The 254,079-nt window shown below is 38.8% G+C and overlaps 2 protein-coding genes across 2 annotated transcripts; one reads left to right on the forward strand and one right to left on the reverse strand.

Moving 5' to 3' along the window:
• Window positions 1–27,429: 27,429 nt before the first annotated feature.
• On the reverse strand, window positions 27,430–228,864 carry LOC128886342 (furin-like protease 1, isoforms 1/1-X/2). Its single transcript, XM_054141143.1, has 13 exons — window positions 228,499–228,864; window positions 221,724–223,162; window positions 62,646–62,867; window positions 62,141–62,269; window positions 59,786–59,951; window positions 58,375–58,547; window positions 53,730–54,147; window positions 53,038–53,155; window positions 52,667–52,748; window positions 51,733–51,943; window positions 48,370–49,107; window positions 45,011–45,295; window positions 27,430–29,776 (listed from the first exon to the last, which is right to left on the reverse strand). The coding sequence occupies exons 2-13, from the start codon at window positions 221,880–221,882 to the stop codon at window positions 29,334–29,336; spliced, it is 3,144 nt and encodes a 1,047-aa protein (XP_053997118.1). The 5' UTR covers window positions 221,883–223,162; window positions 228,499–228,864; the 3' UTR covers window positions 27,430–29,333.
• Window positions 228,865–246,404: 17,540 nt separating this feature from the next.
• Window positions 246,405–252,424, forward strand: LOC128886346 (acetylcholine receptor subunit beta-like 1). The gene is made up of 5 exons (XM_054141150.1): window positions 246,405–246,800; window positions 246,871–247,007; window positions 247,419–247,573; window positions 247,782–248,826; window positions 249,100–252,424. Exons 1-5 carry the CDS (start codon window positions 246,734–246,736, stop codon window positions 249,262–249,264), a joined length of 1,569 nt encoding a protein of 522 aa, XP_053997125.1. The 5' UTR covers window positions 246,405–246,733; the 3' UTR covers window positions 249,265–252,424.
• Window positions 252,425–254,079: the final 1,655 nt, after the last annotated feature.

Raw genomic sequence — 254,079 nt, forward strand, 5'->3', positions numbered from 1 at the left:
TATGTATAAACAGGTTACCAAAAGTTTCTCCCTTTCGATTAGACTGGAAACTGTAACGCGATTCTGCCGAGGTGTAGGATTGGAAAACTGCAGGGACACCAACAAAAGCGGGTTAGCATACGCATTGAAACAAGGCTGACATAAATTCCATTACACCAGTACATCCTGTTCCAGACTAGTCGATCCTTCTGTTTCAACCTGTTGAGATATGTTTGCGCGATTAATGTTCACAGTCGGCAGAGTGCACGAAACACCATTCAATACTGAAAAGATCGAATTGAATATTGTTGAAGATATTTGGTGAAAGGGCTACTTATTTAATTCGAAGATTGAAAGATCTATTTAAATATCAAAGAGGATGAAAAGTATCTATGGTCTCGCAAGTATAATATAAATAAAACTTTATCAAGAAAGAGGAAGATCGCAGGTGTAAATCTAGAATATACACGAAATTAGTATCATCACTCGTCTGTCTCCTAAGAATTCTAATCTTACTGCATCGAGTAGCTCTGAATTTCCTTTGAATATTCCAAAGTACCTATTCAAGAGACTAATCTACGGTCCACATGGGTTCTTAATATCTTTCGAAAAGGGTAGCGGAAGGTAAATCCCTCCGTGTTTCTCCATTGTCGTTTTATTCCGAGTTAAATTAATTCGAGTAAGAGCTGGAAGCTTCCCTCGCAGATTGCCGCGCAAAATTCGCAACAGTTTTCAATTCTCTAAGCTCGAGGCGCAATCTTCGCGCTAATCCAGCGTCGTACGAAAAAGTGTGGCTCAACACCAGCCGCAACCGGGGGATTTCCCGCGGACGAACAGGCTGAACGCCTCACGGACAAGAATAACTAAATCCGCGCTGGTCCGACGAAGAAACGTGGCCAACCGACCGGATGCAATTCTCGAATGCGATACAACGCGCTCCCATGCCCGGATGGTTGTTTAAACTGCGCATTTCCATCGGTAACGCAACACGGATTTCCCCGGGAAAATTTTCAGGGTAAACCATCGGGTGGCAGATTGTCGCGATCATTATTCACGTGCACGCCTCCACGTTCTCGTTAGTAGGTCCTGATTTATCGCCCATGAGGCTGCAATTCAATGCTGAAGTCAAATTAATGGCAGGCGTTTTCGTTGTGAGCGAAATAAGAAATTTGATTATCCATCGATGGTCTTATTTTGAAAAACTGTTCCAACGTCCAATACGCGGTCGACACCATCTCGGGTTGACCACCTGATGTACAATTTAATACTAATTTAAAGTATATCGATGTATGGCACATGTGTGACTATTTTTACTGTGATAGAACACATGACTAGTCATAAAGACACTTTGTTCAATTAAATGCAATATATCTTAGATGGAATTAAATTGAATAATGTACGAAACAATTGCATAAACAAAAAATATCTTGAAAAAACGATAAGGTTCATACCTTATCATTTTCTTTCCAATAAGCATTAGTGGTGCATAAAACGCATGCATATATGCATATATGCATAAAACGAAAGCTTCAGAGAGAAACGAAACGAATGGGAAGATTTTATTTCTCGGGCGAACAATTTTCTAATTTCCAAGTTTCCCGCTGAAACGTTTCACTCTTCAGCGCACGAATTCAATCCGTGGGTTCTTCAATGGTTTCTTTAACTTTCTCTCTTCCTGCATCTCGTCTCCAAGAAACAAATAAATAAGTCGGGACTATCTGACCTCATCGCAGGTCTACTGGGAGGTTAATATGCACTCCATCCAATCTCGCTCGCTCAGTTTCCAACGGAGTGGGTCTCTCGTCGAGTTCTTTTTATCTTCAGACATGTCTGGCTCACCTACGTGGTCTCTCATTTTACTTTTCTATTTACATTTGCCGTTACGTTTTCTTACTTTTCCAGGGAAACATGCCGCGGACCGTCGTTGTCGACCGTTTTCTAACAAAACAACCAGCTGCATCGATGGCTTGACTTCGTTCAAAGTTGAAAAAGTATTCCAACGTTCGTCTTTCGTCGAGGAAGCATCCGATGGAAACTGATTGCGTAACCCAGCCAATATAAACGAAAGTGTAATGTATTACGCGATAGATAATATTGCAATCGATATTTTGTTACGCAAGTGTCATTGAGAAATGAGTGAATTTCCAATTTAAAAGGTATCTCATTGTAATTAGAACCAGCGTTCGCTGGCTTCCTTTTAATAAATTTTTACAAAAGCGCGAGATACGAGGTCATAGCTGCGAACGTTTTTCCAAACGCGCTGAATTTATGGTCACTTTTCGAGCAAACTTGTGGAAAGTTCGAGTTTCCTAGATCGCGGAACGAATTTTAAGACATTAAATGGTAAAGTTTTGACGAACCTAGAGTGGCCGACTCAATATTTACATTATATTGTAATAGTTTACTTTGGTAAATTATTAGGTTTGTTACTCATTATTTCGGTAGCCATAGGAAACAATGAATGTGAAATTTCATTCGTTGCTACATCGTTGAATATAGATATAGATTGTATTTTTGACTTTTTGTTGAATTTCCTGGGATTTAATAATAATTTTATTTTTCATCCATTGTTCCTGTTATCCGTTGTATATTAAAAAAAAAAAAAAATACTCATCAAATATAACGAATATCAGTTCGATATTTTTTATATTCCATTTGTCGGAGAACTTCCGTTACGAACATTTTATCAGATTTGGCTATAACTCTGATTTCAATGCGATGAATAATATAACATCTATGTGTACAGTTGAAATTCAGTTTAAAATTACTTCTTCGTAAAGTTGTCCTTTTATCGATACCTTTTTTTTATTTTTAGCAAGCAATCAATAACCGTGAATATTTATTCTACTTAGAATATTTGTTCTATTTTGAACATAAATGTGTAGATTGAAACTTCAATTTTGAACTAATTTTATTCCTTTTTCGAGCAATAATTTATTCCATAGTTCTTGAATCTAAGTGTGTCATAAAATTCATTGCTACTTACAAGCACCATCTACGGAGATTTCAATACCCTGGGGAAGGTTAATTGTTTTTAATGACTACCGAGCGCACAAGTGCTTTCAGCCGTTTGGTATCACGCTCTATGTCCATTCAATAATTGAGAATGTTCTTCTATCTGGCGCTATCAAGATGGAAGTGAAATGCACTCGCGTAATGGAGCTTCGTACAAACTTAATTCTCTCTTTACGACGTTAGCAGCCGTTATCGACGCCCATGGCGCGAAACAGAGAGGAACAAGTGAAACGAAAATGCTTTTCGTTAACCTCCAACCGAAGTATTGGGTCTCGTAACTATTTTGATTATTGTTTAGTTCGAATTAACTCAGTCAATTAAACGCCCTGTCTGCTCGCGACAGGTCGCGACCATCCGTCCCTGTGAACAATATAGCTTACGTATGGTAATTCGAAATACCATCCCAGTGAGCACCATATGCCAGCGACATGGAATTAATTATCGCCCATGGATTCCCATCTGTACTTCCCCCTCGATTCATTCATCCCTTCTATCCTCGTGACATGGAAACTCGGTCCTTTTTCCTTTCGTTCACGATCTGGTATTGCAATTCTGTTCTGATGCCGCATTTGTGGTTCTTTGTCATATAAGCAAACGTAAATGTTCAAATTCAAATTACCTATAATTATTTCAATTTTTTGTATGTATTCCAGACTCATTTCTTTTTTTACGAAGTCCAATGGAATTTTGATATTTACATGGTGTAACACTTGGTTTAGGTAACACAAAAAGAATGTTTCTTTAATCAGTATAATGTATTAATCGATCTGAAACGTTTAACAAATGCGATATAGAGAAACACGTTCCCATTTTCTTCTCGCACCTCGCAACGACTATGAACAAATTACAAACTGCGATGTAATTCATTCGAACGGACAAGAGGCACATTATCCAGCAATTCACGACTCGAAACGAGCGCGCAATTGCTGGTCGTAAACAGGTTTTGAATTTCAAGCTGGGTGCCATCGATTTAAATTCAATGCAAGGCTTCGTGCATGTTGCCGATAATATCCCGGAACAGAGAATTCGGTGATTTTGGATGCTCAGTTCAAATTGGATCTTGCAGCGATCAAATGCGGAACTTACACGGTATCGCAACGTAATTACAATATAACAGGCAAATGTTTTCGAATAAATCAGATTAGAAACGTGTAATTGCTTAGATCAAAATGTATAAAATAATAGGTCGATACGAGTGCTGGAAACATGTGACTACGTTTATTTGAACAATTGTGTTTGTCACGAGATCCCACGTTGGGAAACACTTGTCTATGGTGTCCAGTTAGATTAAGAATGACTTTCTAATTCAGACTGTGCTTTTCCAGGTACATCACAAGAATGATCTAAAACGGTCAAATTGCTAATAAAAAAAATTCAATTTTCCAAGTAATTAAACGTACTATTTCGCCATTTCTGCCGCGAAGTATAATGCCTGGCTTCGTCCCTCGTTTTCTTCCTTGTTTCATCTTCTTGCTTTTCTCGTTTCGATTGCAGCGCACAACGATTTGGTTTCGTTTACACGTTGAACAGTGATTGCACTCGGGATTTTGCGGTTGCTTGCTCCCTACCTCTTCAGCGTCCTCTCATATGCTCGCATTAACATTTACTGTATGCGTATAATCCTGTTGTCTAAGGGGTGAGCGCGACTCCAGGCAATGACATTTGACTGCACGCCGTGGGTATGTTCTGTTTTCATTAACGACATTTCTACCACGGCGGAATTAATTCAGATCGTCGCAGAGGACCCTGGTTATTCCCCCGAGGACAACCAGGGCTAACGAACGTTAATTCACGACGAGTAAACAAGAGGTGAAGTTTCGTAGAACGTTGTCGTTTTGGTATCGCCAACGGCTATTTCGATTTCAATGTGTGTAGTGCTATCAGTTTGGCATCATCGTTTTCCTACGTTTTGAAATGTAACAGACGATTCTCTGAATCTAATTAGGAAAGGGTTTCACAGCGAAGGAATGCGCTGATAGTCGTTTCATGGAATCACTAATTTCCTCGTGCATACCTGGATGTAACGTATGGAATTGTTTCCGAAGGTAAAAACGTGGAATTAGGCGAAGCTCCCTGCTGAATATTAAACGATACGCTCCACCAAGTCGCGTAAACTCGACCCTCTTACCTCACCACCCTCAACCCTTTCTAGATTTTATGGCACAAGCAAGAACCATTTTACTAATTTTTTCGTATAATATGTTTGCTCCAGACTACGTGGATGTTCTCGATACGTTTAACCACATTCAGTAAAATTTCATCAAATGCTTTTCGAGTGGGAGTCGCTGTTCACAGAAAGGTCAGACAATACGTCCACCCCAGAAGTTACAAATAACATTCAAAGGTAAAAACTTCATAAAATTCTCGTTAAACGCGTAGGATGATTTTTTTTGGTGAAAATTTGTTGGGAAAACGTTTCAGAAAGGGGAAGAGTCGAAAGGAAACTTCGTATAGATTTAAATAAAGATTCATATGGATCAATATGCAAATCCTATTACTTTTATCTTGTCCTATATTCTATCGATCATTTTAAATTGTGTGCCAACATTTCTTTGCCCCTTTGGAAAACTTATGAATCTCTTTGATAGAGGTGGATGGTTCCAGACTTTGAATGATAGTGATACACAATATTCATTTCTGGGAAATGAAATTTCCCTTAAAGTTCACCTTATAACTGTACCTCTTAATAATATTAGTATAGATTGACGTTGATATCAGACTTTTTTAACGAGAAGAAAACAATGGTCGTGTCCACTTCCGTGCCGTTCCATTGTTTAATACGCACGAAACAGCGATACCTACATGGAAACAAATTTTTACGTAGAGATAGAACATTGCTATGCCGTTGGTGGCACAACTCGAATTACCGTAATAATTCATTGTTATTGCAACCCTTACAATGGTCTGCAGAGTGTAGCCATGCAATCATGTGTTATACACGCAAAGATCAATTGTACTTGCCTTTGCACCCTCCACCGCCCCTCCGCCTCATTCATTGTCCGAACGTCCCCTGAATTCGTACGCGAGGGTCGACTTATTGGCGTAGAGTACAATACAGGGGGTTCGCAACAATATTAATGGAAAAACTTTCTAGAACAATATGGTAACAAAAACGACAATCCTCGTTCCGTTTCCATAGAGCCCTTTAATGGACCTAAAACGGAGTTCCATATATCAAAAACAGGGTTTCGAACAATCCCACATAATTATAATAAATATCTACGGGGAGATCCGTTAATGGAGTTTCCCGCTGGTCGTTCGTTACCTAATGTTTATTACTCAATTATTCTGATACGAGTTTATTATTACGGCTAATGATTTCGTGAGATTATTTTATGCTGCCTGGTTTTGCAATATTGAGTATCGTTGTCCATTTTAGGAAGGGAAATTTAACTTGCATGGAACTAGTTTATTACGTGAATGTTATTTTGGTTATTCATTACGACACAAAATAAGCTTGTAGTAATATTAATACACAGTGGATTTAAATGAGAATTTTTTTAAAGTTGTTATAAACAAGTTTTGATGCTAAATATACTGTTAACATTTAATATAAATACTTAGATATTTTTGGGGTATAGCGGAGTAGTCCTTAATTGCAACCGTAACCAAATACTTCGTTAGTTTAATTAATGTACGTATACACGTTACATACTATCCATGCAAAGTTTATATTAAACTGATGATTAAAAATTAACCGTGAAAATTATTTTACTGAAACGTTTCACGTATTCTTTTCTAGGTGGATCGAATCGTCGCTATGCGGTAACTGGTGGAGATTTGAGTTGTCGACGAGGTATATAAATTATAACCAGATAATCGTAATTAATTGGAATCAAAGAATAATGGATTGGGAAAGCTTAATTGGGTGAATATGTTAGGTCGACATGGGCAAGAATTGGGACCTGATTTGACGAAATGGAGATAATTATCTTGGTTGATAATGAGGAACGGAGGCCTACCCAATATCCTCACTAACAATGTACGTCAAAAGGCTTTATGGTCCAACTTGAATAATGGCACCGGCTACCATTCCACGCTTTATTCTACTGTCACGTGGCTAATGTAGGAGTTAATGGAATGGGTTTTGTATTAAACCACTAATAGCATAGTGGCAGAGATTTTTATCGCTTTCACGCCTTGGGGGAATTGTTGTCCGTTTATTTACATTATTGTACGTGTGGAGCTTCTCTGAAATTGTAGCGCTGCGAGATCTTAAATATTACTTGTTTGTTTTATGCTAGAATTTTATATATAGAACATTTCAAACTGGAAGAGTGGTTCATCGAATTTAGGGTAAGAGCGAGATACGGGAAAGGTTTATGCTACGTGAATTTTGCGTTTGCAGCGGTTTCTGCTTTGCAAGAAATTAAATAATTTTTCTTATTTAGTAATTCACGAGAAAACGCCGAAGTAGTGCCTACCTGGCGGTGGTGAAGTGAGTCGCTGAGTTAAGAGAAGCGGTTGGTTGGTTGGCGCTTGTAATGAACTCTCGAGGGCCAACTTGACTACATTTATATGTATGAACACGAAAGTACATCTGTGGATGCATGTATTTATGCTTTCGTGCGAATGTATGTATGCGTATATACAATATGTATGTATTATTTCTGCAACACATTCTCGTACCTGCTCTACACGCGTAGGCAGCTTTACACGGAATTTCGGACGGTTACTTTACGAATAATCATATTTCATGTTAAAGAAAAAGACGCTAGTGAATTTACTGAGCTGATATATGCAAGTTAATAACATGTGGCATCTCGGTAAATAAGTTTTAATTGATTGGAACAATTAAAACTTGATACCTCACAGTGTAAAATCGTAAAGTGTAAAGTGCAAAAGTGTAAAGTGTACTAATAGTTTCATGAATTTTTTGTTGGAAAACGATTAATAATTCCCAAATAATCTTTCTTGAGATATAAAGGGGCATTTATGAAATAGAGGAAAAAAAATTTTCTTGCCATTTTCTGTATTATTTATTGAGTATACATAATCGTGCCAAGCACTTCCGGATTGTTGGTGTATGGTATAACACCTGTTAGAAGCATCCGATAACTAAAAACTTCACTTCCTATTTCTGTGGACTTATCTCCAGACTTTTATCAGTCTCTTCATATCTTTTTTATACGCGTGTACTATTATACTTACGTGCACACCTTGTTAACAGCCGATAGAGTAATTTCTGCAAGTTCTAGGGTAAGAGTTTCGTTCATTCATCCGGAATATCTCGTCTTCTTGCACCACCGCTTTGAACCAACCAACCGTTTAAATAACCGTTTATACGACACTGATTGCCCGTGGAGATATTCCTGGAAGCCACCAACCTTTTTTGATTCATTGCTCGACGAAACTTACTTTCGAATTTAAACGTCACCCCGCACGAGATAACGAGCTTTCAACTAGCAATCGTCATCCAAAATAAGTGAATTCGATTCTAAAGTGCCTGTTTATTACATTTTATATCATAAGATTATATCATACGTACATAAAATCTGTAGTCTACTCGTAAGAAATCAAATCTATCACAAATGAATTATCCTCAAACAAAGAGACTCCTAGTCACGATATTTAATCTTCCAACAATTTTATCACGAATTTTCGAAACAGCAACATAGTATCGCATAATAGAAAATACATTCCTGAAGCCTGAAGCTTCCCGTACCCCCCGAACAATGGGAGACATACCTTTCATGTTTGCAATTTTGCACTCTGGAAAGAGCTCTGGCTGTCGCGAATACGGTATCGCGCAATCGTATCGTCGCGCAAAACGTTTATATCGCAGTTGTATTACACGATCGATCAAACGCGACTCCGTGTACCTCGCAATCGCATCTTGAAAGCGGCACTATCACCCCGTTTCGCAGACGTTTCCACTTCTGCACAGTAGCTACCGCGACTATTTCATCTCCTCTTGGTGTCCCTCGCTAACCCCCGCGCCCGTATCGCCCATGTTCAACACTTTATTCCTACGTTTTCATCGGCGTGTCTCGCCGGGGACTGCGCGCGTTTCCGGCTTCTTTTATCGGTGGCTCTAACCGTGCATCCTCTCCCCTTCCGGTTGCTCGTAGATCAACGAGCCCAGGGTTCCAGCTACCCGCGTCGCCGCTCATCGCCGTGGCTCTAACTCACTCCGGAGGCTATCCCTCGTGCTTTGCACGACCTAACCGAGACCTAACCGAGACCTAACCTACGCATACCTAGCCGAGAAACTCATGGTCGCAGGCAGGTTGATTTATGTCGATCCCTTGCAAGAACAACTGCTGCGTCAGGGATAAGTGACGGTGCACACTAATATTTTCGAGTTACAATTTTGTTCAGGGAATAACGAAATCATCTACGCTGTTTATGTTTACTTGGGTTGAAAGCCCATCAATTCACAGGCGGATGTCTTCGTTGTGGTGACATGTCTGCTATCCAAGACACCATTGTAAACGGCATTCGTGTCATTGTTGACATTGCTAAGCTTTCGAAACATAAAATGTAAGTAAAATCTCTTTCGAATCACTGCCAACTATTAAGTGGCAGAAATATTTGCCTCATTTTAATTAATAATGTGCTATCAATATTTAATTTACAACCACTTTACAAATTTAATAATTTAACGATGATTTTCCTATGTTCTATATATTGTTTATAGTTTGCCGCAATGTTCCGAAGCGTTAAGTTGGCTCGAAAAGTGAAATTGCATTACGGCTACTTGACACTGGCCGCTTTGAAACAAATACAGTATCGGAGCATGAAAGTACGACGCGTTGATGCGTTAATGAAGTTGTTACTTCTGCCTCGTGTAACTAGTTTACCACGCATTGTGATTCCGCTGACACAGCCAATTATCGAGCGTTGCAATTATACAGAATCGATAATTTCAAGCAGCAAACGGGTTCAACGTTGCGCCCCGAAACCTCCAACTTTCCAGTTTCCGACCGAAAAGTTCCGACAGTTACGGGATCTAAGTTGACCTTTCACTTTCCAACAGCCACGTCCACGCCCCAAAACTTTCGGTCGAGGTATAATTAAAGCAAATTGATCGAATGCCACGTCGATTCCATCTTTCGTCCGCAAAATCACGTATTCCGCTACATTTACCTCGATTACTATCCAACGGTCCATTCGGCTCGCAGACGTGCATTATTCTCCACAGACAATTTAGATGCAACAATTAACGCGAAACGATTTAACAATAATGCTCGCAATAACGTCCAGGAAGCATCGTTATAATTAACTGCTACCCAAATGCTGGAGGCTGAATAATAGGTGGATGCTTCCTCTAGTTCAAGTCTAACAGGAAGAAGAAGAGAGCTTCTAAAATTCATCAGACCGTAAGAAACGGTAACTTATACCAGCCTTTTATCCAAGAAGAACTGAAAAGTGATCATTAAAATATATTTGTCACAGTTGATTATAGTATTGATGAAGTCCGTAAAATAAGAAGTACGATGAAACCAACATTGTAAACATGATTTCAACAGTTTCTGATAATTGTAATTTTCCGATTAGGTTACATCACGCAGTCTGCAATGGTTGAGAATGCCACTCAGTTCTCACCGTTTTGTAATTGATCAGCTGACCAAAAACATCACCTGACTGACTGTCCCAATCCGCAGGAACGAACACAAGGGAATATAAAGATTTCCTGAATCAAGGTAGCTTCAGTATCGGAGCTAGCCCTGTAACTAACTGAACATATACGCGGCAGTTATCCAGAAGCCATGAAAATTACAACAATCACCCGCGATAGTAGTAATTTAAAATTTCTGATAATTTTGTTAAAATGAAGCCATTCGCTTCAATAGTTTCGATCAGTCTGAAGTAATCGTCACCTCGTCTGTTTTAAAGTGTCCAGCTCTGTACAACTACTGCGTTGACTATAGTATAGCCAGCACATGAATCGTGTAGCCACTATCGTTTCTTTCCGCCTGCCGAAATACCGTGTAAAATACAGCGGCGAGATAAATAAAGGAGCAAAACGGAAGCGTAGCCGTTAGATCGTCGAGGAAATATTTAACAAATGGCAGGTTTCTGTGAATGGTGTCTGATTGTGAGTCGGGAAAGCAACGCGAGTATCGGCGACCGCAAAGCTTTGTGGAAGAGAAATAGAAAATGACCAACGAAATTGCTTTAATCTCGTCCCTTTTTCCTCTTTAGCGCATGCTGCGACGCGACAGGCAAGTTTTAGTCTCTCCTATGAGCTACCCAGCGCGTTCATTCACTTGGAACAGAAGTATTTTGAGGCATATCATTGAAAGATAAAGCGGCGCCCCACTACGAAAAGCGAACCACGCACGACGCGAGAGAATGCCACTTTACTGAGCAAAATAGGACATCGCGAACGACTATGAATTTTTACAGAATGCCATTCCAAGAGTCGAGATGCTCTCGGAATGCCTCGGTACGTGGAACATTGTTTAGGGACTGTGTATATTAAATAACAGAAACTCGACACTTCGACATTCCATTTCAGCAAGCCTCCACGCAAATTTTACTTTGTACGTTGCTTTATATGTACGCAAATTAGTGGAATTGACATAATACTGCTTTTAATAGTTTTTTTCAGGAATTATATAACTATCATTTTATAGGAGGTAATCTTTATTAATAAAAATACCATCCATTACTAATTCTACTATATTTCTAAATTAATATTTCTGTATCAAAAAATATGTCCGTCTGAAGTATGTATAAATAAATCTGCAGACTTTGAGACAGCTATTATCAACAATGGCCGAGGACAAAATTCCAACGATCGAAATGTGCAGAATATGTGGTTCGAGATTTCGTATAAAATAAGCAATTTTTACTAATGAATAATCTGACAAATTTCCAGGTACAAGCAAATGTCGCGTAGTAATGAGTAGCCTACGTAATCGGTTCCAAGTTCATGGTTTAGAGGTAAAGTCTTAACCAAGTAAATTGGGTCAGTGGAATTCATCCCCGAACTTGCGAAGTTACCATTACAAACTTCGTCGGAACTCGGAATCATCCGAAATTTACCGTGGCTCCGATAACAATAAGACGTAATCGGATCACATGAATCGTACGCATTGTAAGACAGAATAATTAATAGCGTTTTCGACTAATGAACGATGTGTCTAATATCTCAGAAAACCAAGAGACTTGTTAAGTTCTCTTACAACTTAGCGGTATCGTTAAAAAAAGAAAAGTATTTGTGAACAATTTGTGTCCCTATTCAATCAGTTATGCATTTATTTTTATTTATTAAGTAATAAGTAGCGCCTAGCATTTTGCTTATTATATTTATTTTCTTATAAAAGTAGGAATCGTTAACTTTTCTAGTCATAAAGGGTTTTCCAAATAAAGCTTCAGAATTTTTTTATAACAAAACGTGAAAGACCTAGAACACCCTTTGAAAAATCTTTTGTTTTACCTGTGACCTTCGTTCCGTATCAATTTCGTTTGTATGAAACACGCCCTGTTAATGCCAACGTGCGTTCATGGAAATAATGGTTTTCGTTAGCGTACCCCCAGTCGACTGACGACTTGCTAGGAAGATTAGCGTTCAATGGGCCGGTGACAAAATCGACAAGGGGTGGAGTCTCAATCTGGCCATCGTAATTAAGACTACCATATGTAGGTCGTCGAGTTGTTTGACGCCACCCAAGCGCTCATGCATAGTTTTAGTACGTATAGTTACCTTCTACGTGTACATGTCGCTATAAACTCGCATCAAATACCCTTGTATGCGTATCCCACATTACCATCCTTTTAAATATAAAAACTCGTTAACCGAGAATCCATCGTAATCTAAAATAATTGAATCTAAAAAAGCTATCGCAATCATAAATAGTGTTTGTTATTTCCATAAAATGTTCTCACATTGACGAGTAACTCGGTACCCTGAGAATTTAAACAACAATGTTCTATTAGTATCTCGAAAATTATATTTTGTCGATGGATAAAGTAACCCAATATCCAACGATGCGAGGAACTGGTAAATTCATGATTCATTGCTTAATTGAACTTCATTGATGTCGAGTTTATACATCATTCCGTAATTACTTTTGTAATTAACACGCCAGGTTTCGTGTTTATAAAATCGAAACGCGACGAAATCTGCGCGAAATTATGGAGAGGTTTAAAATATTAATTTGACGGTTTCTAGTTTGTTTAGAAAGTACAGAAAGTTAAGAAATCTTTGTTTTTACGAACGTTGGTGAATTTTTGTTTCTTAGGATTAAATAGAATTTATTTAGATTAAAAAATTTACAGACTTTACGCGGACATTCACACACAAAATCTCCAGTTTTTTTTTGAATCCAAGATAGTTTAAGTGGTCTCGGTAAGAGGCTTCATAGGACGACCTTTCTCTTAACGCTGACGCACAGAGCGCATGTTCTTTCTTACCACGCCGGCGAAGGGGGGGGATTAATGAAAGAGGGGTTGGATGCTATCGAACGCAAGCATTGGCTGATGCAGTAAATCATAATGCGATTCTAAAGGGGTGGTTCAGCTCTCAATGTAGGATATTCACAGACAAAAGAGAAGTAAAAGCAAGAGAAAAATCACCTTTCCCCTTTATCTCTTTCAGTTCACCTTCTTGCTCAGAGAATTCCCGTTGGTATCACTCTCCAGTTTGTTTTTTTTTTCTAAGTCGTGCCACTATTTCAAGCTGCAATTCTTTTTGACAATCTGCAAGACTCGCTATATTTTTAAAAATTACCATCGTTCCTGCGGAAAATGCAATTTTTTGACGTGAATACCTTCGATCACATATCAAGGAATTTAAATATGCAATTCAGTAGAAAAATTCAACGTTTGAGGAAAAAAGAAAATTAATTTCTGTCGAGGTGGAAGTAAAATGTTATTCGAACCAAAAAATATGAAATGAAATATAAAATTTATATTACTCTCAATATGAATACATCTGTCGTTACAATTTATAAATATTAAAAATCTTTGCATTTTCGACGAAGGTTTTTGATTTTTACAGTACATTAGTTCAATGAATTCCATTTATATGTAAATTTCGTAAATTCACCGAAGTATAAAACAAGTAATAAGTTTCTGAGTTAATATCACAAATATGTAATAAACATCAAAATTATATGCAATGTACAGCCCAAAATTAAATTTAATATTATTATAAAATGCAAAGAATAATGTTAATTTTTAATACATTCATCCATATGCATAGGTTTGTTATATCATTATGAACATTTCCATGATCCTTCAGAGGATTAATTATTAAATTCGCCGAGGGGCAGGGCATGTAATTAGATTCGGGGGAGCATTACATGAATCGTAACCAAAACCATGATTTACTACAACATTCGGAGAAAACAGAAACGTATAATTAGTAGGTAAACAAACGGAATTAATTAAGTTCGATATTATTATCTAAGCTTGTTTATTTGCGTTGGATAGGTCGAGCAAAAGTCGTTCCTTCTTCTTTTGTACATTCGTCCGACGCGTTCGAAGCGTCGTTCACTTTGCAGTAGTTGGCAAGTTATGGTGTAAACGGTCATAAATATGTAATGCATACGTCGATGTTGATACCGAGTAACGTTGATGAATGGTCGTAAAAGATTATTTCCTCTCTATCGGGAACAGGATGCGAGATTGTAAACGACGTTGCCGAAACTATAGAATGATAAAGAATGATGGGAAAGAGGGAAACCTGTAACGAAAGAAATGTGAATGCAAGCACCTGGCATTTTCTATTCTTATACAAAAGAATCCAGCAATACTATAATCTACTTTATGAAGTGCTAAAATAGTTTTTCAAATATATCTTCTGCTATATAAAATTGCCTTACAATACTTAAGGTCACGATTTCTAACGTTGTCAACATATTTCACAACAAATGTCTCTGTTATTTCTCGTTATATTTTAGTATCCTCGTCGATGTTTGTTTACGCGCAGACTTGTTTATGTTGATTGTGCAAATTCTTGGGCCACCCTTTTTACAGCCGTTGGCTACGCCATTGAGGGAGGGCGACAGGGCTGTTAAACTGTTGTAACCCGCGGCCTTCAAGAACCGCCACCTCCATAAACCTAAATGGTAAACTACATTTCGACGAGGTAGTGTTTGCGAGAGAAAGTGACGCGATTAAACAGACGCCGACTGGTGTAAATTCCCACTGCAGCTGTTTGTAAATTATTCCGTCCATGGGCAGAACGGGGTCGAGAAATCTCCTTAATTGTTGGAATAAATATTCCAAGAATTGTTGCAAACTTCGATTTAACAACTCCCGACACATTGCTACCTGACGAAGGTAACGTTTCGTTGGCAACATTTTGAGTTAGGATCAGATTAACTCGACACAGTTTCTTTTTAGCTTCCATACACGGGTACAAAAATTTCACCCGCTACTCGTGTGTCCTTCAACGTAAAACAAGAAAATCGTAAACGTTCCATGTCATTCGAGTTCGACTAAAAAATCTCAAGGCTTCTTTCGGAAAATCCTTTGTATAACGACGTGTCATCGCCGCTTCAGAGATATTTTCTCGCGGAAGAACGGTGAGACGGTGGAGGTTAATGGAGTACGAATGGACGACCGACTGCATGTAGATGAAAGTAATAAAGTAACGGACATCGAGATTAGGCATGAATAAGAAGTTCTGGGCTAGGGTGGCGGTGAAGTTTCCCCGACTTTATCCGCGAAGTAATCGTTTAAATTCAAACTACATTTCCACGGCGGTAGATTTTATAGCGCGCAGCTGCTTGATTGTCTTCCGCCGCCGCTCGGCTTTCAGCTCCATCCTGGCTTCGAGAGGCCCAGAAGAATACGGTCACGGCCTACACTTCATAATGCAAAGTGACGTACATATATAATCGATGCCGCGACGTGCATCTCCCGGATGCTAGTGGCTTTCGAGGTCAATTACGAGTCGTTCCTTAAGTTCCTGACTCCGATACGATCTTACTCCTCATTTGCATGTTGCTCCGCGATTAACATATTTGATATCAGGGACTCGCTACACCTCCGTGTACGTGGGGCATCTTTGATTCCATTACAGATTGTCCTTCGTTCAGTTACCGTACGCGCTCGAACATTGATTAAATGAATCACAAGTGCAGGAAATTCAACTAAGAGGGTACTCTTTTTTTTGGACCAGTTTCTAGGCTATTTTTTTGGGTGAAAGTTTCTCTACCTATTAGTGGAGTTTTTAGTAAAGTAAATTCTTTACATTGAGTGGTTTGAAAAAAAATCGACTTCTTTCTAATAACAAACTGCACTTATAAGTACCAATATTGAAAACATAAATACTCCATGTCAATGTCATGGGAAGAAGGCAAGGATTTATCTTACTAATTCTTTCAAATAAATAAGCGTTCAAGTTTTTTTTTTCAATATACTTCCCAATGAACTTATAAGTACGTGGTTTTCATCACGCGATTCCACGTAAAATGATGATGCTCAGAAAAGCGACCACCTCTATAAAAATTTGCCTTCTCGAAATATGAAGTATAAAACGATATTACGATACGTCAATATCTTTCTTTACGGACCGTTACGTTTACGAGTGTTTTACATAGTTATTTGATAGGTAGCTGTCGACGATGCAATCGTTCAACCGGTACTAACTTCTCAGAAGGATGCTTCAGGTTTTATCGATAATAACTTAACTCATTTATGCTTGCCTGCCTCACAGATTATCTTCATTTTCACATATTCTACAACGAAATTACATTGTTTGTTTTTTTTTTAACGTCAGGTGAAAAACTTTATTATGATTCCAGGATCCAAAGTTGGGAGCACTGCAGTTCGAATTTATTGCTTCACGCGGAAACATGCGACCAATACTAGGGAAACTAATTGAAAAATATTAACCTCGTGAATAATTCATAGTTGACCTGAAACTTCGTAAAAAAATTTATGTTCCTCGCCAGACCAAAAGTAGGTTCACGTGTTTTGGTATTTTCGATAAATACACTTTTTAAGAAGGTAAACAGCATTACCTCTGCTTTTTCTCTGTTTCCCATATATTTCCACTGGAATATATTAAAGAGAAAAAACTGTGCCGGCTAAATTAATTTTACACATTACTCCATTGAACGTCGCTGTGGTAAAACACCTCATACATGGTAAACATTCAGACCAAATTTGCATATCAGCATGAAGAGTTAGAGAAAAATAATTAAAAATATGTGTTGCATATTGAATTGAAAGGAATTCACGCTAATTTTATTTATTAAATATAAGGGTGAATTAAAATTTCATCGACCGTGGGCTACAGGTCGAACCAAAATTGTGATTCAAAATTTGTTCACATAACAAGAGAACTTCGGATTCGAACCTTTTATTAGAAAATTGTAGAGTGTTTTGGTAGAAGCAAAAAGTAGAAAACGTTTGTTGAAAAGGGGAAATCGTGCAAGGAACACCAAGGGGCTAGATCTTCCTTGGGAATGAAACACAATCGTACGAGGACCGTTGGCTAGCAGCCAAGAAATTCAATTTTTTGTTCAGCGTGCTATATACTGGTCTGCAATGCTATTACCGAAATTGCTCGGTATCCACGGTTACACACTCATGCGTCACAAAACTTTCGAATTTATTAAAATTCCAACCATCCAAAACGAATTTTTCGTTCACATTCCTCTGGTAATTATTACCTTTCCTTTCGAATTTTTCAATCTCTGACAGGAGTTAGGCTAACTAGGACATGATCGAGTAATGAAGAGGAAAAACGAGCTGTCACAGCGTGCTATAATTTCTGAAAGGGTGGTGAACCATTAATGAAATTTTTTTAATTAAATTCTGGGAGGTACTACATTTTATTTGTTTATTCGTCTAGTACTTCAAGAGCAGTATACTTGGGAAGAGAGGGAGATTATAACATATAAGAGATAATCAAGGTTCTACTATATCTCTCCCTCACCTGAAAATTAATTAGGCGTAATCAAATATAAGGAAAAACGTGTTCAATCATTTTCAACATCTTCCATACCAATGATCGCTTTTCTCTTAAGTAGCGTGCTCGATTCCAAATAATCTCCTCATTAATCTCGTTTATTTAATCACTAGGGGATAGAACTCGTTACTTTGATCGTCGTTTCTCGCGCGGGCTTTGACCATTTCTTGTCTCTCGCTTAAGAGTCGCGTGGCACAAAAATGGAAATGGGAATCCCCGAGACAGCGAGGTAAGGTATTACAGCGTTAAGATTTATTTTTCTTGTAATCGCGTTTCTCGCAATTTTCCGGGGTTTCGTCTTGGAGGTAAGTCGGATCGTTTAATGCAGCTTCGAGAGCCGGGAAATCTAAAAACAAGTAGAACGCGGGGTTGATCGTCGTTTCGTTGTTTTTCTTTTGCGCACTTAACTCCCGTATTCCATCTTTACTTATTTATTCTCCCTCTTGTCTTTTCGCTTCCCTCTTGATGCATTGTCCGAAGTTACTCTATTTGGCGGAGTGATCGATCGAAGTACCGGGTAAGAAGGTTTCTCTAGTTTCCGAGTGTCGTCAATATTTAAACGAGCTATCAAAAGCGACGAAATTATTATTTTACGACCGAATTGGTCCCGTGACAGTCTGGCAAACGTATGGGACTCAAAGATTAACGCGACGAGTTTAATGACTTTGGATCGTAATCAATTATTCAAGAGAACCATATCGATTCTCCCTGTGGAGGTTTACGAATGGGAGGAGGTGGAAAAGAGGGAGAAGGACAAAGTATAGGAGGTGGTTCATACTTTGCTGGTAGACCCATTGATAATTTTTTGAACAGTGTTTACTTATTCGTGACAGATACGGTATGAGTTCATGCGTTGTCCGAATAAGTATGAAGAAAAATTTCACTTAACTTTGGTCCTTTGGGCAATATAGGACCTGTTCGATGGATGCTTGATACACCATACTAACAATATATAAAATCACATAATAGAATGAATCAACACCAATCGAATAACATACATGGTTACGTAATTGTGCGTTATAGAGTGTTATCGCGACGAAAATGATTTATCAGTGACTGAAAATCGCTTCGACGACGATCGATTTCATCGATGAATAATTTTTCCTCGACGAATTTTGGTTGAACAAATTCGCAATCCCAGAGCTCAGCAATTATCTCCTTTTGCAACGGAACATTTGTCATTAAAGTATATCCATTAATTGGATTAGCTACGACATGATCGCGCTCATTCAACGCACATAAAATGTGTAAATTTGAAATCCAATAATTGAAAAACAGTCAATCATGAATTGATCATCTTAATTGCATGAAGCATTGTATTGGTTTTCGGCAGGTGCGACGAAAATTTCCCGTGAAAATCGGGAAAATTGATTAGATTGGTTCATTGGCTGCGCACATGCGAGCGTACGATATGAAATTAACGATAAAATTATTTGCAGCGTTCGTATTTTATTCGCGAGAATGTACATTTTTATGCAAATAGTCTTACTAAATCCATAGTTGTATTCACTTTATCCATCGTAGTTTGGACGAGAGATCGCCAATAAAATACTCTAATACAACAAAGTAGCTTGAATATACATTCTTACTCTGTCCCACTTTTAGTTTACAAAATCTGTTCGTTAGTGCCAAGAAAAACTGATATTATAAAGAAAACAAAAAACACATGATATTTGATGTAGTGCACTAATTTTGAACATAAATTGGGTTGTAAATTCTGAGTTTTATTTTGCTTTTAAATCGTGGGTCCCTTTAATTATTCTCATATCATTTTTGAGCACAGTTTATTTTATTTATTCATTCGTCTGGTTCTCTCGTATCAACGTACACTCTATGCAAGTCTAGTGCCTGTCAAGGTTGATTTAGGTGTCCCCGGTGTCAGGCAAAAATTTGCTGCGTAAAAGCACGGATGCGTGCATGTCTCGGAGACTTTGAGCCACGTCGTCTGTGTGTCAGTCTTCCCGATCCTAACGCGGGTGCCGCGTCGGTTCGAGTGTGGAATCTCTTACTTATTTATATGTGCTCAGTTAGCTCGAAAGGACCCTTTTGACCTTACCTCGCTCCAGACTCCCTTCCATTCATTGTACCTCACCCAAGGCTGCATTCGTATTTTCTTGGAAAACGTCGACATCGGATTTTCGCCGTCGGCGATCTAACGTTCCCTTCACGTCCGTTCTACAGACACCGCGGAGAGTAACTATGAAAGAAGATAATGGCACGGGGCGATATATCGGCTTATAGAGAGACGTTATTAATAGTAGTGCGAATAGATTGGTTGGTTTCCCATGTTCGACTGTTTTTAGGGTTGCTTTTACAAATACTAGAAATCTCAGTAGAATAAAACATGACTTGTTAGGATTTCAGATCGTGTTAGGAAGTGAATAGTTTTTGTTTTGAGTCTGTTAAATGGAATATAAACTCTTATCTTATTATTGATTGTGGATGATCATCTATCGAGATCAAAATGAACCGTCAGACTACGGTTTTCGTTGGACGAAACCTTGTTTGTATTCGAGACGTATGTTCCTCCGTCTAGATGTTTTCCTGTCTTCCTCTGAGAAGTAGCAGATGATTCGAGTATTTGATAAGTATGGACATCTCAGAGGAAGATTCGCAAATTACGTTCCAGGGTCACAATGCTGCATAGCAGATAGACCTGGGGGATGAATTCAGGATGAAACGATACGAGTCTCGCGGGAACCGTATCTCAAGAAAACATACCAACGTACTCCGCGTCTTATTGGATAACAGCATTACCATCAACCGCATCTCTTTACCTTTCCCTTTGCTTTTGTTGCTCTTCACCTTCCGTCAGTTAGGGAATTTCGAAGCGAATATTGAAGGTCTAGCTGAGGCAGCTTCGACGGGAAAACATCCCGTCCTTTATGCGTGCATCGTTTCGGTGAAAATGTTAATGGTGTATTGAACCACGATCAGGCTGTCAAGTGCACGCAAAGGTTATCAAAAGTGACCAACGTTAACAAACGAGAGAACATTGGATAATCATTTTAAATTATCTTTTAAGGATGAAATAGAATTTGAGGGGGAGCATGAACTAGAGTTGAGAGGATTACTAGCATTTCAAAGTTTTTTATTTATTATTTTAATAGAGAATTTAAAGAATTATGTTAATAATTTCCTTTTAATTAGAATTTGAGCAAAGTATGAATCTTATCCTGTGGAAGGTTTCGGTAATAAATACAAAACTTCTTATTTACTATTTTTTTTTTATTTAGAATTTGAACAAAATGCGAATCTTACCCTTTGGCAATAAATACAAAAAAAAATTGTTATCCAAATAGTGATGAAGGAATTAATATTATACAATTATTAAAAACATATAGCATTTGAAATGTATGAACCTAGATTCAAGTAGAAATGTCGAGTATTGGTCAGACGCGCTGGCAAAGTTGCACCGAATCACACACGTATCAGATGTATTCTAAAATCGTGTTCCTCCATAACCATGTGATTTTTTCTACATTTTCCACTTACTTTCACGTCTACTGTTTGACTGTATCAGTCACATTAAAACTGAATACATGTCAGCAATGGTCCACCCATTTATTCTGACCGATGGGATTATTTTACGTAAAATAAAAGCAATGAATAATGTAGCAAACATAAATCGACAGTAGCTATCGTTGTATAATTTTCAAATGGGACATAAAATCGATTATTCATAACAACCGTGTATGAGCGCGTCCGACATTCCTGCTGCGCCGAATTAACATTTGATACTAAAATGTTGAATATAAATTATGGTCAGTTTGTGGGTAGAATAAACACGACGAACATTTTTAAAATTCAAAAATGCATGAATTTAATATTCAAAACGATGACCAGAGGAAGCATTGTTTTTTTGACTGTAAAATTCCTGATATAAACAGCATTCGACTATTCCACTTTAAAAATCGAACAAAATTGGAATTTCATATAGATTCACGGCATCCTTTCTTATGGACTTTTCAATGTATCGCTGCAGCGCCGGTTCGATGTGATCCCGCGAAGTTCCGAGACAGTTCGAGTGACTCTTGGCGAGGAGCAACGTTAATTCCTTGACAACCGAATAGAATATGGGGCAATTACTAGTTTGAGGAGATCGTACATAATTCATACGGGCTCGGAGCAGCGGAGCATAGAGGGAACGTGGATCGCGCACAAACGTTCGATCCACTAAATTATCGCTGCGTCGCGTAAGGATCTCGGCGGCAGCGCAGTTTCGCGGTTTCACGGCCTGCGAACTGCGAATTCGGTGGAGTAGCGAGAGTAACTTCGTTTCCATTTCCGTTGTAACGTTGCCCGATGCTCAGCGCGAGGATCGAGACAGACGAGTACTCCCTATATACATCTAGCATAAACGTGCAGTTATTCGGCTGCATTCAGTGCGCAAGGTGTACCTCAAATGCAAATACTCGGATAGCCCATTCTACGCTTACGACTCCTATTGTTCCATTACCGCCCTGGTCATCCTGCTTTACTCCCCATTGGAATACTCTGTGACCAATGATACTAGTACAGCTCTAGACAAACTTCTACGAAATTCGTTTCCACGATGTCTGTTGACCTCGAGTTAATCGTTCAAACAGTTTTTAATCGGTTTGATACTTGAAACGAATCTGGTTTTATCATTTTTCTTGTGCCATCCTGAGTTAGGTCTGGGTTTGTAGTAAATAGTCTTTTTTTAAATTAACACCAAGTCGATAAATTGGCCCTGAAATATTTAGGTATCGTATGAATGAGAAAAAAGTGAAAAGAAGACTCTTGATAAGTAATTGATTCGTCATTTTTAATCTGAAAAATCGTCTAAAAGCAACGCGTTTAAATGGAAATATTTCCAATGCTACATCACTTCGTGCATCCACGATTTCGTTTAATTCATACCTCCCCGGGATACCTCCACCGATTGTATGCTTTTTCCGACTGGGAAGGTACGATGCAGTTAATGGCAACTGATAAGTTTTATGGACCAGATGGTACGAAAAGAACGGGGAAAGATAAACGAGGCGACATTTATTGCGAGCTTCGACGTTTTGAGAAAATTTATCAATGATTAATGTCGAATTCCTGGTTGCTTTTTGTTTTCTGCCCTTTGTCCCGAGTATCGTAGATTCTTTCTCGTCGATTAGGTGTGGCGCGGCGGGACTGTTAGCAAATATGGTGGCAAAAAGAGGAAATATGATTCTTTGCGCTTTATTACGAGTTGCTTACGTTTGGTAAAAAGGGACAGGCATTCAGGAAGGTACATTTAGGATTTTGTTTCTTAATGAAACACAGATGATGTGAACTATGGGATCGTTCCGATAGAAAAGTTCAGAGATATATGAAATATATGAAAAACATTTGTGACGAAATATTAGAAAATAAATGAGATAATATTACTTTCGCCATACCCATTCCATCTAAAATGAAAAAAATATAACCAAAGAATTACAAGAAAACTGAACTCTCGAGTCTGCCAGTCCGATTGAGACCATTTTTAATTTGTGTTTCTTGTCCGCCCAGCTGCCAGCCGAGCTTCTTCGAAACTATTCCAATTTGATTATTAAAAGTTGACGTCGTTACGCCGTCCTGCTGCGTACACTCGACGTACTCCAATTTGTACGTCATCCCGGAAAACTTGAAGCATTAGTACGATGGAAAGTGACTGACAAAGATACGCAAAGCTCGGCGGTAAAACTTTCTTAAAGCTGGTTATGACGGTTCTCGTAGCGGCAGTTTCCAACGTGGCGTTTCCAGGTGCGGGATATTTCGCCGCTCGGTAATTTTTGCACGTAGAAGAAACTTACTCGTCGGTGGTGAAACAAATGAGAGTTTTGTGTCTTCGCGGCTCTAAAGCTCTGGCAGTCCGAACAGGGGAGGGAAGTTTCGGCGTCACGGGCAGCTCTTATTCTTTCTTTCTTCCTTTCGTTCCTTCCTTTGACTCTTCCCCCTCACCCTCAACCCGTAGCCATCCACCCCCTCTTTTGGTCCGTTCTCTCACGATCCGAATCTCGACATGAAATAAGAAGAAAGTAAATACTCGGAGTCGTCTCCGAGTACACGGGCGTTTGGCACGAAACCAAATTTCAACAGCGGGAGGTATATCATCGCTGGAAAGCGAACAAGTATATATACAGTGTCCTCTTTGAAATCATTCACGTAGCTTATTTCCAAGCGATGACGATAACGAGATTTCGCAAGGAAAGCGGCTACCCTCCTCCCCTATCACCTCACCCCGGCGAAAAGTAGGACGTACAAACGCAAGGTATTTCATCTTCCAATTAACTCCATCTCTCGACGGAGGTATACTTTATTTTCCAAACGAGTTTCGGTGTATGGGACCTGGGATAACTGCACAAGGACCAAGCATATAATTCTGATTATTTTTAATTTTTCCATTCGAAAAATGGGAGCTGTTAGCCTTTAAAAGATTCGTGGAGCTTTATATTTGGCAAATATAAGAGTCTACTTGCAGACTCAACACGTTGAAAGAATAATAGTAAGTTCACAGTATGAATTGTATATTACTTTAAACAAGGCTGTAAATGTAATGGCTTGGAAATTCTTGGCAGGCAAGCTTTGATCACTATGATAGATAGAAATCTTTATGTACATGTTCCATTGAATGTTCTTTTTCATATTCAAATAATTAGTTAGGTGTCGTATCAGATAAAAATTGCGAGAAGAGCACAAATTGCTGATACGTTACACTTTCTCGAAGGGATAATGAAGAACACATTAAGCATAATTATTTTTATGGAAGTATCACAGTCGTTCCCCAGTAATACGATCTCTTAAACATAACATGTTTTTTCATTGTTTGCCCTCAGGATTCAATGTACAGTAATTACCTTTCAAGTTCTTTACAAAATGCAAAGGAAGTATATTCTATTTCGTCCCTGCAGATATCTTCCTCTACGATGAAAGTACAACACAATTGAACGTTTACATGAGTTTCTCAATATATTCTCGTATAGTCATATGGTTATCACAAAAAAAAACCTTACAAATCCGAGATAATTATTACCTACGGAATTACCTTATACAGAACGTACTCCACCTTTCTTTATCCTTTTTAACAAACTAGCTGTCTTCAAACTGCAAAATCCTCCTCGTTTGTAACGCTTGTTATGTGTCGCGTCGCATCCACGGAAACCCTCCCTTGCTTCCTTCTCGTTAGAGTATAAAGGAGTTTAAGGTCATTTGGCAGCGTTACCAACCAGCTTATTTTCACAACCCCCTCCCTCCCCCTCCGCACCGGATCGAGTCTTTCCTGCGGGTGTACGTCCGAGCGAAGTAAAAATGTTCCAGCCAGTCGGTGTGCATCGGTGTCTAACCTTAATCCAAGGAGACTTACGTCGATTCTCGTAAACAGTTCCCCGTGAAAACGCGCTGCAATCCTTAAGCCTGAGATTCGGGGACGCGGTGGTACGCGAGAACTGTATATAAGCAAACTGTTTTCCTTTTCCCCGAGTGCTGGTGCCACGCTACTTTTTGCGGCCGAAGCAGGGAACCGTAAACTGTCCGAGTGGGGCGGTGGGGGGAGGGAGGGGGAGAGGAGGGGGGTAAATTGAAAATGGAAATATAGTCGAACCGGAGTTACGAGAGCGTTGTTGCTCAGGAGGGAAAAGCGATCTTAACGTTGCGCGGAACGTTTACGAGAAAATGTCACCGGTCGGGGCTGAAAAGAGTTTAATTCCCTTCGAGAGAGATTGGTTGTCGGATTAAACTCATATTGGTTCCACGTGCTTTGAACGACTCCGGCCGATCGGCGAAACTCGGCGCGCTTTGTTCGACGGTTTCGTAATTAGCAGGTTAATCGTGCCACATTTGCAACCGAATTCCTCGGTGACCTGTAATACCAGGAAATATTGGAAACGGTAATACATTGTTTAAACGCGCACCGCGGACAATCAATGTCGAGATTTAATGGAGCCAATGAACTGTGTCTGATGTCGCAGTGAAATGGGCACGTATGCCGTCGGACGTCTTCGACGAGGTTCTTTCTGATCCCAATTCTAGTACATTCGGAAATTAGATAGAAGAAAGCAGTCTTTAGTTTGCCCAGCGATGTCATTAATTTATTTCTAAATTTAGCGGAGCCGAACTGTGTTTGCAGTCGCAGTGAAGTAGGTACGTACGTGATCAGACGTCTTTGCGCACTTAGTACTATACTTTATGATACCAATTCTGGTATAATTTGAGAGTTGGATATACAAAAGTAAAATCTGTAGTTTGCTCAACGATATCATTAGTTTATTTTTAAATCGAATAGAATCGAACTACATATGTGCACTCGCAGTGAAGTAGCCCCGTATGTAGTCAGACATCTGTTAATTACGCATTTAGCGCGATTCTTTGCGATCACACTTTTTGGTACGCTTTAAAATGAAATACAAAGCCATAATATTTAACCTGGCCTGTGATACCATCAATTTATTATGACATTTATTACATATTAACGTATTTTTGACGAATAGCTTCTTTACGATACATCACAATGCATCACGTATCGAACATTCTGTTTAATTTGTGGCTGATTTAATAAATGCAGATTGATTGCGCACACGCGATACATCATATTATAATTAGAAACTGACATTCTGCTGTTTGAACCTATCTCCATGAAATATATACTATTAAAATCTGGAGCCACTTTGAGAAGAATCAGGCAACGTCTTTTAATTTTCCTGATATTAGCTCCAAATGTACTTTCATTAAAAAAAAAATTTCTAAACTTTTAGTAAATCTTTAAAGTGAATGTCAGGTTGTTCGTTCTTTTTTCTATTTTATGTAGAAAAGAATGAATAAAATTTACAAAAAAGAAGAAGGAACAAATTAGCCAATTACACATTCATCGAGGTGAAAGGGTTGTGTGCAGTTTTGTTGGTTTAATGCTTCAGTATGATCGCGGTTAAGGGGAGCATGAGAGGAATCAATGATTCCCATCGTTAACTTATGCACTAGGCATCGTTGTCGATAATGCGGTTTTGGATACACATACGAGAGGTCGGTCAAATTGAGAAGGTTGCTCGCAACAGTTAGTTAATTATCGCCAATTAATTTGCTCGTGCAGTGCTTGTGCGTATATCATTTCATTGGGATATGCGAATACGATGTTATAACGATGTATTTCCCGCGGCTCTCATTCGCAATTTACCATTTCGCTATAGCATTCTGTAAACGTGACCAGTGACAATTTCAGTGAACCTTTAATAAATCCGTTTAGGTAAAGAAATCGTTTCAACTCGTTTGATCGCGTTTACGATTAAAATTGTTCACAGTATAAACTCGCATTATAAAGTTTATAACAGGCGTGAAAATGTTATTTTTAATAATAAATTTATGCAACCAGGTTAAGTAAAATCATGTATCATTGTTTTATTATCCCGTGGCGTCAGTTTTAGCAACTTGTTGCATGTTCATTAACCCGTAATCTAGCATTAAACTCTAAATACCAATTGCATTAATGGAAATTATTGAAAAAAAAAAGCAAAGTGAAGACAAATTGAATAGGTAATATTATCTAATTAAATTTGTTAAGGTGAAGGTGCAAAAAGAATGTTTCAGTCACATTCAATAATTAAAAATTTCTGTTTAATATTTTATTCGCTTTACAACGTTAACAAAAATAATTAACATTGCTGTTCCTTGTTGCGTTTCAGACTTTGCACGTGTACATGTGCTAACATACGAAAATATCATGTTTACTGTACGCTGTTCGTTCATTATTACAGTAATATCAATCATTTTTATGGTAGTACACATATTCTTACGTATCTACAGCATTTAGTTGATAAAGAATGCATGTTGAATATTGAAATATTCGAAAACTGTACGATGTTAAAATGTTTGTTTTCTTTTTAAAGAGGTAGTAAAATTTTGATTCCTGTTATCAACATCTGTTAGAGATAAAAGTTTTCGTTCAGAAAATTTGATGTGGACCTTACTATTTTAAAAGTCTTTGGCTGCTAGAAAATGCTGTTATACTTGATTACATTTCACATATTAACGTAATTTACCTAGGTAGTATCACACAGTAATTTCACTTGGGTACCAATAACAACGTGCTTGGTATAGATAGGAACTCGGATGCAATGCAAATCGTTACAATTAATTGAGGCGATGAAATTATTCTAGTTTTGATCATCGAGAAGCTCAAGACTTATTATTTGTTAGTGAAGAATGGAAACATAGTAAGCGTATTTGCATCGCGATACAATAACTTGTACCACAATTAAGGTAAATGTCCCAATTATCGGCAATCGTCAATTCATATGATGACAGAATATTCTGACATGCAGAAAATTACTTAGAATATACTTAGAAAATTTTGAGATTTATTCATAAAACTAGAACAATGCTTTTATTTTAAACTGTTAAAAATCGCACATGTCGATGACTGGGCCAACGTCGAAAGTAGGACACTTGCCATACTTAGCTCGATTAGGATTTTGATCATTAGGGAGTTTAGTCAAAATCTAAGTCAAAGAATTTTTAATCTAAACTTTTAAAGTCGTACTCACACACAAATGCTTTTAAAACAATGTCAAAGGGTACATTCATTTTTAGGGGGACAAAAGTGTCCATTTAATATCTTTTTACTTTTCTAACTATTAAAATATATTCATAGTGCTGTAATAATTTTAATACAAACCTGTAATTTTCCATCTTTTTCTGTTTTTGATTGTCAACGAAATACAATTTCAAACGACCAATTGTAGGGACACTTTTGACTCACCTATTCGATCATAACCTTTGGCAAGACGTGATTTCCTTTAAGATAAAGAACATGGAGTTTATTTTTGTATCACTACATCACTAACATTCATTATCTCGGTCAGCAACACCCACAATTCTTATTCACGTTTGCTCGCACTGAATCACACGGTCTTTGTGCACTTGTCTTCACTGGGAGACGATTAATCACTTTCTATCGCAAGTTGGAATGTATTAAACTAAAGGGCGGCATCTTCTTGAGCATCATCGTCACGAATTCAGAGTGTCCTCAGTTGAAACTACGTGATTCAGGGTCAGTTGTGTCAATATCCAGTTACTTGGCATTCTCTAATTTTTTCCTGTGAGAACTCGATCACTCATTTAATTCTAGACATAGAGGCCATAACTTCACGTTGTATTAAATGAAACTGTATGATTTGGATTCATTGGTATATTTTGATGATTAAAATATTCAGTTATTTGGGATTCTCCAATTTCTTGATTCTTTGAACACGATCATTCATTAAATTATGGACATAAATCTGGACTTCAGGGTGTCTCGAATTGAACTCTTTGATCGAAGTTCAGTGAGTTCACCAATTTTCTGACATAAGTCTCCGTCCAAGTAGCTCAGTGAAACTTGAAACTCCAACTTTGCTCAGGAACATCCAGTTCGTTAAATCTGTCCTTAAACGTACCAATGGCTCAATAAAAACTCACTTCTCGTTTGAAACCACACAACTTTCGAATCCATCAAATATTATTCGCTGTCGGAAATATAGCCGTTCCCCTGCAACCTGTTGACGTCCTTCTGGGCGTCACCGTTGCTCGAATAGGCTACTTTACTGTAACTGTATATGAGCGAGTTCCTGCTCCTCGAGTACCAGTTGACAGCCATGTAAATAGCCGCGACCATGAGCACGCCCAAGTTGATGGCGAATAGAATGGACATCCTGTAGAACCAGATGGTCGACTGCATCGTCCAGGTGAGGTCCTTGAGGATACACTGGGAGTCGTTGAAATTCGACAGCTCTGCATCCTCGTGGCAAGTGACGCACTCTGTGTCCAAAGGTCCTGAACAAGTTAGACAGGAGTAGTGGCAAGGAGCGCAGACTGCTTTGGTCTCGTCAGAAATGCCATAAGTCGTGGTTGGACACTCGAACACGCAGAGCCCGACGTGGCGGTACCAGTTCGGCTTACACTCTGAAAAATTACATTCATTTTTGATGTTTCACGTCAGCTCTCTACGACTCGTGGCCGGGACATCTTGTTTTGTGTTTGTTGGTTTGTGTTCGGTTGTGAGTCGTGTGGTTTCTGAAGGTTTACGGATGACACTGATGGATTTATTCACTGTGGCAAGTTTAAGTCGTTAGAAGTTGAGTATGATTTCTATTGCTTGTTTGAGATTTATGTTATATGGTGTTGGCAATTTTTCGCAGGGATCTTTGATGAACCAGATACATTTGATGGAAGAAGTATTATAGAGAATGTCCCATTTGAACAAACAACAAAACACAAAGAGAATGATGTGTATCAGTTTGCCTAATTAATGTAATTAAGTGTCATGTATGTTATTCTTGTCTATGAATTGAGACACTAATGAACTTGTCTGGAAGTATTTAATTGGCCAGGTCAGTCTCTTAACTGTTCTGAAATTAGAATATTTCATTCAAAATATAAGTATTTTAAAATGTTTCAAGTGAACACTGTGTCTAAATTACTCACTTCTAATCTTTTACTTTCAACAATTTCTCTAACTGTCTGAATCAATACTCAATCATTCTTACGATAAAAGATTCATTACTTACTTAACACGTTTTGTTTTCGTATAAGTACGTTTTTGTGCTCGTTATTTTGTTTCTTTGTGTATGTTTGAAGGCATTACATTTGACAGTGTACTTTATGCAAATACTGTTTTCCTTGCTGAACATAAATATTGCTTAACACTACGTACGTATACATACATACATATATGGGATAGACGATGACTGTTATACTAATAATACATAAATATAAATAAACATATTTTTAACGTGAATTAGGCCTCGGTGAATTGAAAATTAAACATCTCACAACGTAACGAGTTTTACTGTATTAATTTCACTAGTTGTAATTGAAAATGACCGACTACACCGCGAATAGAGAGTTATTCAATTCGTGAATTTGATGGACATCTAAACAAGTATTCGCCCAGCCCTAATGCAAATACATCTCGATTTTGAGTAAATATACAGGTCAGCATTATATTCCAATACAATTAAGCGAGACAGATCTAACTATAAAGTATTTTTAATAACTATTCTATATCGTGAACATCTACTCTGCATGCTGATATTTTCTATGAAATTTGTTTGAAATAACTGCACGCTGAAAAATGGACGACGACATATTTTCTACATTTGTTGAAAAAATCGCGTGCGAATTCTACATATGTAACATGTTTTCATAAATAATAATAAAATAAATAATTCTCGGTACGTTACTTTACGTGACAAATTTGTATCTAGATATATTTTTAAAAAGCATGTACGTTTACACCTTTAAAAATATTGATTTTTAACGTCATGAATTCAATCGATTCGATTAATTCGTAAATCAAACAAGCATCGAAGCGCAAATGAAAGAGTGCTATCATAACCGTTCACCAATTGCAACAGAAAAAATAAATTCAATATTTTTGTAGAACAACCATTGCAAGCACTATACAGGTGCGAGTAAACAATAAAAAAGCAAAATCACTAGTTGTAAGAACAAGGGTGAGAAAGCTTGTAGCAGGGAAGAATCAATTCGATAAATCGAAGTAAGCTGAACTTAGGCAGATACTAATTTCGATAATCATAAGAGGTAATAGTGCATTCAAGTACACAACCATAATACAACCGAAAGTGAAACAATATTATTTAATTTACAACAATTAATGTTCGCAAAGTGCGAGTGCAAATAATGCATTAAAGGAATGTTTAGGAAAATTCAAACGTATAATAAGAAGCTTCATTTTCTTCATTAGCTTCATAAGAAGCTAATCATGTTCGTATCGCCTACGATTCAAGCTATTCGACTCGAAGCAGCATTCAGCAAGAGGACATAAATAGGAACATTATAGAACGATAGAGAAGTAAGACTCACCGTGCTGGTGAAGCGATCAGGGATAGGTCTTTTTTTATTGGTTGTACGTGTGTGGTTGTGGATGTGGATGTGGTTGGTGATGGTAGTTGGTGGTAGTTGGCTGGTCTGAGAAAATCCGCACCGCAACTCGCCCATGGAGAGCCCCAAGTACCTAAATACGTTTTCAGAATCCTGCTATGGAGTAGAGGGATAAAGCGACACGTGACACATCAGGTGTGACAAGTAATCTTTTTCCAGAGAATTCAATTTTGATCTTCTTCACTACGATAAACATTAGCACGATTGAAAATCTAAACTGATTAATATTATATTAAAAAATGCTAGACGTCAGTTACAAATCATATTTGTAGTTTAAATTGGCTACTAAAATGGGACATTATTGAAAATTTCATCGTCTAAAGACAGCTCGATATTCACCTGTGGGACGTTAAGAAATTTATTTGACAGACAGGATATTGCTCAAGAAATTGTGCTCGATCCAGGAAAGTGGGTAAACAAACACGTAAAATTGAAAACTGAAGGCATGAGAATATACACACGTAGGACAAACAAATTGCAGCGATTGATGCACTGTTAAAAAACTCCATTATGAAATGACGAAGGATTTGAAACAAAATTACGACACGAATTTTGGAACGATTTTGAAAGAATAACGTGTTTTATTAATATATTAACGTATAATAACGAGTACCTTAATTACTCTAAAACTATTTGATTAATACTCTACAATCTAATTACAAAACTATACGAAAATGTTAATGCAATGCTACTACTGTCTCGACAATTTTCGTTAGTATTAGTTATTCACACATACGTTTACACAAAATTACTTTTAAACCATGTGCAAATTGCGAAAAGTGATATCAGAGAAGACAAGTGCACACTCCTGTTATTTGTGATAAACGAATAGAAATAATAGAATTACTCACTTTTATATTTACTCTTGTATTTACTCTGCATGCAATAATAATTTGATAGTAACGCTTACCAACTCAAATCGCATGCAGAAAACGTGCAACGTCGAGCGTTTCAATAATTTCAAAGAGAAAGCCAGTTTGCGCGAAGCGAACGTATTAACGTCGAGGAAAGTTCGGGGGTTCATTCCCGAAGGACAGAAAAGAAATTTGTAAGAAGCATTTCCGTTAGCAAAGAAACGTTCCAGATACAATGCGGTATTTTCAAATTCACGTAGAGCCAGGAAGTTTTCAACAAAGGGCACCAACCGAGTCGCCGCAAGAACGGAAAATGAAAAATTCAAGAATGCCTCAGCCATGAACGCGTACGATTCCATGAGCCGTAGCTATTAGATAATATTGCGTAACTAGGCAAACTGTTAAGTATTTTCATTATTCAAATACAGGTATTATAGAGTCTCTCTCAAAGTTCACGTGAAAGTTCGTTTGAATTATGCATGAAGTGCAAGCAGAAAACTTTTCGTATACACAAAAGTTAAATTAAAATCTATTCCTAGGTTAACTTTTAACAGTGCGCCCCTATCATCTGGGCGTCTCTCATCTCTGTATTCAAATCCCTCTAAATCCCGTCATTAACATTTATCTTTCAATCAGACTTCACGTGAGCACTAGCACCGATGGCGTATTTAGTAAAATTCGCTACTTTTGGACGACGCGTTCATGAATAATGCACCCGGGGTAATTTTATGAGGCAACCAATGCCATTTTCGGAACAAAGTTCCAGGACAGTGAATGGGCTTTTATTCGGGGAACGGTAACAAATTTCCCAAGTCAATTTCGTTCCTCTGAATTAAACGCAGCGGTATAAAAAATAACTTAGATAGCTTGCCGTTTAATTACATTTAATATTAGCATAGTTCAAAGACAAGTTTGCGAGGCAACACTTTCGTGTTACTACTACGTACCCTCATCATAATAATTTCTTTTTTTTTGTATGAATTTAAATATTTAAATATTTCTTTTACCGTTACACACAATCATTAAATTACGTTCGCATGGTTGGTTTTGAATTAAATTACTATTAAACGTAATATTATAATTCAAATCGAATGCGACGTTAAAAAAAATTTCCTTTTTTAATTTATCGTCTGATAAATGCAGATCTATAACACTTAAAAATATTGCCCCATTTGTTCTCCCAGAAACATCGCGATTAAATTCATTCAAATCATCAACAAACATGAACAAACGTCCAATTATGACAAGCCCTAAGATATCCCCTAGATTTCCGTTGTAACCACGGTACGTCAAATGTAATTCATAGATCATTTCCGTAATTTTTGCTCCAAAACTCATCGATGACGGGCCAAACACGTCACGATCGCATAACCACGTGAATTTGCTAAACATGCAGCCTACTGGTCGAGCATTCGCCCCTTCGCCATCTACACTAACGTCGACGGAAGCATGCTTTAGTGGCACGTACCTGTTTCCCTGTTAAATAGAAACCAGGTTACCATGTGTGTTCGTGTGTGTGCGTGTGTTCGCTTCGCGGTAATCTAATCGGATGACGCTCGAATAGCTATTAACAGTTCGTTCGTGATTAATAATATGCTCGGTGATTTCTTATTCAGGATATTTTCCCCTTTTAATTCATCCATGATATACAAATTTCAATGTCGCATATAATGGTTCATAGTAGTTGCAATTACTTATACAATATATTCTGTATATGTGTACATAAACGTACGTGGCATGCCCTGACACCTTTTCTCGCTATTTTCTTCGTTCTCGTCGCTCTTTGATGCTTTGTCAGAGGAAAGGAGGAATCCCATACGAGATCACCCATTTGTTTTTCTCTGTTGGCGAGCTTATCGAGTACTGGTTCGAGCGAAAAAGGAAAGAAACGAAAATCGAGACACACGAGGAGGAAGAAAATGGTGTGAAGGCGTGAACACGTCGGGGCTATTCGCACCTTACATCTCCGTTTCTCTTGTCTCAGAACTCTATAACTTAGGATATGTCGCCTTTCCAAGCAAAGATACATTTTACATTACATATACAAACATTTACAATAGATACATTAACATTATGGCGGACCGTGCCACCGCTGGACAGTTCCGGAAATCCGACTTGATTTGGGCATTATTTTTCTTTCTTTCATAAAGAAAGGGACTTTCCCTTTCCCTTTCCCTTTCATAGGGAAAGGAAAAGATACTTCCATAAAGGGAGCTTCGCGATGCTCTGAGACAGCGATCAATATTAAAGCGTTTCAAATACAATTTCCGGAGGTACCTCGTCCCTCCTAAAGATCGAGACCTTCCTTCTAATATTTTAGAGTTCGCTTTCGTGGCGATGAGTTACAAAATTAAACATCCGTTCTTCTTTCGTTAAGTACAAAATTACGACATCACAGGGTCAAGATTTTGAATACGGTATTTTAAAAAGTGCGACGAGCGAGCAGAGAGATTAATGCTTCGTTTCATTCACGAATTAGAGTGAATTTTATGTCTAAGAAGCAAGTGTTCTTTGCTTAGAATAGAATTTCAAATGTTTAACCAAAAACAAATGATCTCTTATTCGTTATAAGTTGAATAAAAATTAGAATCTGAATTATGGAGTCATATCGAACAAAAATCGATAAATCGCTGCAGGTTTGATTTCACTCGCCACCTATCGTTCGAACGAAACTTTACTTTACCGCACACTAACGTTCGAAATACACCAAGCTTAACTTAATACCTTCTCCGTGCCAATGCTTGTATCCTTCATGATCCACGAAGCATAGTTAATTATTGTCACGCGAAAACCACACACGATTTTAGTGGTATTATCGAATGTTAAACGTCTATCACACCGACAACGGGAACCCGTAATTAATTAAAATTAATTCCCGATCGTAATTCAAACCACGAAGATCGATTTCGTCTAAGCTATTAAGTACCTGAATCGCGAATGCTACTACACCGTCGTGGACTATTAGCGTTTCGCTAGTCACGCTCTTCTTAATTTTACATTTTCGCGACACGTGATTCCGCCTTGTATAAAATCTACGAAGCATCAGAGCGTGCGGCCAACATTTCACGGGAAAGCGGTCCGTGAAATTTTCGGAAATTCGACTGTCCAGCCGTGACGTCCTATGCATTGTACACCTTGGAAGATACTTCACACCAGAACGAATTGAAACACATCCAAAATCTCATACGCGACTATCATCACCCCCCCATTTCCCCACGTTGATTAAAATAATTGGTTCTAATCGTTAGAATCCAATATACACGCTTAGTAGATTCGTGAACTTTCTTTTTCGGGATCGACGTTACATGAACTCCGCCGTGTCTAATCGAATTCTCCTCTCCACTTTTCCACTCCATTTGACTGGTCGGTTTTTTCGAGAACGAAAAGAGGACCTTCGAGCCAAGCGAATATTCGGAATCGAGAGATTCTGTACATGTTTTATTCCGGCGTGCTCTCGAAATCAGGAATTTCAGCGTCTTCGACTGTTCTTCAACTCTTTGAGGTTGGGCAGGTTAAAAATTGCAGGATAAATATGTTACGAGTAAATCAAATATCTTATAATAAAAGAAACATGATCTTCAATTTTTCTTAGTAATTTTGGAGCTGAATGCGATCGTAATTCTGTGCTGATTTATTTTTCTTCCGAGTCATGTGCCTCAAAAAGTTAAAAGTCTTGGAATCAGTTTGGTGAGATGTCGAGAGTCTTCGTATATGTCTACATCGGATGTGAATTCAGTTATAGTTGATCGAAAACAGTTTGTTAGGGTTTCGGTGATGTTCTCGGTTCGCCTTCGCAACTTCGCACGAAAGTCGAACGAACGATAGTCGGGACCCTCTCGTCGTTGATCGATTTCTGTACGCCTCGTGTCGGTGTTTTCGTCCATTGTACGTATGTACACAGTTATTATACATGAATTTTTATGCGTACGGTTAACCCTCCATAAGCCTGATTTTCTTGTCATACCAAAAATTTAGACGTTCATTGGCCTAATAGAAAATTGTTCTTGGGGGAAGAAAATCGTGGTGGAATTGAATAAAGGGGGAGGGAAGTTCTGAATTATCGGAGTCCACGTTTCTCTCGAAGAGTAATTAAATAATTCGTAGATTACAGAGGGTTGGGTGAGAACACACACGTAAGGGCATAGAAGAGTGTCACTGGAAACCTTGAACGTATAAATAACTTTCCATAGATTCTTAGTTAACATTTTTAACTTAGCTCGCGAAACACGTTAATAGCACAGAGATTTATTCCAAGATTAATACTCGTAATATTCGAAAAGTCTCGAGGTATGGCTATCTACCAATGAAATATCGACATTTTAATGCAACGTGTCAAGATTCCTACATAGATAACTATACATCGGAAAAATTTCTCTAGCACCAGGTGTGAGAGCTTTAGAAAATGTTGAAAATCGGAAGAATATTTAAGGGACAGAGAGGTAAATGTAATCCAACGTAATTGAACACTTATGGCAAACTCAAAATGTTTTATAAAAAGTAATTAAAAATGAAGGACATGATCTATGTTGGTCTCAGAGTGAACCATGACTATTAATTTCAAAATGATGCCAAACTTTTAAGTATTAATGCTTACGACTATCAATCCTTATCTTTGATTTCTCAATTGTAATGTTTAATTTAAAACTGGCATCCAACAGTTGATATTTTAAAATAATTCTTCGTATAAAAATTTGACTTTCTATTATTATCAGTGACCTAAAACTAGTTATTAATTTAAGAAATAATCATTATGATTTCAGTGTTTGGCAGTAATGAATTGACGAAGGTTCGTTGATTAATATTTGGCTGCTAAGTAGATTTCGGAAACCAGTTTTAGTCGGTAGGCTCCATATTTGCAACTCAGATATTAATTTGTAATATGCCACCATGTAATATAAACTGTACGATTACGTATATTATATACATTTGAAACAAAGCCACCGTTTCGGCTTTTCCATCGGGTAAACTTGTTAATTAATCTTCCGAATATGTTCAATTTCCACGCTCTTATGCACTTTACGTATGGCTCCTACGTTTTGGAACGTGTATTATGCGCTGTTCTCCACTGCCTATGCGACTAATAAATTAAAAGCTAAATATACAATATACGGAACTGTATCCTCGCACTCGAAATTATCACGAACGGTAAACGATAGTATTTTCAAGGATAAATCATTTCTAAGTCGTTTCTAAGTCGTGTCTAAGTACACGCGAATGAAAGCTCAACGAATGTAACGATTGCCTGCAAAGCGTCAACTATTAAATATAGAGCACCCTAAAATGCCTGGTGCAATCTGGAATAGAGTGGTTCGGAAGAAAGAAATTTATATTGTGAAAATATAATTTTTCCAGGAGCCTTGATTTTCGAGAAAATCGATCGCAATTGCAACCCCCGTTGCGTTAGGTTTATTTTATCCTTCTTAAGAGAAATTATTTTCGTTTGTATTTACATTCCGAACATTAATTAATATGGAAATTAAACGAAGAATTGTTGTACCTAAGGGGTTTGTTAGATTTTCCCATAAGAAAATAGACGTTTTCATAAAATTTACTCAGTTTAGAGAGAGGGTACAATTTTGTTCGAATAACAAATAAAATGTCAATGACAATTGTTTCGAAAATTAAAGCTCATGGGAAAAACTATTACGCCACGCAATTTACTTTGCTTTCTTGATAGAAATCAGCTCCAGTTGCACGGGATCACGTATTTCAGGAGGCCTTGTATATGGAAGCGTATTATATTGCTTTGTGCGTCGCGATTTGTATGTTGTGCGTCGCGTTCTCGATTAACTTAACGTGCACGAACCTTCTCGTAAACGAATGCTGTGCGAGTATCGTGAACGTATTTCGAGGTTTCCGAACCGAAAGAGAAGCTTCGTGGGATCGTTTGCGCTTATGGCAACCACGTGAAATTAATCGACCAATTTTTGTAAGTACGTTTCGTACGGTTCACAGCACGCATTTAACTGATTCGCTAAAAAATTGTCTAACTATAAACATATAGCAACACGAAACTAGATGGAATAACAATTATACTTATAACTGGGGGATCGTCGTTGCCTTCGGTCGATGAGCGGGCTCGATAAAAAAAAAAGAAATACTAAATAACGAATAAGAAATAAACTTGTTGTGAAACAACGAATTAAAGTTTGAGTTAGACAAATTTTCTAAAAGAGACTTTTGGATTTTATATTTCCGAAGATAACGACAAGCCTGTAGCGTTTAAGCTGTAACATGTTCGTTAAGAGAATAGGCGTGCTAGCTTCTACACTTCATTCAACTCCACGTTACTGCGAGTTCGAGACATTTTGTTGCCAGCAATCATGATGGTCGAACGAAGCCTGAAAAATGGGTTTTGGAAACGCGAGACGAGCCCGACAATAAGCTTAAATCGCATCGACTCATGGAATATTCATTAATATAGATACGTATCAATTCTAAAGTATCGAGCGATCGAGCAGTCATCGAAACCATTGTCGAAACGCTCATTTCTCATTTTTATCGGTAGAGATGGACACTTCCCATTTTACTCACCATGCAAAACAATTATTTCTTTGCAGTTATCATTCCGATGCCCATGAGAATTAAACTCGACGTTTCTTCGCTAGCCAACCGAATCAATAAAACTTATTAGTTTCTTGGATAAATCTGTTCTACGACTTGTCCATTTGCTGTAATTGACACGTATCGGCGCGACAAGTTTCGACAAGGTACAAACCATTTCGCGAGAATTCCGTCGAGCGGATTGATACGGGAGAATAAATTGTTGACGTCAATGTGTATCGATAGTATCCAACCACGGATTCGGTCCCGTCTCTCTCGACCACCATGATTTCAAGCGTGAATGGTGATTCGGGATGAAAATTCGAGGCCGTCTCGTTTGAATTTAATGTAGAAGCACCTACACGCTGCAAATGATATGTGTCTGATAACATACTCGGCCGATCGCGCTGAATGTGCCGCGTTACGTGAAAACAACGATAACGCGTTGCTTCCAGGTATCGTCGTTTCCAATCAGGCGACGTTAATGCGCAGCATCCGGTTACAGTGATATGATTTGCAATACAATAACAACGGACAACAAGCAGACGCTGCTGATAACCGAATGATAACAATCGACACCCTCGAACCTGGAGTTGTCTATTCGCTAGGAAAAACTTATTACAACTATTTCGGCGCTGTTCGAACGAACGAATGGAGGAACCATTGGAAAAGGTGGATGGCGGAAGCATCATTCAAAAGGAAGAAGGGTAAGAAGAAGTATTTTTAAATCGTTGCACTTTCGTCAGCAATTCGTAGAGTGAAGTCTCACTTTTGGGCGATTCTAAATTATCAATGAGCAATAATATTCTTTATATTTTATGTCTTGCGATTCCCTTGTAGAAGAGTCACATGGTTTCAAAAGAGGATTAAGTATGTATATGATACATACACAAAAGATGAAGCGCAAAATAGAATGACGGGATTCCTTTCGTTATATTTCAACATTCTGAAACTCGATTAATTTTTGCAATTCATTCTGCCTTTCGCTATGTAAATTCTTCGAGTCGTTAAATTATTATTATACACAATAAGACTCAAGCAAAGCAGGTCACTAATATCGAGTCAAGGTATCACTTGTTGCATTAGAGTTCAACTGTTAAATTTCACCTATATTCTTGTTCGTTTATTCTCTTCGATATGCGAAACGAGGTTTTCGCTTTCAGAATCTAGATTTGCATCGGTATATCCATGTGACAATTTGTATCCTAATCGATACAATGAAACTTTGTAGAATTCCCATCGAGAAGAGACGTTAACGGTATCTTCCATTTAATTTTTCTTTGTGGTAGACGACCAATAATACCAATTAACAGCGAAGTGGGTCATTCCAACTTTGTTGGCCTGGATTTTTATTTCTCTATCGCTCGAGCGGCCATTACAATTTTTCGTGTCTTTACTAATCGCATAACGCGGTGTACACAGGTTCTAGCCGATAGAAAATATTTCGGTAAAACGCGATATGATCGAAGCACCAAATTTTCCTTTTAATCCGGTCGCTTATTTTTAACGAAATTATGGTTCCGTCAAAATTAATACAGCTTACGGGAAGCTCGTTATACGGTCACGGAGCACGTGAAGCTCTTGTTTTCGTTCAGAACTTCATCGCTTAAACGGGGCTACTTGTTTTGATCAGTGGTCTCAACCGAGAAATAACTTGACCGAAATGGAGCTTGTCTGTCGTTTTCACGTCCTCTGATCCTTTGCGGAACGACGATGGAGCGAGTCCAATTCGAGGTACATAAACGATGCCCTTTGTCGACGAATTAGGTTACTCAGCTCCTATGACTTAATAAAATATTTAATTCCTTTGATGCGTACCGCTGCTCTCAATTTCAATGACGTTTACGATTAACGTTATGTTTGTTGACTTAAAATTCTTCGATTACTGTTAGAAAAATATGTCTAATCAATCGTAAATATTCTTTCTCGCGGTAACTAAAAATTACGAACTTTTCTGGTAAATATATAATGCCGTTTTTTTATTTGCCCTGGTTTCTTGTTGATACTTTATTTTTCATTTTAAATTCGATTTACTCGATCCAAATGCCGCACGCCTTTTCATTCGAACTGTCAACAAATCACCGGTGACGCTTTTTTTTTTTAATTTTTATAGAACTTTTTTTTTTCTTTATCGAGAATGGGGTTGGCATATTTCATTTTAATTAATCGTTCCAGCAATCGACAGAAGAAGTGTTTCCAACCAATGAAACTATGTAGGCGTTTACGCGTGGTTTAATGTAATAGTTTGATAGGATTTCGTTTCATTTCTGCCCTTTACTAATTAAATACGTTATGGTTTCTTAAAATGAGATTCTATCTCCAACGATAAATTGTTCATACGTGATACTTCATAGAAATTGCGCCTTAAATAGTAATCCATTCGAACAATTCATCACTTTTCTGATAGAGGAAAATTGTTCTGCTCATTCAATGTAAAAGGTGATCTGCCGTCGAGTATTTTAAAGCATATTAAAAATATCAAGGTTTCATTATCGTCTAGTTACTTAAACGTAAGTGACTTTCTATTAACTTCCATTTGCTGACTGATTACACTTTCATAATATTCTCCGTGCATGTACTCTGCAGGAAGACAAAGCTTTGATGTTCCGAACTTCGAAATTGATCGAATATGTCTGGAAAATTAATCCACAAGAATCACCCATTCGAATAGCAATTATCCAACGATCGAAATAGACAAATTGGCCGTTTGCGGTCGAGAGGCGATATTTCGCACCATCGAAATACCCGAATTCATCGAATTTCGATCTCGCGAAGACACGGAGCAACGTCCATTTATCCCAATTCTTGCTTAACTTTTCCCTTTGGTCAAGAATTGCGCGAAATTCGCACGTGGCTCGCTGCAGCGTTCCGCTTGAAATCGGAAACAAGCGAGTCGAGGTTTCAGAGTTACGTAATCGTATCCTTTACAGACTCCGACGCCGCATCCTACGTATCCTCTTAGCCGTTTGCATCAGCCGTCCCCGTAAACGCTTGGCTACCTTTTTGTTTCGGCAGTGCTGATAGCCCAGCTGACGTTCCCTTCTGGGTAAAGTAAAGTTACAGAGGGAAAGCGAGGGAGAAAGTTCGACGGAAAGAAAACGGAGGGAAAAGGGACAGAGGGAACCGGCAGCGCATAAAGGGAGAAATGGAAAACATAAAAGTGAAAAGTCTGGGGAGAAAGCGGGGAGCGGAAAGGAGAGATATGAAAGAAATGAACCGGAGGGACTCTTGAAACATGCTGGCTCGTTTCGTCAATCGATACACCGAGAGTAACTACTGAACTTGCGACTCGTACACCCGCGGTCATAAATATGTGGACATTTTCGAATGGAATAGTATCACTTCGGGTATACTAAAGAAATTCATTGCTAGGACGTTAATATTCGCGAAGGAAGTATTAAGAGCATATAGAGGACGCATAGAATTGTTTTTTTGTTTTGTTATTACTGGTGAGATATTAAAGAAATTATTGGCAATATGTATTCTCCGATGCAGAGAGAATTCAGAAACACAAATGATATTCTTTAACACTAGATTTATGGAGAAACATTCCTTATTTCACAAGGATATTTACATATTTTGTCAATCAGTTATGCTGGCTTTTATTCATATAAGGAGACAAGTATATACCTGGATTCATTTTTGTCCAAGCAATCAATTGTCCACAAACTTATGTACGGGGATGTACGTCACGTTAGCACGGTTATTAAAATATCATTTTCGTTTTCTCAGATCCGTGAAATCTGCTCAGCTGTATACAGGGTGCTTCAGTTATCACACACCCCCTGAACGTATTGTAGGGGTTCGTTTGGGGATATCTTTTTCACCAACACCCGAAACAGGTGTTCTCGCATACCTAAAGATAAGTTTCGCGTTTTATGGAAACGGTAACGGAATTACCACTGAGCATCGTCATGAATAGTTCGCATTAGGATCGGTGTATGGTTACTCCTCGCGGTCGCGAAGTAACACCACGTCACGGTAATAATAATTGGATACGAACGCTTCGTAGTATACGAGATTCGAACGCCGACGAATTTCATCGATCGTTCGTCGTTCACGAATTTTACGATTCAATTAGCTTCCGACTATTGGCTGTTTAGGAGAGTCGATCGCTAGCGACGACTCGACGCGATACGGCGACGAGCCTTCGAAACGGTTTTCTGCGATTGTACCGGTAATAGTAATACTAACGTTAGGCGAGGCAATTTATCGAGGATCACGCTGCGTTGTACGAAAATTCGCGAGGACACGAATTGGACATCGTCCTCGGGACGTGATCCCTAAGGTTCAATCCTCGTACTGGCAGTTTCGCGGATGGCTACTTTACGTTTCGTAGAAAAGTGTCGCGAGCTGTTTCGGCGTATCGAACATGGCGAGCCTGTCGCTGGAAGCGCGCCCAATCGAAAAGTAATTCTGCTTTCGATGGAACGCGGGGAAAATCGGCTAACTCGGTGCCAGACTTCGCGATTAGTTTCGACGCTTAGAGGGAAAGAATTGGCGAGATTTTTATTCTTTTTCTCGAAAGGCAGCGATTAGTAATTGAGCGGTCAGCTGTGTAGCTGGGGAGGAATCGAAGGGCGACGGGTAGGGGGTGAGGTGGAGAGGACAGGGAATGTCCATTTGCAGTGATTTTACAGTTTGAAGGCATTTTGGTGGGCAGTTAAAGAGGGTTACAGAGGGTTACAAAATGGATGGATTCGTATATGGACAAGTTGAAGATTTTGTGTAGTGGTTGATTGAACAGGAATTGTCCACTTGCAGTGACTTTAATGTGTACACACATTTTGCTGATGACAGCTGAGATTGTAGTATGGGTCAGTTATAGGTGGTTATATAATAGGTGGATCCATTTAAGGTGAGCGACATTCCATATTACGATAATTACAAAAGTAGACATCCTTCTATCCTGTACAACTCGGGAAGAAAATCCAAGTAACATAAAACTATAATACCTAGGGTATAAACTCCTTGCAATGAACGAATTAAATCGAAATTCCCCGTCTCCCCCGCCCCTAAAATCGTCATCAAAGTGTACTATTTTCGGAGGACACGAAGCCCGTAACACCCGCATTGAATAATTCATGACGAAAACGAGGGGTTCGCTGCATATTCAAAAGAATAGAAATCATACGCGTTCCACTTCCGTCGGGGTGGCACGTGAAATCGATTTCCCCCGCGCTCGAACGCTATCTATCAGTCCTAGGCCTACGACCTAGGTCGCCCGTTAATGATCCACTCGAACGTCCAGACAACTCTTTCTGCTCCTGTGCCAGTCACAGAGGTCCCTTGTACGCGACACTTAATTGAACTAATCCTAACCCTAGAACGACACACGTTGGTGAGCGATCGGGCGTCCACACTAACAGCACTTGGACAAGCCCTTAGGACTTTTTAAGCTCGATGTTCAGCACATCCTCGGAGTTCTTCCCCAGAACGAGAAAACAGGTCGTGGAGGAAACTGGTGACGCGAGACACGGTGGTGTTTAATCTCCGTCTGGAGGGGGATCTCACAACACACAAAGTTTTGAACGAACGCGTCGACACCTAGCGCGAGCTCTCGTTTCTGGTTAAACCATGCGCCGAGAGGCCGAGGTGTCGATCGTCCAGGGATGTTATCATGAGTACCAAGGTGCCCCCGACGATCTGTCGATCGCCGAGCTCACGTCGAAGGGCTGTCTTTCGCTCAGCGACGTCGGGATGGAACCCGAGGCGCCAACGAAATCACTCTGACTCCGAAAATCCGAACTCGGTGGCTCCTGCCAGCGGGTTACCAGGTTCCCCCAGCTGGCTCCACCGGTCAGGTAGGCTAGAAGGAGTAGAATGAGGCACCCACCTAGGCACCTGCCATTCCCAGGGTCCACGGAACTGCAACCGCTCGTCTGGTTTTCGGTCGTTGGTCTCTGTACCTCGGGATGAGACACGCGTTCTACCTGCTGACTGACCGTCCACGGATCGCCTTCGGTGTCCACGATGTTGTGCCTCGCACCGATCGCCGTATTGTCCTGGATCGCCTCCTGATGGTTCACAGGTGGCCCTGGCTTGTCCCTGTCCAGGTCGTCGTCGAAGTCCAGGGATGTGTCCGTGCCGTAGAACACTAACTTGAATTGCTCTAGCGTGTCTGCAACATTGGGAAGTCCTTTCATTTTTTTAGATTCTTTAAGCAGGGATGACTGAATCATTCCAACGAGACGGAGACTTTGACACGTTGGCTGTCAGATTGATAATTATAAAAATTTGTAGGAACAAAACATTTTATTTGGAGTCAATTGGAATTTACATAACGGAATGGTTGATACTAATTGAGTACTCAAAGTACATACTGGTACTTTCAGAATAAAATTTGTCAAGTTCCTTAACGAAACGAATTTATAACGAAAGTGGTCGAATCTCAGTCTCGTTAGTGGTTTGTTTATCTACAAAACAACTGCATTTTAAATAATTTTAATTAAACACATACATCGAGCCATAAGAAGGGTGCTGCATAGGTGACAAATATAAATCATATATAAATAAATCTGTATGTATGTAGAACCATGCTAGAAATCAAAGGACAATTTTCAAAACATTTTCAAACATGTCAGAATACTTGTTTCGACGTCGAAAAATGGGTCAAGCACTTCCACGCTATTTTGAAAAGCGAGGAAGCTACCAATAACGATCATCGATTGCGAAAAAGAGGAATTCAAGTTTTACGGAATCGTTTCTCTTCCGTGCAAGACTAATCTCCGCGTCATTTGTCGGATTTGGATGGGAATTCAATCGTGGAAACGATAAATTGTTGGATATAATTTGTAGCGATTTGCAGTTTCAATTGTAATCTTAGTTCCATTTTTCCAGGAGTGACAGGATATTAATGGTGGAGAGAGCTGAAAAGGTGCGCGAAATCAAAAGCGTTTCGAACGAGATTGAATCGAGATAAAAACTATCGATACTGGTAAGTACCGTCAATTAAAGTTTTTATTTTATGCTTTTTTTTTATCAGACGTTTCGTCGTTAATTAAAACGTTTGACAGTTGAAGTGATCGAATCAACTGATTGATTTTTTTGTACGGGAATTTACTCGTAACAGATCAAAGGAAGTATTAGGGTTACTTCATTAGCTCTTGCGTCATAAAATGGTTGAATTAATCACATGAATTGTATATGTAACTTATACATAGCGATGTAATTTGTTTATCTATATATTTCTCTTTTTCTTTTTATTTATGTATTTATATCTCCTTGCATAGATATTAGTATAATTTTAATTAGAAAGAGAAGCTTCATTGTTTACTGTCTGATGTGCGATTCACTTAATGGAACACTTCAAATCTGTGTAATGCAATTTTATCTAGTAGAAATAGTTACACGTGGACGCTAACCTCATAATGTTGCATAGTGCTCACCGCGATACCCTTAGTTTCTAACTAATAACAAGTGGACTTCCTACTTTGTTTATGCTCCCAGACCGGAAATCACATTAAACGCTTTACCCTCATTTCCATGTTCCAGTAACCACGGGCAAACTAGTTAAATTCAGTCTTATCAAGTGAAAAACAAAACACCGCGTGGTAGCGCGAAATACAGATTGAGGGAAATTGGAATGACGAATGATCTATGCGAACGCTGCATCCATCGAATCTTTTCTTTTCACGACGAAGGCCAATGAAATCCCAGCTTTAACGTGAAATTTGACCTGAGGCTTTGAAACTTCTTGGAAACAAACAAAAAATATACCGAGACCCCCGCTCTGACCTCCAATATTACTAATTATAACGCTATTTAGTAAATTACTAGCTTAATTAAACAATTAATAGTTACGCAATTATTTGAAGCATCGTAAGAGATTAATATTTGCTGAAATTAATGAATGTTTAAGTAAGTACTTACAAGCAATCTAAACAACTGATAATAACTGTGTACTAAGTAACACGCGGTGCTGTCTAACATGTAAACCTACTGAACACGCATTCTCATGCACGCAAGCGATTCAGGAAGGCAAGCATTACTTGTAGCGAAGTCATTGGAAGTTTTGATTAAATGGCGTTGCCTGCATACACCCCCTTCAACAAGTTTTCTTATTAGGGCCATAGTATCTTTCAAGAAGCTGGACTGTAATCATTTCGGCGACAAACTTTGGTACTAATAACGAGTTTACGAAATAATTAACGAGTTTATAAAATGGCATGCAAGTTTAATCGAAAGTATTCGGTGCGGCATTAAAGATGTTAGAACGACAACTTATAGTTGGAAAAAAATTAATGCGTAATTATGAGAGATACTTTCAGCTATGAGTTTAACCTATCGAAACAAATTGCAATTTTCAAAGAATTTTAGAGGTTTATTATAATAAATGTAACAATGCTTCGACATGCAGAATCAATAAAAATAATCAGGGAATTGCCTCGGTGAGTTTCTGTAACTTACAACACATCAATAAAATTAGGTACGGTTTAGAATCATTACAGAGCAAACAAAACAAAAGGGGATGGCGGGGGAGAAAGTAAAGTATACCAAATTCAATTAACTCTGTAACTTTACACAGGGGTGCGCTTCTATAGTATACATTTCACTACTGTTGTAAGGTGCAGCGCGAGGCTGTATGTAACGCGAATCCGTGTGCACGTGGGGTCCAAAAACATCGTTACGCAAATGGCGTTCTCGCGCGTTAACAGTCAGTTTCAAGTGAGAACTGACAAATAACTTCACGTCCCGACGTCTCCGAAGAAGAGCTGGTTTGGTGCGAAACGTCAGGAGTTTTCAACAGTAATAATTCACCCAAATAACGCGCTTTTCAAGAGAATACTCTTTTTTTCACAAGTGTCGATGCAATTTTTATGATATTTCTTCCAATGACAGTAGTTGACATAATTTCTTAAATTTGGTATGTTTATTTATAAGTATATATGCAAGATTCAATGAAATGTTTAACTGCCCTGTTCAATTATTTAAATATAGCGCGCTAAAAAGATTTTAAAGGTCTTACGTAACAGGAATATAAAAATAAATATATATTTCTTTTACCCAAAATATAAATTGACTCCCTTACGCAACACGAATGTTAATTTCTTCCACTTTTTAACCCAGAAAAACGAGTACTCTCTTAAGCCCGGCCACGCATTAAGAATTTAATTTAAATTCCACTTGCAGCAGACTTGGCGCCACGTCGCCCACGGATTGCCCATTACTGCGCATCCAACAAAAGCGGAATACCCTTGTCCATGTTCTTCGAGTCCAACATCTGCTCGTCTTGCAGCAAGTCCAGACCCTTCGCCCTGGTGGCGTGCTGACCTGTGCCGCGCACTCCAGCGAAAATAGGATAGAGAGGGTAGAGTTGTTGGATCTTGTGGTACTGTTGGAAAAACTCCGGCACATTTTCGATGACAGGCTTCGCTGGTGGCTCGAGGAGGATGAGACCCGTCTGGAGGGACGACGTGGTCACTATCTCGACGATTCTTTGTCTGCTGGTCGCTCTGGTGGTTGGAATCGTCGTGGGAGGTTTGGTCTGAGCGATCGTAGTGGTGATTGGACTCGGTGTGCTTCTTCCACGTGGCCTGGACGTGATTAGGCGAACTTCTCCAGCGGCGTTGGGTCCTCTGACTGCTGTCAACCCTCTCAATGTCTGCACCGTCGGCTTCGTTGTTGGTTTGTTCGCAGATTTCCCATTCTTGTGCTGACCACGCGCCTTTCCTTTCCTCTGAGACTGAGTCTGAGCGTTCACCACGTACGGTGGGCTGAGATTTCCCGATTTTTCGGATTTGTGTTGAGTCTGCTTGCTCTTGGCGCCTGTCAGAGAATTCTGCGCCTTCGAGAACGCGGTTTCGCGCGGCTTCACGAATGGTCTCCTGGGGATGCTGATGCCAGCGGGGTTGTACAGAGCGTACTCTGTGCGATCGGGCAGCGTTGCTGTCCCGTAGAAAATCAACGCCCACTCGTGGAGAGTAGCGCGGCCTGATACGCCAGGGTTCGTCAGGGCAGCAGGAAATCGAAGAATAGCATTATAGAGACATTATAGACTAATAACTGGGAATTACTTTTAATCTAGTTTCTGTTCGCGGCTTACTTCATAGGCCACGGTATTTAAAATATTTATCTGCGATGAACGTGTTCAATACGTAAAAGGGCGATGTAGGCATAAGTGTTTGCGAGTAGACCATCTAATTTAAGGAAAATCAATGTAGTTTGAAGGTGCTCTACGTAAGGATTTATTCAAGTGATTGCTAGAAATCTTCGAGAGTAAATGAAAACTCACGTCTGGAAGCCTGATTGCTTTCCAGGATGTTAGACCACGAGTGACTGGGAACTAATTTACAACTCAATAGATACTAATTGCTTCCAGGTGCCTCTGTTCAAGACGTCTCCCTGACAACCACCCCGAAGACATAATACTCTACGTTTCAAATCGTTTATTCCACTGCTTAAGAATTGTTATTATTACAAGAAGAAGCCTGTCCCTGAGCAGCAAACCATAATTTACCTCTGTAAACTTGTTCGCGGAGCAAATGTTGCGTTAAATCGTGTTGTCTTAAAATGTGTCATTGGGTTTCCAAGCTTGTATCGTGTTTGGGCAAGGACGACGAAGGCGGTCCAGGCGTTGTACAGGGAATCAAAGCAAACATGACGTACGGCGGTTTAAATACCTGTACTTGGAGTGTAACCTGCGCATTATACAGGACAATAGAGCGAGGATCCACCTTGTACAGGGATACGCTAGACCATAAGCTTAAGTTAACTCGAATCTATCGGCTTTAACAGGCTTCTAGCTTGAAGTACTTCGAACGGTCCCACCCTGCACAAGGTCAGCTTCCCCTAGCGGCTCGTGAGATCCGTTGGCGCTGGATGCAATCGCGAGGGAACATGCTCCGAATATGGAATTATGCCCTTGGGAGGTGATGCAGGAGCTTACGTGGCCCCCACATGCTCGGTTTACGAGAATTCTCTTCGTGTCCTCGAAGATGAGATAATAAGATAGCAGATGGATGTTATCGCAGTCCATGGAACTGGTGTTAAACGACGCTTTTCACGTTTCATAGGAAATTTCGAACAAGAGTGAACGATCTGTTGTTGATTATTTTTGGGGCACGATCAAGGAACACATCGAAACAAACACTTATGGTCATTGAAATATAGACCGTAATTTTTGTACACAGTTTTATTGAGGATAGATAAAAATACAAATAAATTGCCTTTCCTTCAACAGAAATACATTTCTTTCATCAGATAGAAAGTTTTCCGATCCCATCACAAAAAAAATTTACAGACTCCGCAAGAACGTGAGAGTAAGGAGATTGAAAATCATGTGTCAAGAGGTATCTTCTTAATGCTTTTATTTATTTTGGAGCGTTAAAAGGGGAAAGATTTAAAAACAACACAGCGCGCAGCAGCGGTTCAACTGTACTTGTGCAATTGATTACTGGAGCAGCCAACTGCTTTTTTCCTAAGGGGATTAGAAAACTTCCTATCTGATGAAGAACATACTGTTGAAGAAAAGTATGTAGAAAAATAAAACACCCCATTTGTATTTACATCTATCATCAATTAAGTTGTGTACAAAAATTCCGGTTTATATTTGAATGAGCCTCTTAACATAATTTACTTGAATGCACTTATAGTACTTGTAAGAGAGGTCGGTTAAATGTTGCGATCGAAATTTTGCCAGGTGGAATCGAGGTTTCTGGATCACTCGGAATGTCCTTTAACTCTGTAGTCATTTTGTCAGATCTGGATGTTTTCGCGATGATCGAGGAGGACATTGCACAAACACCTGCGCCTTGAATACATCTGAGATACAAAAGTTGCCGCTGGGAATTTACTATGCACGGATACGAGATCCCGAGATGCTCCATTTAGGGGCAAATTTTACGTAATGAAGTTTACACAGCTATTAGCTTTAATGGGACTGTAGGAGCAGCCTGGAGTGGTCTTAATACTTGCATAAGGTCATTTACTTCTCCTGGTGAGTGAAAGCCACCTACACCGAAGCCAAGGTGTGAGTCCAGAATCAACTGAACGCGTTTAGATGAAATAAGCTGTGTGCAAGGATTACTTACAGCCATGAATTAGGGGATGTTGTATCTAATAATCCCTTTGCTTCTCTGTACTCTCAGAAAGTATGAATTCGAATATCACATGGCCTGATATAATGATGATTTACCCTTTCTTTTTTGAAATTCTGCGTGAAATATTCACGAAGTTAAAAGATAGACTGTAAAGGATTTAAATTGGAAAGTGTCAATACGAGCTAATGATTAACTTTAACCCATTCACTATTCGAGGAATAAGTTCACAGCCTTGCGAGTCACGAATTATTGGAACAGAGTATCGTAAATTTTCTTTTTAATAACCTAGATTACACATTTAATTAAATCTTGGCGCCAAAGGCAAAACGCTTTAAATTTACCTGGCAGTGAATGGATTAACAGTTTTATATACACATATTTTCATTTCGATTAATGCTTTTCCTCCGATCAAAGAGAAAATTCGCAGAACGTATGAACGGAGTTCCATTTTAACATATCTGGAAACATTGTACGGTATGAAAGAAAAGGAACAAAAAGATCGAGACAATGGGCTTACCTTGATATCGACCCTCATTGTGGATTTCAAGTTTCCACGTGCCGTGTGGCCTTTCGCCCCAAGTGTGAACCGACATAAATGGCCATTGATCGAAACCGGCCTTCGAGACGTCGTGCTGCCTTTTTGCAAGCAAAGTACTCTTCGTACCCTGTGGAGATGTTAGTTGTATCTGAAGATCTCCTCTTCTGGTGGCCATCAGAGATACCTTCGCCTGCGAAAGACGAGTAATATCGGATGTATACGAAATGTTCCTTGCCCCTAGCTGGAATATCAAGACGCGACGCTGCCGTGATCTAGAAAGCTGGTCCATATGGAAATCCTTTAAAAGAGGACTTCTTCAAGTACTCGACACACGCGCCGGAAAAGGGAATGGATTTTATTAGAAAACGTGACTTTGCTCTTATGATTTCCGGCTTTACGAATCCGCGAGTTCGCGATAAATCATAAAAGGGATGTCTCGTTGACGTATTGCGAACATATCGCCTTCTGCTTGTAGATTCCGGCAGGTGAAATGCTATCTAGTGAAACAGTTCGTCAAGTTTATTTTAATGAATAGTAGCGAACGTGAGAAGAGTTTCCTGATTGGTCAGAGATACAGAGGTTACGTTTTCTGGATAATCGAAGGTCGTTAGGTATACGGAGCACAGTTATTTTTACCCACTCCAAATTTTACAAGCAAAGATACAGAAACCATTTGTAAAAAAAAAAAAAAATGAAGAATGCATCGAAGATAAATTGAAATTTCGTAAACCTTCTGCTATTAGATCAGCCAGGTGAGATTTTTAATTTTTCTGCGTCGCATTTCCGTAATAATTTCTGGACATAAATTTTCCACGAGTGCGAAAACATTCACGGCAGTTTTCCGCGTTAAAGTGATTGTAATCTATCAAGAGGGAAACTAACCTGCAGCTTGCGCGAGTGACACGGTACTTACCTGCACGTGCTCGAGAAAATTAACACCGCTACACTCCTTGACGTGCAATTCCAGAGTTAACTGGCTCTTTGGTGGTATTGGCCTATAATACACGTGAAATTTAGGTCAGTCGCGTAAGTGGAACGCGGAGTGTCTCGACATTATTTTTTAACGCTCGTTTCATCGATTCCGTTAAAAAAATTATTTTATTACTTCGGTTTGACGTTTTACTGATATTTAGGAACACTCTTTCGCCCGTAGGGGTTTCAACGATAAAAATTCTGCTGCTTCGAGAGTCGCCGAGCAAATTTTATACGGAAGAAGTAATTCGCGTAGCAAGGTCCGTGCAATTATTTATTTTGTAATCGATGTTAGAGCACGGATTGATTTACCTGCCCATGTGTGGTGCGGAAACTTCACATTTGTGTTGCTCTGGCACTGTTCGCCATCTTCTGGCTAATCGCACCATGGCGGCAGCGTCCATCAGCCCATAGCCGAAGCTATGACTTACTAAAAATAAATTCGAAGAAGCATTAGTGTGCAGGAAGAAGTAATTGTAATTATTCTTCAATATTCGTACCATTTCAGAAGCAGCAAAGTAAAAATTACACGGTACAAGGAAAAGAAACATATATCGAGGAAATCGTAGAAAAGAAAATATACGAATAATTTTGCAGAAATTTCTAGAATTCTGATTTCTGTATCGCCAACAAATTTGTAAAACTTTTTACTTCTATTGCATAGCTGCACCCGACGCATATCTTTTTCCCGCTATCAATCACATCCGCAGTTTTGCACATACAAATGTTTTATTCGAGGGTAGCTGCCGTCGATCACCGATGATCGACGTGACCCGAATGGAACGCGCGGCGTCGATTACCAGTGATAAACGTAGCGGAAAATGTGCCACACGCGCGATAGTAAGAAGTTCCAAGGTTGAAACTACCGAAACTTCCGAGTGTAAGCAGTATCCTTTTTCAGCTATCTTCTTCGGAGATCCTATGACACCCTGACATTGTCATCTGATCCCTGAAGAAGCTAGATCTTTGCAAAAGGAAGTTTCCAAACGTGATTTCCAGCTTACCATTCCTTCCCACGCCGTTGGTCACCCAATCAGGGGCCTTCAAGTTCGCAGGTTTCGCTGTCCTCACGACGATATGTTGCATGTCCCTCCAAGTCAACTCTTTGTTCGCCTCGAGGGCGAGGGCGCAGATACCAGCAGCCAATGGTGCCGAAGCAGACGTCCCTGTGTGACTGCTCGTGCAGTAGTGATGTAAATCGGTGGTCACCACTTGTTTTTCCCCTGTCGAACCTGAACTGTAGGTGGTGGCCAGGGTGGAGGAGCAAGCTTCGCTGTACCAGGGCACCTGACCGTTCTCCGTCGCGCTGCTGATGGACAACGTCCAGATGCTGTTCGTGTAGCCGTCGCAGTTGCAGTTGTCGTGGTCCCTGCCACCGTTTCCTGACGCCCAGACGAAGATCGACCCTTTACCATTCCGACCCTGGCAATTAAAGAGAAGAACTTGACGGTTGAGCTTTTTTTTTTTAAAGATATTAACCCATTCGCGACCGCTGACGCGAATTCACGTCATTTCAAATTTTATTCCTGGTTTCTATGCTATTCTATTCTATTAATAAGAGTATAATTGATTCATTTCTTTTCAAAGTAATATTAGTTCGAAATTGAGTAGAACCTCGCTAAGATGATTTCGTAGGAGAGTTCCTTAAAAATATTAAACCGTTTTGCATCTACCGGTTACCTCGCAAACTACCACTGGTAGAAAGTTTCTTTATGAATATTTAACGATTAACATTGTATCCGACAGAAGTGCCTTAAATGCAGAAGTAACGGTAGTTAGACTGGAAAGATAAATTCACATTTTGGGGAGGACGACAGTGGCTGGCAAACATCGTTACATCAGCATGCAGATGGAACGTAAAAAGTTTCGTGGGTAGTCAAATCTTAGGTGTTCGGTGGAAAGGGCTTAAGGGAGCTGTACATCTTTCTTTGGAATAAATGAATATTCAAAAAGTGTGATAGGCTCTGCAATTTATGTATAAGGGTCAAAGAAGTTGCTAAATGTTTTGGATCCATTAAGAACCAATTTTGCATTAATTCTGCAACGTTTCATTTGCAATCGTCTTTGACCTATTCGCGTTATTTAATTCTGTTTTTCGATATTACAATTATAACAAAGAGTTCCAAGTATTTAGAACTACTTCTTTCTTCATCCTGGTTTTACAATTGTAATCGCAGAATTCTGAGTCAAACCTTTTGTAAAAATAAAAACAAAATATTTTTCTGAGAGGCAATTCTTTTAACTCGAAAATAACGAGGTATATTTAATATGCAAATTAAATGATTGATAAAACACGATAATACCAATAGAACGGTATACTTTCTCGTTGGTTTGTTGGAATAAAGCGATGGAGGTCGGGAGCAGTTTTATTGAATGCAGTTGACTCGCAATATAACGTTCTTCACTGTTTACTCGCAGAGTTTGTTTTTGCTACAGGTAAATTTGTTCCTGCATATTTAATAAAATACTGCTTTTGAGGAATACAAGCGTTTACAATAGCCGAGAATTCATGAATTTCGAAATGAATATTTTAACATTGTTCTCGCTATAAAGAAATAAATAAAACGTTTTAATTAATATCGAGAATTATATATAAATCGTCGATGTAAACGTTGGAACTGTAATTGTGTTTCGACGTATACTCGTGTTTTCGTAAACGGCGAAAATACGGTTCATGTTACCATCAAATTTGTAAAAATAACATTTTCTGTCGGACATATAAATTCCGCATAAAGTGCACGTTCATTTCACGGTGGATGGTATAGACAGGGAACTCAAAATGCCCACATGATCGTGATAACCTTTTTACGATCCCCACGTCACTATATCGATGCGACCTACCTTCAATTTTACAGGGTGAGTTTAAATTTACGAAAAAGTTGCTAACAATAAAATGAATAAATTCGTAATGACAAGTGATAAAGCAGAAATTTTATAACAAGAATAAAATAAAACTATCGTAAATAGAAATGCTACCGTTCCAGCATACAATAATGAAATTGAGAGTTAAAATTAGAATTGATTAGAAACCATATGAATATTGTTAACCTCATATCCTCGTTAAAATTCTTAAATTCTCAATCATATTTGTTCAACAAACAGAGATCTATTTTTGTCGTAAATTAAAAGTAGTGAGTTCGTCAGAATTTGGAAAATTTAGTGTATTGGCGAAATCGATGATCTATAGTCTCAATTGTAGTATTGACGAAATTAATTTTCCATTGGGGTTATTTTAACCACTTTCAAATGGCGAAAGTGCCTACCAATATTTGCTTTGACTTATAGACTCCCCCGCAGTAGGTAAGATTAAAATGGTAATGTGTGAAGGTGTGAATAGTCGCGGGGACAGATTGTCTAATAGCAGCCAATTAGAAACTTTAGGTTTGGCTGACCTCGTCGGCCTGAGTCCGTTAAGCCAGGTCTAAACGAAGTTCCTCGTTTTGCACCGTAATCGAATCACGGTTGCACCAGGCGACAATCATTTCGTCGAGCGAAAGAATTATTTCTCGATAGTCCGATTTATCAGAACTATGAAACAAATTAGGTAGTCAAATCGCTTTAAAATATCGCTGGAAATTATTTTCAAGAAACTCGATCTTAATTAAAATTTTTCCTTTTATACGCTGTGTAAACAACAAAATTTGTCTTCATTTATGTGTGTCTGTATGAATAATTGAGTTGTATCTTGTCGAATATCAAAGGTACGAATGAAAATATTACCGGCAAGATAAAAGTAAAAGATACTCGAAAAGCACTCGAAACTTGTTTCATATTACAATCAGAATATCGTTCAGGTCGAATGGTTCCCTCACAGCAGATGTTCTTTTTCATCTCCAATATTACATGGTATACAATAATTACGTGATCCTTTCGTGCAATTCGTACGTAATACGAGTTATCGGATAACTGGATTACTTCACGATGCATCATTAGTTTCGCGACGGTAGATGTAACGTCCTATGGTTGAAGCATTCGGTCTACGGAGAATTCGAATATTAAAGATAGCAAGGGAAACGGTAGGTAAACGAGACAAAGGGAATAAAAGTAAATAAGGAGGGCACTTTCAAAGCACTGGAAACTTGTTTCATATTGTGATATAGGACGTCGTTCAGATCAACATTTCATTTCGATGCGGATGCTCTTTATGAATGAGACATTAAATTAGATCGTTATAAATAAAATACTACCGGCAGAGAGGAGAATTCGTAAAGAGTTAAAGGGTTAATAATTTATATTGAAAATGCTAGAAGAAACAAAATTAGTCTAGCGAAATAGTAAACAGCCAGACCAACAGGATCATACACGGAAATGTCATTTGATAAATGCTCTGACGCAGGTGCTCTTTAAAAATGAGAAATTAAATTAAATCCTTCTAAAGAAATTCTTACTGAAAGAAAAATTCGCGTATGGAAAGGTTAAAGGTTGAATCCTTTATGTTGGAGATGATATAACAAACAAAATTAGTCCTAACGAAGTAATAAACACTTTTATAGACTAATTTATGTTTTTCACGTTTGAAAATTAATAGTTTGTTAAAAACTCAGTGGCCACAAGCATGAAAGTGGTACTAAAAAAAAAAAAATGTTACACCAGCTTCGTTAATAGCGGTTTCTTTAATTTGTATCTACAGCTATGTGCAAGGTAACAATTAGTTTCTTGGTTTTATGGAACGCTGTTCGACACGTTGAAGTTCGTTGTCTGAGGAATGTGACAAAGGGCCTTCGTTTCTACTGGCAAACGCAATCGAAGAGAGTCGCTTCCGCGCAAATGCAAGGCGTATTATACACCGAGATAACAAAGAGGTAGCTGCCTTTCCATTGTCGTCCCGCGGAGATCTCGGGGATGCTTTAGACGATACATTTCTGCGAATTTCATTCCAGGAAACGGTTCTTTCGATGTTATCGCAGGGGACGGACGGGAATTTTCTTGTAACTATCACAAACGAAGTAACGAATTTTCTATTTTTCGAACAGACTCGCGGATAAGTCGCAAAGGAACTCGGCTTTATGCGCCCGAGGAAACTTCAGTTGTCGATAGGATCGTTCGAGAAACGAAGAAACGAAGAAACACCGATCCAGTAAAGAAATCGAGGCAGACAGCATAAGCTAAAGGGTTTTATAGATATTTAGAGTTCCTGGTGGACATTTGAAAGACAATTAAACACGAATTGTTCAAAAATTGGGGTAAAAGTTCTTGGAAAAATATGTCGTTTAACGGGCTAAATAGATTTTAAAGTATAAATATAGATAGATAGATAATTTATTCTTTGTAATTTGTTCATAAAAAAGAACCTTTGCTTACATCACATCATTCACAAATCATAAAAAGATTCTAGAATTCTAGGAAAGAATTTAGATTCTAGAAAGAGATTGATACGTAAAAATATTTTACCTGGGAAAAACATCTTTATTTAAATAGAGTATAAAAAACTATAAAAAATTCAAATTTTCGAAAGAGATTAATATATAAAAATAATTTTATTTGAGTGAATTATGAAACTAATATTATAATATATCTCATGTATGAGGTGGAAAAGATTTAATAATAAAGGTTTAAACGAGGAAATTTTGATTATCGCGAAAAGTTCATCACTTCCGTCTGAATCTCACTTTAATTCGTGGAAATGGTAGGACCGGAGTGTTTACCAACCTTCGTGATTCCTTCGATGAAAGCTCTGGTGGCAAGTTCACCGGGGCCATCGACGGTTTTCCCATCATCATCCGGTCCCCAGGAGGCACTGTAGATGTCGATGTGCTGAGGATTCAGACTGAGAGACCTGGCCTCGACGGCGTCGGTTACGTCTCCGTCCAACATTCTCACCCCTGGGCGTGAAAAGCGAAACGAAGAATATTTAATTAAATTCGCGTCGCGTCGCGTTCGAATTTCGTTTTCAGATATTTACGTTCTTGTCGCGGTCCTGTGTTTTATTTGACCCTCGACTGCTAGGGTGGAGTGCCTATGTAATCGATAAGGTGATCAACCTTGATAAAAAAAAAATTAAAAATAAAAATTCATGTTGGAGAATCGCGATTTAGTCTAATTTTATACGTTACGTTTGCGTTCTATTAATGAAGTATTTTTATGTGAATAATTAGGAAGCATCTCGTTGTCGATAATCAGCAATTGAGAAACTATATTTGTAACGTCAAATGATAAATTTAAACATTATTAATTATTATTATTGAAATTATTATTATATTGTTTACTATTATTATATTGAATATTATCATTTTGTTAAACCTATGTCAAACCACTAATAGACAAAAATAAGTATAATTTGGACCCCACCCTATCAGGCGAGGGTGCAACAATGTACACTTTTTGGAGAATTCTGTTTTACGGATTAATTAGAGTGTACGGAGTGTATGGAGTGTATTCCGAATCATGCTCGCAGTGTGCGGTTTCAGCACTGCTACATAGTGCTCCTAACTAGAGGCGAGTCCTCCACTGGTTACTGCATCGATTACAGTTTTGAACTTGCTACCAATTACGGAATTGGGGCTAATTTCGTCCTCTCAATTTGGGTCTCTGTGACAATACACTAGCAAATCTTGTTAAATCTGCACCACGTGCTGGTGACTACCTGTACGTATCAAATTAGTCCCTCACTTCGTCAACTGAGAGTTGTTTTATCCAACGATACGTGCTATCGTAGATAACAGAACCATACAGTTGTAGAACGATAATACAGAAGTATCAAAACGGTATAACGAAACAAATAACAATGTATAATGTCTTGTCAAGAGATTTCATTGTGTTAATAAAACAATACAGACTGCGATATTATATTTCATAATGATTTTCATTACTTCGTCCATTCTCTATCATTTAAGGACTCCAAATGACACATTCCTATTATTACAGGATCGTCAATCGTATAAATTTAAAGACTTTGAAGAAAATGCGAAGAACAAAACCAGGATTTTTTCGGCCATTTTGATGGGCGAAATCCTCCTAAAGTTCCAAGACTTTACAGCTGCGTTCAGCTTGTTTTACGATCCTCCGTTACGCGTCTTCTTTTGTCCCGAGGGGTTGAATTCGATTCTTCACGAAGACTTACCACCGACACCAGCACCAAAGGCGACGCCGACAGCGCAGATGGAATTGTTAGCAGTTGCAGCAACTTCACCAGCGCATCTGGTGCCATGTCGATTACTGTCCAAGAGATCGTACCTCGGCATGGGATCTTCGTCGTGATTGTTAACGTCATAGCTAGCCTGTGGATCCTGAAACAGCAATTTAACTCTTCACGTGAGTCTGCACTTTCAGTTTTTTTCGTTTCGCAATTATAATCAATCTTAAAAAAAATTTCGCAGCGTTGCTGCAAATAATATCGCTTGTATTGGCAATCTACATTTTTATTACTGTCACTAAAACTATTCTCTTTTAAATTTTTTATTCCTCAAACTATTTCGGAGTATTTTATTTTTACAAAATGCTAAATTTTGTAGTGAATAAACTTTTTCTGTAATTCGGCGCTTTATTCAGAATCTCGAGGGTGGCTTCACTGCTCATTTTATTCTGCGAATGAAAGAAAAATCGTGTTTAATATTTTCCACTGCAAAATTAAAAAAAAAAAAAGAAACGACGCGTTACAGTTGGTCAATGATTTTCGCGAGACAAAGAAATGAAACAATAAGTTGGCAAGTTAGTACCGATTGAACTAGTTTCGGTATTAGTGAATACACCTTGGCTAGAATTTTACGAAGTTTGCCGGGAATATCGATTTCCCACTGGTTTCGATGTAATTGCTTTTTCCTTCGGGCGGTTTACAAGAGATTGTTTGGGAGCACCGAGTTCGATATTACCGTTCTCAAACTCCATCACACGAAATTACATCCGAAGGCTTAAGTGGGTCTCGTCGAAACAAAATATTCATAACAAGCTCATTACCTTTACTTAACTGACAATGAACCTTAAAAATATATGCGAAGGTTTACATAGTACTTTAAAGTATATTAATGTCGGTGTTATCACTACTCTATTTTATAGTACATTTAATATTTTATGAAACACTTTATGTATTCAAAGTATGTAGGTCGCTGATACTTCATTATTTAGGAGGATAATATACTATTAGAAAGCATCGTTGTTTCTCCTCGAGCGATAAGAGTTATAAGCGCACTGGGTTATGGGATATTATATATTATTTAATAAAAATTTAACGCGAAGGCGAAAATTAATTCCAAGGAATTCAGACTGTTTAACTTATACAAGGTTTACATGTATATTAGAAGCTTGGAAAAAAATTGTAGTTGCACGCATGTATGCTAGAAATGGTCCTGCGTTTGATTTATTGTTGAGAGGCCTTGTTGGTCTTGCAGTGCTATTAAAAATAACGACGATGTCAAGGTGGTCTTGAAAACTGTTATTGGAGAGAAAACGTAATATGGAAAGTAGGGCTTCGTTATTATGTAGTCGTTATACATGAAAAATATAGTATTCGTCAAAAATAGTATACATGAAATATAATATTACATAAAATCAATAAATACAGAAAATAATTACACATCTACTTAAACAGTTCTATTACGTATAAATACATCAGAATTTTCTTTTCATTCAGATTTATTACATACGAATAAATAAAATTTTATTCTCTTTCAGAGGGGAGAGGATTGGTGTCCATAATAAATGTTCCTCCGTCGAGGGAACCCATGGGAAAGTTTGAGAGACTCTACTTTAGATCAATATCGGAGTAGTCTGCCGCGTCTGATCATGAACGTCCGTATCTACTGCAAGATTATAGAGCTCTCGGGCACGCATTTCTCTGCGGTTGCCTTATTAACCTCGGTCATCCACTGGCAAGCACACAGTTCACGGTACGGTTCAAGAATGCTCCTCGACTCTGAATTCCGGCCTGCAACTTCGATAAGCGCGAGTTCCCTCGTTACAACCCTTGTTGCTCATTCTTTCGTATTTCTCGCATTAGTTTGCAGCCGGGCGGTCGCGCGGCCCGCGCCGCACCTAATCTACTCGGTTGCAATAACTTTCGCGCCGTAACTAGTTGGAATTGGATGTTTAGTGGCCGTGCCGTGTAATTCATTGGAGTTCCTAAGTGGCCGCACCGGTTTTTGATACCTGCTCCGTACATTTGTACGCGTCCTTGTTTTGCAGTGCGGCTGACCCTTTTGTTCGCTCTGTTTCCCACAAACGGACAGTTGGCTTTTGATATTCACCGCGAGCAGGGACGAATTTCTGGTAATTACACGGGAATAAAGCTTCTGGTTCTCGAGGTTTACATTTGCAGCGTAGAAGAATGTCTGTATTTTGGGAGTTTGGCTATCTTCGTGTGGAGTATCGTTTATTGTTGTGTTGAATATATTAGTTATTTAGGGATTAATCGACCAGAGCACTTGTATGCATTAGTTTCTGTCGAAGCACTTTAATATGTTTTTTAAAATGGAAAACTTACGTAATTTTTACAGAGATCGGGGTGATCCTTTTCCAATCCGTCATCAAGTATCGTGACCACCACACCACGTCCAGTAATTCCATCAGCCCAAGCGTCTTGCACGTTCATGTCCAATCCGTTCCCCCTATTCTGAAACAAATGATCGATAACTACATTTTACTCACGCTCCAAACAAAAATTAATGAATTTCTTTCCCATGAAGACGTGTGATTATAAACCCCTGTTCAATGTTCAGCATTATTCACCCCCGCTCAAAACTATATTACTTCCTTAATAGAAATAAATATCTAATAAAAATTGCGAATCTATTAATATTAATTGTATCATTTATGTTTCGATATGTTTATGTTGCATTAGTGAATATATTATGTTGGTTATCGATTTGTGCAGTGAACGACTTATATATTCATCGAACAACGAAATTTTCCAACATTATCCATTTAAATTCCTTCTGATTCCTCTAAAGGTTTGACGAATTCAAACGAAATCATCGAAGGTAACTAACCAAGTACCACATTTGAGGCCACCTCTCGTCGTCCAAGATAGTCTGTAGACTGGATGGACCGCGTTTGATTATCAGGTCCCGTTTCGTTCGTGACTTGACTCGTTGTTGCTCCGCTCGACGCACCCTGCGGTCTCGTATTAGCCTCTCGTGTGTCCCAAGATGCGGTTCCGTGGACCTCTTCACCACAGATGTGTGCACCATGTGGTACCAGTTGTCGACTATCTGCAACAAAGAACAGTTCCATATTAATATGCTTTCCCCCGTAATCTAGGAGTCTAATGTACTCGTTGCTCTACGTATACCACGAATGAATTTTAACGTGGGCTATTAGGAACGTTGGGAACTTTGGGAAAGAAGGTTTTCCTAACACAAACAGGAACAAGGGACGGGAACTTTCCACATTACGGCGGGATTTTCATTAAGGACGAAGGATTTATCATTTTTGGATCGAGGTGAAAGTATGCGTCGCTCGTAAAGCCAGATTATTTGATGCACAAGTTTGTTCCTCGGTATCATACAGAAAAGTGAAAATATACGATGAAAGGTAATGATAAATGCGAAATGTTAGCAACGGCTATTACGAGCTCCTTGCTATTTCTTTTTGCTTGTAAAGTCTGACCACTTTTTTTTTCTTTAAATTCCACGTTCATTCGTCCCTGAGATTATGAATTTCACGATCTTTTACAAGTGGGATAAATAGAGAAACTTCAATGCAATCAGATTTCACGATAATTTATTTTAATCACAGACATGTCTCCTGCGCCTGCACGCAATCACGTACAATTCTTTCATTGTTTCGTACATGCTTCGTTTTACACTACCAGCTCGGGGAGATAAGCCGTGTTTACGTCACAACCGTCGTAAAAATAACGATCCCGAAACAATAAAGTTTACCTCTAACGGCGCCTTTTCCTATCTGGTTGTTGATTTTAATGCTACGCGAGGTTTAATTAACGCAGACTTCATGGAGATCAAAGTAGCAACGTAATTGCGCTGGAAAGATTTCATGGTTATCAGGATAATAAAGATTAAAATTAATGGATTTATTAGGTATTAGGTCTATGGTATCCGATAAATATGTCTTCGCTGCTTTTCTTCGTCTTCTTCATTATTGAGCAACAGCCTCAGTCGCCAAGCACTGGCCAGAATTTCGTTGCTTTTACTCCCTCCACAAAACCACGATCGCTGCTTCTCAATTCGGCTATTATCGGCAAACAAGGATCGAGACCGTTCTTCGACTTATAAATCTTCAATCGAACTGGATATCTTTGTTTCTTCCACTCGCCGCTACTTTTATAGCGTTCTACCCTCTTGCGCGAAGGTGGAGACACCTGCTGCTTCTTCAGGGGTGTCTTCAGGTTCTTTTTGTCCACTTCCGGTAATTTACAATCAGCATTTCTCACGAGTTTGTTGACTGCTGAGCACTTGGTGAGACGATACTTCAAACTCGATAAGTTGGGTTTCGAATTGCTAACGTCTGATATATCGAAGCATCTTTTTGGCTTCATGTAAGAAGCACTGCCGTATGCTGCGAAACTTGCTCGTTGCTTCAGTTCTTCGCCCGATGTAATTGCGCGCGGAAGCTGGAAGTTTTCTTCATTCTTATCGAATCGAGTAACACACTGTACCTTTGACGGAGGTGAGTGTCTTTTCTTTTTAATAGACGTTTGCTTTTTTGAGCAAGCACTGCGATCTTCACCCTTCGTGACATCGATTGGGGAACTTGCTGATGAACATTTCACTGAACACTTCGATGGAATTTCTGGTGCTGATGTTTGGCGTTTGGATTTACCTTTGTCTGACTTTTGGAAAGGAATGAATACTATATTTTCAGATTTACTGCATGACGAGCAGCGTGCTTTACTCTGTGATCGTTTGTTGGACCAATGGTCAGGGTGTGGTGGGGGTGGATCAGGCTTTGCTTTCTCTTCGTAAATGTATCTTGAGGAGTCAACAGGTCCTCCCGTTTGATGTGTTGGAGAAATACTTCCCTTTACTTTTGATGTCTTTATTTCAACTGAATTCGATGCTTTGCATTCTTTAGGTAATTTCTCCTTTTTTTGTTTACATGGAAGGACGACTGGAGTACTTGCGGTTTGAATAGGTTGCCGTTGTTGATGGTCAGAGCACTCGTATTGTTTATGCTCAGAATAGCATTCACGCTGTTTCTCCTTCGAGTGGCATTCCTGTTGTTTATATTCAGAGGAGTATTCTTGTTGCATGGAACAACCTTCAATTCTTGACGGTGTTTGGCAGTCGTTTGGGGAAGTTTGCTGGCGATTGCTCGAATCATTGTTTGTGCAAGTTTGCTGACAGTCGTAGGAAGGTTGACTTGTTCGTTTTGAAGATGTTTGGCAGTCCTGTCTTGACGTTTGTTGAACATTACGAGAAATGTGTTCTGGTGTCTTTGAAGATCTCTGACAGTCGTTTGTGTATGTTTGCTGATAATCTCTGGGAACTTCGTTTGTACCTCTTGTACATGTTTGACGATCGTTTGTGGAAGATTTCTGACAATCAGAGGGAACATCTTCAGATCTTCTGGAACATTTTCTTTCCTTATTCGATTTTGAGTTTTCTTCAAATTTATAGGGCCGACTTTTCACAAGTTTGAATTTGTTTCGCCTTTGTATATCGTTACCAAAGCGAGGTCCAACCAATATTCTTTGGCGCATACTTGCTTTCTGGTAGAAGCTATAGTTCGACAGTTGTCTTGGTAGTAACAAGATTTGTCGATTCATTGTATCTAAACTATGACACTTAGTAACAAAATCCATTGATCTGTTTAATGATATACCTCGAGGAAAATGAATAGGTAATTTGTTCTTCGAGAAGGGCTTTATCTTTTCTTGTAAGTTGTATTTTCCGAGCGATGGTAACTGCAATTGGACTTCCTGTTTGGAAATGCCTTCTGTGGCTTTTATTCTAATAAGCTGCACGCGCACCTTTTCAATTTTATGCAGAGTTGAATTCGCCTTTGAGGATACCTGTCACAAAGATTTATGTTTTACTAGATGCCAACCTTTTCTATACGCTGCTTAACAAAACTCAGTTTTTAAACATATTTGAAAATTGTTTCTTTTAGTGTAAAGACTTCAACTCAATTTAAACATAATTTTCGACTTTTAAAAGCATCGAATAGCAATGCATTATCCGTTTGTTTTTAATGACGAAGTCTGTCTAAGAGTTTCGATGGAGACACAGTCTCACAGTAAGTCGAGAACTCGCTGTCACTTGATACGGAGAAAGGCTTTACCTTCCGGAATAGAAATGCCAACATTTTCTGCGACGGGTAGTCAGTACATGTCACGAGAAAGACCACACATTTTTTTCTTCGTGCTCCTGTTTCAACTTTTCCCGAACAAATTGCTCTTTCAGACTTTGTACTCGTTCCCCGTCATCGTATGAATATTGATCTCGGAGTGAAAAGCATGGCCGGAGAGATTTGTTGTCTTCGAGGTTAAGTATTCTTTGAATTTCCCACGGGTAATTTTTTTATTTGGCTGACGTGTGAAACTGATATCTTTAGAATTCTGCTATTACGCGGAGTGGTTGCAAGGACGATTATTGTGCCATAATCGGTTGAAGAGAGTAAAAACTATTTAAAAATGGTTACTGAAAATTTAGGTCCATTGTACCAAAATGAAAGTGGCTGCATGGTGTTCATTTGCTTCTGCTTTCAGTTAGTTACTAATTTATTTCAGTTAGTTCGTAATTTGCCATATGAATAAGAATTTTGTACTTATTTTCAATTCGTTTGTATAATAAATATAAAATAAAACTTGAACGTACGACGAATAATTAGTCCTTATTAAAGATTCATTTAATTCACCAGAGAGGACAGAAATTTATTTAATCTCTTTCCGTAAAATTTAACTCCTTTTAACATCCCAATTAAAATATTTCGTTCACCCTTTGCAGGAACGTAAATTATACCCATTTCTCAGAAACGAATGATAAATTTGTCTATAAGCCGCCATCGTTTTGCAATTAAGCAGCGTAATGCTTAAAGGTAACACTTCTATTCAACCGCAAACATTATTCTGTGACATGAATGCACTCCGCGCGAGTAAGCAGCCTTCGAAGCCATAAGTCATCCTCATCGATAACGACGTCGAGTCATCGATCATGTCTCGCGATTAATATCTGCAGTGAACAGTTTGCAGTTTCTTACACAAACACCGGAGACGAAGCTTCCGACATCCTTTAGTAGTTTCGATTTAGTTTCAAGGGGTGACGCCGTGGTTTCATGCAGTTAATTGCAAATTCAGCAATCAGCGTTCACACATGACTTTCCAGAACACATAAGCTGACACAAGACTATCCCTAATGAATCAGCCGTAGCGCGGAGCCATCGACGTCGTAATCGATCAACCGGTTACGCGTTGCGACGTCAATTAAATTTCTCATTAGGAGAGGAATTATTGGAATTTTTGTCGAACGAAACACTGCGTGAACATAAACATAAACTTTTCTGGACACATTTGTCGAATCTTGCTGTTTAAATTTTTTTTTTTTAGAGTATTCTATGCAGAGCTGGATAAAATATTACTTCAAATAATATATACAAGATTTCATATTAAATTTTGCATGTGGTTATGCAGATAAAATATTTCCTTTCCGTAGTGTTTTCTTTTTAAACCTTGAATTCAAAATATAATTTTACATGAAGGATACTGAAAATATTGAGGATCCGTTTCGAAATCATTAACATTTAGTACCTTACGAGCAATTCGAATTCGCAACAGATTTCTCCAACCGTGTAAGCGAATCGTGACGAATCGGATCGATCAGTGTCTGCGTATGTCGAGCCACATATCAAAGATGAAATCTCCTCCCGGAACTAAAGCAATTTAGGATTGGATTCCAAAACGTCCTATGGCACCGGAAGTTCGAGCAGAATTTAACTGCTCCTGTATGAGGTGTACGCCGACGGAATTCCGAAATGCTGCGCATTTAGGGAATAACTCGCTAAGTAAACGATATAAAGCAAGATGTAATTGCCACTATATAGAACCTGACATCGAAAATGTTTGCAAAGGCACGTGATTAAATTCTACAGTAACGCTTACACGGAATTGATAAATTTAATAACATACCGCTTGTCAAATACGTGACTGTAAAGAGATAATCAGAGGATACATTCTATTCTGTATTTGCAATTGAATGATCTGAAACGACACACGAAATTCTTATTAGACGTGTTACAAAGATTATTTCAAGTTAGTACTTTACTCAGCGAGGCTCTTTTCGCGTAATTTCCGTTCATATCTTTTATCTATCAAATCATTTTTTGTTTTATTCTTTCCTTTTCTCGCTGACCAATCTGAAGATTTCATGTCTAGAATGTTTTAGACAAAAGTTTATCAGTTCATGATATGTTCGCCTATTTCTAAATCTGAAAACATGCTTTTTACGTAAAAAACGTGAATGTCACCTTGACATTTTTAAATGGCTGGTTCTCCGTGTACGAGTAACGAAAAATTACACGTTCCGAGTCTGGTCTGCCTCCGAGGAGCTATTTTACGCACGATTCGGCACTAACGTCGGTCACTGTTCGAGCTCATTCCAGTATGGATCATTGTCAAGTTCCAGGCTCGTGCTTCACCACATTCACGAGCCAATCGATCGGCGATGTCGACCGGACAGCGTCGAATGTGATTTACTGGGAAGAGGGCTCTTCGCGCGGTTTATACGATTTACGGTTCCGTGCGAAAGCATTGATTGGCGAATTCTGGATTGCAGCTAGATAGTTGAAATTGTGGAAGATCACGAAGGGATAATGCTAACCGTGTCGGAGGACCCGGCGGACCACGACATGCCAATGGTAATTCCATAAAGTGGATCGCGGAGTGAATCGGGTGAAAATTGAATGCTTCGCGCGCAAAAGAAATTAGCGACTCGAAGGAATTGGTAATGCTCTCAAAGGCGATAAAAGCTCCGACGGGGATTCTACGCGCTTTAAACCGGTCAATACCGAGATGTGCTTACAGAAGTTTCTGCATTTCGGGTCGTCGAATCTCGCAAACAGTGGATGCTTGAGAGGAAACGGTGACTCTTAATATAAACACTGTCTATCGTCGTTCTTTTTCGAAGTGACTATCTTTTCGCATCCCTGTTCTTGTTTGCGCTCGAAAAGAACGTCATAGAACCTTTCTGATACTTCTGATTATGGTATTATTTTTCCTTTAGAAGTGGAAGGTTTTCGTACCACCATGTTTAAAGATGCGATGATCGGTTGAAGATGAGACGAGGAAAGATACGAGGCACGTTTCGACGCGAACGGTAATGGCAAGATAATAAAATTTAAATAAAATTAGTTCCCGTTGACTGGTTTCGCGCACGATGGTGTTATAAGTTAGCGAGCAGTTTTTAATGAAAAACTAACGTTTCGACATTCCCCGGTTGAAATTTGTAACTAGATTCTATCGATCCCTGTAATTTTAATCGAGGTTCAAATTATTTGGTATTAGTAAGTTGTATGTTAGTTAAATCGTACAATTATTATTATAAGCTGGAATTAATATTCCCATGCGCTTATATCAATATTTAATGATGCAGTCGTATAGATTTAGAGTTTCAATCTATCTATCACGGATTTGACGTAGTTAATACGTGTAGCGTTTAATAATTCAATATAAATTATTCATGTCGACGTGTTGTTTAATTTTGTAGGGGCTTATTTAAATAAACAAATTATTATTACCACACGTTGGTTAACCACAATTAGGTCCTCTTTCATTCTCAAGAGTTGCCTCAAAAAAATTGTATTGCACATTAAAAAGATTAGCCCTCCTTTTCTATCTAACTGTAGCGAAAATAAATTTGTCTCTAAAGAAAGATTCTCAATTCCAAATTTCAATAGCACAACGCAGGCGACCATCCAATGCAAATTCATCCATAATGTTCTACCTGAGAACCACCCTTAGATATAAATTCAGTATACATAACACGTCGCCTGTAAACACGACTCGTCTCGATCTTTTCATGTTTCAATCAAGCGTAATCGGTCAGTCTGTTTCGGACTGCCCTCGAGTTGACACATTTCGCGTGTTTGCTCTTTATTCGCGAACTTTTTGATACTTTATTTTTGAGTGAACGTTTTTTTTTAATGATTTCTACGAAAGTCCGCGTAATTCGCGAGATCCCGTGGCAAAGATGATGATCGAGCACACGTACATTAAACGAAGATACCAGTTTGGGAAACAGTCCCTCTTCGAGATCAAGCATGATGTCGCCGAAGAACACATCTGGCCGGATCCATCGGCGATGCAGAATTACGTCACTCGCCCAGCGTGTGATCGTCACGTACAGTCGTGCACGCAAATCGCAGCCCACGAGGTACCATTGTCGATAACAATAGCTGGACTAACCTTAAATTACATTTGTCAATTCTGAGGAGCACTCAACGAGAGACATTGAAAAGTCACTGTTTGAATCGCTACAAGTTGGATATTTCTGTGATTATTAAATATTTTATATGGAAATAAGTTAACGTGATAATTATTATTGACGATTGTTGTTCAATGAACTATTTTGTTATTTTATAGAATTACTATTCACAGTATTTAAAATTTCTTAAATACTGCAGAGTCTCGATTATCCGAACGTTGAGTGTTCGAACACTGTCTAACACTTAATATTTCGAATTGTTCTTCGAAATCGAAGCGTAACGTATTAAATGCAGAAAGGTTTTTGATTATAATTTTAATCACACTGTAAATCATTCATAATACTAATTCTAGGCGCAAACGTTAACAGCGGCTGAGAAAAATACAGGAGTGTTGCACACAGAAGGTGGCTGGCCAAAAGAAATAAATCACAGGGACAATGAAGCGGTGCTCAGATATTGTCGACGAGTAGAAAAAGATGATAGCTGGGTTTTAAGTTTGAGAAACCTCATCCCAGTGAGTTTTTCCTATTTATTACTTTTCAGCAATTTTTGACATATTAGATAGCTTATGGACTAACTAAACAGAACTTCACCTGGATTTTATGATCGAATGAAAATCATTGTATATTATGAAGGACGTGTACCTTTCTACTAAAATAATAATTTCTGATTACACTTAGAAGTTCGTAATAATTTATAAAATTCGTATATGATACTTTCAATGTAGCCAATGGAGCACTGTGCGCGTCAAAACAACGCGGTGAATATTTACGAAAGTTTCTTCGAAGACATGATTGCAGCACCGTTGGTACAACAATATGATATAAGGTATATTTCCCATGTTCTATCAAAGTGGTAACATTAGTTGCTTGAAAATTCATAAAACATTCCTTAAAATAACACGAGATTAAATCTCTAATTCTATCAAGTTTCCTGATAATTTATTTACGCAATTCATGACAAGGCATTCTGCTATCCTGGCTAATATGATTCTCAAGGTCACTTGACTTTCGTCACAGCATTAATTAGAGCACTCAGGTTTTAATAAGGAGTCTTCACAGACCATTCGCTGCTCTGACTACAATTTATAACCAACCTGATTAAAATCCGAGCCATCAGGGTAGCAACTACCTACTTTGACTCGTATTCAAACATTTTTTTAATCTTTTCAGTAGACTTTGATCCCGGTTCGAACGCTTTTGTCGCGAAAATGGAAACCTGCCACTCCATAACTACTGGCTTTAGGTTGGATGTCAATTTGTTTAACGAACAAAAATAAATGACGGACAAAGTTTGCATAACCATATAAACGGTCTGGCAGAATCGATATCTGAAGTAACCTGGAGACTGTGTGAACCACGATAGCCAATTGACCTCGTCCTTTGCAAGCCTGCGTCACTATACAGCATCGCTGTCTAAGCCAGGACTTATGAGTCCTCTGGGGTCCTCCTTCTCCTATTCGTGTCATCTGAACGCGACACTAATCCATACATTGTGCGAGCCGTCTGCGAATTTCCTTGAGGGATCACGCCTCGATAATTAAAAAAAATGTGGCCTCTAATACGCTCTGCTGTAACCAGTTTTGCATAAAATAAAGAGTGAACGAGTTAAGGTGCCAGGGTGGCTAATCAGTTATTATTACGCCGCGGATGTTCATGCAAATTCATATTTTTACAGGTTCAGAGAAAGAATTGAAACCCGAATAAAAGTATTTATTATTTTTATGTTTACTGAACTTTACATATGTATATATTTATAATGAAAAATTTATTTAGAAACATGAAATTTTCCATTCAATTTAGACTAATTTCCTCAATAGATATATAGGGTGTAAATACTTATAAGACGAATTGTATATATTTTTCAATTTGTGCACATTCTCATTGATTTCTCCACATTTTCGTTTGTTAGAAACACAGCAATATCCTCGGTCTAATCAAAGAGAAACGAATAAATCATCACCATCCAAAAGATTACATACAATACATGTAAACAATATTTGCATTCTCTTTTCAAAGAAAATTGCTCGATTACCTGAAAGAGGTCAAAATCTTTTGTCCGATATCATAACTTCGATATCCTTTGTTGAGGTATCAGCTATACAGGTTTTGCATGCTCGCGAAAAATTCGACATCAAAGAGCCGCTCGATATTCGAGATTCATTTTTATTGGATCCCTGTTTCTCCATTCACTTCTTTTCTCTTAGGGTCAGAAACTCGTACGAGGATCCACAGGATATCGTGAGACCAATCAAGAGTCTCTCGTGGTCTCCGAATAGCTCGAATCGATTGGCTGCTGCCTACTCCTTTGCGGAATTCGAAAAGCATCCGTCTGACGTGAATCCGTTCTCCTATGTATGGGACATCGGTACTGGAGTACTCCATATGTTATTCGACGACGAACCGCATTTAATCGACGTCACTTGCCATGCCACCTACAGGCACAATGGCATTTCATCGATCCGATTCCGTAAATGCACAGGAGTGCACGGGTAACCGAATATTTCGGGTCGATGATTAAAGAGCAATATTTCAATCCGTAAAGGGATCCTTTTCTTGGATTATCTTACACAATTTAACTTTAACGTATATTTCTCGACAAATTTTACCCTTTCTATATTTTTCATTTTCTATCTCACATTTGAAACTGGGAAAAATGTCTATGATTGAATTTAATTATTCTCGTTACCATGTACAAAGAGTAAATAATATATTTATGCTTTAAAAATTTGTTTACAACAGTTGGGATGAAGTATAAGAGAACGTTGGCATTACTTTACAAACATAATCCTGTTTATCTTTCACAGAAAATCCTAACAAAGCAATGACTGCGCTGAAGGGAACCTCTCCATTATTGGCGGTTGAGTTTAATCCTCACGATCCTTCACTGTTGATCAGTGGTCTTATGTCTGGCCAAGTGTGCAGTTGGGATATCCGAACGGGCGACAAACCTGTCCAAATATCTGCTCCTTTCTCCAGTCATGGGTATACTTCAAAATGGAATCAATCAATTTTAATTCACTTTGGGAATTTCATGTCCAAACTGTGTAACCTAAGGAAAAGAAGTGAACAAATTTAACGTTACTTCAACTATTTAACTTTTTTTATACGAATACTTGCATCTTCAAGAGTACATGTGAGATTATATATTATTTACTTGAGTGGGAGTGAGGTCTGAGGTTACTCATATTTTTGTTTTACAAGAAAGTAAATTTAAAATAAAATGTAGTTTACGAAATTTAAGACTCTGCCAGTTGATTACATTCATTTAAATGAATCCCATCTTCACAGTGGAATTACTATTCAAACTCCAATTCTTTATTTTCGAACACAAACTATTATTCATTTTACGTTTCGACTCATTGTTTCAAAATCATCTTTAGACCTCTTGAATTTATAAATTTCTCAATTGTAACGTTTATAGGCTTTGAAGGAGACTCCTAAACAAAGAGTCGAAGCTAAAATAAAGAATAGCTAGTTCGAGGCAACAAAATCGTCCTCCTTTCTCAGCTCTTTCGCGGTCACATATTATTCAACAGTCGACGTAAAAGCCCAAAAGTTCGGGATCGGCGTAACTCCCTTGTTTATGGGGAAGGGGAATCCCCTTCTTTCCGCACTTTCTTAAAGTAAAATTGCGAATCACCGTTCTCACTTCCTCTTTCGTCCGTTTGTAGATACCCGGTGGTTCAAGCACTTTGGATTTCTTCCAAGACCAACACGGAGTTCTTCTCCGCTTCCGTCGATGGCACGGTCAAGTGGTGGGACATCAGGTTCATGAGGAAACCGACGAACAACCTCGTGATGGACCTTGATAACCCATCGAGAATGGACAGGTTCAAGGCGGTCGGTGTCACGGCGATTCAATTCGAACCGACCATCAGCAGCAGATTTCTGGCTGGCTTGGAGAATGGCATGGTCGTGAACGTTAACAAGAGGGGGAACAAACCGGAAGAAAAATTGGGGATGAAGTTCGATTGCCACGCAGGTCCAGTCATTGGCATAGACAGGAACCCTGGCATGCCGAAGAATTTCCTGACGATCGGCGATTGTTACGCCAAAGTGTGGTCTGACGACACGAAGGAAGGATGCTTGCTCAGCACTGGGTATGGGTTTTAGATAATGAAAGTTTGGAAGTTGGTTTGAAATCGTAGGGAAAGTAGGAGACTTTTACTTCACACTCTTTCCGCGTAAGGAAACACGCATTTTTTAAAAATTTGCTAGACTTATACCCCCTCATAGGGGACATCCGAGTGCAAAGGATTAAAGAATTATGGAAATATTAAAGGTGTTTAATCTGTAACAAAAGATATAAAACACTGAAAATGCTGGTGTTTCTTTAAGTAGCTATACAAACTATTCAGTAAGGAGACAGTTCAATTGGTAGTAATTGTATAATATTGTACAATTTTTTAATTTTTAATTAATTTTTGAATGATGTGCGCAGGGATAAACACGTAGACCTGAGCGGAGGCTGTTGGAGCAGATCCAGAGGCTCGATATTCTTCACCATAAACAGGCAGGGTTTATTGAAAGCTTACGATATTCTGACAGGACTGACCAAACCGTTGACATCGATTCACGTTTGCGCCAGTACTCTGACAGCGATCAGTGCCCACGAGTATGGCGAATTGCTCGCAGTTGGGAACCGCAATGGCAGCGTGTATCTATTGGAGTGCATGGATGGTCTCACGATGTTCAGCAAGGAGGATAAAGCTCGTTTAAGTAGCGTAAGAATTTATTTCAAATTTCTACTCGTCCAAAAACACGCAAGTGTTTGAATTAAATCAGGAAAGTCGTTGTTGATCGCTAGTGTAATATTTATTTTGCTTTTCCTCATCGTGAAAACTTCTCATAAAATATTTTCTTTTCAAAGCAACTTTATAATTTTTATCCTTCAGAATTTCATTATTATCACCGGTACTTAGTATTAGAAACGGACAGAATGTTCCGGTCGCGAACGTGTTAAAAAGTCGATGACTTTCAGCACTTCGAGAGGTGCAGCAGATTCCAAAAGACAGTGGACAATCGACTGAAAGAAATACGTCTGCTGCGCGATTCCTACACCGACGAGCTGCCTGAACATAGACGAAAGTCGCAGTCGAAGAGCAGGAGGAAGACCGGAAGCAAAGACAGGAAAGCCAAGAGCCTGACGGCGGAGAAGGAAAAATCGGGAAGCCTGAGGAAGACGAAGAGGTTGAAATCGAGAGCAAGAGCTACCGTTTCGGGAGAGCCCGAACTCGCCGTTGCGGAAGAGTATTATTTCCGCACGATAGAAGCGGTAAAGTAGAAAGTGTATTGGAGGTCGTTGATTGGAACTAATCAGACGTGCTGCCACCTTTTTTTATTTCACTGTTGCGAGACCAATGGTGCTCAGATGTCTTTTTATACAATAAAACCTTCGTTACTCACGCTACAGCCACTCTGGCAAGTGACAATTGTTGCACCGGTTTCGAGTAATGGAATTATCTTTCCACTTTTGCTTTGAGTCGGTACTTTTCGAAACAGGTTGTATCGATCGAAGTCTTGTGTCGTATATTAGGCATAGGATTTAATTCAGTGTCTATAGAATCAGTAATTTGTAAGTCGATTTTAAACAGATACGTTTACTTTTATTTGGTCACCTAAGTCTCAACCTGATGGACGTTTTCATGCATTTACATACACGGAGTTTAGTAACCATACCATTTTACTTGCCGTTATTATAATAATAAAATTAAAAATTTTTAAATTAAATTACACTAGTACGAGAAAAAAATAATTCAGGTCAGAAAGGGTTAAAATTATATCAATAAACAAAGAATAGTTCCTTCGATACAACATTTAACTTCAAAGAAAGGAATGGAGGGAGTGTAAAAGTGTCTACAACGTCTCCAAACTCCATTGTCTCGGGGATGAGAAAAGTGGTGACACTCGGAACGCGATCCATTACGAGGCAGACCCGCAACATTTAATCATCTTTCCCAAAAGGAGTCGGCGAAGATCGAGGAACTGGATCCGGCGGACGTAGCGGCGGCCAAGGAATTACTACAGGAAAGAATAGTTACAAGACCGACGGAGGAAAAGGAGGAATCGGAGAAGGAGGAACCGAAGAGCGAAAGAAAGCCCGCGAAGATTAGGAGATTCAGGAGTCGAATCAGAAGGAAGAGGGCCGTCGAGGGGGCTGACGAGACGATGACGGAAACGGACTCCCTCGGCCAAGACGTCGATTTTGACTCGTTGAGGAGGAAAGGGACGAAGCGACCCAGGATCTTGAAGAGTTGCCCGATGGAAGTCTGCAAGCCGGAAATTTGTTGCAAGGACGTAGTGGGTAAGTCTGTTTCTGATCGAAAGTCGTGGAAAACCGTGCTTTCTTCGATGGAACGTAATTTCCTCTGAAATGTGCTTCCATTTTTTTCCCTCTTATGCGAATCACGAGCCATTTCAACGTGAAATTTTTATTCCTCGCGATAAACTAATAGGAAATTATTTGATCAGACTTTTTTTCGTCGAATCGTCGCTGAACCGAGGCGAAATTACTTTTTAAGCGAATCTAATTGACTGTGAAACATATCACAATTGGAAAATTACGTATTTCTCTGCGAGCATAAATACATTATTCTTATGAATTTCGTATCAATATTTATATAGGTTGGAATGGTGTTTTTTTTTTAAAGTTATTGACTTAGTTTTGCAACAGCTTCACAAAGTAAATATAACTTTTATACAAATTGGATAAACGTACTATTTCTAGTAAATCATTCCTAAATAACACAAAGGCATAATCCTCACAAATTAGTTGAACAAGAGTGACACACTAATTGTAAAGAGAACAGAATGAAACAGGCACGTTCGAATAGTAGGGCATCTTTATAATTGGCTAGGGGTTAGTAAAAAATCCCCGCGGAATTTTGAGAAGGGTTTTGCGCAAAAGAAGATGAACTGACACGAATGTAGGTTGGGAGCCTCGTACTGTGATCCTTGGCCTTTATTCTATCCCCTATCGATCGTTACGTGATCTGTGCCAGCGTTCCTCGAAGGTAATGGCGAATTCATCGTCTCCTGCATTCGGAATCAGTGATTTTTTGTTGTTTACATTGGCGTAACACTTTGGGACGCGTAGATCGTTGAAAGTCGCGAGGTATTACAACGGATTTTCCAAAAGACAGTCATTTGATCATTTCATTTGAATGTTTTAAATGTAATTACTTATTCATCGTATGCAAAGTCTATTATAATTTGTGCCATGGAAACATGATTTACGTCACAATATCAAAGTTTAATTCCGACGCAATATTACGCGCATTCAGCAATTATTTTAGAGTTACATCAAATAGTAAACATTCCATGCACGTAGCGCAGCTTGTTGAAATGCTGTTCTACTTTCAAGGTGGAACAAAAGTGTTTAACAAGTTTAATTAAAAAATTGAGAACTAGTTATATGAGGCACAACAGTGAATGAAATATTTGAGGAAGTCCTAAAGCAAACTCTGAATATAGCTTTTTATACGAATTTTAATAGATACATGAAAAATGGACGAATCAAAATATAAGAATGCATCTGATAACAATTTTTAGTTTCACAGTACTTTGACAGTAAACGTGTTAAGAACCAGACAATCTATACTGTAATCCTGCATCCGTATGTTTCAGAAAAAATGAAATCTCAGAAGCCACCAGCGGAGGATCCCGAGGACGTCGACATCGCTCCAAAAGTAGTAAGACCATTTCGTGTGAAAAACAAATGGTACCAAGAGCTGTCGGAGTACGCGAATGAAACACCCGAGCGTCCAATTGCCTTCAAGAGAAAAATGTTGTTGCTGAAGGAGATCCCGCCGAATGTTCTCAGAGAGGTGCTCGCGAAAGCCAAGAGCGAGATCCGTGCGTGGCAGGAAAGAGTGCTCGCGGGAAAGCTCAGTTTCCGCACGGTGGAGAAGAAAATAGAGGACTCGTTGCGAGCGATAGAACCCGCTGAAGAACCTTCGAAGCAAGAAGAGCCTGTAAGGAAGGTTAGCTTGCAAAAGGAGGCACCGCGAGTCGTCGATGTGAAAAAACGCATAGGGAGGGAGGTCACGCGTAGGAGGAAGAAAAAGACGAAACTCACGCCAGAGGAAATCGAAGAGGAGGAGCTGGAAAAGAGAAGGGAAAAGTGGAAGCAGTTGAAACAGAAGGTTAAGGAATTCGAAAAGGGACAAGTGAAAGGGACGTATCCTCGAATATCCGCTGCGATGGGCCGGAGGTCCTCGGAGGATGTCAAGAATTTCGAAACGAAATAGGATCTATCGATCGTGACGTGTAAATTACTGCACTTTGATGGTATAATAGAATTTCGTGGTTCTAGGATGTCTTTGCATTCACTAATGAAAAATTGGAAATTTCGATTTGGGGAGCAACTTTCGAACTGGGGGTCTCAAATCGCAAATTGTGAAATTTGAATCGATTGAAACCTTGTTCGAATTTTTCCATCGATTGGACGACATCCACTGGGAGAAATTTGAATTTCAAGGCTTGCACTAAATACCAAATACACCTAACATCCAAGGCAAGTTAAATGAAAGCTTATAAAAAGGATGAGAATCGCCCGAGAAGCTGGAACCAGAACGAAAGAACAAAATGTACTCATCCCCGACGCAGTATCTCCGAGGGAACTCGAACATTCAGATCTGAACGAGCCACTCGAAAAGTAAACGGCCAATTATTTAATCGATCTCTGTATTGCCGCTGAGACAAGAGTCATTGGGATTCAACGCAACTTTCCAGAGAGGATTCGTGGAGCATTCGTCGCCAACGATATTCCACGGAAGTCAGGGACTCGGGAGAAAGACAAACAATCTCGTCAAAAAGTTTCGAAGAAGAGGCTCCTTCTTTCAGAGTTTCCTCGCCGTTATTACGCATTCGTTAAACGAAACTGCGGGGAGAAGCAAGCTGGGTGCATCAGACGTTTCTCCCCCTGAAGTTTTCGTCCTCGTTTCCAAGGAAATTCGCTAGCTTTCCTCGGACAGCATCAAATTCCGTTTAAAAACAGGTGGTTCGCGCTCGACGAACATCGACGAGGAAATTATTGGATGCAAAGGGAGCTCGAGGCAGTACGAGACAACTGTAAACGCTCCCAAGTTTATCGCTTTTCTTGTCGTTTGAGACTTCGAAGGCCCTCGCAGCTTTCCATTTATCGCTGCGAGTTTAAACGTCCGTTCTTGCCAACTGAGAAGGAACGCAACGTTGAAAAATACGAAAGATAATCCGACTGGAATTTCACTGGATGACGAACACGCGAAGGGAGCGCCTTTGAAACTTTTTCGCGTTTTTGGATTCGCATAAAGACATTCGTCTCTTTGTTCGGGGAGGAATATTGCGTTTCCTTTGGGGAGGTTATCTCTTGTCGTGGCAAGGTGACGGGGATTAATTAACGCCTAGTGATCAAAGAAAACAGTGACTGAAAGTGTAGAGGATAGACCCAAGTTCCCATGGTGCTTTTCGGGGTGGAGGCTACTTTGTGAGATGGAATGTCTCGTTTCACAGTGAACTTTTCCACTTCCGTAAGCGTGAAAAGTTCTGGGTTAAACGTCGATGGCAGGGGGGAACGTTACGTTTCTTGGCCGTGGAGGTGTCTCGTGAGCTGGAGGATAAATACTTGGGGAACAAGATCGATAGTGATTGCGGAGCCAGATACTGCAGTGAAGTAACTGATTAGAGTAGCATGTAGCATTGGGTGATTCTTGTGAAAGTTTCACTGTCTGAACAGAAACAGTTCCTAAGTTAGAAGCGATTGTTTGGATCGACAAGGAGAAGCGTGAACACTTGGAAGACACGTGGAAAGTCTGTGAGATTTTTATGAATATTTTTCGATGACAGGGTGACTCGATGAATTATGCGTGCTTGCAACTGGAAGCTCATGTTAGACTGTTATCGATTGGAGTACTCGTGTTCAATTCTTGAACACCTTTTCATATACCTTTTACCGAATCGATTGGCATTTTGTGATTTTGTTTTGGTAACTTGATACGAACTTCTTTTTATGATTTATCGTTTTGATGGTCCTTTATATTGGGATACACGGGATATTCGTCTTTAAGCTGTATTCTGAATAATTGTTTTCGGAGCATTTATGATTGTATAAAATTGTATAGCTTTATAACGATGTATCTTTAGTGGTAGTCTTGGGAAGTTTTCCTGTTTATTGTAATAAAAGTTATATTTCATGTAACGTGTTAACAGTGTTGAGAGTACAGTGTTTGATTACGAAATGATAGCCGGTGACACGAAGTCGTAAAATTACCGGTCAACAATGTCTTAAAATTAAAATATCTTGATAAAACGTCGATATATTGTATTAGCTCGTCACCACACTATGTTTCTACAAATCGCTACATCCATTTTCAAGTCGTAGCTTCAGTTTTTTATCTCGAATAATTATTTCACTCCTGAAGAGGACTGGATCCACGTCAACAAATTTTTAAATAAACACTTACTCGGAAATATAAGTAAATTGCACTGCAATCTTTATCTACCAAAGTACCGAAATTTTTGAAATTCTGTGTCCAGCCAGGAATTCTCCCAATTTTTCCAGCAGCGTTCCAGAAATGAACAAACAGCTACGTTCCGGTACACGGGGTATCTATTTTCCCGTGAATTTGTTGAGATTCAATAATTCCAATTACCTCGCGAACCGGTGTAAAGGGATTCATTATTCGATGCAGCGCTCGCGGAATGCTTCGGCTTTCCCCGTAAAGCTGTTAACGGTAGGTCGGCTATCGCGCTGTAAACAAGTACACACCGTTGCGCTATGAGAGTTGAGCGAAACTGAAACGGCAGCCGTAGTTCAATCCTTCGTTCGCATTCTAATTTCGCCTGGGCTTAGCCGACCGTACAGGAAAAAAAGGATCTGGTCGCTCGAAACAATCGTGATCCTTTTTTTCCGCGTCGGATGGCGCGCAAAGCCGCGCAGCCCCGAGGAGGCCGACAAAAACTGGACGTACCGTGCATTAGCTGATGAGGGGGAGTTTATCAGGCTTTTTAACCCCGGGGGGTCGTCATCGAAAAATAACCGATCGGAAAAGCTTGGAACAACGCGAGGCGGAAACGGCGCCTGGTAAGTCGCTGCGAGCGTCGAGCATCTTGACCTTTCGAGGTGTATTACTCACAGAGTAGATTTATTCCAGGTATGAGTGTTTCTATCTGAGTATACAGTTTTTACTTAGAATTATCCATAACAGAAAATGTGTTGTAAGAATTAATGTTGTATAATGACTCCCTTGTTACTGTCTGACCTATGCGGGCTACTTTCACTGTACACTATCTATAGGACGGGTTCGTTCCAAATACGAGTGTATCTACTTACGTATGAACACTGCACCACATGTGTCCAATATCTATTCAACATCAGTCACTAGTCCCTTCAACAATTAACTCTATTTACTTTATTTTTATCATGCGATTCTCAATCTTCCGTAGGAGTCACACCAATTTTTCTTTGTTCAACGATTCATATAAATCAAATATCATTACTATGAACTACAGAGTTTCAGAGTTCGAAGTTCAAGCTGTTGAAAAACGTTGATCGATCACAAGGATGCAGGGAGAGGTTCGAGTATCGAGGAGGCACGACCATTAGAGATTACTTAGACATTTTGATTTCGGGGGACTCGCTGGACGATCCGGATTTTAATTGGACGTGTTGTGCAAACCCTCGAGGATTTTCCAGCGGAAATTTTAGGATCGACGGATGTTAAAATGCTCGTAAAAACTCGATCCGGGGCCAGGGATAATGCTCGGCTTCAGTTCGCGCGAGTGGCGTGCGCGTGCATTTTGCTGGAACGCTTGTGATTCGTACCGTCTGTTATAGCCTCTGGACATTCTATGGACAGCGGGCTGGCGTGTCAAAGAGAACATTTGGGAGAACGTCACTGGCGCGTTAAGGGGTCAGTTTAGTTCGCCGGTGGAAAAATTTGATGATATTTAGCCATTTTTGCAGAGAACACCACTGGACGCGGCATTTAAACTGTTGGGAGCTTGCCGTGAACTTTCTCAATAAGAAATTGGAGATACAAACAGTATTAAAACGTAAAAAGTTTTCACAGCTCCTAGGGTGCTCAAGTATTAAATATTATAGTTAGGATTAGGAAATATTATTTTTGATACAGTTGGTACATATATTTCATATATTATATTTTATAATAACATTACTAGTTTTAAGAAAAATGTTATTTCCATATATATTTCATATATTTTATGTGAGATTATTCTATATTTATACTTCACATTTTTATAAACGTTATATGGTACATGTACACGAAGCTATTGACTGTAATTATTTTTGCTTTCTATAAATATAGATATAGACGATGGTTTACTGTTCGGATATATAATGCTACAATGGATTCAGAATTCCACTTTTTATCAAGCTTGCTATAAATGAACATGAAAAGTTAATTTTACGAACGAAATGAGAAAACGGAGTTCACACGCCTGGTCGGACGTTAGTTTTAACCGAAGATCCCGTGATTGGATTCAGAGTTACATTAAATACGAGATTCATCGTGGACGCTGGTTTGCATATGTAGTATTTAACGTTTAATTATTAATGCACTATCGTCGTTGTACGTTCCAATATTTAACCAAATTAATATTCCATTCATCGCGAGTGCCGATCGTTGAACATTTTAAATATTTGCATCTGAAAAAATCCATTATGCGCATCTGCGAACCTCGATTGCATATTTAAAGCCCAGACAATGAGAGAAACTTATGAATAGTTTCATTCCGGTATGTCAGTGTCTGTCATTCGCAGGCGATGAAAGAAAGTGTTCCTAAATACTTCAGACAACTGCGTTTGAGTTATCGACAAGGCTCGCAATCCAATATTTATCGTAAAATCACTTTTGTCTTGAAAGAGGTACCGTGAGAAAGATCTTCTTTCTTCATTCGTGATTTCCGTGTACAGTGCCACAATTCTAATTTGCTTTTTGCTGATATTCACATGTGAAACAGAATTTTATTTTATATTCTATACTTTCTATAATACTGAAGGTAATTCAATGGAAATAGTTTCTTCGTTAGAACAAAATATAAATCCAACAATAACTGCTCTCCTTTACTCATAATGAATATTAATGAATAAATTAAATAAAAACACAGTTACGATAAATTATTAACGTAGTTGTACATTTCGACGACAAATCGCCCCTTTGGTTCTTGCTAGTACCCTTGCTAGTACCTTGCTAGTACTTGCTAGTTTTTGCTAGTTCTTGCCCCTTTGACCAAATGAACTTTTCGACAGAAATAATTAATCGAAACAAATTAAACTCGTGTCGGTAAATTCTCTTTACTGTAACGAATTCTATGTACATGTAACATCAAAGTTGACTTTCCGTCGTAGGCAATTACAGCCTGCCTTTTACGACTGTTACCACGTTGAAACCTAGCAATTTTCACTGTACCGTCGAAATTGAAGCCGGGACTTGGTGAAACTGTTACGTGATTCGCACGTGTGTCGCTCGACGGAACGATTTACGGCGCTTGGAACCTTGGTCAATAAACAGGTATTATTTTCCGCTTGTTGCGCGCTTTCAGAATTTAAAAAGAGCTCTCTCGCGAGTGTTTTTTTTTTATATCGTCAAACGTGTACAGCGGAAGTATTTCTGGAATTCTCGAGGTATTCTTTAGGAATGTTGCAGGAATTTTTCGGGAATTTGGAAGCTTGAACCTTTGTTTCCAGTTGTCAAGAGACATTTTCGAAATACCAACAACTAGAGTTCAGCAAAACGTGACTGAATTACTCGATGAGTAACGATTATGGTTGTTGAATCAATCATGAACAGGCGACAACAATTATTGAATCAGGTGTAAACAGGTATTTGTGATTCCCGAGTGATTACTAAATAACCAAACGTTATTACGTAGATGAGTGTGGTCGCTGTATTATTAATAATCAAAGCTATTCCACAGTTGACTTGGTCGAGAGCAGAAATTAGAGACTTAATAAATACAAAGATGTCTTTTCCAAACCATATGAAAAAAGTAAATTAGCCAAGATTTCCACGGAAAAGGGTGTTCCTTAACTAAGTTTCATTAACAGACGTCGAAACGTGACCGTTGGAGGAGTTCGACATTTTCCGTTCCAATTTTGCTCGCTATTAAATTATAAGGAAAAGTCTTTTGGCGCGCAGAGCGTGACGGGAATGCATATTCGCGGACAAGCAACGAAGCTCAAAACGTACAACGATCGATTCGTTAAGACAGTATGATTGCGTCAGCGGTTCTTGATGAACCAAGTATTAGGAAAGAATTGAGAAGCCTTGATTGCAATCTTCCGTCGATCGTCCTGCTTTTCCCGTCGATCGGGCCTGTTTTACAGATTGCTGAGAGAAATGTTTCGAAGTTGCACGGCACGAGGGGAGAGGGGGATTATTGACATAAAGAAGCAAATGCTAGAAATGAAACTGGACCATGGAATTTATTTCTACGTGTTTCGTTACGATGCCCGTACCATTTGGAAATTCTGATTATATTTCAAACTCTGTTCTGCGCACACGAGTTGATGTTTCTGTTGACACTTACGTTATTACTTTATGCAAATGAACTTATAACCAGAATGAAGCGCTGGGAAAGTATCTTCAAACGTGATTTTAGATACGAGGGTCATTCAAATATAAACCGGAAGTTTTTCTACAGAGCATTATTGAGGATAGATAAAAATACAAATGGATTGCCTTACTTTTTAAACATAGGTTCCTTCGACAGAAATACATTTTATTCGCCAGATAAGAAGCTTTCCGATCCCATTTTAGAAAACAGAATTTGTTTGCCCCAGCAATCAATTGCGCAATTAATTGTTGGCTTTCCTGCGAGCCTTTGTACAAATTATAGATCGAGTGATTGCGTTGGAAAATTTATTGTGGTACGTATAGCGCGTGTCTCGCATGAAATGTTGGCTTATTGTTTGTTGTTCAATTCCCTGATGTCCGTGAAATTTCGTTCCAAATATGCAGAACTAACGGTGGGTCCATCATTTTCATTTAGCGAATCAATTCAATAGCAGGCGTTTAAACCTGCCGCAAGTGCTCTGATAACTCTGGTATCGACTAATTAGGTGCAGAAGGCCGCAGAATTCAGGGCAATGAAATACATAGGGAGATGTTCATTCCACTCGAACGTAATTCTTGGAAAATATAGGTCAAGCAAACCATCGATAATTATATGGCTCTTGGTATCGATATTACCACAAATCAAAAAAGTATCAATCTCGTTCGACTAATAAACCTCATACGTACAGTTTCTTTTTTTTTTTAATGCTTATAAAGTACCAAATTTTTCTGCATTTTCCTTTACATTCTTCGTTAGAATATCTACGTTCTCCAATCTATACTTCCTTCAATAATATGTAAATCAGTGACGCCAGATGCCGTTGCGTATCCCCCAACACTTGCCATGCACTTTTACATATTATTCTGTATTAGACTAAAAAATACTTGTGGCACAATGTTAATCAACCTGAGGTTGTAATGCTTTACTATTTAAATATCATTTTATGATCCGTAACGCATAAAGATTTTATTGAGAGAACGTATATTCTGTTTAACAGAAATGTAAATTTTAATTATTTAACATACCAATATCTTGACGGATCTTTTGTTTAATTACATGTATGTCCACCTGTGGCAGTCGTTTCAATTTCGTTCTCAAATATTAACGAGGAGATACTTTTATTCTCCCTAACTTTAGATTTGATCTTCCAAATGATTTCAGCAGGAAACTATTCATACATACCCTTTCCCAGAGAACAATCGTCTTCATTCGCGGAATGAAGTTTGAACAACGTACGCGGGTCGACAGCCCGGAGCTATTGAAATATCATCGTTCGAGCGATCGAACTCGAAAGCCCTGCAAAATCGTGACTCCGTTCAAAGAAAGCAGTGTTCAGGCGAGCAGCTGTACCCGATCCCCAAGAAGTAAATTTGACGAGAAGACCAGTGGTGTTTTTCATCAAAGATCCCAGCTTTATTTACTCACCACTTCCGCGTGAAGGGAAACCCGCGGCGTCAGAATGGACTGAAGCTCCCGTCTGCGCGAATTTTCGACAGTAACAAGGCGAGTTAAACAAGGTAAATACCGTTCGGACTGTAACTTTGATCTGTTCGTGAATTCATAAATCTCTCAGGGTTTTCCTTTGTGGAGGAATCTGCGAGATCCCAAATGTGTGGATCGGTTGCCTAGGGGAGGGAAAGGCTACGTGGTTCTCATAACATTGTGAAGGTAACTACAGCGGCTCGTATTAATATTCGGACACCACAGTACTTTACTCATTATTGCAATATACACCTAACTACTTGTTCCACGAAATACGAAATATCCTCATCGCTAATGACCTTGTAGTCGATGCGACGTAAAGCGTCTATTTGAAAAAAAAAAATAATAATTTCAACATAATTCTTCCTCACCTATATTGAAAACATTCTGAAAAATTCTGAAAAATACTTTCCTCGTTCCAAGCAGTTTCTATTCGACGCCATGGAGATCAAGAAGGTCTACGAAAAGAAGCGAGCCGAGTTCGGCAAACAGTGCATCTTTGACATCACCGGGCCGACCTTGGACGTGGACATACACCCAGATTCGGCCCTGATGCATGACTACATCGTCAAGTCCTACTGCCATGCCGGCGTACATCACTCGAAGCAATTGGCACTGCACGAGGTTAGCTCGATGTCATTTAACCAGATTACGAGCAGGTCTGTTTGTTCGGCGCATTCAGCGCATCCACGTTGATCCGAATCAACGTCGCGCGGAAAGTCCGCCATTGTTTCGAGCCCCTATACGGGGACTTCTATTCTGTGTGTAAGGGTAACGCGATGCGTGAGTTATTCTGCGAGTCGTTAGTTCGCACGGGCGTTCGGTGAACAATGTTTCTCTGTCTACTTTTGGAACGGTAGTCGACCATCTTATTTTAATCCTGCCTTGCATTTAATTAATAATAGACAAATAGATTACCTAGTAGATTCTTTTCTATGAAAATTAAGGAAGGACTGGTCTCAGATAACATAGTTATTTTGTTTACTCTGGTAGGTGTACAAGATGCGATACGCAACATGGTATGAGAATAAATATTAATACAAATAATATTTCCGTATCGTATAATACTAATTTAAACGAAACAGCTTCAATATTGCGAAATAATACAGCACTGCATGAAGTAATTCTGTGCGCATTAACGTAATCAGTCTGTTTTTATGGAGGAGAATGTTACAAAATAATACAGTATTGCATGAAATAATTCTGTGTACATTCATGTGACCTATTTGTCGACAATAGTTCAGATGAAATTGATTCATTTATTGTTAAAAAAGAATAAAAAATCGACGGGATTAAACATTAAAATGTGTTAAAATTTCGTACGAACTTTCTGGATAATTCAATACAGTTTAGGAAACCACCTAAGGTAGTCCAATTTAGATCAATAATTATTCATGTATTCCTGAACGTAGTTTTATAATTATAAAAAAGATAGGAGATCGAAGGGTCGCCAAATTGAAAGAGTAATACGGGTGTTATTTTCAAAACGTTGAAAAGGTTGATTTATTTTGGAATTCTGTTCGTTTCGCGGTACCACTGTAGCACGGTACAGAACCAGTATCAACTCGATGAAAGCCCTCAGTCGGACGGATGCGACTGAAGGTACAATAAGCTCACCGAAAACTTTGTTACTTGATGCATCGAGTATGCAACTTTCCACGAGACTATAGTTTCGCTGGTATTTTGTAGATTTCTACAGCATCCGCGTTTTGAAATGTCGCGTCTCTCGTGCACGAGATATACCGCGAGTCTCGACAACCATTCACGAACTAAATATCTAGAAAACCATCTAAAACTGTACATTTAGGGCGTGTCTCGTTTTTAATTACATGATGAGATTCGTGACATCGTTTCCATTCGGTTGGGTTCATTTCAGAATTACAGATCGAAAAAAACCATCTCTTTTACCTATTCATGAAAATTGCTGCATGTTTTGCAATGGATTCTTGAACAACGATGTTTATGTCGTAGATGTAATCGAATAATTTCTAATCGTAATGTCATGTTAGTAATTTCAATACTATGATTACATTTCGTTTGAAAATGATAAATTTATTATTTGTCAGCTGAATTTTTAGACAGCAATAACTTAATAATTTCGAACCCACGATATTGTCTTTGTATAAGAAAACTGTTGATATAATGCGTACGATTACGGTAAATTTACTATTGGAAGGGCGAGTTAATCGTCTCCCGCGTCGAAGATTGAATTATGCATGCCAATTAATCTGTCATGCAAATGCTTGACAAATAATTAACTTGTTATTAAGTACACAATTCTTCAACCCGTGTAGAATCTCAATTGGAGTATTAAAACGTGTAAATAGGAAACGAGGCGCTGTTGTCTGCATAGAATCCTTTTAATTTCGCAACAAATGTGGGTAAATAACGTTTCAAAATCTTTGAAAACAAATTATTCTAAAGTGATTCTAAACCAACATGTTTACTTTATGAAATAATCCATTAAGGTGTGATTCTTGGTATCTAGAAATAATAGTAATGAAAATAATGTTTTTTGGTATTCTTGATGCACCTGAATATTTGTGTAAAATATCGAGTTGTGTGTTTTACTATTAACAATAATAACGTCGGAATATTCATAGTATGCAGAATGGATTCGATTATACAAAATTTTGCATATATATTAGGACCTGCGATCGAGGTTCGAGCAATAATCACAAGCTACGTACACAGTTTACTGCCTCTATTCATGGGTCACTACATCCAGTTACTTTCCAACTTCAATTGTTGATAAGTGACCACCTTATTTGTTCGTAACAACAGTAGAAACACTCACCCTATGTTATTCATCGAGAATTATTGACACTGGATAGGATGACGTATACGTACCTGCAACAAAATTGAAGAATATTAGAATCAAATAATGCTCAGTATTAATGGATCAATAGATCTGTCCATATTATTTTCGATTTTAGACCACATGCAGTTAATATACACTATAAACACTTTTATTATGTACATTTAGTGTCAAAGGAGGAGATTCTCTCGATGCATCGATAATGTATTTATATAATAAAAATAAAGGAATAATCGACAGTTCTGTAGTATCCGCGCCTCCCATACCCAACAATAAGGAGTCAAACGAAAAGACGAAACGTAGGATACGGGATTGGTCGCGTAGGTAAAGCGATCAATTGTGGATCCGGATTTTTCGTTTACACTCCTACAGTTCTAATATTTTTTTTTTTTTATATTATCTTTCTAATTCTCAGCTCCTGGGCTGCATTCTTCACGGAACAACTGCCTCACGAATCCGTTACGTTTGCACACGATAAAGTTTCACGTTTGTTCGGCGCAGAGTAGCGCAAATTATCCTCGAGTTGGATACCTCCTTGAAATCTTTCTCGAGGATCGCGTTCGGTCGTCTGGTTTTCTCGCTCTGACGACAGTTCCCTCGGAATTTCAGGTCCAAACCACCGGCACAACGAAGAGAAATGCTGGAATGTTTCACTTCGAGGGCGGATGGCCGAAGGAGATCAATCCAAGGGACGAGGAAGCCACTGCGAGGCTACGAAGGAGGATCGAGAAGGACGACAACTGGGCGCCGAAATTACATAACTTGTTCGAGGTAAGTTACCGCTTGATCGATCGAGCTCGAGGCTTGATGGCTGAGAGGCGAACCTCGTCACTTTCAAACTTCGGACACCTATCCGTGTTCGCTGTCGATTTAGCGCAACCTCGACGCCGATCGAGCTTCGTTCCAGATAAAATAAACAGAGTGCTCTTCAAATTCTTGACCAGGTTCGAGGCAATTTTCGTGACTTTTTTTTGCAAAGTATTTGACATAAGCTTTTAAAATTTCCTGCACAATTTTTGTATGACTTACGTGCAATATTCTGCGTCACTACGTTATAACATTAACAATGTAACATTCTTTAGAAATAATTTCGTAGAAATATTTCAGATATCTTAATCAAAGTGAATATTAAAAATAGGTTGTATTTTTTATTCTGAAAAGAAAGAGTACTATCTTGATTTTATTATATTTTCACTGGACCTTCTGTTAGGTCAGCTCTGGCAAACTTATGGCATGCATATTTACGGTTGCATGCGTGCCATAGAAAATAAATTTATTCAAGTATAACAGTATTGCTCGACTAATATCGAGAGTTAAATTAAGTTTCATTCTAGATGATGGAGCAAAGTGTTCTTCAAAATGGAGCGGTGAACATTTACCAACACTATTTCGACGACATGGTCCCAACAGAGTTGGTACAACCACTTGGTCTCAGGTGAGTGCCTACGCGTTAAACTGTGTTGAAATTTTCCTCAGTTTCGTTTCAGTTCGTTAATTTTATGTGTAAGGTTACGGAAATTCCTGTAGCTTTAAGTAACAGGAATTATGGGATTACGGTACTTTTCCTTCTGGTAAATTTACATTTTATGGCCGCAACTCGGAGAGTCTAGTTTTGGAAATTTTAGTCTGCGAACATTAGGAATTTTAGAGAAATATCTCGTATTTAAAACGTGCTTGTTTAAAACATCATTTAAAAGATATTTAAGACATATTTAAGGCATACTTGTACTAAGCGTACGATATTTTCACAAAATTAGATCTGCTAATAACAAATTCGATTATCTTTGAACGTGACTCCCCAATACTCTAAATTTAAAATGTGAAAAAGGAGTCTTATAATACGGAGTATATTTTTCTCCCATTTGATGTAAAATGTTGACAAATTGAACAATGCTGAAATATCTCCGATTTGAATTCCCTTCACAATTTATCAATAAATAAAGATGCATTTTACTTCATTTAAAACCTATGTAACATAAATGCTGCAAATAAATTCTAGCCTAGACGCCATGAAAATATTAATCAGTTACAAAAAAAAATCACACAACTGTGGTATTCCTCATTGCAAAACAAAAAATAAATTCAAGATAAACAGTGAACCATGATTCTCCAATAAAAATGCTGAGGTGTCCAATGTATTCCTCTGTCCAATCTACTCCTAGTCTCTATCCTTCAAAGTTTCGATACAATTTGCGATTTTCCCCCAAGGATCATCATCTGCGAATCGGTTTTCAGGGTCGCAAACATCTACGCGGACCCGGAGACGCCGACGAGGCCGGTGAGCAACATCTCATGGTCTCCCGACGCTGGCAGCAGGCTGGTGGTCTCCTACTGTTTCCTGGAGTTTGGAAGGCAGCCAGATTACAGTAACAGGGTGTATATCTGGCAGGTCGGTAGGTAGAAGAAGAGTGGTTGAGCGCATTCGCGTCTTAGCCCCTGGCCCCATTCTCGCCGCATTAGCAGGATCGTGGGGTTATTTGCATCGCTTTGCATCCCTTTGCATAGCCTTCTGGCATGGAAATGGACGTTACCCGAAAATGCCCGAGATTGAAACCAGGGGCGAACACGAGCGTTTGTTGATTTTCGGCGTAGTTCTTTCTTTTTCGCGTATTTGGAAACACGGGCTGTAACTGCCGATGTTTTGGGGGTATTAGAATGTCCGAAGATAAATAATCGCAGGACTATACGTGTACTTTAGTATAATAATTAATAAGAGTATAGAAGGAGTATGCCAGGGTCGGGGAATCGGGGATCAAAGGGGTAATCTTTCTTGAAGTCGAAGAGTTAGAGGTAAACTTTAAAAATTTGGAGAGGTTATTTATACATTTATGTAGAAGATTCTCTAAAATTCTCAAGTGTCCGGCTCAATTTGTTTACGAGTTACGTACAATGATCTACGCCACTATAACTGTGGGAATTAAAATTCTTTTTTAAATAGAATATGGTGGAAATATTTGAAAGAGCTCCGCTAACAGGAATATATAGAAGAAAAATTTATTTTTTAACCTTAGGAAAAGAGCACTCCATCATGATTACGAAGAAAAAAAATATGTGTTAGTTATTGATTGATTAAAATTCGTAGTAGAATTGAAATTAGTGAAATAATATCATGACTAGAAATTACTCAAGTATTTTTGTGTTTGCTAAGTATCCATCTCCGCAAACCTCGCCACCACTCATCGAATTCGGGTTAAGCTATTTTTGCACGCAGACAACCCTAACGCGCCTTACATGGCGCTGGAGCCGTTTTGTCCGTGCGTGGTCTGCGAATTTAATCCTCGGGATCCTTCCGTCCTCGCCAGCGGTCTTATGACGGGCCAGGTCTGCAACTGGGATATCAGGACCGGCAGGAGTCCTGTTCAATCCTCTAATTTGCAATTCAGTCACAGGTAAGCGCAGCAGGGACGTGCTCAGTCACTCGTCCGCTAGACTTTGCTCGCGCTTCCATCAATGTTTTCTTCACCTCGCATTTAAAACAGCAGACGCTCGCTTGAAAATGTTTGCGACTGAATTTTTGTCCTCCGCGTGCTGGTAAAGTGGAAGTGCTTTCGTGGAAAATGGCGTTTGCATGATTACCGCGAAACTTGGAAAATGTAATATAAATCGGGAAGCGAGCAAATATTATTTCCACTGAACGAATAAAAGTTGAGATTCGTTTGGGCAGAATTTGAATCTGATGGAATCTATAATGATGTGAGATTTTTCCAGTTCATAATATCATAAAATCGTTGTATTTATATAATCCTATTAGTTTCTTCACTTTTGCTTTTCTTTTCTTTTATAATCAGTACGACTTTAACGCATTCGTAACAAACTGGGTAAAAATGCTAATTAAAGGATTACTGCATCCTGCTGCATCTTATACGCTTTATGTTTTGTATATATTCTTCTGCATTCGAAACTTTGGTGTTTTACCCCGAAGCCAATCTCTCAAATTTTAATTTTTATTATTATTTCTAAGTACACTTAGTTGCTCATTAATAATTAATATGGACAAGTTAAAAAATACATACAAAATATCAACATAATAATAAGGTACATGTTACCTTGTTTCATTTAAATGTCATTTCGTTATCTGTATCTGTAGAAATATGAATGTCTGTAACTGGTGCATACCATAAATAATTGTTCTCGAGTGAGTTAACCTGACAAAGTTCTACTTTCGAGGGACTACGCGAACGCGGTGAAATGGCTGCCGACTAAGAGCAACACCGAATTCTTCTCCACGTCGTCCGACGGCCGCGCCATGTGGTGGGACACGCGATGGATTCGAAAACCGACGGAGATACTGTTGTTCGATATGGAGACGCCAAACGAGCCGAACATGGACAGAGCGATCGGTGTTTCCTGTTTGAATTACGGCCCAATGGTTGGCACGAAGTTCGTGTTCGGTATGGACAACGGTATCATTATATCCGGGTCGAGAAAAGCGAAGACGAACGCCGAGAAGCTTGCGGTCAGATTCGAAGGTCATTACGGTCCTGTGGTCTCGGTCGATCGTAACGTCTTCAATCCTGCAGTATTTTTATCCGTGGGCGACTGGACGGCTCGGATTTGGTCGGAGGATACCAGAGAGGGAAACTTAGTTTCCACTTTGTATGTTAGTTTTCTTACGTTCTCGTGAAGTATGCAGCCTGTCACGCAAGAACTAACGTCGATAAATTATTATATTTTTTAAGGGTACAGCATAACATGTGTTTATTGTCTCACAAGAGTCTATTTTCAGCTTCAACGTATTCGTTTACGTAACATGTAAACGTCAAACATGTTTCGCCTCGCTACTGTTACTTTTGTGTGAATTTAAACAAAAATATCAGCTTAGAGGACATTATAAGATGAAACTTTTTTACATATATCCATTTGTCCAAATATACTTCACACTGAAAATTAACTTTCTGTATAAAATCGACGTTACACTTTTATGTGACGCGCTGCAATCGAGCATAAGTGACTACATCTTGAAACTGAAATCTATTGAATCTTTTTTATGCAAGCATCTGATAAAGAGAAATCTGACGTAGGACAACGTCAATCTTCAATTAATAGGAATTAAAATGACCTAAACTTATCTTTCTAAAATTATTTACTCGAAGTAATTATTTAATGAAGACCTAATTAACCGTTGACTGAAAGTGATTTACCTGATTCATGTCATTTATAAGAATTTCTCTGGTCGATGCGAAGATCTACAGAATGGAATCTAAATTTCTCACACCTGTCTATCTGGGATATATAGTTTGGAAATATTTGATTGACCCACAATCGATAGAGTTGGATTAAAGTGACCCATATTCTTTCGAACCAACATATTGGCTATCAGGACTTGTCTAGTCCAAGCAAATATTTAGAGGAAATCTGGTTAACCCTGTACTGATGGGGCGGGGGGTTAAAGTGACCTATATTTTCTTTCAAAACGTCATATTGGTTATCAGTATTCGTTTACTTTAAGCTAATATTTAGAGGGAGTCTGGTGAACCGTCGAATTGAAAGGACAGATTTCGAACAAACCTCAGGGTTGTTTGAAAGCGTCATATTTGACTGGTTATAGGAATTAATAGCCCAAAAGCACGTGTGCTCTATCTTTTGTCTGTTATTGGACTTCGAGAGTGAAGTAAATGATCAACTGCCAGAGGGAGTTGAATTTATTTTGCACCGATAATATTCGACAACGATAATTTAGCTTTGACGCCAATACAGGTATGTGGTTCAAACAAGTAAATTGAAATCAAAATCAAAAATCAATTCGAATTAAATCAACCTCGACCTGCTGGTGTTATAATTATCATTTCATTCTCGTCAGTTGGCAGATTTCTCTTGTTTTACCACCTACGATTAATAGTTTGGGATTAACGGGAGAAAGAATACTTCTGTTGGCGAAATTTCATGGGAGTGTTTCGCACTCTTAAACCGTTTATTATCCGAGACAGAAGGGTACCTGTTGAATACTTTTTGATTTATGCTAGCCTGAATAAAAGAATTCGCTCTCGGAATTATCCTTTGTTAATTTCAACATATTCGAAAAATTGTTTCTTAACCCTTTATAGGCGCCTGTAACTTTCAAGTCACGCGATAACATATCAATAGTTTACAAAGTAAGTTTAGTTTTTTCACAATATAACCACTCTGATAACCAATAACAATATTGAAAACGGTTGGCAGCATCATCATCTTGAGATATCAAAGTGAATGGCTTGAAAGTTATCGGAAATTAAAAAATTCGGCCAATAGAGGGTTAAACATGATTAGTCGAGATTCAGCAACAGCTGATTTGCGATCTAACCTCAGTTTCCCAATTAAAACGTACAAATAACAGCAATACTGATTAACAATCACCTGGAACGATTTATCGCCAGTTTTTTGGAAGAATCCCCGACAGCAGGTTGTTGGAACAAATTAAGACATTCCGTTTTCTACGTGACCACTGACAATGGATCCCTGATAGCCTGGGACGTTCTCCAGAATCTTCGAAACTCCATTTTCACCTTGAAGCTATGCAACGAGAGGCTCACCGCCATTGCTCCTTCCGAGGACACCAGCTACGTGGCCATCGGAAATTCTGTTGGCCAGGTATTTCTCGTCGAAACGACGGACTACCTCAAAACATTCGAGAGAAAGGACAGAGCTTCCTTCTCGGAGGTAAATGAACGCCAAATAAACGCTACAAACGTTTTTATCACTGATTGGCGCTATTAATTTAAGTATCAATACAGCGATCGCTTTTTACGGACTTGATAGCTCGCCGTTTGCACCCTGGACACCTCGGGGCGAGGTTCATTAGCGAGCATAATTCTCGGTGAAAAATTTCATCGTCTTAATTTCAGTACATGGAAAGGTGCTCGAAGCTAACGAAAGCGGTGGACGTGCGGCTAAGAGAAATAAAATTAGTGCAAAAAATCCAGGCTGCAGAGAAAGCGGCCACGAAGGCGAAAGAAAAGGTCAAGCCAAAGAGGAAAGCCGCGGTCGAGGTGAAACGAAAAGAGAGCCATCCAGGGGGTAAAGAACGGAGAAAAAGCGGACAGAAAGAACCAAAGAGGAAACCTCGAGAAGAACTGCCAACAGCTTTGCTCCTCGAGGCGGAGCAGAAATTCTTCGAGATCGTAACGCAGGTAAGAAGACGATATCTGTTGCACGCTCGAACAAATTTGGATAATTCACAAATTTTTACCACTTTGTGAATTTTCAACGGTGCATGGAAAATTAGATATTCTAAGGAAACGATAAGAAGTACTTGGTTACTCTAATCAAATTTTTATATTGGAATTAAAAATGATTCATTGAAAGCAATTGATTGGCAGAAGACAATCCCAAGGTAGATTTTCAGTAAATGGTAAAATTGATTAAACTCTCTTAAGAAAACTGACGAAAGAAGAGCAGATGGAAGAAAAATCAAATAATATTGAACGCAACACTTTGCATTCAGCTATTTAAAATTCTTCTTGGCACAATTAGTCTAATTATAAGCTCGTTCAGGCAACAAGAGAATGACTCTTTGTAAAAGGAAGGGTAGACTCGTCAAAGTCATTGTACTTCAAGGGGTTAACAATCTTCTAATAAAAATTCCATGCTATTACATTAGCATAGAAATATAATTTTATAAACTTCCTACCCTCTCTACTTCCTCCTGAAAGGAAATTGACAAGTATATCGCCGAAGACGATCCAGAGATCTGCCCGACGCGACCGCAGATCGGCGTGTCGAAGAAGCAGGAACGAAGGCAGCGGGCGAAGTCGCACCAGGAGGAGGACAAGTCGAAAGACAGTCGGAGGAGGACCACGAGAAAGTTTTCCGCGAAGGAAGTGGACGCATCGAAAAAGAGAAGACCCCGAAAGCAGAAATCCCAGTCGGAAGTCGGTCTGCTGGCTTCCAAACAATCACTGAGAGGAGCCAGCTCGGCGATGTCCAAGAGCAGCATGTTAACGGGGGAGGCGGAGGGGAAGAAAAAAAAGAAGCAGAAGATCAAGTTCCTGTTGCCAGTGCCGTGCAAGGGAGAAGTCTGCAAGCCTAAAGTCTGCTGCTACAGAAACAAAAGGCGGAAGAAGAGAACAGGGAAATCGGATGCTGATAAATCGCGATCAGAGATTTTCAGTTCGCAGGCGAAGTTGACGGGCGTGTCCTCGGTGACGTTATCGAAAATGCCTGGTCGAGGGTCGAGTCGGTATTCTCCGCGAGCGAGTGTTCTCAGCAAAATGTTGGACCTGCCTTTCGAACTGACACAGGAAGTCGAGAGGGCCAGGAGAGAGATCAGGGAGGGCAGATTGTCGAGTGGCGGGCGAAGGAGCAGATATAGCGAGCGTGAATCGGAGGAAAGCAGGTGAGGAACACAATGCTTTATTTTATATGATAGTACTGATATACAGGGTGAGGCATTCAAAACAGGCCACCTGAATAATTCAGAATGAGCAGGGCATCCATCTTGTTGGTACTACATTGTTGTAGTACGTTCAATGGATGATCTTCTAATGATAGTGGTAAAATTTTCGTGGCTAGTCCAAAACTTGAAAAAAAAAAAAAAACGTTTAATTTATCTCCCACTTCCTCTAAGAAAGTAGAAAGAGACCGAAGTCGAGGGCAAAAATTCCAATGACCCATAGAAAAATGCTCGCTTACCTCGATTTCTTTTACAGTGAAAATAAATTTAATACGAATGTAGAGTTTCATTCAATTCTGTCACATCCACGAATGACAGCAACCGAATGAATATGGAACTAAATTCCTACACGCCTCATTTATAAGTCGCAAAAGGATTTTCAATTGAATTTATATCGTAGTATATTTTAATATGACCCTTTTGTGAGGGGCACCGGATGGAATTTAATATTTTCAATTCCAATTATGTGGAAAAAGGTAAACGTATACGAATGCAACAAAAATTAAACCATCTGCGCGTTTTAATATGCTCTTCGTATCGAGCGCAACCGTGGATTTCGCGTTGGACGAAAATGATGGATGTGGTTCCGTTTAAGGATTGAACGTGCGTGTATCCGTCATAATATTCAATATGGATTGCTCCAAAAGAACTATGTATCTATAACAAAGTGTGACAGATTTCCCCAGTTTTAATTATTTTCGAAAACGAACGTGGGCGAGAGTATATGTATATTCATTTTTATTTTATATACTTAACAATCTGGGGCATTAAATCTAAAGATGCGAAGCTCAACCAGAATAGGACTTTATTGATTGAAATATTATTGGAACCTAACAATATTCGAAAATCAATTGTTCAATTAATTCTCAATTACTCTGTATCAGTCCAAACTGAACTCAACAAATTCTTAATTTAAAAAATTTAACGAATTGATGATTTACAATTTCATTTTAATATACACACTGGACAACGTAAATTAATTAAATCTTGCATGCGTTTGTTGAAAATGTCCTAAATCATCAAGACATTTGATTTTAAAATCATCGAGTGATTCTAATCACTGAAAAACCCCTTCCAGTCTAGAAATGGCTAAAATGGAGACTTTTGTCCCGATGTATCACTAAATCAACCCTCCAATTTCTACATAAACAGAATGGAGCCGAGTAGCGAGGAGCGATCGCTGCTGAGCGTCGAGGACGACTACGACGAGGAGTCGATGGACGAAGACACGAGGACGGAGGAGGCGATCGAGGAAGTCGACGAGACAAAGAAGACTGCTCGGTCGGAGGTTACACTAGACCCTTGCAGCCCTCCGAAAGGAAAGAGCCTTGCAGAGGAGTTCTCCGCAATGCTAGGTGTCCCAATGCCGACATCGATCGAGGACCGCGTAGAGGGCAGTGTTTACTTGCAGGAACTCGAAGCCGTTCGAAGCAGAGTTTATCCAAGAATTTCAGAGTTCCATTCGATAGAGTGACGGTCGTACGATTGCGCTCTCTCAAGTTTCTGCCACTTCAGCTGGAAAAAGAAGGCACGAGGGGCGAGTGACTCCCAGAATTTGTCCAGTATAGCCTCGCCACTTGACTTCGATAATGACTGCCATCTCTCAGACGAGAACTTTTGGATGGGAGTTTTCGAACGTTTAGGCTTAATAATATTGTAAGTTTAGATTTAAAGATTGTAGATTTTGCTCTGTGTTTCAGCTAATAAACTGAGAAGTTGAGTTTAGCGTTGGTATCGTCAGCTTGGGTATTATGCATTATTAGGTATTTCTGGTTTTGTTTCGCTCATGGGGAATCTGAATTCTATTCTTTGCTCCGTAGTTCTCGTTCGCGATGTACTGGATTGGATGTACTTCACCTGCCAAGAACACAGTATATTAAAATTCTCGGCTAGAAAGTTGAAACACTATGAAATTCGTAGGTTTATCAGCGGTCGAGCAGAGTCAGAAGAATTATTATTAACGAAACTTTGGTAGGATTAAAGCAGCAGATGATTGGTTAAAACTTGGCCAATAAAGATTTGTATCTCGACGTCTGTCGAGGAACATATCTGAATCGAGGATATTTCTAAGCAGAGGAGGACTAGAGTTTCTCGTCGCAGAGAGGGCTTTGGTTAAGCTCCAGAACATTTCCAGGACCGCGCTATGATAAATTGAAGCAGGAAGGGCTGACAATCAAAGGCTGGTTCCGGGCAACGGCGCAAGAAGACATTTCCCAGTCTCTTCCGCAAAGATGTCCAGACTAACTTTCGGAATCCTAGAGCAACTGGCGTACAAAGGTCGCCGTATTTGACTGCGGTGAAAAGGTAAACACCGGTGTCGGTCAAAGAGCAACACAGACTGAGCACTTCAGGCTGATGTTCAGTGCACATCGGGCTGGCGTTGAGTTCACTTTGCCAATACAAACAGAGACATGCAATTTGGGATGATCATTCGTAAAATTTTCAAATGTCATTGCTTCTCGGTGACTATTAAAATATAAACTATATATTTTGTCCATGGGGAATGTGAGTTTGGAGCTTCAATATTTTTTAATTGCTAAGGAAGGAAATAGTCTTGCGAACTGAAACCAACACTTGAAATTTGCGATGATATGTACAATTTTGTAATCCATTCGCTCCCAGGCAAATTTAAAGCGTTTCGCTTGGTAAGATTTAATACTTTAATACAGATATGTTACGTAGGTTACTATTTTGATAATAAAAAGTGATATTAAATTTATTGCTTTGAAAAGAAAATGTACGATCTTCTTTGGCAATAATTCGTGACTCAAAAGGGTATAAAGTTATTTTTGGAGTTGAAGTTATTTATGAATCAATCCAAATATTAATAAGAAAGACACGTTTAAAACTGTGCGAATGAATATTTCTAGTAATATTCCTACTCACCCAACATTTAATCGCGTTTCAACATGTTAACTAGACGAAATTTCTATTTGTTAACCCGTATGGAACGTTAACCCATGTTTCTCTGACGTTTGGTACATGTCACCCCTGTTTTGATGCCTGCTTACGATACGCTTGATCCCATCGCTAAGGATGACGACAGAGTTTGCAGGTGTCCGAAACGCCCAGTCTCGTTTCAAATCCTACCACCGCTAATCGCGAAATACCACCGCGACATTAATACAATCGATACCGGCTGTGCCGGGCCGTCTATTGAACCAGATAGTCACGGATTACAATGACCAATTCACCATTTAATCCTAAAAGTTGATATAACGCGTCCGAGCGCGTATTCGTTCATGCGCATTAAACACTCTAATTATTTATTAGACGTCACTGAACCGCCCCAGAAAGCCGCGTATTGATTCCACAATTATCGAATATTCATTCACGCCCGATTTGGCAACCGCAAATTTGATAAAACTACGTTTTGCCTGCGACGACATTTCTGTGGAGCATAATAACACATAGCACCTCCCGTTCTTTTTAATATTTTCGAATTTTTAGTAGGAATGAAAAAAGATCAATTATACAAACTGTAAGAATAAATAGATTTATGTTACTTTCTCTGAATTTGCTTCTCATCCCATACAATTGATTTCATTTTATACCAACTACATAGTCCTAAACATGTAACAATATAGATGTTGCTACAGTGATGCTCTGCAGCATATGTATACCAAATCTCTGGAATGGCACAGAAGGAACACGTGGTGGTACCTCTGACAACCAAAAATTGTTTAAAAACCTGCCAAGAGATACATTCTATGTGTCTGGTACAGTAACTCGAAAGACTCGGCAGCCACAATATTTAAACCGAGGAATCGACGCGTGGAGCTCAAAGTACACAAAGCATCCAGCAGAATCGCGGTAAAAGTAAATGCATCGGGCTTGGATGCAAATGTGGAACGGTTGGATTTCGTTATCTGTCGGTTTTCTCGCAACTTACAGCGCGATGACACAGTCTGGAAACGTTAAGCAAAGAACTGACTCACTTTACTTCCGGGATTATACGATACCCCGCAGCGATACCCTTAGATTCGTTACTGTCACTTCTCTACTCTAATCTCTTCACTAATAGGAACGAACCTGTTCGGATCAAAGGCTCAAAGAGATCGAATCTCGCCCGGTGGCGGACGAAAACGGATTATGAGACCATGCCGAGATAACGGGGAAGTAATTACAACTTCCTTTTTTTTTTCTCGTGGTCCAGTTATCTCTCCTGTTTGAGGATTGAGTTTTGATGCTGGTCCAAAAATAACACTTACACCACTTTTGCGTACGCGAATTTTCAGGCTTCTTCAACAATTTTTATTGAAGCGATAACAAGATTTTATTTAATTGTTTTATTTTTTTCATTTTTACACAAACGGCGGATTTTGTTATTAAAGAAAAAGAAACAGAATCCTGGAGCCCCTCTTAGGGAAACGTTATATTTTGTTGCTTTGAATTTAAATTTAATAACCCGGTAACTAAGAATTACGAAATTGCAGAACAATTCCATAGTCCTCCATTTTCAGTGCAATATACTTGTCTTCAATTATTTCGTGGACTTGGAGAAATCCTCACATAGGAAATTATGTAAATGGCGAGAACGTGCGAAGGAGATTTTCCAACCAGGATCGAATTCTACGTCGATTTAAAATCGATTACGACGCTTAGACGATCGAGGTTGCTCACCGAGCGAAACGAACTGGGTTGCCCCGTATGTTATCCCATTGGAAGGTACAAATCGTTCCTCCAAAAGTCACGGAACACTCGGGGATTTCCTCTTGGTTTCTAATCGTCGCTCTGATTCTGCGCGAGGAAACGAACGTGTTCGGATACTCGTTATCGACGCGAGTTCGCAGCGTCTTGAGAAATTGATGAAATATTGAAAAATTCCTCGCAGTCGACGGCAATCCGATTAGTCTCGTGTCATAGAATTTCACAGGGCAGCAGTTCTAAACCGAAGAAGGTGGACTGATTTTCGGGGATGAGGCAAGAAAGTTGATTTAAGTTCTTAATGAGACGGGACTGCGTCAATGGAGATTCCGCTCCGTTCTGTCGGGGTTTGTGTAAGTTGGTGAAGCGCTTCGATGAAAAAAGTGGAAGCAGAATTAGCCGCATTCAGTGCCCGGAAGTTATGTTAGAAACTGACCCAAGACGCTTCGTAATTTGGGATTTCTTTTGAGGTAAAGTAGACTTAATTATCCTTACATCCTGCTTTGTTTATTTTTTCTCATATACAATTCACTGCACAAATTGGGTGCCAAGATATAATCGAGATTGCTTTAAAAAGAAAATTTACAATTTTGCCATTCGAGAATTATTTAGTTTACGACAAAGACAGATATGACACCTGTCTATAAGTAAACAAATATAATTTTCAATTGAATATGTATTAAATTCAACCAAGATATTAAGTTTATAACTGATTCTATAATCTTCTATAACTCATACGAAAAGACCTACTCTATAGCATCGATGTACTTACACATAAAAAAACTGAAAAAGTCCATGCAATTAAATAATTACAATAATTTATAGACAAGGATCCACGTGATTTATTTTTAGTCGTCTTTAAACATTTCAATAACTTTGAAGAATTGAAAATTAAGTCCAACTTGGAAGTACTACAAAAACATGACATCTTGTTTAATTTTTAAACGGAATAATTGTTATTACAGGTTCGTGCGATAATTATATAATCCCATCGACCATTTTTCTTTGTTGACAGGACAGCTTGTTCCATTACGCAGATACGCATTTTCTCACGAGCACAGGCTGACGGCGCGAAAAAACATTGCAGCCCGCATTATGCAAATTGCCGATGTATAGAACGTGACATTAAAACGTAGAATGACGAATGACGGCGATTTAAAGTCGACAGTGGCACCTGTGGTACTCCTTTGAGTGTAATGACGGGTATCCAACAAGTAAACGAATAAAAAAAGTCGACAAAATATGCACCCCGAAGTGGTAATCTCGCGAATATGTTAGAAACTGGACACTTTCCAAGCCTTCAATTAAGTTATTAATGGCAAGGCCTGTCAATGTATTTATGATGGCGGGATGATAACTTGTGGTAGCAGGAACGGTGGCATAAAATGGAATAATTAATGATCCGAGTGGTGTGGAAGGGAAGTTAACTTTCCTGCAGCAAGAGATCGGCGATAAGAGCACTTGTTATTCGTTAGATTAGAGCTAGGTAAAGATTTGTGCCACGAGGAAGCAATGCATCGTTGAAAAAGAAACGAAACATTTGGAATAAAACTTGTTGATATGAGAATTTAATTATATTTACTTACGATGTATTTGGTAACTAATTAGAGATTTCTATACGATTCCTATAGGTCACCAGGAATGATTACAAGCAACAACACGAGTAGAAATAAGTATTTCAAGTCTTGCTAAAATTCTATTTATTAGTACTCGGTATTAGAAACGTAAAATACGGTCGCGAATGTGTTAAAAAATAAATCCTACAGCTCCCCTTTGAAAATCCTCCACACAATTTTTTTTTCACACAAAAAAGACCTTATCAATGGCCTGTTCAATGAAATATACATAGGAACATGGTAGGATGATCCTACCTTGTGCAGTTAAACTGATATTTTTCCAACTCCTTAGCGAACGTAACAGTCTTGACTTAACCTGTCACAGCCAATGAGAACCAAGGAATCTCATTTTGATGAAACGGATGGGATTGTGGGGCCTCGTAAGCAATAGAAGCCACCTGTGACGGACGTCTCATCACTACCATTACCAGTAATTATCGATCATTTTCTCGTGACCCGTTGTAAGCACATACTCGACCTGGCTGAAGGGGTAGGGGCGTCGTTCTGACACGAGCGTTCGTACGTTCGCCGTGCTCGAACAGGGCTGCAATAGATGCACCGACATCGAGTGCATGTCCAGCCTAGCGGAGTGTACCAACGGGCCACTTCCTAAAGCGCTTACTTCGCACACAGCGAATTCGATTTGCTCCATGCAATCCCGCCCGCGATCGCGTCGCCTGTCCCTTGCAGATTGTTTCGTTTTCAATGAAAATGCAACCGACGCCGACGACTCGTCGTCAGCACCTGAAATACCGATGCGAGAGTCGAATACCTGGAATGTGGACGAGCGAGCCGCCCGATCGCTACCGACATTATTAGCCTTTGAAAACTCTGTCATTGGGGAACTTTATTCGCTACTCGTGGGCTCTTTGATATCCTCTTTTGATTTACTGGATCGTAAATGCGAAAAGGAGACTTTGATTTGGTCAGTTAGAGACATGGTGTGAAGAATTGTTAAATTCCAATCTGGAAAAACCCCCTCGCAGAGAAATCACTCCGCTGTGGATCAAACTGCCCTAACAACATCCTTGGTTTATATCGGTAATACGTTGCAGGCGTCCAGTGAAAATAATAGATTCAATCTACGTAGCAGTCCTTAATAATGAACACTGGCTAATGAAACACCGCGTTTCGGTGTCGTATAATCTGAGCTTTCTATTGTGGCTGCAAAATTGACCGTATTAAATTGGCGTACTGGTGCGTAAGAGTGCGGCAATTTATGTGACCAGCGATAATGTGGTCCGTTGCAGATGCTGCGATGGAGAATGTATGGATAAACGGATTCCTACTCTAAATCCCCATTGTGGTTTGTGCAAGTGTCGTCTGCCTTAGCTCGTATCACATTGTGCGTTTCGTTAAATTGATAGTCGACCTCAAAATGAAAAAAGGGGTTTTGAGATATTTACATGTGATTTTTTTATTAAACGTATAGATTACTCTCTTTTATGTATTTATATAAGTGGGAGAATACGCTTTACTGTCGAATTTACGAAGCAATTGTTTTGCATTCATTGGAAGTTGGAAACTGCACTTTCTCAGACATTTTATTAATTTAATTCGTGGGAAGTTATACAACGGACATTGCCAGACTATATGGTTCAAGTCTGGTATTTCGGCATCACAATTATAAATAAAAGGAAAATAAAATGGAAGTGTAACATGAAAATTCGTCCTGAACTTTCCTTTGACAACGCGTGCAAACGAAATCGGGCTATTTAATCCGGAATAATATCCCTTGGTCGGTAATTGGAGGATTAAACTGCTTCACCTCGTGACTATGATGTTTCCTGTAAAACATCGTCTCCGGTTTCCTTCTTTAATTCGCCAAAGCCTCAATCAAAAGTGGCAATCTCGCAAACCCGTCCGATCCTACAGGCCGTAAAACGAATTCCATCAATTTCGAGGCGACTTCCCTCGCCTGCCGTGCTCTCGTTTCCCGACACGGATCCCGCAGGTTTCCGGGACGACCAGCACGAAACAGCGGTCGCTTGTAAAGGGGTTAACAAGCGCGCACGAGCCAAATAAGGGAGGAAAAGTCCGACGCCCAGTGCTTGTTGATGCAGACGGAACCGACCGCCTAGCAGAGACTGTTTTTCATTGCATCGTTAATCGTAAAACGCCTGGCCGAACACGTTGCCACGTTTAGTTCTCGTAAGGGGCTTCCCCCGATGGGTTCGCCGATATTTAATTAAACTTGTAAAAGAAACTCCTTTCAGATCTCCACGGTAGAGCTTGAAATTCTGTGAATATTTTTGGGTGCTTCTGGTTAATTCGTATCGAAACAATTGCTGCAGTTTTACGACTTAAATATTGTAAATCTAGTTCTACGAATCCTAAAATACCACGGATATGTATCTTCAGAGTCAGTCTTCGTCTTCCTTAGCCAGTAGGTAACGTATAATACGAAGTCGATAAGGTATGTTACTTTGCCGATAATATAGGACACTCTGTTGATAAATTGTTGGATAATAAGAGTTCTACATTACCACGTCTTACCGATAGAATGCACTGCATTACCGATAGTACTCTACCTTAACATTGAAACGCTACTTTGACATGGTTCTTACAATACAATTGGTAAATACCTTCCGAAACTCTAGTCTTGAGTATCTACTAAGTCACTGAGTGAAAGCACTCGAAATTATATATCATTATTTCAAGCATTTCAAGCTCTGCCACTGTGCCCCTTAAGTAAGTCCTCTTGTCACTTGAAGAACTGTACTGTCGTAGTACCATCAACTGAAAATATCAACGTCAGTGCTAAGTTGTCAGAAGGAAAAATAATTCGACTCACAGAGGGTTCAAATTCGAACAAACTATTTGGCCAATCTAATATCTTGTCGATCGATTCCGCAGATCAACACACACCACCGACGCTAGACACTATCTGGCGGAAACAATAGATCAAAGACAAGATGCAACGGCGGTTCGGTAAGTGTCACGGAGTTAATGCAACCGGTCCATCCGAGAACCGTGACGCAACTCGCGTTCCCCGTGGGCGCTGGAACAGCTGAATCGTGTTTGGTTTGTTTCCTTCGCTTTTATGTAAATGCAGCCGGGTCCGGGTGGTTGCGACGGATTGAAGTACATGACGCCAGTACGTCGCGGAACGATGAACGGGACTCGGAGGCGATTGCTTTCAACGTTGCTCCCTTCGCGAAGTAGACGGTTGCTTCATGGAGTGAAGAACGCTGTTGCCGCTCTCTGACTCCTTTTTTTTCCCCGGGGAAGATTAATCTCTTCGGTACCGCGACGCGTATTAGGTCGATCCTGGATGGGATTTTTCATTTAGAAATTGGCGATGCGCGCTATTATCGCCAGGCTGCCAGAATAAAGTCGTTGAGAGACGCAGTGTCGCTCAAACGTTTCCGGGCACGGACGGATTCTTTGTTGAGGTTGTACGTGTACGTTGGAACATGCTCTTTTTGAGCTCCAAGCATAGGCTATCTCTCGACGACAATTTCATAACAGAGAGTTAACAATTTAGACGACTAAACTTTCTTCTACCATGATTGAAAAGTCGTGGAAATAAAATACCATGCCACTACTTCAAAGTGTACCATTTTACACCTTAGAAACCTATTTATGAACCAGTATCGCTACCAACATTTCGAGATTCAACGAAATCTAAGATAAACGAAGACTGTCGCTTGTAAATCGCCTCTCGAGTCCAATGAGTTAAAGTGACACACGGCTCTATTCAGCCCTAGTACTGTTGAGGGCATTTCAGCTCCTTCTCCACCGTTTTCTCCAAACTTTTTCGTACTGGAGCTTAATGCAACGCCACCAGGTATCCAACCCCAACCATAAGGACACAAGGAAGGTGAAATGCCAGGAATTGCTGGTGACTGCCGAACAATAATAGGAATATGTTCTTGTCAACGGCATTCGCCTCAACCAGGACATCCTGGTCTTGCCTGTGACAGTGGTTTATGGCGGTGCGCGAGGGACGGCCAGATGGCGATGTCCTCGTTCTTTGAACGAGCGGTTCAAACGTACACTTGACTGTTGCGAAACGGTTCTGAAAGGCTGCAGTTCTTTCACGGGGGAAGCGACTTGAGGATCGTTCGACCTCGCGCCTCAACCCCTTCGAGACGTTTATACGTCGCACGCGTTATGACCCTCTTTCAACAGTCACCCCCCGCTGCTTCTGCTCGAGGTAATTTCAAGCAGGCTAATTAAGGGACAGGGTCGGCAGCCCTTAGTCGATGAAACTGCCTCCCTTCGAGCACCTCTTTCCCCGGCAGTCATTCAGAGTGGAATCTCGAAATTTGTGTACCATCTCGGACATGAAATGTACAGAGTAACGCAGAGTGGTGCTATAACTCTGTACACCTCGAGTAACCTTGATATTTTCAGGATAATGATGGGTTGAAAGTAAGTGTGCATTGTAAATATTACGAGTAATTGATTTTAATTTATACAGAAACGAGGCATGGATAATATTGTTCGAGGGAAAATCGCGATAGAAGGCATTTGTGACGATTTAAGGTTTGATAACAAACATTGTGACAATGTATAATCTTGTTTAATTGATTGAAAATTATTTGTCACTTGTTTTAGTTGCTACTGCTATTTCCCCTTAGTTCGTATTGCAATTTTACAAGCATAAAAGATGCAGTTTTAATGAAAAGTCTAATTAAATAGGGGAACCTATTATCCTTAATTTATTAACCATCGTCTCACCTTCACGTTTCATCTCCTTCAGTTTTCATTATTGCAGAACGTAAATTAACTCGCGTTTAATTAATTTGAATAATATGAATTGTTTAAATATTAGACTAACAACAGTGTTCCTGCCAAATTACGTCTAACAAAAATAAATTGTTATTTTGACTTGAGCTCAGTTTAAAATAAAATCTACTTTGCTGTTGATAAAAATTGTGGCTTTATGATAATAAATAAATTTAATGAAAATTACTTTATGTTACTTAATAAGCAGATAAAGGAAGCTGTTAGAATAGATTGCAGAATATCAATTCCCTCGCCGGAATGTGATGTACAGTCGAGGTGGGAGTTTAACAACACGAAAGGGCCAAAAGTTACGACAGTATCGGAAACGTACAGCAGTTTCTTCGCTCGTCTATTCTCCGATGAGTTACTTCTTCCGAAACTTTCGACTTTATACTTTCATCCTGAAATGTAATGTTCGTGGCATTTCTTGTTGATCGAGCATAGGAAAGAACTTTGTATCTGTTTTGCCATCACACTTACTTTCATGGAAGTTCGACCAGTCGCGATCGGAATTCATTACTTTGTTGGATAACTTGTTCCACCTACCTGGAACAGAGGAGTAAAAGAAACTTGTATCAAAGCCACGCAAATAATTAGAATATCTGTTCAAGTAATTTTGGTGTAGATATAAAGAATAGTACAGACGCTGCAGACTCGACTCGCAGTGTCTGACTATGCAGCGTATAATACTACTTTTTCAGCGCACGTGTTACCTCTTACAATATCCTGACAAATCTGGTACTTCAGTTATCTAACCTGCCTTATTTACTATCTTCTTAACTGCACTTGTACGTTTTATTCAAAAATTACGTTGATAGCTGCTTTTTACAAGATAGTTAATAAGAAATTAGACTAAACTGCGTTACCACATATGGAACCATCAAGTATGATAAACACTTACGTTATCATGGATAAACGGAATTTCTGAACGCTCTATACAGAGATTCTAATCCAATCAGAAGAGCACGTTGCCTAGTCGTATTGTATTAACCCTGAAAGCCAATCACACTGTGGACCTTCGAATCTAATGCGTGCTCATAATAACTATGCACATGATCGAATGTACTCCTGCAGTGCGTATACATGTGGTTTCCATGTAACATTCTTTAACATTCCTACAGTGTTCGACGTTATATCGTTATTTAACAAAGGGGCAGTGTTTTCAGTACCTGTTTTGTTCAACGATTACAGTCTTTAATTAATAGGTTGAGGGACTCTACAACCAGAGACAGCCATGGCTATCTTATTATTAAAGAACAAAATCCTAAAGAACCTTCTTGAAAATACTTCGTAAGATGTTTTTGTTCTATATATTCAACAATTTTTATACAAATAGAGCCTAAAGATGCCTAGTCTATCATCTAAAAACAAAATCCAACGTCATCTCTGATGAAACCTTTACATGTCATTTTAGTTGCAATTATGCAACGATTTGCACGCAAACAATACAGGCAATCGGTGCCGAGTAAACTGAGACCGCATGGAAACCGTACCGCGTAAATCGAGTCATTATTGACCGCGTAAAACAAAAACCGGTAATAAAAGCTCTCTCGTAAATCGTTGCACCGCGTCGGAGTAGCGTATCGCGTAAGTATCGACGCGGGATCGACTTTCCATTGTCGGACAGTTTGTACAAAAATGTCATATTGCAATTCGCGGACATTTTCACGGTACACCGGCGCCGGGATAAGCGTCGCACAGCGTCTGGTCGCAATTATATTCCCCGCGTGGCGTTCTCCGTCGTTTTCACCATGCAAAACGCACGAAATAGCGCCTCGCGGTTTTGTTTCCGTTATTAGCGGGAGGTCAGCGGAGTCTGGGCTTTGTTCGGAGCAACAATAAACAATGAGCTGGCTTTGTGTTTCCGGCTGTGTTACTTTCTACTGGACGCGGTAGCTTTTTGCGAGTTTAGAAATAATTACTTTAACCCTTGCGTTGCTACTGCACGAGCTTGCAACATGTGCGCTAGTTATAATATTTCGTTCGTTATCTCGGAAATGTAATTATTATTTTCGAAATTCTTTCTAAAGGGGATAGTCTTTTTTATTTAGTTTGATTGTAAACACCTCAAGCAACAAGAATATTAACAAACAGATATCTATTTTTCAATGTAGGAAAAAAAGTATTCTCTTTATATGTTGAGGGCTGGGTGTGAACGTTATCATTAAATAGGTATGTTTAAGCTTCACTTAGTTAACAAATGTATATTTTTAAACGATTGTTTTGATGGTCCTATTAACATCCCATTAACTTATCAATTGGATTACAATCAGGTATGCAATTATTCCAGGATTAACGATGACTAAACTAATCGAATTCATTTGCTGTTACAATTATTTACCGACCATAATCGTCGATTACTCAATAGTCGCAACAATTTATCGCTACCTTCGTTTCCGGATAATCGTACCGCTAATTGTCAATCGATAATCATATTCACTGTGCTCAACTCCGACCAGTGGCTACCGTATTTAGTACTCTTTTCAAAGTGATCGAAATTAATGAACTTGATCAAAATAATTAACAACACGTGGTTTTATACTTCCAGACTCGAATTTTAAGAAGACGACAGTATCTTAATTAACTATTTTTCAGAGGAACTGTAGCAGACCGTCGATCTTGTTTAAATATTTGATCGGTAACTAACACAAAGCTAACACCAACTCTCAACTGCGAATACTACTAGCGTTATAAGCTCTACTGTCAAGTAAACTAGACAAATTTACCCTAAATCTGGAATTGCAACACTGGTCCAATCTAGCCGACGATCCAATTAAGGCAACTATCCTCTGCAGGGAAAGCTCACGTCTTGAGACATCTGTTTACCAGATCTTGCCACTTTCTTTTGTAAACAGTCAGTGGTTCCAATGGGGGCGCGAATTCCAGATCGCCTATCACCCTTCCGCGGAACAAAAGCAAAAACAAACAGACGTATTGGCGTTTCCTCAACCGTGTTCAGTGTACGATAACAAGTATTGAAATCGACAAATTCGGACTGCAAAGGGTTAACTTTCAACAGAATCAACTCTTTGAAGGATTCTTCCCGAACTCTCCATTTGTAAATTGTTGAAACAATAATCTTCCTAATAATTAGTCGACTCCTTTTCGGGGTGATAACTAATTAGCTAAGTAGTTTTCCACACAGAAGGTAAGTAAGTGCTTCGTAACTAAAGGCTTTAAGCCTTCGTGAAACTTTACTCTCTCGAAACAAAGAATAAGTATATTTTCCAAGAAAGTTCTTTCAGCTGGACTAACGGGGAGAAGAAAACGGTCGAAATTAAATAAAAAATATTTGGAGTTTGCTTCAACTAAATATAACTAAGTAAAAATAGAAAGGCGAGAGGCAAGTTCATTAAAGGGTAAATGTCGCCACATCTACAGTTTAATGAATTTTAAAAATTCAGCTGGGAAGCTTCTCTTCGACGTTTTTTTTTTTTTTTTTAATAAACAGTTTGCAGTTTAATAAACGTGCATTTTCTAAGACCTATGAATCTTTGAATTTCCAATATAAATCGTCTCGCAGTCATAGGGTTAAGATGAATGGATCGATGCACGCCACGAGACCACATAATAAGTTCAAACACATTTTCATAACTACGAAGCGAGGAGCTCATCTTGTCAGGGATGTTCTCCCCGCGACGATTATCGCTGATTCAATATAAATCGTGTCGTAAACGCGGCATCTTCATCGGCCGGGCAGAGATTCCTCTAGCCGCTTTGGAAATATTTGCTTCGTATAACGCAGACTTAACGTCGACGAATTAATTAAACTGCGAGTTCGTGTGCAAGAGCGAGCGATGCGCGGTTCGTGCTGGTTTTAATTAAGGCGTCGCCTCGACGGTAAACATAAACTCGAAAAATAACATGAACGAAATAAATTCAATTTATACGTCACTAACGTTTGCACGTGACCCTCGGTTGAAACACTTAACCCATTCACTGTCAGGCAAACTTAAAGCGTTTTGTTAACTTTTGCCCTTCAAAATGAAATGTTATTATTATTGAGATTAAAATTGATGCAGAAGGTATGAAGGCGAGCGATTGTTTTAGGCTTTTTTTTTCAAATGCTTTAAGATTGCGAGAGTTAAGTATTTACGTTTTTTTAAGGGACAAAGAAATAGAATTTTTTTGTTAATATTCTTGTTAATTGAGGTCTTTATTCGTACGAAATTTATGTCTACTACCAAGATTATATCAAGTACTTCAGCTGCAAAAATATCATGAACACTTTTAACAGTGTAATATCACCAGCAACGTTAAGGTATTCTACTTTTTACGAAAATTAGGATACCAGTAAGTTAAAATAAATTATGGAGGAGCATTTTACGTGCAGTTCTTTATTCAACTTCTTATATCTTCCACCCAGTACAAAGCTCCTTAGAAGAACGTTAACGATTCAAGCGAAACGAGATACGCGAGATCGGATCCTTTAGGATCCTTTCTTTAGAGACTTGAGAAAGTCGTGTGCGGCCCCTTAACAGTTCCAATTTTCGAGTTTCCGTGGTTCGAAACACACGTCCCGGTCTCTCGAGCTTCGATATCAACGCGAACGGTCGTGAAACGGAAATTAAATGGAGTCGTTACACGCATCCGAGGGAAACAGGAAGAGGAGAGGCAATAAAAAAACTAATCTAAATCAGATGCTGGGTGAATCGCCAACGGGGAATTGCCAGAGACGCGTCGGCTATTATTTCGATTATCGTAAAAGAACTCGCGCGGCTGTCGGTGCGACCATGTTTACGGTGGCAGGATTCGAAAAACGTAAAAGGGCACCGACGAAATTACACGGGTCTGGCCGCGAAATGATACCGCGTCGGGACACGTTAATCTCGCTTCACGAAATTTCACCTCAGCAGGAGGAGGCGTCTTTGACACGGAACACAGCCATTTCGTGGACACCCCGAACTGTTATTGCGGGATCGACGGTAATCACGGAACGTCTTAAGGGGTTACACCATTTTAGTCATTTCGAAAAATCGAAGTTTTTTTGCGTAAAGTACTCTGTATACACTAATATTCTCTAACATTCCGTATCATTAGAAGATCATAAACTGAACGTACGATAATCAATGTGGTATCAGCAAGATAGATGCCGTGCTCATTCAGTTAAAACAGCAAGTGTACAGAGAAATGCCAACAACCAGAGAAGATATGAAGGAGCGAATAAAAAGAGCTGACATTGCAATTGATCCAAATTAAGTTCATCGTGCAGTGTTTACTACATTAACGCGTTTTAGAAAATACATCCAAGTTCAAAGTCGCCATTTTGAACATTTGCTGTGGCAGTAATAACGCAAATAAGAAAATTAATGAAATAATTTAAACAATTTCTTTTCTATTACAATCAGCCTGTGCAACTTTCAGAATGACCTTCAACTATAGATCATTATATTCGTCTTGAAATGCTTTATCAGAATGTGTATAACAAACTATATCACTCTATTTAAAAAAATAGAGTGGTAACACTTTAATTACATATCTATTTAAGTTAAATTTACAACTTAGATGAGAGCTTTTAATATTAGTATACATTAAACTAGGCTGATTTAAACTTGTGTAAACTGTTACTAGGTGTACGCTATTTCCTCAAATTGAATATTTTAAATAGTTAAATAAAATCACTCTTTCGTGTTTGTAGCGAAGACCATCGAACGAGTATTAATACTGAAAAGCACACGAAATATATATGCAGAATGTACGTCATGAATATTTATAATAAAATTAATACTTCATAAGCACATACATGCATTCGCATTTGTGGAACACATACATTTGTTGCATTTGCATATGCCGTAAATGTATTAAAAAAAATCCAGTTCCGCAGCGAGCATAAGCTCTAGGGAGTCTTTTTTAAACCAGCGTATGGACGTATTTAATAAGAAAGAGGTCGCTTTGTGGCGATAAAGATTAAGCTTTTTCTAACATTCTTGAAATTCGCAAGAGCGACGCGCAGAGGGAAGGACTAAATATTCCACCGCGATTAGAGCATATTGTCGCGGGCGCAGAGGTGAAAGCAACTCCGTATCAATAAGACCCACCGCCTCGGATGATCCTTCCTTAACAGTCGGCTTTACTGTAACCTTTATGTTTCACGGAGCGAACTCGTCGCAGCACAGAGGGCGGGGTGTGGAGATCTGAAACGCGTAATGATAGCCGGGGTGCGTTAATGTGGGTCCGCGACCGTAATAAAACTGCAAGGAGGGTGGTCCACTCCCCTGGCTCATCCCCTGGCCCCTTCGCCACCAGACTTCTCTCTTTCAGCGTCTCCCATTAGTTCCTCGAAATGGAATCTCGCGACGGAACGACCGAGAGAAGCAACCAGGATGGCTTTGCAGCTTCAAGTGTTGCTCCGGAGCCATTGGCGTGGCCTTCGCGATCTTTGTGAAAACGATTCGGTATTATTGCGTTAAAAATTTTTATTCTTTCGTTTTTATCGATTCTGCTTGATGCTTGCGTTAGAAAAAATCACAGAACTTGACATTAAATTCATACATTTTTTAAGTTGGTGCATGTGAAATATCGATTTCCAGCGGTTGAATTGCCCGGGTCGATACATTGTTTAAATTTCATATTTCGTTCGTAGAATAAAGCACACCAATTTTTCAAACGAAGATGTATAAACGTACATATGTTTATATTTACATTATATGTAGGTTTTATATTATAGTATATTACATGTACGTTTAATATTAATTATATCTGACTAAAAAGTGGTTTCACATTATTTCGTGAGTTACAATTCATCTCTCATGTCTGGACATTCATTAATCTCTTGTCTCCTTAGACACATATACAAGATGTTCATCGACAACTTAAAATCACAGTCCACTCACGTATCAAGAACAACAAAGAAATGAATTCTCGAAGCTTCCGTCGTGATTTTATCATGTAAAATTCTATAAATTTGTCTAACTCCTGTCAGTAAGTGTACAAGGAATCAATAACACGTGTCCTCATTTCGTTTCGCACAGACTTGGAAAAAGACCGAAAACAGTCGCCGAGCCAAGGAGTTCGAAAACACGGGAAACCGAATCCCGCCGATTCCGAAAACGAGCTCTCCGGTTAACCGCCGAGCCGCGAGAAGAAAAGCAGCGAATTAAAACGAAATTAAACCGCGACCGCTAATAAAAGCCAAACAGCAACCGGAGTGAAAAAAAAGGAGCGAAACCGAGGTGTACAATGAGGCCAGAGAAATTTCGAGCCGGCCATTTTTCTCTGCGTCGATTCCTCGGATGAAAGCTGCACCCTGGCCGCCCTCTTGGCCTCTGTGCTCGCGGCCCTTTAATTATAACCTCTAATTGCAGAACTTTCTATTACGTTTCTACTTTGCGCGGCGCTCGCGAACTCGCCTCGTTTCGAAAATTGCCCGATTCGAGCCCTTAAAAGCATCGTCCCAAATCTCGGCCCGTTTAAATTTCACGACCAATCCCCCACTCCTACCATCTACACACATATACGCACACGCACGCATATGTGTGTGTGCACAGACACTCGGCGTGAAGCTCTTGCATCGAGGGAGGTTTCCAGCTGATATTTCGCGTGGTCGTGTTGGGAGATCGCTTTGATTAGCGACGCGGATTATTGGCAATGCGATGCATTTAGGTAATAAACTTCCAATATTCTCCAGGGGCGCGTTCCGCGTTCATAAATATTGACGCCACCCCCTCCGAGCTCTGGCGGTTAACGTTTTGGTGGATGCTCGTTATAGAATTTTCGTTTGTTTTTCTGTTTATCGGTTCGTTAGCTTCGACGCGTCGTTCTCTACCGGCGACTCAGCGATTGGGGACTCACTGGCCCGTTCACGTGGATGCTTGAGCAAAATCCTGATCAGTAGGAGTGATATTTTGAGCATCGGAATTCGATGTTCAAAGTACGGTAAAAATATCGGTAGGTAGGGTGGATAAAGATGCTAACGATTTTTAACAAATTTAAACTTTCGATGGGTGAAAGAGCTAATGGTTTTTTACAAATTTAAATATTAGGTGAACGAAAGTGTTTAGGATTTTTAATAAATGAAGATATTTGGTGGACGAAAGTGACAGTGTCTTTTAACTTTAAATATTAGGTGGTTGAAGGTGCTAGAACATTTTGTGATATATTCGGGGGATGAAGGTACTAAGAGCGAATCATCGCGGACATGGGTGGAAATTTCAAACCGCGATCGAAGGGAAACGCCAAGTGCAGCGTTCAGCGATCCTATTCACCGAATGGTCGATTCTATTACGATTTTTCCAGGGGTGTGCACTCTCACCCTTACTAACACGAGCGGTCTAATTTCGGGGCAAACCTAATATCTTCTGCTAGGTTAACCGTATTTCGTAGGGGCCTCACCCTTAGGTAATATCACTGTGCAGCGTGAATGACGGGGGAAAATTGTAAAGACGTGGCACGGGGTAACAACCCCGAAACGTTACCCTTGATATGCAATCGGGGGTGAACTTCGGGGCTGCCTGTCGAGGAATATCGAGGAGCTTGGAAAACGAGGAGAAATGTATCGAATGCCTGAAGAAATAGCATCGTTACCAGTAGACTATTAAAAAATAAATGGTTCAACAGTTTCTATTAATTAATGTTGAAAACGTCTTCTTACAACATCACCTAGAAGATCAGTGTATTACGAAAAAGGCCTCAAAGATAATCTCATTTGCTGCCTTAATATTATTCACTGTGTTATACATATATTATAGAATCATTAAAATTCATATCGAATAAAGTATTTTATTAATTCAATTATACTTATGAAATTGATTAAAGTATTTGGAACATGCGATGTACAACTATTAAAGACAAAGATAATGATTGCAAAGCAGAGTAACGTGTCATACTTTGTTTAAATGATTAAACAATAATTTGTATTAAATAATATAAACTACAACTTAAAATATAATAAACAACAAAGGTCTGTCGATTATTCACGCATAGCGCAGTGAAAATTTCGAATTTAAAAATAAAATATTCATTTCTCCCCGTGTATTTTTTTCACAAATAAACGAACGGAAGGGAAAATATATGTTCGTTACGTCACGCTGTGATGAAATTGATGGTAGTTTTTCTAGAATAAATAACGCGTCGAAAATGTAAAAGAATTTGCCCGAAAATATGAAATTGCATCGGCTAACGTGATCACGTGATGGCGGATTCATCGAGTTTTTCGAGTTATTGATTGGAAAAACGTGATGCAATTCGACTGTAACGCAATTTCCTTTGATACGCGGGAAACACGACGTGGTATTTGTAGTATTAAAAGCAAAACCGTGAAATCAATCGAAATAATGCGAGCGCGGAAAATGTAACGTGCTCGTGAAAAATGCTGAACGTTGGGGGAGCTATAAATCGTGATTAATATTTCGAGCTTGAATTTATTCGATGACTGAAAATCGATTGCAGAAAAGGATAATTACGCGAAATCGCATTATGGCGTAAAAGATTATTTCGCAATACAATATCACAAATAAATAAATAAATATCATGATAAGAATGTTGTTTTGAATGCAGTTCTATATTACATCATGAAGTATATTTGAATATACATATAATAATTTGTTATTTTAAACTTTTACAGACATTCCAGTAGAATGATTAATTAATTTCAACACATGAACAAATTAAAGCTACGACTTTATTAATTGATACTTTACTCAAATTTAAGCATAAGGTAATATAAATTGCGTGGAGCAAAATCTAAAGAACTGCAATCTCAATTTCCCAATAGATTCACCAATATCATCGAAATAATCCGTCGTATGCAATAAAAATGACGAAAGCGTTGCTCCGTTTCGTACATAAGTGCATTCTGAATTTTTTAGCTTACGGATTTGGCTAACGCCAGAAAACTTCATCGTTATAGCTGGCGAATAAAGCAAAAGTTTATGGTCGCGATCGTGTAGATCGTGTAGTCATTGTCAAACTTGTAGACGGATTTGTAACTGTAATGTATCAGGCGACTGCTACTCATGAAATTTACTGGAATTACACGGCGAAAAGTTTCGATAGTTATTCAGAGTCCTTGCGTAATACGCGAGTCGACATCAAAGTCGAGAAGGTGGCTTCTGAGCGGTTTAACGTTTGCACGAACTTCCGTCTGCGGAAGTAGTATGGGGACGTCATGCGTTAGACGTAATTGCGTCGTAAACGGGGAACGAGAATCGGCGACAGTTTGGTGATAAGCATTCCTGAAATTAACTGTCGAAAGTTGTAAGTAATTAGTTATTTTTCAGTTAAACAAATGTTGGAACGAAGCTTCAAAAAGATTTCCTAAGTTGGCGTATGTTATCCACTCGAAATTGTTATATTCTTTTGTTGTCGCATGTCTTCTGATATTCAGTATTATAAAATTCATGTTAATTCATGATGTAGCAGTATTTAATTACTTCAACGATATTGCTTTTTTCCACGAATAAATATTATGCGTTGTATACTAATTATTTAAAAATATATTTTTAATTTATATCAATTATTTTGAATTGTTTTTTTATTACAATATAGTAAATTAATGAAAGATACATGTTCTTGAATATTTTCCATGAGAAAGGGCAGGTCTATTAATTATTACATTCAGGTACGAATAAATGTTTCTATAATTTTATCAACACCTCTTTAATAACTATAATTTTAATTATTAATTCTGTAAATATACTTTATGTCGTCCTTTTTTTTTTATATTAAATACACGAACACTGGTAAAAGCTTCATAGAAAAGAAGTTATCGGAAGTGGGATACAGGTTCGCTCGAACCATTCCACATGTTATACGTCGCAAGTAGTATAAGTGCTCCTAGAGTCAGACACAATTAAACGAGATTAAAAGCGATAATTGCTGAGAGTCTCTTAGGTGCTACGTTAACCTGTTGGATTCTGATAACAGGCATCGTGCCAAGTCTTATGACTTGTATCATTAGCGTGTACACGTTTGTTACAAGGAAACTTTCAAGTCGAGACGTTTCCATCTTCCTAAACGAAACAAACGACGTTTACAGACTTAGCGATCACTACTGGAAGATTGCCAGATTTTAGTTACTTCAATACATTATTATATGATTTATTGCACTATAAGAAGATTGTTTGTAGAGATTGTTCATAGTATCAGTATTGTTGTTGTTTTTAATTATTCTTGAATTCTAATGCCTTTAGAATTGAAACAAAAAAATGTTTTTGCGAAAATACTAATTTGAAAATTTAATAACTTGTTTTCATAGGAACTTGCTAAAAATGCTAAATGAACACTACTTTAGTACTTAATAGATTAATACAGATAATAAATGTAGCAGAACCAGCGCAATATTCTGAAAACTACAAAATTGAACAAAAATGATTCAACGGGCTAGTAATATCGAGCGATGTAAATGTCCCGTCAGTGAGAGTCATGTGATCATTTAAAAGTTCCTGGATGGCTTCCATAGTGGCGTTCTAGTTGGAAAAAATCTAGTTTTCAACGTCGTCGCTGATCAGAAAATCAAGTTTGAACTTTTGTCACGGCCGAGAGGAACCAGTTTCGTCGAACGAGGTCGAAATCGGCGGTATCGAGCTGGAATAGATATGCAATTCACGTAGAATATGCAGGTATTCGATGTTCCGGTAAGTTTCCGCCGCGATAGCTGGCTTGAGAGATTCAGGAAGTCTAGGTGATGTTACCGCGAATCCGAGCGGTGTCTGCTCGCTCAGCGCCAGTTAAAAAGTTTCTAAGTAGAGGATAAGAAACCCAGGCGAATCTTCCAGTGAGTTTCTAGTAGACTCCGACAACAGGACCCCGTTCGGAATCTTTTGAAGCCTCAAATAGTCAATTGGGTTCGTTTAGGAACGCGCAAATCTTATTTTAGATTATTCTACGAACGCTATAAAATGTTCATATAAAATTTCAGAAAATTACGAGTTTAAAGGATCAGAAATTTAGAAGATTACGTCACAAGGGTGCTGTAACATTTTGAAATCCTGAAATCAGGAATATTTGATATTTAGAAATTAATAATTGTTGACATACGACCACGAGATATAAAATATTGTTTACACAACAATCAAAATAAGGTATGTGAAATGAAAATCTAAAACACGAGGCTAGCTATTTATTAGTTGGAAATGTAAAATACGAGAACATGTCTCTTGCCAATATCATTCAAGAACAATACTGATCAGTATTAATGGATAAATTTCCCGTCTTAGAAATGGAACTTCATGTTATCCTGCCGAAGTTATCAGAGATGTTACGTAGCGTTAGACTGATCCAAGGCGTTGAGACGCGAACTATGTCTCGTGAAATCGAGACCAAAGAAATTTTACAAAGGGGAGGCAAAGAAAGCAGAGCCGGAAACACAGAAGAGATTAATCGCGCTTGAACGAGGAACTTTTGGTGTCTCGAATAGGAACGCGATAACATCAGCTGCCGGGAGGAGTTCTTTTTCTCTGGAAGAAAGAAGAGAGGATTAAGATGCGTGCCGTTCGATCCGTGAGCATTCGTTTTCATGCTCGCGAAACTTTCGCGTTAGATCCGGGATATGTGTTTTGGAGCACAATTGATCCGGATAAACGAAATCCACTAGCATCCGCGCATTCTAAAACATGAAATTCCATAGAAAATATAGGCAATGGTTTCTAAATATCACTTGGGACCGTATTATCAAACGATTAAATAGAATATATCGATATGAAATGAATTAAAAGAAGTTGCTACTTCATATTTAATTTGTTTAGAATATAAAGCTTCGGTATAAAGCTCTACACAAATGTACGATCCAATAGGAAGTCAGATGACCTAATATGCAGAAACATTTTTAAGAGAAGCATACGGAGCCATTTGTGACAACCCACGTTCGTCATCGTTCACTTTGCGGTATGCCATTTATCGAATGCGATAGAAATAAGAATTTCACATGAAAGGGAGTTAACTAGATCCTTCCATCTAAGGCGACCATTCGTTTGGTACAGTTCGACATCAATGCTTTATTGCTGAATAATTCCCGTATTCAAAACGTCCCTCGCGGACGACTCGTCTCCTCCTAGGACACTCAAAGTGCTTTGTTGGCTCAATTTGTTAATGGCCCTGCATCGAGAAGACGAATGTCGAAGGAGAACCATAAAGATGCAGTTTGCAACGAGTATTGCCGAACAACGTAGTCTGGCCAGTCTTCCAGTCTCCTCTTTATTACCCCTTTAACCTTTTCTGACTGGAAGAAAGCGATTTTTCATCGTAGGGTCGACCCATGGATAAAGAGTCGGTCAGGTTAGGAAAACTGTCGTTCAAACTAAAAAATTAAATATCCGTTTAATTTAGTTTCAATTTCAAATGTCTTTCTGCTTTTAATATTCTACCTGATAAAAATATGAAAATATAAAGAAAAATTAACATTCCATACGTGAATATTGACAGGAAAAATGAGAAGTTTTCTTTTAATCATAAAATATACAATAAATTATATTCTATTAACATTTTCTAGCTGTTAACCGTTTGACTGCGAAAGTGCCAAAAATGAAAGAGTACGACTGTCAAATTGTAACGAATTTCACATCTGCTTAAAACATTTTGCACCAGACAAAAGAATGCCAAGGGAAATGGCAAAGGAACAGAGAAGTACGAAAGATGTTTGGTCCCATGGGGATGGAAGGTCGATATTTAATAAATTAAAGGGAACACCGCCAGTTTCTACTTTCACGGCGATGGCGGTGCGCGTAATCATTATACGCTCGCAAAAGGTAACGCCTAGGGGAGCCCATTACGAGATTCATAAATTCCGGGGTGAGCCCTCGGGAGTAATCTTAAATAACGAGTATGAAAACGGGCTTTAACGGAAGAGAGGAAGAGTTCCCGCGACTTCCTGATGGTCATCTCCGCGTCGCTTCGCCTCGGTTTTTGCTCGAGATGGAGCCGCAATGTCGGATAAGTGCGTTTCCTTGACAAAACGAGCGTTTTCCATAAAAGGCAAATGAGAAGAATAAAATCGTGAAACTCTGAAGATGTTTCGATATTTCGCTATATTGGTATTCTCCCAAAATTGATCACGTATGATTAGGCTGACGCGCTGAAGTAATTCGTACGATTATAAAGCTCGATCTCTCTCGGCTTTTCAGCGGTAAGCTGTGTGCTTCCGGGATCACGTAGTTTCCTAAGCAGAAAGGAAATTGCCTTTTTATAAGCACACGGGGCGCACAGTCGAGAAGAGAACGATGGCTTTATATCGAGGGCCATCGACGTGTAGGCGTCGCTTCAACTGCGATTCCAGTATCGATTCGACCGACCACATGGATGGGAAGAACATTTCTTTATCGGTTTTATTATCTTCTTTGTTTTCAAGGGTTTTTCGAGTGGGTGCCAATCGGCCGTAGATCTCAGACGAAGATTTTCGCAATTTTTTGTCAAGTTTCCTCTCTACTATGTTTCCAAAAACGATAGTGACTCGTGCAAATCTGACCCTATGCGATATTTTGTCGATAATTTGTTTTTAAACCGTGGCCAATTTTCAATTTTTTATTGGAAATCGAAGCTCAGATGACGTTTTTATTTGTGCCATTTATTATTTTACTTTAATGTTTTCTACTATAAAATTCTCATTCGTCTTAAATACCAATTATTGTTATCTAAAATTGATAACTGAGTTTGAAATCAATAGGAAACTACGATTTTAATTAAACGTGGAAATGCAAGGACAGTTAGTTATAGTTTTATAGTTATAGTTTTAGTTCCTGGTGGTTTTGTTTAAACTTCTTTTGCACCCGTGACCAGTTTAAACCGTCTACCAATTTCGGTATAAGTACTTCCTGAAGGTAATGAAATTTGGTCAAACTATGGTCTAATGCGGAACAATGCAGTCCATAGTATTTGTACCGAAATATTGCTCTGCTTTCGCTTAACCGCATTATGGTCTAAATTGTTATAGATTACGCTCCACACAATACTTGTCAAAAGTTCCTCAGAATTCGTCATCGGATTAATGTCGATTTTACAATCACACAAAATTTTAATTAAATAACAGAGTGTTTTTCGGAGAAGAACAATGAGTCTACCAGCAACCCATACGTTCATGGAATTCATTTCAATTTTATAATCCCAACGATTTCCCTAATTAAATGAATAACAGAATCATTAACCGTCTATGGGCCGAATTTCTTTGTTCTGCAGCCAATTTGCAAGGCATTCACTCTAACAATTCGAGTTGGTGGTGCTGCCAAACGTCATCAATATTGATATTGGTTATCAGAAACATATTATAATAAAGACATATACGGTGTTTGCGAAACAGACTAAAATTATTTGTTAAAATGTCGACCTGAAAATTACATGAGCCAACAATGAGTTTTATGAAAGTACGTTTTCTCAATTGTTACTGTGTTGTATCTAAATTTGAGCGATAACTTTGAACCAGTAAAATATAAAGTGACATACACACAATACTCAGCATAGAAATCACAACCTCTTAGTAATAACACTATCTCCGTCTCTGCGTTTACTAACCCGCATTTCAGGCCATTCAAGATTCGATTTCCGCCACAGAAAGTCTTACTTATTAAAATGGAACCATCAATTGCATCCGACACACTCGCATTCCAAATATTCGACCGTATTTTCAAGTGTGCATTTTACGACCCCTACTGCATCAACCGCAAAGAGAATCAACGAAGGGTGCTGTATTCCATTATTGCCCAAGGCGTCGAAATACCAAGGCACATCCCTGCGTTCCAATTCCGTGGGACGCCCCGTATAAACGAACAATTCCTTCATTCCTTTTATCGATGGCGGAACTAAAGATTTTCGTTGCTCACGTGGAACTGTTTCACCCCTGCAATATCGCAGCGGCGACGATCGATAGCGGCAGATGGGACAGAACAATTTTTTACGATCCTAACAACTTTATCCACCCTTTTAGAGCCCTCGCACACTCGCAACCATTCAGGCGGGCATTTTTCAGCTATTCTACGAGGCGCGAGTCGAGATTCTTTCTCCACGTGTCCGTCGACGCGAACGAAAGAAAAGGCCGTTGAAAAGGAAAGACGCAACGTTGCGTGCATTATGCAACCTATTGTGCGGGTTGTTCATTCCGAGTATTTATAGCCTCGTTGAGAGATCGATGAAACGTCAAGTGAAGTCGGAAGCACGGCAGAATTAACTTCACGCCTTTTTCCAACGCGAATGTGTTACTGTCAACGCGGCGTTTATTTTTGCGACGATCTGTCGCCGGGACTTGTTTGTCATTTTCTTCATTCGTCGATCCAAGCGGATGAGTTATGAGAGCAGCGAGGAAAGAGGGAAATTCGGTAATTGAAAACTGAGGAGGACATAAACAGATTAACAAGACAGTTGTGCTCGACAGGGAAGAATCGATTTTACGTTTGGAAGTTACAGTTTTCAACGCTTACATGTCGAATGAAAGTTTTTAACTACACTATGACAAGTGATATACAACTCAGTCAATTTTATTTTCTATGTGTACTTAAACTAGAAAAAGGAACAAATCTCTAAGCTAAGATTGTTTCCTGTGATCGATTTCAAAGACAAAGCATTAATTCCTAAATTTACTATTTGACAATTTTTGAACCATTTCCTCTGCGAGAAACCTGCGCTCTAGATGACATCAAAATAGATACAGAAGGATATAAATTAAACGTTCCCCGCTGCCGCCACCATGCACAATATTATTTCCGACTTTAGGCGTTGGTTCGTGCGAGCAGCTGCGAATATCGACCGTAAGATGAGGCGAGGGATGGAGAAATTCGACGCCAAAGCTAGTTTCTGGACCCACCACCCATCGACTTCCTTCTTGTAGCAGTTTCCTCCCTTCTTCAAAGGACTCTCCAATCGGATCGCACGCAAACAGGTCTCTTCGTTAGAGGCAAGGGACGACTGAGACGACGCAGTATTTTCCATCTACCTTTGACTAGGATAATCGTGTTCTATATATCAAGTTTTCCATTTCTCTTTCTTGATTCTTTGAAGTTAGGTGGGTTGAAAACTATCATACCTTTTGCTTAGGTTACTAATTTTTTACTATTACTTTACTATTTTATTTCAAGTTTTTTATTTAAGCGGCAATACTATTAGTGGAATCAGATGTGTATACAAGTTAAAGGGCGTTACCAAGTTGTTGACACTGTACATCTGATCAGCTTAAATTTTATTTTTATTTTATAATCGTGTGCCTCAAAGAGTTAAATGGGTCGAAGGATACTTTTTCATAAAATCTTCTTATTTTATTACGGAAAAATGATGAACCTACTGCTATTTTGTTTAAACATCAACATTTTAATTCTGAAGATACCCTTAGGATGTTTTCAGCTTTTCAGATGTCTTTGCTACTTCTCTAGCGAAGAGAAAGGGAAGATGGACGACTGTGCCATTGTTCTTCCGACGAAGCAGGATAAATGGCTGCGGTTTAAAAATTATGCGCGGAAGGAACGAATGCCTTTCGCCCGTATATCCAGATTTGGAATACATTGTCGAAGACGTTGCGTCGAAAGACGTAGGGTCGAACTTCCAGTATCGACGTTCAGAACCTGCAACAAATCCTTGGGCGTATAACGCTGTTAGAATCCTGAATCCTCGTGTCAAAGCCTACATACAATAGTTCGTAGAACTATCGAATGATTTATCTATTGTCTAAAGAATTTTGTATTAAATTATTATCGAATTTTTATCTTCATTGGCATTGAAAAAAATTCAGATTTTGTATAAGAGTCATTATTGCGTCACACTGTGCAAGTTTATTATTCAATCTAACAAAAACTGCAAATTGGATCTTTGTATAGTATGCTAGTGTCCATGAAAGTTATTTAATAAATTTAATAAATTGCATATACAAACATAACTCTCTGAACATAATATTGTATACATGATCCATTCCCTTCCGCATCGAAATTCTAAAGCTACCAGCAATTAAACTATCTTCCACATTTCTAATCCAATGTATCTCACCCTTCGACTAAAAAATACAAACAAAAGAAATTTAATTCAATTCTTTCACCTTGCATCGCTTCGAGAACCCCCTAACGAGCCTGAACCCGTGTTACGTATAAAGAACAGCCAACAGTAAACGCTTCCGTGTGCGTAACAGGTCCCTTTAACCTAAATCAAAAGTTGAATCGCAAGTTAATTCGTATCAGACAGCCGTCGTGTTACCGAATCCATTGTCTTCTGAGCTACGTTCTCGTGTTCAATCGGCCGGTAGATATATCGCCGTCGTACAAGTTAAAGTGCTCGTTTCGATGGCTTCGAGGAACTCCCATCGATTAATTGTCCACTCGATCTTGAGTGGTCGACGAAGCAAACGCGATACACCGTGTACGCGTTTGGTAATCGATCGAGGCTCCGAAGGCGGCGCCAATCGTCGAAACTCGACAATTAAATTAGAGGGAAGCCAATTTTCGGCAAACGCGGACAACTTTATCACGACTGACTGACCGATGGTATTAACTACCGGAGAACTCCCATTGTTTGTCCCTCGGATTAATTATGCTGATTGACGGTATCTAACGTCGAGCGACTCAGATGCTCCATCGAGCGGATGAACCTTTTTTTCCAGAGGAATCGCTGTCAACTAGGGACTTTTATGGAGCCTGGTACATTATACGAAGGTGAAATTTTTTGGTATACAAATTCTGGTCAGGTTTTATTCACAGTTCGCGCATACCTCGCCGATCGTGATCGACTTCACCTATCGGCGGTCAGAGTTTATCGAATGAGAATGCAGGTAAACGTCGGTGGGACGATTAGTTTCCCATCAGACTGGCCGAGTTCTTAATTAACCGCGCCTGACGGCCCGTCATTCCACAGACGCATAAACGCCGCGGCGTTCCAGTTAATTATTCGAAGCCCGCCACGCAAAGAGAGGACGCGCACGTCCCGTCGAATAACGAGATTATTAATTAACCCGGCATGCGGAGGAGCAAAGAACACTTAGTCGTCGCAGTGGAAGTGAAAATACTCAGGCGAGCGTTTTGCGTTGGAATCCAGGGGAATTCGCTTCTCCGCGCCGGGCTGGCAACCACTCGCGCAATAAAATTGGTCGGAGTAGCATCTGGTTCTTCCGGACTTGGTGCAAATTGATGGAGGGATAATTTTTGATTGAATTGCTCGAGTTTAGTTAGAGCTGCCAAAGGGAGGATTTTCTTAAATCCTGACAGTCTAGTCGCGATAGACAACATCCTTTTTCACGTTAAGTTTGTGTCACGTGTAGTCTTTCGAAATAAAATAGTAGCAGAAATTTAATATGGAAGTAAAGGGTTATCCAGAGCGCATTTAGAATTCCTATCTTTTTACTTTGTATGAAGGTACACACGATTGTAATTAACACGTTGGCTGTAAGACTAGATGCATGCAAATCTCTATGAAGTTACAATTTTGTCTCGAAACTGTTCATGGTTAGATAATTTCACATTTGTCGTGCTATCAAATTTTTTAACTTCTCCAAATTCACTTTTCGAATTCATTTTTTTAGTTCCTTAATGAAAAGTCTTGTCACCCATTTCTAGGTGACGCAGCATAAGTTTGACAGGTGAACGTAACAATTGATAACAAAAATCCTAAATACTCCTTTTTTTTTGTTCGAGTTAACCCACTTCATCCTAAATTTGCGATAGTAGTGTAAAAAATCATCGGAATTTTGACATGGAGAAAAGGTTAAAATTAATAAACGACACTCCTACGATTTTAAATCGTTGTTTTTAATCCAATATTCCGTTCAACTCTTACCGAAGTACTTTGTTTTCATTTTATCCGTGAAATTTAATCGACAGCTGCGTAACTACCCGTCCTTCGAATAATAGAAAATTGATGAAATCGGCAGCGCGCATAGACACGTGCGAACCATGTTAAAAAGATCTTCAATATTGATAATCGCTTGGATTCTCATGCCATGTGTTTTTTACGTTCGCGAACGACGATGCCATCCAACCTTTTTCATCGTGGCACACTTTTTATATAACGGAAAGTAGGATAATTTTATAAAGATATTCTTTATTCTGATATTCACACTATATTAAAGTTATAAACAACCCTAATAACAGGTACTTTTGATAACAAATATCATTAAAAATTTTATGAGATGCATTAAAATTGGAAAAATATATGTTAAACGATTCCATCCTTAGATATCATTTCCTGTACACTCTTCACGATTATCATTAATTGAAACCTTTGTTCATATAAGTAGGTAGTAATAAATAGCAGAAAAATATTCTCGGCAGTACCTCGAATAAATTCTTTTCATTCGTTTATAATAAATTTCTTGCAGGCACACCTATTGGGAAGCACTGGTGTACAGTGCCGTAATCCCTTTTTCTACATTTCCAAGAGAGGCGTAATGAGCAAAAATGCGCGGATTATGAATTCCAGGTTTGCTTAAATGAAAGAAATAATCACGGTAAAACGAGCCACCGTGCTACAAGTCGAAAATTATCGCAACGCGAACATTTTCCGTCGTGTTGAGTTAACGCTCGTTAACGGCTCTGTGCTGATTATTAAATAGCGCAACAAAACGACCAAACATTCGCGTTTCCTTCGTAAAATTACAAATCGGTAGCCCCATTCTGTTGCATTTAACCAATGAACGCGACGAGTTTAAAGTAGGCACCTTCTCAAATTTTCAAAAATTAAGATAACCAAGAAAATTACAATACTGTAATTTTGAAGTATTCTGGAAGTATTTTCTCGGAAAATATGGAAGATGAAATTTTATGGGCGTAGAGTTCTACTGTTACCAAATTAACAGTGCACCATCTCCAACAAAAAGCTTCAGGCATGCTTCAATGTACCAGCCAAGGGATCCTCCATAAAAATTCTCAAAATTTATCACTCTTCTCCTCGAAAAAACCACATTCAAACTTTGTACGAACAATTCTCGGTCCTTGAACCTAAAAAATCCCAGTCCCGATGTAATCTCGCCCTGAATCGCGGTCGTTCGAAAGACGGTCCTCTTTCAACCAGCTTCGCTGCACGATGAATCTATAGAAACCAGTCATCCAACTCCAGTGGACATCGACGCCGAAGACTTCCTTCCGCGGGAATGCCGACGAACAAAAGGACCTGGTAATTGATGAAACGTTTCCCGCAAGAAAGTCGTAAGATCAACCCTTCAGGGCAGGATACGAATTGCGCTCGGCGTCCTGACTCTGCAATTCGCTATTCATTGGACGCCCGACTCCTGATCGGAATTCCCCAACGTAGTTCAGGATCTTCGTCTCGTCGTTTTGGGCCAACCAAGGAAAAAAGAGAAACGAAAATATTCGGCGAGATTTGTAGCGCGTCTAGCTATAATGGAACTCATTGGGCGCAGCGGCGTAAATGTCAAGTAACGACCTCCGTATTCCCCGACTTCCATTCTTCTCTTATTCCGCGCTGCATTTATGGCCTCTTCTGTTCCGAGATGATCCTCGAAGGCGCGCTCCGTAACCACCTAAAACGCCAGGTACGTTTTCCCTGGCAAACTGTACCTTGTACGCACGAAATATCACATCTGCTATCGATTGTGCCCGGGATACTGTTTGAGTCTGGCTCAAACAAAATGCTTCAAGGAAGCCATCGGAACACACTTCTTATCTCAGTTTTTGTTTTAATTGACACTGCCAATTAAGAACAGATATCTCATCTTTCCTTACGTAAGACTCGCAATTCATTATTATGTTTTTTTTTTATCGAAACGTCGTATTCGCGTATTCCTCCGTTTAATTAATGTCTCTTGCGATAGAGCAAAACAGGAGTAACTTAGGGAAACAGACGCTATACGTGTCGGGGCGACAAACGCCAGAAGTATTAATTAATTCGAAACGTCAACGAATAACAATCACGGCGCTGGAAGTTATTAGGATGCGCGCGAAAAGCACCGTGAAACAACGCGAACCGTGGTGGAACTAGTTGGCCGTTTATTAAATTTACTCAATCTGACGCTTGGAAATGTAATTATGCAACGTGTACTTTTTCCTTTCCAACAATGTTTGTCAAATTCCAGTTACGAGAGCAAATAGTAAAATATGAGACGTGCCTGGAGAATAAATTCCTACCTACTTAATTAACCCTTTATTCTAAGAGGATATTCTACGAGGCGTAGGCGTTTCAGCTTAGAGAAAATATTAGCTTAGAACAAATTATAAGATGGAAATTTCATACATTTACTCATTTCACACATTTTCCTCACATGTAGAATATTCACATTGAAATGCTACTCTATGTAGAGTATGCATCTCTGTATGTATACTCTATGTAGAGGGAGATCGAAGGAACTTTGATTCCTTCTATCTCCCGGTCTCCAGTCGCTGCAACCTCCACGTGGTGCGACCTGGTAATCGGTATTATTCGTGACGAACAATCCTTCGTCGTGGGTAATAGCTAATGGCTGCGAACTTGTAATAAGATCTTTAGATATAACAAGTGTAAAGTGCAACAGTGCAAAAGTGTAAAGTGTAAAGTGAGATTAAATTTAGATTAGCAGGAACAACATGCTGCTTCTGCCCGATAGTCTAGAAGTCTAGCTGTATGGACAAAACGTGTGCATCCCAAATACGGTCAAATTTTACAATTAAATTACACGTTAACTGTTGCAAAAGCTTAGAAGGCGAATAAAATGGATTTTGAGAAAATAACGCGTAGATCACACTATGTGCCGTGGCGAGTAAAACAATTTGTGGAAATGCTGGCTCGAAACAAAGCGGTCTTATCGCGCCGCAATCCGATGCACGTTGCATTCAACAAAATTCCATCGAAGAATAGTTATTCGGTAGCGCCGTGTCGCCGTGTAAATTCAATTTTCCATCTTTCTGTCACTGTCCCCGGATCCGTGCCATTTCGTCGCCGTCAAACGGTTGTCTCGTTCGTCGCGTTTAATTGACAAACCGGACGACGAATTGAAACCGGCAAGACGAGAGGGCGGGTTAATGTTCGCGTCGTTGCAACACTGCTACGGAAATAAATTCGAATTAATGGCGACGAGGCAGCGCCAATTTATTCGCCCGGCTGCGAAACGCGCGCCGCGGACCGTCACCGTGTTAGCGACGCGCGACGTCGTAAATCTGGCTTCGATGCGTCCCACGGATCTATCCGATTTCTCGTCCACGGTGACGATAATCGCGGCGAGCCAATCGCGTGGCTGTCACTCTTCTAACGAGGATCTCTCGACACGCGTGTGACGTATCGATGGCCCGTTACGAAAGTCTCGGACGTATTTGGATATCTGTTCGTCAGGTCGAGGCAAACTGTTGCGAATTGGGAATCCTCGGTGTTTAACCCTTTGCGGTTGTACATCCGGCCTGCTCTCAGCCACCACAGCAAACAACCGTACTAATTTTATATTGTATTCCGCAGACTGAATAGGTTCAAGCCATTGTGATGTTATGAAAAATGATATTTTTAACGGGATACAGGCAAAAAATTGAAATGTAAATGAAAGGTAAGTTTTTGCACTTGTACACATCCTCGGTCTTCTATATTTTTTGTATGAAACAAATGAAAACTGTTAATAAAAAATGAAATATATTTGAACCTTTAGTAACGTGCAGTACCACTTTCGTTTTCAGTGATTCCTTTCATTTTATAATTCAGAAAAATGAAACAAATATATTAATGTAAATAATTACTATAAAAATATATAATTAGAAAGCAATTCCTAAGTAAATAAGAACTACCCGGCTCGCTCAATCGCGAACCAATCGAGGAAACAATAGGAAATTTTCACACGAATTTTCACGCGCCAGAAAGTAATCGAATTGTCTTGCCTTCAGAAAATAAGCTTTTCTTTTTCTCCGTCTCTCGATCTATCTCGATAAGAACGATACTGGAATGGCGGTGTTCATAAAAGACAACTGCACCGACCATATGCCGGCTCCTTCGATTGCCTCAGAGAATCGCGTGCGCACACGATGAAATAGAAATACAGACAAAAAATAAATAAGAAAAATTGAAAACCCATTATTTTCTATTTCCCAACGCGATCTCTGGGGCAATCACGTTACGCAACGGCACGTCGTTAAAGGGCTATTTTGGTCTGCTGGTCGAGGAAAAGGAACTCTAAGATACCAGATACTCATCGAGGTTACCAGGAAGCCACGATTACTCGTCGATTCCTTTCCGATGAACGGAACGCTTCGACTGAAAATCGTATTAAAGTTGTTCAACAATTTTTACGCGGATTAGGAAGCAATTACAACCCTCAACGATGAGCAGACTTGGGGCATTTTTTCAAAGAAATGTTTTTTTTTCGAATTGATGACTTCAACATTACACGTTTCAATATGATCTAAATAATTTATGACAGGAGACTAAATAGACTTGAAAAATTGAATTTTTTGGAATCGCCACTTTTACATTCTTTATAATATTCACAAAGCATCTTGGATGTACCGAGTATTATTTACGATACGTGAACATTGAAATAAAAGTTTATGTTGCTTCCACTTATGGATAATATAAATTTAATCATTTTTAAAATCATACTCTGGCCATTTCTGACGACTTCAAGTAGTATGAACTGAAATATAGCAGTCTCTGTTAATTGAAATTTCACGTTTGAGATTTAACAGCAACGAAATTACAAACGTTCTTTGTCCTCGTGGTACATTTTTCTGAAATGCTGATTTAGACGTTACGTTCATTTAAACAACAGATATTTTGAGTTGAAGTAAAGCAATTCGCTGGAGAAAATTCATTAAATTTCATTGTGAATACTGTATAATCCTTTCGCTACTATTTATCTCTGCTTACAGAAGAATTCGTTTAATCAAGGTGTTTTCCTTTACGTAGCTTCCTTTTTCGTCAGATTTATTGTTTCTCTTGCTGCTTCCTAAGGAATTTCTCTGCAAAGTAGCACTCCAGTTTTACTTGATATGTATCTATATGAAGCAAGAGGTTCAATTTTTTACATAGCTTATTGATTTGTAAATAATATTTATAAAACATGGTCAGATACAATTGTAGTTTCAGTATAATGATGAAATTGTCACAATAGTTTTGCAATTTCATTACATTAGCAACAAAACACATTATTGGAAACAAATCTTTATTTCACATAACAACGAGAACAAACAGGGTTGAGACTTTCAGAATAAAATATAACCTCAACTTGATATTCATTACCTATCAGCAAACAGGTGAGTTTTGAAATACACGATAGACTAGGTCTTTAATTACGAACTCGTCAATCTAACTCTCGTCTCGGGGTTTTCGTCTATATTTACCATGACATAAAGCACTCCAAATTTTGCCCGCGTTGTAAATGTAGCTTCATTATATACTCGGTTCAAATTTCACCTATTAAATTACGAAGCTTGATTTCTCGTGTTTCCGAACAGATTTCGATCAATTACTAAAATCCTTATACACCAATATATTCAAGACTATATCTAACAATCTCTACCTTAATAGTTTCTGTGCACAATTTTAATAGACAACCTACAAACAGTTTGATCATCTAAACTAAGAAGCCATTGAAAATTGAATACCAATTCTTAAAATATGAACACATGCTTTTTAGGTACAATTACAAATTGTATGTATGATAGTACAATACCAACGAAATAAGAATTCAATTCTACTCTGAGAGGGTTTCGAAGTAAATGGGAATATAATAAAGAAAAATAAACAAACTTAAAGGGGTACTTAAACAAAATATTTCTTTGTTGGAAGCTGAAGTATGAGAAACACTGGTTTATGCCATCTCATCAAATTCAAAAGAAAAGTTTCCCCTATTTTCAGCCTCTCGTACAGGACGCTACTACACCTGGCGAGAATCGATCAATGTCGAAACCACGTTTAACGCTGAAGTTCGACAAAAAGCGCGGTGGAAATTCAATAAGGCTATCCGATGAACGTATCCGCGGTGTGTTTCAGTATGCACGAAGTTCCCTCAATTTCTGAACACTCAGCGAACTATTCCCAAGGTGCTACGCCCCTGGCAGGCGCTACCTGTTGATTTCACCGAGTCAACCAGGTAACTCGGCTACCTAGCGAACTATAACTTATGCTCGAGCCGTATACTTTTATTCATCGCCGTTTTCGTCCTCTGCCAACGTGATTTCGTGCTGCGAACCTCTTAACGTCATCGATCACGGAACCACCTTGCGTTAACCTCTCTGTCTTCGTCTTGTCACGCCTATTAGACGTCCAATTCATCATTTGTTTCACCCAGTTGCGTTATTCGACTCGTCCTCTTCCCCTCACGCGGCCGGAAAATAAATTTTACTTGGCGATTCAAAGGATCCTGATCGGGGAGTTGGACGTTCTCCAAGGAAACGTTCAACCAGATCATGCTAAAATTGAAATGGAAAGCGGTAAAGAAAGACTTCTCCGTTGGAATTTTCTTAGAATGCAATTATGTGGAGATGTCGACCCGATGAAACTGCAATACCTACTATTTTTGATGTTCTGGTACATTTAATGGGAAATTGTCAACGAGTTTCTATAATAATTTGATATGCAGAAGACATTTAACACATTCGCGATCGACAAGTATTTTACGTTTCCGAGTACTGACGAAACTAATCAAATTTTGAAGCTGGACATCGCAAATTCAAGATAAATATTATGGAGTAAAATTATCCCAGAATTTTTATTTAATTTTCCAAATAGAAACTTTAAATTGGAATTCTATTTATTAAAAATACGATGTCTGTTTATACATTACTTTGAAGAGTTACTTTCATTTAAATGAATCAATTCTTTGCTTGCACTGTGCCTACTGAATACTGGTATGCATTGGAAAGTCTATACCACGAGCGTGACATCGCGTCTAATGACCTTTAGAGAGATTCAACGTTCTCTAATGCAAAAACGATGCGTACCTTAAATGTCACCGTACATCAGTCTCCATTGCGACGTTCAATAAACGTTTAATAAGAAATTTCACACTTCCAAAGGTAACTGGATGTTTCAAAAGTCAAATGACATACCAATTAACTCCCGAAGAAACTAGTTACACCTAGAAACCTCGGTTACCATCGCACAAATATTTATCATTTTCAATGAAAAAAAGAAACAATTCGCAGAAAAACGTCCTTTTTCACCTGCGAGGTAAAGAGGCCCCTCGAGGAAAAAGCAGCGGAACAAAGGAAAAAACCAAGAATGGAGAACACAGAGAAGGAAGCAATTGACGCTGCCACACTAAGCCGCATATTTTCATCGAGGCCGCGAGCCTCCGTTCGATTATTTCTTTTCTTTTTTTTTTAGGAGAACGAGAGAGACACTTCGCTCGTTCTCGATACAAAGCGATCCGCGACGGTTATTTTCATCCGTAGCGCGTGTGTGAATCCTGTTGCGCAATCGATGGTGAATCAGAGCATGCTAATGTATCTTTCGAGAGGTCTCGTGATTAGTGACTCCGAAGTCTTCCTTGATCCGCGAACTCGAGCACGACCTCATCGTTCGATTCATCTGGATTATCCGGCCACGCTTCATTCGTCATTTGTATCCAAGTACTATCGCTTAATCGCCTGTGCCTACTGGAAGCAGAATTGATGAGAATTTCGGTCGGGCCGCGATATCGAGCAGGAGAATCGGACCGGGCAATTAATCAAACACCAATTAAGAGAGCAATTGCTATTTGTTAAAGTGCATTCGACGAAATCGATCAACCCGTGACGCACTGATAATGGAAATAACAGCGATAAACAATGGCGGGCCAGCCGTGCATGATGGAAGCAAACGACATTTCTCGAATTAAAATCGTTGAAATTTTTATCGAAACGTCCTTATCATCATTTTAATATTATCACTTGTTTGCAGTTTAGAGAAGAATAAAATTTGAAATACTACATATTAAGATGGAATATATTTTATGTAAAAATTGATTGAAATATTTAAAAGTCTAACAAAGTTTGAAATTTTCTGTAAAAGTTAAGCGTTTTATATAATTCATCAATGCAAGGAATAATTAAGTACTTACATTTTTTTAAATTAATTTAATACTGCATGTTTCTGCCAACTACATACATCGTTGGAGGTTGAGTCTCTTTTATAAATAAAATGTAATATATAGAATCGCGTAATAAAACCGAAACTAACACCTCGTAGTTAGCAGTGAACGGGTTAACCTTTTAGATGGACAGAAACTTCTGTACTACCAGTGTTAAATAAAAAGTAAATACCAAATTGGTGTCCGAGGCTTGCGATATAGTAAATCGCAGAATTAAGCGAGAACCCCGAGCACCAAGAACTCGACGCAGTCTTCCGTAACATTATTCACGTATCTCGTCGTGTGAGATTTTCCGAGTCCGCGCGTTTGCAACAAAGAAGACAAAAAAGGGAAAAGAAGTAAAGAAAATACAACGTATGTCCACAAATCAACGGTTTACCACTATTTCTCTCGCTATTGCGTTTTTCGTTATTTCTCTGTTCCCATCCTTTTCTATTTCTGCGTCTCGTATCCACCTTATCTCGTGCCATTAATTTTCAATTTAACGCTGGAAAAGCTTATCCAAAATAATTTTGATCTTTATTAAACCGTATGGAATGCTCGTTTAAGTATTGCGCGAATATTTCAGTGTCTGGTTAGCTCGGTAATTTTACGTCATCGCGGCGTAATTATCTGAATATAAACCATATTAATCAGACCAATGCGTTCAATCGACTGGAGAAATTGTGTTACGTTACTTTGTGATCGGGAGCCATATAGTGGATATTGTTTCGCATTTGTTTGACAGTCAATAAAATCGCCACAAAGAGTATCGGTAATGAATTGTTGCTGTATAATTACTCGTAAGCTTTGACGTCAACAGAATCGTGTAAATCATTTCAATAATCTCGCCACGAGTTTGTGGAAGGTTGATATTCTTACCTGAAACAAGGAGGAAAATTACGTAATTAGTACTAACAGTATTATTAATTATGATTGAGTCAGTGACACCTATGCAACCATTGATATAATTTGTATCGTTAGGGCGAAGATAAGAATTATAAAATATGTTTCGAAGTGTCAATTTCGAAGTGAATTCACGTCAGGGGTCGCGAAAATATGTTAATAATACTGTGTGTTTGACAAGTCAAAAATGGTCGAAGCTGTACAACATAAATAATGTGTTTTCGCGTTTCATTTCTAACCTCGTACTTTTCCTGCGAACTTCGCGAATTTCAGTGGTCTTGAAGAATTGCGCAAACGGCAAACGAGAGACGAAAAAAGAGGGACGTGCACTAAAAGCAAAGTATTAAGTTACTGGAAATGTTAGGATGGAAAAGATTTATGGTCTTTGTTAATTTTTTCATTCTTGCCCCGCGATTTCCCTCCGTTCCACTGACTAAGCTAATTTTTCCCTACGCTCTCTGGTTAGTCGGTTAGTGTCTCACCAAAAACTGATCTCCCTTGTCTTGTCTGTGAAATATCGCCCGTGTTTCCACTAAGAGATAGCACGAACTTCAGAAATATATAATAAACATTAATTTTTCATTGTAATTAAAAAGTGTAATTAAAAAGTCAATCATTTTCTTTTCTCTTGAATAAAACTGGGAGCAAATTCCTATATTTTTCAGAATATTGAAAGAATTTTCCGCAAGTCAAATAATTGAAAATGTAAAAGCGTAAGCTTTGAAAGCTCGGAAGCTAACAAGGTATAGAAACTCAACTTCGTTGACGTTGTAAAACAAACACGTTAATGGCGTGTTAGTTCGTAAGTTTCGAAGCGAAATCTTTCCTGTAAAGTTTTTCAAGTTCCCGCCTCCATTTTCGAAACGATTTGTGCCGGAAAAGCCGAGGCAAGGCGGAAAAACGAGACCAGATAAAGCGACACAGAGTCCAAAGTTGCTCGAGGCAATGCGAGGAGGAAATCTTTCTCAAAGGCTTTCAAACCTTCGCGCGGATTTTATTTCCCATCGATCGAATAAGTAAAATGTATCGCGAGCAATTATTTTTAATTGTTATGCGTTAAACTTTTCTATCCTCGGTGTTCCAACCCTTTCAGTAACAATTTGTTAGCCAAACGAAAGTCAGAGAGCGCAAGTAGTAGGGGTCTGCTATGGTCAGACAGGCCAGCTCGACAATGGTAGGACTTTGAGTTTAATTTGTAATAAAAATGAATACAAATTGCATCATCGCGTGGTCTTCTGATCGTGGAAAAATTGTGGAACCTTGCTACGATTTTCTTGATCCCAGAACACTCGGAAACGAAATATTTTGCCACCGATTTCTTTCAAGTTCCGTACATCATCGGAATCACAACTCTATATCGTCTCAGGCGACCATTGAACCTCGGCCAGCGAGTCGCGAAACGAGATTCGTTCGTGTCGATACGTTTGAATTTCGATCCAATGCGCGAAAATGAAATTTCTGCCGGAATGAAGTCTTGACAGAAATTCTGACTTATTTCGTTTCCGCTTGTATCAAATTTCCTATCCCGATTGTAACATAGAGTAGGAACATTGTGTTCAACCCGTAACTTGAAAAGGACAAACCAAGTCTGCGAATAATAATATTATTATTATGGAACAATATCTAATATAATCATGAGAAACATGTACACGAGTATTAATGTACGGATATTCGTGAATTTTTCAAGAATTCAGGGCGCTCGAAATCTCCTCGGTTTTCGCCTTTAAATCCTCGGTGCGAGGAGTTAAGAAACAATTGGGGCGAGGCATAAAATCGAAGAACCACTCGCGTGTGTGCACATATAGTAAAACGAGTACAATAAGTGCAAAAGGCGTGTCCTAATGGAAGGTCACGGGTGGGACTTTTCGTTGGTCCAGGGGAGAAGAACGTTTCGGTGGATCTATCAGACGGGTGCTTCTGGGGAAAAGGTTCGTGGTGGAAGCGGTGGAAAATCGAGGAAACGTCGATCACCCGGAAAACGCTTGCGGATTGCCGCGGGATCGCTTGGAAATGAGCCCCGTTTCCCTCGGCATCGTTGCATTCTCCAATTTCTCCCTTTTTCTGCGCGTTTCCCTCCTCTCCATCCCCCCATTTGTCTTCCTTCCTCCTCCTTCAGTTTTATTGCGCCACGAGGCTTCCTTTATGTTTCGTTCGTTTGCCATCACGGAAATTTCTTGGTTCGATGAGGGATAAAGTTTCCTGGTCGCTTGAGAAGCGGAGTTATTGTAGCTGTTGCACCCCAGCAAGAAGCTTTTGCCTTTTCGCGGTCGATTGCTGGGATATCGATTATTCGTTTAATTCTGCAAAATCGCCTGTAACAATTTAGGGGATGCTTTACATCTCGCGAGGGTGCGAGGATTACATCACAGGTACTAGCGTTGAGATGGTTCGGTGAAACTTTTGGTTGATTTCATTTAAAAACAGAATTTCAAGTCTATGGAAGTGGCATCCCGAAAACAATTAGAGAAATCTTTCTAGTCGCAATAATATAATCATGGGAATCCTTGGAACAGTGTGTCGAGTCATTTTTTCTTAACGAATTACCATTAACAATTATTTCTTTTCATTTAAAGTATCTGCATTGCAATTTCAGATTCAACTTTATCCTTTCATTAAATCCACAAACTCTCTCAATGTTTTTTCTATGGATTTTTCGTTTGAAGTACCTTTACACAATCGATTAATGAACCACGTATTTTCCAGCAATTAAAACGCGTCCAATCGAACGTAGACTATTACTTCCATTCGTTATCAGAATGTTTTCCGGCTTCGACGAAGATATACCTGAACCGGGCCCGTCATTGTAGAAAATTATCTTCGTTCGACTTCCTCCAGCAATCTCTCCTTGGCATAATTCTCTGCCTACTTACGCTTCTTCTTTTTCACCCCTTCAAAACTTGCCCGATTTCACTCCCATCTTTTACCTTCGCTGAATTTCCCCGTGAACTTTAACGAAAAGTTCTCTTTATTCCAGATTTACCATCGCTGAGAATCCCTTGAAAATCTTTGAAACGAGTGGCTACGTGTTAAAACTTTTGCTACGTCAAACCATCTCGAAGAGGTAGTTAATTAATGTTTCGAAGGTGGTCACCGAATGATGTTAACCGATGAAATGCAAGAGATATCGATATACTGCTAAGACACTCTACTTCAGATGAAGACCCACAGAGATGATTAATGCGAATAAATTAATTTAGTTACGAGAAATAAAAGTAAATTCTAGTTGGTAGTGCAAGAGTTGCTATGAAAAGTAAGGCACGGAGATCCGAATCAACGATCTTTGGATCCACAGTCGGTCGCTTTTCCTACACGGCCATATTTTTCATAAAGACTCTTACAATATCATAATATCGCGATAATATCGAGTGTCAAAATTGAACGTTTACTGTAATATGGTCGGTAACATTTGATTTAATTTGTACCAAGTCAGTTCCGCATTTGGCACATGGAGGATTAATTAGAATTTCCAGCGAGGTCGCAAAACCAGCGAGTGGAACCGTATTGCGAATTCCAGAAGCGTTCCAGTCCTTCTTTTTCATTTTCCCCGGCATGATTCCTGGAGCATCGAAAAGGAAAATGGCAGGTTACGGGTTGCGCGCTTCGAACTGCCGCAGAAATTGCACGCGATGAAGGTAGTACCCGCAGAGGGTAGCTGCCAAAGGGAAACGACGACGAAGAAACGAGTAGAAAAAATATGCCCTGAAAAAAAAAACAGGGCGGGGAAAATTGCTGGGGATACCAGTGAAATGAGAACACGTTGGCAGCGACGATGGCCATCGGAGGAAGGTGAGGAAACAGGACTAACGATCACCTCGGAAGGACTAATTAAAGAGGAGCTTTGCTTCCAAGGCCAAACAGAAGCCTGACTGTCAGGATCTTCTTACGATGATACCAGATTTCTAAATAAAACAGTTTCAGTGATGCGATAGAAATACGTGCTTCAATGAAAGAATATGTGTAAACAGATTAATGTAATGAATGGAGAAATTATATTTTACTCCAGTAAAATGAATTAAAATTTCGGGCATTAGTTTATGAATTTCAACTATAACTTATGTTTACAAAGTCGAGTACATAATATAGACGATAATTCACATAGGTTGAAAGTTTTAATTGAAGAATTTGGAAGAAATTAATGTATAAAATGAAATTGGTTGCAGTTAATTTACTACTGAAATAAAATGATAAAATATGTTGTTTGTATAAAATGCAATTGATCACGATACATTTTTAAGAGAGACATATTGTGTCTAAAATAAATAAATGAATATTGGGCTGAAAAGAAGCGAAGTCTCGTCGGTGACTGGAGTGGCATTTTCAAACGAGTTGACTCGTGTTTCTTAACAGGTTAAGAAGTCTCGGAAAACGCTGCGCAACAACTTTGCTGCGAAAGAGCCTCCCTACTTCGACGAAACTCAACAACTACCGCTTCCCGTCTTTTACTCGCTACTTTGCCGATGCTCCTCGATTGTATTTCGTTTTATACGTTCCTCCTCGTTTCTTACTCGTACTTTTAAGGGATGAAACTGTTCGAATAATTCAACATTCCAGTATTATCCATGCACTCGAACGCTGGGGATCTATTTCAAACATCTTACTATTCAAATATCAGTTTATCATATTCAAAATCGCTCACTTCAAATATTAATGGTCCCAGGATTGAATAAGTTCCCCTGAATCTGGAATTCAGTTACATTTTTATGTATCCTAACATAAATTTATTTATTTTATAGAAAGAGTATATTGTTAGGTATAAATTCAATGTATTTAATTTAATACTGACTTCAATTTCAATGTATCACTATCTTCCAAATTCTTCTTCCAAAAGCTACAAATCTAAACGTACTACGAAGTACACGATTGCCATCGTTACGTGTAGCCATAGTAATCGTAATCATCATCGTCACTGTCGTCACACCTATCCACAGCATAATCACAGTGCTAGCCCTAGTCGTTATCACCATCACACACGTGGTCATCGCCGCGTCAAGCTATCTCGCGTCCCAACGAGAAATGCGTTCAATTATAAAACTCTGGAATGCCCCCAAAAAAGCTAAATTTTGTTCAACATCCCAGAGACTCAAATTCACAGCGATTATTACTAACAATTCAATTACGAATTTGGCGCATTGTGCAGCCAAGCCGCATGCTGGCGAAAAGCAGGAAACGTGGACAGCAAATCCTGGACGAAAATATGAGCTCGCCAAGAAAATCGCACGAGTTGCCGGCGTCGTGGATGGTGATTAATTTCGGACAAGCTTTGTAGAACAGCATTAATGGAACTGTCCGTCCGTACGTCACCGAGTCCCAGTCGGACGTAGTGTACACCCAAGCATGTCGCCCGAAACGAGGTCCATTTTCGTGGCGAGCCGGGGCACACAGGGAGTGGAGAAAAAAAAGTAGGTCTCCGAATTTACATGGACGGATTCAGCGACTGTCCGGATCAATTGGACAGCGGCGGGTATTATTCGGTGTACGGGGCTAGTTCAGGAATTTCGCTTCGAAATCCATAAATCTCTGGCCTGTGTGTAGGCGTGTGTGTGCAGCCGTTTTCGTCGTCGCGCGACCTCTGTCAACCATCGTCCCTGTTCTCTCGATTTCACCTCGTCCTGGACACTATAATCGTTCTCCTCCTTCCCGTGTCACGCCCTCTTTTTCGTCTGTGCCCTCCTTTGTGTCGGACGTTTCACATTGCCAGCGTAGCAGCTTCCCTTTCGAGCCACGGCAATTATAATTGGGTCGAACCTGATCGATAGCTTCCTGAAAATATTGTGTCCAGAGCCAGAGGACGATGATTTAATCCGAGGTACTGATACAGAGAGCTACGGGATCTATTGATTCTTTAATTTCACCGATTTGGATATTTGTGGGGCGAGAGGAAGTAGTTTTTGGTGTGCTTCGTTAGGATAATCTTCACCATTCTTTAAGAATATACATATAGTGGTCCAAATAGCTACACTGTTTTACTGTAATGAACTATTTTCTCAGCAAACACGATGTACGTAAAATAAAATAGAGCCTTTAAAACACGATATCATTTGAAATAAATGTTTAGCCAGTTCCAACTCTCAAGTATTTTTCTCCGCTTTCTTACTTATTTCGCAAATGTTCGACGAAACTTTTCATCGGTTACATTCGCGGTCGCGAGCAAAAATATAAGTCGAGAGTTACCTGGGAAAACTCGATATCGTTCGAGAACTTATTTCATCACTGATCGTGAACAGGAGAATCGAGAGTTACAATTCCACGAGAATGGGAAATTTCCAGCATGCGAATTTATTACTTTGCATCGCCTTGAGATTTTACAATGCGAACGATAGCGACAACAGCACCGCGTTTTTCCAATCCCACGCGAAAATCAAAACTCCCCATCAATTTATAACTGCCAGCTTCGACGGAGGAATCGAAGCACGTCTCAGTCGCAATATTTCCTATTGTGTCAACGATGTACGCGTATTGTGTATAAATAAAATCGGAGCTTCTATTATAAAATAGACAATAGTTACAGATCGTAACAACGTAGATAGAAGAAACTCAAAAGCCATTTATCGGCTTCGACGCCTCGGTAAGGAGTGTTTCGATACCAGAGCGCGAGTGCTTACGGATTATTAGGTTAAAACCGCCATTTTTGCGTTGAAACAAGCCAGACGCCTATTTCCCGTGTTTCTCTTTGTGTACTTTCAACTCTTTATCTACTTCGAGTTGAACGTCATTCGAGGGTGAGCCTTCGGTTTTAGCCGTTCAATATGATTTTTGTTTGTTCGAGGCATTGCGGACTTCGTTCGAAGCAACACGAGTGCGTTCTTCAACTCAGGTCTCTAATCAATAAACTAGTAAACTAGTAAACATTAACTAATAATTGTTGCTGAATTAAATTCATTTCCATAATTTAATTTTCTTCTTTCATACAAGCCACACTTCTGATATTTCAACGAGAAGACGAATAAAACTACAGGAGAAAGTTATTATTACTGGTTATCTAGTAACCGCGCAAAGTACGCGGAACAATTCGTTCTCCGTGGAAAGTTTTCATTGAAATCCGATGCTATTAATTCGCTAGTGATAAAAATTCTCATCGAAACCGTTTTATGCAAATCATGTTGACGCGTACAGAGTTGACGATCATTGGAGATCTCATAAAGTTCGATTTCCGATTTGATGCACAGTAGCTCGTAAACAAGCGGGTAGCTTGAATGAAGAAAATTCGCTCTTGAAACAATTTATGTGCATTCAAATGACACTTCTTGCAACGGAACATCTTGTTGTGGTCGCAGTCGCTGGTGGCATCGGTAAATAGAAGTAAGGACGAGCAAAAACGATAATAAATACTTTGAAAAACTTTGGAGCGGCAACAAGTGCGAAATCAGTGGAAGTCGGGCCAAAGTAGGTTGAAAACGGTTGTACATATCTGGAGAGAGAGAATCAACCAAGTAGAGACGTGCTGGAAAATAGAATGAACTCCAAAGTCATACAAAAGCAAGATTGTATCAAGGAGACTCAACACAGAACTTTTTAAAAAGTAGAATTCAATTTCTTAAGAATTATTGAATTAATTGTTTCAGATCAAAGGTCAACAATTTGATGAACAAACTATGATATAGTTAACCATTGACGATGAAAATGATAAATATATTTTAAAAAAGAAAAATGTTAAGTTGAAAGGATACATTGTTCAAATAGTGCTACAATTGTAGACCACATTTCCTTTTTATAAGAGTAGATTGCTTTCGTCGATTGCTTTCTAAGTGAACAAATGTTACAGTAGAATGGTGATAAAATGATCAGCCCACGTGATATTTTAAAGATTTAGGTAGATATTATATATTATAATATGTTATATCAATTTTAAATATCAATGTGAATTCGTCACATGTTAGTTTTCCAATTATTATCCTTCTGTATATTTCACATACTATATACCAAATTTATTATAAATGTATAAAGTTGTAATACTAATGGGACGCACTCAAAAACAAGATAGCAGCATAGTAAGCCGGTTTAAACAAAACATATCGACCGTGCTCATTATTCCCAACTCCTATACAAACCCAACCGCGTCCTATTTTGTTTTTCGTTAAATCGGAAGACACACAAGCCACGTTAAAAATCTCTGGGTATGCGAAGCTTCGGGTTCCGTGTCGTTTGTTGATGTACAACGTTGAACTCGCATTTTAATGCACAATGTAGCAGGGCTAATTACGGTTTGCCGAGTTCCATGTATCATAGAATTGCGCGGTACATCGCAGAACACCGTTAAATGTAGCGGAATTCTGAATGCACGCGACAAATTGTACGTTCTGTTAAGTTTGTCACGGTCGATTCCGGTTTCCGATACGACGTTTTTCACAAATATAAAAAATTCCATTCCGCGTTTCAAACAATCTAGTTGTTCGTTTTCGAGGGAATTCAATTCGTAACTTGGCACTGACAGGGCAACGATATGGAAGAATCGTGTGACGGGGGTTGTTTCATAAAATGTAAACATACTATAATTACATGTTTGCACTTTATTAAAAAAAAAAAAAAAAAAAAAAAAAAATGTAAACTACAATTATAACGTCTCTGTTATGCTTTAGTTATTTTGAAATTGTTTTCCTTGTCTGATAATTTCCTTCAACTTGGATACAATTTTGAATAGATTCTTTTGGTTACAATAAAATTGCATCATTTCCATTAGGTTTGATAATCATTAATGGTTTTGTGGATAATTACATACCAAGGGTATACATATTGAAACGCATACTAATTGATTTGTCAAAGCACTGTCCTTTAACTGTTCACAAATTGGAACACAAATTTGGACTATTCGTGCAAATGACTCAGTAATTATTGCGGTATATCGACGTTTATGGCATTATTCTAGTATAATTAATTAATCGAAATGGAAAGAGATGTTAATATGTAGGATACTTGTGTTTGACTCGTTTACAACCTGAAAGAATACCTCGAATTAATATGTAGACAAATCAAATGTAACTAAAAAGTGCTTTCCATTTTTCTCGCATAGTTATAAATAACTGCAATTGTGTACATGCATCTCTCCACTTTTTCGAGTATTAAAAAACAGCGGGACAGGAAATATCATTTTTCATTGTATGTTGAATCGCAAGGACCCTTGATATATCAAACATGCTACTGGAAACAAAAAAAGAAGCATTCTCCTCTCTTTTTTATAACGAAATGACGCACACGTTTTTACGTTACGAGATCAATCACGCCGATTCACGACGATTTTTCTGTATTTTCTACATTCAGGAAAGGTACGTCACAGAAATTTTTTTTGTTATTTTACATAAAATAATAATCAAGAAAAGCAAGACGAATGTTTTGCGGTGATATCATTATATGATTAAAATCGAGCTCGTTTACAGACAAAAAATGTGCATTGACATGCGAGGATTTGACACATCTGATAGCAATCCGCGTGTAACTAATGAACTTAATTTAATTTTGAAATTAATGAACGTTTCGCAGCAAACCTCTTTCGAAATAAATAATTAAATTGAAAACGTTCAGCTGGGACAACAAATAATTTTTCCCTAGGGTACTGTTACATTCATTTGTTTCCCTGATTCTGGTTATTAGTACTATTGTTCCACGATCATTTATTCTCTGTACCTGAATGTTAACACAACAAAATTCTTGCGCTTGTTACTTATATTACAATAAGTGATAGAATTTCCTTATAAAATGCTTTCTTTGTAAAAATTCCATTGTCTTTTAAAGAACTGGCTGCCTTACTACACCAATAGAGTCCTTACAATTGTTTACAATAATAATTACATTTTTATAAATCATGTAGCTGGTGCTTCCAACATCTCGTCGCAATTAAAATAAATTTCATTTAGTCTGAAGCAAAACAGTAATAAGTACAGACATTTGAAACAAACACATAATTTTATACCTATAATAGTTTCCACCGTAAAACGTTATAAGTATAATTTCACATGCGTTCGTAACGAATTCGTAGAATCATATTTGCGAATAACGTAATACGATTCCCTGAAAGGCATCAAATAATTCATCGTTGATTGAATTCCGAAAATTTTATAAATTTCGCTACATCGTGTTGAACGTTCTCATTCGATTTACCGTGCGGGATGTAACGCGCAAATCAAATTCGCCAGTGGACAAATCTTCGCATACGAGCCAAGCAGTAGATCGGATTACTGAAATAAATTTCACGCTAGCGCTTCGAATTTTCAATTAATTTTAATTCGCATAAAATAAAAGCAACAAAACGACGAATATATACAGATCTGTGACAGTTAATTGAGTAATAAAATATTACAATCTAACGGGACAACCCTATATTAAGGGCTTAAACCTATTCATTGAAGTAACGAGCACCATTTAATAACTAATGAGTGAACGAGTTGATTGATTCGTTTAATGTCTAATGAGCAAACCGGCGAAAGAAGGCACAAGAACCAATACAGAAAGTAGGAAACTTGGTAAAACCATACCATTAACACTTCTTTGCTTGAGTACTTGTTTATAAAGTTTCATTGATCTTTAATTGCTTATTCAGCGCTTTCCATTTTCTTAGACCCGATTCATAAAGAATTTTATTTATAATATTTTCAAAAACTAAAATTACTCATGGACTTCGAAAGATTTGTTAACGAATGACGGTAAAATAATATACTAAACAAAAAAGAAATAACTAAATAAGAACTAAATAAAAGAATATGCGAAAGACCAGAGTGATAAAAATACTTTTATAGTCAAATCCAAAGTGACTGGACTATTTATGGTAGGACCATAATTTCTCGCTATTTTCAGGATTAAAAATATCCGTGCATTTCTCAGTGATCTCATTCCATTCCTCTATAAACATATGCTAATGCTTTTGAAGAAGAGCTTGATATTACTCAGCGACAAATGCCGTCAATTCGTTTCTTTTACGATGGCAGTCTCCAGTTAACGTCGTCAAGTGCTAGCAGAATATTGCTCCTCACGCATACATCTCTAATTAAAAACTCTGAAAAATAGGACCACGTTCTGCTAACCATTTGTTAGGACAACTAATACCGCGCCTGTACGATGAGAGGTATTAGTTAAATTTATTCTTCCACGCGAAGCCTCTCAGGGCTGGCTAAGTCCGTAAGTAGTAACGGACGGTGCTTTGTCAGACACGAACTTGTGATCTCAGGATAAGCGTACGGTGACAATTCATATATTTCTTTTGGGAGAAAATAAAATGCAAATTCGAAAGCTTAGACACTGTAAACAATAGTAGTTCGCAGTTATTACATTATTAAAATACCAACTTATAAAATAATGACTGCAATTTGACTCACGTGCAATGAATGAAATTTGACTTCACGTGCTTTGAATTTCTTTTTAAAATTATTCAACTATTGACGACAATTTAACTCCTTTTAATCTCGAGTGTTGAGTAAGATTATTTAAGATAAAATACTAAGAAAGATTTATTTTATAAATAAGTATTAAAAGAGTTGTTAATTTGTAATAGAACTGCCAAGCAATTTGATTCCACGTGTCTCGAGCTTTCTTTCACAGTTATCCATTTATTACCAATAATTTAACAATGATTTCCCCCTTCCCTGTAAAGTAAGATTCCGATAATAAGAAAACATCTGCGAGGCACCTAACACTTTGTGGCAATATCGATCGTCAGGCGAGCGGACTTTAATTAAACGACACGAGAGTTTAACGTGTCGGAAACTACTCTAACGACACTTGCCGATTTTAGAAGAAACGCACACTTAATCACGATCGTCTCGAGTCGATCTTCTCTTCGATCTTCGACGAGATAGCTGTCGATAAGTAGGGACGAGAGGTGATTTATTAGACAAATATTTGACGGCGGTGAAACACGAGCGGCCACTAAGGCGCAAATAATGTCGCCAGGAAATTCATTATTATACTGGCAAGTTGTTACAATTCCGCCGCAAAGTTTCCGCCGGATGCTACGTCGTGCTGTAACACTAATAGGAAACACTGTCTTCTGTTACACCTTTCTAACAAGAAATCATTTGCGAGCGGATTATTATACCGCAAGAATTATTCCTTTACAAGTAAAGATGTCGAAAGTTTTTATCACCATGCAAAAATCTATTTCAGATGAATATCAAACTAAATTTAAACCGAGAATTTAAACTGACTGTGGATCATTTTGTTAAAAAATTCAGAAGCTACAATTTTTTCGATATTCTAAGTCCTCGCACTTCGGGCTATCTCGGTGGCGAAATGAGTAAAACAATACTTAAACCGATAATTTATTTACGATTCTATCCGCGTGTCGCGGACTTTCTACCGTTTCTCGATTTGCACTTCTCTTTAGCAACACAGTTCCCGGCATAAAGTTTAACTCTCGATAAACTTCGGTCTGCCTCGTAATACCACCTGACGTCTAATTCGCTTAGGAAAACGATCGAGTCGCATTTGCATTCAAGTTTCGAGGAGCGCATCCAGCAGGAGATATGCGGAGGTAAAAGAGAAGTTAATTATCCTCCATGATGAGAACAATACAGAAAGTGAATTTTAATAATTCATTAAGCGTAATTTTCTCTTGGTCTTGTTCGTCATTTCCCTCGAATAGCCAATAAAATATCGATATGTAGCGAGTCATTTATAGAATGAATGAAACACATTACAATTTAATGTCATAATTATAAATTGATCAAGGAGAGATTGATACTGAAAGAGAAACATATCTGGATGTTATTTATTGTCGAAATTTGATTAATTACAATTACATTTTTGTTCATAAAATTTATAACCTACTGTATCTATATGAATACATTACAATCCTCATTTTTACTCGTCAGAGTGTACTCGAGTGGTATTAAATAATCGAATCTTTAAAATTAAACAAATATTTGTTTAAATAACACGAAATTCTGGAATTTAAAAAATAAAAAAAATAGCCTTCTCTATGAATCCATATTAAATCCTATTATCGACAAGCATACTTCTGTACGAATAAATTCATCCCCCTATCGAGTTAATTCATCCCGTCGCGATAAATACATTATTTTATCGTTCCTTTTTATCTTTCTCCCGTGGAAAAATATTACAGAGAGATTTTGAGACCTTTGGAAATTCGAATATCCAGCAGGAAGTATTCACAATGGCGATCCGCAGTGAGTTAATTAGCCTTTTCTCGATTTATTCTACCCGTTGCTGGCTGCAGTCAGCCTAATGCGACGACTCACGGCAAACGTGCAATTTACTCCACGTCCAGCTGCTCGCTGCTGAACCTAACGAGGGCAGAGCTGAGTGGCAACCTGTACATTAAAATAGAAACGCAATGCGGCCGAGACGCGAGTGGACGTGCCGATTCTGACAATTATTTGACGAAGATCGACACGTCGGATAACTTCGTTCGACGAAAACGAATCTTAGCTATCGAACCGAAACTCGTGTGCACATACCTTGCTCGAAAATAGTTGGACAAAGATTATTGGAAATTAAAACAATATTTTGCTAATTAATAAATCTGACTATAATGCTTGTGTGCTGACTATAATGCCTATATTCTGAACATATTTTCATGCACTTTTTAGTTCTCTTTTCTTCTCTTATACTTTGCGAAAATTATTAATATCAAAGTTACTTTACATCCATGTTATTTTTTCATTCAAGAATTTGTATCAGTAGGTTATGTTTCGTGTCATAAAGCCCCTTTTACGTTACTTTTTGTGTACCGTTACTATTTCACGCATCTAATAAAGAATTTCCTGAGTAGGGCCACTAGAAATAATCAAAACCTTGGAACAAACACGTCCACGCCAATCATTTCATCAATTTAACCCCCCCACTCTTAATTTATCTCAAGCAGAATAAAACCCATGAATCAAAGTCCTCCAGTATAAACACTATAGTAACAGTGACACGACCAGGCACAAATTTATAAATTCTCCTTCTACCCCAGTCCTCAAAGTAATCGATTCGTCCTTCCACATCGCTATTGATAAAGCTCTCCTGCGAATTATCGAGTTCGCTCGAGGTAATTTTCAGTTCGCAAACCACTTCATCGTTGAAACTTTCGACAGTCGTTTAGAGTGACATTGGTCGAATGGCAGTCGAGTAATTTCTCGCAACTGAATCCTGCCCTCCCCAACGGGGAGTTATAAGGGTTCTCCGGTTAGCGAGTCTTGTTCGCGTCGGTCACGCATGATTCGTTCGACGTCCTTTTTGCACTGTCAAAAGCAATGAGGGATAGGCATCGAGAGGCTGCCGCAAATCGAAACGACGATATGATGCCCGACGACATAGATTGATGAGTCTATGGATGCGTGTGTTCCGTTTCTACGTGAACGATCGCAGACAGCGTCACGTTGCGTTCGTCGCATGCGACTACGAATGGAGGTTTACAACGCGGCTCGATATATCGACACCGATATTTGTCCCTTTTTATGTCTTATCCCGCGCTGGCACATTTCTGTTATCGAATTTTCACGTCCCGCCGGGGAATTACTTTTTCCAAACAAAGTTGATTCGGTTTGGTGTTTTGTTTGCGTGGATAGTTTTAGTAAAGCTTTGAGCAAGCATAGAAACAGAAAGGAAAAAGATTTATAAGCAAGGAGCCGATAATTAAGAAGCATAAGTGAAACGATACACAAAGAAACAAAATGCAAGCAAAGATTAAAAGTCTGTTTCTCCTATGTTTCTGTAATATATATTTCTTTTCATGTGGATGTATCATTATAATTAAAATTAGAAGTAAGAAAATTTAGATGATAGTACAAATTTGTAATAAATAAAGCTAATAGACTAAGCACTTTTTAAAATATATTAACTTGAATTTGATTCTGTTCCGTTTTAAAAGTCTGTTTTTTTTATTCTCGGTCCATCTAGTGTTAAATTAAAAATAAGAGTTGGTTAAATCACAGATTAGAGTGAATAGCAGGTCATTAAAAAAGAACCTATCATTTGACACGAAGTTATTCCAGCACGATACTACTCCCTCCGGTTGTTTCAACGCGATACTAACTGAAAGCATTTGGCCAAGCAGGTTCAAGCATTTTTGTGCAATGAGAAAATCAATGTTCTGGAGTGGTCAGACCAGTTTCCCGATGCAAATCCTATGGAGCATTTATGGGATTACATAAAAGGAGCGCCGAGTTCACGGTCACCCACTAACAAGGATGAATTACTTGAATATATCACGAAGTTATATTCCCAATTGCCCATGAAATACAGCACGAAGTTACCCCATTCGACGCCATGCGAATACAGACTAACAATAGGCTATTATTAGGGGAAAGAGTTTCTGTGTGATCCACAAAAAGATGGAAAAATGTAGAAAGAACATCTCTACTGAATTTAGAGAATCAAATTTTGTTAATAGAAGTTTTGAAAAATATATTACCAATACTAAAAATAAGTGTCTTCATAGAAATTTAAATACGCAATTGTGTTGCATTTTAATAATAATGTAGAACATCAGTGTCGAGTTTAAGTTGCTTTTCAATGTATAAACAATAACGAATGAAATATAATACTACAAAATTTATATTGTTTATCATGTTGGAACGTTCAATCTATTAAAGATTTCTATTAAAGATAAACTCTCTCATTTGAAACGTTTAATAATTCAACAAGGATATCCCACGGTTGCTATTATAAAATAAAATTGTACAATCTTTTATGAGATACTGAATAATAATTAAAAATGTGTGATTCTCTTTTTCTTTGATACTCAAAAATATTAGGACGATTAACCCAAGTTCGTTTGGGTTAATTTATTTCTCAATCTCGAATCGGAGCGTCACATGAGCGATGATTTCACCGCCAGGGCCGTAGTAATGTCGCGGAGCCTGAGTCGACGGGACAAAATACGTTTCTGGGCGGCGTGCCAGCACTCCCGGGAACAACGTTCGATCCAGTTCTCACCGCCGCGAAACATTGACCCGGTTCACGAAAATTCCGCCTAGGAAGATGAGACCGAGCGGGGACAGAGCGCCACAGCGCCGCAAGAAAAATGCTCGCCATTCGGCTGAATTTATTATACGCGGAAACGCGTATTAAACTTCATTTGTACGCACCAGTTTCAGTCATTCAGAAAATCATTTGTCACGTAAATTTCCCATATGTCGCCGTGAATCCCATAGCAAATTCCCACCGGAACATTTTATTTTACAAGCGTTTCTGGCGATGACAAATTTCAGAGACATTTTTCGCTGCACTGGACGTCAGGTTGAGAATTTTTAGAGATTACGAAAATATTCTGAGATGAGCACTCTCTGAGACGGTTACATGTTTCCAACATTTATTTTAACGTTGAATATGAAAACGATATACTGATAAATGTATGGTGATTCCTCGGTAACGTTTACTATTTGTGTCCACTACAGATGAAGTTTTGTTTGGTTACTCAGAAAGTATATGCTATCATGAACATTGAACAATTTTAATATTTCTATTGATCGGGGAAAACCTCTGTTTAAAAAATAATAAAATGTTTACAAAGAATAGACGAGTTTTTAATTCAAATAAATAAATGTAAAGAAATGCTCTTTGAAATCAAGCTGTTCGTTCCATATTGTAGAAGTATAAAGAAGAAGATAACCATACAATACAATAAAAATGGTTGAAGTACCATTAATAAGCAATTGGCCGATGCAACTTTGCCAGCCAAATTTCACGAAAATACCTAATCAACTATTATTGTCGGACCAAAATTCAAAACGCAAACTACTTTGTCGACCGAATATAGAGGAGTAACTCCGTCAATTTAATTCCGCATCAACGTTAATATCGTTTTCCTGCGATGGAAATAAGCCGCGCGGATGTCGCGTCGAGTCTGCTGCATAAAAGATGTACAGGGACGTCCTTTGCAATGCGTCGAGAATGACGGGTATAGACGTACATATGCGAACGAACGTTATTCCATCCAACCTCTAATTACAGTCGCGCGTGTATTTCTTGATAGTACTCGTGCACGATCGACTGGCCTGTGTTTGTGACTAATATTCAAACTCAATCCGTAAAAGCCTCCTTTCCACCATGGAAGGTAATTCCTAATGCCATCTAATTTACACCAGCTTTCTAATTCGTCGTTAACGTAACATCTCGCAGAGTCGCTTCTCTTAGCACCTGCAGTCACTTTTAACAACTTTGCTACGCGCAGCGTTCACGGTCTACTTTGGTACGAAAATACCAGCCGCGAAAGAAAGATAAAACGAGAATCAGCCGCCGCGCACTAGTGGCAACAGATATGGAAAATAATTTCCACGGGCACGTCGGGATTTCCTATCGCCATAAATCGTTCTAAATCGTCGCACTTAATGCGCAAAAACGATGGGAAACGCGAAACCTCCGGCGCAACGAGCGAAAAACGAACATGAACGCGAAGGTCTGTTTGCCGACGAGCATTCGAAAAAAAAAAAAATAAAAATAAAAATAGGAGAACACCCTCGCAAGCGTGCAAAAAACATTGCAAAATCGGTTTCGGCTCGTTGGTTTTACGAGCCGTGTAAATCGCAACGAAAGCTGCGCCATCACGTCCTCACAGGCACACGGGAAACGTGACGTGAGGGGCTCAGAAGGGGTCGCGTGCCCTGACTGTAATTACAGACCCTGGCTAAATAACGCTTTCCAGTAACCCTGTAATCTTCCTCGCAGTTCCCATAAGGGCACCAAAGTTCCGTCGCATACGTTACCAAAGATCCGCGCGTCGCGTTGAAATAACATCCCCTGCATATTAACCGCGCTAAATTAAGGCTGGTTTACGGCGATAAGTGATTGAAACCTTCCATGACGGAGAGGGCGGTTTTGTTCGCTGGATCCTATTAGCTCGGCTATCGGCTCGTTAATCGGCTGTCGATTGAACGTTTGCAAAACGCTTTGAGTGACTTTACACTTGGACAATCGAAGAGAGCACTTTCGCCAGTAAACATTTTTGAAAAATGCACACGATGCATAAGTGAGCTTTGTTTGATAAGATAACAGAGCATTTTGTTACTTATACGAGCCGTTCATTTCACAAATCGATTAACTCCATTTTTTTTTAATTTCAATTTTTGCGATCAGACTACACTAATTCATTTAACAAATTCAAAGGTGCTTCGAATTTTCGAACGACAATGTATACTATGTCGTGGCTACGCGGTACAATGATCTCACGAAATTGATCTAGCTTGGCTGTAAACTCTGGTATCACAACAGTGTAGTGTCGATAATAACAGTGCATAGGAAATGTTAATTACAGTCTACATCGAGCCTTGTTTTCATGATACATAGTTCAAGTGTCAATCTAGTGTTAGGCGTGTTGGCATGTGTTTCGAATTTAGATAGGTTAGTTTCGTTATCATTGTTGTAACACGTATTATTAGAAACTACCATAGAGAAAATTTCAAAACTATTAATATTTATCTTTATTTTTAACTCTGAGAAAGTGGATCATCGGAAAATTCTGTAAAGAAAAAGATAACAAACACATCAAGAAGAACAAAGTAGCTCGTTTCGAAGAATAACTCGAGTGTAAAATTTATCTACAGTCACGCAATTTCACGCAAATATTATTTATACTATAACGGAGTTCGCTCGCGGTGATTACATGAATAATTAAATTGGTAAAATGCATTCAGCACTCGATAATTATGCCACGAGCTGTGCATTAAAGATAACATTAACAAGATTCCCGTTCGACCCGATATATGTGCCCGAATATTTCGTGAGCGCTGGTAATCTTTCTCCGTTATTAGATTTACCGACGTTAATATTTCGCGGCTTTGTGTCGCGGTTAGCTCGACAAAAATGCGCTGAAATCTGAAAATTCGAACCGCAAAGGGTTAAAGGAACGATGTTACGCGAGTAATGGGCGGCGCATATTATATTACATTCCTTGAGTTTCAAACGCGAGCAAAGATACAATAATGGCAATAACAGAGCGCCACCGAAAGCAAATATAAAATCAACGTTTCATGGCACGGTGAACGCTGACGATAATAAATAATAGAATACTCGCACCGCGCCAGCGATGAAAACGTGCTCGACTTCGATCGGCGTTAAACACTTTCTTATCGCTTCATGTCAAACTCTAAGGGAAGGGCAAGGTGGCGAAGTAGTCTTCGCATTAGCGACGTCCAGAACTTATGATTAATGGGATGGTTATTAACGATAAACATCGCTAAGGTGAATGCTAATTGCCTCATTAACCAATATTTCGCTATTCAGCGAATCGAAGGGTCGCTTACGTTCTGAGCACTTCAAATTAGCTGACGTTCGATGTGAAATTTTATGATCATTATCACGTGCGTGATTTTCAATTTTTTGATAAGTATAATCGAAATTAATCGTGGAATTTTAGAATACAAAGTCAAAATATAAAAGTAGAGTTATGTTAGTGGTAGTATATTATTGCAGTTAAATGAAGTAATAATAATAAGTTGGTTTGTTTAATCTCTCGGACCTATAAACATGAAGTTCAGAAAGTACATTCCTTCCATGACGTCAAAACCTACGTATTTTTTTTTCGAAATTCCGCCCTGGAGGAAGAGAACAAGATTTGTTTACAGAGGTCACCTGTATTTATGGTTAAAATTGTAGTTCATTGTTCTAATGAATCTTTAAAGGTGTAGTTCATCATTATCAGGTATTTTTTGTTTTACTTGAAATAACTATCTCTCCCTTCGTTATCAGAGTAACAAAGGGTGGGTGCTTAAAAACCCGTCAGACTCCAATCTCCAGCAGCTGCCAGGGTGATTTCTCTTGGGTCATTTTTACTGCTGGAATCTAGTACAATTTCAGTACAGGCGCAATCCTGACCAACCATAGAACAATAGATAGAACAATGGATAGAACGATAAGGATGGTTAACTTTTCATAAATATACTTCAAAAATAACCAAAGACTTCGAAGTTTATTTTTAACAAAGTGACCTATATAAAAGTCATCTAACAGAATTTGAACCCTTGCAGAAAATATAATAATCGTCACAAGATAAACTAATAAACTATTTTTGGTATGAAAATCTTTAAACGAGATTTCCTCGTAACCATATTTTTTGATATAAAAATTCTTTATAGATTACAAAAAAATCCTCAAAAAGCACTAAAAATTGACGCTCTAGATTAGGTTACCCCCTTAAGAGTATCCGCGCATATCAATGAATCGTCTGGAAATTTAAAGCACCATTCCGAGGGTGCAATAGGCGTAATAAAAGGATAGCAATCAATTGTCGACAATTTTCAATTCTTTTGTGTCACTGATAGCGCCACGGTTTCCTTGACTCCCTTTCGCGGCAGTTCCGTTGCGGACAGTCGCATTTGAATTTAAATAACGCACCCTGTCGCCGACAGAACCGGAAACTGCGATTCGAGGTCGGGAAAGGAGCCTCCAGCTATTTGCCCGCCGCAACGGTCCTTTGTATTGGTTGCTTCTAATATGAAGGACTTGTAATTAAACTCGCTACACCATGACGAGTTATTATGTCACCCGGGGGATGTTTGCTCCTTCGAACGCGAAAGGGACATTACACGATCTCATGCAGAATTTACCATGCGTGGTGTTCATTACGTTTCGCATACGAGGGTGATGAAAAATGTCGAACATTCCGATTGGAATGATTGTATCCCATGCAAGATGGCGACGAGAACTGCCATAAATATTAGACAAATATTCGTAGCTCCAACGTTTGGAAGATATTCAATTTCAATTTAACATTGTGCCTAAAATTGTAAAATAATTGAAACTATTATCTATCGACTGATGGAAAAGTCACTAACTCTTGAAGAATTGTAAAACAGGTTTTTTATTTATAATAAAATATTGCACGAAACTAACCGAAATTAAAAATTTCAAATATATGCTTGTCGAAAATTATGCTATTCTATGTCATTTACTAAAATTGATTTATCAAGTTTCGAAGCTTCGTCATCGTCAATCAATGAGAAATCGGGAAGAGCATACTCTTTGACGGACTGTCTGCGAATCAACGATTCGAGAAATCTCGAACGAAATTTATGCCCCTCATAACTGCTCCACCATCGGCTTTACAACTTAGCGACTGACTGAAATCCCTCACCGTAAGAAATCCCCGGGGATCCCCTCAAAATCGACTGGCAACCATCTCGAAGTCATCCGTTTATAGTCGGAAATGTTTTATCGAGAATCCTACATCTTCGGAATCGCGTGGCGCCCGAGATTGTTCCCCATCGATATAAACCCACTAGAATTTCCTTACAAACGACCTGGAGACGTCGGGAGACATCGATACCTGACCGAGGTAACGTAAGAGCGATAACTCGTTTGTATGCGAATTCCTTTGTGAAACGCGAAACGATTCTCAGAATTTTCCACTATGGATCGCAAGTCACATTGTCAACGATTACTGTTCATTGATTCCTGGTTCAGAATTATTTGAGATGACTACGACTTCTGGAAGTAAAGTTGCATATCTTCTAACCATTTTCACATTCCCCCACATTTCGAAAATTAACAATACTTAACCTACTAATACGTCAATATGGTTATATAAATATCAATCTACCAAGCACCTCAAATTTGATTCCTAATACAGAATAAGAATTCCAAATTTCGTAATAATAAAAGCACACGAATCCTTCGTCAACTTCGTTCACGAGTAACCTGGAACATTTATTTTTGATTCCTCATGAAGTTTGCGTAACTCTAATCACTTGTTTCTCTATACACGATCGAAATCTCGACTGTAAATTAGCATGGAAATGAGCGTCGGTACATCAGTCGAAAATCTATTTGTTCTCAGCGCTTTGCGAAACTGTCCTTAATTTCCTTCGCTTAATAAAGCGCTCGACTCGACTTAATTTGCGTGAACGAGTCCTTCGCTTTTAGTTTCGGATTTCAGTTTCGTATCTCGCTCTAATTCAATTAGCAATTGTGTCGCGGAGTCTGTTGAATCCGCCGCGACCGAGCGAAACGCGTTGCATACGACTTCCTTCTTCCGCTCGTCACTGTGCCCAAACTCGCCGTTTTTCGCATTTCCTGAGCAAAATGTTCGAGCTTTACAATGCGTTATTCAATGATTATCTTGCGCAGGAAGGTCCAAAATAAAATTCCTAACTGATCTCTCACAGGAAAATTAAATTATAATTCAATGGAGAACCACATTTCTTTTATTTGAAATTTTCAGTTTTTAAATTTAATGCAGAACTATATTGTTTGATTTTATAATGTAACTGGAATGTAAATATTTTTCTTAAACAAAGAATGTTACTATGACAATATATATCTGATAAAAAATGTACGTATTTTTAAATATGAATTTAAGAATTTAAATTTCGAGTTAAGCAAACACAAGAGACTTTTGAATGGAACATTAGTCAACGGAGAAAGAATCTTTAGTAACTCTAATAACTATTAAATAGAGCAAAAACAGCAAATAATCGAATGTAGACGAGGATTGATAACGAAATTAATATGGGGTGGAACGAGTTATCCTGCTTAATGTTATTATATTAAGTTAATTCGCGCGAAACGTGGCCTTGCGTTTGGAAAACGTAGCCCTGTTGGCAGAAGACACCGGATTTCCGTTCGTTTAGGCCCTCGAATGCGTTAATTGCATCGCGGGGAAGAAATAGGGGGAACATGATCCACGGTTCGTGGCCGTGGTGCAGTTTCGCGCGTAATTACTCGGTGTGTGTCAGCCTTGTGATTGCGAAACTTGAAACTCAGCTGTGGGAAAAACTTGCGGCATGACGCGTGCACCCGATGAAAACTAATATTCTTCTTTTGTGCGAATCTTCAATAACCTTGTTTAGCAGAAATAGTATGTTTGCACTAAGCAGCCCCTGGTTTTTCCCCGGGACTCTGTAATTGCGAAACTTGAAACCCCACGAGCGCTGCAACGCTGTTCCAACTTGTGCGTGGAAATTTGAAGCAAAAAGCGATGTATTTTTCTCGCACGGCGGAATATCGAACATTGTTTTTGGGACACCGTTTTTGGGAGGAAATTGCTCTCGAAGTTGTTAATTTTGGGACTTATTGGTGAATTTATTTGAGATGAAAAAGGAGGTTCGAAGGTAAACGCAATATTTATTTAATGGCGTTTTATTTATTGTAATATTAAAAATTCCATGTGATTCCTTACCATGAAGGTTAGTACCTTAAGAGAGGAAATAGGTTTAGGCTCAAAGAGATCTCTTCAAAACAATTTCTACCGTGACGTAACCAATTATTTTATAACGTCTTCAAAAAAAATACGTATCTCCACGGAATGATCTACCCAAACCAATAAGTATACACTTATTGAAATATTTGTAAAAAATGTTGACATCCATTGTGGCATTCATACAAGGAAACTGCTCGTTGACCTCGTATATCTTTAAAGTGCGCAACATCGCAAACCCTGATGGTTAATGAAAAATTTTCCTGCAGTACCCCTGTCTAATGCGCCATCAGCTACCCGCGAAAAAAAGAACGCTATATCTCTCCGCTCGTTTGCAACAGCTGCATCAAATCTAGTTACATCAGCGGCGAGTGAAATTTTAGTAGCATAGAGATAGTTCGGTTATTACGCGAGGAATCCTCTTAGTGGCACAATTAGATGTACGGGAAAAGACGTTTAAACTTTTCACTCGCACAAGTCGTTACGGTCGCCACGGTAATACACTCATCAAATATTTAACGAGCCAAGTTCCGCTGAAGGATACGCTCGCCCATTAATTACGTTCATTTCGCAGTATTAGCAATCGGGGAGCCCGGTAGCCGGAAGCGATGCGGTTCTTCGCATCAACAACATGGTCTATCCTGGGATCTTGAATTATGCGAAATGTTCGTGAAATTTTTATTTCGTTAGCGGCGTCCGCAGCGGCGGTCTCGGATACCACTTCACGACGCAGCATTGAATGTAATCACGAGCGCAATGAAACGAAAACTCGAGTGGATGTCTGGGATGAATCGTGATTTTCATCCGAATCGTTGCTGAGGATACTTCGGGGGATATGAAACTTTTCTGTAAAACATAAACAAGAAGGGCTCCGTTCGGTTCGGGAAGGCTCGAGCTCTAATTTTCACGGAAGTATCGAGTGGTGCTGAGAATATAACATATAACATGACAATATAATTTTTTTTTTTATGCACTTGGTATCGAATCATCAATTATTGAACAGAAGTAATGAAGTTGGTTATTTAGCTTGGAAAGGGCAATAAGATAATGTCAAAAAATTAGACAAGAATTAGAAAAATATTGCTATGCAAAGAAAATTAATTAAAAAATTTTCTCAAATAAATACTCCTTAAGATCGCAGCAGAGGCTATCTAAGGAAATGTATTTTTGAGGAAATACCTAGGTTTGTTAATAATAAGATAGAATACTGTTACAATGAAAAGTGAAACTCTTTTCCTGAAGGGCGATCTCATTACGATAAGGTTTCCACTGCTGTATAGTGTACATACAGAGCTTTTTAAGTAATTTGTCGCATGACAGTTGGAGTAATAATCTATGGTAGAATGACTGATATCTATATTCCGACGTAACGTACACAGGTCCAAATTTAGGTCACCAAGAGGCAATGGGTCCAGTCCGTATATGGATCACTAGAGGTATTCTAGAGAGAACAAAAGACCTTCCGTGGAGGTATACTAGGTTAGAGTGATTAAACATTATAGTCCACCGACATAGGTAAAATCAGTTTATACTCCACTTATTTGTAATATTATATCACGCTTGATCCGAGCTTGCAACGCGTCAATTTTCAATTAAATCGACAATTGCAATTAAAAGATCAAAGCAATTAAGTGATTATGGATCTCTACCTCGATCTCTGAATGGGAATAGGAAAAGAAACCTAAGGGGAAGATCTAGAACGGTATTGCTACGCTCAAGTACATAACAAAGTAGTCAATTAAATATCATTAATAAAAGGAAAACGAACCTGCCAATTCCTTTTTGCCTTGTCAGGAAATATTTCTCTCGTTTGTGTGTGTGTGTTTGAACGTTCAAACGAAGCACAAAGAAATAAATAACGGGCGATCGACGGTTCGATTTTCTAGATTCATTGGGATTTCGCGAGGATCTGTTTACCAGCCTGAAAATAAATTAGCCCCGATAGCGAGGCACGAAAGAATTCCAAAGAATCGATAAACCCGAACACAATGGCTGGCATCCGCCTAACCCCTGACACGAAATAAATGTTTCGGCGCCCTTCGAGGCAAACCCAATTTACCAAGCACGCTTTCGTTAACATTTATTGAATTCTTATGTGTACCGTTGTCAATGTCAGCCTGGCAATTTACGCCCGTCGATAACTTCCGTTAATATGACACGAGAGCGTAGCTCTGAATTCGACGAATAATCTGGATTGATTTTGTCACCCATGGAAACTTATGGCTCCAGAAATCCCTCCTGACGATCAGATATTATAAGTAACAGAAGTTAAAGATTTTTATCTGAATATATGTATTTTATAAACAGTTCAAATTAAACCAGGCATTTGTAGAGATCTCTTTAAATGTTTTCAATGACAAAAATAACGGAAGAGTGCTCGCTAAATACATTCAAATTGATCGTGAGATCTTTCCGACAGAGTCACCTTTAAGAAGAGACTACATTGCAGTACAACTTGTTATTAAGATGAGCCTGGGAATCGATAGCAATACGGGTACCGGGTATCGGATTGGCTATTTGTCTCGAAGTTCGATACAATCGAGCCGAACATTTGCATCGATAACAGTAAACATAGCTCCATCGTACTTGCAAATTAGATTTCTGAAAATCGCAAGTACGATTCTCGATGCTGCGATATTCTAGAATCCTTCAAATTAGAATTCTGAAGGTTTAGCAAGTGCGATTCTCAAAGTTGTGATACTTTGGGGTGCTTTAAATGAAATTTCTGATAATTTGGCACGTACGATTTTCAAAGCACTGATTGTCTAGAATGCTTTAAATGAAATTTCTGGAATTCTCAAAGCTGATATTTTAAAACGCTTCAAATTAAATTTCTGAAAATTTTGCAAGTACGATTGTCAAAAGTCTGATAGTTCAGAATGCTTCAAACTAAATTTCTGAAACTGTTGCAAGTGCGATTCTCAAAGCTCTGCGAATCTACAATGCAATGAATTGATAGAAAATCAGTTTCAACGAAGGATATTTTATTATCTACACTAGGTACACGAAGCGTCGAACACCATGCTATAGAAAGAGTACGCGCGCAAGTTTCCAGCAAACAACTTTAGAGAACTTAATCCCAAGAACGACTACGCCGCCGTTTAATAAATTCTCGGAAAGGAGAAGCATTTTCTCGTTCCTATTGGAAGTAAACCAGAGGCAATGCAGAAAAGGGACAACCGGATACGTGGGTTGGCTGCAGGTGAAAAGGAGGCTAACGTCCAATTTCGAAAAAGATTCAAACGCGCAAACGAGGAGACGAGCTCAATTGTATTCATCGAACGGGAAACGTGTCCAGCGCGAAGACGTCGGCAGCATCCCAAACGACCGATTGCCTTATTCCATTCACTTTCAATTATTTCCCTTGCACAGTTTTGCACGACGAGTCAAAGGATTCGCTCGCAAACCATGACCGACGGTCGTGTAATCGTTAACCGGTTTATCGCAATCGATTTTGTGGTCCAGCGGCCGCGCTCTGAGGGAAACGAAAGACAGATTGAGCGAAACTGAAGCTAACCTAAGCGAATGCTAACCAGTTGCATAATTTGTTCACTCGGCGATCGAATTGGAAACGAGTCAACTGCGTCTTCGGTTTCGGAGAGTTCGTCAATGGGAACGATTAACTCGTTTACGTCGGCTGACAACGCCAGCTGATTGGACATTTCGTTACTTTAATTTTAGCGTGAATAAACCATGATTTCCCTTTCATTTTAATAACACGATCCTTTTGTAAACGTTCTTGTATTTTGCAACAGTCTTTAAAGTTGGGCTAGGAGTTCTTCGTTCGTGAACGACTGAATCGAACAATGTTAGAAATGTTAATTCTTTCGAGACGTTATACAATGAGATGTCATGAATTTTGAATAATTGTTTTTCATATCTTTACGTATGTGCTTCTACAATATTTAATTTTATAAACTGTTCTATAGGTAGTGTTTGTAGGTATGTTTGCTTTTATATAAAAATTACCGTTATTTACAATCTCAATACATTTTAGAATTAAGAAATATACACCATACTTATATATCAAAATCTAGATCGATCATATAAATCAGACCGAGTAAAAATTCACAAAGACTAACGTTTTATATACACAGTTCCGCGTCTATTGATCTACCGTATAATATTAAAATTTTCTTTCAAACGTTCGAGGACTGCTACGAAACTTTCGAATAAAGCAACGTCAACTTCAATCAGCCCTGGACGGAATATATTCGGGAAACCTTCGTTATTAATATTCAGATCACGATTTATATCGTTGAGGCCATTAAAGAAGAGGTGTCCGAGGCTAAAGTGGGAATGTGGGAAGGTGGGTGCAGAGGACTGGCTCTTATTGAAATTTAAAATGATCGGTAAAGCCCGTTTGCAATTAGCATTCCTAAAAGGGACACTTTGCAGAAGCGACGTAACTTTTCTATGCGAAATTAAGCCGTCTCTTAAACCGAACCTGCACGGGCGTCCATAAAATTCATAAAGCGTGCCGTAAAACGGAAGTGACGCATTAAACCGGCATACTCGTTGTTTTAGAGAAGCCGACCCGTTTCGTCGAGGCTTTAATTAGTTCTCAGCGTGGGCAGGAAAATGCATTTTTCTCCAAATATGAAATAGTCCTGACTATCGAACGACGAATCGCGAAAACGGGTTAAGCGTTGTCGAGTAATTAAACAATCGATGCAGGAAATGTTTAAAACATCCATTTTCATTCGTAATTTTGTTGAAAAATTGCCAAGTGATCTACATAATTATGAATATTTACGCAATTGGATCCTCTCTGTCCATTTTTTGCGTATCTGTCAAATGGTGAATGTATTAAAATTCTGACGTGTAATTTTCCCAATGACGTCCTTGTTTCCGTCAGTGGTAATAATGTTTAGTTTTATAATGGAATTGCGTGACAACGAAAGAGTTCAAATCAACGATCTGTCCAACAACACACGGTGATGGACATGGAGTGATAAATGGCTGGGCACTGTTAGTAAGGCAATTATGGCAGAAAATTGGCATCGATAAAATAAATTCATGAGCGATTAGGAAAGATAAATAACACACCACAACAGGATATCGCGATGATATTTAACAAAACCCTAATTCAACAATTTTGATGGTTCAGTAAAATATCCATCCCTCCACTGAATAAGATCCTCGACATCCTATTATACTAAATAATACACCACTCCTCTCACCCTTGCTGCACAACATTATTAAATCGACTAAACACCCCTTTCATCCCTTTCGCTAAATGCATCTATGTATTACATATTACACCAATTATAGAGCACTCCTATCATCTCTGTTATGTTGTCCATTCTTCAAAAGTATCCCGGAAACCGATTCTCTTTGCTCGCGGAGTATGCCCGTGAGATACAGAGCTAAACCCTCCGGAAGGAGACATCCTTGCGCGTAGATGCGAATTTCTGCACAAAATCATGCGAATCCAAGGCAACCGACACGGCGGCCATCGCTTAACGAAATCAATATTCAACCGAGCAATTTGCGCAGATCGAAATCTGCCCTCTTTGTAAACTCGGCTCATCGGATCACGCATATTCTACGGGATTTTATCTGGAATGAACATCAACGATGTTAGTCTCCGTGTTCGTGGAACACGATTCATCACGGATATCGGCATGCTAGCGCAATTAGGCTCTAAAATCCAGGTGGTTGCGATTCGAACAAATACAACCGTAGCGTAAGCACGATTCCTAGAAAGCGTCGTAGTCGTGCATCGGGTTTATAGCGAACGCACATCGGCGCGTCGCGGGTCGCGTTAAGCTACGCGAGCGTGTAGTAGATTTCGGTTCATCAAGATAATTCCAAGCCACATATTGCTTGGACAAGATAAACGAAAATTGGCGAGTTGAACACGGAAGTTTAGCCTTATTGCAACGCGAATTAGGCAGATCTGGGTCTCGAAGACTCTTGCTATTCAGTTTTGCTTCAGTTTTAGTGGCTGCGGACCATTGCAATTTGGAATTCCTGTTCAACTGTGTTTGGGATTTAATGGTTTTAGTTTATTACGTTCTATATTTCGTATGGAATAATATTTTACGTTGTATTTATTTTTTATTGGAAGATTATATTCGAAAGCAAGACAACTCGAATCGGATTACCGTTTATGATCGTACTTGCGCGGTGAAGGGTAATCGAATGTTAACGCGTTTCAATATAATAATGAACCTATAATCGCAGTAAAACGCGTTCCATGCCGCTGATGCGTGCACTGAAAACACGTGGTGCATTTACGCGAAGATTAAGGGTTTAAACTTTCGGCACCAAGTCAATGTCGTTATCAACGATTATCAATCGATGTTTGGGTTTTACCCAGAAAATCGACACTTTTTCATTGTCAAAAAGAAAATTTTGTTGCTTTTTTATGTAATTGATACTTTTGAACGATGATGTAAAAAAATCATATATTTTCACACGAAAAATGTTATTTTTGACGAATGAAGTTTAAACCGTCACAAAATGATCTTCATCCCGCCCAGTCTAATAATTCTTAGAGTGCAAAGAGTTAAACAATTTAAGTAAAGGGAAGCTGGTGTGGTGGTCATTATAATTTATTAGCGGTTTTCGCGGTTATGGCCGAGAAAAGAGCTGACTGTTACCGTTGAACGTGCATGAGATTGTCATTGACTTGCTGCCTCATAAAGCAATCATATGCAACAACGCGACTTCCGCTCGTAAATCTCGTCTCGTAAAAAATCGAAGAGGAATTTGATGGACTCGTCGGACAGCGAGGAGGAAGCAGTAAAAAGCAAAAAAGGGTAGCACGACGTAACACCGACGAGGCGAAGGGAATAAAATGTTCCAACACTGCATGAATTCGAAAAGTATACTTTAAAGCACAGCGTTCGTAAAAGCGTTGTTTCCCCGAGGAGGAATAAAACCACTGTGAATATTAAATGCCGATTTCTATTTGCTTTTTGCTCCCGCTTAAAACGTTATTCTTCGGCGAAACAAAGTGCTTTCCGAAACGTTATGTCGATTTAAATTTGTTAACTGAATTTATTCTGGTCAGGCACTAAGCAAAAAGCGATCGAAACAATTGAAATTGCACACGGTATACACGTATAAATTACCTGAAAATAAACAGAGATGGTTTTGATATAGCGCTATTAAAAGAAAAATTTATTCGATACATCTTTGAAAATCGGTAGAAGTATAGTATTGGTATAATATTGCTCTTAATGTTTTGATTCTAGTTCGAGGCTCTGGTAGAAATGTTAAATTTAATTATACAATTATTTTATTTTATTCGTAATGTTTCTCTAATCCCAGAGTTAAAAGGGTTGGATGCTTTTTAAAATTCGTTGAATATACGCCACCGATTTCACGCTACGCAAACTGGTTTTTCCAGAGAATAGTTGAGCATCGAGCATTTATTTGTACCACAACTCTACTGGAAATATTTTTGTGAAGCAGTGTTCATCGAAGTGTGGATTTGAAAACGTAGTTTTTACTGAAGTTTTCAAACGTTAAATCCACGTTGAATAGAACAAAACGAAGATTACCTGCTTTTATATCCCTGAAATATTTTGGCAACCGTAGTTAATGAAGACACTAATTATATCAATTCGAATTCAATATTACAAATTCCATATAATAATTAAAAAAATTTTGTATATTATATTTGATTGCCTCATGGTATATATTTCAATAATTCTAATACTACTAATTTGTCTTTTCAGACAAAGATACCTCAAGATGCACCACTCGAATTATTTAAACATTTTAAAGATATGACAGCAAATGATCGGCTATGTCCACCCCAGTAATATAAAATAAAAGATCTTTAGTAGTCTTCACCACATTTTAAAAATAATTCCACGTCCAACTGAAATAATTGAGTCGATCCACACTCAATGACCTCTCTTTAATATTCTAACCTTTTGAATGGTTCACCAACCATGAACCTAACGTTTCTGCATTTAAAAAAATTCACCTGGACCTAAAGCTATCGTAACGCGGGATTCAATGGCTCTTGTTTATTAGTCCCACGGTATTATTTAAAGAATGTGTGTCACCGTTTCATTTGAATCGAAGTTTATCTCGTACGGTTCATCGACGCGTGGCAAAGGAGATTCTGTCTATGATGCTTGATTAGAAAAGCCGCGTTTTAAAGGGACAGTAGCAGAGAGCGACGCGGAAATGCGGCTGGAAAAATCACGGAAGGTAAACTGACCGATGCGGGCTGGATAAAATGCAGGAAATAAGAGAAATTGGGTTTTCGATTGCGAACATCGCGGTGAGCAGTATGAGGCTGCCGGACACCTGTGATTCGACGCGAACGGGAATAAAGCTGATCCGATTTAGATCAGCTCGATTCGTTGCTACCAAAATCAGCTTCCCGCTCCCAATCGACAGCTAATCTAACTTCTCCCAATTTTCTCGACGATCATGTAACCACGTTTCGAATGGAATGTTCACCAACGATTTTATATGCATGTCCCAAGATTCTTCGTTTTTGGATAGAGGCTTTACGTAGCATCGACTGCAAGGTCATTAGCGACGATCATATCCTATATTTTTTGGAACAATTTGGTGTTTCTCAAATATTTAATGGTGTTTTGTAAGTGGTCCTGAGAACCCCCTACAAACAAACAAACAAACAAACTTTACCTCTTTATGATACTATTATAGTATGGATTATTCAAAGTAACCCCTTCCCATACCATTTAGCTCGACGAAACTAGGACCGGAAACTGATGTTTACGTTTGCCCCGACTATTTGTTTACGACTCTGGCTTGCGATATTCATGTTTGGGCCAAAATCTTCATCGCCAGTCGGACTCGTCGAAGTACGGCAAAGGTTATCGGTTAAAACAGGGAAGTGGATTTCACTGAGTTCTAAAAAACTATCCTCTAGCAAATTTATTACAATTTCTGTAAATACGCGATGATAAGCCTGCTTCGACAATAAATTACATTTGCCTTCATATTTAATTTGAACAATTGCTTTGTTCTTCAATTTGTCGTGAACAGATCAACGAGTCGGAAACATATCTGAACCGAGAAGAATTTTTCAAATAACAACTTTACTATGCTGGCCAACGTAATTTACTGTTTCCTGAATTTCTAGTTAAAGGGCTATTACCTGGATTTGTAGGTAAAGGGCTGTTATCGCGAAGAAAAGTTCAGTGCTTGTTAGCGTAATTTTTGCGCCACTGCTCACTGCGTAAACTCCGGTTTAAACATTCAGAATTTCGTTTCCCTGATTCCGTTTTCCCGTGACGAAAGTTTCGAAACTGAACAAAAGCTTACAGTGTGATATTTACCGAATTTCGCCGTAACCGTTTGAACGGTGGAAAACACCGTTTCTGGTTCTAAAATGTAACTATTTGTGCGATGAAATAATTTATATTACGCAAACACTCTATGCATACACGAGTAAAAGTATTTAAAACAAAAATTGATTTATGTACACACGTGCATCAAGATTTACAACACGAAGTACAATGTTTTCTTCGTCGAGGCGTGTTTAAACACAGTTTCAGGATCGAGATAAAATCTAATCGATCCGAAAAGTGGCTGTATATCATTCTGGCAGAAAAATCGTTCAACGACATAATAAATCAGCTGCGTATCATGCTATCCCGACACTACACGCACCGGTATCATAAGCATGTTATTAAGGTCAACAGGCTAATGGGGTTTGCCTTGACTGAATAATCATTCGCTATAGGTTACCATTAGGAAATCTCCTTTAGGAAATTCTATTACAATTAAATAATTAAATAATACAAGAAATCATTTCTTTTTGTATTGGCAGAGATATGTAATATGTATCTTTTCAATGTAAACGCTGATGAACTCACCAAGGAGGAACTTGTTTAGCATAATGACTCCAGATGCTTATCAATGAATGGATTTCTGATCTGCGATTCAACTCAGCCTCTTACCTGAAACAAACAGAATATAGTGTTAGGAAGGCCAGTTAAATAAGAATTGGGATTTATGTTATGAACGTGACTTCTTCGCTATTTTTGGGATACACTCCCCTTCGTTGCGGCACAAAGTGGCGTCTGCATGCGGAGTTGATCGATCTCACGATATAACGCTGCTCTCGCGGCAAATTATTGTCGTGAGAGCTGGCCTTACTCGAAAGAATAAAACGCGAGATTGCGAACCAAGTTGTAACAATAACATTGCATGGTACTAATTATTTCCAGAGAATACCATAAACGAGGCGACAAAATACTTCTTAGTTTTGATATAGGAACGAGTTAAAAATTAAATTTGAAGGAAACGCTTTCCATATATTTGTAATAAATTAATAAAGTAAATTACACAACATGACATGTATATTACCGTGTGACCTGAGAGTTCGTACGAGTCCATACAGGGTTAAATTTACCAAACCTCCCCACGGCATTTGTAATAAATGCATAAAATAAATTACCAAACGTTCCCTGTCACTTTCATGAATTTATGCTAAACTCATTGCGAACTTCGCCGTGAACTTAAAACACAATTGAATTACCAAACTTTCTACAATTATCCATGCATTTCCAGACTCATAAAATATGAGAATTTCCAAACTTCCACCCGTTTAATTATTAACGCAAACTCTTGTCAGAAAGGTACGCTATTACCCAGAAATCCGAGTTCATTCTGCGTGTTTCGGTTTGATGAAATGATTTCGTCGCTTCATTTGCACGGAGTTTTTCCGTTATGTAAAAAAAAAAAAGAGAAGAAAAAAAATCGCACCGTTCCAAATAAATGTTTCGCTTGCTACATTCTCTTTCACGGGTAACCGGGAGAAATTAATTTCCACCGAACGCGAGCCATGACAATATTTCACGCAACACGTGTAAAACAAGTGAAACAGAGAGAGAGAGAGAGAGAAAAAACGTTGGAAGCGTTACACAAAAAACGCATAGACGTCGACCGCGTAACGTGTGTACGAATGTTGCTGCAAGTACACGTGCCTCGGCAACGCGGATACGACCAGCTCCATTATTATTAAAGGAGAGTGTGTGACGGTCAATTTATGCAGCCGTTGATGTACTGGCTGAATGAATTACGCGAAGGTCGAGTCATTGGCAGAACGGGAAAGAAGGGAAGCGAAGGGGCGGGGAGGGTGTCTGAAATTGAACCGACATAATAGACGTCGAGGCTTTATGGCGAAGCGGACCGAATCTGCGAACGGTGTTAAAGGATTTAATTGATACTCTGAATCCCATAACTCTATGCGCAATCACGATTTAATAGCTCGTTAATTGCCGTGTTCCTGTAGAATATCTTTCCTTTGTCTTCGTCAACGTCAAAGAACGGGTAGAGCAACGACGTTTTATGCTACTGGACTTTTATCAGATTTCTTTTGTCGTTCCAGGACTTTGCTGGACGATTTATAAAGTAATAACGAGGTTGAAATAGTAGAGATAGAAATAAAGGCTACGGTGGTGAATAAAACGTAGTAACAATGGATTTTCCAATATGCCACATAACACGCCAATGGTATTCATCTTATCGGCGTGTACGCGTGATGTTCGCTGTTTGGAGGGATTCGGTATGACTGATACTTGGCGTGATTAATAGCGATGTCATAATAAATGATTGCCTACTATGCATAATTCTCATCCGAACATGTCGTCCTTGCTCGTCGATACAGACTCGATATCGATGTGCTCGGGAATTTATTACATTACGATTTTCCAAAACACTCGGACATCTGGATATCGTTGATAGCATGCTTAATCATCTTTGCGTCAGTAATTCAAGAAAATTTATTAGTATTAAATTTGCTGTTCGCACAGTGGTCAGTATTCTAAATTCTAGTTCGCGATAATAAATTGAAAGGCGATATGAAAAAACGATTTTATTACGCTTAAAATTCCATAGATGAATTCGGAAAATGAATTTATATTCCGTTACACGATGTTATTTATTTCATTTGTTTGTACATTTACCGGGTTGAAATGTTTGGAAACTGTAGATACGTAGAATAATAACGAACAACAATAACGAACTTTATTCATTTTATTCAATTTCACAATATACTCGCACGTGATTCTGTTACAAGTTTTAATAATAGAATGTCTGGCGAATTACCTTTCCGGCGATGCTATTTATTACGAAAATTGTTGCAAATGATAACTGCATTCTTTATTTCGTTCTCTAATCACGTTGATTGATGTAATGGTACGAACTGGGTTATTAATATTTTTTAATCTCGTCCCAAAAGAAATTCTAATTAAAAATTCGCCGCTACAAAGGACCCTGCAGGGAACATCGTTCGACGTCGAAAAATTCAACAGTTTTCAATTTTCCTATGTCGATATTTTATCCCACACAGTGTGGTTATTTTTAATTATTTTGAACCAAAAAGAGTGGTTGTTACCAGTTCAAAAGAGAGTTTGAATCGAGATAAATACGCACCAAGCTAATAACTTTCACAACAACCATAGATCCAATTATTCGATATTCTCCAATATAGGAAATATTGTTTGGAAATGTCAATATTGTTTCAAAACCCCTGATGCACGTTTTCGATATCCTAGCAAACCGTCCACAACACAGTAGAATTTTTATAAAGAATTTCGTTCATCAAAAAATAATATAAATATAGATTTTTCTCAAAAAAATTCGGTACTAGGTAATATACACATATTCGAAACAAGGAAACATTTCACATGACAATAGAATTTTTACTAGGAATACAGTTCAAAGGAAATTCTGCAAAAGATACTTCTCAAAGAAATTCTATAATAATTATATTTTCTATGGGGCTGTTACAACAATGAAAAAATCGTACTTAACAGTAGATGTTACCAAAAAATCAAGAAAATCAGCTAAACATCATTTCATTTCACCAAGAACCGGATGAAAACAAGACGTCCCGATAGATGCGAAGCAAGAAGAAAGCAGTTTACTAGATTACACGACCTACCGATGAGGAAGTTTCTTCGTTGGAAAGTAACCTACTTCGATTAATTATGCAGCCGAGCAGCGATCGCATCGAGCGAAAAGTTCGATCCGCCCCCGCGATGGTTACTGCTTATTGGTGACATTATTTCTACTTCCCCCTTGGTTCCAGTAGGTTAAAACTCACTAAAAAATCTATTCGCATTAATTCATAAAGGAAACGTTCTCGATGCTCGCGGTGCATTCAAGTGCATCGAGTAAGCCGGTCGTTTACAAGCCGCGCTATCAATGCAGTCGATAAATAATACAAGCCCGATATTCGGACCGTGCCGAGCAACTATTTCCATACAGAATGCATTAAGGTCTTCGCGTCTTGAGTGTACTTTTACCGTGGCGTCACGCATCGAAGATGCACCAGACTCTAAGATCGTGTTATCGAGAGTGGTTGGTCGACCTAATAACGTTGCATCAGCGTCGAGAATCGCAGCGTCGGGAGCAAGAATAATTTAAAGCACGATTAACCGCGAGAGAAACGCGCCGATTTGAAGGTTTGTAAGTTGTCCAGTTAGCCAGCAGAAATTTAAAATTAATTAACACATTCGCGACCGCTGACGTGAATTCACGTCACTTCAAGTTCTATTCCTGATTATGAAAATATGATAAATTTTACTGAAAGAATTACAGAAAAATATTTTAGTAATCAACAAATACGAAAATTGAAAGTTATTACAATCGACCCACACCCTCAGTTACCCTTGCCCTGTATTATTATATAATTCGTTTTCTTTGGCCTTGGAGGCCACGTTGCGCAAGAACATCGATCTTCAGGAACATCGCTGCTTGAATAGGAAGCACGTTTCAAGTTCACGGTTACGAAGAACCGCCGCCTGGGAAAAAGATTCGCCTCCGATTGCTCGCGTTTCGTAACAGCGATTCGCACAAGTCGCGAAACAACGAGTGAACGAATCTCTATCGCGCAATCTCGATTACGAGTTTAATTATCGAAACTCGCGCATCTAGCAACGGGGCCGCTGCGGAAACGAGATGAAGGAAATAAAAAAAAAAAAAAAACGAAAAACGAAAAAAGAAAGATTTTGAAACGCGCTCGCGAACGCAGGTAACACGTCGAGACAGAAAACGAAACGCGACCCAGTTTCGCTTAAACAGCGCCCGTGCATGCGGCCAGCTCATCTATATACATATTTTGTTCTATATACCAGCGCCCAGCCGCTGCAAACGAGACCGCACATCACGGTTTCCATGACTGGCGACATATTCCATTTCCTTTTTCAAATATTCCCCGCCGGCGACCGAGGGACACTCGACGGCTCGATAATTTCAAGTATCGTTAGGATTATTCGGGAAAACCTCCAGCTTCGTTATCGAGACGAAAATTGACGATCGTGCCACATTTGACAGTTTGCTCAAAAGTTCTATCAATGTCGTACGTAGGCAGGAATCTGTGATCTTCGATTACACTCTTAATTTCCTTTGGTACAGTGGATAATTAATCTGGTTGTTTTTTATTTAGGTAAATAAGTGAAGTTGATACTTCTCTCATCTCGGAGAAGAAAGTTTGGAACAGATGTTCTTCATTATGGATGCTAACAAAGTAATGAATGTGCTTCTTACCAAAGGTTAGCAACTTATGGTTGAGATATAAATTATTATGAAAATTTATTGAGGAACGAACGAACCACTGAGGTAACTCATTTCAAATCCCTCTAATCGCGTATATACAGGGTGGTTCACGTAACGTGCTGACTCCCATTAACTTATGAAGTATACAATTATAATAATGGTTGAACTTCACTTCGGGGAGTGATTGGGGGTGAGCACGTTACGTGGACCACCCTGTATATATAGTTTGCTCATATCTCAGTTAATTTGTATATATATAGGGTAAAGTAATTAAAAATATATACACATAATATCATTTTAAAATTAATAAATAACGCAGTATACTATACATGTAAACCATCGCAACATTGATATGAAAGAACATAAACTTCTTACAATCGTGTCCGTTTTGTGAACAATTTATAGAATTGGACCTGCTCAGTGCCCAATTATTAAACAAACGCTAATGGCCGAGAAGGTTAATTCGGTGGTGTAATGAAATGAAACTAAACATGTTTGCAAATTGCATTACTTATACGTTACATAGAACATAATACCTCAAATAGGTCGACGGTCATGTATCTACATTGTTACTGCGTGGAAAATTTTACTGTTACACGTTGCAGTTTTCCCATGATCAACCTAGAATATCGAAGCGAACAAAGAGGTAAAGAAAATGCCGTTTCCTGTTCATCTACCACTTATTTCACATAAATACAATTCTATCAGGAGAATTATAATTCCACTGACTCTAAGAGAACTGATATCGCGAAAAGAAAAATAATTTTTACTATCAAAACGAAACTTTGATAAACTTTTTTCTATTACTTTTCCCCAGAGTCCGAATGAGAAATGAATGTATAATTAATGCGAAACGGTGTTGATAGAGCTACCGAATAAATTTCATCTGTTCAGTTTTTAGTTTAATTTCTCATGTTTCTACCACTGAATGCAGAAAACATTTTAACAAGCAGTTTTATATTTCACAAGTAAACATAATATGCTGTTTGTAACCAGAAAACATAAAGAACTCAGTAATTTAATCTTAAACTTAATGAAGTTTAAATTAAAATTCTGAAAGTTACTCATCATTTTTTGCATTGTATATAATTATGTTATAAGTATTAAATTTAAATCCACTAAAGTAGGCCAAGCAAATGGCTGAAACGTTGGAAAATCAATAACGTTATTCCTTAAAACCAGAGAATCTACACGTTGATTCCACATTGATAATTATCTTTTACCTGTATTTAGATAGTAGACCCTTTTATCATTAATCAACAAAAATTAACATTTTTTTCATTTCTGCGAATATAATTGAAACGATCGCGCATTAAATGAATTGAATGTTACTCCTAAAGAACCTGAGTTTTACGTAATGTTATACCGCGTGTCGCATTTTTTACACTGAACGTCCATTTATCGCGCGACTGAAATTTCTAATTAAATTAAACGCGCATCAAGCGAAACCGTACCCCATCGCAAAAACGAGAGCCGAGAAAAAAATGTCCAGGTCCGGAGCGGATCCTTAATTTTCTGTTCGCTAATTCGTCGCTCCGATTGCAACTCCCATAAGGGTTTTATTCTACCTCGATGCATGGACGAGTGCGAAACTTCACGCTTCCATTTCCGAGATTTGAATTTACAAAATGGTAGAAGAAGCGCGGAATTCTGTCCGTTTTGTTGCGACCATAGTTATGCTCCGCAGCGTATGCATGAACCATTGATGATCAATCGATGCTTTATAAACTAGCTCCTGTGGTCGATGTTTAAGAGAGGTTTGCTCGCCATTTTGGTTTTCCATAAAGACAGTCGCGACAATCAGCAATCAAAGCACCTCGTACACGCGGAAAATGATTGGATATTTCACTGCGGATTTATCGGCGAGTCTTACTCATTAATTTTTATCGCAGGAAGATCAGTCAATCAAATCCAAACCTCAACTGTGAGTGGACCGTTTAAACTTCTACGTGTGCGGACCGTATAAGCGGAGATTACTATACTATACCTATTCAAAGTTTAGTCCATGAATTTTGAGCGGTCCATACACGCAGAGCTTTACGCTTTTGTCCATGGGTTTGGTCAACTGCATGGAGCTGCTCGCTCGTTTATAAAAGGAGGGCTTTAAGACTTTGTTTTCTGATAATGACCTACGCTATTCAGTGTAGTCCTGGTAGACAATTAAAATAACATAGCCTGTGTATGAGATATTCACAAACAAATTCTATTAATTTTATTTTATTTCGTCTTAATTATTGTATAAATATCGAGTGCTAACTACTTGAAAATTCTCCTATACCCCAAAAGTAACTCACACAAAAATAGTTTTGCATCTCAGTATATGCACCATGTTTTAATATCCCTTTGTGCATCGTATGAAAAATACAAAAAAAAAATACTCGCAAAGTTTCTCAAGCCTAGCATATCCCCCCTCAGAGTTAAATAAATTTTATTACGCATAAACCACCAATCTCCACGCTTCTTGTTCCCTAACCCGCGAAACGAAGGCTCCCATCAAGGGGCATAATTATCGCAAAAAGGCCAGCGACGCGAAAGCGAAACAAAAATGGCAAAACACGCGAATGGCGTGATCCTCGTGTGCGAACGTTTCTCCTCCAGCAAAAAGGCGATTGGTCGCGTCAGATTCCCTTGGAAAAAAAGTCACATTTTGTTCCCGCTAATGGCGTGCTCGTACGAAAAATCTAGTGTACTTCTTGCCGTTCCCTAAACGCAAAGAACAAAAGGTGCCCCGTCGACGATGAGGTACGCTTCCGTTTCCATTAGACCCCGCGACTGGCGCGAACGTTTTCCCGCCTGGGCGTTACGAATACTGCCGGAAATACCAGGAACCCCGCAACGTTCGCGGCGGCGATACAAATTCCAATTATCCACGTTACCGCCATACCGTTTATGATTAAGTGAGACGAATAAGCATCTGAAACCACTGGCGCTCGTACCCGCGATGGAGAGAGCTACTGTTTCCCGCGAACGACGCGTGTAAATACGACCCCGTGAAATAATCGCGATTTCACACGTTTACCCATTATATTACTGCTGGGTAAATGGCGATTAGGATGTGTCGTAATTTTTCATACCGGAATGGCTCGAGTGTCATTTTTACAGAGAGCGAAAGAAGTATTGGCACGCTTACTTTTCTTTAAACTCTCCCTGTACCGTTTAATCGAGGACGGCGAATCGGGGCATAGTCAGCTATGAAATCGATTGTGTCGCATGATAGGAAATCGACGTGACTGACTCGTGTTCTTCGCGTTTATTTCGAATTTAGTACCTGTCTCATATGTTTCTAGGTTAAAAGGTTAACATGTTGACGCCTTACTCTTTTTTTCTGAGTTAAGGGGGACACCCTGTATATATATACAGGGTGTATATATGTATATATATATACACGAATAAACACAGCAAATTGTATTATTTGCTTCAGTTGCAGAAAAATCACGAATATTTTGTTTATTCTGTCGTTAAAAATAAATTCCTCTTCTCAATTACCAATCGACGTACCAATAAACTTGAATTCGTGAACACCTATATCGATAGTCGAACTAATCGAAGTTGCCCCAGCGCACGTTTGTCTATCGTAGGCGAATATAAATGCAATCAAGATTGCGTATCGCACACCGAGTATTAAATTTTCAGCCCGCATTCGCCTATTTGCAAGTGCGGGCTTGCATCGATGATAGCGAAGGGTGTGTCTCCTGGTGATATATCGGCGCGAATGCATTATCCTGATGAATCCCTGTATCAAAAAATCAGCTAATTTGCAATTAACGTAACACGCCGTATCCCATTTGACTCCTATTTCACAATGGAGCAAATTTGAATATTTCTGCAGGGAAAATTGCTTCTCTACGCTTTAAAATTGAATTCGAAAGTCGTTAAGGCTCTTAAAACCTCGCAAGCTATTATTTCAACGCGTTATTAGATACACCGTACCACTTTCCATTGAAACTGTCGTCACAGAAGAATCTGCAAATAACAGAAGCTATTATTAGTGTTTGATAAATTTGGAATATTTTTTTAAACAGATTCTCCATAAGAGATGGTTAATGTATGCCTGCCAATGGTTTAATAATTATTTAATTATTTAGAATATTTAATGGATGTAGTATTTATTTCATGCAGAGAGTGTGAAGGAAGAAAGTTTTTGTCGTTATATAACGACAATAAAACGATGAAAACTAAACGCGCTCAATTCTCTCTTCAATAATAAACAACAATGAAATTTCATTTACAATACTGCGAAACAGGATTGTTTGCATTTTGCGAACAGACTGCGTTATTATACAATGTTAAATGGTTGTCATTTATTCGGCTATAGAATATTGCTCGCAGCAGTCAAGTTTATTGTAAATGTTAAATGGAAAATTATTTCGTATTGAATTGTTTTAGAATGAAATTACTTCTAAACATAATGGACGTTCGACAACATATTGAATTTAACGTGCACGCACGAGCGCACTTTGGATATCGGCAGCGTTTTCCACGCGAAACTGTTACACGCCACCGCGAACAGGTTTTTCTGAATAAAAATGCACCAGGAAGCAACACCTAACGCAGCCATGTCACCTAGCATCTTATAAACTATTATTCCGGTTTGGAAAGAAAAAAGCAACTGGAACAAGGTTAAATCCGTTCGCGAGTTACTTTCACGGGGCGTGATTAAAAGTTTCGGCTCGATTTACTTTGGAATAACTTCATCACGTGAAACGATCTCTCTGATATCCGCTTGGCCATGACACAGGTAGCGCAAATCCGTGTTCGAGAATTCAAAGTACAACATCTTTAGCTATACGTCAAACAAGTTGTGACTAGATATTAATCGAAAAGGTGTGATTTAAATACTGTTAAAAAGAATGTATTTAAAAAATATGGAGTTCGAGTGTGAATGGAAGTTAATCATAGAGGCTAGAGATTGACAAAATTCTTATAATTGATAACAATTATTTATGGAAAGATTATTTGAAGAGAAATTAAATAATATTGAAAAGAATGTATTTTAAAAATATGGAGTTTGAGTGTGGATGGAAGCTACTTACAGCGGCTAAAGAAGAATTATTTATGGAGTTAAGTATTTATTAACCTGAAGAAAACCAATTACCAATTACAATCGAATAATAATTTATAATATTATAAGAAGTATTTGTAGAGGAATGAAAACCATTTGTCGGTTACAAATAAAATAAAATGAAGAATTTGAATAATAGAACGTAGTGGTATTTTACAGAACGACTAACTAATCGAACATCGTGCAAAGCAGAATGTAACAAAGAAAGAAGAGGGTAAGGAGGTAAAATTCATGAGTTGCGGTACGCGGTGCAAAACAGTCCAATTCGAGATACATTCATTACCATAATTTCAGCATTTCCCGGTGCTTTTTCTGTAATAGCTGTCACGGGCACAGAGCAAGGGGAGCGAACCCCCGGAACTTTCAGCGAAACGAATTTGCATAAAAATTTCGTGGCTCGGTGTTTTTCCATCAACGAATAAACGGGACGTGCAAAAGTGCAACGTTTGCTAACTGTACGAGAAAGACGACTGTTGAACTTACTCAATCTGAGCGAAAGCGTTCCATTAAAATGTAAACGTTCTTTACGACTTGTGAATTAACGCAATAAAAGTACAATTACCATTTTATTCAATTCTTCAACGAGAGACGATCCTTTCATTGTCGAGCATCAATTGGTGAGACCATTCAATAAAATTAAATTTCAAACTATAAATGTTCGAATTCCGTAGCATTTGAAAGTCTGATCATCTGAAATTTATGCATTCGGTAGATAAATTATTCCAATTCGATTAAACTGTCACGATAAAATCAATTTCATACCGTAAGTGCTGAATATATTATATTATGATCTCTAATCCATGAATTACATGACGCACCAAGTTACTGTCTGGTTAAATTAGTTTTTTTTTAATTCACTATTTCGTAATTGCAGGTTACAGGTTCGAGTAATCTTGCGGTCATAAAATTGCACAGCCAGTTGACTTTTCGAACGGTCACGGCGATCGAGGAGAAATCGAACGGGAGTGTTGCAAAACTCTCAATTTGTTCATGCGCAATTTCTATTGTCTCCTGTACCAAATGACGTCATACGGAAGTAACGAGAGAGAAGTAAATTATTTTTATAACTTCGTCACGTATATTATTTTCATTGAACGTTTTTGAGTCATTACACTTATAGGCGCACAATAGCAACGGTATTAGCAGTCGTATAACAACTTATATGCTAGTCTGATTGAAGTCCATAGAATGGTATCATTAAAATGCGTTATCGTTGACCTCCTTATTCTACGGAAAGATATGCAGGTTTTTATTAACCGGTTTAAGTATTCAATCTTTTCGCCATGTTTTTTTTTTCAATTCCGCACGATATTCATGAGTCATGCCAACAATGTTAGCGATTATTTAAACAAGCACGCGGGTAACTATCAAGAAAAAGGGAATATTTAAATATTAATGTAATGAGAGATACATGGAAATTAAATGAAATGTTTTAGGCTAGGAATAATTATAAACTTAAATGAATTCATTGAGATTTTTCGAATTGATTTTTACTTAAAATATAAATTTCTTAATTGCGATATTTTTGAGAATAATTATGAAACAGCTTCATCGATCAATAACCAAATGTTTAATTTACCGCACAACTAGATCGACCAATCGAAAGAAGTTTTATATAATTCAATTGACCTGTTTAATTCTACCCCATCAATGAAAATTTGTATTCGTTCCAATTTATAATTCACCTATCGAAACTGGCCTTCGCGCTCCCTCGATTATATTCAGTCAGAAATAATCAACCGTCGGCGTCGTTTAATTCAATTTAGCCATGGAAACTAAAATTCACAACTTCCCGCTACTCGAATATAATTCTCCAGCGATTCGATTCAAAAATAATTGAGTCAAGAATAGCACACATTATAAATAATATATCTATCTGTAAATTCAAGCGTTATATTTGATATTATCTACTCAATTTAGATTTATCGAATAAAACATGATAAAGTCGACTGCTGAACGCATTACACATACGCATTTCCTCGATTAAACTCACATAGAAATCGCCAGACCCAATTTGATTCAATTCAGTCGTGAAATCTAAAATTCTCAACTGCGCCCGGTTTAATCCGTCGATCGAAAATAACTTTCCTGTAACACGCCAGCTCCCATTAATTAAATTCAACCGCCAGTGCAGAGTAACGTATCGTTCATTTATTCGAATTCGCAACAACTTCGTTGAAACAGGAGTGTGCATATCGGTGGGTAAATGTTTTACATTGTAGCGTAAGTCGGCGTCGATGTCAAACGGCCGATTTTACCACGTCACCCTGGTGCGATTCGGTCAGAACTTGAAAACGAATACAACCCCCTTATTGCGTCGTGACACACGAAACGGGCAGTAACAATTTCGCGATTCACGCTGCACGAGCGATACCCAGTCAACAGATAACTTCGTTACGTCGAAATCGACGTTACATTACTTCATGGGCTCGCTCAATTTCGCGAATTTTCGCCTGCTGTATTTTATTCATTTGTAATTGAACTCAAACAAATGGAATTACAGTTGGCCAGCAGAGCTTTACAGCATTGATTGCCAATTTTTTTTTCATGAAACGCTCTTCCATCGCTTGATTCATCGGTACTCGATACTACGAGAAAAAGTATCAACCTTTTGGGAGAAATTGAGAGACCATGAGGGATGGAAAGTGAGGGAGATAAGTCTCTGTCGAATTTATTTTCAGGAACTGAATTTTTGGGAGTATGAAGAGCAAATTTTCTGAGAATTTGTTATTCCTTTGTTTTTGTTGCAGTCTGTAGGGCACTATTTTTGGTGGGTGACATCTTTAGCATCGATAGAATTTATTACTCCATTACATAGTCACTAATCATTGAACAAAAGAAGTATTTAGTATTACACTATTTCTAAACATTTGTATATATAATATTGTCAAGTAATGCTCAACATATGAGCCGTTCATTGGACAATCATATAATGTATCAGAAAATATTTTAATCGGCTAATTTAATTAAGCAATAAAACAATGCATTTAATACTTTAAAGCAGAGGAATTCCAACGACTGAATTACTTGTCAAAAGGAAACCAAGTAAAGATCAAAGGGGTAGGATTTCGATGTTCGATAATTGCAGCGACACCGGTGCAGGTATGATAATTTCACCTGGCGTGTTTCAGCGTCGTACTTTTAAGCCGATTTCTCACGGGACAAGGTATTTCGCTGGCGTTGTTGTTGACGTAACATTGGTCAACATGCGCCAGTCGATGAATTCATAACTGGCACATCGTGTAACTAAGCGAACCAACGTTCAGGCTCGTGTCAACGCCACGTGTAACAACGTTCTATCACGCCGAATAGAAGCGATTAGTTCAATCGATCTGTTTTGTATTTTAGCAGAAAGTGAAAAATTGCGATGCCGGTTGCGACTGCCGGTAGCTCAATGGTAAACAGTATATCCCTTGGCGGGAAGTTCTTTTACAATGAATCAAGCAATTCCGTTCGAATCCAACGATCCTATCTGAATAAAGAATGTGAGAATTATACGTGTTTCCACGTTGGTATTTGTTCTATACAAATTAGATTCTGATTTGTCCAAACAATTCATGTTTAGCGTTGACAGATAAACGACCGTTTATCTAAATGACCGATCGATTCAGCTCCAAATTAATTCCTTTTCTAACTCAATTCCGTCTCTTATTATGCATTCGATTATCATTCATCATAAATTTCGCAATTCACCATCCATATTAATTATCTTGTAATCATATTATTATTAATCGTGCACAAATTTAGCTCTGGTCCTGACAGATCTTCGTGTGTCTGGCACCGCTAAAACCTCGCAGAATTAAATTACATGTATCGACCATCAAGTGGGAAGGACCAGAGAGAAGAAAGTCGAATATTCATTTTCTACTAGACAGGGTTAAACGAGTATAACCACCACGGTTGGCGTAAGTGCATGGCTATCATCGTAATGCATCGTTAGCCGCGATAAAGGGAGACGAAAATGATAGCCCATCGTAATTACCGACCAGCCATCAAAGAGACAAGTTCCAGCATCAAGAAACATAATCAAGGAAATCGTACAACCTTTGTTTGCTGTCTGTGCATGGCACATCCTATTCTACTGCGACCATCTCGCCACTGCATCCACGCGGATCTTTTCTCTTTACTGATTCCTTGATCTTTCGCTTTTCTAAACTTTTTTGACACATCGATGAAAACAAGGTTCGTTGCTGTGTTATTTAATAAATAGAAAATAAATAGAATTATGTAGACGTTTCCAAACGCAGTTTAAATGAATTCTAATAGTGATTGCTATGGACACTAATGTTTCCTTTTAAGGGAAATATAAATTTCCTTTTCAATCATTTCTTATTTATATTAAAACTTCGAATAAAGAATAAAAAAGAGACAACTTCTACTGTGACATTTATTCCATGACAATAGTATTACTAATTAGAATTTTTAAATGAAATTATATCGCACGTGTTCCATTTATTTCTTAGACCTCTCGAATTCATCAATTTTTGGATATTCTGATGACTAGAAATTCAAAGGAGTAGAGTGTCGGGTAGCTGCAATATCTAACGTGTCCCCCAGTGTCTACGCCAATTGAATGAAAGGGGAATGAGCTTGAAATCAGCGGAGCGCGTAATAGAAATAAATAATTCGCCGCGAGAATTATCCAGCGGTTTTCTACGCGGCAACGATACAGAATCGATGAACAACTTCAACTAGACCGCAGTAACGTAATTTGGCTTTTAGGGCAGGATGTGGAAGGATTTCCCAGCGAAATAGCGGCACACGTGTTTACACTAATACGGGCGGACGTGGATTGGAAATTATAACACGCTAGACACGTCCGCCGCAGAATATTCATGAAATTATATCGATTTATAGTGAACGATGGATTATTTAGAGGAGGAGGATGAAAATTGGTGAATCGATCATATTATCGATGGCATCGTTGCCAACTGAACGTTTATCCCGTTGTATTTAGAATGCACTTTAGATCTAGCCAAGTGACGAAGTGATTGGACATTAGATTGGGCTAGAAAATTTCTTTTCATATTTTCAACCTCAGCAGCATCTTCCAAGTATCTTTCAATCTTAATAGACATGAAGCTTATGAAGAAAGCAAAAACATCTGATTGATAATTTGTTTTTCATGTTAGAAGAACATTATTTAGATAAGGTGAACCAGATAAGATAATATCATAAACATCCTTTAGAAAAATGAACAGTCTTTAGGTTTATTTCATTAACAAATGAATGTAATAACATATGATTGTTGGTCATATCACAGAGTTACTTAACTACAGAAACTTTTTGACAATAACTATCCTTTAATAGCATAAGAGGTATACGTACATTGCAAAATGAAATGATTAATTGCATTGGGTTTGCCAGACCCAGAACCATTTATCAAAGAATCAAGGATTAATTGCACCTCGAAAAAGTTGCAAAATCAACCATTTTTTACACATATTTTACGTCGATCAATATTTGCATAACAATTACTCGCGTTCCTAGCAAATACGTACGTATCAATGGACACCAGTTTATAAAGTATCGCAAATTCACGGCACGTATGACGACGAATGATAGCGCGAGCGATGGTCAAAGGAAGCGAAATTTTGAAGAAAATTTTCGTCGCGGAAATGTTGATCTCGATATTTTTATATTTTCGGTGGCGGGTGTTCGTGGAACTTCGAGCGCAACAATTTTATTAGGTCTCGCGTTTGCAAAAAAAAAAGAAAAAAGAAAAAACGAAAAAACATAGCACCGATAAATCACGGCGCGTAGTACTTCATACTTTCGGCATTCAACTTCTTATGCACACATACGACACTATGAATACGTGAACATCGCGCCATGATATCGCACTGTTTGTACGCCCCATTCTAATGAAATATTCAGCACAGAATACGAGCTACGTGCGCGAGATAACATTTTACAGAAGTTTCGTGGAAAGTCTATCGTCTCTAAATAAAAGTAAATTTATATTCATAAATGAATGTTACCGTTCAGGGCTATCATAATGTAGTTGGCTATCGGACATGTGCGAAATTTCGTTCAAATGACGAGATATTCATTAGCGAAGTTATTTGGTAAATAAATTAGCACACCAATGGAGTTATCGATAGGCTTGCAAAACCTACCCATTTATTTCATCTAATTTCTATTCAAGCTAGGAAATTTTACTGATCTCCCATCGAATGGAAATCTAGGTTGCAGATCAGTTAATCGCCGTAGCATCTGTCATTCATTAAACGAGATAATCGCCGCGAATTATCTTAATTTAAGCAGGAGCTTTCGAAAATAATGACACGACTAACTGAATTTGCCGAAAAGGATAATTACACCTTTTGAACGAAATACAGGCTCGCTGCGTCCCGATGAAAACGTCTATTGCAATTCAAACTCCGATTTTAAACTTTCCAAAATGTCGAGCTTCTGCAGCTCGCTAAATTGCTTGGCGCTTGGTGCAATTATTCAATTAAATGTAAAGAGGGGAAAATTGGCTTGGTTTTTCATCTTGTTTGATGATACTTTCGAAAAGAATAAAAAAACGTAACCAATCAAACCTCGTAAATGAAGTGGTATTCATTTAAAAATTAAATTAAGAGTTTCCTGGATTTATATAGGGTGTTCGGCGACTGGTGATACAAGCGAAGAAGGGGTAATTCTACACGAAAAAATAAGTCGAAAATATAGAATTAAAATTTTTCGTGCGAGTGTTTACACATTATCTTGTGTACATGTTGCAGCAAAACCAGGCTTCAATTGAGTTATTTCATAGGGGGATAAAGGGACTTATAGCGTAACCACGATGTGGTACAAGTTATTGAACGTGTATTCGTACTAACCGCTCGTGTAAGGTGCTTTGCATACATGCAGTTCAGAATTCGAGAATATATGTAATCTCCTTAAACGCAATCGAGCAAATCGCAAATGCGTAACGCATACCTGCATTCTAAACCCTCTTGGAGGAATACAATTCACATGCCACATTGTGCATGCATATTACCACAACTTAAGTAATAATTTTAATGTCTGTTTTAATGAAAGATTAATCAAAGTGGAACGTAGCAATACGAGCACAGTTTCGATGCATTTATTTGAAAATTATAAAATGTAGCTACATGTTATAAAATTCATTATAAGATTATGAAACTAGGTTGTAGCAGTTACGAAAATTTTAATATCTGACATAATGGAAGAGTAACGCAAATGGAGCAATACGAGCAGTTTGATCTATTTGTTGAAAAATGATAAATTATAGGACTTCGTTTCGATCACAAACTGTTGAAATGAGAACGCAGACAGGAAGATCGACGAATATTGCCACACGAATCGTGCTCATTCGTCCGAATGATTGACGGGTTATTTACGACCGAGGACCATCAAACAGTAATTCTTAAATTAAATATTGACCAGTAGCTCCTCATCCAAGAACCTGCCGCATACTGTTGCGATAAGGCACGGTCAACCGCGTTGTTGAGTTAAATATTGACCAGTGCCACTACGTTCAAGAGGTTCACACATATTATTGCGGCAAGGCACGGTCAACTATGTTTGTTAATTTAAATATTGATCAATAGCCTTCGATGAAGAGACTTACGCATATTGTTTCGGAAAAGTCATCCAGATTTAAGGGTCGTATTAATGTCCAAGATGGAAAATATTACCTAAAATGTTGTCTAAAAATGATTTATCGATAACGAGACACGATTAATTCTGAGACATTACAAATATCTGTTTTATGATTACAAATGTAAGTACTTTACGATCACTAATTGTTTATCTTAAATGATTATTAAAAATAGTACATGATCGAGCAGTCGTTAAGCAACTCTGTTGTAACAGTACAGGAAGAAATGATTGCTCTTGCAGTCAATAAATTGAATTATTGAACTCTTAAGCTAAAGTCTAAATTTAAGATGAAATAAATTCTTATAGTATATTTGTATACTATTGATTATTTTTTATTTAATGCAGGTAATTTCTTCTCACTTAAAGTAATTAAATGCATTTGAATAATGGCTAACACTGACCATTCTGAACTTCTCAGTTGAATCAACTAATTATTTTCGAAACGATCATCGTTCCATAACGGAATCCTTCGACTATCGAATCCCTCCACTTTTTCGTGGTCGAGTAGAACGATGGTAATCCTGCAGGCAACTCGTGCGTGAATCCACGTGAGCTCCACGCGCGTGTCTGCGTGTATGAGAGACACGGTAACAGTCAAATTTGAGTACTCCAGCGGATATGAGTCTAGGAGGAGAAGCAAAATGTTTGCAAGACGCTCAGAGGCCAGTATTTCAATATGTGGTCGAAAGTCCTTGTTGGACGTGGAAACCTCGTACGATGCAATATCTTCTTCCTCCTGCTTGGCTGTTTTTTGAACAAAATGGTACAGTTCACTCAATCATTTTCAGGCAACTCTTTCTCGATGAGCAGGAATCGTTTGTTCCGGTAATCGCCACGATTAAGGGAACTCCATCCATATCTAAAATTGCCGAATTTTGTGACCCATTTTCACCTAATCCTCCGACGCAATTTCAATCAAATTTTGGCTCGACGCTATACCAATAATGCTGAATATACCGAATACACGATTTTATGTAAATTGTGGTCTCCAGGGTGGTTAGTTGGTTTCGTATTTCTCGTATAATATTACGCATTGGACAATGTTCTAATGCACCTTCTTACGATTTATTACGAAAAAGAAATTCTGTTAAATTTGCTATCTCAAGCTCGTAAGAAGTAGTCAAAGCGAACGAAAGCAGTTCGCTTTCCCACATCTGGGAAAGCACAGTTTCAAAGCAAGGCATGCATAAGCCCTGTTGTTCCTGAATTCAATATAAAACGAAGACATAGCTTCCTGAGACATCGGCACCAGTAAACATTGACTAGGTACGTGCTCAAGCTCTGTTTGGCGATATTGCCTTACGCCGAAAGCAACTCGTTCGATCAATCGGCTCGGTCCATTGTTTGACACACGAAAGCTGCCACTGAAGCACGGCTTTCATTGTGGAGTGCTATTCCGTTGTAAGCACGACGTTCATTTTCCAATCTCCTTAAGACAAAGGTTTCTGAGTCTGGTTTTCATTTCACGACAATTACGTCCACCAACATACTAATCCTCTATTTTTCTGCACTCGCCTTAGTATCGTCTTAACCCTTTGACAAGTACGGACGCACCGGTCATCCAATGTTACTCTAGCTAAACGGAGTACCAATCCACAGCTTCAATCTTTTCAATTCTTATTATGTTTAAGTTATTATATCTTGATTTCTTACCATCTTTCGACTACGGAAAGGAAATAATATTAATTAGACCTAATTTGTTTCCAGAAATATGTACGACAAAATTATACTTCCCATTAATGGATAAGCAGCAACTATATAGTTCTGTTTACAACGGCGTACATCTTCGCGTTCAAATAGCCATACACGCGCATAAATATTTCCGTCGGGGCGTGCACCGTCGCGCATGGCTGATTTTAATAGACAACAAGGGGTTAATTAAAAAATCGCACGACCACGCGCGGCTGCGATATTTCTCTGTAAACGTCGCCGCAGTTGCACGTGCGGAGTCCCTGCAGATGCGACATTAAACACTGCGGTTTCTCGCGTGCACGCACGCCGCGCTAACCATGAAATTAGCCCCGATGGACTAATTTTCGTGTTATTTTCATGCTCGATACAGAGCAAGCTGCGTGCAAATTGCACATCACCGCGTGCCAGTTGTTTTTTCGCGTTCACACTTTAGAATTCCCCTTTCACTTTCTACGAATTCTGCGTAATGGAATTCTGCAATTTTCATGCAAATCTGTAAGCTCTGTCTAATTTTAGATAGAATTTTTCTACTGGTTTTGTAAATTTAAGAGTTCGGACGAACGAAAATGTGAGTCATAAAATTGATAAAAATTAAAGTTCGAGAGTACGGTTTAGTAATGTAAAGAAAAGAGATGTGCATCTGACGCGCGTCGATGCATAATGAGGTGGTGTGGTGGAAAAAAAGAGCTGTTAGATCCACAGATGGAAACACACGAAGGTGTACTTTTTTCTTTGATGAACTATTTGCTCCTCGCCCTCAAGAGAGTAACTGCACTTACTCTCGGAGAGTAATCTCCACTTTTTATGCGAGATAATTTCGTTATTTGCATAATAAAACTAGTTTAAATTCCTGCTAATTCGGAGATACTGCGCAACCTAATGCACGGACTATGGATGCAAGAGAGACTAGGAATGCATAGTAATTTGAACTTTATATTGTGAATTTTTTATGAAAGGATATTAAAAGGAGATTGGCTGAAAGAATGGAGCGAGGAATTTGTTCAAGTTTTATAATATAAAATGTAATATTCTACAAGTAATAATCGACGTGGTATAAAAATGCAGCGGCTTATCAAAGAAACTCAATACCTTCGGAGGTGTTATAATGGGAAAACTTTGCTTCAGTTTCGCGTTTATTACATCAGAAATTACTTCTCATATTTAGGTGTAGTTCTAAGGTAACTTTAAAACACCTTCGAGGAGAGTTCTATCAAACAAAATTTGCATTGTATCAACGAGACTGAAAGCGACGTTGAGGATTAATATTCGGTTAATGTTTCCCAAAATGGCTATGCAATAGTACATTATAACGTTTTCTCAGACTGAAATTTGTCCGATATCGTAAAGTACATAAAAAAAAAATCATAAATATCTTAGCATTTCCATGAGTTGACGTCAGGTGTTTTTCTGGAAATTAAATTAATAAACAGAAATTATTTAGAAATATATACGTGATAAAATAGATATAAGTGAATATAAGAGAGTATTCAATGTATGATGAACAATATCAATATGCTCGAATCAAATTTATAAATTATAAAATAAGAAAATGCAACACAAGTATGATTATTTTTCATTAATCGTTAGTCTAACAATATTTGAAATTCGTGATATTACCGCAGATTAGTCACTCAAAGATGTTTAAATCCTGCTGATACATTCAAATCTTGGCTAAAGGTACCCGCGCGGAACCAATACCTACGAGTCGCTAAGTTGGATCGCGGGTTATGGAAACAAGTCGAATAAATTTGCTAATTCTCCAAGTTTCGGAAGTTCCGAGACCCGAGTATTATACGCTGTAACCGCATACTCTTTCGAAATTTCGATTCCGGGCTGTCGAGGGAACTGGAATGGCGGTTGTGAATGTGTACACGTGTAAAACGTCCGTTTGCACCGTTTCAGAAGAAACTTTTCAGATGTATATAGAGAATCGAAACGAGGCCAAGAGGAGCAAGAATCGCGCCAAAGAACGATCGAAGAAAAAGTCGCGAAACACGAGTGTCGAAAACTTCGGATCTTCAATTACTTCGAAAGTGTTTATCAAAAAGTATGTCTGCATATTCATTTATAACTTTTGATGAAGATTCGATAAATTATAAATTGTTTTTTTGGTATCGATGTATTTTGGATGGGTACGTTGATAGAATTGTGAATGGAAATTGTTCGAGGCAATAAAAGAAATTTAAAGGGTAATCGAATCTTTTAAGCGAATATTCGTGTCGTGATCCGTGAAACAAGTGTCGGTGCGATTTCTCTGCGAGAGGGATTTGATCTGCGAGTCGAACCACGTGATTAGATGTTGAAATAGGAATTAGATAACGCATGAGTAAGAGCGGTGATTTTCTTGCCCGAGCAAAGCGCGACAATCCGGTTTTGGGGCAACCTCTGACTCACTATCGTCTGCATCGGAGATGCCACGACTCCTTCTCTACTTACTACGAGGCAAAGTTAAGTAACCATTCTAAATAACACAAGAATTTAAATTTGAATTACAGGATTTAATTATTTAATTTCCCATTTGACTTGTGCAAATGTTTAGTATTAGATATTCCATTATATGTAACGTTATCCAATGCTCGTTTAAAAATTGTTTCGGTTATATTATATAGATTATATCATTCTAATGTATTTTCTTTTAACGATAACCTACGTTGTTATACTTCGTATCATGCTGTCCTCGAAGATGTCAATTGATATTCCACATCTCTATCCGTAAGAATCGATTTGCGAGATCAGTTCGCGAACGTTTCCAGATGCCATTGCGTCCTGTCCTTTGGGAAATAAAACGGTGCCGCAAGTATGCTAATTCTATCAGCTCGCTCTTTAGGAAAATCTAGGGAATTCATCGAGGCTTCAATTCCCCGATGCATTTAGGATTCCAAGAAAATGGATTCGTGGCAGAATTAATTTACGTCTTCAGAAAATGATAGACCGCTTCCAACCTTTGCAATTCTAAGCTGGACCGGCGATCAATTTTTACGAAACAGATTACGAAGCGCAATTACGAAAAAAGGTTGGAATTGCATTGCTGGTTGATTTTCAGATTTAGCGTAGATTCGTTAGCGACATGTTGATCCATACAGAATTATTCTACCTCTGAAATATCCAACGAAAAAATGTGCGTCATTTCCTAAATGCACACTGTCCCTACTCGTTCTCCAAGTATGCCATCTTCTTGTTTAAGTGTCCAACACCTCGCCAACTTAAGCGCACCATTCGTTCAAAGCGTAACACACATTTCCTTCGACAGTTTAAGATTCAACTAACAGTCGTCGACGCTCCTCTTTTAATTCAGGAATCCCATTCGCGCGCAACAGACCATACGAAACAGTCACGGACACGGGCGCCGCGCTAAGATAATCGAAAAATAGCGCATGCCTGTATAGATTACACGTGCGCGGAATTTCTCCTTGGTCGAGTTTTCCCTTGACACGAAAAGTGCGCGACCTGAAAGTGGCCGCGGCGCGCCGGTTTGATCTTCGTCTCTACATATATTCATAAAGGACACAAAAGGCGGAAATACATTTATTCATAAAGGTGGATGGGCGGTTGCAATTCGAAAGGTGAAGGGTGGGTGGTACGCGGGGAGTCTCGAAATGCGAGACAGTCGTAAAATCAAGGACCCGCGACCTATGGAGAAAAGAAACGGGTTTTGGAAGTTTATATGACGTCGCGGACACGAGAGAAAAAAAAAAAAGAAGAGAGGGGAAAAAAAGTAGATCAACGCGTACGAGCTTTTCAGCGCGCAAACAATGATACTGGCCGAGGTTTTCTGGGCGGCGTGTGTTTTCAAGCGGACGACGATTTAGTGGAAAAACAACGGGACTCTCATCCGACAGTGTAATTATATTTTCAAGCGTTCATCCGCGCGGGTCCCACAATTTTCGGCGTTCAAGAGAGGGCGCGTCCGCGCTCTCTCGTCGTTGTGACGGTGAAAATAAATGTAATTAGAGTGCTGCGAATTTTGCGAAATTCGTCGTTTGCTGTTTGTAATTGCGCTCCGTGATGTTTGCTCTTTCATTTTTTATCCCCGAAAACTGCTTCTACTCGATGGGAATATTATTTTCATCGGTTCACGGCGAGGGAAACGCGCAGTTGGAGTTTCCTCAATTATTTGCGTTTGAATACCATCTACTCCAACCTGGGAAAATACTGTTTTAAGTAGTAAATAGCCGATTTTATTTCAAATTGTTGCAATCAGTTCTGTCCTTCGGACTTCTATTCGTTATTTAAGGATATACAGGGTTTATCAATTTTTTCCGGCCAAACGTTGTCAGCGTGCAGTATTCTTTTAATTTGTCAATTATGCGTTGATTACAGATACATAAACAAACTCGACAACCTATTTGTTCTCCACCGTAAATTCAAAAACCTCCCACAGCTACTAAAATGTCCATTAGAAATTCGTTTCCAACATATAACATCAATTTTCAGAGTTAGAATTACTTGGACCACTCGCGCAGGTCTTTTGGAGTTTGGAAGTATTTGAACTTCCAACTCGAACTACCTGGAACTTTCGTTACCATGAACTAATTGAGTTCTGGGATCTCAATTTTTGCAATTTCTGCTTGGAAATGTTCGTACTTTGGCATCTCAAGTTACTAGAAGACTGTTCAAACGTTAAATAACACACTTAACGTCAGACTTGTTAACGATTACATCAGAAGAACTATTAAACTATTGCTGTCATAAAATTGAATTAAGGTTGCGTTCATGAAATGTCCGAGTTTAGAATATTAAAGCCCCTCAGTGATCACATGTGAAGAGATAAAGAGATACCCAGAAAATAATGAAATTAGGAATTCGTTTGAAACATTCGCGACCGACAGATATTTTAGGAAAATAAAGATTACATAATATGTTTTAAAATATCAATATTGTAACTATGTAGCGTATAAAATAAAAAGATTTTCATAATTTTGTTATAACCAGGAATAGAATTTGAAGTGATGGGAATTCACGTCAGCGGTCACGAATTTGTTAATTCGGGTTAAATATTCTGCAGGATTCTTGGACTCATGCTTCTCATTGCTAGACAGTTCATAGATCTCATATATAACTGTAAACGAAGTCATCGGCACTTGGCGCTCGGTTCCATCACTTCTTAGGCATTCCATTACTCAGAAAAATATTTCACCAATATCTGTTCAAAACGACGTGTCACGCACGCAAGCATAACACACAGAGAGGCGGGCAGCGTTGGCAAATGTATAGTACTTCTCCGAGAAGTCTGAATTACTGCCAATGAGGGGTTCCGACTGGTTTAATATGCCAGTTCAAACTTCGAGCGGTTATAGCCTGGATATCAAATGCGGCAACGCAATATTCTTTTTACGTCTTCTTTTTATACCTCGCGGTTACATCGACTCCGTACTTTTAAACTTTATCGCCGAAGCTCATTCTACATCGTCGAGCACCGTCGCCAACGTATTTATGTGTATCTCACTCCCTCATTATAAGTCAATGATTGTTTCATAAGTATTAGTGTTCTTCTGCTTCGTTTTCTCGATGCATAAAATCAACTGACGAGCTGCGAATGCAAATTTGATGGCGTTCGATTGTTCCTGTCAACATTGAAGCGTTTTTATCGAGTAGAAATGTGTTCTATCGTACCACACAGTTGGAACTATTCTTTTAGAAATTGATAATTATAATTCTTGGTCTCGGTCTTGGTCAAAGAATACATTCAATTGTTTCTAAATATCTAAAATATCGTTTGAAAGGATATTCGTTTAAATGAATTCAGATAAATATTAAATATTATATTAAATATTATAGCCACTTGTATCATTCACAAACGCAAAATCAACTTTATACCAGCAATATGTCTGCCGCAATCGATATAACAATATTTAACAAAATTCCCAACCATGAATACTCAACCCTTCCCTTAACTCGTTCCTTTACTTTTCCCATTACATTTTTAATTTATATACTTTGTGCATTCCCCTGATTAATTTTGGCTAATCTGAAAAATAAATTAAAACACTTCCTCCTTTCCAAAAAATCATTGGAAACGCGTTGGCAAACAAACGAGCATTAAAATTCCGCGAACCAATCAACTCAATACTCGACGACGTATTAATTGCATTATTATTAATTTACAAGCCCGAGTGTGTACGCGTTCTGGACGTCGACCAAAACGATACGAAACATTCCTCGACGCGGTTCACCGGGAGTCCCACAAATTAGCACCGGCACTATGTTCCCGCCAAAGTTAGCAACCAGTCAGCCGCGCATACGTGTAACCGAAGATGCCACGAAGGAACTGGAATGCGGCAGAATTCCATGCACGAAATTCATTTTGTTAAATCAACAGGTAGTTCGCTGTTTGCGTACGTGGTCCACGTTTCACGACGTTAATTGCGAGACACTTTCTGCAAATTATTACGTTGCTCGGAAACGAGGACAGAAATGAGGTGAAATATTTGTCAGCTCCGATCAGGGAGAAAAAGCGTATTAAAAGTATCGATGCGATGATGCATGCTGCGCTGCAGTTTTCCGTTGCGTTTATCGATGACGCGTGCAATTTTCTGCTGGCACCTGGGCATTTTTAGTTACGTGAAATTCAGTTCGTATAAAAAATTTAGAAAAATTAATTACCTCCTCATCATTTTCGTAACGCAGTAATTTAAGGTGCCGTAGCTCCGTCGTTATTAAAAACGGGGAACAATGAATTCCAACGCGGCTGACAACGAGAAACGATACTAATTTCGAATGAAATTGACGCGCTGAGCCGGGGAATTTCCCGTAATTACGTAGCCGCCGTTCTTAAGAAATTCGACAAATCTTAACAAAGGCATTCCGTAGAAAATGGTGCCAGACTAGTTAACCCGCGATCTGGAAAGAAGCCTTTAAGTTCCAGTTCGATTTAATTAATTCTCCTTATCATTCAGCGCAGCCTCGATCGTTAAAAGTCACAGCCAAGTCGGATGATCAAGAACGAACGTCCGGGTAGAACGGAGCGGAAGTTGGGGGAAAAATATCCGAAGGGGCCAATGGTTCAATTTTTCCTACGGAGAAAAATCACTTCTCGAAGGCGTAACGGATGATCGATAAACGCTTACACACTTCTCAAAGTTTCTCCACGACCTAGAATCCCGAGGACTTGCCACCCTTCGACGAAAGGAATGGAATTCCATTAGCGTTATCCTCTGAAATCGGCAGCAGGACGTCAGTTACAACAGCCCAAATAATATTTTCTTAGAAAAAGAGCCCAATCGTACAAACTTTTCAACGTTGGATCGAATTGATTCGGAACCCTTCGAGATCTTGATTCATTTTTGCTGATTCGAACCAGCTTATCGTCGAGATGTCCCTAGCAGACGTTACTGAAATACAGGGATTCTTATCGTGTCTCTATGTTGTACTACGTAATGAAACCTTTTCCGAAAGGCTCTAGAATTACGCTTTCTAATCAAACTCAAATGGTGTGGAACGTACTCCATTTTTAAACGGGTGAACGTAAAAGATGATATCCTTCAAGCGTGACAAGCGTGTTCTGTTTTTAAAAAACAACATTTTAAAGCCCCTTTTGGAGAATCTTTTATAACTAGCGTAGTCTATAACTGTTCATTTTTTCATTTTTATTTATTATATATACGTCCTTCTCAGCGAAAGGGTTAAAATCTTCTTCCATAGAATTTTATTAAAAACTCCAGCCTTTTTATGAACCTTCATATAGCATTTTAAAATGTTTTCTCACTAATGAGAACCCATATTTTTAGTTTATTTTTCCACGATTCTTCAGCGTTAATTATAATTTTGTTATGAATATTTATGCCAGCAAGATTGAAAAGAAGTAGAAAACGGCAATCGAAAGGCAAGGTTTCCTTTAAAAATTCAAGAATTAAATTCTTTTAAAAAACACCTGTCAAGACCTGTACCACGAGTGAAATTGCTTCCCCGTTGAAGTCAAGTTTAATTAACATGAGTTAAAGAGCTCGCGGTGTGGTTGTTTTCAAAGCATCGCCTAATAGAAAGGAACATTTACTGTTTCTGCGAATGACACTTTTATTTAGCTGAAACGTCTGTTGGCAGGTGCTCGGCCCTAAAAATCCCACCGGCCCACAAAAGACATAAGATTCCATTAAAGTTATCTCGGTGAATTGGCTGCTCGACGTCAGCTACAGAACCGAGGCCATTATTTCTTTTCTAAACGAATGAACATAGCAAGCATCCTGGGTGAAGCACGAATTGTTCTACAATTCACCTTGTTCAATGGAGTATCCTATCGCATGCACTTGAAAAATACAAATTAAATCGAACCAAGCATGTTTTGGAATATTAACACTTTACCAACCAGCGGCGATTGGACATGTAATTAAATTGAATAGTAATTTTCATTTTCACAATCTTAATTTTATCTATTAGAATCGGTTTTTGATTAATATTTATATTAAACGTTATCTCAATAATAGATAACAAAGTTTTGGTTGTCCTAGCAAAACGCCTATTAATTAACCGATTGTTGAAATGTTAAAATTTCATTTTTATTTAAGTTTGTCGGACCTTATCGTTTTAAAATGATTGATCAGTAAAAAATTATAAAATTGCCTTGGCAATTTGAGTGGTAATTAATTGGGGTAAATAACGAGTCAGAATATGGAATTATTATTATCGTGTAGATTACCGAAATAATATTGTACGCAGTTTCACGAGCGCGAGCAAATATTTTCGCTACATAATTAAAATAAATTATACACTCATTTTAGGTATACCATTCCCCCTTCTAGTAATGAAACTGTTGAGGCCATTTATCAGTGCATGAAATTTGCATAATAATTGCGTATTAGACTAACTAACAACATGCAAATATGCGTATACCGAGCCAATACCTGACGGCATCAATTACACGATTTAATTAATATTACTTGAAAAAAAAAGACGATGTAAGAAATTTAAATTAACTACAAAATTTCCAAACAAGGATACATTTAGGGTCCAAACCAGGGTCCAAGGATCCAAACAGGAAAACAATTTAAAGACACTAAAAAGATGATTTACTTATACTTGAAGGGAACCTGCTGAAAATGTTCACTCATCGACTTGTGTATATCAGAAGTCGAAAATTTAAATATCCACGATATCGTTCGAGAACGAATAAAGAGATTTTTAGCGTTCGTAGCACAATGACCGGGACGTTAATTAAATTCAATATTAACAGCGTGGTCGATTCATGGTAACAATGAATCGAGCCTCGCTCCAGCGCCAGATTCGTCCAACTCCTTGGAGGACTTCAATTGTAACTAGACGCGATTAAATTCTCTTGTACCCACGTTTTACCAAAAATCCATCTGAATACTGCTCGTATTGTATCGTTCGCGAAGAAAATTTCCGCCCAGATGAAGTTCCGCGTTCAACGAAAATTCTAATAAAGAAGGGTTGCGCGAGGGAGCATTCTTTAACGCGCGTCTATTCCGTGGTGAATACGGATGCAAATTCTTCTTCAGCTTCGTATTGTGCACGATTTTTATTCGTTCTTCGCGCTTAACATTTCTCCTCTCGCAATTTCGTGATCCATCTCGCTCGAGCATGGAATAATACCAGGAAAGAGATCAGTAGCGGGCGCATCGATGGAATATTTATTATGAACGTACTCTTCGGATGTTTAAATCTAATTATATTAAATTAAACGCAGGGAACCATAATGTCGCGATATAACGAAAAGATGAAGTTTTGTTGGTTTACCTTCACAGAATCGAGTGTGTGTCATTATTCCTGTTATTAATTTTTGTAGTTGCATTACTATCCTAGAAGACCTAATAGAAAATTTCCATTTTCTGGAATATCATAGACAAATTGTATCCATAATTGCACCGTGTCATAAAAATGTCTCAGGTTCGACTGTTAACGATCACTTTTTGTTAGGAGACATTTAATATTCAACGATCAATTTGGATTCCGTTTCCCCATGCCTGCAGCATATATCACACAGCGCAAGATTTAAGATTGGATTTTCTTGCACGGAGAAAAATGTTCAGGACCCGTTCTCCGCTGGATCCAACTTCCAACGCAACCCGCAAATTCTCATTCAACTTGCGAACGTACGTCGTCGTCGATTTTCCAAGACGCACGCATTTATCTCCTCGTACCTCAGCGCTCGTCCTGGATCGATTTCAAAACTTTCTTCCTGGTTCGAACATTCGTGAAATTTCTACGGCTCAGTGTGTCCCGGGATGCGTTATTGTCATGGTGATAGCTCGAGGTTCGTCCACTGGTATTGTTGACGTAGACTTCACCAGTAATATAGAAACCAAGAGTAATACTTCTTGCATATGCTCGAGACTAGAGTTTTACAGGGACTTCAAGTACTTGGCGCGATGAAATTGTAAAAATGGAGAGGACTTGTATTTCCATTCTCTTTTTTGGTCGACTTATGGTCGGTTCGTTATAATAAGAACCCTCACCAGTGGTACTGGTAAAAATGGTAAAAAAATGGAGATTGCGACGTGTGCGTGTAATATCGAGATGCGGATACGTGTCATTTCGATTCCCTTCGTATCAAGTTTAATATTCGGTTCTGTTTCGCAACCGAATCTGATAGCAAACAGTCCGTAATGTGAAACTGTTCCGAACGACAACGCTTACCTTGGAACTAATTGATATGAAACGTGGCTTCCGAATATCAATTTACGCGTTTCTAACTGCCGTACAAGTTCAACACGAGTTCTAGGAATTTATAAACAATTTCGCTTCGAAACATCCTGAGAGGAAATTTCTGTAAAAAGAGAATTCCTGAAGCTTAATTCCTAGTTGAGGATTATTCGCATTTCGTTACAAATTTGCTTTATGCATCCGATTTAATTATACACTCATCCCCTGGAGATTTAACGAGAAACGTTCGAAGCCAAGGATTATACGCTGCACGCACGTCTCTGTCCATAAAGATAGAAAAAAAGACAAATGGAATAGTATTACTTCAAATGCCATGAAGAAATTAATTAACCATCTAATACATGATGAACTAAATATAAAAACATAAGTGATAATTAATTCCAATTCAGGAGGTATCCACATACTTATGAATGGTGGTGTGCTTTCCTAGAAGTAAATTTCAGTTAACACATTCGTTGTTATATATTATTATATATTAACATATTTTGTAATTTTTATCTTCGTAAAATATGTGCCGATCGCGAATGTGTTAACAAACCACCACAGAATCTCTTCTTCCCCAATCGTATCACCAAAAATAATACTCTCTGTATGCACCATTATCGTTATTATTTTCCGTATTCCTCCCTGTTTATTTTACAAAATTAGCTCCATCGCGAACCCCTCAAAGAAAATATCCGAAAACTTGAGAAGTCCCGAGTCCGCGAGAAAGACTACTCCCAGCGGTTCCCTCTGGGAAAAAACAGGCACAAAGACGTTCCTTCAATTTTATTTTCCAGCGGGAATCCGGCCAGAGTCACTTCAATCGCCAGTCTAATACCTCAAAATCAGCTTTACCGAGCCCCATTCAAAATTTTTCACCCAACTTTGCCGTGGCTTCCGTGGAAAACCTCTCCGGAATCCCGGTGGGATAACATTCAGGCCAGTTATCCTATCGGAACCGACCGAAACCTCGGCCACAGATCAGGGCATCTTCATTCAACTTGTGAAACATACATCACAGTCTCTCTCTCCCAAACTGGTGTTGCCGGAGCGAGCGCAAACTCTTGGAACGCCATATAACTCCTAACTGGTCCCTCGATCCTTGGAATAAAGCAGGACGCGAGCTGATTCGTATCCTGGCTCCTGCGAACTCGTGGGTGGGCTCGGACCTTCCCATATTTAGCCTGAGTAATAAGTTCGGCCAGTTCCTTCTAGTCAAAGTAGGCTGTTGACACGTCAACGTTATTTGTGATCTTTAACTGGGTTGATTTCGATTGGATTTCAAGCGTTGTCTTACGACGATATTCTGTGTTCTAGTATCCTGCTGACAGATTGCTTCAAACCAAAACTATATCATGCAGCTGGCTAATTTTCAATAAATTTAAATAAACATTACTCGTACATTAAGGATGAGTGTAACACTGTTAGAGTGCGCTCATTAAAGAAAAGAATCCTGCATACATATACATGTACTTGTTAATACATTCGCGACCGGCTGATGTTTTACGTTATTGTGCGGTAAGAAGGAAATGCAAGTGCACAGTCGATAACCATCGGATGACAGTGACGGGTGTACGTGAAAATAATCGACGAACGTGCGAGAGATTATTCCGGGAGACAACGCTTCGAATTCAATCTAAATCAACCCAGTTTTGCGTACGCCCAACGAAAATTCGACTGCACTTCTTATAAAAGGCAATGTACCTACACTGTGTTTTATGTAGATCTTCGTTCCTTATAGATAGAAAATTCTTCAGTGTTTCCATGATCTTCCTTCACTAACCAAAATATAACACCTAGCACACTGTACCTTCTTTTCCAATTTTGAAAGCGTTACGTATATAATAATCATAAGTAATAAATAAAATTGAGAATAGAGATGCAAGGGCACCCCTCACTGTATCGATTGTTTTAATTCCAGCAGGATCATTGTAGACTTTCCGGACCCACTTTTTCGAAGGAATCGACCATCTGATTTTGATTAAAAACGACGTAGCTCCATTTCCTTGAAAATTACCGAGGCTGCATATCCAGTGAATAAAATGCAAACGGAATCATCTCCGGCAGAGCGCATCGAACTTCGATTCTATATTTACCAAAAGTACCAGCCATCAAAGATGAGGCTTCAATTCATATTGAAATGGAGCACATAGCCCTAGATTCCACGCGTGCCTATATCATCCCGCCTGGACCTACTTATTCCGATTCTTTCTAAAAAGCCCTGCTGCTTTCTTTATTTTCCCTCTACCTTTTCACAAAGTTTTGCGCGTATGAATACAGCATATCCACCGATGCGTCAATTGAATCATAATCCTTCGTCGTTCCAGATAATAACTGGCAAAGGTGAACTGGCTTAACCTCGAATATTGCGTGTACCGTACAATACAGGGACGAAACCGTTTTTCTGCTCGACGGATAATTTATCTTCGTTGCGCACAATTTGGCGATGATTTACGCGAGGTTGATGAATTTGAAATCAGAACGCATTGTGAGTCCTCGTCATACGTATTAGCGCGTACATCCCCTCGAAAATTATGTTTACTCCATAATACAAGAGCGCGGACGGTCATCTGCTTAAAAAATAATTCGTACTCGCTCCACCGTTTAGGAATGATTTATACGTGGTCGGTGAATTTGAGATCGGTATTTTGGTAGATTTGTAATTCTGTGACTTTACGATGTAAACTTACAATTTATTTTCAGAGAAAAACTATTTTTACGTCTAATGATCGACTTACATTATTTTTCTCAGTTGAATGGTGACATCTATATTGTATCGTAACAAATGTAGGAAATGTTAACGGGAACTCTGGAAGCTTAGAGAAGGACTGTGGTACAACAATAGCACTTACAACAAACTGTGGGATCATTCTCCACTGTTCACGCACCGTGAACATAGAGGGTACACCTTGTTAATTATATCTGTATAATTTACGAAGATCTGCATGCAATCCCACGAATGCACACTTGTCTAACTACTATCCAGCTATGTTGTGAACCGTGACTCGTCCATTCAACCGAGCGTGACAAATAAATCGGTCACTTCCGATAATTAGTAAACTATTATTTGTCATGCACGCTCGGTCGACATCCACAGAGATTTCGACTTGAATTTTGTTACACCTGCTCTAAAGTAGAATTTAATTCTTATCTTTATATCAATATATGAGTCTTTCATTACGCAAATCGATTAACTCCATAAAACAAAAAGTTAAGAAATATATCGGCTTCGTGGGGTATTATATTTGTTTATTTCGTCGTTGTGAATAACAGTTGAAAAAAAGTTGAGAAATGCGACGAAATAATGTACACTGTCTTTTAAAATTTCCATTATAATTTGAATTCAAATAAATATCGAAAAAATTTTCATTTAAGATTTTTCAAAAAGTGGAGTTCATCGATTTGTATAGTAGTTCATATACGAATTAAGATGTTTAATAAAATACGAATTTCCCAAACATCCGCAGTCCACCATCTGACTATTTCCAACGCCAACGTAAACGTTCCCGAGACCGTACCAGTTTGCGAATGTTTGGATTTTAATTGTGTCCGTGGTCGTAACTCGTAGCGTTTAATCCCGCCATTAGCCGCGGTCGCGGAAACTCTAAGACAGCCAACTGGCCGTCTACTGCCTCCGCATGATTCGCCGCGTATAATGATTGCTTCACTGTTGTGCGTCACGTACCAACATCGTCGTGCACGAGGTCCAGCAGGAACGGTCGCGTAATTATTCGAACTCAGCCATTCGTTCGCCACGGTTACGTGCGTTTGAGAGACCGGTCCGGCGTGTGCGGTAGAAATAACACCGGCTGGCTTCCGTAACTAGTACGTAACGACGTCGAGAGAGGAAGCGAGAGGGAAAGGACCACCGTCCTTCGTTACCGGCGCGCTCGTATAATATCCCCAGGAGACTGTTTGCCACGGGATAAATCGCGATATACGGAATCGAAACTTTCTTTTGGTTTGAAGAGTATCGCTACAGGGGAACCATCTAGGTCACTGTCAGGAAAGTTCAATCCATGCCTGGATGACTTTGAAGAAATTGTCGTAGAAATTGAACCGGAAAGTTTAGGGTCTTGTGTGCTTGTGAAACTGTGTGGAATAATGATAAGTTAAGTATCTCGAATTTCGAGCGGATAAAGAACTTTTGAATCCCTTAAGCGTTGAACCCCTTAAGGCATCGATAAGTGGTTTACGCTGATCTTTTGTGAAACTTGAGTTTAATTTTAATTTTGAATTGTGTGTTTCAAAAAGTTGAACACCAGTCTCCTAATTTCACATGCATGATATATTTAGATCGTCAAAATCTAGGATATATAGGTACAGCAGTGATCGATTTGACGTGAAATGGGCCACACACAGTGCGACCACGAAGGTATTGAAGTGATAGAACGTGGTTGATATTATTGGTGACAGATCATTTCCATTTTCAATATAATACCTAATGTCGGAACGTCTATATGAGGTTTAAAGTACTACAACTTACTCTTACCGCGAAGAGAATTTTATGATTTTCTTAACCGCAGTACCTTAAACCGTTTCAAATTTTCTTTGATAACGTCGACGCGAGAATTTTTATATATTTGGAAGTATTTTATTAAATTTTATTTAAATAACCAGGATCAACAAGACCGAGCGATAGTAGTCGAGTAGGTTCGCAAACACGTATGAAGTTTTTATAGTAATAGCATTCCCTTAGAATTCGCTTCCGCAAAATGAAATGCGAAAGTTAAACCCAGACCGAATTACGCTCAGTAATGGAATTAAAAGTCTACTTCTAGTTAGCGCATTTTTTTAAATCTCCGGGGATTGGCCTAATTATTATGCAATCGTAGAGTACGGGATGCGTATTATGTTAAATTATGGAATACGTTATGCCCAATGAAATCGATGTTTGAATTCCGTATGCAAAAGTCGGAATAGTGCAAGGAGAACCGGAATTGAATATTTCCATACTTTGAAGTAATTCGATTTCCCTGTTTCGGAGTGATTGTGTAATATCGAGCTTCGATGTACCATCGTGAATAATAGCTATCGGAAAATTAATAGAAAAAAATTAAGGATTACGACAACAGGAATTAAAATAATCTTCGTGCCTCGAAAGCGACTAAATCTCAAATAAAACCATTATTAACATCTGGTGACTCCTTTATGGAATTAATTTTGCTTGGATGAATTTGGTTTGAGAATAATCTTGCGAACATCACTAAACAAGAACATATAACAAGGACTATTATGATGAAACTCAAGGTAGATAGAGATCTCGAAAAATAATGATGTTTGACGCGACACGAACGTGTTTAAACAGATACAAACAGTCCAAGGTTAATTGCGAGTAATGAATGTTTCAAACAATGTAAACTTGTACGTAATCACTTATGAATTGAAAGTCAAATAAAATAATAATTAATTCGCTCTGTTGTTCGACATATATCAGAACATTTATGGCCAATAAAATTTATTTAATATTTCAATCAACTCCCAACCGAATATTTACTAATAAACAAAGTTCAGTTTATACAGAAGCAACATGATCAACAGTGAAAACTTTAATTTATAGTAGAAGTAAATATTGGCTTTATGAATACTACGCGTTTATAGAATGACGATAAATGTTGGCCTGCTCTGCTTTCAAGTCCGGAATAGTTAATACGACGAAAAGACGGTCGGGCGAAAGACGAATGAGGCTCGCGGTTTTCCATAATTAATTTCGCGCAAATGACGTTACCATAAATAGGAAAGATAACATCAGTAGTTACATAAAAACAATGCCGTTTATTTAAACGAACCGCGAGCCATTTATTTAAACCAATCGTCAACGAACGCTTTCCCAAACTGTTCACTTTTCGTACGTCATCGAACGGAGATCGCGTTTCGTTCGCGAAAACCAATTAGCTACGTTCGCGTATTAATTAAAATCCATGTGATTTCATTGTTCGACTCGGCGAAAACAATTGATTTATTAATTTCATTTCGCATCGACAAGCTGAAAGGATCGCGCGGTCGATCGCTCGTGGTTCTGCAATTGATCGAATTTTCAATCGATAACTGCTTTCTCGTGCTATTTCAGTAAAAAAACTTCAAGGAGCATGCATTCCAAAAAAAAAATTTGCTCTGGCATTAATTTATTCTACATAAACACTAAGAAAATTTGCGATACTTACGATGACTCCTCGTAAGAGACAACCGAGTACAAAAATTTCAGAAATCAGAACAGGTGACAGATGTGCTCGAAAATATTAGCGAAGAAGATTTCACAGGCTGATGATTCTAAGAAGATTCTTAATGCTAGTAATAGGTAATAACAAAATCACGATGAAAATTGTGTTTATTCGACGTGGACAGTATTGTGCAATTCAAAGCTGGAACATTTCCAGGAGCTGGCTCTTTCATTAACTCAATTTTTAATTAAAATACTACGTCTGATTCAAACAGTAAGCAACGAAAAGGTGTTCAAAAAAACTTTATTGCATCTAGATTTTAATATCGTCCGTCACCGGCAGCAACCATTTCTTTGTTCCGGGGAAATCAAGCATAACTGCAAAGAAGAGAGCTTCCTGCATCCAACGAACCATCTATTACACAGTCCTCCAAAAAATTTGTTCACATCCATGGACTAAATTCTTGGCGATCCTAAGAGCGAACGATATAACAACGGTCCCCGTATAACGCGTCCTCCCAGCGCAATAAAGAGACGAATCTCTCTCGGCGGATGCAATTACTGGAAAAAGGCGAGGTAAAGAGGATCGCAGGATCATTAATTATACCGAGGGAAAGGTGGGACTGGTCGCAGAAAAAGCATAAGGGGAGACACCGTAAAAGAGAAAATTTCACTCTCGTGGACAGAGGAAAATGTAGAGGAAACCTCATATTTCGACACGATTGTCTCGGCTGGACGGGGAGAGAAAGACGGAGAGAGTGCGGGAGGGATAAAAGAATTAAAAAGAAAAGAAATGGGAAAAAGTAGCAGCGTTGGAGAACGGTTTTCTCGGCGGGAAGGTGTTTTAACGGTGACCAGTCGTGAAATTTCGTTGCGAGCCTGTCGACATTGCGTCGGGTAATTGAAACGGTTATCCACGCGAAATCTTGCTCCGTTCCACCGATAAGCCGACTATCCGCCATCTCTTTAAATCATGGTGGAGATAAAGGGAGTTATGCAAATGACAGCTCGGCTGTGTTGAAGAGAGAAGTCACTCGTCTATTTAATACGATCGCCTTAATTGCTCGAAAGGCGGAATGATAGTTTCCCTTACCGCGTCGGCAGCCCCATTGTACCGCTCATTAAGGAGTTTCTTTATTTTTCTTAAGAAGATAAGTACTAAGGCGACAAGAATTGGCCGAGTCTTCACGGGCAAACGTCTTAATGCCAACGGTGAGTTTGTCGAACTGATGAACTTTAAACATACGTTAATAATATTCGCTGTTTGAACTTCAGAAGTCATTTTAAATACTTGTCTTCATACCCTTCACTGCCAGCTAAATTTAAAGCGCCAAGATTAAATACAGATGTGTAATCTAGGTTATTATTTTGATAATTAAAAGTGATATTAAATTTGTTTTAAAAAGAAAATTTACGATCTTCTTTCGCAATAAATTTTGACTCAAAAGGCTATAAACTTATCTCTTGAGTAATTCCAATCAATTTGAACTAAGTACGAAACATCTCGTAATTGGCAGTGCATGGGTTAAATATTTGTCTTTAACTTCTTCAGAGACGATTTTTTTGTTATTATCAAATTTGATTTCTTTTTATTATTGTTAGTAATTATAATTATAAAAAAACTGTCAAACGCCTGTGGCATCAATCATGTGTCAAACCTATTTGTGGAAAGTATCCTATAAATCACTGTGTACCAGATATCATTTGGATTTAAAATACATATTTCATTTCTTTAAATTGAAAACGAAATAAAATAAATCAGAAACCATTTAACAATCTTCAAGCTTGATCGCTATAGAAATATTGTCGCGATATTCGAGGATTACTTGTGCCAACAGGTCTGAACGCTTTTATTTAAATATTTTTTTGTTCGAATAAATGGTAACGGTAGACAGAGAGAAAGGAGATTTAAATCGCGACAGAATATTTGTTTGCGATTGGTTTGACCCGTAGTAAACTCCGACTAATTGTACACCATCGATTTTATGGATAGAGTAAGGAACACTTGGCGGAAAGAAAAGAGAACAAAATTCGTCGAGAACGGAAAAGTTCACTCGTTTAAAATCAGGAATTGCAACGTTACTAATCTTAATATCGTTAATAAAACGAGATAATATGAATATTTTAAACTCCATCACTCTGCATGGTTACATTTTTCATACGATGAAAGTATTTCGAAAATCATTCTTCGAGTTATTTCAAACGTGCTGCGTGCTCGCGCAACCAGAATCAAATTGATACAATATCCGTCTGCGAATTTCATTCAGAAAGGGAGGCGAAGAAATTCCTTTTCCTCGACGAATTTTCCGGATGTCGCCCGGGGCTTCGTTTCCTAGGCGCAAAGAACGCGCGATGTGTCAAAGTGTCACTCAACGTTGACTGAAAACCATGACTAACGGGCCAAAGAATTAAAGAACGCGAAACGAACCAATAGTGCAGCTGATGGATCCGAATCTCTTGGCAGATTCGACAAATTAGGTTTCATTCTCTATCCCTAACCGCCAAACTCCTACAAAATCGAAGATGAACATACTCAACAACCATGCGAAATACGAAGGATCAACCAGACCCAGAGTGCAGCTTCTAATCTTCCCAAAACTTGCCTCGGTCAAATACATATTTGCCATCACTTACTCCATCATTTCAGCAATAAAACGCCCAAATAAATGATTAAATTATTAAATTCATCATTCTGGCTAATCAGATACCTCCGCCAGAAGTTCATTTGCTAAGAAACTTTGCTTCAATCTCTAGCTCGAAGGAGGTGTGTCAACAAAACCGTCGGAAACTCGAATCAGAATTTATATCTCGACTGCAAACATTCCCATGAGAAATTCAATTCCCTTCCAGAAACGACGTTTCCCATATATCGCGTACTCCATAAGCCCGCGAATCCGTGCCACCTACACACCGATGCGCATCTCGAAGCCCAAGATCGGTGAGAGCCTTGCACTTGACAACGCGCCGGTCCCTGGCCGGTAATTGAAGCGTTTTCAATTCGTTCCGATTTAATTCCCCCGACGACATTCCCGCGGAGAATAAGCAGCCGTCAGCTCTCGCTCGGTCTGCTTCGCGTCTACAAGAGAATCGGGCTGAGTAATCAGGCTCATTGATCCAACTACTCGGTGCATTGACTCGCTCCGGCTCTCATGTCATCTGTACAACCGCTCGCGTGCGTGTCCCGCGTACGTGCGCGGGCGTTAAGACGTCGCTACATCGCCGACTAGCGAGAACATGCCGCTTTTATGCGGCAAAGATGCTATCGGCGCGCCCCGCGTTCCGTTTCTTCGCGTAGCTGAGAATTGAATCACGGAAATAGTGTCGCGTGTCGTTGTTAACCCTTCCAAGTCGAACTGCCTCTGAAACTACGTGTCGCGAGACTTTCTTATTGCTTAACGAATGTTGGAACACACGCTCTCGTGTTCGACGAAGGGAGCAGGAAAACATCCAGTGGCGAGGAACGTTCTTGAGGATTATTAACCTCTCGGAGTCGAATTTTTTCTTGGCTAGCAGATTGGACTTTCTCGGCTTTATTTGCGAATGAGTGATATCGACGACACATGACATCACTTGCAAATGAAATCTAATTTTAGAGTATTACATAACAGTGCAGAGAGGCGACGAGTACAACGCTGAGCCTTGTCTGTGAGGAATACTTGAAGTGCAAAGTGTTTACTCGAGCTACTGGAGGCACTAAGAATATATTGCTACTTTTACAGTTCGATTGCCAGAGTTTCGAATAAAGAATGTTTAGTCGATAGTTCAGTATTTACAATCTATCGAAATGAAAGTAAATTTCTATTCTAGTCTAAACATTCTTGTCTTTATTTTAATCATCTTAAGTTCTCTTAAGTTGCAATCGGTATTTCCTCGATATTTTCTACGCATTGTATCTTAACAAGACTCGACATTTACTTTATCGATTCGCGATAGGACCGACATGAAACTTTCAAATTCGCAGCGACCCGGGAATTGCCCATGGGAATGCAAACGTCCTTTGCGGCCTGTTCCGTAGATCAACAGTGCGAAATATATTCCCTTTGGCCCATTACACTTTCATTAGCGACATTGCCTGCGTCCATCGTTAATTAACATTTTGTCAGGCGGTCTATGCCGTGTAAACACGATTAATGACGACCGGCTCGCCTGCTCAAGATTAAGATAGAATGCCGCTTGACATTGAGCTACTAGAGCGTAATAATAATTGAGATGACGAAGACGTGCAACGTTGCATATGCTAGCGCAAGCACAAGTGAGGATCACGCGAGCAAGCGGATACACATTACGTACACGAGGCCAGCTTGATTCGCGATAATCTGTTCGTGGAATCCTATTATCCAACCGAGTCGTGTTTTAAATTTCTCTGGTTTAAAAGTGGGAGGGAACAGGGACGAAAGTTGCAGTGTTCAAGTGTTCGTCTATTCAGAGGGGCACTTTTATACTTTTATGAATGAACAATTTCCTTTTTTTTTTAATTTTCTTTTACATGTAATTCCAAAAAACCATAAAAATTCAAGTTTCAAACATTGACATCGACATTTGCCATTTGAAGAAATACTGTAATTTACTACACTTTTTCGGTTGGAAAATGTTAATCATGAGACACGAGAAAATTTGATAAATTTTAAATGAAAGTCAGGAAAATTCCGCGACTAGGTTGTCAAGCTTTTCCCCCCGTTTCTCTTTCTGTTTATTTCGCTCTACTTCTTCGACTCCTCTCGTTATCGCTTTGCCTGCGATTCTTTGGCGTTTCCCTTTTAGATTCTTTCACTCTCCTCAAACCAAGCAAACCTGCTCTTAACGTGCCGTCGCGTTTCAATGTCGAGACGTTAAGGGGTGGAAAACAAGGGGTCTTACCGTGGAGGGTGAGTGGCAGCCATTGACACTTCAAATCACTGCAACGGAGAGGGAGCGAGGAGAGACAGAGAAATTCCTACGAACGACTTTAATTTCTTGAGGGAAGACGGCAGAGATGGGGCTCCACCGCAGAAGCTTCGATTGTCTTTTACAGTACCTCTATGCATAAATGGAAGGTGGATACCATTGAAAGAACGCGCGAATTATTTGCTTTCACGGTTTCTTTCCCCATTTTCACCGTCGGTGGATACACCCCTTTGGAAATCTATAAATTACCCTTTTCAACTCCATTCCCGGTTGGATAAATACCCCACAGCTCGTAGGTATTTGTCCACTCAAATTTTATCCCCGGATATATCCGCGAGAGGAGAAAAGAAATCTGTTACTCGTTTTTGGAGCAAAACGAGCAAAAATTTGTTTCAATTCACGTCCAGATAGAAATATCATAACGTGATTAATAAAACTATGAATAAACCTGAGTTAAAGAAATTTAGGAAATAAGAAGAACTCATTAAAACTTAATGTAAATTGCGTGGGACAGTAAAGTCGTGGGATTCAAATATAAAAATTGATGAAATTAAGTTATAAGCAATCAATAAGTAAATGTTTATGATAAAATCGAACTTTTTTATATACTTTCTACAAAGATAAATAACAATGACATTACTACCCCGAACAAAATTATTTTCACTTGTCCAAACACGTGCAAGGGTTTGAAACTGATATGGCCTGTAGTTTTTTTTAAAAGAATCTCAAGTATCTCAATTTTTACAGCTGAATAGCGCTCCTCGCAGTTACGATTTCCTTTCAGCGTAGCGCACCGCAAACGTGCCGAATCCAAAAGGATCTAGAAGGCGCATGATCTTCGTAGAAATGAGGACGAAGTAAGAAACGCGAAGCAGAACAGGTTCAGCGGGCAGTACTTAGGGTTGCATCGAAATGCCATGTACTAAATAGTGAATAGGTATAGGGGGCAGGTAGGGTATATATGTCGGTCGGCAGGCTACGTGGCATCCTGAAAGAAGAATACTTCATCGTGGCTACCTGCAGCCAGGTATTCCTAATTCCTATCCCTGTACAAATATTTCATGAGAGGAACTGCTCTAGCTCGAGGAAAGACAGGTGCGAATCGTGTTGGGGTGCAGGGATAAAAAGATGAAGAATTTTGTAATTTTTAAAAATGCTTTGACAAATTTGGAAATGTTAGTGTTATTTCGAGTTGGATGTATATAAAGGAATAGGAATTAAACGTCGATTTTACAAATACAGGGAATAATAGAAAGAAATTGAATATAAATACAGGAAATATTACGTAAGAATTGAACGTAATTGTCAAAGGAAAAATCGTATCGACTCGAAGGACGTTATTAATTTCCCGATATCCTGCAAAATTGTCCACGTCCTGCTTTTCGTTTCTGCAATAAAAATCTGGTCCGATTTTCAACTCGCTAACTCCCCTGATCGTTTGATCTCGAGAAGCTACAAGAACTCAGCAAAGACAAAGGGTGCGTTTAGCGTGGCTTAAGTGTTCTCTTAACGTAGCATAGTCACCCCTTTCACATTTAAAGTAGCAAGGGTGGAAACGACTTATAAATATCAGGGCACGATGCTCTTTTGTGCATGCTTTTCACCCGCTCCCAGGATCATTCAAAACGCAATGCTTTCCGAGGGTCCTCGAACCATTCATTCGTAGGGAATACGCGTCACGTGAATTCCCCAGTTATATATCTCACGTAGCATACGAACACTTTTTCCCTATTGTTACTGCCGCGCGATACTGTTTCCATCCACTTCCACGCGAGAAATGCGTAAAAGAGCAGTGCGACGAATCAGAAACGATTTTCCACGCGCACTGTTGGTATTCAGAGATACGAAAACCTGTGTATCAGGAAATATACGTAAGTAATAATTTTTACTGCTATTTTTATCGAAGATTGATATTATCAATAGAACATTTTTAATCTGCTCGAGACGATGATTATTTAAGAAAATACTAGGCATAATTATTATTAATTATTAAACAATACGAGGATCTATTACTTTAGGAAAATAGTCGAATTTTTGCAAAGTTTATAAGGAGATTCTATAATGAAGGGTTTTAATGTAAATATAACGCAAATTATTTTGTACGAAATATTCTAGATCATATGTAATTTAAATCAGCAATTAACATAACCTAACAACGAGTAAATTTCGTACACCGCGCGATCAGGTAAGTTCAATGTCAACTTTCAGCCATGAACGATAATCTAATGGTTCCCATTTTCTTGCCAACAAGCTCTAACTAGTTCTGAAGTTCTTGCCTGTATGCTCCGATCTTTCCACCCAACAGAGCCAAGCTACTATTATCCGATAACTCGTGCAAACCGGCGCTTTGGTTTATTAATTGAAATGTAGCGTAACGTGGAAGGCATTAAAGCCTAACGATGACGTGCGTTCGAAAATGTTACACGTTTCAACAAGAGTATTTTAAGATACGAATAAACCGTCGTATTTATTTCCAGAGACTATTGCAGAATGCTTTCGCCACTATAACTTCCGCATACGTTGATCAAACACTCAGGAAGAAACGAGTCGAGGAAACTTTGTAAACACTCGCAGAGCTGGATCGCTTTGTCGAAGTTTCTTAGACAAAAGTATCGGTTGCATAAAGGCAAATAATTTCATTTCATATTTCAATCGTTTCCAATTTTTCCTATGTCGATTATGGTCTCAAAGGAGTGTTATCGCATCGAAGACACAGGACGTCGAACGTATCCTTTCACCGTATCGCAGGACACCATAGTAATTACAAATTCGGGCCATGCGACGAATCCCCGACGAAGAGTTTTAAGGTGCATTGAAAGTATAATCTCGCTCGACGGTAATCCAGTGAAATGTTGGGTTTCGCAAAATCGTCGTGAAAGGCTCGCCTGGAAATCCGGACTTACACGGAAGGACCTATTCTCGCGGAACTTCCTCGCTTCTACAAAGGACGCGGTGTCCCGTCACGGGCGAGCAGCAAACGAACAAAGACAAATTCAGGTAATGTCATTCGGGAACAAAACGAGTCGGTCGAAAAATCGGTTCCTTTCTCGATTTTATCTTGTATCCTCTCTGATCGGAAATCGATGAACAAGGGATGAAAACCAACGACATCGAATTATTGTATACACCCCTTTGGAACCAGTCGATTAACCTGTTTTTCCTCAAACTTCATTTACTTGCGAACGAAAAAACTACATTATCTTTTTCGTGCTATTTGGAATTATTTTTGAAGTCAAATATTTGCTTCAAATCTCAAACCAGAGCAGATCGTGTGACGCTAGGTAGAGATAATAAATTAGATGGTAATAGGTTACGATTCGATTGTTTTCACTTGCAATCAACGCACTTCGTCCTTGTTAATGAATTCTAGTCTCATCTAGCTAACCTGCGGCCCAACATTGTTGCACGATTAACGGTACTTGCAATTAGTACAATTGGCCTTTGTCCAATCGTGTTAAATCGATTAACCCGATGTTATGCATGGCGTGAGAACTGTAATGGATACCACCAGGTGTATTATAAAACGGAAAATTTATAACGTAATGTCACATAAACTGAAATAAAAGTATTCTATAAAACAGAATTTTTTAAGGTACCACTAATCTCTAATCTCTATCTAATATCTAATTCATATCTATCTGATTCAAATATATCAAAATCTCAAATATGATAAAGTGTAATATGAAATATAATAAGAATTTTATTTCACTGAACTCAACATGTAGACTCTAGATTTAGAACACTAGATTTTCGCTTTTCACCTTATTATCGTGCTCGAAGAAGATTTAAGCGAACAATTTGCGAGAACATGGACCCGAACACGATCTATTGTTGGAGAAATAATCCTTTTCTTGAAACTTCGCCGAGACTCGAAACACTAGTCGCTATGCGAGAATGTTTCCAACTATTTCTACAAATCGTACCTTGATCCCATAAGAACTGTTCCAAATCTCTCTACAATGTCTAAACGCTGTTTCGTGTTTCTTAGGTAGTATTAGCAGTGCAAAGTTGACTTGAGAAAAATTTTGACATAGATTGGGAGGAACTCAGTCGATGGAACGTTACTTGCTATCGTGTTTAAATATGATAAGAACATATTTAGAATAAGAATACCTTTCCATCTGTCTGATAAAAATGTCGAAAGTAGGGCTCATATCACGTAGAGAAATAAAACGAAGAAATTTAAAGGGAGATTGGATGTGGAAATTGTTTTTTAGAAGCACAAAGACAAGGAATATAAGGTATAAGATAAACAAATGTGATAAAGAAATCGTGCAAAACAGTATATAGACTCCATACTAGAGAACTAGTTATACAATAAGGTATCGAATAGAATAATTGGAGCAAATGTTTTCTCAGCTGAAATTAATTCAGTTTCGTAACAGTATACAATGAAAAGTTAACGATATAAAAGAAAACAGAAGAGCTACGTTATATGCTTTTGTATTAACAAGTGTTGCTTAGAAATACGTAAACAAGGCTCAAGCCTGCATGCACAAACAGTATTACCATACAATACGAACATTAAGGTAACATACATATGTCATATCTACAAACAGCAAATATTTGAAGGCATTGTTCTATATTTTGAAAGTCTGGTTCATTTCATATCTCTATTCACTTCCTGAATCATAAATACCATAATTTGATTGTAGTAAGGTTTGTAAGAGCTCGAATAGATTTTTATGTAAATATGTGTAAGTGGTTAGTATTGGTATTAGTAAATTTCTACCTCGCGAATATACTTAAATTTATAACTTTTATTTTCAACAGTGAATATCAGGTTCATGCTGAAATGTATTCTTTGTTACAACGTGCGACGTTGTGCACCGAAACCTATATCCTTTAAAAGTTCACAATTTTCCCTCATTTTTGAACCACAGTAATCATTTAGTCCCCCCCGGCTCGTGTCTCGTATATCTTCATAACCATAATTTAAGAGCCACTATGGGAGACAGTCTCTGAAATATTGGAACACATGGTTAAGAGTCCTAACAGCCGAGAGCTCCTCTTTTCTAATACTCAGCCTGCCAATGCTTATCAATTTGGACACATGATTAAACAACGATATCCATACCTACTTCCCAAAAATAGAATATTTCAATAAATTGTTACAATAATTACACCAAAATTAAAACACCACCTGAAATAAGTTAATAAAATTTAAACTTCGAGTATCCCTAATTTTGTGTAGAGGCAAGAACACTTTCTAATTAAAAGTTTTGAATTTAAAAGAGAAACACAGACTACGCTATTGTTTTCAGCTGAATGACGGGGAAAACCAGAGCTGAAAAACACGCGAGCGTTCGCTGTCGATGGCGTGGAGGTATTCCCCTTTACCAATTACGCGATAGAATAAAACAACAAACGAACAAGGGAAAACCCGACAGTCGGTTAATCCCAGATCAATGTTCATGATACTTCTGACGAATTACACGTTTGCACAAACATTCGAGCGCTATGGGATAAAAACAAACACAACTCGACTAATCGCCGTGAAAATAATTGTGATTGAGCGAAGAAAACAGACGATTTGGCTACCACCCAACATTATTCTTTACTTTATTCAATATTTCGATTCTTGGTATTGCAACCAATAAAAAACCTGTGACGATTTTGAGCTAACAAGAGAGAAATATTCCTGTGTAAAGTTTTATTGTTCGGCGGTATCAAATTGTTGACGGTTGATGAGTGACAATAACAAGAATTGAATCGACTTCTTAGTATATATGTAATTTCTGCATTTCCGCAAAGATGATGCAGAAGGATTAAAAGAAAATTACCCGATGACGATTAATATATTGGCACAACGATAAAAATCGCTCGAGTAAGAGGCATCGAGTTCCACGCGAAAAATAACGAGAAAAAAACGTGCAAATCGCTAAACAAATTATTCTACCGTGTTCCGTGTAGAGTATGTGTTCAGGAATCCCCGTTATCATCGACAGCCGTTTCCCTTCTTTTCTCAACTTCGGCACATGATAATAATACTCATAAAAAATTGCTTAAGTCTGACCAGCAGTCCTCTCATTTATAAAAGATACGCGACGAAAGGCGTTCATAATAAAAGACAAAGCGTGCGAATAACATCGAAAAAAATTCGCGCTGCTCGTTTCTAAAATTGAACAATTAAAGAAATTAACACAATTTCCTCGCGACGGTGTTTTAATTTATCCTTCCAGTTTCAGTTTGTCCAGAATTTCGCACCGCTTTTTTTTCAATGCGAAATCCGACTCGAAATGAACCACCTGCTGGATATTTAAGGTGACGCAAATTGCTCCTGACAACCGTGGTCGTATACGAAGTGAACGAACAAACTGCGAACGCGCAGAGTTAGCCTACGCGGTGTGTATGGTCGTATTAGCAAAAATAAGTAAATACATTCTATCGCGTGAGTCATTGGAACATACCGAAATTGACACGCGAGTAACCATGGGCGAAATTACATTTGCGCCAGTATCGGTGGTCAGCAAAATAATTTAATGAAACTTAGAGGAAATCCATTGGCTCCGAAGCAACGAAAAGGAAATCGGTTCATCACCAATAATATGAATTCCTTTTACGTGAATGCTGTATAACTATGTATTGCTATAGGAATCATTATCATGTGCACAATATACTATGTATGAATTATTTTCCTAAAAGATATTCCACATATTTCTCTTATCTTAATAGGTCTCTGCAAACAGATCTTTTTCAACAAAAAGTACATGTAAGTGCTACGTCGAATTCCAAATCGTGGGTGTTTGAAACGTTCATTGACCTCAGTATAGTGTACATTCACAATGCCTTTAACTACCAAGATAAATACAGAAATTTATTCGTTTTGTTTGTAATTGAATTACCACCTGGTCTAGGCAAGTTATGTTCACACACAATTAACGCTATCAGTTAACACGTACACGTTTCATGATAAGCATACGGTTAGGAATATTTTTCCCTGTTTAAGAAGGTTCTTACGTCACGAGTACTTTTTTTTTCATTTTCTATAATAGCTTCTCGTCTGTGCGAAGGGTTTAAGTTTTTGCAAAAATATGAATCCAGCATATGTAATTTGAAATTGAATAAAAGAGTATCAAGTTTTTTTTTTTATATTTTATTCTTATATTGAATCTGTTCAAATATTTAGATTCATCGATATACATATTTTCAAATTTAGATATGTTTTACATTCACGAGTTTGCAAAACTAACTCGTTTGTTGATGAATGTTGACTGAATGAGTTCTTTTTATCGAAGTCGATAAATCTTCATTAAGGAAGAATTGGGAAAGTATAATAAAGAGATGGAAGACGATCATAGAAAATGAAAAAAAAAAATATTATAACGATTGTAAATTACTCTAGTTACCTTTTCCGAACAAAAGGGGCGCTTGTATTGTTAATGAAACGACCCGACACATGGTGGCCAATTGATTTCGACCAGTCTGTAACGTTTGCTTATCACGAAAACGTAGACGGAGGGTAAACTGCTTCACTCCGAAGAACAACTCTCGACAGGACTGGTTCGAAGGATTCAAATGGCTGTTGAAACTTCGTTTCACTGGAAGTTTCATTTCGCTAGATTGTGTTTCATTCAGGTTTCGCGATCGACCGAGTACTGACGTGGAAAGCGAAGATAGGGGCGAGTCGCGACGAAAACTATTTAGGCAGAAAGGAGATTCGTTCGAAGGTTAATTTCCGGTCTTGACAGTGATGCGAAGCACGTAGTTGGAACAAAATTCATTGCTGGTGGCTAAAAGCACGCTAAAGACTTATGTCAATGTGATTCGTCGAATACGTGTAATTTTCAACAGACCAAAAAAAAAAGGAATTGAAACAATAGTATTCTCCGCTTGCCAATATTTTCAAAGTTACTAATGAAATTTATTTTGCGAGCAAATAGGAAGTTCAGGAAAATAAATACTGCATTATATATAGATGTTTTAACCTCGAGTGATCAACTTCGAGTATATCGCAAAATCATTTTATCATCTAAGTAGTAATGAGTTTAATGAGTATATTATATTCATTATTATTATTATTATTATTATTATTATTATTATTATTATTATTATTATTGTTATTATTGTTATTATTATTATTGTTACTATCATTATTATATCAAAGCTATTACCATCCTAATGTATAAATGATAAGATAATTTTGTGTCACATCTGAACTGTTTAGGTTGCAAACATTTAAATAATGTTGCATTTAATGCTTGTACCTGAGTTTAATAAAGAAACAAATCCCTTTTGAATTGACTTCAATAAGAAAAAGAGGATGTAATATTTTATTAATGAATGTAGCATCGACGTTTGTAAGAATTGATAAATCTCATTTCGAGTAAATGACAGTTTCGTCGCGTCAATAACGGAAAAAACAGTTAAAAAATGACCCACTTCTCGTGTTCGCCCGTCGAGATAAATTGCCTGGAAATAGGGTAGGATTTTTACTAAATATACAGGGATAACTCTATGCCCTCGTTTTGACGTCGGGAATCTCATGATTGCAAGCTGCAAATACAAACGCTATATAGTAAAATATTTTTTCAACGTAGGAAGTTTGGAGTCGAGCACAAATTTCATTTGAAAATACTGCAGAAAATGTTAAAATAAAGCACGAGGATACTGATAAACAAAACAATTTGCCCATTTTTGATCTGCTATAGAAACGGCTCGTCAAATACTCTCTTTAGAAATAATTGCAACGAGAAATCCATAGTACGTGCACGTACAGTATTATTATCACGTTAGAAAGCGATTGAAAATTTGCGTAGAACAAAAAAATCAAAGCCATAGCTCGCGAAGTAGGCCGAGAAAATTACTATTCCTCCCCGCAATAGCGACGAACATATTCCTCTCGTCATATGTGAGTCTAGCCGGGAAATATTATACGTCGCAGGGAAGGATGAGCTTGACATGATTGAGCCTCACTTCTCAGAAATGTCTCACTTTGATAGCGAAACCACGAAAAGTTTCTCGGTGCTGTAATATCAAGGCCGATCCTGCACTCTAAGAAATTTATCTGTACGCGGAATAAGACTCGGCTCGTCGTACGATTTCAAAACGATAAGCTCCGCATATGAATAAGGCGGACTGGAACGCCGCAAAACGATGAAACGAAAATATAGATTTAACGCGTGTGCGATTGCTTGTGTGGCAGAAATAATCGCGTGTTGCGACAAACGCAGAAAAAATCAGGCTAGCAAGCGTTGATACAGCAATTTTGTTGTCAATCAAAGATTCCATGGAGAACGTTGGTATTTACTTTTTCTTCGCATAATTCAAGCATGAACTTTTTGGCTGTTTTTCTTTTTAATAACCTAATACTGGTTTTGATTAATCGATGGAAGGTGACTGACTAGATTTATGTATAGATATAAATCTTTAATTGGTGCAAAAAGATATACTTGTGTAGATAGAGTGAAGGTAGAAAAAGATGAAGGAGAAGAAAGAACGAATAAATAAAAATGATTAAAAAAAAAGAATCAGAAGAATTACATGTCGAGAGATTAATATACCCTAGTGTGTAAACAAATATCGTCTTTAATATTATAAAAGGAACTACTTTGCCGATGTGTATTAATATTTTTCGTGCACTTGCGACGACGGATCTTTCATGTACAAAGAGTTCGCTTAACTAACTTGTCTCGCGTATATTGTATCCCATTTTACATAATTGCGTTCCCGTAGAAGGATAACCGAAGAGGGGCCACTGTGCTTTTCCTGTCAGGCAAATTATCCGCGACAAAGGCTGTAAAAACGAGACTACTGATCCCCATTAACAACTAATCTGTTGATTCATTACGATACACCCGAAACAGGTGTTTCTACAGGCTTGATTCAAACTAATGAACGTAAAAATGGCGTTCAGTATGATAAATTAACGTTTTCCGAGTAGACGAATGTTTGGTTTAACAGTGTTCGGATAACAGATGTTCTACAACGCAGTAGCTTGATCAGGATATAGTGATAACTTATCGATGAGCAATGTATGACTAAACATCACGGAAATGTTGACTTCCAGCACGCATTTATATGCGTGTAGAATATAAAATGTTCGCAACTATTGACGTACACTCGGTACACATTGCATACATTTGTCCATGAATTTGCTATGACGATAAACAGCTGTCAGGTGACTGTGACACGCGACGCGAAATATGCAAATTTGTGTTAAAAAACAATTGCATCCTTCGTAAATTCAAGATAAAAAATTTTCAGAAAATCGTCATGCGACTTCGCGAAGTTCAAGATTAAGGATACCCGTTTGTGTCACTTTTACGACTCATTTGACATTTTCTCTGATATGGTTATCAATATGTTGTTTTCATTTATCTGCGAATAAAAAGTCTTAAATATTGAGCTCGATGAGTATGTGATGCTCAAATGCGAAAACTGATGTGGCGTAAGTCCTTGATGGTGTAGGTGTATTAGTTTTCAGTGTTGGTGAGAATCGAACATTTCGCGAAAGAAACGATAACGTAACACAAAGAAGAACCAGCTCGTTACAAAACTAATAGTGGCCATTTGGTCATATTCGACAAAAGGACATCTGAAGTCCCATTGTGAGACGATGTATCATATGTCAAGTACGTTTTCGTGCTATTAAGAGTAAAAAGATTCATGCTCTAAAATAGTTGAAAAATATTTCATTTGAACGCACGAATTCCTTAGTCTCTGTTGAAATTGGATTCATCGTTATCTTCATGTATTTGTGTTCCGATTGTCTGGAGTTGTGAAAAGAGGTTTAATTTCAATCGGAACGCAAACATAGTGATAGAGGTAACAGTTTAATTAAATTCCCTTATCAGTCAAGACTGATCACATCCGACCAATAAATTAACTCTTATCAATATTTTGCACTAGATAAAAATGCTAATTGTTTCATATCTCGTAACGGAGATAAATATATCGACAGGATGGTAAATTCTACAAAAGTCAACAAGATTAGACTGAAAGATAAACAAACAAATTTACTGTGCTCCAATATAGCAGAAATTATAGTTTTTTTACTGTAAGAATAAATTGTGCTTGAAAGCATATATTCTTTATTAGTGAATCGACTTTTAATTTGTAACCAATTGTAACCAAACAAATCGGTTAATATAAAATAAAAAAAAAAGAAAAATAAAAATTCCCTTACCTTATCAAGATATTGAAACCCATGCTCCTGTGCGACCTGCTGGGCCACCCCCGGTCCCCCGTCGACATGCACTGCCCACTGATTCGTGTACCCCGTCACTCGTCCACCTAAAGTCACCAGCGCGACGATCGCCAGTCCGAAAATCCTCTGCGGGCACATGATAGCTCTTCCCCTCGGCAGCTACCACTAACGGCTCCAGTTTCACACTCGACACTGTGATCCACCACTATCCACCAAAAACCACCACTGCGACCGGCGGAGAAGGCGACGAAGGTAACAAGAACAACGACAACAAACAACGGCACCGTCACGTCCACCCACGATATTCCCGCGAAAACAAAAAAAAAAGAAGAAACGAAACCCAGCTTATCGAAACGCTCGAAACCGGATGAGAAAAGGCAAAATCCAGCAGCGCGTTTCGCACCTGCTGACCGACTGCCGCCAACTGAATCACCAGCGGCGTGTGTCACTGTTTAAGTGCCCTCCACAGTGCTCGTTGTTACTGCTATCTGTTCCTCTTTCCTCGTCCACGTCCTCCTCGTCGTCGTCGTCGTCGGTTGTCGTCGTCGCCGCCGTCGTCGTCGTCGTCGTGCTCGTCGTTCCCTATATGACGTAGCTGCCACTGCCGCCGCCTTCACTCAACGACGAACAGCGGTAGGTGGGGCGATCGTCAAGTCATGTGGCCGTAGTTGGTGGGGAATTCGACGCGATCCTCGTGATACCGATAATCGTGAACGTGTACGCGGCTGTGCACGTGGCCGACCTGACCTTTGGATCAAGGGCGACGTTCGCGGAACCGACGGTTCACCTGGAGCGTTGCCTTCATCCGTCGCGAGTACGACCTCCAGTGGAAACTGGCCACTAGTCGGCTCCCGACCTATCCCCGAGCGTTTGGTCTCGCTATGACTGGCCTTCCACTCGTTCCTCGGTGGAAGCTTCTTAAGAACGACGCTTCGGCGAGCTATTCCACGGATTCTGCTTCCCCTGTCCCCACGATTCTGATGCCCGTCGTTCCTCTTATCTCGTGGGATTCCAGGGAAGACGTGGACGGATCGGAGTCGATGATAGTGGAGGGAATTCCGCGGAGACGACGAAATGACTACGGGGTCAGTATTTGATGGCTAAAACGAATCGGCCAGTCTACGAGCTGACGAGTGTATGGATCGGTGTACAGGAAACACGCCTATTCGTGGTTCGTCCGGCACCGTGAGAAGACAGTCCTCGGACAACGAGAACCGAGTGCTTGGCCAGCCATTCAACCGACGACGAGGCACGTACTCGTCGACCGATAGTCGGTCGATTCACGTCATCGACCGCTGCATCCTCCCGAACCCGGACGCCTAGGAAAATTTGGCGATGACGCGCGTCTGCCCTCCTCGGTCCCTCTTGGAAATTTAACAGTTAGTTCATCCTTTGATCAGCCGTAGACAATCTTGGTTCTGCAAACAATTCAAAAAATTTAGGATCAAACGGAGTGAAAAACAAACAACTGACCTAACACCAAGAATTAACCACCAATGACATATTAATTAATTCTCTGCTTTCACATTCAACTATTTTTTACTCTAAACCGAAATATTCGCCTGCTATTTTGTTCCATTAACAAAAACGTCTGTACGTCGATAGGTCCCGGAATACTTTCCGCATTTAAACAACATTTTCTATGCTGCGCAACGGCTGGTGCTTGAAATAGTTCCACGCGGAATATTCGTCCATACATTTGCCACAGTCTTCCGAGATAACGAAGAACGATGAAAAATATCGTACGTTTTGAATAATACATACATAGGCACGGTATTTCATTGGTTCCGAGGTTCCGCGTTTCAAGCAGCTGCGTTCACGCAACTTGCATCATCTTTTCATAGTTGAAGTGTGCTCGAACCAGTCGGATTTTCAAATGAAAGAAACAGGATGGGTACCCGTCGGAATAGTGACACGACATACCGGGAAAATTGCATTCAGTATGTAACGCGACCTGATTTCCTTCGTATAAGAGCTCCGCTAAGGAAATCTGTTTTTCTTCCTCGATTATGAATATGTACTGGAAAACGTTATCGATGAACTTGAAACAACGAAGGTATAAATCTCTAGAATATTACAAGAAACGTTTACCATTTCTTATTTTATTTTTATTTCAAGATGGCACGATAAAGTACCGCTAGTTAGGTGATCTACACCTGGAGTAGAATTTCAGTGAAAAATTAAGAACAGATTACATTTAGTAATTATAGGAAATAGTATAAATGTATCGACTAAATTTTTATGCATCGATATTAAAACTTTGTATCATACTTAATAATATTCATGAATTTATTTTCTGTTGTAAAAGATAAATTATATGAATATTCTCTGGTCGATTTACATAAATAGATCTTTGAAATAATATTCATTCTCAATTAGGTGTCATCCATATTTAAAGTAGATATTTGCAGACGCACACCTGGACTAGAGTTAAAATTACGAAATGCACTTGGCTGGCTATCGTAACTCGACTCGGTTAGCGAAATTTATTACCATATTCGTATCTAATTCTTTTTGCAGGCACGGTCGATTCTAGCTTCGATTCCCTCGGTGTTCGATATTCAAAAGAATGTTCTCTGTATTTCTACGGTTTCAAAGAACAGAATGGAAACGTCTGTCGATTCTTATTATCGATGCATTTTAAAGGTCGCCACATTTCATGAAAAAGGATTCCATTTTCAAGCCGCAGTTTGTGCGGTTAACAATTCGATGGACGTTTGCGCCGGGATCTCGTGAAATTGCGTTCGCGATACATATTCATTCATTCGAACCAGTAAATTGCGATGATTTGTTGTAAATGTAGAAACGCGAAGCACGCTGGAACCAGTTTAAACAATTTTTCAGCGCGACTCTTTACCAAATAGGCTTCGATGAGTCGTAAAAAAAAAAACATTGATTCAGTGACGTTGTTACTCTAAAACGTTTTAAAATTTGGTGAAATGTCAAAAATATTGATTATTTGATAAAGATATGTAATATTTAGTACAGGTCAACCTATTCCAAATACCTCATGATAAAAACTAATTATGATTCGTATACGTTCAACTGAAAATAAAAATAAAAATGTCCATAATTAATAGAAAATCTATTTAACTTAACTCTTCGCGCGATTATCAATTTCAAAGATAATAAAAAGCTCTTCTTTCAAGTGAAACTCAATTCTCAGATACGCCAAATAAAATCGTTACAACGTGTTAACCATAAATTGGAAAAAGAGTCGCATTTCTTCGGCATCGAGACCGTCCACCGCTCGAATCCGGAAGCAGAATTACCGAGTTTTCAACGGACAGTCTGCAGAAATATAAATTAATATCTCTCTTCCTTGCGATCGTCGAGTCCGACTTCTCTCAAGAATTATGAAAATTACCACGCATCAAACGCGGGCCGGACAAAGCATCCTGTCATTGTTCTCAGCTTCAAAGGACACCCGAGGTGAGCAGATCTCTGTAAAAAGGACTCTGGGACGCATCGGCTGACCTATGCCTGGACCATTGCAGTCCACTGGAACATCTACTTCGTGCCCCGAGGAAATTGCATTCTGCGGTATTCCTCCTCCGCTTCCGCACTCGGTGCTCGATTGATAAAGAGAGAATAAGAGGGAACGGTGGCGAAGGAGGGAGATGGAGTTAGAGAAGTGAATTAAATTTAAGCCGACCATCGGATCTCCCTTTCTATATTCTCCATTCCCTCGGTCTGTCTCTCTTCGTCACGCACCGTCCCTTGGTACGAATGACGAACGCCTGTCCAAACCGACCTTTTATTTTCTTCTTGCGCAATTTAGAAACAAAAGGAAGCGAAAATCCTCTTTTCATTCGCGGAAAGGAACGCGTGCACACGGGCCAAATGAAAACGAATGAGGCCGTGCCTCTCAGCCAGGTAATAACCGTCGACCTTTGCCCCCCAAGATCTATCTACCTGGTCGGCGCGTAACCGAATTCCTTCCGAAAAGGACCCATTTTAACGCACCGTTTCCACGCGCGACAGGGATGCCAGGACACAGCTGCAGATCACAAAAATTGTTTAGGACCGTTTTAGACCGTTTCCCTCCGACTCGAGAGGAGACCGACTGGATCTGGACCGTGCAGAATTTTTCTTTCCATCCTCCAGTCCCTAACAATGTAAATTATAAGCTGCGTCCGCTCTGGATGAGCAGAGACCAACAATTAGGTTGGACCTTTCACGGTCTGAGAATACCTCCGGGGCGCGTCGAAGTTTGAATTAACATTGTCTGCTGGTTTTGCAAGTTTTTTGTAAGATGAATATTCGTCGACAACCAAAAGATACAACTTCTCAAATGGTTTCCTTCGTTGTTCAATTTTTGGATTATAGAAAATGAAGAACTACAGAGTTATTCAAATTAAAAGATGGAACTAGTTGAATTAGATGGGAATCGTTGAAACATATACGAGCCGTTCACTGCAGAAATCGATTACCTCCACCAGTCACATAAAAATTGTAACATTACTCACGATTATTTGTTGGCTCTTTTTTCTTATTAATTTTATATACCGTTAGATGAAAGCTACATCTGTATTTATGCATTATACAATATTTATTTGAATTTATATTATAAAGGGAATTTTGAAAAACAATATAGATTATTTCATCGCATTTACCAACTTTTCGTTTTATGGAGTCGATCGATTTCTGCAATGAACGACTCATATATTGATATAAAGATAAGAATTAAATTTTACTTTGAGAGGAGGTGTAACAAAATTAAACTCTGTTTCCTCGGTTGTTTCAGTTAATTCGAATAAACGAAAAGTCAACGTCAGTGAAAAACGAAACCAAGTACTTCGAGGTCTCGTGCACGCTTGATTTTTCCTTCGAAATGATTCTGGTTACACAATGATCATTAACGCGGACAAAAGGAATGCCAACGAACGGAGCCACGCAAAAGCCTTTCTCGTAACAGGAAACAGTCGGGGTCACGGACTGCCATGAAGTTCACGCCAGTGTGGTTCGCGCAACGAGAGAACGAGGTGTGCAGAAAACCGGCTTGTTCGACTCGAGTGCGCGTTAGGATAGCACGCCAGATATTCTACGTGCAATTCCGACAATCACGATCGAGAATTTCAAGAGTTGTCACTCGACAAAGAAATACAAATGGTCGATCGAACGATTCGCCTATGAAACACCGTTCGCTCGCGCGGCGTCGCTTCGTTCGTATTATTGATACTCCGTAGAAACTTATCGTCTATTCTGTAACGTTACGATGTCATTTACAAGTCAGATATGACCGCTCGGCTGGGCTCAGTTTTGACAAAAACAGCATCAAACCGAGCATTCAAATACTTATCTTCGCGAGGACATTCCGAGGTAACTCGTGTTTTAGTACATAAATATGTAAGAAAGGAAAACAAACTCGACCCAGCTTCGATCCAGGTAGGAATCGATTCGTGAATCAGCGAGCTTATAGTGTGTCACGTGATATTGGATCTTGGCGACTGTAACTCTTTGTACTTGGGTGATATTCTAAGTTGGGGAAGCTTTGTTAGTGATTATATAGAATGGACTTATGCGAACGGATGTTTATCATAAATTAATGTTTTCTTCTTGCTTTTCATTCAAATTGGAGTAATTCGAAATAATGGTGCGTTGAAAAAAAAAAGACTGAAATAGTTATTTCTTATTATCTCGACTTTGTTTTTGAGTTTGTAGTAAATTCATAGGTACTGCTCCGATATTATATCGCACACCATGAATTTCAAGGTTAGAGAATTTAACTCCACTGAATTATTTTCTAGAAAATGTATACTAAAATAAGAAATTAATAAAAATTCACGAAGTATGCCATCATATAGAAACTACATTGCTTCGAATACGACGATAAAAGTGATTACACAGACAAGTGACATGTCGCAAATGGGAGGTCGACAATTGGAGCAATAACTGTGAGTAATACCAGCAATACCAGTAATTTCCTACTGCATCTACATAGCCCTATAGTGTTCGTAACATTTTATGATCATCATATGTTCCCGAACACGTGGGTTTAATCGAGTACCTCCCAAGACACCTTATAGGTACCATAACTAGATGCGGATGTTTATGCAAACTCAGATCTTTATATACACAAATGAAGACCTTTACTTTGTAATGTTCGTTTTATTTTACGTACATTTATTCCTTTGCTCACATCTGTTTATATTTCTATAAATTTATATTAGCCATAAATGAATAGACATCGACAATCTAACTGACTCTACAAGTCTCTATATACCAACAAGCGTGCACCAGCATCACGAAAATGAAAGTTGTCCGAAGCAAAATCGCGCCTAAGCACCGCGTCCATTTAACTTGGTCAAAACAATGGCCAATCCTCGAGCAGCGTTTCGGAGCAAGTCTTCCCTTCGCGGAATCGTTAAAGAATGCAGGTAGGTTGTAAACGAGGCATGACTGCACGTGGGCAGAACACGTTCGTCCCGTGTCGCAGACACACCGGCCAGACCAGGCGTTACTCGGCTCGAAAACTGTCAAGGCGCATTCGCGTATAGTCAAAAGATGAACGAACGAGCGAAACGGAGAACACGGATATTCGCGCGGCAGTCAGCGTCACTGGGAACTCGCTGCGGAGGCCATCCCAAGGTAACGGATCCTCGAACGCGTCAGCGAAAGGTGGTATCACGCGTAAACGCGCCTTGACAGTCGCGAGGAATCAACAACAAAACGCGGGCGCGCAAAGACACACGTATATTCGGACTCGCACGCACGCGCACGTATAGTAACTTATTAATAGAATTTCACTCACGTTTTCTGCTCCGTTACGTCGGCCTTTTCCTTCAGGGCGAAGAGATCCGTCTGGGCGCGATAATTTCGTAGCGCCGTCGATACGACGCCTCGTGCACGGAGAAAGATACTCCAATCGGTGCGAGGAATGCGGAAGATGGAGAAACGGGAATAGCACCGCACAGTTGCACAGCCTGGGAAACACGCCTCTCGCGTGCCGCCAAACTTCAACGTCACGGTTACCCACCCGCGCAAGTGAATATGGAATCGCGACACGTTAATGTGTACGGTGCGAGCCGCGTGCAGTCTTTAAATCGTGTCACCGTGGTCGCGCGAATGTCGGATCGTGCGACGTTGTTTCTCATTCCGATCTCATTCCTACGGCGTAGCACGGCTGACTGACGGTTCGGTCCGCCCCGCCGACGGTTTACGCCGCTCCAATCTTCCCCACCCGTCGTTCGATCATCCCTCCCGCCGCCGTTCCCTCGCCAATCCCCACTCCTCGATCGACAACCCCCCTGCCGTCTCAAACTCGTAGTCCCACCATCCCACGCCACCCGCAGCGACGCCGACGTTCAGTCACTCGGCAACCGTTTGCCCGTGTACTTCTCTTTCTCTTTTGTGTTATGTATCCGTCCCATGGAACAGAAGGAGAGACCCATGAGGCAGCGTGAAAGGCTGAGGAGGGTACCAGTGTCGTCTAACCGTAATCTCACGGGTGTACCCGTTAGACATCAATTAAGTCCCCAAAGATGACCTAATCTGTTGTTACTTTCTTTCGTTGAGCTGATCTGGGATTTAGATTTTTTTTACTGCCGCAGTAAAAAAGAAAAGTACTGGGAAGTTAGGAAAAATTTGAAAGATTTGGAGCAATTGGAATAACTCATTTATTGTTGTTAGAATTATCGAAAAAAGAAAGTATGTATCTTTTTGTCATTGGAGAGATCCATTTTGTAAATATACTTTTATTGTTGATGAACCACCCCTCAAACAAAAAATTATTTTATAACACAATTGTACTAGTCCAGTTGCACAGAATTTTTTAAAATTTCATTTGATTCCAAATCCTCTTTATCAGTTTATCATTTATGCTATAAAATTAAATTAAAAAGTAAATTAACGAAATGTAACTTATGAACGTTTTCATATTTTTTTTTTTTTTTTTTTTTTTTTGGAGTAAAGGACAATATTCCATTCGTACAATTGGCACTACAGCGTTGCCTCGAATACCTCCTCATTACCATTACAAATTTCCATAATGCATTGTTAACATGTTGTCTACAAGAAAGGGAGTTCCGTTTCCTGCTCCAATTTGAATGAAAGTCTACAAGCTCGTAGAATAGTCGTAGATAATAAATAGAGACTTCCTAGCGAGACTCCCCAAGTTTGACTCTTTGTTAACAAGTGTGGTAGCATGTCAAAGACCATTCAATATTTGTTAAAACATTCTATCTCTAACCGTTTCTAAATTAGCACTCTAGGGGTCGAACTTCGGAGGGTCGTTTCACCCCTTACGCTTGAATTACCGCTGCTAAAAGATCTACTTATATGCTATTTTTACTCGTACATAAGCCTACAAGGGTCAAGACAAATTGTTTAACATGTCCACTGCGGTATCGCACCCTCCTTCCGCAGGAAGCATATTTCATCCAATTTTTATTACGTGCTGAGACTATATCCGTGTCTGCAGTCTACTTTTTCAGTATTGCCAGGTATAAATTTCAAGTAGTGTAATTGAAAAATCTAAAAAGGACACATTTACTCCATTTTGCAATGTTACAATGTTCAGGTACGGAGAGTGTGTAGGCTGCACTAGTACATATTAATATCCACGATAAGCACGTAAAAGCACATACAAGCACAAATCGTCAAAGAAAAATCATGGCTCACACTTGCCTGTATTTGCCACTGAAAACGTTCTCCTCGCCACTGGATCTCGTCGGACATGGGCCCGACAAGGTTCTCCATCGTCCCTGGGGGTTCCACCAGAAACTCGTCCTCCTCCATCTCACCGCAACCCTCTTCTTCTCGCTCGTTTGTCTTCCACATGCACGTACCGGTACGTCTCCACCAACGGCGTCTTCTCCAGCAAGTGCAAGCGGCTCCGTCAACCTGGTTTCTCTCGTCGCCTCTCTTCCTCTCGCTTGTTTTTATTCGCTCCTCCTTAAACCCACGGGTGGAAAGAAGAAGGAACGAAAGCTAAGCGGAATATTGAGTACCGGCTACGCATTCCGATGCAGCGGATAGGATAGAGCAAGCATGCACACTCACCGGCGTGCGTCCACGTTGGTCTCTTTCCCACCATATATTGCCCACCTGCCCGGGCGACTCGTATGTGGAACATAAACTACTTACATATCTAGATTTCCGGCTGATGATACTCTAAACGCGGTCGTATGAGGCGTCTAGACCTAGTCTTAACCCTTTGAGTGGCATGTATGAAAATTTCCTTTGGCACTCAAAAGGCTATACCAGATTATGCCTAAAGAAATCATAATCGAGCAAACGGACCTCCATCTTGAGTGCCCTTGGAGATTTATTCTCCAGAGGAGAACAAAAAGCAAGAATATGAAGACTTCGGGACCAACGTATGCATAACATCATCACTAATAAAGTGAACAAGAGAAAAAGTCCCAACAATGCTGGAAACTGAGGTTACAGCATGGCCTTTCATTACCTACCTCGATGAATCAATATTGTAGGAGTCCGTGTAGTTGAATCGAATGACAAAGAAAGGGTTGGTTATTTCGATCATCGTTCCCGTGGTAACAGGTCGCCAGGATGTGGATTGCCCCAGTTCAGTGGTCCACGGATCCCCAATGGTTATAGGCATCAAGCCTCGGTACACTTTGCGCTCTGAACTACAGTAATCTGGATCTCTACTCGGTTGTTTGCATCCCTTCATCCTCGAGCTTACGCAAAATATCGAGTACCAGTACACGCATTTCGGATAGAGGAACTAATCTGGAACCATCTGCACTCCACACTGAGCTCTTTCACACCATATCTCGTCCACCGAGTCACTGGTATCGATGCAAAACTCGCCCATCTGATTCCGCGTATATGTGGACGATATCTGGAAGCTGTTGTTTGTCGGCGGTGTTCCGGTGACGAGGCACAGGATGCATGCTAAACAAGCGTGTCGATAACGAGCTACGGTTGTTGATGGAATATATATGTATGTATATATCTAGAGTTGCGAGATCCGACGCTCGGTTGTTTGCTCTCTCACCCTCGACGATCGCGACGTCGTCATCCTCGTGAGACGGAGAATTAGAGACGAACGAAGATATCGGAGCGGAAGGGCGCATCGAAGGAGGTTAAACGAAACGTGGATAATGGAGAGACCGACGATCAGAATACCGGGGGATTTTGGCGTGGGTAACAATGAGCGTTGAAAAGCGAAGGGAATCTTGAGAGGGAGATTAAGCTTCGACCTGCGACCGAATGCTTTTATTGTGAATTGATGGATTTGTTTTCGAGCAGGGCCACGGAATCAAGTTGCTTTCATCGTCGCTACCACCATGGCTGGGCTGAGTGGGCAGCCTAGCTTAATTAATATTCTTATTGTTCCGAGTATGAATGCCTTTTATTTTGTGGGAGGAAGGGTGGCAGGCGCGTCAACGATGAAAATTTTGACTTTTAATCAGGTTTCAGATTTGTGTCTAAAAATGAAAATTGGAGAACCTCTTTCTGTTGTAGATTCCCTGAGTAGACAGTATGCACGTTTATTTGGGTAATGTTTTTAAATATTAATTAAATGGACGTTGAAGTTCCTGTATTTAGATCAATAATTATACCTGCACTTTCATGAAATAAGATCGAAATTTTGCAGACAACCAAGAAAATTAACGAGAGTTAAGCCACCAGAACGATATTCCTCTGGGCACTTTTATTTTTATTACGCAACGGAAAGAATCAACAGTTACTTTTTCCATTAAAACACTTTTTCATTATAATACTACAATTTTATCGCCGCACAGTTAACGCCATTTGCCCCGCCCAACAGTTTTAGTATTCACGTTAGAAACAAAGTTTCCTTCTCATGACAGCCCGCCCATTAAAGAACCGGCGCAGAACTTTTCCAATTTCTTTAAAACCCCCCAGTAATGAAGCATCGCTATCAGCATTGCTCGCAGCTTTATTCTAAGCAAGCATCGCGCGAAGCTTACATCTCCAGTGACTTAACGTAATAAACTTTCGCGTAACTCGAGGGCTAAACTTCCTTTTCGCCTATTTCTAGGAGAACAGACCAAAGACCAACCTTAAAAATTGCGTGCCGTGTCGCTTTGCCCTCTTTTTTCCTATCGCGCTCGGTAAATCTTCAAAGCACCGTCGGCTGATAGCCGTTACCCGAAAGGTAACCAGGTCCAAATTCACGGCTCTCTTAAATCCCGTTCCTTTTATACGTTTGATTTATTTCCATAGAGGAGGAACAGCCGCTCGCACGTTCTCGACGCTGTATCCGACGATATTTTTCCAGACTTTTAAGGTTACGACCGTTCGCAGCAGTCGGATCGAACCGTCGAAGAAGTTGCTCGCCGTCGTGAAACGCGAACGAGCGCCGCGCGATTCATCAGATTCACGCACCATGTAACGTGCGAAAGTTTCGGCGATTTTTGGACGCGTGCATATTCATGCGGTACTCTACTTTTCTAGATTCTCTAAAAATAATCTAAGCGTTGTACTATATTTCAAAAGTAGCCTCGATACGCACCCCAGCTATTACCTAACGATATTCAGGAAAAACACTAACGGGCTATCTAGCTTAATGTATATTTTAACGCTGTTCCGAGATAGCGGCTATATTTAGCCAACCCACTGCCAGTAATCCAACGCAGGTCGCGTACTAGACTATATAGTGTGTTGAGAAAAAAAGCAGAACACGTATTCACGTCCTCTATTTCAAATTTTTGAAACGTGGTAGCAAAAGAGGCAAGTTCTCCTTGCATCAATGTTATGGGTACATCAAGATTATACCCTAAATTAATTTCTTTGACATGTAGAATTCATTTCTACAATTGTAAAAACATATAGAACATATACACTTCCTAAAAGTTATACTTCAATATTTACTCGTTTGCAGCTGGAACAGAGCTGAGCATTAGGGCTTAGTTCGTTCGATGGAATCCTTGTAGCCAGCTTTCTAAGGATTCAAACAATGGATCACGACTCTGCCTGCAGGGCATTATTCGCCATACGGCTGTCTACATGAGAGCGTTCTTAGAAAATTAGACAAATCCACGCATAAAAGGCATTCACGCGATGAGGCGATTCGCGCTATCGAGTCTATCCTTGAAGGTACTTCAAGAATGAGAGTATTTGACGAGAATATCGAACGCTGTAAAAATCATGCAAATAGCTGTGGATATCGCAATACGTATTTTCAGTGATAGCGTTATTACTAATTCGAATCAGGTTGGAGGCTTATCGATGCTCCCAGAACTAAGATTCCCGCCGAGTATATGGGAGTGTGCGCTTCACGCACACACAGGCATACAAAATCAACAGACAAAATGCACAAATCTTGTTATAAGTCCGTAAACGAGTCTATTTATGGTGCAGGAATATCTAGGCAACGGTACTGTACAAAATTATGTACACTTCCAGAAATATCTGAGATTTAAACACGTTTTCCTCTGAACCTTGTCATCATTCTACGAATTTGTAAACTCTATACCAGACCACATATAGGTGAAATATTTATATGGCATGTTCAGCAATTTATTCTAGAATTGCAAAGAATTATTCCTGATACACAAAACATGGTCAAAACAGAATCGAAATTCGATACTTCTCTGTTAACTGTCAATCACTTGCTAATGCGTTAAATTTCTGTTATCGCCTATTTAACTTTTATTAAGTCGGCAGTTTATGATTTATTTAGCCCTAAAGAGTTGAAAGAAAAGATGGAAAATCAGCCTCACTTGCGTCAGACGTCGCCAATGTGCTAAGATTATTTTACTTGACGCCTAGTATATTGTCGTAGCAACGCAAGATTTGCTTATTCTCCAAAGCAACGCGAAAATCTCTGAGGAGAAGCAGGAATTCCACGTTTTCCGACCCTACAATTCGCGGAAGTCAGCGAGTGCCGAGCGATTTACAGGGGTAGCTGGGAAAAAGAGATTGATCGTGTGTTGAAGCAGAAGCTGCAGACCGATCTGCTGATTTTTCCCACCATCAACAGCGTCCTTACTTCTTTCCTCACTCACCGCCTCCATTAATCTCTGCCAGACATTTTTGATGGACAGAAGATACGAATAACAATGAAGAAAGTGATCGAAGATGAAGGACCGAATCGTACGACATCGCTTCTCGATGGTTTTTGTTTTCAGCTACCCGAAGCGAAGAACGTAACACCCATTCGTGGCCATCTTTGGGACAAAATCGAATTTTTGGCAATTTTTCAAAACAGTTTAGTGTACTAATAATACTACTAGAAAAAAGCAATATTTTCGTGTGAACCTAAATTCAAAGCTTTCGAGAGAGATGTAAGAGGATTTTGAATTGAAATCGAATGAAAAAGTAAAATATGTGTGGGGAAGGGTTGAGCTTTTAAACCAGGCGTGTAATTCCAGCCGTAGGTATAACATGGAGTTATCTCATGGAGGTATTGGCCTGTTTCAACAACGAACGCGAGTGTTTATGGTTCCGAGAGTCGTAACGTCGTTTGACTTATTTATTATCAGAGCAGCGTGAATCCATGTACCCTTGCTTCTCGACATATTTAAATTAATTTACGTCGTCAAGTGCGATCAACAACAATAAGCCCGTTGCTTTCTGTTACTTTAAATAACGTGTTGTCTTTACTCCATTTGCGTAATGAATGATTTTCTCATTCTCTTTACCAACCAAAGTTGACTCGATGCGTTCATCGCAATAGTGACATTAATATTTTTTTTTACAGGAACACTCCAGCCTGACGTTAAATCCTTTGGTACTTTAAAATTAACGAGATAAGAACCTACATTTCTTTATCATCGTTTAATCAGCGAAAAAAAAAACAATTGTTTCGTTCGGGTACACGCGATAGAATGAAACGCAAACTTCTGAATTATTCGTTTATGGCTTTGTACCGACGCTTCCTGGTCATTCGAATATTTGATTAAACCATTTCGAAACCACACCAGAGGGAGTTACAAATTTCATTGTGTCGTTTGTTAGTTTTAAAAGCCAATATTCAAAAGTTTTTTCCAATCGAAGTTCGACGGAAATATTGCTGCCATTTGTTGCCCTACGTTTATGAAATGTCTAAAACTGTTCAGTTCCAATGCTTTGTGCCCAACGCGAATAACGTAAAATGGAACTTTTGCAACGAATATTTTCACCGATACAGGAAATGGATTTCGTTTACAGGTTTGATGACATTCAAACTACTGGGTTACTAATGAATCAGGATAGAAAGGCGAATTATCAGTATTTCGTCTCTATTTTTTATGATACCCTATTCGCTCATTTTTTAGTATCCCTTTCATAGGAATTTCGAGCATAATTTCATCAAATTATTAATTATTTATTCTTTTTAGCAAATATCAAAACAAGAGAAACTATATTCCATACATTTTACCAGCAATATAATTTTCAATTTAAGTCTACAACACATTTCTTTCGTGTATATAGTATTTCATTATTGTCCATCGGTGCTATCATTTGAAAGTATTACTCTGAAAGTGGTACGAAAGGAAAATCGATGACGATACGGTTATGGTTATGCACTGGCTCACAGACTCTCGATGAACTTCCTAACTGAATAATTTACTCGCACGGAATGTTGCTATTATTAAAGCGCCGGATGGTCGAATTAGTTTCCTTGGAAGTTCGACTGAATCGATTCGTTTGCTGGGTACTTGATACAGATTTATTAACTCGATTATTGACTCATTCAGTCGGAATGGCTTGTTGGTAACACGTTCACTGATTGGACGAAATTGTTCGTTTTAAAGACCCGCTCTCACGGTCCAGAAACTCTATTCTTTTCCCTTTCTCTTTCATTAATGATTCTTCTTTTATTGGTTCGTTACCCGATGGCGATATGATAGTAAATATTTTATATTTGACGTATTGTTGCTTCAAGAGTTTCAAATAGAAACAGACTCTGACTCTGGGGACCACTTGAAATGAAAAGTAAATAAAGAATATATTTAAAATCAATTTCAATCTCTAATAGTAATACAGGGACATGCATCTAATTCAATGAGACATTTTATACGATTTTTTTAATTAAGAAATTGTATAGTATTTCGTTTTAAATAATTTTATATTGATATATCATTTTTTATGTTCAGTGGAGATTGCAATTATTAATTATTTTAAATTACATTAATGAAACTATTTGTTTCTTAAATTGTACAGAAAAAGTAGAGAGTAGTCGCTTTAGACATTGAAGAAGGTGGACTGAAGTGTCAAATTTTCTTTCATTGCGCATTTAAATAGTGAAGACGTTTTAAAATGGTTAAGTTGCCTTCGCTTAAGTTGCCGTTGCCTCGAATTATTATCTCATCACTTCTCCTCGATATACCTTGAGTGTCAGGAGACTTTCTACAATGTCATTTTGCTGTCATCTCCATCGAAATAACGGCTGTTACTGTCATTCAGGGGATCTAGGACGGCGATAGAGTGTCAAAGTGCTCTGTAGGGGGAAATAAATCGATAATCATAGACGCTTCTTCTTTACTTACTTTTATGGACAGCATTTTCTTTCACTTCTACTAAATTTCTGGATTTCCTTTTAGATTTTCTTCTACATTTTAATTCAGCACTTTCAAAATGATGGAGGATTTTGTATTTTGCAGAAAAACTAAAATGTAATGGGAGTACACTTTAACGAGGATCATTTGTCGACTAGTTGAAGCCTGTCGATCGTTAATTAACTTTCAGCTTAACATTACCAGGAAACGATGAAGCTCTAACTGCTATTGTCGTCATCAACCGTGTATAAGTTTCTCGGTGCATTCGCAAAGCTGAAGTGCAACGGCTAGGTTACTCTAAGTTTCAAACTGATAACCGCACCGATTAAGGGGACAGTAATAGGAATTCGTAAGTCGTGTTGCGGCTTGATACTCGTGGGACAGCGAACAGTAATTTAACTGCATCGTCGAAATGAGCATGGTTGAACTTGTACTTCACGCTTCACTTTGGAAAATGAGAGAATTCAACGTTCTTCGTCGAATATTACCAAAGTTAATCAATTAATCATTCAAGATTGTTCAAGTTTTAATATACCGAGCGAGGCATCTAAACTGTGACAGAGCGATAATACCTAAACTACCGTGGATACAAAAAAGTCTTACAGGAAAAAGTTCGAAGGTTCGAGAGGGGTTACCTTATACCTCTTAATTTTTCCCTGTAACATAGTTTAGGCATTATCGCTCTGTAACAGTTTAGCTGCCTCACCTTGTAAGCGTTATTATTGTAATCAATAGATAATAAATTCTTTTACCTAAGCTCTAGTTATACTGACAAATATATCATATTTTTAAAAGAACAAAATCCTAGGGTCCCTCCTTGGAGACCTCTTTACCAGTACCATTTTCCATATTACCTACTCAGAATAAACAGTAAAGTTGCTGACGTTGAAAATAATAATACCACTTTGACCTGAACCGTTTTCGTTATCAACCCACCGAATTAATTTAATTCCGTATACGACGGAGGTTCCTTTGCCGACATATTATCCCCCTAACGATAGATTTCGAGACAGCCGGTGATTTCGCAGTGGCGAAGCTGTGTCTGCAGAAACACACGCAGGCTATGTGCGTAATGGAATTCAACTGGATAGATATACGCTGTTATTACATGCGAGGGCTCGGAGGCAAACAATTTCACCAGACAATTTCTATGCAAGATTAGCGGCGGAAGTGGTCTCCTGTCTTATGGAAGCAGCAAGTCCCTCGAATCTGCTGACATCTAGTCCTGGGGCTTGAGTATACTTCTGCGCGAGGGGGGGAGATTTTCTATCCTAAATTTTTCCTCCGGAATTGGAATAGATAATTTTTAGCAAAATAATATTTCAATTAATTCGTTTAGGGATTGCTATTCGGTCAACCTAGTTTTTCTGCAATGACGTCACGTAAAGCTGGTCTGTGATTTCGCTTGATTGTTTATTCTATTCAAATTTTATATATTCATATTTTTTAATACATCAGCGATGAATTCTACATATTTTGAATATACTGGCAACCGAATATTATGACAAATAAAGCTCTACAATTTCGTTTATTTTTTACTGTACCCAAATGTTATATTTTCGAAATTCCAATTTACTTCACATTCTAAAGCCCATTGAAATTGGATTTTATAAATTTTGCAAGTATAAGGTACGTCTGCACATGCTGAACAGTTTTTTTTTTTTTTTTTTTTTGTAAACTTAAGAACTTTCTACTTCGTAAATGATTGCGACAAAAGTCTCGGCATTCTTGATCAAAGACATTGCTGGCGTTCGGAAGTTTTCCACCCTTCGTACATTATAATGCTCGCTGGCACTGTCTCATCTTGAATATTCATTTTCGGTTGCTGCGGTGCGCCAATCGTAAACCATAACTTAAAGGAATGTAAAAAGTTTTTACTTCGTGTAGCCAGGCAAAGTGGGTCATTCTGTACGATCATAACTATGATTATGTGACTTCTTCAGTTTAAACCTCCTAAGGAGAAAAGGATCGTCTTTGATCTCTCCTACTTGAGGTAGTTAATGGACAAGTTAGGCGTCCTCTTACCTTTTACAAGGATTTGTTTCAGAACTTCTCCTGGTGGAGTTTACTCCTTTTCAAACCTACAATTCATAAAATAGACAGTGTTCGCATTAATCTTGCTTTTATTATAAAGTGAATGGATAATATGACATAATTCACATACTTATATACGTATCCAAAGTAAAGTACTAATATTATCATATTAATTTATGAAATATTTTCCTACACACGTGTCTCCCTTACTGTTGCAGTCGTTATTTCAATGTACAAATATTTGTTTCGAAAGGCGACATGATAGAACATATTTACAATCAATTTTCTATCATTTTGAAATTAGTCAATATCCTTTCAGTCTGGTGGTGTTTTCCCGTAAACATGGCAGGATCGATATACCAAGAAAGTGACTTAAAATAGTTGAATGTAAAATTGGAATTTCGATGTTCCACGGTAGAACGTTACGCAATACACAGCATTTCAAAGGTTACAAAGTTTCTCTATCCGTGGGTGAAAATTCTCTCGCGAGGTGTTGCCGATGGAAGCAGAGGAACACGAAAGTTTGACAATTGAATTTTCCAGTACAATAAAAAGGTACCCTTTTCCCCGCGGTTACAGAAACGAGGTTATCCCGGCTTTCCAGCAAAGTCTTCGTGTAATCTGTCCTTGCCGAGGCTAATCACATATTACGCACTCGACGAGAAATTACATTTTTCCTGAATCGAAATAAACGGTTATTCGCTTTTAAATATGCAGTCGGCGCAATTGCGCGGATTGTCGGGAAAGATAGAAAACTGGAAAACTTCCAGTTACGTACAATTACACTCCACTGTTCCGCGATTCTCCATTCATTGTCGATTCTTTTGTGAATCCCGAGCCCGAAATGGGTTTCCATATTCGCCTAAAAAGCCAATGGGAACAATTAATGTTCCTTGCTCGGCTATTCGTTTAATAAATTAAAACACGTGGAGCAAACAATTGGCGCTTTTTACGACAGGTGATTTTTAAAAATAAGTAATCGATCGATATAAGAAGAGTAAGGTGATAAAATTTTCATTTATCTGATGTACATTCTGTCAAATAAATACCGGGAATTGTTCATTTGAAATGCCTGCGTAAAACATGAAAAACAATTCTTTATCTACACTGTGGACCATAACTATAGCACCAATTATATTTTGAGATTTTTCAATTTTTTCCTTCCAATACACAGATAAGCGAGTTTTGTTAGCTTTAAGGTTGCGACACGTGTGGGTAAACTCTCTAATTTTTTTTTTTAAATACAGTGAAATATGACACATTAAAAAATGGCACGTGGTACATTTCTCTTAGCGCCGAGAATCTCAAGTATTCGCGCAAAGTGAAAACAACGGGAGACGCGAGCTTCAATTACAAGTTCCTTTGTGCGAGGACGGCAATCTTTCACGTTTTGTTTAATCGAAGTATTAGAATTGTCATCAGCGTCGGTGTATCTAGGCCGCGGAGTTATCAAAGGTGAAATCTCGATCTCGTTACCGTTTAAGCCTTTTGTCTAATTGAATATCGTTTACCTATTGATCCAGAGTAGTCGATGTCTGGAAGTCTTCAATTAACTACAAAGCCCCCGAGTGTCTCTGGTATGGTAAGTGATGCGTCCTAATCTCAGAAGACAACTGTTGGTACTAGCAATGGATTTGAATGTCTTTTCAATTATAATATTGGAAGGATCGTCATCATTAATATTACTAGGCGTAGAAATTAATTTCGTGCCTTTATATTTATCACAGTAAAGCTATTTTGTATTCTGAACAATTACAAGGAATCAATGTTACGTAACTCTCAACCTGATGGACATTACAATTTATTTATATTTACTCTCTTAGATTACGTGGCTGAAAAAATATTGAAAATTCTATGGCTGTTCTTTATAAATAAATGGCAAGTTTACTTTAGAAAGGCACAAAATTAATTTCTAGGCCTAATAACAACGAAAAACTTCAAATACTGTCGAGTTGTTATAATTTATTTGCATGGAGCAATGATCTATTGTATGGAAAGAAATGATTTTTTATATAACTGCCCGTCCTCACCGATTCACCAAAAATGGAAACCAGGTTTTGATGGAATAGTTGATTGTGATGAAAAGTGGATTCTATACGGTAATCGTTAGCAATCTGCTCAATGGCTTGTCAAACGCGATTCCCCTTCCAGTTATGCTTCAAAACCACCACTAGAACCATGAAAAATACTCTTGACAACGTGGTGGGATATGATCGAAGTCATCCATTATTCATTTTTATCAAAAGGAACCATCATCACGGCAGATACATATTGCCAATACGTTGAATAGATGCATGAAAAATTGAAAATTCGATGTCCACCGTTAATTAATCGTTATTCCTCTATTCTTTATGACATCGTCACACATCCCCAAACGACAGTACTAAAACAAAGTCAATGACGCTATGAAAGGCTGACCCACATCCCTTTTTATTCATCGCCCACCTCTAGATTATCATTTCTGAAGTGAATTTTTGAACTGCTTCCAAAAAATAGTAAGAAAATTGAACTAAACCTCTTTTTATTTTATTTTTCGGCACTGCATGCAAAGTTTCAATTGATTATTTTTCGAACGAAGATATCATTTCGTTACATTTCAATATTTTCAACAAATCATGTGTCAATTTCCATAGGATATTGTTCCATCAATTCAGTTTGTTTAGTTTCAGGAACTAGGAAACTATGGGCGGCTAAATCCAATTTTTCAAATTTTATTGAAGAGAAATGCCCCATGAAAAAAAAATATAACTCAGTAGCTCCAGTGTTACGTAATATTATTCAATTGAGTTTGTTTTAACATTCCTTTTCATTTCTACAAAATAAATTCCTGAAAACCAAAGATTAATTTCCAACCACCCCTAGAACACCTCCTAACATGTCAAGCTACTAGACAAAGTCTGATTGAACTATTCCCCTCCGCTACAAACATATATCCAGTAACAAATAGAATATTTCCATTAAAATTTCACCGTTCCTAAAAATCCTCGTTGCAAACCAGGACGAAGAACAAAACGCGTATCCCGGAGGAAACAATTACAGTTTCAGGCCAATGGCGCGGATCAAGAACGGAATTCGACGGCAACGCGCGAAATAGTGCATCAAACACAGTCGGAGTAATCAAACCGCGATAGGGGGAGGGAAAAAAACTCAACGATCGCTTACAATTTCCATATTTCAATAAAGAAAATACCGCAAACCACCTCCCCGTGCGATCTCCCTCTCCCGATCGATCGCTTTCACCGCACGAGCGAAAAAGCTTGGCAAATTCGTTGCGCGACGCGCTTTTTGTCCCGCGACCCGACGTCGCACGCGTTGCACGCGCTTCTCCGGTTGGATGTTTAAATATAAAAACCTGGGCGAAAGGGCCGCGCGACAAAGCCAGCACGCGACCCATCCCGTCGTTGCTTTTTTAATAATTCGACTCCGGCGCACACGAGCAAGCGTCGCCGCCCCCGCGTGTGTCCGTACACGTATACTTTTACCCCGGGGGACGGCCGGTTTGCGACGACATGCGGTGCACTCGCGTCGTTTGACATAACAATAACCCCGGCCGGATGCACCCCCAAGTCCGGAATTTGGTGCACGTAGAATCGTTGCAATATCGCGGTCGACCGCAGCAGATTGCCGGGGCTTCTAGGCTCGGAGTCTTAATCGGAGTCGTTTCGCGAATCGCGCGGTTGTTTCGCCAACCATCTGACCACACGGCGCTCAGGAGTTGTATTTTTTAATACACAGGAAGACTTGCGGACAGGTGCTTTAGACCGAAGTGGTGGAGAAAGGATTGCTTGGGGAATTGGGGCGGGGAACTTGCAGATCTGTGCGGTACGTATAACGAAATATATTTAGAGGGTGGTTTGATGAGCCTTTGCATTCGAAATTTGGACAGGGGCATCGTATACCTTAAAGCGCCAAAATTTAATACAGATTTGTAATCCAGATTATTATTTTGATAATAAAAAGTGATATTGAATTTGTTGTTTTAGAAAGTAAATTTACGATCTTCTTTTGCAATAATTCGTGACTCAAAAGGATATGAACTTATCCCTTGAGTAATTGCAATCAATTTGAACTACGAGGCATCTCGTAGCTGGCAGCGAATGGGTTAATAATCTAAATTAAATTTCTAACCGAAAGCTGAAAGTTAGTCTGTCGTAACTTTGAACATTTCTTCTTATTTCATTATGTCAAATTGACGGAATAGACCCATTCCCATTGCTGAGATGTGACTTTAATTTTATTTCTTCCGATTGTATCATTCAACGGTCACCTTCAGAGTGCAAGCGTCTTGAGAGGTAAGCAAACGATTGAGCTAAATTGCATGCAAGTGATGTAATGATTCAATTAAACGTCCGCCACGTCGGGACCAAGCGTTGCAGACCCATCATTACTTTACTCGAAATGCTTTGATTGGTTCTCCCTTTCATCGACCAAATTCATGGCACTTAGTAGTGCCGCAGCTTGTAGATGAACTGCGCACTCTTATAGACGTACCGAGACCCACGCTGAAGGACAGGGATTCTAAGTAATCGAGATGATGATTCGATGGAAGACCTCTTCAAACTATATACGTAAAACAAATTGACTTCAAGAAATTCAAGTACTTCAATTGGACATATACAGTAAGGACAGAAAGTTAATATTTTTCATTGTGTGTTTGTGAAAAGTTCCTGTGTATAAAAGTTTTCCGATACGTTTCAAAATCTTTTGTCTTCTTTCTCCAGAGGAATTTCCCAATAATAACATAGTTGTAAGGACTTCTCGGTTTTCTTCGTTATTGCTGATGCTACAGCTACACGACCTTGTTCCTTGTCACGAGAAGACTCTATAGAGTACCTTGCTTCCACTGTGACGGCTATTACAGTCTTGCGAGTTCAAAACTCATGAAAAACAGATGGACTCGAAGACACACACTGACAAAGCTAAGAAATTATTTAATAGTACTCCGATACCTACATTAAAGTATGCTTATTTTATTTTTTATATTTTATACATTTATGCATTTGTGCACATTATTGTATATTTACATTTGTCATAAATTTATCAGGGTATAAGTACAATATTTAAAGTTACTTTTTTCGCTGCAAGTCATAATAATTTTTTCTCCTCCTAGCATTTCCAACTTTACCCTTTCATTCACTTCTCCTTTACATTTTGCCTCAATTTCTAATTAAACAAGCCTCCTAGGTGCTCTAATTTTACTCACATATTTTAGTATTTAGATACATCTGCGTTCAGGTGATTCCCCTAATGGCTCGCTGGACCGTCCCATCCATTATTCGCCGAAATCACGGTTATCCGTTCCTTCAGAACGATTTCGCAAGCTCGGACGTATCGTTGGCGCACTGTCGTTTCGCATCCGATCTGTATCTGTTTTCAGAAAGTTAGCTGTTTCGGGACAACCCATAATTGTAACTTTGATAGTTCCACTGGCGTGAGGGGGCAACTTCTAAACTCCGTCGCTGGTAGATCCAGGTGAGGCGTAGAATGCAGGAAATTTCATGGTAATTAACGTATGGGACGGAAACTGACAAAGGACAGCCGAGGAGCAAATGAATTGGAAGTGGTGCATTTTCGTCAGGCTCGGAGTGTCCTGATCGTGATCTTGCTTGTAACGTTGCTCTGAAAATATTTGATATTGCTAAAAGCAGCTCGGCAAACGATCATTGGTGAATCAAACGTGGTCGTTTGAGCGCTGGTTGCTTTTTAATTACTCGTAATGATGCAAAGGCCGCTTGATGTAATTGCCAAGGATGCTAATTAAAGTTGCATTTATCGATGGTAAGTTGTTCATAATTAATTTATGATGCATCTACATGGGTCTTCATATAGGTACTATAATTTGCACGGTTTTAGGTCTTAACAAACTGTGGAGTGTAGAACAAATTGACTTAAAGAAATTCAAGTATTTTAATTGGATATGTGTAGAGCTAAGAAAGTTAATATTTTTCGTTGTGTGTTTCTGAAAAGTTCCTGTGTCTAAAAGTTTTCATATCGGATTAACAATTTGATATAATATAAAATTCACGAGTTTGGACCCATACAGGAATTAGAAATATTTAGTCGACGCATTTCGGTGCTTTTATAAGAAATCCGATTATGGGTTGAAAATGATGTTGCTAATTCGGAATTGTAATACTATGGATCGAAATTATGTAGATAGTGCGGCGGCGGAGCTAATGAAGTTCATACAAAATTAACGTTAGGGAAGTGGCTGGAGGGGAAGTTTAGGATGACTTGGAAGTCTACGTGATGTCAAATATTGTGGATATTTAAGGATGGTGAAAAGTTAATCCTGCTGTACATAATGGCCTATTAGAAACGGAGCTAATGCCTTCGTTACTTCAAATAATAGGAAAAAATGTGTCTGATAATAAAGGTTGTAAAAGAGAGACGGAAAGTAGTGGAGATAGTTTCTTCGTAATGCGTTGACGTGGAGAAGATATAAAAGTCAACTATGTCTTTTTCAAATACAATGATCAATTTGTAAAATGAAAGCGTCAAGGTAAAGGGTGAATTCATTTATGAGTTACAAGTTTGTTTATTATAAAAGTAAGGTGTTCAAGTTTACAGGTTTAATGTTTTATGTATTATGAATAATGAGCTGATATCCTGTATTTATTAAAAATATATATATATATAATTATATTTCTACATACTTTTTGCAAAGAAGCGCTATTTCAGTCAGCATGGCGCCAGCTAGTGACAAAGGAAGCGAAACAGTTGCGCGTTTACAAGCAGCTGTGAGGTGTATCCTTCTAACGGCAAAGAAGTCATAGCGTTATTTTTAAATTATAGATATGTTTAAGTGCTATTTTAGTTTGAATTCATTAGCATTATTTTACGCCATTAAAATGTACAACATAAACGAATGAAAAGAGTCCGAAGATAGAGACAAGATGTTCCACTAAGAACCTAAATAATGTTAAATATAAATAAAAGAGATCTAAATTCGACTTGCAAAATGAAGTACCACCGCAAATATTAAATTACACAGTTTTCCGTTGTTCCCAAACGAATTTCCATCCAGCTAGAAATTTTCGCAAATACCAATCTATCAGTGAACATACTAAACGCGCCTTTCCAAACACCCTTCTTAGCACAACCCTGCTTTTTGTCCCCCAACTTGTCCAGAATTCCTCGATAAAGCAGATCGCTCCGCAGCGCAGGGACCATTCGCCCCTCACATCTGTGAAACGCGTTACTCGTGGGCAACCCTGCCCAAGTCTCCTCCCTAAGTCGGTCTGCGAATCGCACCCTAGTCACGCGTTCCAAGTCGAAACGCGTCGCCTCGTTGACAGAGACGGGAACGTTGCATCGAAATATACGATCGAAAGAACGTTCAAGGTCGTTAGTTCTAACGTTGGAGGGCATCAGCGAAAGGGTTGCTAATTAATTGGACGATCATGGAGCAGGGTGTGTGTCAGCGGGTCGGACGGCAAGGAAGAATGTACACTTATTGGCCAGCGTCTGCGTCCTCATATTGATCTGCGGCGGTGGCTGTGGAGTTAGGGTGTCTGCGGGTGGGACATCTGAAACATGCCCAAAATGAATTTTTGTTTGCGGTTCGCGCGTTTTCTCTTCGTCTCCGCGATTTTCTGCGTTGGTAAGGATCGAACGGTGATTCACGCGTCGCGATTACCCTTAACGAGTAATAATCGTCGTGGTTTTCTCAGGTCTCTGCTCCGAAGATGAAGAAAGGTTGGTGCGAGATCTGTTTAGAGGATACAACAAACTTATTAGGCCCGTGCAGAATATGACGGAGAAGGTGCACGTGAATTTCGGGCTGGCGTTCGTGCAGCTGATCAACGTGGTGAGATTTTTATATTATTGTTGGTACATTTCTTGAAACGTTTCCTTACAGGTTTTATCAAACCTTTACGAAACATGTAGCACATAGTATTTTCGAGATACCAGTTGTCGTATTTGTAGAAATTAAGGGCTTCGTTAATAACTCTAATGACTGGTATATATTGTTGGTGTGGGTAAGGGTGGGATTAATTAAAAAGAAGACTCGGTATTTCGGATGAATTGTAGATACATTAGTAGCTGTACGCTTTTGGTATCGATAAAATAGAAATAGATGCGTTGAGTATTTTAGTGCTCCTTATTTGATTAATTAATTAATTAAATTAAAAATAATATTTACTTGAAATTCTTCGTTGATTATTGACTATTTTATCAATATATACAACTACACGCAATAATACAATTTATTTTTCAGAATGAGAAAAATCAAATCATGAAGTCGAACGTGTGGCTGAGATTCATCTGGACCGATTATCAGTTACAATGGGACGAGGCGGACTATGGTGGAATCGGTGTCCTGAGGTTACCACCTGATAAAGTTTGGAAGCCAGATATTGTGTTATTCAACAAGTGCGTATCAGAAAAATCCAAATTCTCTATTATTCAAAAACATTTTGATTCGCTCACTCTACCGAACAATTTCTTCTACGTCAAACACCATGTATCCAGTGATGCAATGGCGAAAGCTTGGCGTCACTAAGCCACACGCTCCAGTTTGTTATAGTAATAACAACACCGTACATTCCCCACAATTTCTAACTCATCAACCAATTTTTAGCGCCGACGGTAACTACGAGGTACGGTACAAGAGCAATGTCCTCATCTACCCCAACGGCGACGTCCTCTGGGTGCCCCCGGCGATCTATCAGAGTTCCTGCACGATCGACGTCACGTACTTCCCGTTCGACCAGCAGACCTGCATCATGAAGTTCGGATCGTGGACATTCAACGGTGACCAGGTCTCGCTAGCCTTGTATAACAATAAGAACTTTGTAGACCTGTCCGACTACTGGAAAAGCGGCACCTGGGACATCATCAACGTCCCTGCATACTTGAACACCTACCAAGGTAGCTTCCCAACGGAAACGGACATCACCTTCTACATCATAATCAGACGCAAGACACTCTTCTACACGGTGAATTTAATTCTTCCCACGGTACTGATCTCCTTCCTCTGCGTGTTGGTCTTCTATCTTCCGGCGGAAGCTGGCGAGAAAGTGACGCTTGGTATCAGCATTCTCCTCTCGTTGGTCGTGTTTCTGTTGCTGGTCAGCAAGATCCTGCCCCCGACATCCCTGGTGCTTCCGTTGATCGCTAAATATCTCTTGTTCACATTCATCATGAACACCGTGAGCATCCTGGTGACGGTGATCATCATCAACTGGAACTTCCGCGGACCTAGGACGCACAGGATGCCGCAGTTGATCAGGAAGATCTTCCTCAAGTACCTTCCAACCCTCTTGCTCATGAGGAGACCGAAGAAGACGCGTCTTAGGTGGATGATGGAGATCCCGAACGTGACATTGCCGACGTCTACTTATTCAGGGAGCCCAACGGAGTTGCCGAAACACCTGCCAGCCTCGTTGGCCAAGTCGAAGATGGAGGTGATGGAGTTGTCCGATCTCCACCACCCGAATTGCAAGATTAATAGGAAGGTACATCATACTACGAGTGGTTCTAGTGCAGCTGGTGGGGAGGGTCTGGCTGACAGAAGAGGCTCGGAAAGCTCGGACTCGGTGTTGCTCAGCCCTGAGGCCAGCAAGGCTACCGAGGCTGTCGAGTTCATTGCCGAGCACTTGAGGAACGAGGACTTGTACATACAGGTGAGAGATATAAGGGATTTATTAGGCAGTGGAAGGGGAAGGTTAACCCTTTGAGTGCTGGAGGAATTTTTCATAAGTATTCGAAAAATGCCAGCCAATTTCAACCAAAGATGCATGATTATAAACAAAAATTTATATTTCGGTCAATTTTATTTTAAGGTTCATGAAATTTGTACACGATACTAAAAACATGTTAGGCTTCCTTTATTACTAGAAAAAATAAAAACAAAACGTTTTCTTAAAGTCGTCGAATGAATTTGTGTGTCTTTACAGACAAGAGAAGATTGGAAATACGTAGCGATGGTGATCGATCGGCTGCAGCTATACATTTTTTTCATCGTGACAACCGCAGGTACTATTGGGATCCTGATGGACGCGCCGCATATTTTCGAATACGTGGACCAGGATCGAATCATAGAAATCTATCGTGGGAAGTAACTCCGAGTTAGCGAATTGGAAAACGGCATACTATCCTCGCAAATACATTCGTTGGAAACTTTATTGAATTCGATTATTTCGTCTCAACGAAAGTATTCTGTATGTCGAATCAAGCACTCGATGCGAAATTAGTATCGGTGTGCCTAGTAAAATTTTGTGTCTTTCGTTTCTTGATTTAAAAGATACCGAGAAATTTGGAACATTCTGAAACGTCGCTTCGATTATTGCGTCGGGGTAAAGTAATTTTTCTTCGATTCTTTGTATTAAAACGATTATTTTTGTTTTCTCATCGTTTTACTGTTTTCATGGTCATGAGTTAACGATGTCATGGAAATCGGGACACAAAACGCTCAGCATTCTCATTGATCTTTTGTAACGATCAATCATTTCTTCGTTTTATACTCGTGAACGACTATCAACATTGAAAAACTGTATTTGTGAATTTGTCAAGGAACAAAGCTCAATGGCACTCGTAGCATAGAAACGTACCACTCAAATTAATCAAATTAAGTATTATACTATTACAGATATACTAAATCTCAGTAATTCGTTCAATTCCCCTACGTATTAGTTACGATTGCAGTTTCTGGAAATTGACACTTTTCATTGTAAGCCACGGCTAGGTATTACTATTGTTTCAATACACGGCGAACTAGTGGCGCCATTAGTTTACACGCTCGCCGTGCCCTGAGACGATTACGGTATCGAAACCTACTGCAAACTTTTACGATTTCTGATTGTTTCATCGCCCACGTGAGAAGAAATTTACTTGAAAAATTCGTCGACAAAGCACGACAACACTTTGATTTACAACGTCTCAGAGTTGATCATGGCTGCATCCACGGTTAATTAATAAATTGTCTTCCTTGGAAACCTTCATCACGGGCATGCTGAAGTGAATGCGGGGTAAATGCAAATTCAGTTAAATTAATGTCCCATCGATCGCGCATCCTAGATGAGTAACTCGGTTAATCGAGAAAAAGGATAAGCATAGAACGTAGCCATCAAATAATTTTGATATTAATCGTGCGAACTACCGTTGCCATTATTGTAATCTAGCAGGACTCGTGTTTGATAACTCATTTGATATCTAAGGGTCGTGACAACATGTTTTAACAACTGTTGGATGAATCTCATTTTTTCGAAGATCGCGGAAAATGTTATGGATCGACTCCATCACTATCATGCAATACTCTGACTTTACAGTGGCATTTTCAACGTTTCCATTTTATTTCTTCGTTTTAGAGACATTAACATTATATGCAGAAAATTCCGAGCCGCTCAATCCTTTCCCGTGAATGTCACGTGTAACGAAGTTTTCACGTTTCTCGAAAATCTCAAAGAAAAAATTGAACTTCACGTCACGTTTGCTAATGACACTACGAAAGCGCACATTAGAAGTACAATGTCACGACCCTGTGTTCTGAGTCGTTGCAAACGAGAAGAGTAAGGGAAAAAAAATAAGAAAAAAAAATGTATCGTACATCCAATATACGGAGGTATCATAATCAAGCTACATGTATATTGTGCAAAAGATTGTTAAACGGTCATGTTTTCTCTAATAGAAAGTTTGTCCCACTTACAAAGAATGTTTATGGTTGCTGGTTAAAGGTCGTTGATTTTCTCGTATATATTGCCTACAGTTGTGCCTCGCGAATCAGCCCATTGTTACAAGTGATGTTATTGTATATACTATAAAAGAAGCTTTGATTTTATTACGCGAACTTCATCACAGCGAAGCGAAAGCGCAGCAATTTTAAAACCGAACTTTAACATCGATTTCGTTCCGAATCGAATGCTTTTCGTTTACATCGACGACTCGAGAGAATACGCGCTCTGGAAGTAAATTGCATGTCGTTTTGATAATTTTATACTCGATGGTAAATTGTAAATCGAACTTCCCTCCCCATGGATCGGAAGAACGACCTGAGCTTTACGGTATTTGTTGCGTCATGACGAAGTGAATCGACGCGGTGGATGAAGTTCAGGTCGGGTGTAAAGAATATTAACGAAACAAAAAAAAACAGAAAAAAAAAGTAATACGAAGAGAGAACCGTGTTTTAAATGAGATTCATCGTCGAACGTTCGCGATTCTTTGTCCTCGACGCTTGTATGGAAAATTGATGTGTATGAAAAACACTGCTCGCGATTAGAGTGACGAATTAATTCCTTGATAGAGTGACACGTGTCTTCCTTGAACAAGATACAATAACTAGAGTGTAGACCCCGTGAATTAAGTAACTAGATTATGCTTACTGATTTCTATACATTTTACTTCCATATATTTTATAGCCTTGTTCACTCAAGAATGCGAAGTATGACTGTGTATGAGAATCATAATGAGACGATTTTAAACGACATTTTGCAACTAACGTGCAATTGAAGATGTCAGTTATAATTGGAGACGAATAACGACTACGACGCAACGGAAAGTTTTATTGTTTAATACTTTGGGCTCAACGTCGTTCGAATGATTCATCGATCTCCAGTTTTATTGAATTATTAAGAGTTTTCCGCCAATTAGTGATAGAACGTAACATTATACTATTCTTAGGATCGTTCATCGATCCCATTATCGATGAATAATTTAACGTTTACGAGATTTTGCTACTGACATCTTCAATTAACCCTAGAATACTAATGTATGTAATTTTTACGTTTCTTACGTTTTTCTACCTTCCTCTAGACTTCAACGTCAAACTCGACGATAATTGTTTAAGTTTTAAAAAATGTAATAACTATTATGGACATATACATTTATAATTATTATAAATAAGGATAATAAATGCGACTATAAAAAAAAAGCATTAGAATTCTAGGGTTAGTGTCATTTTATATACATTTGAATTTAAAATAAGTATCATTTCTCTTATTAGATAGAGTTAAAGAGTGAAATTTGTTTTTCGTGGCAATTGACTATTTGAACATTCTCTCATTGATTCTCACACGCAAAATAGCTGAGAGCTTGTTCTATTTTAGCTGTAAACGTAACTGTTCGCGATTAACGATAAAATAAAATGAATCGAACTATTCTATCAGCGTTGCAACAATCAGTGAAACGTGTTGATATTAAACACACATGAGTGCAATGTCGTTAGAGCGTGAACAGCATCGATCGTGCTCATTCCTTCCAATTACAATAAATAAATTTAGTAAATCTTGCATTATTGAGTTTAAACATCGGAGTCACATTTATCCACTGCCCGCTAATATCTAAGCAAAGGAAAGAAAAATTTTTCATCGATTAAAATATTTGAATTTAAGGTGGTCCTTTCCCAACTGTACTAGTCAAAACAAAACTCAAATATAGAAAGTATTAATAACGATATATTTTCTATAATATAATTCTTAAATTATTATTTGATTATGATTTTAATAGAAAAAAGTAGTAATTGATACAATTACAGTTCCAATTACTTTTTAAGTATTATTTTATTCGACGTAGTAGTTGTGAAATCGAGGATGCTGCATCTCGACATTTCAATTTTCGTCAGGTTAAGTTACGAGCGAGAGAGATTGACGCTTCAAATTCTTTTTGACGTTTCGAAGCAACCATGAAATATAACCATGTTTATATGCGATGTTGCCACGTTCCCGAGACAGAAATCTGCATGAAAAAATATCGTACTCGACTTCTTTTTCTAATGCATATTGCTCTGGTACTAAACGGGCAAGTTTAGAAAAATTAAAATATGTTATTTTTCATTATTTTGATTAATTTTCTATTAATTTTTAGGACAGAAATTTTTCCTTTAATTTTAAGAACTTTTTACATACTTCTTAAATTTCGTTTTAAAATAAATTTACGACAATGGCCACGGATATATTGAATAGATAATGACAATAAGGCGCTCGTCTGTTAAATCAGTAATCAGTTTGAGTCAGTTCGTTTTAAGTTAACTTTTACATGGAATTCTGTTTTAGTAATAACCAGAGATTGGTATGTCTAGTTTTCCTTAAAGAATCTAAGCTGCTAGTTTTCAGTTTACCTTAACACTTTGGTCTGTATAGAGTGCGTGTAATAATTATTCACACGGGGAGTACCTGTGGCGCTACTGATTTGCGTGCTCGCCGTTCGCTGAAACGGTCGTAATGCATATGCTAAATCGCTTGAATATTGACTATTAAAATGCTGATTATGTCTAATATTCTCTGTACAAGTACAGGTATTTTCTATTGCATTAGACTGTTATTTTTATAAGTTATGGATCAGTAATGATCAATGAATCGGATATTTGTACAGTAAATCGTTAGGTTCTTCGAATATAAAATAAAGATTATGAAATGATACGATTTCTCTGTATTCTACGTGCGTAGTATACCTATTCCATGAAGAAATACGATACTTAATATGTGTGCGAGACAGAAAATGGCAATTTGTACGTTTCTGAATTAAAAATATACAAAGAAGAGCAACAGGTTGATCTTGCCAGCAATACGGAATGCTTAAACACATTAATAAAATATTTGTCACACTTTCTCTAGCGGTTAATAAGAAAAGTCTTATTGTTGCCGTATTAACCAACAGTTTCAGACATAGAGCACCTTTGATAATAAATCAGGTAATAAAATCGCCAATGAAAGTGAAGAAGAAGAAAATGGAAGACGTTTATTTTCATTTCATTTATTTCAACAATTTCATAATAACGTAATAATGTTAATAATATTACAATGCGGCGATTATGTGCTCACCAGTTAACAGGGATTTTCATATCGATCAACGTTTCTGCCTCGAAAAAGAGCCCAGCGTAGAAATATAACAAATTTATTATTATTATTATTATTATTATTATTATTATTATTATTATTATTATT

This window comes from Hylaeus anthracinus, unplaced genomic scaffold, assembly GCF_026225885.1.
Source record: "Hylaeus anthracinus isolate JK02 unplaced genomic scaffold, UHH_iyHylAnth1.0_haploid 11982, whole genome shotgun sequence".
Lineage (NCBI taxonomy): Eukaryota > Metazoa > Arthropoda > Insecta > Hymenoptera > Colletidae > Hylaeus > Hylaeus anthracinus.

Excerpts from the sequence above, each read along its gene's own strand:
- LOC128886346 (XM_054141150.1), top strand. The coding sequence starts at position 246,734 with ATGCCCAAAATGAATTTTTGTTTGCGGTTCGCGCGTTTTCTCTTCGTC. Across the intron at positions 246,801-246,870 it reads CTCCGCGATTTTCTGCGTTG|GTCTCTGCTCCGAAGATGAA; the intron begins GTAAGGATCGAA and ends TGGTTTTCTCAG. Across the intron at positions 247,574-247,781 it reads GATATTGTGTTATTCAACAA|CGCCGACGGTAACTACGAGG; the intron begins GTGCGTATCAGA and ends ACCAATTTTTAG.
- LOC128886342 (XM_054141143.1), bottom strand. The coding sequence starts at position 221,882 with ATGTGCCCGCAGAGGATTTTCGGACTGGCGATCGTCGCGCTGGTGACT. Across the intron at positions 51,944-52,666 it reads ATTTTCTCGAGCACGTGCAG|GCGAAGGTATCTCTGATGGC; the intron begins GTAAGTACCGTG and ends CGTCTTTCGCAG. Across the intron at positions 29,777-45,010 it reads TGGGAATGGCAGGTGCCTAG|AGTGTAAGCCGAACTGGTAC; the intron begins GTGGGTGCCTCA and ends GTAATTTTTCAG.